Consider the following 265544-nt stretch of genomic DNA (forward strand, 5'->3'; position numbering starts at 1 on the left):
CCTCAAAGCAACACAATACTAGCCCAATATCTGCCTAAACCCTCCAGGAAAATACAATTGCCAAAGCTGAAATTCCAACTAATATAAATCAAAAGAGAGGAACTGGAGGGTCAGGGGAGGAGCCTGTGACTGGTAGAAAAGCACCAGAAGTACAAACAGAATTAATTTCTCCACTCCTAGAACACAACTCAGTGATGAGGGGATAGGGAGAATGAAAATCTCAGGAAGAGTTTCAAGAAGCTGCACCTTTCTGGCCACATAAGAAACAGAAGTCCTTTGTTTTAAAGAAATGTACAAGGGTTGTAATGCTGTATTTATCTTTGTCCATCTTCTTAATCACATCCAAAATATCATGCTCTGTTCTTCTGGTTCACGTATCTGTGTATTTTAGTAAAATATATAGAACTAATCCAGTGGTCTGATAAGAAATGCACATTACATTTAAATGAGCAAAGGGAATAACAAAGAAAACAGATAAATCCCATTACAGGTGTCTGTGAGGAAGAGAATACTGATGTGAAGCTCCAGTTTGAGAATTTTAACAGCTGTCAACATTAAAATACCCCAGTGGGAATTAGAAGAGTAAAGCCTTTAACAAATCTTGCAGGTTACTGATGTTTGGCCTGTGCATCCACAGAGGGCTGAAATTAATGGAGCAAGTTTTAAACTCAGTGGTTTAAGATAATTTTATATTCTGGTAAAACTCATCTTCATCATCCAGAATGAATGCCTGTCTTTTACAAAGAGAAATCCAGTAAATGTAGCATTTTCAATCTTTTGAATGCTCAGACCAACATAGGCAACCAGAGGACTAAAAGAACTATCTATCCAGGTAATTTTCAATTAGTAAAATAAATAATTACAAGTTCCAAGAAGACAATCCTTATTAACAGTTTTGCAACCCCTTAGAATACTCACTGTAGAACAAAATGAGCCCCTCCTATGCTCACTTGTCCTTAAAAGAAAAATTATGGAAATAAAAAGAATAATAAAAAATATTTAAAACAGTTGATGTTAACGTGTTTGTGAGAGAAGGAAAGGTGACAAACTGCTCCACTGGTGAAGTCAAGGGTCTTAGTTGTTATTTTGAAGGAAATAACCACAACTATTACAAATGAAGGGCCATTTTCAATCACTTGTAATAAAACGGATACCTACAACACATATCCAGAAACAGATTAAGAACCATCATACAACTGAAAGGTAATTTGCACACACATATAAAATCTCACATTTGAGTCCAGAAAGATCAGTGTTGTAAACCAGTATAGAAAATTTAGCATACTTAAAACATAACAAAACTTTTGTAAAGTAACATGTTTTCCCAATTGTCCACCACCTAAATGATCAAGGAAAATTGGGTGCAAGAGAGCCTCTCTTCCTAGAGTCCACCTTCTGCAATGAAATCTAAACCATGGTTAAACCCAGTTTTTTAGCTAACTACAATACAACACAATAGTATTTGGCTAAGCCTGAAGATCTCCAGGGATTATTAACCCTTTGCTAGCAAATGTAATCAATAAATTAATTTTTTGCAGACTGAGGAAAGCAGAAAAGAAAACATCAAATTGAAGATCTAAGGTGAATAGAGCACTAGTCTAATTTCTTAAATGAACTAAACCTATCCAGTGGCTGGAGCACATACTACTCATCCCAGAGCTGTCTGAAGGTGACGTGAAACCAGGCTACATCCTGCAGCACTAACTCATCAACTGCCATGAAGAAATCTGTCTAAGTACAGAGTGCTGGGGATGGTTTGCAGTGTGCACTCTTAAAAATGTTGCTAGAGAAATGAGGCAGTTACAAGTGTATTGCAAGAGAAAGGACCTGACTGCAATTAAAGGCATTAAAGGCTTTTAAAATTTAATGTGGATACCAAATTACATCTTATTTCTCTTTCCTTAACAAACAACAAAAATCTTATAACCTAAAATAAGCTTTTTTAAAACTTAGAACAGCAGCTATTACTCAGTGGCTGTATTGTACTATCACCCTGAAAATACCACCCAATGAGGTGTACTTGCTGTACTTGCCCCACAAATATATGAACCAATCCCTATCCTAAAGGGTTTGTAGTTTGCATGTTATAAAGTGTAATTATAGTGTGAGCATAAACCACAAAACCTCCGACAAGTGGCAAAAATCTGAAAAATCAAGATAATTACAACCCTTGCTCATCCTGATTTTTGAGGATATTTTTAGAACAGCATAGGCTGATGTGCTCTGAGCTTTTTTATATTTGCATTAAGTCCTCTGTGATTCCTCCTCTGAAATGTGTGCATATGCTGAGTCCATGTGAGATGCTACCACTGGCGCTTGTCATAAGAATTAAATCCCTCTCAAGCTTGTTTACAGCTCAGCACTTGTCATACTGCTCCCCTGAGCTTCATGCCTGGTTGGGTTTTTTCTTTCTCTTTGGCTTTGTGAAAGATTTAATTTCTTTTTTGTTTATGTGTGTACTTACACTTGCAGGTGCAGAAAAGAAAAAAATCACTGTACCCAGATGTTCTGAAGCTGCAGTAGCATACATACAGCTCAAATTAAGGAGAAAAACTGTAGCAGATAAAACCAACTTTCTCATACATTCTAGAATATATTTAATAAACTTATCATGTTTCATTGACAAGAAGACACTCAAATTCCATTTTAGGAAGACCAAAATATCTTACAGTTGCTTTCTTTGCCCTGTTGCAAATAGATTTTTAACATCTGAACATGGTCCAATTACTCCTATTTTCAGTTTCACTAATATCCTCTTGTAATGGTTACAGACTCCATCACCACTACAGCTACTGCAAACCAAGCTGTCTTAGCTCATTACTGAATTTGTTGAAGCTCCCAGTTTCACCCAAATATTCACTCATAATTTGAAAATTATATTGTATTGTTAAAAAAAACAACAAGCACAAAACAAAAGCAACAAAAAATGCCTAAACAAGCCTCTTGTTTCTGTAGTAATAGGAGAAGTCATTGTCTGGATTGCCTGTAGGGACTGCAGTTCTGATCTCTCATGTCTAGTTAAGTATGTCTCCATTTCACAACTGTCACTGGGTAACCCTGCAATTCCTTTACCCACCACACACAGTCCATGAAAGATGAAAATACCACCAAGCTGTGGTTCCACAGGCAGCTCCTGCAGCCATTCCTGTACACACACAGAGCCATGGCTTGTCTGCCTCACCTGCCCAGCAGCTGCAGGCAGAGCCCTTCCCAGGCAGCACAAGGGCTGCTCCTGCCTTTGCTCCACCTCAGCACCTGCACGGAGAGCCTTTCTACATGCATGGTCCTAGGCAGTCCAGTTTAGTCACACAACTGTGTGTGGAACAAAAGAATTCTTCTGTGAACTTTTTTCTGATCAATTTTTACCTTTTGACTTTTCTAGTCATGCATAATTTGCAACACAGAACTTGCTGACAATGGGAATAACAAAAATACAAGCATCTGATGCAGAACCCACTGGAATTTTAAAGGGCACTCTTGTGAAACCTAAACAGATGAATCTGCTTTTTTTTCAGCTGTTTTCAGCTTCAGTAACCTCCTCTAGAGCTCCACTGGACACTATGTGCAAGAGCCTGATCAATGGTTCTATGACATGACCTCTACAATCACAGCATTTTGCCTGCTGGCACAGTGGGGAAGTCAATTTTTTTACTTTTATACCCAAATATTTGTTGGGTTTTCTCTGGAATTCCAGCAAGCATTAACATTTCCTTCTCTGCATGATCAGCAGGGTAAATGGAAATAAAAAGACCTAGTGGCTAATACAAGTGAGGTGCAGAAAGTGCTTTTCACCTCCCCATAACCACATACATTGCAATGACGTATATTACACTTGAGGGACAGGAACTATGTTTGGACCAAGTGAACTTCGTCAATTATTGATCTTTAACTAATTGGTGTACATTAAACTCAAGAATATCAGTTTAGAGCTAGGTCAAATCTTTGTTCTGTGAAGTGACTGGTTTTGTCTGATGCTGCACAGAATTTCATGTTTCTTAATAGAGATGTCTACTCTCATTAACCAAACTCTTATTAAATAAAAGAGCCAAAGTAGAAGCATTTTGCTTGTACATGTTCTATACTCCACTCACAGTAAAGTTCCCATTTTCGGCTGCTTCTTATTGATCTTTTATTGTAATGAGGCATCTTGGTAATCCAATAACACTCTTTGTTTGCTGCTTTGTGTTTTCTCTGGAGATTCTGTTCAGAATTCCTATCACCTTTAGCATCACCTATAAAGAAGAGAATACAGCTATTATGGCAGGGGTCAGTTCAGAGTGGATATATTTTACCCACTCTAATTAAGGATAAGCAAAAGACTAACCTTCTAAACATTTTTTCCATAGCTCCCACTCCTTGTTCCCTGTAGTTTTGCAGGTCAACATACATAGAAAAGAGATGTGACCAAGAAATTCTCGTAACAGTGCAAGTAGATTGTAAGCTCTCTCAAACAATACAAACAATTTTTTGATGGAAAGAACTAACAAATTTGTAAGGACTGTGTAAACACATTCAATAAAGAATACATTAATATAAATCACAAATTATGTGAGAGGACCACAGATATTATTATTACTGTCAAAATATGAATAGCAATTAAGAGGCAACAATATGTTAAAAGTTTCCAATATAGCTGAGTAGCTCACCTAGTCAAGAAGTGTGCTTGGATTAGTAAAATGCTCTAATTCAAATATAATGGCAATTTTAGAACAAACTGTTTAGACAACTTTATGCTCAAAACAGCCTAAGGAGTGCTGCTGAACTCTCATTTTAAACATGATAAAAACAAGATCCTCTTTGTGTTTTATTACTCCGTTCAGATACATCAGGGAAAATAAAAATCAAGTTATGTTGTCATTATAATTGCACATAACTCTGTGTGTGTACACAAAGGAATGAAGGAACAGTCCATAGTAGCTAAGGCTTCACTTTCCTACACTGCCACCATTTCTCTAGCAAGTTCTGTGTTTCTGAAGTTTTCCTTTAAGGCAGAATTGCTCATAATTACTCACAGCACTGGGATTCATTCTGACTGCCTCTAGTCTGTCCCACTTAAATGATATCTAACAAATACACTGGATTTCAGACCTGGAACACTGGAACAGACCTGCAGGTGATTTTCCTTTAATCAAAAGGACTAATTCTTAAATACACTATTTATGAGCAAAACATATGAAGCTTACATTTTCAAGGCTACCACACTGTTAGTAGGAGACAACTTCCTTCTTAAAGAAACCAGTTTATTCACAAAAAATTTTGGAGAACACAAATGCCTAACACTGAGACATTAGTGAACTAAAGTATGAAATGCAGTTTATTTACATTAGATTCATAGCATAAGCAACCTAGTAATGCTGCTTAAACATGGAGAATTGCTTGCTAAAAAGCTACTTGTTTTGATCATGGATTTAATCTTATTTTGGCCTGATTACAGGCCACATGTGTATTTTGAGGAGTCAGTTTCCTTAATATAAAGATAAATTTGTCCAAACATAAATGCAGATACAGGTATAACATCACAGTTATCTTTCTGGTTGTCAGAAAAAACTCAGCCTCTCTGATATAATGGTTTCAAGAGGAAAGAGTCCCTCAACAAATCCAGCACATTTTTATGTCAACGAACTCATTAGCTTTATAGCACCTTGAAGGCACAACTACATTCACCTCCCTCAAAGTGTTTCATAGATAAACATTTTCCACTTTTTTGTTTTCTTTAATCTGGTACAAAATGGAAATACCAACTTTACAAGGTTAATTTGGGTCAATGAAATGACTGAGTACAAAATTTTAATTAGCTGTCTTACAGCTATAATACTGTTCCAAAACTCAAAGGAACTCTGCAGAGTGTCTGTAAACTTGCAAACTAATATGAAATACCAGTCAATATACTTTCCCTTTTAGTACAGAATTGGGAAGATTAGAGTCGAAATCCTGCATAAGAACAATGTTCAAAAGAGATAACATGCCACCCTTCATTGAAGGACTGAGAACTGTCCTTTTTAATTACATTAAAACTGGAATAAATATTTCCTTCAAAGCAAAAATATTCAATGTAATCATAAAACATACTTACCTTTTTCTTTTATTAAGGGCATATGAAGCATACATCAAAATATACAGGATACAACTAGATAAACTAAGTTCACAAGCTGCAAAAACCAACACTAAAGAAAATAAAGTATTATTAAATTAAATTTAAAATTAAGTATAAATTTGTCCACCACAAAAAAATCTGAGTGGTCTGTAACAAAATTCTGTTGTGATAGCTTATGGTCACAGTCTTTAGTGGAATATTTGTGTATCTGACTGTATTAAAAAAAATTACTTTTCTGCATGCCAGCATATAAATAACAATGCTTAATGCCTGCAGAAAAGCTTTAAGATCTTTCAAGGTGCTGCAGAATACAAGCATTACTCAAGATTCTTTACCCCGACATTTAGTTTCTGATTCCTTCTAGAAGGAGCATGACAGAAATGAGATTTAACACGTATCGCCCAAGGTTCTTTTCTCTCACTGCCCAAGGAAAAGTAGACAAAGTTTTGTTATAAAAATTTCCCTTTTTAAATTACATCACACAATACTTAGAATTCAGTGTGTGCTACAATTGGATTTTTTTTTTCCTTGCATTTATTCAGCCATTCCATTTAGAAAATTTAAATCACAGGTGAACCAAAGCTTCTCTCCCAAACTGCACAAGACAAACAGACACTGGTTGCACTTGAGGAACATCCAAGTGACTGAATGTTCACTGATCATCATGATGACTGCAGTTTTCTAGGAAATGTCAATAATGTAGAAAGCATACACATGGGACACGGATTCCTTAAAAACAAGCACTACATAAACAAGCAGCAGTGATTTTGAAGCAAATATGATGAAGTTCTTGAGAGGAGGGGAAAGGGTGATTCTACTATGGACACCAAGAATTAAGTGACTGTTTTTAGGTAAGGCAATGAAAACTGGATGTGAAATGTCTTCTCCAGGACAAAAAGGGAGGTGACACTCTGTAAGAACTACTGATGGCTAGATGGAAAAAACAACTTTTAAATGACTCAGAAACAACAAATTCAATCATGTGCAGTTATGTTCAATTAACTGAAAATGCATTAATGAAACTTGATCCTCTACAGCAGCTTCTGCCAAAAGTACCAAGTCAACTTCTCTCTTCCTTGGGAAACCTCCCAAATAACATTACAGAAATTTATCTTTGTACTTGTGCAGTTTCCTACAGTATTTATGAGCAAATCTTTTACTCCATACAGGAAAAATAGTGACAAGTTTTAGTTTTCTATCTTCATAATAACACCACACCAGTATTTTCATGATACTCCTTCCCTCCATATAAAAGGTATCTGATGCTTTTGCTAGAACAATCAAGTTCTTCCACCTCTTCTTTCAGAAGGATCATAATATATTTGAGTGGTTTTTACCTAATGTTACTTTTTGCATATTCAAGCATTGTCAACATGGTTGGAAACAAACAACATTTTACATAATAAGTAGCTACCATGGATATAATTCTGCCCAATATGCAGGCTTTTGAGTTCTGTTTACCACCTTTTCTCAACACTATGTGGCCAAATCCTTCCAAATTCTTATTAAAATGGTCATGTTTTACAAGTTTAAATGCATTATAAAAGACACATGGAAATTTCAAGTATCACAACTGGTTCCAGTTGAACTTTTATCTTTTCTAACACCACATATCAGAGCATTTTTCAAAATATGTAATTTACGTGGAAGATCACCAAGCAGATTAAAAACACTACAGATTTCCCTGGGTTCCAACACAGATGCATTCAGCACTCCCTTGGTAACATACACATCCAGTTTTGTAGTTGATGATCTGCTTTAAACTGCATAAAATAAAGCATCACATTGAGTAACCTTGCATGTGTAAAAGCATGAAGACATCAGACTGGTTACCCAAAGCACTATTTAATGGTTTCACTAAAACTTTTAAAGAACAAAGGAATAATGGAACTTATTCTTCTCAGCTTTTTCATGTATTGTGGTTTTGAAGTTCTCCAAGAGGAAAATCTCAGAGCTGTGAGTACATAAACTGGTCCATTTTCTTTTTTAAAAATCTTCTACACGTGCATGGGTGACAACGAAGATGCAGTCTAAAGTTTAAATTCTACATCTCTTTAGAGCTTGAAGGAACCTTTGAGGCTGTTGAGATCTGTTTTATTTAGAGGTTCCAATAGTAAGCTGGATGGTCTCTAGATTTCAGTACTGTTAGACTCACTTAGCAGCTGAGCCCAGTGACCTTAAGGGGACAGAGGAAACTTCAGTTGCAGGCTGATGGGCCAGAAAAAAATCTGTAGAGTCTGGAAAGGTTAGCACACCATATCACAATACACAGGTACAAAAAACGTTTATGCATAGGCACTTGCTCATTTAATTCTAAAATAAAACAAACAAACCAACCAAAGCCCAACAAAAATCCCCAGTGAAACATAGGTCTAAAATTCACAATAATGAATTACTTACTTTTTTGGGAACTGTCACTAAATCTTTTTCAAAAATAGGAGAAGGCTATGCCCAAAGTTTCAAGTTGAGCATAAAATTATACACAAAGACAATTTTTTGTTGCAAATATTTACTCAAAAAGTAATAATTTACAGCAGTACTTTAACAGCTGTTCAAAACATTTAACATTCATTAAAAACAAAACTGTAAGTCAAAAGCACATTCTGAATGTTTCAAATGGAGCAATGAAATCAAAGGAGCAAGCTACTGTTACCATATGCATTCCTAAATCTAGCTAACTAGAAGACAAAAAAAAACCCCAAAACCAAAAAACCAAACTAAAACCAGCAGCCATTTTTCAGTACATAACTTAGACTACAAAAAGTCCTGAAATTGAACTGTACAATACTACTTTATATGCCCTTGTGTCCTATTTTTAAGTTAGCCAGTAGCAGCTGCAAAATGGCAAAATGCATGCCAGGTGGTGTTTCCAGTTGGGAGTTTTCATTATTTTTGCTTAAAACCATTATTACATCAAACCATACTTTGGTGTGACTTACAGATCATTCCTACAGGTCTACACCTAAGAGGAATTAACCCAATGGTAAAAGCCTAAGAGCTACAGTACTTTCAGCATTGTGTCCTACTTCATACTGCTATGTTTGGTAGTTCTGCACAGCCTGCACAGTGAAAACTCCACAAATATATTTTTTATTGTAATAATTTCACTTTCACTGAAAGTTTATTAAGGTAAGTTTACAGCCTGGCAGGATTACACCTGTACAGAGGTGCACAAATTCATATACTTCTGTTTACATGCTTTTACAGACAGGAATGTGACACCAAGTTCCAATGTTTATATTTACCTAAACTATCAGCAGACCAATAACCTCCATTATAAGTGTGCTCCATGTCAGCATCAGAAGGAAATTCCTACTCAATCCCCTGTTCAATGATATTCACATTAAAGAATTTAGAAAAATACTTTCTGGGCGAACAAATCACCTTATCCTGGGCTAGTTAACTATAAAAAAATTAGAATTTATACCTCTTTTCAAGTATCAATCTAATAATATATCACATCCAAGAGACAGGAAGATATATTTTAATGTGTTACCTTTTTGAAGCTTAATGAATTCAGTCATACATACACATACATGCTACTCCATATGCAAACTTCCCTTTGGTGTCCCTTTCTCTTCTCCTCCCTTTCAAAATTTTTAGTCTTTAGCATCCGTGAGCACACTCACCAGGAATGGTCCATGGTGTTCTTAGCATAGTTTAAAACAAACAATAAAATGAACACAATTTCAGCTTGCTTCATTCTCATCTGTCTTGTTTGCAGTTGTTTCCATTCTGCTGGGATTGCTTTCTCTAGAAGTCTCATCTGTTTGTTCAGTGAGCTGTCCAGCCTTCTTTGACGAAGGTGCGACATTACCTTTTTGGAGAATTTCAGTAGCTTCGTGCTCTAGTACTTCTGATGGAGTTAAAGGCTCCAAATGAATACTGCCTTGTTCACTGATGTCTGAACTCACAGATTCAGGCTCATCCCTCTTTCTCAGGAACTGCTCAAAGCTGACATCTTCCCCCAGGGTCAGCTTTAAGTCTCTCACGTTCTTGGCTGAAAGCGCAGTTCCATCCCAGCCACACGCTTTTGTCTGCTCATTCAGGATGTCAGCTGAACTTTGGCACGTTTTCATCTCACTTTCATCATGAATACATTTTTGTTTCTCATCTACTAACTGTTTGCTATTAGCTGAATCACAGTATGCTCTTTTCTCATGCAAAGAATTCTTCGAGCAGTTGCCAGGGAGTTCCAAACGACGGACATTTTCTGGATTTGACAGTGATGAGTCTTCCCTCTTTTCAAAGGATGCAACTTTTTTAGTTTGATTTCTACTGCATTCTTTTGTTTCATCTGAAGAGTCGTGCTCTTGTTTGCTGAAAAAAATCAAACCAAATTATTTTTAGACAAGATTTCTATAATTTTAGGTTATAAATGAAAAAAAGCAAAGCTTGGCTATTCTCTGCAAAGTGACACTCGGAGGGGTATTAAAGATTTCCTCTTTGGGATTTTCAAGAGGATTCAAAGGAACAAAGGCAGAATTTAACTAATAGCTGCATTTTTCTCATCTATTTACAATCTCAGCTCTGTATTTAGCAGTCAATTAATACTCTAGTTCTTGCATTTCAGCTCCAGAAAGGAAGGCTGCCTTTGTGTGACACATGGAATTTCCCAAAATAACACCTGCAGCTCCTCTACCTGCACAGCCTCTTTGATACAGATGCAGATAAAATTGCTTTATACCTTTATACCACCAACTGACTCTGCAGTACTCATGAGAATCAAGCTAACAGCTGGAAATCTAAATTAATAAATTAAACATTTATTTGAGCAATCACAACCTGCATTCACTGAAAGAGTAAATCTGTGAAGCAGCATTTTCAGTCACCTTTCAGAGTAAAACTGTGTGTTTATAAAGAGGAAACACAGAGAAGTTCAATTTGTTCTGTAAAGTTTAAATCTGGTAAAAGTGGAATAATTCTTAATCAATCCAAAGTTTTTCAGAATGATAAGCAGATTAAATTACCTAAAATGATGACGGTGACAAAAGAAAGTGTAAGGGAGAGGAAAGGAAAAGCTGGAAGAACAGGAACTGTCTGATTTCAGAAATAAATTCTATATACAAAGTGAAATTAAGCTAATTGTCCCAAATGACCTTTTAAAATTTAAATTGAAAGTAACAATCTCAACAGTAACATGCAGACAAAAGCTGTGAGAAACACAATATCACCACTTAGCTCATTATTCAAAATGCATTTTTATTTTACTTCAAGTGGTTTTAAACATTTTTTGGCTCAAGTCACTCAAATTCTGTAAGCAACACACAGTTCAGAACTCTTAAAAAGAATAACCAATTCTTTGCTACTATGTTTTTTCATATATTTTCAAGCTGAAAACCTACACATATTCTACTTCTCCTGTGAATTTAATTTAAATGATTTTAAAACAATTCCAGTGATTCAATTATAAGGTGACATTGAGTTCTACAGAAAATGGCTGTTCTGGAAAAGGAGCTACAACCATTCAGAAATCTGTTTTCAAGTTTTACTGTTATTTAAATAAACTAATCCAAGAATATTCCATTTCCTCCTTCTACTCTAGGTCAGAGGGATAATTTGAGCAGGAATAAGAGACTGTTGGGACACCCTTGAATGGTGAAATTTTGGTGGTCACTGGGGTATTCATAGGAATCTTTTCATCCTGTTACACTGACTTTGCATTTCTTGTAAGGAATGGACTCAAGAGAGAGGCCAAACTCTTTACCAAATTACATCCTGTATTTGCTACTTTTGTCAAACAGAAATGTTAGGGTTTGGGGTTTTTTCTCATTTAGTGGAGTAGCTAAAGAGTAGATGACTTTCTCAACTACAGAATTTATCTATACAAGTTCTTCTCTCTCAAACATCTAGAAAGAAAAGGGCAAAAAAAGCAATATTGGAAGGAGAACTCAAGACTCAATTCCAGAACAAAAATGTCAGCTAACATCAAGGCAGCTTTTGCTGTTCTGTGTTCTCCATCTTTTCCAAATGTAAGGGCTACAGTGTGGGGTTTGGGTTTTGTAATGTTTTTATTTGGGGGTTTAGACAGAGGATGTTGCATTTTTTGTTTTACTTTTTAAATAAAACCCAGTATTAGGGAACACTATTCTATGGAGAAAAAAAAAAAAAAAAACAAATTTGAGAGCCATCTTCTATAATGCTGAAAAACAATACGAGATAAACAAGAAAAACTAAGAGAAAACACATCTGAAGTGGTAATGGAATCTATGGAAAAGGTGTGTTTGTGTAAGAGAATCATTCATAACACTTCTGAATGAAAATGAGAGGTCTTCTCATTTCTACAAAATCATTGCTTCTGTTAAAGAAAGTCACCAAACTCTTGGTATTTTGGAAAGCTGGCAAGCAGTGCTACAAGACAAATCTTTCCTAGGTTTGAGGACTTCTCTCACTCTCTTACCATCTGGGATTTCCGTAACAAGAGTGCCCTTTCTGAAGGGCAACAAAAAGACAACTTCTGAAAAAAAATCTGTAAAATCAGAATTCAAAGATGATATTTCTGAAAAAAACCCACTAAGAATATGTACTGTGAGATCTCTTAGATTCTGAGAGGCCCCCAAAAATTACAGTTCAGAGTCAATATTAAACCAGATCTCTCAGTGACCAATTTCCAGATTCCCTGAATGTGAAGATACATAAGAAAAGCAAAGCATTCCTTCACTGGAGGCTGGCATTCAAGAGTCAGCCAAAGGGACTGACTATAAATTACAAACTGATTATAAACCACAAACTGACTATAAATTACAAACTGCACATCCCTGCTGTGGCTGCTCCACTGAAGCTGTGTGTGCCTCTGACACAGCCCAGCTTTCAGCAGTAAAACACACAAAGCTGGATTTTTATATGCAGATCCTCTGAACACCATGACCAGTAATTTATGTATAATTAAAAAACAATAGTCTTGGATCTTCACACTAGTTATAAAGGTCAGAGATACTCTTAGACTATGTGTAGGAAAGACAAGACATTACTCCCAGCTTAGCTTCTTTCACTCTAATGGAGATTTTGGTGTGGATCATGAATTAAGATTGAATGTTTTAAAATACTGTATGGTTGAAATAGAGATAAGGATGAAGATACAGTAAGAAAGCAATGTGGAAATCTGAAACTGACTTTTAAAGTTAATACTTATGCTGAGCTTAAACATACTTCACTTCAGAATTCTGAAGTGTTTTACTGGGTGTACAGAAATTATAAGATCAACTTGTTTCATGTAAGCCCTTCCAGTTATCTTGCCTCAGGAAAACCAGGAACCAACAGTCTGAAGATAGTGAGCATTACTTTTATTCTAATTCTACCTGAGGAATGATCTCCACACCAGAAAGGTCTTTTAAACCATGACTGAAGTATTTTAAGATCTGAAATGCTAAATTAGGTCTATAAAGCTACCTGACAAAAACATTCCCCAATATAAGCTCAGTTTTCTTTCATTTGTCTACCATAACCCAAACACCCAGAACAGAGCAGTAGTTGACTTTAGGAGAACTGTGAAATGTTGCAGCTGACCTCCAACTACTACATGTAGGGGATGCTTCCTGCAAAATACCTTTACAGGCACAGTCCATACATTAGATGAGCTATAAATTATTTAAATTTATTGACTTTGAAAAGCACATTAATTAAACAGCTTATCACAACATCACCAAAATTGATTTTCTGTGTTTCTGTAAGAAAATGTTATCGCAGAGATAGCAAGAAGTATCTCCTACAAACTTGTTAAGTCATCAGTTCTAACAAAATCTAACCTTTCAAAGGTTCTTACAGAAAAAAAGAAAAAGCAAACAAACCCCTCAAAACTGCTTATGCCTAAATCTTCTTTGTTGATGTTGCATTAAAGGCAAATTTAATCTGCTGAAGTATGGTGCTGCCTCTATTATATTTAGATAATGTTATTAATCATAAATTAAATTATTCACAACCTCAGCGAGTCTTAATGGTTGTCTACAGGGTCCAAAGTATTTGACATAAAAAACAGCTTCACCACTAAAATTTTATGAAACCTGTATACTAATATTAGATTGATCAACCACATGTATTTTCCTAAATCCAAAAACGCAGCCTAACCCCAGACCTTTTAAAGAATTTAAGCACATAGTATCAGCACACCATGGATACTTTCTAACATTAATGTTCTAGGAGCTAACCAGCATCTTAAGCTGTAGCATAAACAATCACAAATGGGAGTATTCTCATTTCTGAAATTCAGTCTCATTGCTTGTCCTGCTCTCACACAATAAATTGTATCTATTTGCACACACACACAAAGCTCAAATCATGAGCCACCCTCTTCACAGCAATCTGATATTTTCTTATAATCAAAGGCTCACTGGGTAAGTAGAACAAACTCAGCTGGAATCTTTTGCCAAGCATTTCTCTTCTGTCCACACCTAACCAAAAGTAACTTTTTCTGGGATGACTGTAGCTTCAAGAATTTCTAGAAATCAACTGTAAGTGGTAAGCTATCTTCCAGACACTCAACTGAATCATACACAGCATTAAAAAATTTAAATTTATTTAGACCCAAAAGAATGGAAAGGTCATTTGGTTTGGAATTTTTAGGTGTTGGCTTTTTTTTTGATTAATCCCACCTTCTTGCAAAAATTCCCTCTTTTGACAGATGTAAATTAAATTGCTGCACAGCCACATTTAACAGAATATCAGAAATGAACATTTACTTTGTATGACTTTTCAAACAAAGATAAAACATAACGGGCTAGTCAAGCAGTGATACTCAATGTCCTAAAAATAAAAAAGACAGGTTAAGCTACATACAAATGAAATCTTAATTCTTTGACCATAAGCTAAACTGGATATATCATGCATATTCATGCTCTGCCCTGGCAGATATGGTCCAATATGTTGCATTATTAATGTAAATTGTTGAGATCATAAAAGAGATTTAATACTAAGGCAGGTTTCTTTTAATGATTTAGAACTGCTTTTATGAGTTTTCAACATGAGTAACTTTTCTAAGATCCTCACACAAATGGAAACAGGCTGTCACAAGGCCAATTGATTCTACATGAACCATTGCCACAAATCTCTCATATCCGTAAGTACCCTAAGAAGTGTTTAAAATGCAAGTTTGAAACTTAAAATTTCTGTAGCAAATCTGCAAAAGAACTGAAGGACAATATTCCAAATAAGCATTTAAAGATGTAGAATTCACATAACTTCAAATCCAAGTGTCTATCTAGTGTCACCTCTGGGAAATTCTTAGAGAATGTTTCTGAAAGCCACAAAGCCCTACAATCACATTCCATTCTTCTTGTTGTCAGAAACCTGAATGAAAGTGAAATACGAATTCAGCTTCCTCTGAAATGAACAGCATGCTCACAATGAAAACACAAACCCACTATGCTTTTTTGAATGCTGCTGTGTCAAAACAGAATTAAGTCCTGCAAGAAAAACCCGTAGTTGGTAAGTGATGCTTGAAGCTGAACAGCAGCATTCAAGATGGAACACAGCTTCTGTCAGAAGGAAAAACGTTGCAAAAAGAGCAAGACTTTAGAGTACTGAATAAGTGTGCAAATGCTCAGTCACAAAATACGTGGAAGAGACCATGGATGACAGGATCCTTGCCATTATTAGCAATACTAAACAGCTGCAGGAGCTCACTATCACCAGACCTGTGATTGAGTACTAGAAGTCAAGAGGACAAAAAAACTGGTCAAAATGAATTAATCTCAAAGAATTTGATTATTCAGGAAAACGAAGTGCTGCAAATCAAGAACAGCTTGCATTCACCAACACCAAACTCTTACAACTAGGAAGCTGTTTCAGTGACTGATCCTTAAGTGAGGTCAGCTTTATCTATTATGCTGTTCTCAGGCTAGGAAATGAGATTCAAAACATATCCACTGTACACAGGAGGCTGAGTTTGGAGGAATTTTACAAGTTCACCATTGCAAAAGCAAAGCTCATCGAATATCCTGATGGATAAACTTGCCATAGATAATCTAGAACTGAAGATGAAATCAGAAGCAGTAAAATCAAAAGCAGCAAATGTCCCAGCAGCTTGAGTAGAGCATCCTTGAAAATGAGAGATGATCCCAAAAGAACAAGGTGTGAAATCAACTGGAACTGCAGCTGCTCCACCCTCAGAATCAAGGCTCAATAATGTGTGTACTTCCATTACATGCTTTCCTCCTCTCACAGTATTTTGGAGCAAAAAGAAGCTTAGCTACCAGAGAGCAAAGCAGCTAGTAAATTCCTTTGGTCAAGACTCAGTTTATGTAGTTACATGCAACAGAAGACATGGAAAGCATATTTTGCCACTATATATCACAAAGTTACTGGCTGAAAAAAAATGTAACTTACTTGAATATTAACTTGATCAGGACTTGTATGCTTTAGTGAACACCCAAAAAACAACAAAGGCTTTTAGTTTCAGAAGGTAGGATCAAGTTCAGAACAAAATGGGCTTTGATGTCAGCCCATATGCATCAGCATTTACTCACTACTCTAGCTTGGGATGATACTGATAGACTGGAGCAGGGAAGAAATGCTGCACATGAGCAGCAAAGGAACATGGCATCATGTAAGTGACACTCCTGGTAAGCCTCTCTTCAACAGCCTACAGCCCCCAAAAAGCTGCCAATCAATGCTGTAAAGTAGAGAACATTATCAAAAAGGGCCTTTGACTGCAATATTTGGAGAAAAGACCAGACCCACTGTCTAAAAGATGCAAGAAGAGAATACCACAGCTTCAATGCATGAAGAAAAAGGAAAAGGTCTGGTCAGATCCTTGTTTGCTTACATACCAAAATAATCCCAAGCTGGACTGGGTTCAATTTTCTGGTCCACAATGATGTATCAGTGAGCCAAGGCAGTATAGGATACCTGCTCACTTTCAACTGCCCTGCAACAAAAATGTCTGCTGTCAGTTCATTTAAAAATATGTTAATGGTTGTGCAAAGCAGAGAGTTGAGCAATCAGAAGAGTACTTGCATAGTTATTAAATCTTACTTCCTCAGCACCAGGTGAATCACCAAATAAACAAGGAGACTTATGTGGAGTAAAAATTTAAAAAACAAATTCTGCTGGAACATCCCCAGCTGGGTTATCTGTATTACTAATGGCAGGATTCTGGTCCAAAGACAGGCTCTGTAACTGTACACAGAGTTCATGGAACATGTCTGATCATTAGCAATAAAGATGAGTTTAAAATACATACAGACAATCCAATATATAATAAGACACCCAAAGACACCATGTGAGAGATGCAAGAGAAGATCCAAAAGTGTTCAAGATCGTTACTGAGTCAGTTTCCAATGATGAAGTGATTCTGAAGAGTCCCATAAACGAGCCATTGAATTATAGATCAAAGAATTAGAAGAAGCATTCAAAGATCATTGAGAAACTATACAGCAGAAGTTATGAATATTGTCAGCAAGTTCCTCCTTCCAAAGCAACCAAAGAGTACCACTAAGAACCAGCCCACAAAAAGATGAATTTTTTTTGTACTCTGTACAGCAAATTATGAATTAAAATATCTGCTACAGAGATATACTCTTCAGTTCAGCAATGATATATTCTTGTCCTAAGTGTGAGAGGACTAGCATATGGAACAGGACAAGATTGATTGAAAATAATGATGCCTATGAGCCTGACAGTTTCAAAATGCACCATCACTGATTTTCTATCACTTCTTGTGGTATCAGTAACTAATTTTATGTTGGCATCAGAACTCTCAATAATAATGGCTATCTGCATCTGTGCTACTTTAACATCTTGCAGAAACAAACTTGCATATATTCTTGACTTTACTTCAAACCTTTTCAGTGCTCATCCATCTGCTTCTGAGCAACAGGTACATATATCCACACAGCCAACATTCTTATATATTTCCATATGTCTCTGTCATGTATTCAGAACAGCAAGGTCCTTTTGCAGTACTGAGGACAGCCTGCCACAGCTGCATTAGTGTATCAGTGTATCTATAACCTTTCCTTCCATACACTTCAGCAGGCATTAATTCCCAACACCTAATGCCAGCTCCAAACACAAAAGCTAACATTTCCACAAGTATCACAGCTCAACACTTTATTTTGTTATTCTCTGAGTTTCACTGAAAGCTGAACTACTAGAGAACCTCTTCTTACTAACCACTTTATGGCAACTAAGAAAGAAAATACTTAATAAATATTAAATAATCTATTTGGGAAATCTCCAAAACTCATTGAAAGCTGATTTATGCTTAGAGGCCTAAGAACTTACCACCCTGTTGGAAGAGTTCTCACCATGCATGAGACCATCTAAACTCCTGTTAGAATCCTACTACAGGCTAGATGGGTTATCAGGTTATATTTTGTTATATCTTTTAAAATATTTCTTTGCAGTCTGACTGACATTTTTCATTCTGTATTCTGAAAATGGTATGAACACAAATGTTTGATTTAACTGACATACCTCTAAACCTTGAATTAAGGCACAAACTACACTATAAAGCCTCAGAGGCTGTTCCAGGAATGATCAGGGAGAGCTTGGCATGTCTGATTGTTCTAAGGTTTTAAAAACCCCAAACTAACACAATCTGAAACACAATCTCCACAATACTGCAGGTTCTTCTTCAAATCCTTTAAAAACCCTGATTAATACATACTAATTCCCCTTTGAAAGTCAGAATAAAAAAGCTAATACAAAACCATATGCCTTTGTCATATCAATAACATATTTTTTAAAATAATTCCTAAGTATTTTTAAATATTAAAACTGAATTTGTCCTACTTCAGTCAAGGACATTCCTTTTTGTATTCATATTCATATTACATGAAGAACATAAACCACTAATTTGATAAAGCTAGTATTAAGTAGAAGTAACAATCTCATTGTATATAGACAGGTTAGAATTGAGAAGTTCCAACATTGCAACAATTATTTATCTTTCTTCAAACTGATTTTATTTTAGCTGCAATAGGTACTTTCTTTATCTCTTCATTCTTGTAGTTCTGGACATGGTAAGATGAAAAAGCACTAGGTACAGTAAAGGTCTGTGTTCATCCACACATTTCAAATTCAATGGAATTCAAAAGAAACCAAAGTTCTAAGTGTAAATTTTGGCCATCTATCACTAAAGTAATAGAGAAAAAAACCCCAAAACATTAAGCAGTAAAATAAAACTTACTGAGACACTTGTGCAGCAGTTGCATTATCTGTGGAAACTGAAAACAAAAACAAAGGATTGAATTAAGAATATTTTAAAATGTGGAAATACAGAAGTACTCACTGCTAAATGCACATACAGAAATAATGCAACTCACAACAGGACTGTGATAACACAAGAGACATCCACATGGAAGTATTTATACACTGCATAAAAAGACACCACCTGTACTCACCTTCCTCTACAATAACTTGACAGGTATGAGTCTGGTTCTCACTCAGATGTGTGGCCATGTCATCCAAGCCAGAAACATCAGCCAGGAAATCACAGTTGAGACACACTACAGTCACACCTCTAGGAAATAAAAAATCGAAAAGGAAGCACAATTACAAAATGGTCATAAAAACACTTGTCTTAACTTACAGCAACTGGACAGACTACAAAAAAAAATCAACTTCAGATGAGATGATTCACAAAAACATAATCTTACTTTTTCTACTGCAACTAGTATCAGGAAATTCCCATCAATGAGCAGGGCATCTCCATGCTGGATATAGTACAAAGAACATGACTTTAGACAGAAATTTATCTGTAGAACATGAGTTTCTCTGATTGGATGGTTGTTTTTTATTTTCCCTGACCCCCTCCCCATTTTGCATCTCATGAATAATCAAAAAATAATAATAATTAAAAAATTAAAATTGCTCAGAATTAAGTTCATAAATGTGGACAAATAAGTATTTGTCACTGACCAGATCACTGCTATTGGAAAACCTAATGGTTTTATTTCTCTGCTCTAAATTGTAGAAATTCAAGAGGTTACAGTCTGAACCTAAGCTAGCAGTTCAACATCAGCAAGCAAAACCACACTGATCTGTAAGTGAAAAAAGCTGAATTACCGTAGCTGCTCTGAATGCTTCTTAAAGATCCAAAACCTTTTACTTGGACGAGCACTGTGAAAGCTGAATATATGAAAACATTACCACTCAGACTGGTTTCAGTGAATACATGACTCTGCATGACCCCTTCACGAGCCATGGCACTGCAATTTGCTTAGGACAAAACATGAAAATAGAAGCCTAAGGTACTGAACTGCATTATTCTGAAACATTAAATGTTTAAAGCTTACAAACCTGTGAATCTCATCTCTAGTTTAAAACATTGGCTCCCTTGGAAAGGAGCTTGGGAGGTGAAAAGCTAAACTTTACTGGCACCATCAACAATTCAGTTTTTGAAGAACCATAGCTATAGAATGCATCACAAAAGAACTAAAACTTGGCTGAACTTGTGCTCCCTGAAGAGATGGCTTTCAATGAGATATGAAATTTTCACATAACAATAGATTACACACATAAAAGCATGCAAACTATTTCAGCCTAGGACTTTTATGAGCGTTGAAATTGGTATGAATAGGTAAATATAAAGTGTATCTAAAAACTTAGATCACAGATTCAAGAATCCTAGAGTTCACAAATGCCAAGGCATTTCCTATGTATATGAAATAAAAAAAAAAAAAATCACATTTACTATTTTCCACAATACAGTTGGCTTCTTCAGGGCACAGGAGTAACAAGTAGGTTTTTAAAATTTTGTTTTACTACCACAGCTATATGATCTGTATCTAATTATTGTATAGTATAATTCCATGGCCCTGAAAATGATGCATTTGTGTCCTTAACAGGCTTTTTCACAGCTGTCATCACTAATGCCCAATGCTGCCCCACCACTGCTGACAAAATGAGATGTTATTTCTATGGATGACCAGAAGTGGGGTAAGGAAAAGTATCCACTTGAGTTTGCTATTTGAGACATCCTTCAAATCTGAGCACAGACTTCACTAGGATAGCTGTGGCCTGTATGCATTCAGCACTTGTAAAATCAAATGAGCCATTCAATCTGAAACCCAGAAAACGTGCCATAATTAATCATTATTTGCCAAAGTCAGGCTGAAGTGATTATGGCAGGTACCATAAAAACTCTGAAGCAAAGGTATAATACTGCCTGCACCATTGGATTTTTAAAGCAAAACAAGAATGTGGAGTTTAAGCCTTTGCTAAAATATTAAAAAAACAATCTTACACATTTTCCTGCCCACCTGAGGACCCAGTTCAAAATTCACTGAACAAACACTTCACACCTTACATGAACTTAGGAAGTATTTCCTAAGCCACTAAAAACTTTGAAAGAGTTCTTACCTCATCATGTGATTGACATAGGCTTTGCTACAGCTGGTGTTGTATCTGCATAAACTACAGTGGACATATGCAGGAAAGTGCCTTGCAAAATCTTTTATTTCTGAGAAACACTCAATGCATTTGTGAGTCCCCACATGATACCTGACAGTAACATGAAAAAGTTATCAATTAATAGCAACACTCAGAAGAGACAACTATTTCAAACCTTTTGCTTAAAGTAAGTAGCACCTTGCCTATACTAAGGAAAAATGAGGAACTGAAAACGTTGCTTTTACTTGAACTATAATTTAAATATGATCCTAATAAAAAAGTGAAAGTTAATGTACACATCCATTATTGGCCACTCCTGGAAACAAGAGATAATGCAGTGGATGAGAATCCCCAAATTCAGCTGCTGCTGTTGTCTCCATGTACTTGAGAAGTATTTCCAACAATTATTTCCATCCATCACAATGCATAGGAACAGCCTTTGGCTTTTCTATCACCCCAATATTACCCACATGGTTTGAAACATCTACAAAGCAAGAATATAATCCTGCTCTTCCCCAGTTTTGCTCACTTTTTGATCTCTTCCAGAGCTACACACTGAGAAAGTTAGAAAGTGGAGGGGTGGCATCTTCCATCTCTGACAAAAAAAAATGCCAACTCATCATAACTAATGAACTGACACTCCAGTGTAATAAACAGTCCATAAAACACTCATGAAAATTGTAACATAAGGACAGCAAACCCCAATAAATTGTCAAGACAAGGACTTGCTTTTACTTTCTTTATTTTTTTTTAATTAGTTACCCAAAATACTCTATCTCCTAGGATAGACAGGATTTTATCTTTTAACTAACTGGTTCAAATAAATAAAATAAAAGAAAAAAAAAAAAAAGAAAGGCTCCATGCAGAGAAAATTTCTAAATGTGACACTGAGAAGTTTCCAGAACACTTGTTCTTTCATCATAAAGTAGTCTGCCATCACCAAAATCAGTGAAGATTCAGAATTACAACCACAGTACCAGTATGTAGAAAGTTTATGCATCTGCTTTTTCAGCAAACCTGAGGTGCCAGATCTTCTATATTACAGCATTAAAAGTGTTGAAAGACCATTAAATGATCATTTATTTATGTTCAAAGTGTACTTTAAGACAATTTCAATGCCAGTATTTTACCTCAGATTATGAAATGCTATATTTGTAGGCTCTTTTTTTCTTCTGCTGTTCGTCCACGCATTTTGTTTCCTCGGTGTAGATTGTTTTGATTTTCCTCTTGATTTACTTGTATTAGATTTGTTATGATTTTTAGTGGTTGCATTTTTATTTTTAGGTGATAACTGAAATGTGGAACTGCTTGTACTAACAGAAGATGTAGCTGATGCTCCTGACTGATGAGATCCCAAAGATGCTCGAATAGTCACCTACAGGGATGAAATTGTAATATAATTGTTTAGATGTAAGCTCTTCACATTCCAACTCCTATTTGTTTCAAAGTTCAAGCCACTTTATAGCACAAATCATAGCATAAGAAACTCTCCTGATGAAAGATTGCTTTGAAAACCACAAAACACTGACAATACTGTTGGACTAGAGTTAACCTCTAACAGCCAACTGGACGCTTAAAAAGTTTATTTTGGTTGAAACAGTCATGATAAAACATGTTTTCCTTCCAGAGCTGCAACTGGCTAGATCCTGCTTTCTTAAATGAAAAAAATGAAGCAGAAGTGTCAGGCCAATCAGCCCTACTAAGAATATCAAACCATTCCATCAGTATCTGGATTTAACAAAAAGTCCCGTGTCTTACTGCCACATGATGAGCCAGTCTACTCCCTTCAGGTATGTTTGTTTCTCATCCTGGAATTCCAAGGAGTAATTCTGGTTTCAGATCTATCTGCTATTCTTGAACTTTGTCATGCTCTCAAATGTGGTTTTGACTCACAATAAGACTTCTAATTCTACTTCTTAGCCATACTCCTAGTATGGAAACACCTTGTCTTCTAAATCTGGTTCCAGGTTTTTTCAGTATTATCATTTCATCCTGTCAAGGTCTATTAACAAATTTTAACATAATCCAAGCTTTTGTTAGGTCACGAAGACCATGAAATCTTAAAAAAAAATTGAGGTATCATCACAGAGTAAAGAATTGGTGCTTTACATTCCTTCTGCAAAGCAAGACAATCAACTGCAGCTGAAGTAATTTTTCCCTTCCTGATTCTACAGCAAATGAACTGTGAAGAGCTGATCAAAATGTTAACTTCTCTTCTTCCTTGCAACTGAAAGGATACGTATTTTGATACTATACTGAAAAAATGGTTGGAAAAAGTCCCAAAATCTACAAGAAAATCTTAGTCTAAGTAGCTCCTTCTTGAGAAATGGAAGACTGACTTAAAGACAGCATAAGTGTTCTGAGGGGACCCAAGTGTTTCCTCACATACCTTCAAATGCTGAACCCAAACAAGACCTGGTGAACCCAGTTTTAAGCATACATATTCTAAGCAGAAGAAAGGAGAAAAGCACTTCTTTGTATTCTACTCTTTTCCCTACCAAGACCTTTTTTTTTCCTCCTTTGTCCCCTCAAGTTTTCCTGCATGAACACTCACCTTTGTTCCAGGAGGCAAGCCTTCTAATTGCTTGGGTTTCCTGAATGTTCGGTGATGCTGAGTCTTGTGATCCATTTTTTCTTTGCATGTTAAAAATTGCAGTCTGCATTTAGTGCAACGGTATATTCCCTTTTTCTTTTAAAGACAAATGACAATCTACAGTAAGCATGGATGGCATGACAAAACTCTAACCCTAGCTTGTCTCAAGCAATGCTCATGCAGTTCCTAAACCATCAACTAAACAAACTCCTAATACTACACAAAGATAAGATACCCTGTAGGAATTAGACACGTGAAAATGCAAGGCAGTACAGTTACTAAAACAAGGAGGAATCAGATTCCCAGTTACATGACACTTCATTATCTTTATTTGAACTAGTGGCAGGTTTGCTAGTAACCTCAAAAAAGGCAGAATCAAATCACTAAAATGTAATGAAGAAACCAAATAGCAAGAAGATATTCAGACATTACTTTAAACAGGAAGCTGCTATCACACAAAAACAAGACAACTCCCTTAAAGATTTCTGAAATTCTTCTAATGTATTCTTATTAACTACTCTTACCTAGTAACAAGCTTACAAATCAGTCCCATTTGTTTCTTCAGAGGGAGATTCCTTAAATGTGTTTAGCATTTTTCTAGCATTAAGGATTGAAAAGATCTGCTTACCTGATGCCTCATGTAATGATGCATATACGGTGCTCCAATTTTAATAACTTTGAGGCAAAATGGGCATAGCAAATGTTTTGTGTTTTCATGAACTGTTCTAAAATGTGCTTCTACATCTGAAAAAGCTGAAGATCTGTAGCTGCACACCTAAAATAAGAAGGTTGACTTTTTAGTTACAAATTTACTGACAGTGAAGACAGGGGAGTGGTGTAACCTAAATACAAAAGTCACTCTGAAATACCTGGCAAACATACGGCATTTCACCGGGCTTATGATTGTCCTTCATATGTTGCAAAAGAACTTGCTCTGTGTCAAATGATAATTCACAGATTTTACAAATTGCTAGAAAAAGTAAAAAACAAGAAAAAAATTACAAATTTGACAGAGGTCATATGTACATAAATTATAATGCATATATATAAATACGTACACACATATAGGAAATGTATATAACATTAAAGGTAAAGAAATCAAATGACTATTCTACTCTTTAGAAGAAATTCCCTGTACAGTTTCAGAAAGCCAGGAAGGCAAGGGCCTCAAACATGAGGTCTTATAGTAAAGCTTTCAAGTAAAAATACATAATTAAAAAAACAAAAAAATGCAAGGAAAAAAACCAAAGGCTTTTTAAAATACTTTTTTGCATATATATATATATATATAGCTCTCAAGAGAAAAAAAAGTGCTCTGTTTCTGGTTTTTTTTTTTTCATATTAAATCTCAAGATTGTTGTACTTGAATAACAACAGATTTATTCTGAAATTACAATCCAGGAAATAAAAGTTAGGAAATTTCTAAAAATTTTGGCTTAGAAAAGAATTGAACTCACTGGATGACTCGTAAGGCGTGTGTGTACTCTCGATGTGGCACTGCAGCTGGAACGGCGTGGGGAACTGTCGGTAACAGTGCTGGCACGTCGTGTGGCTTTCCCAGCTTTCATTGCTTTGCTTCTCAAGCTCCAAGTGATGTTTCATGTGGTTCATAAACCTTTAAATTATAGTGAACAGGTGCAAAAAACCACATTTGAACATTCCCTATATATATCATATGCAAGATGTACAGGATTCTTTAGAAATTTTACTATGTAAGGACTTCTCAATCAAGAAAAAATATTAAATAATAAGTGTTTGTTAAAACCACAGGCAACAAACTTTAAGCTGATAGAAATCTTGACTTTAAGGAACACACATTAAATCTAAAACATGTTCTAAGACTAAATCTATTACATTTCTCATGTTTGCTTAGACAAAATTCTTGCCTTGAAATATAGGGAAATAAGTAAAGACAACAAGAACACATCAACTGTTCTCACTTTATTCACCACCAGCAATCTCAAAGCCCCATTCTGAAACACGTGTAACTTTTGCTGTGCTGAAAACTATTAAGTAGCAAGAATGTATCTGCAATTTGGACATGACAGCTTTATGTGGCAGGAGTTCCAGGAACGTTCCTTGTCTAAAGCATTTACGCCTGACCTTGAGTTATGAAGGACAGTTATCAAAAATGCCACTGTGCAGCCAACATTAAAAGAGTGGGAGAAACTGGTATGGTACTATTTAAGTTACCAGCTTTTCCTCATTAATCTGACCATCTGTCTGAAGCCTACTTTTCTGGCTTCAGAACCTTTTCTAGCTGAGAAGTCCAGGCACCATGACAGCATCACTGCTACTGGTGGAGCAGCACAAGGACAGGTTACCTCAAACCCACAACAGTTCAACTTCCAAAATTCCTGTTTGGAATGCACTTTATTTCAGTACAGCCAGGAGAATTATTAAACATAAGTCACACTACAAAAGGAATGCAGGCCTTGGAACTGTAAAAAACAAATGAGCAAGAAGCATAGTCTCTTGAGCTCAAGCTCATACTACCATGCAGTTGCTTAAAAAACAGCAACAAGAAAACCAGAAAAAGCCAACTGAGACTCTCCAGTTTTCTAAGCAGACAAAAGAAACAGACACTATTACTGCACAATGTCTTAACAGAAAATTATTGCAATGGTGTATCCAACCACAAATCTTTTAAAGAAAGCAGGGGATTACCATAATGAATCACTTTCTGCTTTTCTGAACTTAAGTCAAAAATTATACTTTAATTAGGATGGTAAGACATATTTATTTTGTCCACTATACATAGAGGTGCAAAATAGACCCTGGAATGAAAATTTTAAAGTTATAGAACTATGGAATAAAGCCACAAGGTCACAGTCAAAATTAATATGGTTAAAGTCAATGCTACAGAAATTAAAAAAAAAAAAAAAAAAAAAAAAAAAAAAAAAAAAAAAAAAAAAAAAAAGCTCGTACATTTTTAATGACTTGCTGTGGAACACATAGGGGCACCACAGCACCAACTGCTTACAATATAATGCTGAGTATAAAATAGTGCCTATTTAATGATTAATAGCAAATGTCATTGTTTTAATTACAGAAAACTTGTTTTTTTCAATAATATGTGTCTAATGTTAGCATAAACCTGCTCACTTTAACTTGCAGACTGTGCCCTTCGAAACAATAGTCCATTTTTCAATTTTACATTCTGCTACTTCAGCTTCCCTTGAAGAGTGCATGTAAAAAGGTTCAGTGACCTTAACTTCCAAAGGAACGATGACACAAACTTGTCTACCTACTAAAACAGCTTACTGGGGTTTTATCAGCATTTGGAAGTAAAATTATTCCAACAAAATAACAGATGTTACATAAGTGGACTACTGACTATTAGTCATTGTGCATCCCTAAAGGAAATTAACACTCACATCTACCAATACTGCCATCAATCCAGATGGCAAACTGTAAAATCCTTTGTGTTGCCCTTTCTAACCCCCAAGTCCTACAACTGCTCTTATCAAAACTCTATGTTTATATTAGACACCACTAAAATTCATACTCTAATCTGTAAAAAGTTCTAAGTTATGGTCATACATGCAAGGTAAAAATTAATTCAATTTGTTTAGTCACCCAGTATTATCAGTTTTCAGTACGAAAAGAACTCTAATCCAGAAACACAAAATTTTTATACATACGACTACTATGGACTGTAAGTGATTAACAAATAATTAAGGAAACAAATAATTAAGTTCAAATACCTTATGTTATTTTTAAGAACTTTGAGACAACTGATGCATTTAAATGTCGTATGAGTCTTCTGCTCCTGTTGTACCTGCTGGAGGTCACCTTCATCCTTCCCATAATAAAAGTCATTAACTAACATAATCAGCTTTCCTTTCTCAGATTCCATGGTCCTGTTTGTGCTCACACATTCTGTTTTGACCACTTCCGAGAAAAAGCTATTTACCATATCTGGGCAACAATACTGGGTGCAAACAGGGAGAAGAGACACAGAAACAAAGGTATCAGTCTCACAAACTGCATCAATCAAACAGCATTTTAATAACTGAAGGCACTAATGAGAGATGCAAAGCTTAACTCTCCGACACACTGAGCTTAGTAATATTCAATTCTGAACAGTGTTTAACTAGTGTTTAAGTAATAAAACACTACATATTATAAAACTGAAGAAAATTCTCATAGGTTCATGTAAGATAAATTTAATCAAGAAAACAATACTAGTTTTGCCTTATTCTTGCAAAAAATTCTATTTCATTTACATTTAATAAAAAGAAAGAAAAAAGCAGCTTTCCTGCAAGTATTTTGCTGACAAGCATAAGTTTTAATTGAGAACTTAATGGAAAGTTTTGTCCTTTTTTTCTTAGGGTGAATCTATGTTGAAACCTTCAAAAGTTCTTTCCAGCATTGCTAAAAAATTCAGAATTCTGCGTCACATAATAGACATTATTCAAGCTTCTTTATGTTGAAGTATACATAAAGAATGCTTAGCCCAGAAGCCATTTCATGAAATTTATCACTTAAAAAGTACAGCACACTTCATAAAGAAGATGCTACCAAGTTTCCAACAAAATTAGGATGTTTCAGAGCACAAATTTTTCTCCTGCTAAATAACGGTTCTTACCATGCAGGACTACTTTCCGTAAGCCTACTAGTAAGGAGCAATTTCCTGCTGTGGAACTGTAACTCAGTATCCTAAGTAAACACACTTCTTCAATGGTTCCTTCATTCAGCTGATGTACTCAGTGCAAAAGCTATTCTGTACAAATAATGATTAGAAAAAGTTAAAACCCTTGGGGTTTTTTCCACTGCTATCTGTATTTCTTAATTATGTTTCAGAACCGAAGGAGACAGCAATTACAGGGTATTGTAACCCTGTAAATCAGAACCATCTGTGAGAACAGTAACTCAGATCCTCACAAATTTGTCTTACGCAGTAGCTGATATTCCTTTTTGTTTTGGATATTCATGTTGTATACAGACTGCAAAGCCATTTCTCTGTCCCTAAAATGAAATACATATGCCCGAGAATTGAGAGGATCTTTGCAAAATGATAAATATTTTCCAGGAAACAATGTTTCCAGAAATAGTAGTAAGTAGTTTCACAATCAAATTAAGTGATGCTCAATTTCTGAGAGTTTTGTTTACTGCAGTGTTTGAGTATGAACTACAAATGAACTTCTTCCCCACAGCTTAAAAACTTTTATCTATTAAATATCAAGTATTTTTATCTTGCTGTACCAAGTGATACATCAAGATTAAACAGTAAGTTTGCATTGTCATCTTTTTGTCAGCTGCAATCTTATACAGATGTGGGTCACCTGGCTGCCTATTCTCATAGGCACCTTCAGAACATTGGAAACATGAGGCAAAAAGTAGCAAGACTTGGAAAAGTGGCAAGCTCCTGTCTTGCTCTCCATGACTGCAAGACTTTGAGCATTTGACTCTGGTTGATAGCAGGCAGAAGCCAAACCAGCTTCCTATCAAACCATGGCACTCTTCCCTAACCAAAGAGAAGCCCACAAAGTTTGTTCTAATGCTTACCAGCCCCAAAAGATTTTACCTTCATGTGATTTTTTAGAGGATCCATAAGATTGAAATGTATATTACACTTTGGACAAGCCCGTGGAAAAGGTCCTCCATTTTTAATGGTGCTGGATGCAGCATTTGTCCCTGTAAAATTTAAAACATATAAAGACTCAGAATTCACAAGCAGAATACTTAATTTAGCAGTAATGGCAGTATTCTAGTAAAATATGCTATTTCAAATGAAAACTACTACCATCAATGAAGATGTACTAACCATAAGAAAGGCTTTAAAAGCATCTTTTAACTATTCTTCCTTTTTCCCAAACTGACTTGGAGTTTGCTCTATTTGACATAGACTGATAAACAGATTTTACAAAATCTGATCAACAAACAAGGAAAAAAACACATGAAGAGATGAAGGCAGCACAACAGGGAGAAAGCATTTCATACCAGCCCACCCCATCCTGGATAGGATGGATTTTGGATGAGTTTTTTTCACAAACTTTTCAAATGAACACGTAAAGCCTGTTTTCTGCCCCAACCTGATCATCATCTCAACAAGGTTCAGATAAAACCCTATTGGTTTGGAAAGGAATTTCACCATTTGGTTCTCAATGATGAGGCTACTTCTCTCTGGAGATTTGTTGGAATCTTGGCTTATTCAAATACATTATTTCTGTTAAGCAAAGGTGTCTTTGGAGAATCTAGAGAATAAATCCTCTAAATTAATAATTACTCCTAGTAATTAAAGGAAATAATGCTTCTCTTATCAACATAAGTGATTAATACCTTTTGAGCAAAAGAGATATTAAAGCTTTGCATTAGTTTAAGCTTTAATGAATAAAATAAGCTTTGAGTTTGCTCCAAACTGTCAAAAAACATCAGAGCAAGAGCTACTTTTCCAGATGAAATTCTCTTGCATTCTCAAGTAATTTACAGATTTGAAGGAGTCCATACTAAGTAAGTAGTTTGGAAGCTAAACACAGGAAACAACATCTTAACAGCAGAGTCAACTGTTCCCTGCCAGGACTATGAAAAGATGTAATAAAACCAAAAACAAATGCAAGGAAATGAATAGGTGTATGAATTAAGAAATTAACATGCAATAGTGTTTTACATTTTTACATCACAATAGTCCTGCCTAGACCATAAATAAACAGTAATTTTCCTTAAGATAACAGTTTTGCTAAGAACCATTGCTAAGCAGAAAGTCCTTCACATGAGTGGATGGCCATGTAAAAGATGTACCACAAACAGTGCTGCAAGTCTTCACTCTTACAGTTGGTAAAACATTTTGACACATCACAGCTAAGTGCAAACTGAGCTGAAAAAAGCCAGTTCTGCAGCACAACCTTGTGCTCTGCAGTTCTTCAGTGCTGGATTCTGTGACAGATTAGAAATTGCTATGCCAGCATGGGATGGCTTAGAGACAAACTCAGCAAAATAAGGTTCTCAGTGAATATGATCTACTTCTTTTTTTACTGAATTTAGCAAGATCCTCCAGTTATCTTTTTTTATTACAGGCTGCAGCACAATATCTATTTCACTTGAAAGAGGGTGGAGGAAATTTTTTTGCTGGCATGTTCATGTTATAGCCACGTCCTTCTGGTAGCTGGGAAGAGCAAACAAGCTCTAAATAATAAATGCAAAAAACCACAAATCTGAAATGATCCCAAACCATCATTTTAACATTATAGGACAGAGGATGTCTTGGAAATGTCTCAAAAGTCAAGAATAAATCCTGGCCTATTGCAATCACTGGAAAGCACCTTTTGGCTCAGGACGAAAATGCACTTAATAGTTAATACTCTGAAACAGCCAGACCAGCTCTCTTCTTGCAGGGAAGGAAAAATCTTTCCAATAACTTTGTTTCTTTGAAATAGACCTTCTCCCCTCCCAATAGTACTTCAACCTATATCAGAAACACTGCCGGAAAAAAAAAAAGGGGGAAAAACTGCAAAACACACTTTGCGATAATTAGTCAAAGTACAGAATCACAAAATAATTTAGAGTGGACCTTTGGAGGTGGTTTTCTGCAATTTCCCAGTCAAAGCAAGTGTAATCTTATGCTCAGAGGATAAGAGTTCAGTCAACTTCTGATTATCTCCAAGGATAGGGATTCCAAAATCTAATTTGTTACTGCCTTGCTTGGCATTGCTAAAATGATTTTTTCCTTCATCTAATCAGAATCAGTTCATAAATTCAGCAGTCAAAGAATTAAGTCAAGAATTGTTTCAATCTTGATTTTCTGGTTGGTTGTGTTTTGAAGTTTCAACCCCCTACTCCCTTCTTTGACACAGAAAATCAACTAAGAGAATGAGGTCAGGGGCATTTATTTTTATCATCTGTCTCTGAATGACTAATTACTGCTCTACAGAACTCAAACCTACCTACTAAACAATAAAGGTCTAAAATTTGAATAGGTAATAACCTCAGGTAAATTAATTTGTAAAGGTATATAAACCCTTGCATAGAATAGTTATTTTTATTTTACAGCATAAGAACAGTTACTTACACTGCCTTAAGAGCATTAAAAACACTGACCAACTGAAACACTACAGATGTGTTAGCTTTTTCCATGACACAGAGGCAGATCTGCCAGCTAGATCATTCCAACCTCCTACTGTTTGAAGACGCATTTTGTGCCTGTACAACTGGCTTCAAACTGTTCTTATGCTGTAAAGAAAAAAACTGTTGGACAGTTACTGTAGGTGAAAGAGCCAAGTGGCTTCTAGCACCGACCTCAATAAGCTTGGCCTGTTTTGGAGTTACACTGTCACATTCAGAAGCTGCAGGAGGTTTAGATACAAAACCACGCATTTAGACTTGGAGTACTTTAAAGAACCTCAGTTTTTTCCCATAGTAATTAGAACACATTAGTGATGACTGCAATTTAGAGTCCACACAAAGCAGTTAAAATATTTTCCTAAACTAATATGCCATACTGAAGTTGAGAAAATATCCAACTCAGACTGCAGGCCCAGGCCAGTGAGGCAGGAAAGGGTAAATGCAAGAGATCCAGACCCACCTCCGACCCCAGTAAATCATACTGTGGCCACCTGAATTCATGTGGCCTACTTTTCACATCTTGACCCACTCTAATGTGAGACAAGGTGAGTTCACAGTAATGCAGCCAAGCTAAGCAGCTGGTTTCTGCAGTGCCTGCTATCTGGAACAAGCTCTGTGCTTCTGATGGAAGACACCTCTCCTTTCTTTCTGCTTCTGTGTTAATGCTGGTTTAGTTTCTCACATAACTCTGTAAACCTTAGTATGCATGCAAAATGGAGACAGTGTTGTAACTTCTAATGACCAACCACAGCACATCTGCTCTCTTCTTCTGAAAGAACCTTAGACATGTCCTTATGGTTTACAGTATTTCTTCTGAAGAAAATCAGTAAAAACGAACAAACAAAAAAACCCCCAAAAAGAAACAAAACAGAAAAAGCCACAACAAAACAAACAAACAAACAAAAAACCACAAAGAAAAAACCAAAACAAAAACCACCACTAACAACAAAACCTAACAAATCCACAAAAAACTAAACCTAAAAGCCCCACCAAAAACAACCACAAAACACCCCACAACAAAAAAAATCCACCAACAACTTTGAATTTGGGAGGTTCAGTGGCTGATTAACATGCCCATTAACACTCAGCTCCATCTGGTCAGAAACCCATGTTTCTGTCACTGTAAGATGACCCTGGATGATATGATCTCAATCCAGAGATCAGTCCTCAAGCAGACCTGAAAGACACAGCTACAAACCAAGGAGTCTGAAGTGCCAGCACAGGTCTTGTAAACCTCTCACAATGACAGAGTGCAAAGAATCTTAAGACTATAATAAAATATGTCAAAGGCTTCAGTTCTGGACACAATGGTCTAAGCTAAGGACATTCTGGTGTATCCCCCCCCTACAATGACAGAGCTGCTCCAATGATTTCTCAGGGTGTAACAAGAAGCTCAACAAGTAGAGATACTTTATGTCACAAACAATTGTTCACACATCTGAGAAGAAACAAAATAGCTCTCTGGCACTCATATTTCTGTTTACTCAGTGGGAACTATCTAAACGTGGCCAACAGTGTGGAGAATCTCCCCATTCAATGCACATAGGCAGACTCCCAGCAGGGAATGCTAATGAACATCTTGGAGAATCTGCCACACTGTGCCTCAAACATGGGAAAACATAATTCACTCAATATACAGATACCTCAACATCCTAACATTCTCCTTTGTAGTACACCTTTACCTCTTTTTGATATAAATATATTAAGCTCAAATGTCTCGCTCTATGCATTGTTTGCCGAAGGTTCATCCATTCACAAAATGATCAGGTTATTAATTAGATGCTACTCCTCCCTGGGGGGTTTAATTTACTTACACTCAGAGTTTGGTACATGAGCTGCTCACATGGACACAAGTCCTGCTCAGCAAAGGCTTCCATAGAGCTGGTATGGCCTTAGCACTTACCTGTATCACCTGAGGCTACTGGAGCATCCCACCATCACCACAGCAGCAACTGCTGCTGCTGGCATTAAACTTTGTGTAACTCTGCAATGAGGGCTAGGGAAATGACACAAGGTCTGACTGAGTTTACAAGGATCTCCAGTGAAGTATTTTATTTTACTGCAGAAAACCCTATTTAGAAACAAGGACTATTTTAATGTTAAAAATACTGTTCAAAATTCCAATTTTAAAAGCTTTACACATCTGTGATAAAAATTTTGAAGACTCTTTTACATACTTATAAAGGTGAGTAGTCCTGTCTATACAACCCTGACTAGTAAATTCTCTTTCAGAAGAACTATAATAATACACAGGTTTGCATTTTAGTTCTTTTGTTTGTTCATGTAAAAAAACCAGGCCTATTTTGAAAACTAATCACACCACCTCCAAGTATTATTTAATATCTTGCTGGTACAAATCAGATTGACACCTCTTATGATGAAAGTGCCTCTCTCAGCTGGAGTATGGACACCAGAATTCCTTGAATTAACCATATTCCAGGCTAGTTTGTCTCATTCTCTACACAGCAGGTCACAGGGACTCCAAGTACTCAGGACAGCAGGGAAAAGCAGTAGCCAAACAATTAGTTTTTGGTCATTTTGGTCACTTGGTGCTATTAATGAACACTTCAGTAGCCATTACCCAGGAGCTGGCTGTGCTTATACACACAATATTCCTGTGTAGCACATCCATGATGGCAAAGAAGGAGCAAAGTACACTGGCTGCAGCACCACCTTGCTGGCAGGTTTCTGAACCCACCACACCACTGAAAACACCTCAATGCTGCTCTGAGCATCTGTGCTGGCTGGGCCTGATTTCATAAATGATGGAAAAGACATGCTAGAATAAAAGCACCAAATGCACTGTGATGCCAGAATAGGCACATGAAAGGCAAATTGCTTCAGGCCTCTTAGTGCAGCATCCTGCACCAACACCTCCCTTAATCTGGAGCTGTGGATTCATGGATGCACTCCAGTCACCTCCACATGACAGATCTTTGGGTCACAGCAGCTTCTTGTTCCTCCAAGAGGGTGGAGTTTAAAAAAAGGGTTTTGTTGTCAAATTACATACTCTCTCCCTTCCCCTCCTTTCCAGGAACCATCCTTTTGATCCCATCTACTTCAACTCTTGCATATAGCAGTCAGGAAACCAAGATCATCATTACAGGGAATCCATCCAGACTCAGTTCTTCAGGTGCTGTTCACAGCCCCTCCTTTGCTAACAGTCTTTTCCTATTCCCATGGGCCAAAGAGTGATGAGTGTACTGAAAACAAACCTTCACCTGTCAATAAAGATAATAGTGGATCTGGCAATGCTTTTTCCCATCTAAATGAGCACTATAGGAAGACATCAGTTGATTATAGTCAGTCTAACGCACTGAAAAGCAAAGTCTGACAACACAAGACTCCAAAGTTTATTTCATTAAACATTATATAGTGTTATGTACAGGGGGAAGAAAAAAAGTAGTTATACTATATTCTAGAATTGCTATTTAAAGTTATAACCCACAGATCTGCACTAGAGTTTAATGACATTAGGTTGGTTGTTTCTCTTATCAACTACTACAGTTATACTCACCTGTTACAGTCACAGCTGGCCCAGTCTGGTACTGTGGAACTCCCGAGTTCTGTCTCACACCAAACAGAACACCAGATGTGTTATCTGGTGCATCTGGTGCAGAATCCATAATAAAATCCTGATAAGATATTTTCAAGAGGGAAAAGAAGTTTGAGGTTTAATATTTTCTTTTACTTGCAGGCTTCAAAGGGTTAATTTTAAAAACATATGATTGCTTAAAAAAATACTCAGCTGAAAATCAAGTTCATTATAATCTCCCCAAATAGTTTCTTTTGACATTTTAATAAGGCTGCAATTCTCATCAGTGCTTGTTAGTCTTTATAGCTGTGTATGCAGAACAATTGTGAGACCTGGGAAAGACCATTTAATGAAACACCACTAATCTGTTTGAATTACTTATTGTAAAGGCTTTTGTTCCAAAAAGTCTGATGACTGTTTTAAATTATACTTGGGTTTTTCAAAAAACCCAAATACTTTCTTCCTTCAACCTAAACTCAGGCATTTGCCTGTTACTCCTGCATAACATCTTGCTGCATTTCAAAAGATCAAAAACCAGAACTCAAAAGTAGTACAAACTTGCAGCAAGTAGAAGCTTCCCAAAGTAACAGTAAGGTAAAAATGGAAAAGAATTATTTCAACTCTGAAATAATTCAAATGCTTACACTTCATCAAGCTGTATTACAAAACAAAAAATTTACTAAAGTAAAGCAATCTTCCTAAAATAAAAAAAAATCAACAAATTTTAAAAACCATCTAATACACATACAGAGCCCTTGTCATCAGTGAATTTGAGAGACAAAGGCCAAAATACATTTTGCTGGGGATAAAAAATAAAAATGTTCATAAACTGATTCCCATTCACAGTTGTGCTACTTATTTGAAAGCATCCGTGTGCAAGTTACCACATCTTTAACTACCACCATGTAAACCAAACTTAATGGAAAGAAATCTAAAGGAGCACAAGTACATAAACAGGTATCATAATCTGGTTTAGGACTCCTAAATACCAGACCAAAAAGGAAGATGCTGGTCCCCCCCATCCTGCCTTTTTACTATACATCTCCTTAAATGAAGACCCTTCAGGACCTTAATAAAGAGCCACTCTTTCTTCTGGTGAGTCACCTAATCCACTCTAACCAAATTAAAGATAGATGTTCAGGAGTAGCTGAGGAAATAGTTACTGAATTTCTGTGTTGTATTTGCTATGAGTAACAGCTACATGAGCTGCAATCACAATAGGGAAGGTGTCACTGTAGTCACAACAGTTTCAGAAGAGCCAGTAAAGGACAGCAAAGCACCTCAGCCTGCAGGCCACAGCTCAAGCACAACTAATGCTCAGGGGATAAACCTGTGGCAAACTCTTGAGTGCAGAGCCTGTGCACATCATTCACATTTGAAATGTGATCAATACAACAGCTACATACAAACACTGCATCTCTTACTGGTCTGTTGTTTCTTTGGTTTTATGTCCTGCCAATATTTTAATTTTCAACAAGATCATAGTTTGGGTATTTTGATGCCATGGACACATCTCCCCAGTATATACTAAACATATCCAGCAAGTAAAAAAAATAAAAAAGACAAACTTCAACAAGCAGCAGAAGCTTTAAGAGACCACAGAATCTGCTCTGGATATCCCAGATAAGGATACATTACTTTCTAAAGCATGTCAGTCTAACCTGGAATAGACAGAACTGATTAATTTATTCAAAAGTAATCATACCTTTTACATTATAAATGAATAAAGATTTACCTGGTTGAGTATTACAGGCTGTGCTGTTGCAGGAGTCTCTGGCCTGGATACAGGCTGAGCCACTACAGGAACTGTAATACTTCTTGATACCGGCTGTGTCGTCACTGGAATGGTTACAGGTCTGCTAACAGGCTGTGCTATTCCAGAACTTGACCCAGGCACCTGCTGTGTTGACAAACATCCAGCAAGTGGTCTCTGCAGTGTTTGTGAAGTTGCTGAAACATTCACTGCTCCAGCCAATGGCTGGAGTGCCACCGAGCTGGCGGCAGGTCTGGGCACAGCCTGGAAGACTGACGGGGCAGGCGCGGCGCCGGGGCCGGAGGCAGGCGGCTCGTAATGCTGGCTCTCAGACTTGAATGTAGTGACTGCACCTGTGGCAAAGGATTCCAAAGTCAGCTTTGTGTAATTCTGCAGTCAAATGTTTCATAAGTGTTGTGGATTTTATTTTTGTAATTACCATATTAGGACAATAAAGTACCTCTACTGGGTGCACCATTCTGTATCCCCCTTCGTGGTGAGCTGAGGTTGACTCTGTTCAATATATCTGTCAAAAGTTACATTTATCTTAATTGCAAATAAATTAATAGCTTCATTGCTTTTGAAATTTAAAAGCTGCATTTATATACACAATTATGCCAATCAGAATTTGGGTTATAAATTAAAATATTATTTCTAAAACAAAAACCTGGCAAAACCAAGTGTCATTTGTACAAATTATGACGTGTTTTTCCACTACTCTTTGGCTAAGCTAGTTCATTTAACAATCTCAATGTTTATTCTCTTGGAGACAGGTTAACACACAGGAAGAATACAAACAACAACAAAAAAAGGACATGGCATTAACATTTCAATTTGCTGATTATAATGCATTCATCTCCATCTCTTTCTCACATATACCTAATGTTTTCCAAATACAAGGAAGCATTTTCTGTAAACCAGTAATGATATCATTTGCTTCTGTATTAGCAAAGTACAGCACTTACAAAGTGGATTTTAGACTTCAGGATATCTGTTTTCCAATGTGAAAGGAAAATCAACAGATGAGCAACTAAAGGAGTCATATTACAATTGCATTACAAGAGCACTGATTTTCTAACATATCCTACATGGTAGTCTGTGTCCAGAGTTCTGGCTCAGCAAGAGCACATGCAATTTTTTAAATTACATTTACTCCCTAACTAATACCACTCATATTCCTCGACTTTTATGTCTCAGTCTGGGATTTCTGACAATTTCAGAAAGTTACAAAAATATTCATCAAATCAAAATATTCTTCTACTCCCAGATTCTCAGTTCCATTAGTGTTGCTGACAAGTTGCTTGCTCTGACCTGTGAAAATATGCATACAAAATTAGATTGATTCTCTAATGTCTAAACCACAAGGCTTGAAGTAACTTCTGAAACCAGGATCAAATGACATCAGGTTCACAAACAATAGATCTCAGAGTATCTACATATTGTGTTTAATAACTTTAAGGCTATTTCCACCAACAATGGCTCATTAGTATACATTTCACCAGTAGATAAATATATCTAATAGCAGAAGAGCTCAGAACACCACAGCTTTCAACCTGCTACCTGCATTTAGATCATATTGATAAAAAAGCAGCTGCAACCAACATATTCAAGCAGGCTTGCATTTTAAAATATGACCAAATTTGGTGTTGCAATACTAATACTATTTTTACTTCAACATAACAGTAACTACAAACCAGGATTAAATTATTTTGGTATTTACCTGAATACATATATTTTGCAAGTGTTAACAAATCTATACCTCATACATGAATTCCAGAGTGAAATTAAACTAAAGCATCGTTTATCTACAAAAGAAAAACTTTTATAAAAGTTATGTCTTACAAAGCATAGTCAAGACATCTGATGTGCACACATTCTAAATTACAAAGGTAGATTTTATTGCTTTTAAAAAAGAACATTTCAGAAAGCCAGTTAATTGAAATTATAAACTACATTTACGTGACTCAATTGATTCATCACAGACTTGATGTGCACTTTCCCCTCTTCCATCAAAGTGGTACTTGTCCCGTTAAGGTAAAACAGCACTGAAGCACAAGCATGCTGACATGCAGAGTAACATTTTAAAACAGTAACAAATTACAGGTTTGTATCATTGTGAAACACCAAGCAAGAACAACAAGTGGTAACTGTAGGAAAAATTAGCAGTTGCAGAAAAAGGTAAAGGAAACAAAGTGTGAACTACTTTTCATCCCAGCCAAAACAATCCTCCAGTACATCAGAAGGGACACTTGATACTACACAGCTGTCTGACAGCAGGCCAGAGTTGGGGTATTTACTATTTCCTTCAAGCTTTCCACACAGTCTGTACGAAAACTAACTGTACTGTCAGGAAAAGGCTAAGAAAATGCAATGCATTGTAGAAACCACACCTTTCAGAAAAATTAAGACCCATATGTGAGTTTCTATTTGTCATCAATTTTTCATCTGATCAGGTGCAAATTAAACAGTGATAAGCAAAGTTGAGCTCACGGTATCTTGCCTATCACCAATAACAAACTGAAGCCTGACTAGTGCCAGGTAGTACTACTTACAAGCCAGAGAAGAACTGAGGTCATTCTTCCATAGCTGTTTTTGATAGTGAAGTAGAAGATTAAAAAGAGAAAAGTTGAGGAAAAGGAAGAAAAAAAGATAAAGTAACAAGTTATATCATAAGTGATTTTATTTGTGTCAGGACCGAGTATGGACAGCACTAGAATAAGAAGTAACCATTTTAAGTCTCCATCTTTTACCTAAGTTCTTGAAGTTCACAGAATCAACTATGAAAATTATAGTTTTCATCTGAATTTCTATCCTTTCACTACAAAAAAACTTGGAGGCTACAACAACTGCAATCAAACCTGGCATGTTTGTTTTTCCAACACAAGCCAGTGCCTTAATAGTTGTTGTGTGCCATGACCTACTGCCAATGACCAACAGCAATCCAGAGGTCTCTAGACCTTCCAGAAAAGAAGGGATTTTTCAGACATTCTCTATGTTTGTAACTGCAGAAAACTTAAGAATAATTTTAAAATAGTCTTCAAATTTTTCAGAGTGTCCAGAGTATTTTTATAATATTCACTCTTCAAAGAATATTTTCTGGTGAGAGTACTTATCAGATTCTGTATTCTTCTCGTATTTTAAATATTTTTTTCACTTTTTTAACCTTGTGTAAGAAGCTTTAAACTTGCTATCCTAGTGAGCAAAAAAAGTGATAGATGCAAGATGAAAGTATTGTGAACTAAAATGACTGAACAGCTAGTAACAGCTCTGAAATCCATGCAGCAGAGTGTGACAAACAGCCTCATGGAACATTTTGTCTGGAGATCCTTTACTGCAAATTATACACCTTCAGAAAACTACTATGGAAATCTTAGCTACAAGCATTAGTAGAGACAAGGCAGAAACTGTGAGGAGTAAACCTCACCAGGCCAAGTCCTGGGTATGTGACTGCTAGGGAGACCTTGGGTCACAGCTCTCAAAAATTGACTACAAGATGGATACACACACACAAAAAAAAAAAGTTTCATTACTAAAGTTAATTAAAATACAAGAAAAAATGTTATTCTTTACTTACCTGCCAAACCCCAAGCATAGGACAAACACGGAATTCTGAAACATCTCCTGTCATCACAACCACCTAACCTCACTCCCTGCACTACCTGCATTTAGGAGAAAACTAAGGAACTTGATGAAAAAACTCTATTTCACAAAGGATGGGTAAATTTATCAATAAAAATCTTGTACTTCACAGACAGGCTTTCAGTATTTTCATATTAGTCACTTTCCAGATTATGCTTTTATTATAGACACTGAAGACAGTTATCTTGGTTTTGTCAGAATGATGTTCACCAACATATGAAATGAGAGGTGGAGGAAAAAAAAAGGAGTGTAACAAGAAGACTTTTAAATTCATGCACATTCTTTTAGGAGGGAGACACTCCCAAATATATAACTGAATTTTAACTATACTATGTAAGAAATTGCATGCATTATTTCAGCACTGCCTATAGGGGCTTTTAAACTCTGCCCCTAATGCTAAAACCTTCAAATGTCCTTATCTTGACCTCAGAGATTTGAGGTTAAAAGTAACCAGAGCTATGCGTAACCTGGGATAGGTTTAATTTCAGACAGAATTTCTCAAGAATTCTGGTTTTCAGTAAAACAGAGACATACAGCTTTAAGGTGTGGAATGTCTTAAATCATTCTATTAAGAATTCTATACTTCCAAACTAAGTTTAACTTTCTAAACTTTGAAAGTTCTGTTTTAAGTGATGGAAAAGTGTTGTCTTACATGTAGCGGCTGGCTTTGAGCTGGAGATTTCCCCAACAAAGATTGGCTCATCATCATCATCTTCATCATCCTCTTCCACTTCTCTCACTCTCTTTTGCCAGGGTTCTAGCTCCTCTTCTTCACATTCCATAAATAATTCTGCCATCTTGAGACTAGATAGTAAAAAACAAACCACAAAAAACACAAACACCAAAACATTCAGTACTTTGATGCAATACTTCACTGCTCAGTAAGGAATACTGCACTTGCCAATAATTCCCATAGAATGGTCTCCCTCCCTCCATGCTCTTTACAGATTGAACATGATCTGACACAGGAGATCTTCAAAGATTGATGCCACATCACCATTCTGACAATGACTTGGATGCTCATCTTTGCTATTAAAGAGAAAAGACCAAAGATATCCTCCACAGAATTTAAGTTATTTTTGTGTAAAACACCAGTGACTATCAGAGGAAGCCTCTGACACCACAGTGAAATGTATCTTTTAAAAAATTCCAGGAAAGTGATTCCCAAGAAACATGAAGGGCATTCTACAAGGCACATAACTGAGTTAGTGAAACGGTGATTACAACTTCATTCTCTTTGCATATTAAAAAGCCCAACACAAACAAAATAAAACCCCACCCAAACTCACAGCATCCCAAATTTTCTAAGATTTTGCCAAGGCTTCCCATAAGGTCACATTTTCTTTAAACCCTAACAAAACCTACACAAAATTCCCAAAAACCCACAAAACAACATCAAGAAGAACAAGCAAACCACCCATAAAAACCAATTTAAACAAAAAAAAACTCCACAACAGCAAAATCCCCAAGTTGTACCTACAATGCATTGCATACCACTTCCATTACCAATTAAGACATGATTAAAATTTTGCATAGATCTCATTAGATGTGAAGTCCCTCATGCCTGATAATGTTTTCTTGCATTAAAAAAGTCATGTATAAAACTAGTAATGAAAAATCTGTACTTTTTGGAATTAACCAAATTTACATCAGCATCTCTTATCATAATTGATTTTATTTGTTTTTTAAATAAACAGAGATGGCCAATAAAGTTTTCTTCTTTTAACATTCTTTAACATAACCTTGAATATATTTCTGAACAACAAATTAAGTAAGAAATGTTGCTATTTCTTTATATGGAGTACCAATAATCTAATAAAACTGCAGAAATAATTAGTCTGTACCAGTTTATCAGGGGAGCAGACAAGCATCCTCTACCTGTATGAGAATGGGGCTGCTGGTGTTAGCACATGTTAAGATCTGAGATGAAAGAAAGTAGAGAAATGCCCTAGGGTGACTTGATGATGCTTGTATCCCCAAACTGCTCTGTTCATGCTGGATTTACACCTTGGCCAGTGCCAGACCCACTACACAAAGCTCAACTCCTCCTTTGCTTCCTCCATCAGCTGAGAGTGCTGAAGTCAGACATGGTGCTAGGAAAGAGAACAGGACACTAAATTATTGTATGGGGGAAAAGGTAGATTCTGAAGTGAATTTCCACTTGACAGAGACAACACAGGCCACATGCCAGGTCTCAGAAAGAGAATCAAGCCTAACTCTGTAACTTTTTCTTCTCTATAGGACATTCTTTAGAACAGTTTTTTTATAACACTGAGGCAAAGTTTAATAGGCTTTAAGGCAAAATAAATTACTATTTCAGAGGCTTCTGTTACAGAACAGACAACATAAATGATCAGTGTTTTTATTTTAAGAATTTAGTATTACTTGACCTCAGGGGAAAAAACAGAATAAATTATAAAATGTGCTCAGAGCATGCAATGCAATTTACACTAAAAACACAAAATAGGCACAAGCAACCGTATATGTTAGCAGAATGCTAACCAGATACATGTAGTAACCTCACCTACACTGTAACACAGCCAATTTTTCCCTTAAATACAGTTAAAAGGAATTTGATAACACAGCCATGGGCTTTTAGAAAGCGACACCAACTGCTGATACCTCTTATGGATATTTCATTTTATGCATCAGGATACACCCATTAAGATACTCTTAAAGGTGACTCAAAATACAGAGCCTCTTTTAAAAGGCAAGTATCATGATTAATTTCACATCTTTTCACTAATTTTCTTTTCTTGCAATGTCATAATTTGAAGCCAAGCTTTCACTGACTTCTCTTTCCTGGGAAGAAAGCTGGCCTAATGAGTTCCTGCCCTGCTCCTGCACCGTGTCCTCAGTTGTGCCAACCCAACTTTGCACAGAACTATGGTGTGAAGCAGAGCAGGTTAAAAATAACCTGGCCTAGTAACAGTTTTATCAGCACAATTGAGAGGTCAAAAATCTGCAGCCTGAACAATCAAAAGTGCAGCAAGGGGTCATTGATTGGATTAGAGGAGATGTACAGGAACAGCTCCTGCAAGTGGTCTCCATTGCCAAAGGAAACCTCTACATCCATGTTTAGAGTACCAATAGCTTCCAAATTTTTAGCTTTTTTAACTACATTAACACACAAAATGTATTCTAGGAATCCTGTCAGCAGTGCTCTCAAAGACAAAACCAACTGTGAATCCTTCCCCCACTCTGCTTAAATATTTCCCGGTGGTGGTACAGACACCAGTGTAAAAAAAGTAAACCTACTGACAATAGACTTTATCTTCCTCATGTTTGAATGTGCATAAGCATATATTCATGTTTATACACACATTTCCTTAAAGGTGCTCCATGGAACCGAGATGTGCAAAACTCCAACGCGATGCTGTATGCATAGACACAAACAAAGTGTTGAAAATGGTATTGTAAGGTAAAGCATCAAAATTGTGAATAACTTCTTTAAAACACTTTAAAAATAACATTATCAACTATATCAAGATATTGCTTTAAAAAGCAACTGCCCATCTAAAACTAAGCATAGCTATGGAAGTTCATTAGGCAGGCACAAATAACGAACAACCTGCAAAAACACAAGCCCTGGAACACTACTATAGTTACTAGGAAAGTGATGAACTAAAAACCTGATACAGGACAGATTACAAAATCAGAGCTCATTACCCTAAACAGCAATAAGCTTCTGATAAAATAAGTGTTTTAAAAGCACTATTTTACCCATCTTTATCATGGCAGTTAGGTTTAAAAATACCTAACTTTAAAGAAAAAGAGTTTATAAATACAGTTGGCTTTTAAGAATTTAGGACTTAAAAGCACTTGCATAGAAACAACAAAAAAAAATCTAACCTGAGTAAATGCATCAAGACTGTAACAGCTGTAGTGAAAATAGCAGAATGATGTGTAGAAGAGCACCATAAGGATGGACAGAAATTGGCACTATAGAAAATCACAGTAGATATAGCCACAGTAAGACTTAGGAGTCACTGAAAATCCCGTTACCACTTCAAATGGGAATTTGTCTGTTCCACTGTTAAGCTCAAGTGAGCCCTTCAATACTCAAAACTTCCTTGGATTAGCCCAAAGTCAAACAATTAAAATGAAATTGGTAGTGAGCTCAAAGAGTGAGGACATTTACACTAACCAGAAATATGTCAGACTAGCCTTGTCACCTTTTCATAATAGAATCACAGAACATTCTGAGTTGGAAGGGTTCCACAAGGACCACAGTGTCCAACTCTTAGTCCTGCACATGACATCCTTAACAATCACACCACGTGCCTCTGAGCATTGACAAAACTCTTCTGGAACTGGAAGGTTTGGTGCTACAACCACATCCCTGAGGAGCCTCTTCCAGTACCCAACCGCTCTCTGGGTGAAGAACCTTTTTCCAATATCTAACCTAAATCTCCCCTCACACATTTAAACCATTCCCTCGGGTCCTGTCACTGGTCACCACAGAGATCAGTGTCTGTCCCTCCTCTTCCCCTAATGAGGACCGCCATGAGGGCTCCCCTCAGTCTCCTCTTCTCTAGATCAAGTGACCTCTGCCACTCCTCTTATGGCTAAATTATAATTTTTCGCCAGTTTAATAGATGCATTTCAGATGTCCAGAGAAGTTACCTTATTTACAACACAGATCACACAATGGACTACATGATGTATTTCTCAGATAACGTCCCATACAGGCACATAACTTTCCACCACATTAGTTGATGAAGGGTGTACAATCCAGAGCTCCACCAGGACTGGGAACAACTGGATTATAATTGAGGGCTGCATTTGTATAGTAGCAAAGAAACAATGATCAAGCTAAAAGTGAACCTGAAAACTGTAAAAAAACCAAAACATAAACCCACTTCCCTAAAACACAAACCTCAGAAGCCAACGCTGCCCTCTGTGCCATGAGAAGGCACAAGCTCCGCCTAGGGAAGGGCAATATCGGCGGTGCCAGCCCGCCAGCAGCTCACGCCGCCGAGCCGCGGTGGTAGCAGGCCGTGGCAGCAGCCGAACAGGAGCCGCTGCAGCCGGACCGCCCCGCGCCCGCGACCGCCGGCACTCGGCTCGAGGCCGGGGCTCCGGTCTGGGGAGGCCCGCACGGCAGAACCGCGGCCGGCGGGAAGGAGGCCGAGCTGAACCGCGCCGCCAGCGCCGCTCGTGCTGTTAACGCCCGGGGCCCTTGGAGGGCCCCACGCGGCCGAGCGCGGGCGGAGCGAGCCCTGCCCGGGCCGCCCTCGAGGGCACAACCGGCCGGTGCCAGCGGGGCCCGCGGGCGGCTCGCGGGGGCCCTCACAGCGCGGGGGACCCGCTCGGGGACGCCAGGCCACGCTCCGACCTAAGATGGCGCCGGTCTCGCCGGCGACAATCCCCCCGCGTCCGTCCCCTCCGAGCGCCGCTCCCGCCGCCCGGGGAGCGCGGCAGGGCGGGCCGGGGGCATGGAGCGGGCTGACCTTACCGTGCTTCCTATCCGTAGGGGCCGCGGCGGGACAGCCACTCCCTGCCGCCCGGGCCAGCGGGGGATGGGGCAGCGCCGGCTGAAGCGCCTCGCTCACCTCACCGGGGCGCGGCGCCACCTCAGCGCGGCCGCCGCCGAGGGAACGCGGGCAGGAGGCGGGGGCAGCCGCGGCCCCGCGCGCTGCCTGACGGGAACCGCGGGTCGGACACATCGCGGTACCCGCGATCGGGGCGGGGCCGGGCCGGGCCAGGGCGGGGCGGGGCCTGCGCCATGTGCTGGGCCTCACACCCCGGATGGCACCGCCGCCATGTGCCGGGCCTCCCAGCCCGGTATAACACAACACCGCCGGGAGTCACAGCCTGGTACAACACCGCCGCCATGTGTCGCGCCTCACGGCCCCGCTAGCAGGAGCTGCTGCTGATGTTGGGCCTCATGACCCGGTCCGCACTGCTGCGGTAGGCCAGGCCTCCTGCCTAGCAGGCCCAGTCCAGCCTCGCACTGCCTGCTCTCTGCTTTGGTGGGGGCACACGGGGCCAGTGCCATGCTCTCGGGGAAACCAGCCAGTATCAACAGAGGCTGGGGACTGAACAGATCGAGAGCAGCCCTGGCAAGAAGGTCTTGGAAATGCTGGTGGACTCAAGGCTTAACATAAGCCATCAATGCTCGCTTGAAGCCCAGAAAGGCAAACGTGGCCTAGGCCGCATCCAAAGCAGTGTGGGCAGCATTGAGAGGAACAGGATTCTGCCCCTGCACTGTGGTGAGGCTCCATCTTCAGTACTGCATCTCTTTATGGGGTCCCAGCACAGGAAGGACATTGACCTGTTTGAGCAAGTCCAGAGGAGGCCACCAAATTGATCAGAGGTACAGAGATCTCTCCTATAAGAAAAAGCTTTAAGATTTGGGATTGTTCAGCCCAGAAAATACAAGATTTTCATAGTAACCTAATTCCAACCTTTCAGTAGGTGAAGGGAACTTCCAGGAAAGATGAGGCAAACTGTTTACCCTGAGCATGAAGTGACAGCGTCAAGGGGAATGGGTTCAAATTGAAAGAGAGTAGGTTTGGCTTGGATATTAAGGAAAACATTCTTTACTGTGAGGGTGATGAAGCTCTGGAACAGGTTGCCCAGGGAAATTGTGGCTGTCCCATCTGTGGACGTTCAAGGCCACATTGGATGGGCTCTGAGCAACTTGGTTGCATTTTATATGTCCCTGCTCACAGCAGGAGGCTTGGAACTAGATGATCTTTAAGATCCCTTCCAACCCAAATCATTCTAAGATGTGCTCCACTGCCTAGGAACCACTCTGGCTGTGATATTTGCACCCCTTGAGCTGGGACCGAAGCCCCTTTGCAGCTGCACCTCCCACACTGACACAGACCACATTTCCTTACCAGCTCGGCCACAGGTTTTACATAGTAATGCCTTAAAATAATTTAATCGTGGTATAGTAACTAAGTCATAAAATAGCAGCTCGAGCAGGGTACCTCTCAGGAAGGACCCCGGACTTTTATACCTTCACAGTCTAAGGGTTTGAAATTCTGGGCTCATTGGCTCCTGCCCCGCCTGTGTGTCCCTCACCTGTGTCCCCGAGCCCTTTGTTGTGCAAAGGGTCAGCAGTTCACGGCTTCCTGCCGGAGCTCTCCTTCGAGCTGAGCCTGCAGCTCCAACTGCAGCTGCCCCCGGGGCCGCCAGCACTGAACGGGCTCTTCAAAAGCGCGTCCCGGTCCCGGTCCCGGTCCCGGTCCCGGGCGGGCCCAGGGCCCAGCACGGTTCCCCTCAGCGGCTCCGCGGGCGCAGTTCCCGCTCGCTGAGCCGCGGGGCAGCCCGGGGCGGCGGGCAGGCCTTTCCCTGCGGGACAGCCAGCAGCGGGAACCCCCCACAGCCCCGGGGCCGAACAAAGCCAGGGACAGCTGTGCCCGGAGCTGACATCGCATAGAGGCAGCGGAGAATGTAGCACACAGCGTGCTGCTACAGTCAGTGGAGCAGCACAGATACTCAGTGCTGTTCAGGCTGAGGGTTCGTTGTGCACCTGTGTTCTCATTTCCCCGCTGGGTTAAATATCAGTCAAATACATGTTCAACTCTTCCAAAGCTTTATTGAGTAAAACATTGCCATTACTTTCAGTGGGATGTCGCTGGACACAGCCTTACCTGGGCAATGGAGTCGCAGTTCCTGGAGAAGGCAGCCCTGAAGCGCCTCCAAGAGCTGCGGTTTCACTCGCCTCAGAATTTGCATATGAAAATCGAAAGGTGACATAGTGTAATGAAAAGTAATGCAGTTTTCTCATGCCTTTTTGTCTATAGTTCAGTCTCACCCTGGCCAATAACTAAGAATGCTCCGGAGTTTGAATTAGGTTTTTTTTTCAGGTTTTCTGTCCATTATTCTCTTAATTTAAAAACTCCAAAAACCCCAACCAACCAAGCAATCAAAAGTTAAAAAACCAAAACCCCAACCAAAACCAACCAACCAAACAAACAAAAACCCCAAAAAAACAAAGACAAAAAATACCCCACCACCAGTATGATCATTTAGTAAAATATGAAAATATTACTGGAGATTTTCAAAGATAATATGAAAGTACTTAAATATGTAATTTATATCTCACCTTTTTCAGGCCATTCTTCTCACAACTTATTGTTGTACTATTTTCCATAACTACCTTCAGAAATACAGTTTATTTTGTGTAAATTCTCTCTCAAATATAGGCATTTTTTTCAGATGAGTGAGTGAAGTGGTCCCTCTCCTTGTGAGCTTAAGCTGTGTATATGCTGGAAAATATTCTCTTCATTTTAACTAATATCTTTAGCCTTGAGATGCTTACAGAGTAGTTTGGAATCTTAGTGAAGAAAAAAACTCATTAGTAGTTAAATAATTGCTGTTTAGTGATTATGTCATTAAATCATTTGGTTGTTAGAGTTTAGTAGTTAAACAATTACTAAACTGTGCCCTTCAGCCAAAGAAGGATGAAAAAAGAGGAGGCAGAAAACATAGCTAAAGGATGGGAGCCAGAGTTGAACTTACTTGAAGCAAAGTGACTGGGAAATAGCCCATTTACTTGGAACACACATTTTCAACTACTAATTTACCTGCTGAGAAATCATTGCAGGTGTTTATATTCCTTCTAAATCAAGATAAAGAGAATATGAAGATTGCAAGGTAAAACATTGAAAAATTGTGAAGTAACAAAACCACAATGCCCTCTGTACATTTTTGTAATTAAACTTGTGCATTCCAATGGTGCACAATTGCATACTGTCTGTTCTGCAAAGCCCCAAGTCCTTGGACAGATTGGTGTGAATGTCTCACACCATCCCACAAAGGCATAGGAGCAAACCAGAGTTTATCAAGTGAGAATTAATAATCATTCATAACTCTAAAACACAAATTAATCAAGGATAGGAAATAGTCCCCGTAATTGCAAAAGAATTCCAGGGAAAGCTGTAAACATATGATACACTCTAAAGAAAAACTTAGCGGGAGCTGATAGAGCAATTGAATTTCATGCAGTTGGGCAGCATTTGTGCACTGTTGACTGTAGCAGTGCAGCTAAGCTTGAAAGTTAACTAGTCTGAATTACTTCATCTGTTATTACAGTCTGCTGGCTTGGGACTCAGTTGCTAAAGAGACATTCCTTCACCTGTAGAAAGGTACTGACAGCAATCTCTCATCAGTTTCTGGGTTTTGCCTCAAAAAGCACAATCTGTGCCAGAGAAATTGATTGATTGCTATATCCTTCAGTGATACAAACTGCTTCTATTGCTTGTTGCAGGTTAAAAAACTGGGGGAAGCACTACTGAATTACTGTGACAAATACACCTAATGATGATTTTTTATATTACTATATTTATTTTAAACTCTCAAACTCCATGTTGTGTCTAGTCACTATTTGAGCATGATCTGAGAGTCAGAGGGCAGTTGTCTAGTCCTGATTTTGTATGTCAGTAAAACACCTGGAGCAGAGTGGGGATGTCTTGCTTATTAGCACTGAAGTTTGGGTTTGTTTAATATTGTTTGTTATTCTTTGAGGCACTAGACACAGACAGCAAGTACCAACCCGTATGACATTGCAACTGGAGCTGCTGCCAAAGCTTCATTAGAATAGGTATGTTCAGATGGGAAGCCTGGAACTATGAATGCACAAACAGATACTAAATGAACATCTGTAACACAAACATTATTCAACACATGTATGCTTTACTCATTTATTCCATAAGGTACACTTGTAAAATTGATTGCATTTAGTCTGCTGTGGTTTGTTCTTACAGTATCATACCTTCAGGAATTTGGCACAAGTATAAACACTGAGGGGTGATCTAATGTGTTTATAACTTTATTTTGTACTGCTTGTTAGGCACATGTAACATGTTTATAGTGTCCTTTTCAAGATAATATGAAAAGTCTCAAGTATGCAACCCTGAAGAAAGCATAAGCTTCCAGTCTTTGAAAGTATGCTTCTGTAAATGAAGAAGAAAACCTCAACCCAAACCATAATTTATCTTTTTAAATACTTCCAACATATCATTATGCAGAATAATAATAAAAAATTAGCATCTAGGAGAGCCAGTGTCTCATCAGCATGAAAACACAGTCTAAACTGCTTGAAATTACAAGAAATGTGTGAGTCGGGTGAGCTGTATCAGAGTGAAAATGGCTACAGAGCCATCACTATTAAAAATTGAATTTGTTCATTTGGAAGAAAAAGAAAAAAAATTTTTTTCTTTTTTCCAAGCAGTTTTTCATGGCAGCTTCAGGTTAAAAGAAGTTCAGTAGATTAATGTGAAGAAATAATATTTGAGCTAATTTAGTTTTTATTTAAGAAATTGATCTTGGAAAAATGATGCTATGTACATCTACTTACTACAGCTGCTCACCCAGTTCTCAGAGCAGAGACACGGGGACCTTGTCTATTGGATTTTTATCTTTCCTCTTCAAAGAAATGTAATCCAAAATGTCTACTGCTGTATGTAATCCACATGGTAAAGAAAATCCAAGGAAATGGCTCTTTGGTTTAGCCTCTGCATCCACTTCTACTGAATTAAGTAATTCAGCAGTAAAGAACATTGTTCCACTGAGGTGATTCCAGACTGTCTTATATTGACGGAAGTCTTACAGAGCATGAAAGGTGACATAACACCAACTCAACAAACAACCTGGACATCTTGTTGAAAAATTACACTACTGGGTAAAGTTTACAGTCATATTTACTGCTTAAAAAAAAAAAAAAAAAAAAGTGAGTAATATATATTTATTGGAGCAGTTGTCTTATTGACAGCAGTTGTGCAATCCTACAGCCAGATTGTTTTCCTCTCTCACAAGCCTTGTCAGAGAAAGAAAGGGTGTTGTCTGTTATCTTGCCAAGATACTGTAGTTTATTAAAATACGGTGAACAGATATTCAACAGCATGTGTCCTTGTTAACAGGAAGTGAAAATTTCTTCTGTGATGCTTCCTTTTGTTGTGATTTGTAAAAATTAATTAACTCATGCAAAATATTAACCATTGCTCATATAGGATTGCAGACGCAAACCACATTCTTTTGAGCAGAAAAACGTAGGACAATTCCTTAAAAAAGGGCAGGGGAGGGGAAGGGGAAGGGGAAGGGGAAGGAGAAGGAGAAAGGAGAAGGAGCAAAGAGAAAAAAGAAAACACAGCTCCAAAAAAGTGAGTTATAACTTGTAGAAGTACAATGTTCCAATGCAGCTTTTAAACTATTGCAGATAGTACCAGAAGTGATACATTCTGCTGCTACTTTGAAATCATAAAAATAACTCACATTGTCTCACAATGAGTTGCCATTGGGACGAATTTGAAAATACCTGACAAATAGAAACGCATTACTAAACTTCTAAGCAGAATTTTCTCATCATCCAAAACCCCCAAACTTATAATATTTCTTATAATAAGAAATAAAGACAGAAAATCTGTTACATGTAATATTCCTTTAGCGCAGTACTGTTCAAAATTTCTGCTGAGGTATCACCAGCTCTGGATCCATCACTATGAGAAGAAAGTGACACACCTTTAGATTGTTAAATTTCTTTATGTTCTTTAATAGTAACAATGTGTTTGCTTAGGAGTTTCTGTCAAGAAAACTAGAACTGAAGCTAATTTCTTGGCATTATCATCACATCTGTAAAACTTGTCCATGAATTCTGAGAAAGTCTGTGCCAATAACTGATTTTTATTTATCGGACTGGCTGCCAAACTGAAAGGAAAGAAAACATTAGGATAACAAAACAGAAAACAACAGGAATTGCTGTCTTATCCAGTAGCCAATCAGTTACAGTCTGTAAGGGGACACGTCTTATTTTTTGTAGGCTCAACACTTCCCACAGATCTGATCTAACCAGAGTTTCACAGGGTATTTGGGGTACTCTTCTCTGATTTATCTGTTTCACTTCAAGAATGTTAAATGTCTGTCTGAACAGAGATTAAAAATCTGGGATGTCCCATCTCCCCAGTGTGTGGTTTACATATCAGACTTGAGTCATTCTGACTCAGTATACACTTAGATGAAACAAAACAAGGAGGTTTATTTCAAAACCCTCCTGAAAGTCTCCTCAAACAGGCGTGAGTCTTCTCTGCCTAGTGCCTTCTTCCAGGTGAATGCATGAGTGACTGGACTTTAGGATGAAATGTGGCATCACTTCCACCTTTTCTTGCTTATGAATCTAGCCAGTTGTGTCCTGGGGTTTTGCATTAATGCTGCTTTATGCAGTTTAGGAATCAGTAGAAGTATTGCCCTCTTTAACATTTTATTTCGTTTGACTACTGTATCATTGCCTTTCTTTGAACAGCTGTTTTTTGGCCAGGCTCTACTAAGAACAGTCTCTAGAATATAAATACATTTCAGTTTTAGAAACTTCCTCTGTAGTACATGAATGATAACTTTAAAATAGTAGAATTATATATTTTTTAAAACCTTAGTAAAATAAAGATTGTTCTATTTTGTTTGGGGTTTTTTGTGATCCACTGACTTCTATTTATAAAGCTGTCCAACAGGCCTCATATCTACACAGCTATTTCCTTTTTCCTCAGTATTCAGCAGTCAACTTGTTTATCTTCAGTCTCCCTTCTTTGGGCATACAGTGGTTTTAGGAGAAGTTTTTGTATTCTTCAAGAAAACCTACAAAACAAAATTGTAAGCAGCAACTCTAAACCAGAGTTTATATTATCAAGGCTCTCCATAATCTCCAGATTCTTGAATATTTGGTCCTTGACTAAAATTTAGCCAGTTAAGAGTTCCCTTGCCAAAGTACGAAGCAGAATGCATGCATCCTACCTGGGCTATGTGTGTCTGACAGCCTGGAGTGGTTTGTTCTTCAATCCAAATGCAAAATGCATCTGAATGTCACAGTGATGCATGCCCACTGGTGTCAATATTGACTGGGCTCAAACAAGGCAGTCATTTGCTGGGGAATATTTCAGGTGTTCTAAACAGCTTGATTGAAAATACTTGTCATGTAGAAGCATAGAGGAAGAGTCAAAAATTCACATAAAGAATATAATTTCTTGTTTATTCCTGCACATTTGATTAGTAGGATTAACATGATAATAAATTTTGTAGGATTGTCTAAAAGAAATTATTTTTAATGTAATTTCTAAAAGATTAAATGTTCATTTGGCTTCCTAGAGGTATTTGGCCTAGTTTAGTAAGGACAGGAGATTTGTGCAACCATAGCACACATGCCTTGTTGATAGGTTTTGAGCACATAGGCTGATGTGAGACAAATTTGATAAAATAGTAGATACTCCTTTAAAGTAATTAAGAACTTCACATTTTTGTTAAAGAAAACTCAGGATGAGACTTAAAATTAAGAGATGCTCATTCTTTCCAGGAGAGGTCTGAGAAATGCTACAAATGTGGCTTCCATCAGTTTGTATGCAAAAGTCAAGTTTCATTTGTTGTGATTCTCACAGACCTGAGGTAAGAAAAGGAGATACTATTATATCCCAGTAACTCCTGAACTCTGAGGGCATGGATGGCATGGATTACATGAGTAATCAGAGTCTGAGCTGGCTCCCAAATGACAGCTGAAGTCCAAATGACACTCTGTGTGTCATTCTGTCACCTCTAACATTTCTTAGCTGTTTTGCACAAACAGAACTATTTTGCTGAATATCTGTATATTACTTTTCTTAGTCCTACAAGTATTCTTAAAATAATAATAGACTTAAGTTTCAAACTAGAAATTAAAGCTCTTTTTCTGAGAAATTCATGACCTCACTTCAAGTTCAGTATCTTTGCTCTGTTTTCTTTATCTCAACTCTCCATAGTTCTCCGTTTCCTCTCAATATGCCCTGTTATTATCCCTGTTTTCAAGGTTGCATAAAATTAGTAAAAATATCCTTTAATTTCTGTCTTCAAATTCTGTGTCTGGCTGGCCAATGTAACATTTCAGCCCAGCTACAGTAAAGTTGTGTGTTGTAGACTCACTTAATAGGCTAATAGCAATAGAGGCCAGCATGGCATCAGACCTGTAGCAATAAAATATTGCAGAGCTACATCTTAAACAGTAGAGTTATAGGAGAACAAAATTTGAGAGATGCTGGTTTGATCTCTGAGTAAGGATTCACAGAGAGAAACTGGAATTTCATATGGCATTACAATTGATAGTATTGCATAGGCACTGGCTGAAAATTCTTGTGGCTGAGGACAGCAGAAATGCCATTCTGGTGTTAAAACAGCCATAGATTAACTTTACATTGTATGAAAAAGCTGCATTAAATCACAACAGTGCAATGGTTGTAGAATCCATCGTGACAAAAAATACAGGTGAACAGAATGTACACAGAGTTCTTTAAGGGATCTTGATCATAACATTCTGCATGCCACAGATTTCTAACAAATGGTTTTTATGTGCCTGCAGCAGACATTTGCAGGGTGATTTCCTTAATTATGCTACTGTATTAGTACAAATCTGTGTGCAGTAAAAATTTTTTTTTTCTAGACCTTGAATATCTATCAACACACTGAAGCCCTAAACAATTTGTGGTTTGTGGTTAATTTTGTTGTCACAAACAAAAGATGTCAGACTAGTTGTTTTCTCCAGTGTCCCACTTCTAGTATACAGGTTCGTTGGGAAGCATTAACCATGAATCAGTCAACTGCTCTGCTTGTTTAGACAGGTGGAGTACAGATATTAAACTTCTACAATAAACAAGATACCTATGTGAATATGACAGAATTTTAAAAAGCAGTATTTTGGCATGTTTTCTAAACCCCTGTAAACACTGTGCATATGGTGTACTGTAAGCCAGAATTACTCACCAGGTCTGCCAGTCCCCAGAATCAGTGTTTTAAAAGGCCATGTACAAGTCAGTGAAAAACAGCTCATCACTTTGGTGGTTCAAGATAGGGTAATATTTTACTTTTCAGGAAAGAGAAGTATGAGTTACCAAGAAGAATATCAAGAAGAAGTGGTGTATATGAAGCAATGATACTTAGCCTTCTGTTCAGAGCTATTATTGTAGAGAAGACTTACTGGCATTGACAAAAGGTTAATTTTTAAATAAAATAATCTTTCTGGAAGTTATCCAAGTGTAATTCACTTGCAGATTTAACATCACACCTTGCTTCTATCAGTATATTCTGTGTGGACCAAAGTTGCAGCTTTCAGACAAAATGCCAGTGCCCTGACAAAATATTTAAAAAATGCACCTGTGAAAAATTTGGCATTAATTATAAACTGTCTCTCGTGGCTTAAACTACAGGAATGCTCTTGTTCAGTGGCAAAGTGCTCGCATAGGAAACTTGTGTTATTATTTTAGGGCAGTTTCTCAGATGAGTTTTCTATTTCAACAGCTAATTGAAAAGGATTCCAGGAGCAGCCACATTCATTCATTCACATTGTTAGCTTCCTAATGATCTGTAATAGGGGAAGAGATACTGTTCTCCTGGAATCATATAGCCATCTAATTCTTCTAAGGTACTTTCAGTTTGGTACTATTTTGGAGAAGAATAAAATGTACCCACATGATAAACTGATCCTTTTAAACATCAACCTCCAGATATTTTTTTTATCCATTAACACAACATAGCTTCCTCACCATCCAGAAATACAATATTGTTCTGATTTGCATAACGATTATTTAACTTTACTGATTTCTACTGTAGCTTGTTAAAATAAAATGTTTTGAAGTTAGAAAGGCTTCTGCGGTGTCTTTGGTCAGATATTTATTTTTTTGGTTCAATTTCTTATGAATTTCAGATAACACCGAGAAAATGATAACGGATAAATTAAAATCCTGTTTGAAGAGGAGTTAAACAACTAAATTAAGCAACTAGAAATTAGGCAGATGCAGAATAGCAATTGTGATGACATCAGTCTGAAGTTATGCTTTTCTTCTGTGATCTATCCCATAGAGATAGGACACAGCATCTTCAGTTTTTTCATAGCAAAACCAACCCTAATTTATTTGATGCTTTTTGTGCCTAACTACTTTTTTGTCTTTTCATGAGTCATTAAGAAGTCTAATATCCATATGCAACCTAATTCCATTTCCTAATTCCCAGTAGTTGGTGCTAAAACCACCCTGCACATGATTTCCATGTTGTTAGGAAAAGTCAGATCTTAGACTTCATGCTCACCATTTGAAAAATACATTAATTCATTCACCATTTTCAGGGAAACTGCCTCTCCAAAGCAAATATTATGGTTTATTTCTGATTACTCTTGTTGGACTTTTTTATAATGTAAAGTGAGAAAGTGGACATTATGAGAATTTTAAGGAATAGTCTGAAGTAAGTTTTCTTTTTAACTAATGGAAGGGTTGGATGCTATCCTGGCCATCACCTGGGCACAACCTCAACATGAGGCTGAAGTGAGGAGGAAGGGCTTCAGTTAATGAGGGAAAAAGCCTTAAATAAAGCCTTTGATTTGCTTTATCTTTGCAGTAGTCAGGATCCAGAAGAATGAGAGCTGGCGAGATGGCTGAATAAGTGGATGCTTGGGCACAGGAGAGAGCCTGGTCTGTGACAGTGCCTCACAGAAATGAGAAGAGACCCATGAGAGATGAAAATTGGCTTTTGCATCAGCAGACCCAGGTGGGACTGCTGTGACTTAGAGTGCAATGAAAGCAGTAGGAGCCAGTGACTGACACAGGCCTGATCGTTGTCTCTGGTGGCCCTGAGAACATTTGGCAGCAGAAAAGAAGGTGGGTAGTTTATTGCTGTTTTGGCAGAACTCTTGCTTTTACTACATGAGATGAACCATGTATCTCCCTTCAGTACAGCAACTTAGAAATAATGTCATTTTGTGTTCTTCTTGGCCACTATATAACAAATTTTAGTTATTCTTAATGTAGTCTATGTCCATGGTTGCTGCAATTTTTCTGTTGTAAGAGTAACTCTGCTGGTCTCACCAGGTGTTCTATAAAGGAAATCTGATTTTGTCATGATTTAATATTGGTTGAGCTTGACCTGTAACACAATCCAAAGTACTTTGCAAGCTTGTCTCTGTATATCTTCCTACAAGCAGTGAATGTTTTGGGCTGCTTATCAAAATCTGACACCAATTTTCTACATTTTTGAAGAGGCCGGTAAGATTTTCATTTCAACCATTGCAGAAACACTGCAAACCTAGAATTAGTTCTAGGTTGGTGGGAAAAGCTTACCATAACCACTTGTCTTTCTTTTTCCTATATCCCCTTTAAACAAAAATCTGTGTTTTTCTAGCAACATAGATTTGTCTTACAAAAAGCACCAGTACCAAGTGAATAATCGAGGCTTTCCACCCCCAAGTTCTTGCACTACCAGATATTATAATAATCTTCATTCAGTGGGTTAACACATGAACCAAAGGTCTCACTGCATGATTGTCAGTGTAAAACCATAATGTTTTGTACTATTCCATTTTAAATGACAGTATTTCTCTATAGACCTTTGTGTGAATCTGATCTTTCTCAAAGGATATTAGAAGAATTCATTTAAAGTGTGAACAAGAACCAAAATAACCAGAGGGTCATTGTAATCTGCAAGAAATACATCCCATACAGTAAAATAAACTTACATCAGTTGCACAGCAACCAAAACATCCATTTTAGGGTGTAATCAAATTGATAATTTTGTACCAGTGTATCTTTGAATCATATGTGGACTTACTGTATTAAAAGAAGATGAGCAAAGCATTTTTTAACCAGTGTTCATATATAATAATCTGAAGAATCTGTATGGAGACCTTGAGAATAAAACTTGCAAGCCTATGACTGCTTAAGGAATTCAATTCCATCTGTATGCACTGCTAAGGTCTCTTTTCTACAGGTACATCATATATTTTACAATACTAAAGAGCATAACAATGCAGCATGCAACAAGGGCACATTGGTAATAATCCCATTCCCATTAAATATTTAGAATTCTGTCATATTTCATAATTGGAACATAGAAGTAACAAATTACAACTACTCCATGCTGATGAAAATTACTAGTTAAGTATTAAAAGCTGTTAGAGGAAGCCATTGCTTGAAAACAAAATCCTCAAAGGGCAAAAAAAGATGAAGTTACAATAATTTCTAAATGCTTTCTCCTCTTGATTTTTTGTTTTCCTGTTGCAGTATCAGGGTGAGAACATAAATTTCTGGATATCCTGGACATATCTGTAATATCAAAAGAAATAATTTCATCTCTCTCATCTATAAAATTGAAATATTACAGCTTGTATAGGCTCGGGGCTATTCTCATGAGACATGGAAAACCTCAGTTTGTAGTGATGCCCCTGAAGTTTTGCACCGAGTCAGGCCTGACACAAATCATAGCAGCTCTAATGCTGTTCCAGCTGAAGCAATGGGGACAAGTCTTTGGCTCTGTAGCAGTTAGCACATAATGAGATTGGAACTACTAATGAAAAATTGGAAAGTACAAACAGGGAGAGCTGCAGCCTCAGCAGGTTCAACAAAGTATTTGAGCTTCCCTCAGCTCTCAGACAGTTTTTAAAGGTTCAGGCAGAGACCCTGACAAGCAGTACAGAGCTACAAAGCTACATCCAGTGGCAGCACCTGGGTGGGAGAAGGGCAGCAGGGCCTCAAACTCACACAGCAATGCCAGGGATTTGTGCTTCCTGTAACCCACCCAGATTTGTGTTTGCTCTGTGCAGGCAGATCAGAGCAAAGCAGATGGGCTGAGGCTGCTCCCCACCAGTACTGAGTAATACTGGTTATAGCTTTGGATGACAAAACACTGTCCATTTTTCTTTTAGGGAAAACATAGAGAAGCACCCACACTTTCACATTAATGATGCTTTCTAGTCATCTGCCCATTAAAAAATCAGTCTTCAGTAATCATGTTTGAACTATTTCCTTACAAAGTAGTTACACCAAAATCTGTCATAGTTCATCTATGCCTTTGTAGGGGTCTATAAATTAAAGTAAAACATCTGCAAGTATAGTAGTTGGATATTATAAAAGTTTAGGAATTCTAGCGCTTACGTTTTAATTCTTATTACAGAAAATGCATATTTCCAAAGGATAACACAATTTTTATTACCAGACATCCAATGGATTTCACACTGTATTAGCAAGTTGTGGGCAATTAACAAGATTATTCTATTCTTTTAGTTCAGACTTTAGCCTTCTTCAGTCTGGAATAACAGTGTTTTAAGATTAGTATTTTGTATCTGAATATTAGCAGTAGAACTAAAAACTTAACTTAAACTTAACTTAAAACCAGTTAAGATCCTTTAAATTAAATCACAAATCATACCCGACATTAAGTTGATATGGTGCAACACAGAGAGGTCTGCAGGGAGTGACTCAGTAATATTCATAACACATGGTTTTATCATAAGCTTCCTTAGTCTGCATATGTAGCTGATGTGGATTTCCTGAAACTTTGATGTACACAATAAGAGTTTGACTTAGAGTAACTTTTAAAATGTTTACTTGCTTTGCTTAATATGATGGGAAACATTTAGAATTTAAGATTTTCTGAATAAGGCTCTAAATCTCTTACACTCTCAACCAAAAATGCCAACAGTCTTAGTCACTCATGCCATGTAAAATACCTATTAGATGATGATCCTCAGGAACTACCCAAGACATCCCCTCCTTAGCAATATGTTCAAGTCCTACCAGCTCCTGAGTAGTGTGGGAATTTCAAATATGGACTCTGAGCATTTCTTCTATTGGTTGATCTGGTTATGGCATACTTAATGATGGAAGATTTATACATGCTTGTGTAACATAGGAAAGAGGTTTCTGAGAAGCAGAGAATCTCTGGGCCAGCATAGGCAAAGCTCCAATAACATGGCCAAGAAACTGCCAATTAGTTGTGGTTGCTAATCAACTGTATGATATTAGCTGTAGGTGCTAAAACTGGAACCTGTGCTAGAAAAATGTAGATAAGAAACAAGGATGCATCATAGAGCCTTTTTTTAAGGTAGGTATTTCAAAATGTCTGCAAGATGTTATATCTTTCTTTATCACCTGCTCAGTGCAAGAAAGAAATGGAGTGTTTCATGCTGGGATTTATAATCTCTGTGGACTGTACCATGGTATCAAAGATTAAGTCAGCTACCATCTGCTTCATTTTATGCAAAATGGATGTGGCCCTTGAACTTCTGGCAGTTTTCTAATTCAATCCTCCACGCAGATTTCTAACACTCCTGCTTTACAGGATATCCTATTATTCATCTCAGACAGTAAATTTTACTAGTCAAGGTCAACTATTTGTTGACCACGAAGACAGTGAGAGAATGGCAGGGCAGAAAGGCTTCTACTCTTGTTTTCCATAAAAGCCCTAAAAGAATGCTCTGAACCAGTATGTATATGATATATGTATATGTATATGTATATGTATATGTATATGTATATGTATATGTATATGTATATGTATATGTACACTTTTCACTGTAATGACACAGATTCATTCTTTACCACAAGATTTCTGCAAGTGGCACAGAAGTACTTGATTACTAGGTTTTACTCTTTTAAACTTTTTTCTTGAATACACAAATCCTGTTAAAATTCAAGACTAAAGGTTGAGAAAGGTGATAATTCAAGAAGCCTGATACAAACAAATATTTTGGGAAACTCAGCCATGTCATTGCCGTAAGCATTTTGATTTTAGGAAAACTTGCAGAATTTGAGATCTTTCTCAGGGTATCATTCAACTTTAATAATGTAAAAATAGAATTTTTCTGCATAGTCAATACTTTTTAAAAATCTTTGTTCAGTGATTTGATTTTTTACATTTATCTTCAAGACAGCATTTTATTACATGAGGCTGAAGTAATACTTTGTAGTTACTATTAGAAAGAAACTTAAAATGTTTCTATCTTCAAGGATTCCAGATTTGATGGAATACTGTGGCTCTCTGTTCAGAATGCACTGCAAATTAACACTGTGTTTGTTATATTTCATGTGTGAAACATGCTATGACATTTCACTTCTTTTAAAAAATTCACTCTTGCTTCATTTTTCATTTATTAAAAACAAAGCATGGGCTGTTTTTCCAAAAGTCGCACCAGAATCTGCCTGTAAAATATTTTCTTTTTTAATTTTAAGATGTTGGAACAGGAAGTGTAGCTCCAAAAAGCCATAATTGCTTTCAAAGTACGTTTTGAAATTTTACTATTTATTATTAGGAAAGATAGAAATCAAGAATACCAATTGTACAAAGGTGAAATTAATTCACCTTTTGAACTCTCAATGCACTCATATTTAGGATTTGATCCTCATAGCCCTAAACACTTTATCAAATCCAGGGACCCATTCATATTCTGATAAAGGCTGTGATAGCAGGGATTTCTAATCTTCAAAGAAGGAGAGAATTCAGAATCTCAATAGAAAGAAAACCTCCATACTGCTGATAAGAACTGTAACTGTTTCCTTTGAAAACTGACACTATGAAGGATTCCTGTTCAGAGAAACCCGAGTGATATCTTTAAGTAATAATGTCTGGACTTAGATGTCACACACTGCAAAATGCAAACATTTTGACAAGAGAGCATGCTAGAAGTTGGAGCTTACAGGAACTGCAATGGGTACAGTAGCAGACTGAACTAGAGCAGTAGCATCCTGGAAGTGGCAGTCTAAACAGAGCTCCCATGGTTACCAGCATTTTCCATTTGTTGTCATTTCACTCTCATCAGAGAGACATTTATGTCACAGTGACTACTGATAAAGGAGTCTGTGGCACGCCTGCGGTAGTGACTCCAGGTTTCAAGGACTGATGGCTTTTCAGAGACATTCCTACTTTAGCTCCTCGTGATGGATTTTGGCACGATGCCAAGACTTTAATTTTGCATTGCATTAAATAAAAATCCAACCAAATAAAAAGAGCAAAGTATTAACTATAGTACAGATAAGGCACCTCTTCTCTATGCAATATTTTGGCAGGATGTTTATTTTTCAGACTATTATCTTGACCAACAAGAGAAATTCTAAGGCTCAGGTAGGTCCAGGTGCATATTTACTGTCACATCTCTCAAAAACTGTTAGTCTGTTGTCCCTTTGTTAAATGTTAAGTCAAGAAGTCTGTAAATGCCAGGGGGCATGGAATGTGTGTAAACTGTCTTGAGGACAAGAAAGAGATTTTGTGCTTCCTATGTGTTACCTGGTAGATTCTGGGACAGAAAAGGATGCAACAGAAAGCATTTGGGAAGATTTGAAGGAGACTGCATAATTTTCCTCAAATGTTATTCTCATGCTATCTCATTCACTTCCAAATTGTGCAGTTTTGACCTTCAAAATTTCCCCCAACTTCCTTCCAAGAAATGTTTGAGCCCACAGGACAATTTTGAAGATGTTTGTCTTCAAAACTTACTAACTGAACTTACTTTGAAGGGGAACAAGGCTGGCAAACACAACAGAGAAGTTATTTTTCCCCTATAATGATTTAGCCTTTGATGCATAGACAGATGGTCATGATCTCGTCCTCCTCCACCCATGGATTTTTCTAAAATGACACCCAAGTTTTTCTTGGCAGCAGTTAGAAAGTCTGGCAAACAGCTCACTTCAGCTCCAATTATATTGACCACATTAATGCAGAAGATCAGCAAATGAAATGTTCCATATTCATTTGGAAAAGATGAACTAGAATTTGCAATGAAATAAAATAAACATGAATTAGAAACAAATGCCAGCTACTTACCTCCACCCTTATATTTAAGGATTTCCTGTGGCATGTTTTTTTTACAGAACGAAGGCTTCTTAAGGCAGTAGCATTTAATAGAATTAGTTTTCTGAGAATGTCTTCATGGACAGAATAAAACCACTTGCTCTGAATGTTTTAAGGAATATTAGAGAATAACACTTTCCCTCCATTCTCCAGGGACACCAACTCTTCAGATGAATGTTGTCTCTAGATTTAATATCAAAGCTTTTCACACTTCTCTGTGCTTGTCACAAACTCTCTGGAGCACGGGAAAAGCAACCAGGAATGTGACTAATTCCCACTCGAAGGTTTCTAGCTGAATATTTTTTTCAAGGCAGTACCTACCATCCAAGATACAATTCTTTAGCAAGGCAAAAATGAGGAAACCATGCTGGCAATTCTTTCTACGTGCAGCTACAAGTTAACTTCTTGCTGGTACTGTGTGCTGTCACAACTGCACACAGTATAAATTCACATTCTGAATTCTGTCCTTCTTTGAAGATAAGAAATCCCTGCTATCACAGCCTTTATCTGCTTGTAACTGCTGGGCAGGTTAGTACTTCTCTACCAGTGTATGGGCCATCACAAAGAGCTTTACCTGTGGCAGCTAAATAACATGGACAGTGTATATCTGAAGACAGTTTATATTGTAATTATTTATTCACCATGTCTTTAGAAGGGACGGTAGGTAGAGCTGTGTAATATCTGCTATACACATACATATATGTAAATATAAAAAAATCCCATTTGTAAAAATCCTGGGTTTTTTTAAACAAAACTTTAAATACTAACAAGTTACATCAGTGAAGATATCTTGTGATGATAATTTGTTATTCCACCCAGACCACCTCTGAGTCTGATTCATTGGCATGAATAATATAAAATTAATTGTATTTAAGGTGTTCACAGTTCCAAACTATCTAAAATAAGTTTCTAATTCTTTGATACTAAATTATCAAAACCTTCTGATCATTCTACTTAGCAGGAAAACTCTTGTGCTTGTGTAACTATGTTTATAAGAATTGGACCTGGGCAACTATATACTAATTCCCAGCATTGTATTTACACACACTAAAGCAAGTTTATGAATCAAATCTCTTCTTTCAGGTCTCTGAATATTTTAAGGAAATGTCCAGTATTGAATCCCAGATAGCAGGATTTGAAATGCCATCTTAAACCTCAAGCACGTTCAGTCCTAGTTTTTCATCAATTCTTATCTTTGCCATAAATCACACCCTCCTCTGCTGTAAATATTCATTACACAGCTGCAGCTCCTCCTTTAAGCTTGCTAGCACAGCTGGAGCTGGAGCGTGCAGACCAGATGGTCAGTCACAGCCCTACTTCCTATTGTCTGCAAAACACAAGAACTGCTGCCAATAATCTCTGCTTCTGGGCCCATATCTTGTGTGTTTTAACTAACCATTCTTCCCTCCATTAAAAAACTGGCCTCTATCACACATTCAACACCATCATACTTCCTTAAGGGCTTCTTCTACTATTTTATTAGCATCCTCGACTCATTTTTTCCCTTTTTTTTTTCCATTAGAAAAGTTTACTTCTAAAACACAGGCTTTTTCACCTGATTTAGCCATATTGATCAATGGAATTCTATTGTGCATTAATTCCAATATTTGTCTACTTCAGCAAAAGAGAAATAAAGAAAGCAGGCTTTTTTTTTTGCTCCACACTTGACACATCATTTCCACAATAACGTATACACAATGAAATGATATATCTATATATGTTAGGAGCAAATTCATGAGGAGTTAGAGAAAGCACCAGACTTGCAGTAGGAAACAGGTTTGGCAGTTCCTGTACAGCACTTTGTGGAAATGTGGCCATCTCCTTGAGTCAAGATTCTTCAAGGAGAAGAGTGGCAACAGCAGCTTGTAAAAGAAATGGATGAAAAAGCTTGCTCTGCTGGAAAGATAACAAATGAGATCATTTTTCTGGTGGTATAGGGAAGCTAGGTCTTGGTATATCAACACCTCAGTGGCGTTGTACTGAAAGGGCTGGCTAAATATATACACAGTTTTTATTAAGGCTTTAACATTTGAAATAGACAATATTTACCATTAGTTCCAATGATATAGAAACAATATTTTAAATTAATAAGTTTTTTTTGTTTGTATAGGTGTTTGGGTTTTGTGCAGTTTTATTTGTTTGGTTTTTTTTTAATTACTGTCATCTGAAAAGAGTTTGAAAAGCATAAATAAGATTTTTCCCCATTGAAATAGCAAGATTCCTTTTCCCTTCCTGAAAGGAAATGAAATTTCTTTTCGGAAATGAAATTTCATTTCCTTTTGGGAAAGGAAAAAGAATCTTGTGAACCCGAAAAGAAAGGCTTACAAACACTCTGGAAAGGCGATAGGATCAAATGAAATGCAATTGAAAAAAACCTCAAAAAAACCAGAAAATCGGGAGTTTTAGTGTCTTCAAGAAATAGGCTGTGAGGAAATCAGCTGCATTGCAAAGGACCAAAACATGCCAAAACTAAGCTCACAGATGTTGCAAAAGCAGGGGAAAAAGTCAAGGAGGAAGACGAGACTTGGAGGGGAAGATACGAGGGACATGGCATGGATACTTAAAAAACAAAAAGAAAAAGAAAAAATCTTTCCCAAAGTCAAAGCCATCAAAATGCAGGCAGGCCATACGCCATCAAGTGCAGGCACATGCAGCAAAGCTTGCCAAAATTGATCCCCACTGAAGGCCAAAACAGAAAAGAAGGACTTACAAACACGCTGGAATGGAGATGCCATCGAACGAATTGCAAGTGAAGGAGAAAAAAAGAAAATTTGGGAAATTTGGGAAATTTAGTGACTATAAGAAAATGGCCTGGGATTATATCAGGTGCAGTGCAAAGGACCAAAACATGCCAAAACTAAGCTCACAGATGTTTCTGTTGTTCCATTTTCACAAGTATAAACCCAATCCTCCAGTCATTTCAAATTATCAATCATTTTCAAGAGCAACTGTTGCTAATCTCTGTGCTCAGCAGTTCTTTCTTTTTGAACTGTTCCATTTGAAGGGAAGCCAAGCATTTCTCTTTGGGTAGCTTTTTGAAAAGGGGGGAAATATTCCAACACATTTGAATGGCACTTAATGTCTAACAGTTAGGGGGAGAAAACAGAGTCTGAATTTTAAACTGTTTATTTGCAACGTAGAAAGACAAAGAATGTTTTCAACCAAAATACTCATGATCTTTCTCATTCTTTAAAATTACCTTTTCATAAACCAGTAATGCCTACAGGCTTGGTGCAGTAAACAGCAGATAGTGTTTGTCCTCAGAACGTTTGAAAGAGTGAACCCACTTCTAATTCCAAAGAGAATCTCCTCAGCAGCATCTCTCTGCTGTGAAATTCCTGCAGCTTTCTAGACTTGCTTGAGTTAGCAACACCTGCCAGTTAAAGATGAGAGAGGAGGATGTGCCAGTGGGGAGATGCTGGCAGAAATCCTGCCAGTGCAAGGCAGCTCCCTCTGTCACCTCTGCTGCTCACTGCAGAATGGAGGGGGAGAAATGCAGTCTGTCACTTAGGGCTAATCCCGGATGGGAACATGTAGTTAGCCCAGTTCTTTTAAAATTCCTCCTCAAACACAGCCCAGTCAGGATAAACATGAAACACTAATGTGATTGGTTTGATTTTTGGTCTCCCATTTGCACTGTTAGGTTTTAATAGCTCTAACAGCTTCATTCTCTCAGTGGTCATGAGTCCTTGCCTTGTTCAATCAATTACAGTATTCCAGTTTCAAAGTAAAAGGCATAAATCATGATTGCATTAAGGAAGGTACTCTAATTACAGAGTCACAGAATAGTTGAGTTTACACCAGAATAGTGTCATGAGTTACACTTAAATTCTAGAGTCAAATATCCCTGCTCCAGGGGCAGCAGCTAGAGCAGGTTGTTCAGGGCCATGTCTCCAATGCTGGAGACTCCACAACCACTCAAAAACCTATTCCAGCATTCAGTCACCCTCAAGGTGTTTTCTTATGTTTAGATGGAATTTAACACGTTTCAATTTATGCTTATTGCCTCTTGTCCTATCATGAGCACCACTGAGGAGAATCTGGTCATGCTCTGCTTGGAAAAAAAAAGAAAAATATATTCTTAATAATTTTAAAGTGTAATTGTTTAGTAGCACCTGGAAATCCAATCTACGTCCAAAATGACATAAACATAGGTATGAAATGATGTGGTAAGCCTTTAGTCATGATTACAGGAAACATCTTCATGCTCACCATCCTGAGCACTGTTTAGTAGTGTCTATCAACAGCTCCTAAAGAGCAGCATGAAACACCATGTGAGCCCTGAGAGAAACTTCTCATATCCAGGACAGAGGCATTCCTTAGTGCAGGAGCTGTAAGAAATCTTGTTCAATAGGTACATAATTCTTCATTGCAGCAAGTTGCTGCTCAGTGGGGAGGCAAGAGGAACTGGAAGAGTACAAATTGTCTATTAGTTGTAGTTATGTTTAGGCTATAACAGATGTCAGCAGCCTGGGAAATGCTCTAGTCCTTTCTGCTTACCAGCAGGACTGGGGTCACCCTCAGCACTGTTCCCAAGGGTGCTGCAGTTGGTAATTGCAGTCAGTGCAGCTCCAGAGACCACTCATGAAATGCTCTCTGATGCTGAGACAGCTTGGCCTTGTGCTTCTGGAAGCTTCTCACTGCACAGAAGCATACTCTGTAGTGATTATTATAGAAACCTACATGGTTAGTAGTCGTGTATCAAGTGTAGTGTGCCTTTCTGTACAGGTTACTAGAAAGATGCAAAAGCCACTGGAAATAACATTTCAGAGATAATCATAGTCTTGCTCAGTGTGGGTTGAAATGACGAATTCTTCTGGAACTGGTGCCTCTGGAAGCAATTGACAGACAGGTAACCTTAAATAAAGTGGGCAACAGTGGGAGCCAGTTTGTCAGTTCTTGAAGAGCTAACAGATATCATTAAGAAAATTAAATCCTATAATACACGAAATATGTCTCTGAATGCTTAGCTTCAAAATTGGAAAATATTTTTGCTCAGTGCCTCATCTGTTTCATGTCAAACTTCATTGACTTTGTAAAATGTATTCAGCCTTGTGAATTGTTCCATGATGAAATGTGTATACAATATTTATTCTGTTATACTGGTAAAAGTTCAATGAGTGGGATCTTCTGTTCTGCAGAATTAAACTATAACTTTACAGTGATTCTTAATGTAGTATCTCTAAAGAAACAACTCCTTTTAATCTTCACAGAATACATAGATCATGCCCATAGGAATAACTCATAAAAATAAATCACATTGACACATTACATGATATTTTGTAAGACCCTGCAGGGTGGCAGTGGCAGCAGCCACTTTTATTTAGCATGTGTCTATTCCCCCAAAAGCTTTTTGTCGTACTTTTAATTTGGCTTTACATCATGCTAAACAGTCTCTCAAATGTAGAAGAAACCTCAAAATAAATTATCTGATATTTCATTGCTAACCTTTCTAAAGGCTGACTGTAGGTCAGAGACATCAGTCCATCCTCTGTGATGAAGTTCTGTGTACCTATAGAAGTTTTTCATGTGCAGTTTTTCATGCAGAACCATGAGACAAATGTAACAGTTCTGTTAGTACCTTGTTCCATTGCAGTTGTAGTTCCTTATATCCCAAAGTATCACTGTTTATCATTCACTGGTAGTCTGAAAAGCAATGCCACTGGAAACAGTTCTTGTCTTAAGAAATCTCTTCAGGCTTCTTAAAACTGTTTTCTTATTGATCAAAATTAAGCCTTTCCATGGGGGAAAAAAAATTGGGGTACCTCTTTTTAGCAAATAAAAGCTGTTTAGGTATTATGTATTCTGTAGTGGAGAGGTGGAAAATATGCTCTGAAAATGTGAAATGTAAATAAGTAATAACTCATGGCAAAGAGCTAAGTTTTGTTTTATTTCTAAGCTACAATTGCCCAAATAGCTGTAAAATGTACTATGAAAAAAAATCCTGCTTGTTTGGAGTTGCTCAAGGAATGGCTTTGTCTTGCAGACTAAAGAGTAAAACATTTTTATTTTTAGATATATATACCTCATGCTGTTTTATCATTTCAGTTTTATCATTTCAGTTTAACCATCATAAATGCAATATGAACTTACATAGCTGCAGCATAAAACCAAAAATACCTAACACCACCTCTTCCCAGCAAGCAGGTCTCACTCAAATGATACTCTAATAGTTTCTCTTTTGTTATTTGATTTAAGGACAGTTTAAAGGCTATATTGATACAGAGTTGCAACCTATTTTACAGTGGTTTTATAATATCAGGTAGAAGGTGGAAACATGGAAACTGTTTCCTGTTGAATGAATACATATTTTAAAATGTGATGAGTGAAATTGGGTGCGTGGAATTTCACATAGAAAAAAAAGTTAAATTCATGATCTCTGCATTAAAAGAATTTAGAAAATCATTGCTTTCACAGGTAATAGAAACTTAGGTATTCTTTAGCTATTGTACAGGTGTTAGAAATGCAGGTCACAAGTATAAATTTTAATAATACATCTCAAGGCAGTAATTTTTAAATGTATTTCTCATAAAGTTTGAAAATATATGTGTAGGACAGAATCTCTTTAAATATTTGTGAATCAAATAGCAATGCAATAATGAGGGGGTTTTAGATTAACATTATTAGCTTCACTAAATGAAGGTAGTATATCCCTAGTGGTAAAATGTATATATTATCTAAGATTTTGCTTGATGTACATCTACCCTATAATCCAAAATTAAAATATAGTCTTACAGGTATGTAGAATGTTACCCAGTTCTAGTTTTAAATGTCAATTTACGTAAAATCATTTTTATTATGTGTTTCATTTGAAGATCTTATAATTTAGTTCTTCTTGGCAAGCCTTTAAGGAAGGTTATTGTCTACTCTTATGTTACATGTGAGGCAACTGAGATAAAGAAAGTGAAACTGACCTATATGAAATTACTTGATTATTGACTGAGTTGAAAGCCCAGAAAGAAAATCATAGCTCCCCTGAAGAGAAACCTAAAGCTTTGAGATGGTGCAGGAGGGCAAGATTCTACTGGAAGTTTTCTATTTGTGCTGCTAAAATGTTTGCCTTAACATTAAAAATAAGATCAAAGATCATAATATTTAAAATTGTGAAGTGTAAGGCAGTGTTCAAAATTATGTATACAACAGTAGCCTTTCAGAAACCTTAAACTGAGTCTGACATTGAAAAAAAACCTGCAAACTGTACAATAATTCTTGCCTCCTAGAGATAAAAGTATGTTCTGAACTTGAGCTGGTGCTCAGCAACCCCTCAATTTTCAGTTCTGAGCCAGTACCCTGATAGCAATGCAGCTGCTTAGGTCTCTAATAACCATCACTTCAATCACCATCAGCAATGAATGTAAACTTTGGAATTGCCTTGAGCTATATGATCAATTTAAATTTTTTGTGCAGTTTGAAAAAGAAGGGATTAATACAAAACAATGTTAGAAGAAAAATCTCTTGACTTTGAAATAACCATTTTTCTTAGAGAACATAATGAAAAATTTCCACATGTAATATGAATTATTTTGACAGGCTGTGACATTTCTGCTGGAAATAGTTCTGAAGGGACAGTGGATGGGCTACACTTTGGTCCTCCTTTGAAGCCAATTGCTTCATATCCATTGACTTCAATGAGAACAGAATTATGGCAAGTACCTTTTATAACTGCTTTATTCTGGGTTTTGTTTACAGAAGATAAATTTCTGCAGTTGTGCTACCAGTTTATCTGTTTGTCTTTCCAATAACTTATAAATGTATTTTCCAGTTTTTATTCAATTTAACAGAGAGAACTTGTCTCCAAGATAGTAAATCTCTACAAGTTTAATGAACATAAGAATTTGGGTGGAAGACCCTGAGCCCTACTGAGGCAAATGCAGAGGGACACTGACCTTTAACCATTTGGCTTGGTCTGCCCAACAACCAAGAGGCAACAGTTTGCATATAGTAGCAAACTAACCATGTGCTAATCACAGTGTGTTCCATATTGTAAAAACTCAACTTTACAACTGAAGATAAGGTGATATAGGGAATTAAAACAACTGACTAAAAGCTCATATTTTAACTTGGCACTTACAGCTTTCAATGGCAATATATTGATGCTGTATTTGATGGAGAACAATCACAAGTCTTCACCATCAAGATTTGGATCTCCTTGAATGACTTTCAGAGTCTTCTTCATGGAGCATATTTACCCTATCGACACCATTAAAGAGTTTCATTACTTGATGACCCTTTTGTCATGATTTCTACAAATATGGCTACTGAGTAGTTAAAATAATTCAACATGAACCAAAGAAATTAATGAAGGATGAGCTCTCAATAGCCGCTAAAAACAATAATCAAATGCAACTTCTTGCTTGAGAAATTATTAATTTTCTTATTGGCAAAAAGGAGAATATGTCAGGTACAGGATTACTCTGCTCGTGCCTGATTCTTACATACTTCCCTGAGTGTCCTGTACTGGCTAATGATTGATCTTTCTCATTAGTCTGGAAATGATGCAATACCAGGAACAGGCACTGGGCCAAACCTATTTCTGTTCTCCAGAATCCCACTGAATAATAATCACTGCATTGAGAACATCTGAGAGACTAAACAGAAAAGAGTGACTCTATTCTGGGTTGTTATTTTGGAAATTGGCTACTGGGATAGGTGGACCTTTGGTCTGAGCAGCATGGTTTTCTTATGTTCCCTATTCTTAAAGGCTGTTGAAACTTTATTTAAGGTTGTATTTAATTCAGAAGCCTCTTTGCCATAAGCCAGCTCCCCAGGACCTGCAGCTGTGGTGGAATTATGGTTCTGGAGGTCATAACTACTACTATATAAGCACAGAAGAACAGAAAGCATAAATATGCTGTTTAAAAAGTAAACTGCTCTTCAAAAAAGAAAGTAAAATCTCAAAAATTCACTTTCTTTGAAGTTTCCTTTAGCTCTAGACTTGCAACCTGTATACCTGTATAGAACAACCCTCTACATGGTATAACATTTACATTTTCTATGTTGGTTTCAAGTTTAAGAGCAGACTCATAAAATTTCTGATGGATGTAGTCTTGAATGGGACACTGTACTATTCTGTAGCATCTGGAAACTAGGTAGTTGCAACAAGTATCTGAATGTGACAATGTCAAAATCATGTGACAGTATAAGACAGTTCATCTGCATGTGATAAAAGAGGGGTTCAGATGAAAGGATAACCATGATAATCAAGTATCTTCAGTAACTGAGACTACTCCTCCAGATTTTCCTATGTTAAGAGCCATATGAGGGCAAATTATAGGGAACAAGATATATTTTATGAAGCTTAATCTTAAATGATTCATGTAAAAAGAATATTAAATGTAGTTAATCAATAGTTCTCTGGGCAGAGCACTTGTAATATGGTCTCTTATTTCTAACAGAAACATTTATGTAATTAACAAGGAAATTATAAATACATGTGACAAGGAGACTGCCTACAATTGTATTCCCAAATGAAAATTAATCTGATGTATTCTGCAGATATTATAGGAAACAATAATCTTGATTATATATGAGGAAGGAAATACTTTAGTATTAACCATTGTCTTCATACCAGGGTCCACCTATGATGTGGCTGCAACAATATTCAAAATAGAACTTCAATTGAGAGCTTTGTTTTTCTTCCTAAAGCCTTAACAAACTCCATATTACCACTCTACTGACTTAAGAAATGAAGTTTCTTTCAGTGCAGTTTGAAGTGTAGTTCTATATGTGCATGGTGTAAAGAGTTCCTACCATTCTTCAAAGTTCTGATTTTCCTCTGTAAATGTGGTCCTCTCTGTTATCCATTAGTTCCCCAAAATGCATCATCTGATGGTCCCTGAGCTGTGTGAAGGACAGAAACTCTTCCCATCAGTGCCAAGCAGGGAATTAGTTTTGGGTAGGAATCTCATGCATGAGGGACCCATCTGGGACTGGCTGATGAATGGCTGTAGTCCGAGTTCAGTTAAATTCTTCCAAGCAATTTGAGAATGTAAAACATTATCTGTGGGTTATATGGCTTTTGATTACATTAAAGCAATTATTTCCTGGCTCATGTGAAACTTTGGAGATGAGGAAATGTTCAGAAAGTTCTGTGGAAAACAGATGGATGATTCCACTTCCTGTGGCAGACAGAATACCAGAATTTTGTCTGCCAGAAGGGAACTGCCTGAAGTTACCTTTGCATCCCTGGGTTCTTTGGTCACTAACAGGGATTGACCTTAACTACTCATTTCTTCAGTAGATGCATAAGAGTCTCCTGTTTTCCTTTCCTTTAATCCTTGTTCCATGACATGCATGAATGTGGTTTAATTTTCCTTGGTTGAAATTAGCAAGTGAATTTGTGATTTATTAAGAAAACTCATCCATCCCCATGAACACAGTGTGCAAGTGATTTCTCCAGGAAATGAGGCTAAAAGTGGTGATACTCATATTTTATCCTTTCTGCAAATTAGCTGTATTCTGACTACCTAGCCAGCATCGTTCAGTGTGAGAACTTAGTAGTGGAAGCTGCTTTGCCCCACTGGCTTTCACCCGTAATGATCATCCTGGAGGTATTTCAAAACTGTTCACGTTGAACTGTGTGATGTGATCATCATAAATGATATGTAGTGAAAGGCATATAGTTCACATAGGAAACTTTAGACATTGTATTATTTCCTCACTGAAAATAAGTCCCCTTTTTAACCTCAGTTACAGGATTCTTTGTTATAATCTGTGTTTTCTGAGTTTTTAAATGGGTTTTCTTAAAATGAAATAGTTCAAAGTGCTGCAGCTGCCCAGCCCCTGGTCTGTTTTTGCCAGCAGTCTGTCTGTCCGGTAGCGGGGCCGTGCTGATCGCTCAGCTCGGCGGGACTGGCCGGCTGCGACAGTCGCTGCTGGCCGCCGTGCCGGTGTCACCTCCCGGGAGCGAGAGGCAGGGCCGTGCTGAGAGCTCCTGAACAGAAAGGTTGAGATACGCTGAAAAAAACCAGCTTTCTCCAGGGATATCAGTCTGCTTTCAATGTAATGAATGCTTTAATTAAACATCTAAACACGTTTCTATTAAGCTTGAGATCATACTGATTTTTAAAGCCACCTTTAAAGACAATGTAATTTAGATTAATTTTATTAAGCTTGTGAAAATCTCTCGTGACTACTTACTTCTCTGTAAGTAGCAAAGTACTGTAAAAGCAAGAAAACATTATGTTACTTTTAGCATAAACTTGTCGATTGTTATAGGTAATTTAGGAAATATTGCCTTAAATTAAACGAGTACTCAAGCCAGCTCCTCTGTGAATTTAATTTAACGTCATTTCTATATTTAAACTGCTTACTTCTTCTCTGGTGGTGTTCAGGTTCGTTTGTTGAGCTAGGGGAAGATGAGGAGTGTTCCAGGCGCTCATGGCCACGAGCAGCGCCGCGCTCGTACTGGTGTGTACACCTCGTGCTGTGTGTAACTCCGGCAGAAGCGCGGAGTGCAGCAGGGACTGCGGGAAATCAGACTTTCCCCGGCCGAACCGTTCGGAGTTCTGCTACCCCGCCAGCCTCTCCGCGGCCCCCAGGCCGGCAGGCGCGGGACGGCACAGAACGGGGCAGAGCGCGGCGCTGCTCCAAACGCGCCTCTCGCTCAGGCCCGCGGCCGGCGCAGCGCGCCACAGTCCCAGCCAGCCTGCCCCCGCCCTGGGCGGGACGGGATGGGGCCGGGCTCCCCGGGATTTCGTAACCGGCCCTGGGGAGGGCTCAGCCGGCCCGTCCCGCCCCGGGACCTGCGACGAGGAGCGGCCCCCGACCCTCCCCCGCGTCCGCCGCTCCCCTCCCCCGGCCGGCGGAAGGACAAATAGTCCTCGCCGCATTGTTCGGCCCCGCACAACTTTGGGCCGCTCTCGGCCGGCGGGTGGAGGGGCGGCCCCGCGGAGGGGCGGCGGCCGGGCGGGCACGGGCACCGTCACTGTCACTGTCACTCCGGTCCCCCGGGGCAGCGGGACTGGGGGCGGGCTGTGCTCGGCGCGCCCGGGGCTCCGCCGCGGGGCTCTCGCAGCCCGAGGGGCCGCTGGCGGGGCAGCTCCCGCCGGCCTCGGTCCCGCCGCCCGCCCCGGGCTCTGCGGGCGCGGTCACGGCGGGCGGGTGGCCCCGCTGTGCCCGGCCCGGTTCTGCTGCGGGGAGTGGGACCAGGAGGAACCATCTCTGATGGGCCCTTCACGCCGTGATTTCTCCTTTCAGGCGCCTTCTTTTTTTAAACCTCCTTTCCCAGACAACTTTTATAGGAATTCCTCTTGAGAGGAGGTCCCTTACGGCGAGCGAAAGCTTTTACTCACCCCATGCTCAACCATTAGCATTTGTCAGCGGCAGAAAACAAGTGAAGTGTAGCTGTCAGTGCCCCACAGAAACAGGTTTTGATTTAACAATAGTCACTGCAGATCTTCTCTCTGGTCACCTCCTAAGTAGTACTCTTTGGCGACAGGTTTCAGCATTGTAGCCTCCTGCAAATGTTCTAAATCTTTCTGATTGTAGAATATGTTACATAATATATATGTTATATAATTTTAATTACCGCGAGGTAAATATAGCAGGCAGCAAATTCGGTTATCTGAAAGATGGGCTGTACTGATAACAGCAAGCACTGCGTAATCGTGAGGCTTGGGCATAGGAACACAGCTCTGTGCTCTTTCGTAGGATACTTTTCCAGTCTGTTTTGCAAGATGTAAGAAGAAAAAAATGCCTCTCCAAGAATTTCATCCAGAAGTTTCATGCATTACAAAAAAATATTTTAATTTTTTATTGGCTCAAGTCAGCTTCCAGGTGAAGGAACACATCAGTGAGAAAATGGAATTGCTTTGTCCATCCTAGTGCAGGAAACAATGTTGTTATCTCCTTATTGTTGACTCCAAATTAGCACTGCGCTCTGTACAGGGAAGTTTACTGGAAGCAATAGAAAGAATTCAGTAGTTTAGGTGAGGGCAGGAATTTGTTGTAAGAAACCAAACAAGAACAACAACAAGCTGGAGCAGGGAAGAAGATTTGCTGACTTTTCTTCAGGGCTGTGGATTTGCTGAGCAATAGCATTTATCATTAATAGATTGTTGGCTGTGGATGCAAGCTGACCACATACATGTTGATTTAAAGGAGCTGTTCCAGTGAAAACTCCATCCTTGGTCAAGTGCTCTGTTGGGGATCACCCTAGGAGTTTGTACAGTTTGAGTGGTGATGGTGAATTAATTCAGCATCTGTAATTTTGAGAATAAATAAGCCAAAAGGAGACATGCAAGCTTAATGATTCTATTCACACAGGCATGATACATTAAATAGTAATACGGAATACATTTTCTCACATCCCTGAATGCACAACAGCTGTCTGCTGTATCAAATATTTTTCCTTTAAGGAGTGGGTGGAAAGCAATTCATGAAGGCTGTGAAAGCTGCATATGAGTGTGATTATTTTCAGGGAGTTGTGCTCAAGTGATTTGGGTTTTATATTCCTCTTAATTTTTTTATTATGTTCTGTATGTAATTCTTCATTTTCATGGTCACGTTGAAGCATGTGGAAGAACGCTGCCACCGCCATCTGGCAAGTAGCAATTCCCTGATAGCTCTGGTTGGTCGCTGACCATATTGATGTTGGTAGCTCAGCTGTCAGGGCAGTTACCATCAAGATTTACAGTTGTATTGTGTGTTCTGTCAGCGTCTGGAGTTCACTGATGACTTTGTGTGCAGAGGTTTACCTTCCTATTACTTGCACTACTCCATGACAGACCAAAGACTTCTCTAAGGGAAGGGTATTTATTTACAACACTGACACTTCTCTTGGTAGGAAATTCATTGATGAAAATATTTTTGGGAAAGTATCTACAGGAATACAGTCCTGATTGCCGGAGTCCTGGCTTGTGAAATCAGTAGTAAAATTATTAGTGCTTATGATTGCTCCTGTATTTTCCTTCTATCCATCTGAATTGTTGTTTCTTACATAGTGAAGACCTTTTATTTTTAATGAAATGAAAGAGAAGAGGGTGTAACAATAACAAAAGGGGGTAGCATTTTAGCCTGCTACATAATGTACTGGAAAGGTACAGTCATGTCACAGAACAGTTGGAAGTTTTTGATTTTTGTGTGATTTATATACTATACTTACTGCATTTGCACATGTACGAGGAAAGAACCATATCTAGGAGTTACAGCAGGAATGAGACTGGAAGTATTTTCTTTCTTGCAAAGGGGAAACCATTATACCTGTTTGAACCAGGTTTCAGACACTGGTTTCTTCAGACCTTTAAAAATGTTTACAATATATACTGCCTTGGATTTTGGATTTTTTTTTTAATGTTGATAGCATTGGGTTTTGTTTCATTTTCTATGTATGGCTATGACAGAATAAGGATATGAAATGCATTTTTAAAAAACTCTTTGCAGTGAACAGGAATAATTTATAGGGAGTGGCAGAGCTGAAATGATTCTAAGTAACACCTTGAGCATGGGGTTGGAGATCCTGAGAATAGGTGAAAGACAGCATTTCATATACATAGAACATCATGCCTTAATGTTTTGAGTGTACAGTTAGTTCTGGGCAGTATAACATGGTAAGGGGTTAAAAACTGAATACATTAAAGATTCCAAATCTCACAAATGTGGAAGAATAAGTTCAGTACCCAGGAAACATTAGGTTAATTATATTTTGAATTTTACTGTAACAAAGGATGTGATAGTTACAGATCTTCCACAACAGTTTTAGTTGAGCTACCTGCAGAAGTATGTTCTGAAATTTCTGTTTTGGCCAGCTCACTACAATTTTGTGTTCCCCAGCAATCTTCTTTAGGTCAGACTCACAGTGTATTTTGGTCAAAGCATACCTTCCTGAGGCCTTGTGTACTTCCTAAATTGTCTGGCATAATTTCTGGAAAGTTCATTTATGTTCTGATAATTTTTCTCTAAGTGCCTTGAATTTTTTTTGGGAGGACCGTTAAGGCAGGGAGGTGTAATGCAGACTGCTACAATGTGACTTTTGGCAATGAGCATGTTTACTCAGCATCTGCACGAGAAAGTGACATGTCGTTGTGGAGCAAATAAAACGTTTTATGGTATTTTCTGTAACTTTAAACCCTATGCCATGGATTATTTGGCTATATCATCTTCCACTCAAAGTTTCTAGCTGCAAATAAAAGCCTGTAGATGTGAACTTTAAAATCTGATGTCAGAGGGCAAATACAAAGTATTTGTATTAACAAAGAATATATCATCATCTGTATCTTAACAAAAAAAAGTTATAATTTTAATCCAATTACACATCAGTACAAATAATTGTTAGCATTATTACTTCCACTTTCTGTACATTTAGCCAGCTTTCTAATCAATGCTTATCAGGATTGCAGCTGTACTGATTGGTACTGAGTGCCGCTACTGGTTAAAAGTAACATTTCCAGAGAAACAATATCTTCTGAGTAGGTATATAGGGGATCTTGTAATAAAAATATGTTAAAGAATGTTTCTCATGAAATGTATAATGATCTGTGTCAATGGGCACTTCCCTCTAAAGTGTAGTATTATTTATACTTCAAAGAGAAAAGTACATACTTAGATCCCTCAGGGGCACAGAGAATGGAAGTCATTGTGTTGGTATTTTAATACAAATTGCTTCCTGCATTTCTAAGTGGCAAATATATGAATATTCATAGAATCACGAGGCCAAATGATCATCCAGCACAAGGCACGTAAGGGAGAAAAATGGAGGAGCATCTCCAGAATCTCCAGTTTGTCTTTGCCTGCGGGTGGTAAGTTTGTTACCACATTCCCGTTCCTCCGGAAGATGTCACAGTCAGGACCCGGGTGGGAAGAGCTGCTTTGAACGGCAAGGGTGTGTGGCTGGAGAGCCCTCGGTACAGCCTGCTGCTTTCCAGAGCTGGGGGCCTGCCAAGCCTGTGAGGGATGCGAGCTCCTCCACACTGTGTGCCCTTCCTCACTGCGCTTACCGGCTCCCTGTGCCTTTTGGGTTCTCCGGGATTTTAGTATCCTTTCTCATTTTCCTTGTGTTTCGTAAATACCCTTGCTCCAAAAGAGCAATCTGCCAGTAGCTGCCTAGATTATTGCTTTATAATTCTCACTTTCGGAGGGAATGGTAGCTGGCCCTCGCTAGCTGGGGTCAGAAAGGAGCAGGCCCAGGCCCAGGTGGTGGCAAGTCGGTGCCACCTGGGGGCTCTGCAGGCTCGAGAGACGGGCGTGCGACGGAGCCCCGGCACCGCACCGGCCCCGCTCCGCTCGGTGCCGGGGAGAGCCGTGCGCCTGCCTTGGGCCGGTACGCTGCGGTGTGGGCTGGTTCACAGACACGGAATAAACTTCCCAGCAGGACAGGCTGGCAGGGCGGTTTTGTGAGAAGGAGAAGGAGCACAAAAGAGTGATTTGTCTGTAGCGGTGGCAGGACGCAAATGAGGGCGCAGGTTCTTTGCAAGCTGCTTCCCATTTCTGCACGGAAGCCGTTGGGCTGGTTCACCTTTAGCATCACCTGTTTCAGAGGGCTGCAGAGTTTATTTGAGTGTGTGTTCTTGAAGTAACAGCCATGTTCTTGTGCTTCGACACGTTACGGTTTTAATGGCACGTATTTAAGAGGAGGCTGCTAATGAATGCTTAAAAATTAATGTAATTTACATGCCATTTTATTTTGAGCAGTAAGACTGTGTATTGATATATTGAAAGTATTCAGGCGTATTTTAGGGTGTGTGAATTCAGGGTGAGCGCGATAATGTCTTTTGGGGCACGTGCATTGCCGGCAGTGCTGCATGTCGAGGTTTGCTGTCGGTTTGGCTGAGTTGGGGACCGCTGGGGAGGGGTCTGTTCCCGCGGGGCGCGTGTTTCCTTCAGCTGCCCGAGGGGACCCGCTTCTCCCCATCTGCTAAGGGGTCCTGGCCCCGCGTCCGGGGGCGAGGCGGGTGCCGGGGCGGCTCCCGTGGGTGTCTGTAGATCCCCGCCCGCCCCGTTCGGGAGCGGCGCGGCGCGACAAGAGTTAAGGCGGCGGCGCTCGGCGCGGAGGGATACGGAGCCGGAGCCGTGAACGTGGTGCTGAGGCTCTGTAAGCAAAAAAATGTCCGCCTGAGGGAACCCACAAGTTCCTTCCAGCGGGGGGGGAGCGCTCGGCTCATCGCCTCCCACCCAGCCCGCGGCCCGCGCGCCGCCGCCGGCCCGGCCCTGGTCACCGGAGCGTACAGGGGCAGCGGGTAAGTGCGGGCGGCCGCGAGAAGTTGGGAGAGAGCGGCGGGGGAGGGAAGCGGCGGCCGGGCGCTCGCAGGGGCAGAGGCGGCGGCAAGGGGACGGGGCCCGGGCGCGCGGGCGGGAGTGGGGCTGCCCGGGGCGGCGGCGGGGAGACCGCGGGGGAGGCGGAGGCTCCTCTGGGGAACCCGAGGGGCGGCAGTCGGGGCCGGCCGCGCTGGTGGCGGAGCGGGCGTGCGGGGTCTCCGGGCCGCGGACGGCGGGCAGGAGCGAGTCCCCGCGGGCGGCGCTCGGCGTCTACCCGCGCTCATAAAGGACCGGGCGGCTCGGAAACTTGCTGGGGCGCGGGGCTGCGGCGGCTCCCCCGCGGCGCCCGCCGGCACAAGGGAAGGCGCGGGCCCCTCCCGTCCCCGCCGCCGCACGCGCATTCCAGCCCCCCCCACCCGCCCGCTGGTGGCGCGCGCGCCCGGTCCCGCGTGTGCGCGTGCGGCGCGCGGGGGCGGCTCCCGGCCCGCCGCGGTCCCGAGCGCGGAGCGGCGGCCGCGGCCCCCGGTGGGTGGGTCGGGAGAGAGGGGGAGGGGGAGCCGGCACCGGCGGTAATGCCGGGGCAGGGATGGCTCTGCTGAGGCTCGTCCGGCCCCGCTCGTCAGCCCCATTGTTGCGGGGACAGTGAGTCACTTAATCTCTCGCTAATTCTCCGGACCTCGCCGGGCCGCGGCTGTTTATTTGCTTTCTCTTGCCTGGGGGGGACTTAATTCCTGGCTGCCGCCCTTCTGCGGCGTGACCGTGCCTTGCTCGAGGTTGGGGGAGAAGTGGAATGAGGGAGCCTGAGGAAACTTGAAGAGAGTTGTTTAGTTCGGGAAGCTGCTGCCGCCGATCCCCTCCGCCCGCCCGACCGAGCGAGGCTCCCCCGGGAGTCTCCACCCCGCCCCAGGGGCGCAGGTACCGGAGGGAGGCCCCTGTTCGCCGGGGCCCGTTCGCGCCGTGAAGTGCTGCCTGTGCCTCTCTCCCTGTGCCCTAGAAAGGTGATCGGAGGAGCGGAGGAAGATGAATTCCCAGCAGCAGAGGATGGCCGCTATAGGAACTGACAAGGAATTGAGCGACTTGCTGGACTTCAGTGCGGTAGGATATTCTCTGAGGTCTCCTCATGACTTCTCCGTGGTCGTGCGAACTGAGGAGCAGGGGCAGCAGCGTGCAGGGCTTGGCTGGGTCTGCCTCAGCCAAGTTGGACACCTGAACTTTGATGTAATGTCTAGACTTCCAGATTTAATACTGTAATACCAGCTGGGTCAATTGGTTTAACTGGTTAAAATCAGGCTGACCCAGTGGTGGCATAATCTAATAATTAACATTGGTTAAGCTGGCGTGTGGCACTGGTACCTTGGCTCTTGGGTGTTTTTTTTTTCTTATTTAAACAAAAGAAAAATTATTTCCCACAAAAAAAAAAGTTAATAAGTGATGGTCTTGGCTAACAAAATTGTAGGTATTTTCTGTGTGTTACTTTTACCATACCAAAAAGGCTCCTGATTTTTAAATATAATAGAAAACTATTGCATCTTAAATGCTGCCTTTGTGCAGTGACTTTATATTTACAGATCAGTAAGAAATATAATTTGAGTAAAAAAATGTAAGTCGTGTAGCTATTTTAAATAGTCACAGTAGTAGGAGGTGTCCTTTTAGTTTTAAGTTGTTTGTGTTCATGTAGAAATGAGGTTTTGGTCCTATTAAAGAGTACTTCAGCTTATTGGTTTTGTGTGTCTAAACACACGTCTTGCATTGTTTTCAAGGAGAAATAGAAAAAAAAAACTGTTTCCTTTTAACCTTCTTTCTGTTTCCATTCAAAATTGAGCACAGATTTTCAAAGCCAATTAAAACATGTCTTTTTTTTCTTTGCAGATGTTTTCCCCACCTGTAAATAGTGGAAAAACCAGACCAACTACACTAGGAAGCAGCCAGTTCAGTGGATCAGGTAGGATGCATCCGAGACACATAATGTTCATCTCACTGGGTCTTAATGTTTCAGTGTAGTCTCCATGTTCTCAGAGAATTGTAATCTTTCATTTGTGCATATTCTCATAAGATATTCAGATCAGTTAGAGATGTGCTGTTTTGATCTTTATAGTGCATTTTGCTAACTTTAACCATGGTTTTCCTCTCTGTCTTAGACTATTAACTACAGTACAGTGAAGTGTTGAGTGTCTCTGGCCATACTGACATGGAAGTTGTAAATTTGTTGTATGAAACATGAATGACTGTGGTGTTTTTGTTTAAGAAAATGAAACCTAGATGTTCAATTGAGCAATTTCCTAGTCCCCTTGTATGAAGGGAGAAAACTGCTGTAAAATACCAAATAGTTAAATACTCCTGACTCAAGGACATGCTATTTTTAAATGCAGTGCTTAAGGAAAATGTGAGTTTAATACAATTTTCTAGTACTATGTAGCTCTTGAAGATTTGGCAACTAGAATTTTCTTGTGTTGAAACTTAATCCATGCATCTGGAAAGCAAGTAACTGTGTATTTACATGTTGCACGTGTTTTGTGGCTTCAGTGTATTATCACATTGTCACTGGGTCCACCTCATTGCTGTGTCAGAGACCTTTGAGCTAGGACTGTAGTAGGAAATAAGTGCAATTTTAAAACAGGTGCTTTGTACCATTCCCTAAAGGGAATACTTACTACAAAAGAGAAACCAGAGTAAGTTTTTGATAGAACTTTTTATGTAGGTTCAACTTGTTTGAACACAGTGAAATGAGATTTTTGATCCTATGGATACAAAAAAGGGATGTTTGTGTTTTAGTTAATGAAAATAAATGTTTAAAATGCCAGTAGAGTAGTGAAGTAGTGGCTTGAGGTTTTGCAGTGACATCCCCTATTAGCCTCTTGGGTTGTCAGGGCTGCTACCTTGGGAGTCCAAAAGACACTGCATTTTAGTAACACTTAAGGATTTTTGTTTTTAAAAACATCTTAAAACTTATCCGTTGAGTAATTTTAAAATTTTCCAGAGACTGTCTTTCACATTTAATTTAATGAAACTATGTAGCAAATGTAATTGTTACAGACTTGAAGGAGTCTTCAAGTTAGGTTTTCTCCTGAAATAAACAACTGGCTTCCTCTTCCTCTTTGAAAGTACATCAGGTGTAAGTTAATGGCAATAGTAAGACAGCAAATCTGTCTTAAAATGTAGTTAATATTTAAATTTTTAAAAATACAAATATTTAAGAGAGTTGTTTCCCTGAAGCTTGTTTTAAAAGACATTCAGGCACCTAAAGCTTAATTGTGGGGAGCACAGCCTGAACACCTCATCCCGCTTTGTCCTTGCTTTCCCTGAATGAGTAGAATGATTTTCTGTTGAATAATAAAATTTTAATTTTTACATAAGGTCTTAGAGCACTGCTAAGTAATGTGGCATGTCCTATTTGTAGGTAATGCTTCCCTTTCTTCCCTTGGATGTTTTAGAAAAAGAGAGAATGCCAGAATAGTTATTTCTTTAAGAGAAACAGTACGACTCCTTGAATTTCTTTACCAATATGGTGTATCCTCCTATAAATACCAATTCTCATTACAACACTGCAACTGTCAAACAAGCTACAACCTCAGCTGGGTTCCCTTTGGAATGATAGTAGTATATATTTGTGGATTTTCATTAAAAACATTTCTAGCTATAGAAATCTAGTGGATAGTGGATTATATGCCCTAATTCTGGTCATGTTATGATCTAAGCCTTGACCTAGGGTGATTACTCTGCAGGAGTGAGAGGTGACAAACTTCTCTATTAGTTGTGTTCTGAGACATTAAGTATTGTAGAAAAACTATGCCAAGATCAGTGATGAAGTACAGGCATTTACTTTCTAAGTACTTTGATTTAATTGTGATCTTGCTATAATTTCAAGTGTTTTGTAACTTGTAAGACAAACAATACTTAAAAGGTTTTTTTTTTTAACTGACCAGAGATCACTTTTTAAAGAGAAACATGAAAAGAGGAGGTATTTATTCCTTTGAGCTGTCTAGGATTGAAAATCCCACTGTGCACAGATTCCTAAAAAGTACTTCTTTATTTCTTTGGGTGTTGCTGCCTCTTACAGAGACTTTCAGTGGTTTTGATGGCAATTAGAGAAGTGAAGCTTGCTTTAATATCTTTCCCATTAAGCTCAGTTTTATTTTTGTAATATTTTTACAAGCATGCTAGAGGAAAGTGCTTTCGTTTTCTTAGTTGAAGTAAGAGTGTGTTCATTGTTTTTTATTTTAGAGGCCTCTCTCATTTAAATTTAAACATCTGCAAACACCTCCCCTCCCCCTCCAACCTGTCAGTGATTTGAGATTCAGCCTAATGGCCCCCATTAAGTAGGTGAAGATCAGTGTATGTCTACGTGGCTCTTAAGACTCTGTATTTCTGGGAAATTTGATTTAGAAGGAAGGAATGCTTCCTTGGTGCTTTTTCCTCATCACTCACTGATCCCTAGTTTGAAGGGACAAATTAGTTGCTGTTAAAGAATGGATAAGTTTTGTTTGTTTTTCAGGTGTGGTTTTGTGAAGTGTTGGAAATACTGGAGTGCATGTTATTAATCCTGATGTAACAAGCTTGATTTGCTATAACTCTGCCAGACTTCTGTTGATTATATTTTAGAAATATATGTATAGTTGGGTTGCATGAATAAAACAGCTAATACAGCTGATCTATAATTTGTAAGAAATTGCTGTCTTGGATTAACAGATGAACATTGTGTTTTGATTAAGAGATAGCTGGGGCAGGTTTGCTTTCTACAAGTCAATCAGTTATGAATGAAAGCTGCAGATAAAATAAGTGAACTAATCTGATATATTGTAGTATATTATGACAGTAAGTCGTGTAAGCTGCTGATAAAGTCAAATAACTTGGTCAGACTGCTGGTGAAAATAAACATATTGGAAAAGTAACCTGATATGTAAGCCAGTGAGTTAAGCCACAAAATATTCCTTGTCATACATGCTGTACTCAATTCTAGTTTGAAACAGAACTTGTCATTCTTTTCTTCTCCAAAGCCAACTTCTGAAGGTGAAGCCATTTCTGTCTTAGAAACTTTACTAGAAGGTTGCAAAGGTCAGAGATTTGTTCCAATGGACTTTTTAATCAGGAGTTGTTTTTTTTTTTTCTTTAGATTTTATGTAAAATCTAAATCTTCTGTTGCTGCTATGGGTAAAGGTAGTGTTTGTGATTTACAGTGGCAATTTTCTTGTTTTGCCTTTGTCTAAGCTACAAAACGTATACCAATACAAACTTGGATGGTTGTGATTTTGCCCAACACCCTTTATTTATTACAGTAATTCCATTAACAGCCAGTCACAATATGCATGTGCCACCATAGGCAGTTTTCTTATGGTTTTTAGTAGATTTGATCACAATCTCAGTTTTTTTTGTGAGTTTTTAAATCTCAGGTTTTTATTTTTAATCTAAAATAACTCCCTTTTGTGGTTTTTTTTGTCTTTTGCAAAGAAGAGTAACTCCGAGGCAGTATTTTTCTGTGGCCTACCATTTTCAATTTAGTACCTTTTTCAATGTACTAATAGCATTATTTATTATTTTTGCACGTGGCTGTGCACATGCATCAGTGAGGTATCAGTCCAAGAGATGAAATAAGATATTGTGGATGTATAGCAGAAAAGAGGGATAAGAGTTTAAAGTAAGAGGTACAGTTGAGGAGCCAAGTTGTCAAAATATGGCACCTCTCTTTCTGTAAGCTTCTTCTGAAGTTCATGGAAACTAAGTATGCAACTTTGGGAGTGAACAGCTTTGGGCACAAACCTTGTGTGTACCCAGACATTCCTAATATATGCAAAAACTTCTGAAGGTGTCTGTTTGTGTTGGTTTGGTATCTTTTATACAAATTCAAGAGACTGACTGGCTGCCCTTTCCACTTGTCTCTACTAATGTACTGAGTTTTTAAGGGATGCCCTGGATTGGGATAGGCTGCATATGACTTTATGCAAAGACTATTTAAGTTGATAGCCTGCCATTAACCTGAGTGTCCCTAAATTAGGGCCATGTGTCTTGAGAATGGACACAATGGCACTTCTTGAGCAGCTCCCTTAAGTTACCAAACAGTGTTTCCAAAATTAACAAAACCTGACTTTGTCAATCCTGTGAACTCTTACTTCCTTTTCAATTTTCTTGTAAAAGAAACAAACCAAATTAAAAAAAAAAAAAGAACTTGGGAGAGTTGCCTGGAGGAGCAATGGTTTAGATACTCTGTTCATTGATCTATTCAATTGCTGAAGAGAAAAGGCACTCTTGTTGTGTCTTAAATGCTGGAAATCTGGAGTGGCCTGTTAAGCATTAGTTCATGCAGCAGTATAGCTTTTTATTAAAAAAAAAAATCTGAATTGTCCTCTAGCTTCATTAAAGGTGAACCAGCAGACCTGGAAACCTGGCATTTCATCTTTGGTCTGAGGGGTGCTAAATTCTGTCCTCCTCTGAAGAGCCTTAGGAGAGTTGAAGAAGCCTTGTGCTTGAAGGCAGAAGGGTGTCTGTGGCTTCTTTACCTTCCTTTTTTTGTAGGGGGTGACCCATGGATTTCTCTTCAAATGGGCCAGATGCAAGTGAGAGCAAGATTCCAGTCTGGATCCCTCACCTGTTGCATTTAGAAACCTGAGGGTGATGCAGAGGCAGTAAATTCATGACTCTGCAGCTTGCCTGTTGGCAGCCCGTCTCACTGCTGCTGTCACATTTCCTCCTTCCATTCCTTGTCTTTGGAAAGATAAATACCAGGCATGCCATGAAAAGTCCTGAGAAGTATAGTGTATATTCCTGTGAGATACAGCTTCCATACTCCTGTTTAGAAAGAGAAGGGGAAAAAATGTTGGATAAGTAGAGAGAACTGACAACCCAACTTTGAAGCAGTGTATTGCAAGGTGTTTGTGGTCATATGGATATTGAGGTTTTAGGGATTGAGGAAAAAGACTAAAACAGCTCAGTGTTCTGAATCTAGCTTAGTGAGCAGAGGAATAAGTGTTGGTCCATTGTTCATTACTGTTGACTTTGATTTTGAAAGATGATGGTATAAACCTCATGACACTTGGTCAGAAATTGTTTGCTGTTTTCCAAACAGAAGATCTGAGAATTTTAATAGTGCTGGTCTGACTTCTGTTTAGAGATACATTTGACACCATTACTAAGGGAAACTGAATTTTGCTGTTTTGGTATGTAGAAAGCATTCTTTCAGAAAGTTAATCCTGCATTTCCAGCAACTTTTTCCTTAGATGAGAGCAGCAGTGTGGTCACTGTGTTACAGGCACAGCATGCAACCTCCAATCCACATATAAATATTACTGATTTGGGATGCAAGGAGGATCTTTGCAATGATTTCTGGATGGCTTCAGAAGATCTGGGATGCAGTACTGCCTTGTCCTTTCCTGATGTGGATCTAAGGATGGGGCACCTTCCACCATCAGCCTCCCCTCAGCCAGTAACTCTGTGTCCTGCCAAATTTTTCTGATCTACTGTAAGTGATGAAGAGTATTCAGAATCTTTGGACAGTGGTCTTAATGGCATGTGGAAGGAACAGGATTTGAAATTTTGTATTTATCCAGACAGCAGATTTGATAGAAATGGAAATGTGAGGACTAAGGGTTTGAGTAAAGAGGAGGAAGAGCAGAATGAATAGGATTCTTATGTATTTGTATGTCCTTTAATGTCAGCTGAGCTTGTAATCTCCCCCTGTAAAACTTTAGTGTCTGCAGCTTTTGCTGAGTTTTAGCTTTTTTTGGGTATATTTGTTTATGGTCCCTTTTTGATGTTTAGCAAAGGAATTTCATGTTAAAAGCTTATCATTCATACATGCTTGCCAAAGTTCCCCTTCCCCTCACTTCTTTCCAGCTGTCACACAAAGAGGATTTAACCCCTTAGATGTTTTTCTGTCAAGTTGCTGTGACAGCTGTTTCTCAGGTAGTTCTACTTTATCCATAGCTGAGCCTGCAGATACCATTATATGAGTTTCTGTTAATCTACCCTATACTCTAGCATTAATTTGGTAAACTATACTTTCCTGAACTTGCTAAAGGCATAGTGTAAATTTTCAGGGCTGAACATTGTGTGTATTTATGAAGAGGAGGTTGTTTGGTAATATAATACCATACCACTCAGTAAGAGTGAAGTTTGTGGGGACTGTTTTTAAAATCAAAGCTGCACATAAACTGAAATAGTTTGCTAGGCTTCTGACCTTTCTTGACCAGGGAGATGCAGTTCTGTTTGTTACTCTATTGTGGAAGGTTTATGTTTACAGGGAAATAGCATTGAGCATTTTCAGAACCATATCAAATTTATTAAAGTACCCACAGAGCCAGATGTGATCTATGGGATATAATAAATAAGTCTTCTATCTTAAATATACTTCAAAATAAATACAAATTTTCGTACTTGAAAATTCAGTTTCAATAAGTGACCTCATGAAATAAAGTATCTTCTCTGAAAACCTTTTTTTGCAGGCATTATCTAATTCAACGGGTTAGCACTTCTTCAGAAATATGTAGCAAAACTTGATTGGTTTTGTACAATCTTCTGTGAGGAAGTCACTAGATTGGAAATAAATAAGCAAAAGCGGTGTTTTCTTTTGCATGTGAATTATTTGGAGATTGTTATTGAATATGCATAATTAATTCTAAATCGTGTATTCACCTTTATCACTTTTGGCTATTAAACATTATAGGAAAAGGTAGGAAAAATTATCATTCTAAGGATAGGAAGTTTTTTTTTTTTATTTTTAATAACTGAGAGGTTTTTTCCTGCATTATATTGTAATGGCCAGTCCTGCATTTTTTGGGTTTTGTTTGCTTTTTGTTTATTTTTAATTAATTTGAAAATTTAGCACTCCCCAGTTCTATTGTATGCTTCAACCTGATGATTTGGAGGTATTTTGTGGTACTTGATGGACTTTTTAAATACTAAAGTGCATTATTTACTAGTGGTTGTAGGGGCAAAGTTGTTTGTTTCTTATTTTTTTCTATTATGACTCTAAGATGAGATAATGATAATTTTTTTTAATGTCTTGAATGAATGCCTTGTTTTTTCATCTGTAAAACAAAACTGTGTTTGTAAACACAACATTCAAAAACATAAAGGACGTACTTCTTTGGTGAAGATGTTAACTGAATACCAAGAATGATCAGAAAGAGTAGCTTTTGTTATATTTATAATATCTCACTGTTTTCAGAGGATAATCAGGCTACAAAGTACCCAATCAATCTTCAGGACTTTGTTAGATTCTTGTATACTAGAGATGTGATTTCTTATTTTTTTTAAGTAAAGGACTGAAATGGCTTTAAAATGCATAAACTTAATGTTTTACCAGTGTAATGCAGAGAAATCTTGCTTGTCCACACCAGAATAATTGTTGCTGGTGTGTTAAGGTAGTATTTGGAATGGGGAGGTGAAAAAGACCTGAAAAAAGACCTGACTAAAAGTGTTTGCTTTGCAGCGCTGAGAAATGCTCTCTGTGAATGGTAGTAAAAACTTAGCATAAAACTAAGAAAAGTTTATCTTGGACAGACAAGTTGTACATTTTCATATTAGGGCTATGGAAGTACTTTTAAAAGATGGTCCAAAAGTGTAAATTTTTATTACAGTAGCAATTCCTTGCTAAGTGGAACATAAGTAGGTTTAATTTCTTTTTTTTACATAGAGATGACAATTTGTGTATTTTTTTTCCAGGAGTAGCTTTTGTTTATTACAGTGGATTTTTTGCTCCTTATCTTCTGCAGAGATTGTCTATATTGTTGTTTGTATTTTTGTAAGCATGTGAGGTATTTGTTTCACCATTCAAGTTAACTTTGTTTTGGTAGCAGATTTTGTTGGGTTTCATTTTGTGCCAGTTGTAGTTCAGAGCCGGTGGTGTCTCCGTGCCTTGATCAGGTTGTTAATTGTGTGGACTTCTAGTAAGAACCTGAACCACTTCTACTTTGCTTTTCATGAACACGACTGTAGGACACATTTTGTGTTTAGCTTCTCTCTGGAAGAGATCTTTGCTCTTGCTGAAGCAGTGGTAACAGAACAAGACTTATGTTAGGCTGGGTTGGAGTTTTATCTTGAAGTGTGCTCTGAGCCATATTTTGTGGAAGTTATATTTTAGATGGTGTATTTTTTTCTTCCTTTTTAGATGTAAAGATGAATGTGCTGAGCTAATTGTTAGAAAAATGTACCTAGTTAATCAAAATACAAATTTGGCTATTTCTAGTTGTGTACATTTTGCAGGTAAAATGCAGACGAATATCAGACCATGATGTGCATGTTCTGTGTGTTAAATTAAATTGAGTTTAAAACGTATTTTACCCTTAATTCAGTATAAACAAAAAATCCAGAGGTATTTTTAGTTTTCTGTAAGAGAATGGAATTCACTGTGTATATTTTTATTTTTTGTTTACTGAATGCAAGATACTATTGTCTTGGTTGTTATCCCAAGAGCGATTGTGGCTGCCCTATGAAATGATTAAATCAGACAGCTTTGCTTGTAGGACAAACATTTTTCATATTGTGGTGTTTCGGCCATTTCCAATGAGACACCTATCCCGTTCCAGTTCTTTATGCAGCAACTTCATGAGTCATAATCCTTGCAAAAGAACACAGCTTAAAATAATCACTGATTGTTTCTTTGCAATTCTATTCACTGCCCATTGCAGATAAATAAGAGCGGAAGCTACAATATCATTTAATCCTTCAGTGTTTGCTTTTGACGTGCAAAGTATTCTCTTGTAATAGAGAAGTAATCCATAAGGAGGGGAGCTGCTCTTTCATCTTCCTGAATGCTAAATGAAGCCAAGGCTTTTATGAAGAGATGGTGATTTAATGAAGATGACCGAGTTTTTGAGTAATGAAAAGCTTTTGTGTATTTCTAAAAATGATGTCTGGTGCTTACTACTGTAGAGCTCAAATGGCTGTATTTTGTAGTAGGTCTTTGCAGGATTAGTGCTTGAGATGCATAGATGCAAGGGGATTGAATAGAATGGTAATGCAAAAATTTTTTCCTTAGCTGGATTTTATAAAACAAATGCACATTTCTGCCAATTTGTGTATAAATGCATGTCATGTCTGGCATGTGTTCTCTGCTCTGTGCAATACTTTTATTTTGGTAACCTTGAAAATATCTCTGATATCATATTCCCTTGCCAGAGGACTGTAATAAGCGCACCAAAAAAAAATGGAGCATAAACTTTCAATACTACTTATGACAGGAACATCTGAATTAGATACTTGTGAGTATTTGTAGGATGTTGAATTTAAAAGCTCCTCAATTAAAAAAGCTCGCCCCAAAAATACCCAAACAAAACCAAAACAACAACAGAAAAAAATACAAACCAAAAACTTAATACAAAAGCCTGAAAAACTTCCCAAAAGCGCAAACCCCAAAAAAACACAAACTAAGTCCCCCATATTTGTTCCTCTTTCAGCTGTTAATTTTATTAATTTATTTGCAATATTTTTTAACAGTCTGCAATATTACTACTTGCTAAGCAAGTCAGATAATGCTGATACTTCAGAAGGAAGGAGAGAGTGGCTCTAAAGAATGCAAGACCATATCTTCTCCAGCACATACACCCAACATCCTACCAGGCCTTCAGGGTGTGAGTGCTGTACAGTACAACCAGAAGGAATCTTAAAAGGGGCTAAACTATTTTAGGCATTGTCAGAAACATTGAGAGTGCAGCCATGTTATAGTCTTTATTGTGTATGGGAAAGATAGAGTTGATCATTTGGGGTGAATGAACTTAGGTGAGCAACAGCAGGCAGGGTTTTGTCTGTTTATGCAGATAAAATGGATGTAGCTATTACATTAAGTTTTGAGAAGGAATGTAATAAAAATGCAGAAATGGGTAAAGAACTTAGATTTCCTTCAGGTAGGTTTAAATGGCTTGAATTAGTGGCTGGTCCCTGTGTAGTAGTATACAAATGCTTACAAGGGTGAGAGTGATGCATGTGAGGTGTTTAAAACTCTGCATGTTCGGTGATTAAATCTCAGGATGTCAAGGGTGGTTTTGTGAATACATTTCTGGGTAGAAGGTGAATCATTCTAAGAGATTGTTTGGGGTTTTTTGTAGAGTGATGTAGTAAAACCAGAGTTTCTAGCCACATGTGTCTGTTATACTCATTAAACTCACTTTATTTCAAGGTACTTGTTGAGTACTGAATAATAGTTTCAGTATTTTGCTTCTTTGCTATGTACTAACCTTTCCCTTTTCCTTTATCCTCATCCTGTTAGGGGAACTTGAGACCAGAACAGGGGTAAATGCCTGAATGCAATTTGTATTCTATGCTAATGATAATATACTTTTTGGCTTTTGAATAGTCTAAATTTGTTTAATAAGGTGAACGGTATTTTTTCTCCCAGAGGCAGCAGTTTATAAGCAGGGAAGTGAAGTGAACTATCATAAGCCCCCCCTGCTTTGTGCCTTGCATTCCTGCAAGTGCTAACTGGCATGTGTGTGACAGTGCCACTTGTGCTGCAGCGAGCGCTCCGGCGGAGTTTGGCCATCTCTCATGAGTGTGTCACAGGTTGTCTCTGCTTTGGATCCTGCAGAACATGCTGTTGCCATAGCAATGAAAGTCCTTCTGAAGGCAGGATTCCTGGCACAGCTCTTGCATCTCCTGAAGTGCTTGGTGCATTGGTCTGAAAGTACCTTGTCAGTATTAGCACATGGCTGGAGTAAAAAGAGCGGGAAGCAGAGATTTCCTTGAAATACTTATTTACTTCTTTGGTTAGTTGAACCCAGTGTTCATAAAGCTACAGCTTTTTAAAATCTTTCTCTCTGAACTTTTTGTATATTTAACATACTGAGCTTGAATGCGTGTAGAGATTGAATGGTTCTAGCAGCTAACTGTCTGAGTTTCCCACAGTACTTGTTCCTTTTTGTACCTGGAAGAAATATTTTTGATGATTTCCTCTGTAGTTTTGAGTAGGGCAAAACAGTTGGGAAAATACACTGCTTCATTCATCATCCTTTTCTCATTCATGTTTTTGTTTTTTATAAGTAAAATGGTTGTCTTGCTACCATTTTATTTATAAATGTGACACTAATGGGGGAAAATCACTTGCAGAGGTGTAAAGTTTTATATATTTGGAAAATATACCTTACATAAGATCTCTTTTTCAGGAAACTCAGCTATATCTTTGCATATAAATGCTTCTTCCTCAGACTGTAGTTACCAAATGTTAATTGTTTTCAAATTAGGAAAAAGTTAATTTCTTGTGTCACGTTCGATAATATAGTTATTGGGGTTTTTTTAATATGTGAAGTTTTTCATCAAGATGACGTGTGGGAAGTCAGAGACAATTTTTAGAGCACAGACTAGGCAGCCATAATATCCATTTCTACATGAGCTGTCAGGATGGAGTTGATTAATTTTTTGCTTATTTAAGAAGATAAAAAAATTTTAAATCTGAGGAATTGAAAAAAAAGTGAATTTTTTTGAAGTTTGGAGACAATGTGATTAAAACTGTACCACGTATTATTTTATGTGGACTGGGACTTCCATGTCTTAAGTATTTCTTTTTTACTGAAAGAGCCTCTAGATGACATAAGTTCTGAAGTTATCCATTTAGCTTGCTCCATCCTTTACATCTGTTTATGTAACATAGCCTTTAACTCTGTCACTTTCTCTGAAATAGATAAAAGTGAGAATTAAGCAAACACTTCATTCTTCTTTTTTTGCCTTCCAAGTCAAATGAAGGAAGAATGAAATAATGAATACTTTATTTGTACTTGAAAATTTTCTGCCTGCTGCGGCAGATGTATGCATGTGCCACACTAGAGATCCTTAGCTGGGTCTTGTTTTTCAGTCCTGCCTGGCCTTGCCCCTTTGTCAGACAGGAGAGCAGCTCCAGCTTGGCTTGGCCTTGGGAAGCTGCTGAGCTGCTGCTCCGAGCCCTTCAGCCAGGACTTGGTGCTCACAGTTTGTACGTGAGTTTGCCTGCCCTGCACAGACGGGCTGTGGCGTGAGGGCAGCAGATACTGCACCAAGGAGAGGTCAGCACTGATCACAAGGAGAGTCTGAACCAAGGGAATCGGGCTCTGCAAGGTGGCTGCTTGTTGTTGTTGTTTTCCCCTTTTAAGCAAATTTAGTGCTGCCTCAGCAGAAGTGTGTCCTAAAGATGTGCAGCTCTCCTTGGGAAGGCACACAGCTCTGACAGCCCCAGTACCCTCTGACTGCTGTGCCAGTTGGTCTCAAGTCACGTTTGGGAATAAAAGATCTTTCACAGCTCCAACAAATGTTCTGTTTATGTGTCCTTTTAGCCTTTGAGTCAGTACTGATTGAGTAGGCACTGTTTTTGGGATTGTGGCAGTAGGGTCACTGACATACATTGAGATAAGCTCATTGTGTTCTGAATGTGTAAGTGTGTATAAATACTGGCCTGATTTTGTCAGGCTTAACAAAGATAGCATTTTAAATGAGGTTAGTATGAGAAGATAGGTATTTATCTTTTAAAATTCTAATTCTGAAATAGTTTTATACTTGCATGACTAATCCTTAAATAAAAGGCACAGGTCATTTAATTGATATAAAAAGCTTCTATATTGAAGTATTAGATGCTTTTCAATATTCTGTAGTTTTATAATCTATGCTGTTGTTTTATTTGATCTGTTAAATTATATTAACATGGAATACTGAATAATTAACAAAATACGTAATTATTGAAACGTGATTTTTTGTCTGAATGACTCTTAATTTATATCTAAAAATTCACTAGGAATAGCAAAGTCCTAGGAAATATTATTACTCACTTTCTCCTTAGTGCTGTTATTTTTGTAAAATTGTAAAATTTTATAAAAAGTTAAAGCAGGCTTTTTATCTCCATTAAAAGCTTTTGTTAAGATTGTATCATTGCCTGGTGAAGGGAAGATATTCTTGAGTTTTAAAGGATGTAACAAAGAGGCAAAATTTCTGTTCCTGTTTTGCTACATCGTTGAGGAACTGCCTTTCTTTTTTTCTTTTCTATTTTCCGATTTCCTCAGCTCTAAAATGAGGGCTAGTGTTTACACTGTAGAACAGACAAGAAGTGTTTTTGAACTTGCTCAGTTAATGTACATGGTGGTGTTGGAATGGGTTAATATCAATAACCTCATATGACCTAAGCAGAGTTAAATTAGCTTTTCAGTGTCAATATTCACTCCCTACTTTTCTATTTAGTTTGATGTCTTTGCTTGTTTAATTTAATCTTTTACTTATGTTGATCAATTTTTTTTTCAATTGAGTTCTTGCTTTGTCTACTATACAGCTTCTTAAATGTAGACGCTGTTATTGAAAAATGTGGAAATGCAAATTTCAGTCTGGGGCTCATATCAGCATTACAGAAACTGTTTCAGCACACCTTCACAGATTACATATATGTCTCACTTCTGTAAATTTTATTTGAATCTTATCCAAATAAAAAAAACACAGATACATACATTTGCCTAAATTTCTTCAAGGAAGAAAATTTCTGGTCTAAAAAGGTTTCCTCATACATAAACAGAAAACAGCCCTGTCCATAGCTATCCTTTGTATTTAATGGATTAAATTCACTCTGACAGCTGGATATATGTACCAGTGTCTAGCCTATGGCCATGATCTAATAATCATGGATATGGTAACAAGTCGTCTAAAAAGATTCAGTAATCAAGTGGGTTTTTTGACAAAACCTACTCTGACTGGAACAAGAGATGAGGCAGTGTTAAATGTGGCTGCATTTGCCACTGTATCTGGATTCTGAGTACTTAAAAATTATCCTTTGTCTTGTTGTAGACAGAACCTATGCTCTAACAGCAATGGAAAAGCTGATTGTGCTACAACAGAGTGTGTCTTAAAGTTAGGAAACAAATTTGATTTAACCTAATGATCATGAAGAAGTTTGTTTCTAAACAATAATTTCTATTTCCCCTAAGTGCTTTTTAACTTGTTTGCTTCTTCTGCCATAAAAATGGTTGTGTTTCATTAAATGGAGCATTTTGTCAAATAGATGATTTTTATATCATAATTCTGGTATGTGAGGGTAAGTTTAAGAAGTGCTGATGAGAAAACACATGTCAAAGGGGAAGACTTCAAGCACTACAGATATTTTAAAAACAAATACTTCATATATTAACAGTGTACTTTAGACTCAGTAACATTTGATTAGTGAAACCTATTTTGTAAATAAATACTATGTAAGAGAAAAACAGTGTGACTTGGCCCTCAAACAGTTCTTTGAAACTCAAAATTCAACTACCACATTTTGCCAAACTAGTCTGTTGTGACTCTGCTTTTATATTTGGTTCTAGCTTCTGGGGGGAAAGAAAGCTTCTTTATAGCCTGTAAACCTCATGAAAATCAACCAGATTGGGATAAAAGCAAGTGATCCAAATATTGTAGCTCTGTTACTCCTTCTTTTTATTGTAAATGGAATTTCTGATATACCTAGTGGGAAAAATATTTTACAAAACACTGAAACAGGAGAGACTGCAAATGAATTAAATGTTGTTGACCTGAATTTATAGATTACATTTCAGCAGCTTCTGAATGTGATACTTATAGTTATTGTGAGTGTTTGGTGTGGGGCTTTTGTGTCTTTTTTTTTTTTTTTTTTTTTTTTTTTGGTAATTCATGTCTGGTTTCCCATCTCTTTGTAATTCAAGCAATTTGAGGTGCTTATTTTTAAACTTCACAGCAGCTTTTATGAGAAATAGGATGTTTGCACTGAAGTGAGTACTTAGGGAGACAGAAAGCTGGGGAAATCAGGAAGCAGAGGTATTTTCTAGGGAAGCCCATAAGGTTATCTGGTTGAAACTGTTAGCATGGGAAGGTTATTTGCTTTGTGCCTGATGTGCGAGAAACTTTGGAAATTCTTATCTTTGCAACTCCTGCTAATGTGCAAATTGTACATTTGATCCCTGACTGTTATTATTGTAGATAGGATTTTTTCTCCAACTTGTTTTTGAAGAATATATGTCTTTAAGTGGTAGTGAAGCATAATATGAAGGCAACTTTCATGTTTATTTTGGTATGGTTGTGTTATCTAAAAACTTAAAATAAATCTTAAGAGCGTCAGCATTTGGAAAGAGGAGTGTCAACTTTGAAGCTGGGAAATAAAGAACTGCTGTGCTCTTGGGTGCTTCATGCAGATGGCCACGTGCACCCCCATGTGATTGCTTTTGTCCACAACCAGATTTTGTAACTGGTTAAGGTAGTTGAGGATGTCTTTCTTCTGGACTTGATGTGAGTACTTCCTAATTTCTGAATTAATTATTTTTAAAACAATTTTACTTTTAAATTCCAAGGCAAAAATAAAGAGGAGGTGTAAAAGAATTTCTGAGTTTTATAGCAGTTTGGTAGTGGTGCTGCTCCTACTAGTAAGTGTTAAAGGCATTGATAAAACTTTGCTAATGTAATTACCATTGGGTAGCAAGGAAAATGAAAACTTGCTTTACTTGGGGTAGATTTGAATTTGGATGTTTAGCTGAAGTTTATTATTTTTAAATTTTATTTGGTCATTTTCCTTATCCAGGGCTTAGTTTCATCCATATGGATAATACAGTTAGCTGCTTCCAGGTGTCTGATTGCTCCAGGCATTTGTAGGGGATGAACCAAAGGAATGCCAGTCCTGAGCCCTGTACTCTGTGTTGTGATTTCCAGTTAGGCTTTCTAACATCTGTTGATAGACAAATGCCCAGGGACAATTCAGTGACTTTCTCTTTCATTACTGATCCTGGTGGTGTGATTTTAATTTTTTTTTTTAATGGTGATGTCTTGAAAAAGAAAAGAAAGTAGGCAGAGAAAAAGAAAGTGTACAGACATAAATATTAAGAAAAATGTCTGTGTTCTGGAATACAGTTTAATTCACTTTTACTGTAAGGATATTCTTCAAGAATCCTTCAAGACTGTTGTAATCACCTTTGAGTTTTAAATATTTTTCCTTTTAAAAATCACTTGTCTTAGTTTCTTCTCACACACATGTATTTCTGGAAATGTACAACTGAAAATGTGAGTTGGAGGCACAGCAGTGTCTGCAATCACCCCTGAACCAGTGACAGATTTAGTGTTTTGAGACTTTGCATTCCCAAGGGACTGGGAATAGGCTTTTGAGTTGTTTTTAGCCTGATTTTTTTCCTCTTAAACCTCATGATGGATTAAATTTGAATGCAGACAGATTGAAAAAAAGAAGATAATTTTTGTTTCCAGCCTTTTTAGAAATGGTCTTTGTAATATACAATGTATAGTACTAATTGGTGTGCATCTGGAATGATACTATTAAGAATTATATTATTTCTTCACAGGAAATTTGTTGAACTTATGCAGATAAAAATCAGGACTACAGGGAGGGACTTAATTTCTCAGCAGTCTGATAACTTCTTTGGAAATACAGGCCAGCATTATGATGAAATGGTACCTCTATTGTGAAGACTGTGCCTGTGTGGGTTTTCTTTATGTGTTTTCTGTTTTCCCTTAACCAAAGCAAAGCTAACAACCAGCTTAATGTAAAAGATTGCTTACACATGTGAAATTCTGTGTTGTATTCTGTGGCAGCAGTAGTAATGAACATGGTGCTAATAATGCAAATAATGCAGGTTTGATCCCCATATGGACCATTCACTTAAGAGTTGGGCTTGATGATCCTTTTGGGTCCCTTCCAACTCAGAATATTCTGTGATTCTCTGAAACAGCACTAGAACTATCTGATGTGCTTCTGTCAGCACTGGAATATCTGACCATCTTTTTGAATTTTAATTCTTGATTACTTTTTTCTTTGACCTTAAGGAATTGATGGAATATGTTCAGTTAGGACTTTCTTTGTTAGTTTTCCCAGATTTTTGATAATTTTCATTTCTCTGAGTTCAGTTAAAGATAGGGCTTTCAATCAGTGAACATGTCAGTGATATTGGCTGTGATGTAGTCAAGCACTTACATACTGGCTTTAGTTGGGGGAGTTAAGTCCTGTGTAGACAGCAGAGGAAATATTGATACTGTGAAGTTCCTGCAAGACTGAGTATTTTATATCTGATATAATGAAGTTGTGTCATTACCTTTATTATGACAGTATTTTGCTACTGAAATGTAGTTTGGATGCTGGCTTAATAATCCTATTGAAGTCACTTGCATGCTGGTAGTTTTAACTCTTCACTTTGTATATAAACTCACACAGTCTCAGCCATTTTGGGACTATTGTTGTGAATTCTAGTTATCTCTGTGCTTTAACTTTTCCCTTTCAGGATTTCTGTAAAGGGTGTCAGAGAACAGAAGTTATTGGCATAATGGGTCCAATTGTGCAAATAAATCTTCTGTTGCTGTTCCACAGTGAACAAGCCTTTGCTTAAGTGGCCTGTCTGGTTTTCTTCCTGCCTGTGAGTGATAGGAGTCAAGCTGGCTGGGAGCCATTTGTGCATACAGCCAGCACTGCACATGTGCTGGGGTTTGGTTGTGGTTTATGTTCTGCAGTGAAATTTATTCTGTGCTCACTGCCAGCCTGTGCTGGAGAGCAGAAAGAGCCTCTTAGGATTTGTCTGTTTGGAAGCAAAGAGCTCAGCAAGGATGCTAAGGTCTTCTGGGGTGTGCCAAGTTAGGTTCAGAAACTGTTATCTGCCTATCCATAACTCTGTTGTAACAGCTTGGGGCAATGCCAGCCATTTGGAAGTTGTCGGTGACCTTTTAGTGTTTGTTAAGTAGTTATTCACTCCTTTAAAAGCGTATTTGTAGGGAAGTAGAAGTCCAAAACAGGTGTGCTTTCATAGCCTGTAAAATCTCTGCTGGTTTTTGGATGTGAATGTGGCCTGATACTGGAAGTGCCTTGCAGAGCAGAGCTGGCTCAGTGCTCAAAGTACTCTTCTCAATATGCCTCTAACTCAGGACTGCAGGCTGGAGCTCTGGTTTAATATGACTGTTCAAGTATTTCTGTTCTGGGTATGACACATTTTGGCCTTTTTGTATTTGGCTTTTCTAATTTGACTTTCTCTTTGGGAATTTTGATGATTTGTCTTAGCACTTTCCTCTTGTTCTCCTTAGTATTAGAGTTAGACAAAGTAGTGTTAAGAAAGGTTGTATGCTCATTTGTTTCAAATAAAATTTGATGTTGCACATCCTGAAAAAATGTTTCCTGTAATATATGTCTGGAGCTGAGAATGGAAAACTTTTGAAGAAAATGTTGTGGTAACACAGGGTGCACTGCAGTGAAGGAAGTGCCCTGGTAAGTGTAGATACTGAAGTGGAAGCTTGCTGGATGTGCCTGCATCTCTGAACGTCAATTCCCTTTCCTATTGCCAGTGCTGACAGTGGAGGTACTCACAGGTGGTCAGTCACTTCAAATTATTAAAAAGCAACAGTAACAACCCCTCCTATCTTCTTACACATTTTGTGATTCAGCTGGATATGTCTGGATGTCTGTTACTAATCCGTGTGCTTTAGGAGTGGCAAATTAAGTTTGTCCTTTGGTTTTATATTGTGGCTTGCAACCAAGTTAGTTTTTAAGGAAAAAATCCTCTCTCAGAAAGGGCCTCTACTTAAAACTCTGCTTTTATTATGAGGATTATTAGAAATAGACATGTGGCTGTAAGCTGTTATCTACTCAAAGGCTTGCATGTATTTTGATTCTAATTAAAATAATTTTTTTTCCAGAATTGACTTCTCCTTGTAACAAACAAACAAACAAAAAAATCTTTTAGGTGCTTCAGTTAACAGAAGGGATTTTTTTTTTAAAAAATATTTTTAGTAAATGATGGCAAGAATGGGTGACTGCCTTGTGTAAGAGCATCCTTATTTTAGTTCTTCCTCCTCAACACACTCTATGCATTGTGCATGCACAATGAGCTCCTGGTAACTCTTAGAAATAAAATGCAATTTATCTGTGTGTCTATGGTTTGAGATGTCATTTACAGAAATAAAGATGTCATTGACAGAAATAAATTGACTTTACTGAGGTTTTGATTGGACGGACAATGAGGTATGAAGTAAAAGGATGTTGACTTCTATGTTTTATACTTCAATATTTTTTCCCCTGGTCCTAGGAATGGCTCATGGTGACATACTTAGAGACGTGGTTCATTGAATGCTGAAGTACCATTGTACAATTATTTTAATGTAAATTTAGTTACTGAATCTAGTAAGGGTGAAAAGGTAAGTAGGATATTGGTAGAACAGTTTATATGCTGTTTATCATTGCTGTTGACAAATCTGTTCAGGCAAATTTCTGTCATTACTAGTCTAGGACTGTAGGAGTGTTTTCTGAAGGCACGAGATGATAGAAGAATGGCTGTGCCTGTGTGTGGTGGACATGGCATTAAGCATGCTCGAAACTGCAAAGGTGCAACAAAAACCAAGTTTGCCTGATGCTATTTGATTCACTGTAGTACTTGTTTCTGTGTACTGGTAGAGGGCAGATGTGATTGGAGTGCTGATGGGTTTTGATTTCTTGACTATTTTTACTTAATGAATTAATGGTTATAGTTCTTGATACTTATTCAGTCTGACAGCTTGCTTTTCCCACAGAAGATCATAATATCCCTTTTTCTCTGCATTTGAAAAAGAAACTGTTGTGTACTGAGTTAAATGTACATATATTTTTACTGATTTATTTAAGTTTGTTGGGAAAGTGGTTTAAATTTTCCAACCATGTGCCATTACACATATAATGTTATTTTGAGAAGTGACATTAGAGGAAGGAATAATATACTAGGTAAACTCAGTATTATCTGCCTTACAACTGCTTATGGATCATAGAAACTAGCACACTACCCTAAAACTAGCCACTGTAACATGGCTGCATTATAATCACTGTGAAATTCTCAACCACATCAGAAATGCACCATTCTCTTGGTGTTTCTGATGCTAAGCTTTGTCACAATACCTTCATTATGAGCTTAGGTTGGTCTTCCGGCTCCTATGGAGTCATCAGGCTTTACATTTCATTTATAGAAAATGCTTATGAGCACCTTTTACTGTACTGTAATCTTATTAAGCCAAGTTGCTGATGTTTTGCATTCGGTTTGTGCTTTGTATCCCTTCATGCTGAAGGATACAGTTGATCATAAATGCAGCCTTGACTATTCCTTATTTAGCAAAAAAATATAGCTTTATAAGTCCTATGAATGTATGCTGGTATTACGTTTGTCTGTGTACTAAAAAAAGCAGTAGCTCTGCTTTGTTATTGCAGTTCTTTAGCATTTGGCACTAAATTCTATTTACTTTTGAGTCAAATATTTTGGGGAATGTTCAATTTTCATCTCAAAACATTTTAAATGTAATATCAATGTTTGTTGTTCAGAGGTGCAAACCAAGTAGTTGAGTGATTTTCTTTAGAATGCTTCTCACTTAAATCTGAGAGACTTCTCTGTAAATCCTTAACAGTTCTTGACATTGCCACCTCAAGGCTCAGAGCCAGCATGTGCAGACCCAGGGGAGCAGACCCAAGCACCAATCCCAGACTGCTCCCTCCAGGAGGCATTTTGCTCAAATCCTTAGGGAAATGTTGACCTTCTCTTTCTCAAAAAAGTGGCACCTGCTGGCTAAGCAGGACAGGCTTCGAGGGAATTTGGAGGAGGATCATTTGGACTTGGTAGGCTGTGAGACAAAACTCAGGTCAGGGCTAAAGAAGCACTTGGCTTGAGGAATGGATGGATAGAAAACAAAGAGAAATTGAGATTCTTGCGAGAGAAGCACTGTTTTGATCCAGATCTCATACTCTTTATTCAGATCTTTGTACTCACTCATAATATGATTTTCCTTGATTTTCCCACTGTTTCTCAGTTATTTGGATTGTGCCTCAAAATGTGCAAAGTAGTGCCTCAAATAATTTTGAGTAGTGCCTCAAAATTAAATCAAAATAAATTAAAACAAAAATTAAAACAAAATGTTTACTCGGTTATTTCAAAATAAAAAATTAGGTTCTTACAGACCAGCCTAATGCTGAGGGATCTCAGCAATCTTCCAGATTCTTAATTTTTAGTTTGGTAGAATGACAACAGACTGAGGAGAAAGTCTGTTTTCTATTTGTGGGGTCAGTACATAAAATGCTATTCACAGCCTTTTAATCTCATTTTGTAGTTTTATGGTCTGTGTATTTAATGAAAAGTAATATATTTGGTAGGGAGCAATGAGATTTCGTGCTGTTATTTCCAGAAGATGGCTAATACAATACAAACTAAATGTTTGTCTTTTTTGTTAGATTTACATAGACTTAATCACAGTAATTGTGCAGTTTTGAGCTGAGAGTTAAATGCACAGAATTGTGTTTAAGCAGAGTTTTTTTTTTCCCTTCACCCCTTCACAAAAAAAAGAAACCAAACCACCAACAAAAATTTAAATCTTTAGATGCAAGAAACTGGGTGGTGTTGAGAGGAAAAGAAATATAATTTTTATGATCTCTAAAATTGACATTTTTTTAAAATTAGCTATTGAGTTATTGAGTGTTAAATTCTAGACTGCATTTAGTATTTAGTAGGGTAAATTGCTTATAATTCTGGAAGCACTGATCCTGATAGGAAAGGGTGATAATTAGTTTCTAATATGGACAGAATTGCTGTTATTAGCTGTGCTCCACATGTTTGCTTCCCCTGTGGCATTCCTTGAGGTGCAGCAGATGGATGAACCAGGGGCAGAGGTAATGTGTGCCATGATCGGCTGCTGCTTTCCCCTGGGGATACTTCTGGAATGCTGATCTCTTCTTTTTCCTTTCTTTTTTCCCCCTTTTCTTTTTCAGCAACTTTGCTGAGATGTATCAGAATTAATTTATGGTATTACTCCTTTATAATCCATTAATCCAAGCGTTTAATACTGGTATGGTAATGTGTTAGAAAAGGATGGGCTGTTTGTGTGCTGGTATCTTAAATCTTACAAAGTCAATATCATGCTTAAATACTTTTCTCCATTCTGTAGGGTTGTGTCATTAATAGTCTGATGTTGCCTGATACTGTTATCTAATCTTTTGGAACATGGTCATATTGAGAAATGGAGCCTGCTATTGAAAAGGATTGTGTTTTTCCTTTAAATCTAGCCAAGTAATATCTGCTCTCATTTTCTTTCTGTTCTTGATTAAAATGTAGGCAGGAGGTTGTGTGGGGGCTTTTGTATTTGAGCTTTTTAAATGTTATTTTATTTATTTTAAATACCAGATCTAGGTATTAAAAATAAATAAATGTTATAATAAAATACATAACAATATAATAATATATAACATGCATACACACTATAATATATATTATATATAATATATATAACAACAACAACAACAATAATAATAATAATAACAACATTTTATTTATTTTTAATACCAGATCTAGGTATTGAGGTAGTAATGCAGGTTGCCTTAGCAGGGTTGCCTTGCTGGTGTGAGCACAGGGAGCCTGCTGTGGGGGGAAGGAGCCCTGCACTGGAGCTGCAGCTCCTGCTGTGGGTGGAAGGAGCCCTGCACTGGAGCTGCAGCTCCTGCTGTGGGGGGAAGGAGCCCTGCACTGGAGCTGCAGCTCCTGCTGTGGGGGGAAGGAGCCCTGCACTGGAGCTGCAGCTCCTGCTGTGGCACAGCTGCAGCTGGGGGATGCCCAGGGAGCCCAGCACCTGTTGGTTATTAGGCAATGCTTCCATCGGTGCTTTGCAAGCTGTTTTCAGTTTCTTTGTGTATGTATCTTTTTTCCTTGTCCTTTACTTATTTACTCTCCCTCCCAGACTTTTTCACTCCCTATTGGACTTTGCTGGAATCCACAGTATTTTCAGAGAAATTAGTGATTTTAAACGAAGTGACTTTGAAGGTGAGGCTCCATGGGGAACTGCAGGTTTGCCACCAGGGACAGAAAATTTGCTGAAACTCTCTGGCTCATATTTTTGTGAATTTTTGCTGTGTAAGAGCTATAGAAAAAAATACCTTCCTCTGCATTTTAAAGATGACATGTAAATGTCAAAGATTTTTTTTCGTTTAATTTTATTGCCTTTTGGTTTTAGCCTGGAATCTTGATCTGGAATGCCTAAAGAAAACTTCTATAAATATATATTTTTTTACATGTTTGTATATATATGTATGTATTTGTTTTCTTGGCTGTGGAACCATTTCATTGTTTTTTCTTCTCTGCTTTTGCTACCACAAATTACAGATGTGGGTATGGAATAGAAATCTACTGACAAGGAAGTTGCACCTTCTGTTTGAGGTTTGCAATGTTTCTAGCACAGTAACTGCAAGCATTTTTTGTTTGCAGACTTAGAGAGGACATCCTTTATAATACAGGATTTCAAGTGAATTTTTAAGTAAATGCTAATCCACTTAAGGCTTTCAGAAATGGCTGAGTACTTGAGTGCTTCCTAAAATTAGGTGAAGTTGTAAGGGGACAGTGTCTGTCACTACATGCAGTGGCTCTGGCAGTGGTAGTGGAGGATCATGCTTGCCAGCTGTGGCAGTGTTTTCTCCAAACTGTGATACATAACTTAGAGTAGTGTGTAAGTGGGGATGGAAATGTGTGGATGCTGCTGTTGTTGGTACTGCTGATGGTGTGTAGTCAGAAAAAAAGTTTTGCTCTGAAGTAGTTACTCTTATTTGATAGACTGACTATGAATTTGGACAGTGTGAGATATTCTGGTTATGCACTCAAGTGATTCCTTCACACTCAGGCTGCTTAAATAGGCTCAAGAGTGCAGAGCTCCTTGATGCAGGGAGTTCTGCTGCTAGGATTTCTCAAAGGCTGTGTTATTCATAGACCTTTGTGCTTGCTTTGTCTGCATCTTGGATAACAAGAGTGTTCTGGATTAGTAGATGGATTCATTGTTTTTAATGTAAAAAGATCTAAGGGATTTTCATGATCTAGTAAAATATATTTGAGTTGCTACACAATATTTTAAATTTTTGAACTGTTAGAGCAAGTATTTCTCAGTCTTCCAGAAAGACCCTTTACTGTACCATGTTCATTTTATGATATGAGCTGAGTAAAACTCTTTGCTCTAGGAAGGAATTTTGCCATTTGATATACTGTGGAAATCTTTTAATGTAAATTTAAAAGTTGCCTGTGCCATCTATGTATTAATTTTTCTATTTAATTCTCTATAGAAATTCTGGATATTAAAGTCATGAAATATTTAATCACAGTGGTGGCTCTGTTCTGCCTTAGGAAACTGATTTTATTCAAATGTTACTCCTGTGATGAACCAGTTCAGGAGTTTTGTTTTCATCTTCTTCCACATTTTGCAAAATTATTTCCATGCTATTTGTGTAAAGGATAGAGACACGCACATGCATGTGTGTGGATGCATTGGATTATCATAATTCAACACACATAGTATCAAGTTCCTCTTAAACAGAATTTGACAATTTGTTACATTTTACCGATACACTTTTAGAATGCTGACCTCTACAGGTGGTTCATTTTACTCAAGCTGTCGGTGGCTTTGAATTACTTCAGTTGCTTTGAAAAGGAAACCAAATAAATCCTACAGAGATAGTTTTCCTTTCCAGTGAGGCTGACAACATCAAGGGACAAAGGAAAAGCTGGTAACAACCTCACTAGAGCAGTTAGCTCTTACTTGCCCTTATCTCTCCTCAATTGCACGTTGTCTTCCACCCCCACTAACATTTTGGTGCTGTAACCGTCTTTGCAGTCACTAACTTCGGATAGTGTTCCATCATTTAGAAGTGTTCATGAAGCTGATTTTGGGACTTTCTTTTTTTTTTTTGGTTGAAATATATGGTATTTGTGGAAACATGCATCATAGAGTTTTAGTTAACTCATGAGCTTCTGCAGGTTATCCATCCTTTTTACATTAGTGTACATGAGGCTTTGAGGCTGAGGTACTTTTGCCTGTGTTTTAGTTGCTTGATGTGATTTAGATTCAGTCTGGGGCTCTCAGCTGCTGTTAGCAAGATGCTGTGATTGAGCTAATCAGCCCTGCTATGAACTGCCTGTGGTCTGGAAGCTTAACAGCCTGAAGATTGCTGCAGGTACAGAGTTCTAATTTTGGATCTGTTTCAAAAATGGCTTTGAGTGGATTTTCTTGTGTAAAAGGGGGCATACACATAATAATGCCAGTGTTTTAATTCTAGTCAGTATTTTTCTTAGGCCTGATATTAAGACTGATAGATCTTTTTAACATACAGATGTTCCCTTTTATAATTTCTATATTTTCTTTAGCAGAAAATTTCTTGTGATGTAAAAAAAGTTGTAAACTTTGAGTTAAAATGAGAGATGTGGGTGTGGAGGAGATGTAATTGACTCTCAATAGAAAAAGGGTTCAGTACAACACTAGATCAATACAGGCACCACAGCAGATTCTTGTATTACTTCTCTGTAAGTAGCATTATAGCTGGCATTACTCTGGATTAAATCAAGTACAGCAAGTATAGAATTTTGATTTCAGCTGTACTTAATTTCATTCTTAATGGAAAATACAATGAAGTGGCTTAGCTTCATCTGTGTTTTTGGGCTGTCTTATGAACTGCTAGACTCTGATTTTACAATGAAAGAGTTACGAATCCATATTCGATTGAAATTCTGTAGGAATAGGGTGTATTAAATTTTAAGACTTCTTGAAAACCTAATTAGTTCTCAGATGACTTAGAGGCTTCACAGGTCTTAAGAGGTTCCACCATGTGTGAAGTTCTTGTTCACTTTGAACCTTTTTTAATAAAAGCAGGTATTGATTGTTTTTCTGTGCTCTTCTTACTCTGTTATTTGTCCTCTTTTTAGTGTAATATTTCATAGGATTTTTTTAGAGCTTTTTTCTCTTGTGTGTCCCATAATACACTCAACATTATTTTAATGATTGCTCTGAGTCCTTAAGGAGAATAAAAAGTAAAGAGATCTTAGGAGCTAAAGTGTATACCGTGTTCTAGTTTCTTGTTAATTGGTTAAGAATTTATATCTTACTCAGGGCAAGTTCTGCTCTGATGTTTAAAAATTCAACAGTAAACTTGAAAGTGTAGAAGGAAGTGGCTTCCTTTATTTGTTTTTTCTTAAACAAGGCAAGAAATAAAATCCAAACAGATATTTTATTCCTGAAAATTATCATTTGATGATGCAGTTTGTAATATACAAAGTTTTTTTAAAGGCCAAATTGCAGATACACACCTGAGTGATGCACATGTTTATTTCCTTTGTGTGACCTTTAAATAGAAGCTTTACCTGTTAAGTAAACAGAGTAGAACAAAATTGTTACTGGAGCTCTTGTACTTGAATTTTTACATTTGATTCACATGATTCTTGCCAGGTGCCTTGTAAGGGTTTGTCTATTCACTGGGCTTTCATATCACTTGTGGAAATTGAGTCAGGAGCTTGTGTTGGTTTGGCTGCCAGGGAAATGCTGTGTGTGTCTGTGGAATGGGCACAAAAGGACACCAAGGGCATCTTGTTCAGCCTTTCAGTTATGGGAGCACATCACCTTTGTTTGAGTTCAGGTGAGAGTGTTAAGGTATGAATTCACTTCAGTTTACAGGAATTTCTTAATTTTCCTGAAAGTATGCAGGCCAGCTTTGTCCAAAGGAATAAGTTCTGCACTTTTAGTGCACGTGAGCATATGTTGTGGAGCCGTATGTGCTGTTTATTCTGAGCTGCCCTATTAAATGTGTGACTCTCCAGAATGCTCTTGTGCATCTGGGAGGAACCTTCTTCAGTAATCCTTCCCTTATAAACTGGCATGTGAACATATTTGATGCCTTACTACCCTTTCACAAAGTGTGATCTGCAAAATACTTATATTATGTTGAGAAGTAATAATATTTTTTGTGACTGAAATATAAGAAATTCTTTCCCCAGTATCAAGTCACAGTTGTCTTTTTCAAAAAAGCAGAAACTCTTTTTCTCGTTTCTGTTATTTTTTATATTTAACAGAACAGGAAGAGTCTGTCTTGTGTTAAAATTATTTGATAACCGTTATAAATGGTAACATTTTTATTTTTAGTGGTTGAGCAAATCTGACAAATTTCATTGTATTGGAGCGTTACAGTATGAACAAGTAAAGTACAAAATAAAGTCTGAAAGCTGTTGTTAGAGATGAAAGCATCGATATAGAGAACTGAACACAGGATCTAAGACAAACAAAGTTGCCACCCAAAGAGGCAATATGGTTAAATTGACTTGTTCTGTCAATGCTTAAGATTCTAAAATGTGTAAGAGAAAATGGGATATTATAAGTTGTAGAGCAACTTATTTGGCACATGGAACCCAAGGCTAGATTTCAAAATGTACTTTGAAATTTTTAAATCAAATTATTTTTTATCTTTTTCATTGCAGAAGAAACAGAGGGACGAAAAATTCTTGAGTTTTGTTGCCATTTACTGTGAAGTAGTTTACTCTTCTTCTAACTTTTGGCTAAAATTCTAGTAAGTGAACAATAAAGTATGTGTGGGAGTTTTCTGGCAGTGTTGAACTTCCTGGTAACCTGTTTCTACCCTAACATGCAGCAGATTCAATCTTTTAAAGATTTTTTTAAATGAGATTATTGGTGTTTAATGTAATTGAAGCATGCATTTATTCAGTTATTTTTCTCACATACTGGCATGGTACCTACCACTGGTTCAATAAAGCCAGTAGTCCCAAAGTAGACTGCAGGATTTTATGCATCACCACATAGTGATGGCTTTTATTATTTTTTCTCCTGAAAAAAAAACTTTTCTTTTTTTTTGTCCTTTAATGCTTCAGAAGTGATGGGCTGGCTTCCCTGGCCCGTGACACAACCCTGACTTTGACTTTCTCTGATTGTTGTGCTCTCCCTTTCCTTTCTGCCAGCACTGGTGCTGTCCTGGCCCGGTAGTGAAATACTTTTGTGAGCAGGTCTGGCCAGGAACCAGTGAGGGTTTGTTATTTTGATGGGTCTGTTTGCTGCTGGTTTCTTTCTGAGCAGGCTACTGCAGGTCCCTAGAAGCTGGTGCTAGTGTGAGGGGGGATGTGAGGCAGGCTGTGGGCAGTGGGGACAGTGACGTGTTAAGGGAAGCAGGATGGCCTCCCTTGGGTGGCAGCCAGCCCTTGGCTTTGGGAGGACAGGCTGTGTTTGCATACATAAACCTTGACCCATAAGCTGTTGTTTGGCAGTGATTCCTGCACCAGAATCCCCTGCTGGAGTTGGGAAGTGCTGCTGGCCTGGGAAGGGTCACTCTGCACTGGAGCTTTGGTGGGGCTGTGCAGCAGGCTGGCTCATGGCATGGGTCTGTTGGGTGCTGTGCCATGGGGACCAGCACTGCTGGGGACTTAAAGAATCCTTCCACTTCTTATTCTTGCTCACCTGTAATAGTAAAATTAGACTATTTGTCCTATTTTTAATGTAAAATCATTCACTCCAATGTTCTGGTTAATTATCCCTAGAAATTGGTTCCTAAAGCAAAGGTGTAATTTTATAGGAATGACATTAGCAGACTATTTAGTGCTTTTGTAAAAGGAGAGACTTCTGAAACGTCCTGGGAGAGGGTATTAAATGGAAATAATTAATTATTGATTGCCACTTGCTTTCTGGTTACTTAGGTAAATGTTTTAAAGTCTGTAATACCATATTATTATTATAAGAAGGATAATTACTAGGTAAGGGTGCTTTTGTCCACAGAAAGACTGTCTACCATATTTTATTGGCTTTCAGCATTTTCTAGCTGTAACCTACAGAACTGCTGGAACAGCATACTCGGAGAAACAACGACAGCAAATTTATTTTGTATTCAAAGTGCAACTTGTCCTCATTTAAAAAAAACCAAAGGCATGAGCACACAACAGCAACAGGTATGTCTGTTCTGGCTGGTAGAGTATAAAGGCAATTTAATATGAGGTTACTTGACTATAAATTCCAGTTCTAACTTTTTTGTCAAAGTTCTGCTTCTGGAGTGTGCATGGTTTCTAAGCGCATTTTATTAAGAGTGTTTTAGCTCATGTAACACTTGTTACCAGAAAAGCATTGAAAACTCAGATTTCTATAAAAAGTGTGATATTTAGGATTTAAGCCAAGGAGAAATGTTATGCAGTTGAACCAGACTATGGACTATTAAATGAAAAGCTAGCAGAAAAAATAAAAGGAAGATCAGTAAAGTCTTCAAACAGGAAAAAAAGTCTTTGGTTGAGAAGTAAAGTTGGAGAAATCTCAACATCTTCACTGCAGATGCAGATATTTCTGGATTCACTTCCACCAGAGCCAGACTCTGTCAGACTTAGTAGTTATTTTCTAGAATAGAAAAGTAAGTGGGTTTTTTTTTTTTAGTTAGTGGGATACTATAAATTATTTTTATAATAGTTGCATGTTTCTGCTAAACTAGCAAAGTTAAACTATTTTAATTACTCCTTAGCATTTAAAGACTACAATGCTGAGCACAGCATTGGCTACTCTAAAAGTTGTTACTTCTGTGCTGCTGATCCTCTCACAGTGTAATTTTGTTGTTTAAGGGTAGTCTTTCCAGAGTTAAAGCTCTAACAATATGGATATACTACCAGAAGAATGTTAAAATGTGGGTTGTTCCTGAAGGGCAGCAGAAATCAGTAGATCAGCTGATGATACCTTTTGATGAGGAATGGAGAAACCAGTGAATATGGGTGTCATACAGCTTAGTCCTGCCATGAGCTCTGGTGACGGGTCTTAGTTCAAGGGCAATCACAGCCTTTCTTTCAAACAAAGAGAAAGAGTGGAAAGAATAAAAACCAATGTTTTTGGGGATGGAAGATGAACCAGGCTCCCTCAGACATCTCAGTTGCTGCAGTGCTGCTGTGTATTAGCACAAGGCCCATTAACATCAGGCCCCAGTCGTCCTTCCACCTCGTTTGTTGATGCAGGAGACTGAACTGTATCATATCAGCTTTCCAGCATTGTGGGCACACCATCATTTACTGCCACTCACACCAAAGGAGCTGTCAACACAAAGCCTGCCTGCTTGCTTCAGGAGGCAGCTAACAGCCCAGGCAGCAAGGAGCTTGATTCAGCAAATATTTGAGCAGATGTAATGGTACCTGGCACATTTAAAAACAGATTTCTCTCCTTTGTCAGAGAACATTTTTTTTTCTTAATTTGAGAATGAGATTTAACAATACCTGTAAAAGCTCTGTCTAATAAGCTGTTGGAAGAAATGTCTCAGTGTTGAGAAAATGTTTCTTGGGGTGGGTTTTTTGAGTTGTTTTTAAGGTATTACAGGGCCCTGCTAGCAGCACAGGCTGTGCCAGATCTCCATTTGTTCAGGCTGGATTCTGGCTTTGACTTTTGGAAGTAATGGAATTATTGAGAACTGTTGCTTTTGGAGCTCTGCAGAAGGAGAACATCTGGCAAGAGCTTTACTACATTCCAACTCGCTTATGGAGGGGGAAGCACTTGTTGGTACAAAATGCATACTGGAAAAAGTAGTCCTTGACACTGCAGGCTGATGCTAACTTCCATCAGCTCAAATTTTCAGTCATATAAATGCAAGTAGAGATGTTTCTAGAAATTTTTTAATAGTTTACTTTAACCCTTTTTTTCCCCCCTCCATGCCTAAAATAATAGAAGAAAACACATTTTGCACTAGGCAGCTCTTTTACTGAGGGAAGAAGGTGCAGCCTTTCCCTTGGGCAAACTGGAAGGCACTTCATTGTGCTGCAGGGCAAATGGTGGAGCCCTAATCTCACAAAAGCTTCTTTCTTGATTGGAGATGAAGTATGGAGGATTTCTTCTTGATTTTTGTTAAAAGAGGAGAGAAATAAGTGAGCCAGGTTCTAGTAAGTCAATATTGGCTATATTTCTTCTATTGTTTTTTCCACATCTAACTTAGAGCTATCCTACCACAGCTCTGGTTTAGGTGAGCAGATGTGCAGTGCTTGTATTTATCCATTAAGCATTCTTTCCTGTTTAAATACTGAGCAGATAAGCTTTGTTTTCAGCATTAGAAGAGAGTGTTTAATGCTGAAATTTTCATACAACAAACCCTTTCCCCCAGCTGTATTGAAAGAATCAGAATTCTCTCATGATAAACTTAAGTTCACACAACCCTGATGTGTAATTTCTGTTTTGCTTAGTAATGAGAGTTAATTCCTGCAGCTGACTTAGATGTGCTCCTTAGAACAAGACAGTGTAAGAAATCATCTCATGGAGGATGTGCCTGTCTAGAGGCAAACTTAAAACCTTTCAGACTTCTTTGTATTCTACATGCTTTGTTTAATGAAAAATGTAAGATGTTAGTGCATTGCTTTAATGTGAGAGGCTGAGATGCCATGCTGCTGGTAATAGAGTTTTGATTTAAGTATTGTAGGATTGCCAAAAATCAGATACAGAGGTAGTGTGTACCTTGGCAAAGTCTAGGTTTTCTTCCACATGCTTCTATCAAGTGGCTTGATCTAAGATCTTTTAAAGTTCAGACTCAGGCTTCTGTGATCTTGACAGTCTATGTGTGTCTTTGTTTCCAGTCACATTATTGTAAACATGGAGTTACACTGGCATTGTCTTGCCTATAGTGTAAAGTGTATTTGCCTTGATACTGAAGACTCAAAATTCTGCCTCACTAATTTCCAAGGTTTTTGTCTGATGCTTGATTTCTCCACTGGTTCACCTTCATGAACTTGGAAAGTCAAAATATATGCTGTTTCTCAAAAACTTTTTCAGTTGTTTTTTAATGTCCCCCCTCTCTGCTTGATATGTCAGAGAGTCTCTTTTTCCTTGAAGGATTTTAGTGTTAAGGTATTAATGATCTTCTAAATATCAGCAAAGTAATTTTAATTTTTTGCAATTGAGTTATCTTAACTGTATGTGTATAAAGATACATGGCAATGATCAACACCATGAAAGGATACTGACCTCAGGTTGATCTTAGGATTTGTTTTCAAGAGAGTCAAAATTTGCTGGACACCTTGTGATGCAGTAAATGGTTAAAAATACTCTTTCTTAACATTTTAGACATGTTCTTAGAAAAGCTGTCACACTTGCCATGTTTTCTTTGCTCATGAGAGTTAGAACCTCAGTTACACAGTGTGTAACTCACATTAATTGTGTTCTGGTGCCTGAATTGGCAGTTTTCTGTACAATTGTGTTGTAATACAGTTGGTAACAGTAGCTGTTGCCTGTGAGGCTGTATTAGAATATTTTTGGCCTGGTGTGTGCAGTCTTGTGAAACTGGCCTTGATTTGGTGTGTATATAAAAATATATAAGTGTATATATGTATTTGAAAGTGTGTGGTTATATAAAGCAGTTGAGTCATAACTGAAGTAACCACAGGAACATTTGCCAGTAGAAAGGATTATTATGCTAGCTGGTACTGGAGGGCTGAGACTTGCATGTTAGAGCTGCTCAGCCTGATAGTCCATGGCTCAGCACAGACAGGGAATAAGCAGCGTGATGCAATTTAATAGCAGTTTAACTGTGGGTTTTGTGTGTGAATCAAAGCTCTGGGTTGTACCGCTGCTAAAGGCTTCATCTCTAAGCTGGTGTACTTTATTCACATTTGTAACCAGGGAGGCTTCAAAATATACTCTGTGAGCACACATGTAAATATTGTTTGTGTACAGGATAATTTATGAATATTAGCATTTTAATTTTTTGAAAAAAAAATTAACCTTAAATTGGATCAGAGAGTAATATTAAAACTTTTATTAATATAGGGAATTTGGAGTGTGTGTGTGAAGAATAGCTTTACTGTGTAGTGCTCTGAGCACCTCAGTGGAAAATTCCTTTTTTTTATTAGTTTAAATGCTATTTTTTACAGGTTTTGTCATTAACTTATGCTTGAACAGTCTGAATATCTATACACAAGTAACAAATGCTTGTTACATACAGTATTATGAATATGCTCTCCTCTTTGAACAGTACCTGCTGTACCTTTTCTGGCAAGGTTCATGTAGCAATGTGCAGTTTTTTGGTTTAGTACAGTTTGTGTGGAAAATGCCAGTTCCAATTTTATTTTGAGTGGCTTGTATTGTATTTAAAGTGTCCAGGTCATGCCAGGTCACTTGGTGTGTTTGGGGATGTGATTTAGAGTCTAGGAAGCAGAGAATATGAGCAAAGAGAAGCAGGTAGTTTCTGATATTTCTGTAATGGCAGTGCTCTAACAGGAATTAATGACCCAGTGTTGTTCTTAGCAAATACATAGGTCTCATTGCAAGAAATGAATAGGATTATTTGTGAAATCAAGTTAAAAGTAGCAATTGCCTTTTTTTTAAATAGCAAATTATATTTAGCTAATGAGTTGAAACAAATCTAAAACATACTTGATAGTTATACAGGAACTGTATTGCCAGTACTGACTTTTGATGTTAATAGGCACTTTTAAAACAATTTCAAGCTTTTCTTCAGTTTTCCTGAACCAGCAAGGTTTTTTCCCCCATTTTCTTCTGAATTTATAGAATGTTTTTTGTTGTTTTAGAAAGTTTTTTGAGCATACACCCCAAAGTTTTATTCTTCCAGAAGAAATACTGTTCTCGCAAATAAACTTCTGTATGAAAGTATAGGTTTTGCGTACAGGGAGAATTAAATTTGCTGATATATTAAGTTGCAACTAATTTTTAATACATGCCAATGGCAATATTGGTCTGAGTTTTGGTTATTGTCCAGGTAAATTGTGTACTTGCTGTATCTTCCTCTAACTTGAATAATTTTGTTCCTCTGAAATTTTAATTGTGATTACCTGTTCTATAGATAGGAATTAACTTTGTATATCATATCTTCTTACTATTATTCCAATAATTTCCACAATGACTGGCATAGCGGATATTCATTCTTTGCTGTCAGATAATCATGTTCTGGGAATCTCCATGATAAGCAATGTTTCAAAAATGAAAATGAATTTACTTACCACTATTAATAATCACAGTTGATATTTCAAACAGATCTTATAAACTGATCTTTGCAAAGATTAATATTCAAATGCAAGCCAGTATTTTATGGGTACTAATTGAGGTAACCAATGTCCCCTCAAGGGATCTTCAGTCTCTGCAGGGCTTCCTTGCACTTTTTCAATGCCTGCCATTAGAGGCTGGTAGTTAAGATCTCAGCTCCCATGGCCATGAACCTGCTGGGCAGGTGGGGAAAGATATGAAACCTGATAGTGAAGCCCAGGAGAAATGTCACTTTTACACTGTGCAGTGGTTAAGGGCTCAATCTGTGACACCATGGCTCAATACAGGGAGCAGAGTGAGCAGCATTGTGCAATTTAATAAAATTATCTTGGGAAGTTTCCTGAATTGTAAAGTCCAGAGGTGGTACCAATGACAGACTCAAGATGGTGTTTCCATGGCATATCTGTAGCTCTTCCATGGGTTTTCTCTGGAGCAAAAGTACACAAAAGGATGCTCTGCTACTCCCACTGGTGCCTCTGATAAGCAAATCTGTTACTGGGCACCAACTTTGCTTTTTGATCTGAAGGGATCGGGGGGAACTTTGTATCCATATCCTGGAAGACAATTAGTACATTCTTCAAGAAACAGTCTGAATTGAGAGTTGAATTTTTTTTTTGTCCCCCTCCATGCTTGCACTTCCCCTTTCTTTTCGTTTTTTGTGGAAGGTGGATGGAGAGAAAGTTCTTTATTTATGTAGTTTGAAATGAAAGTGGTTTGTCTTTTACCTAATTAAAATGTTGCATCTCAATTTATCCTGTTGATACTTAAGTGGTTAGACTATTGATAAGTCAGCTGCCTTTCATTTCTCTTCTCAATTTGATTAATTTTCTCAGCTTTGGATATTTTAAGCCTACCACGTATCTATTGTCAAAGCTGCTTTTGGTTTTTAGTGTCATTCTGGTCTTCTTGTCATCTGTGTTTTTCCCCACTCCCTGAGAAATAAACATTGGAACTTTGTCTTGTCTTCATTTATTTATTTATTTGACTTGTGAATGTTGAGTTCTTTGTTAGCAAATAAATGGTTTTATTATATTATTGAAAATATTACATCTAGTATAGAAAGAGAAAGTTTTAATTGAAAACAGCAAGAAGAGAACTAGTCTTAACCTATTGAAAGTTAAAACATTTGAGTATCTCCATCAAATATTATTACTATTTTCATCCCCTTATGAGAAAGTCTAGACCTCAAATATAATTTTGGGTAATAATTGGAATCATACTTTGCAATAGACATTTGCAATATATGGCTTAATGGTAGATTGAGATGTTTGTGTGTCTGACATACAAAACACAATCAGTGCTGTTATGGTTTGTGCTGTAGGTTTTTTTGTAATTGATTTCAGATGTTGAATCTTATCTGAAGGAATATCATTACTCTGAAACAAAATTGGATAAAGAAGCTATAAAAGATAGAAACTCATACCTTGAGTACCTAGTATAACAATCTACAGTGTGATTTTTTTTTTTTGTCAAATCATTTATTTGATCAACATCATAGCAGATGGTAACCCTATAAAGTATATTATAGTGTTTATACGAACATTAGAGCCTGTGTCTCTTGAAATAAGTTTTAAATATAGTCTTCTTTGTCTTATGCCAGCAAGAGCAACCTTCATTTCAGTTTGATTGTAAGATCCAATTTTTTTTTTTATTACATGAATGTTTGGATCTGTTTCTTCAGAATGAACACATATGTTGACATAATGAGGCAACAGGTTTCTTCAGGTTTTCTTCTAGAATAGCTTGAAATGCTCACAGCAGCATCATAAAAGTGATGTTAAGCAAAGCCGGTTTAGAATGCAATGCATAAAGCCAGAAAGCCAATGCAGAAAGCATCCTCATGGCTTGGCTGGGTCTCCCTGAGGGAGCGAGGCCACGGGGCCTTTCCCTTCCCTTCCCTGAGGGAGGGAGGGAGGCCACGGAGCCTTTCCCTGAGGGAGGACCCGCGGCCTTTCCTTGATGGAGGCCATGGAGCCTTTCCTTGATCGAAGATACGCGGCCTTTCCCTGAGGGAGGGAGGACACGCAGCCTTTCCTGCGGGCCGGCAGAGCTCGGGCTTTGGGCTGTGCTCCGCGTGCTTGGCCGGCCGAGGTCAGCAGTGTCCTGGCTGGGACGCACAGCCAGTGCTGTGGAGCTGCCCCAGGCTGCCAGCTGAACCTGCTCAAACAAACATCACACTTAGAGTTACTCCCTAATTAAACTGCAGCATATGTGCTATAGAAGTAGTCAGTTTTGATTGAGAACTATGGAATATGAGTCATTTCAATTACTTTCCGTCCTCAATGCCTACTAAAAAAAGGAAGTGAGGGTAGAATGTTGTTTTACTCCTGTCTGCACGAATGCATGTGTCTGTGTATTTGAACCTTTACAACAACACAGTTCGATTTCCACATTTTTTCTTTACCCACAGAGACTGATACTGCAGCCTTGTCCTGCACGTTTTTCAATGCTTTGCTGTCACAGCTTTCCTGTGCTCTTTAATGTCCATGATTAATTAATGATGAATTCATCCATGATGAATTAATGGATACTGGAATTGGTCACTGCATTGCCTTGTGGAAGGGGTTATACAAAGGTGATGGTCCCCTTAGTTCCTCTGTTCTCTTTTGCCTTTTCCAGGAAAACACTGGAACTCTTTTCATGACACTTTTGCCTTGAGACTTTATTGAATTTACTACCATAGATGACTCCCATGTTATTTCTTACTGAGTGTTCCCCACTTCAGGGGTTTTACATTTAAAAGTGAGTCTGATGCTCCTGGCTCAGTCATGTAGTTACTTTTGGCTTGTTCAAGTATGTATTGTTTGTTTGTGCCCATCCTGCTAGGAATGGTTTGGGTCTTTGTCCCATCCAGCATTTGGGTGGTTTTCTTCTGTCACCCATGGGAAATACATTAGTGTACAAAGCAGAACAGATTGCTTGAGCACCATGGTGACACACATGTGGTTTCCTGGTTGAGTGTTGCTGGCTACCTGGGGCAGCACTTGTTGGGTGTCTCATGTTGATGGAGACCAAGGGCAGCAGGGGTATCATTCCGAATCAAATCCAGATGTCAAGCAGCAGTAAGTTAGAGTGCTGGTGTTCTATGTGCAATACATGATTCCTTTTTTCTTGTAGCCTTCACAGAGCATTTAAAATGTGAAAGCATCTTCCTTGTCTGAAAATTTTGTGTAAGAGATAGATCTACGTGTAAGCCTGTTTGGGGCTTATAAGAATGAAAAATGCTGCATGAAAAGGAGGAAAAAGACACCTGGCAGGAAAAAGGAAGTTAGCTAGAATAGTAAACTGTACTGGACTTTTTTAGAAAAAAAGAATTCTGGGAACTAGTCAGAAATTAGTTTTCTTCCCTATCTGAAGCAGTTACATTTTGGTTTAGAACAGTTTCTTTAAACAATTTATTTGCATAATTCAAATGGTAGAATTAAAATACTTGAATTTTTAGCTGTACATGTGCTGATTAAGCAGAACCATAAGTCCTTATGTCCCACTGACTCAAATTTTCATATGAGTAGCATGTTTCAGTGATTAGCATCTGAACACTATGCATAACCATATCACATATCTCCTGAAATGGGCTGGTATAACCTACTGTATCCTAAACTTTCCCAAGGACTTGGTCTTGCAGTAAGATATTTTTCTTTTCTCACCCCACATATGTCTCTTTGGAAATGAAGGCAAAGGAAGACTTGTTATGATAATGACTGGATTACTGGCACTGTTGTTTCTGGCAGAAAAGAGCCAATTGTGCCAAAAGATTACTTTTGCCTTTGTCAGTGCCAGCCACGACTCTTTCCTCAGCTCCTGGACCAGTTACAATGAAACAACAACAATACTGTCAGCTGCAAAATGCAGTAAACTTCCCCAAAGTGCTGGCTCAAGATAGTGGTGGTTTTGCATTTTCAAAGAGCCTTCTTCAACCTTGAGGATCTTTCCTGCAGTGCACAAAGTGTCTGTCGTTTTTATTTGAGTGATTTACTGTACTTTCAGTTTAACGTTCCTTTTTGCAGGCTGTCTTTGTCAAAACATTATTTTATAGCTTCATAAAGCACATTTCTTAAGGAAATAATGATTAGAATAGTAATAATCCATAGGTAGTTATTTACAGTATGGATTTACATTTTTGACTTTGCGGTATGGCCATAAGAGAAATATGCATGAAAATTTTATAGTTGCAATATAAGGTTAGGGTTTAGAGATGATTGTATGGAGGAGCTTGCACTCTACTCTTATTTATAAATTGCGATACTTAGTTCTTATTTATAAATATTATGACATTAAAAAATTTCATAAATAGTTTATAGTATATATCACATAAAGAATTTCTGCTTTATATCAAAACTCTTTATGAGAAAAGTTTGTGTGACAGGAACGTAATGAGTTGCATTTTGTAGGCCAGAGTGCTTCGAAGCCTGCAGTTTAGGATGGACATGTTCCACATGTGACAAAAATCTCTTGTGAAGCAGATAATCAGGAACCTAATTGTTAGAATAGTAGCAGCCTTATCCTATGTGAAGGAATTTGCTATAGGAATTCGGGTGCTTTTGCAATTACCTGTTTGGGAATGTGGTTTATAGGTGGTTAGACCGGTTAAATTTGGATAGAAATTGAGCAATACATGGGGTCAATATTCTGATACAGTGTTTAAAGATCTTTTCCTTCCCTTTTCTCTTGTGAGCTGTAACCTGGATTTGCATAAAGGGAACTGATTCTAAAAGAACCGTTACAGAGTGTAAAAAATATTACAGTTTTAGTAGTGCAGAGACCATGATTCTCTGTGGGTTTTTTAAGCCATTGAAATATAACCAGTCTGTCTTGCCTTTTTTCCCCATTATGCTAAAATATCTTCTGTGTCACATAAAGGCCAAGGAGGGGAAATAATTTTGCACATTTTACAATACTTAAGCAAGACACAAGAGCAAAGAGTAGATGACAAGTATGTGTTTCACAGTATGCGCTGCAATATTTCAGTGCTTGCTTGAGATGCAGATAAAGCGGGCTGCTCAAAAAGCCATGATGCTCACATCGTTGTGCTTGTTTTGTTACTCATGCTAATTTCTTATGGATTGGGTTGGGCAGACTGCAGATTGGCAAATTTCTTGGCTTTTTATGCTCCTGTTTTCAGCAGCTGCAGGTGTCCAAATGAACAGGTTCCTCTGTAGCCAGCTTAATTAATAAGGAAGCTGTTCATCTGAAGTCTTGCTTTTAGAAACACTGCTTTAAGTATATGAAAGCAGATGTATTTACTTAGAGTGTATGGAAGCAGATGAATATTTTTTCAGGTTGCATCAGAAAACATTGTTTTTGCTATGATTTCTTACAGGTTTGTATTTGTCTTTTTATTGCTAGGTATGGATGAGCGAACAGGTGCCACATCCTGGGGAACAAGCGGTCAGCCAAGTCCTTCATATGAATCTTCAAGGGTAAGATACCCACCTAATAATTCATAATGAAAGTTCATGGGAATGTGCAGAGTAAATCAGCAGATCATTTGGCAAAGTTTTTGAAGGGAAGCTCCTTTAAATATACAGATTAGCATCTTGTAGAGACTTTATTGATATTGGGGAGCTACAGTGTCAATTTATATTTCTAAGACTAAAAAAATATATAGGCTTAGAATTCATGAGAATAAGCCATATGTATGCTTGAATGATGAGCATGTATTTTATTGAACATATAGTTAGAAATTGGAAGTGGAAGTCATGTTACTTAGGAGCAGATTTATTGGCAAAATGTAGGGAACGCTTACCTCTCTGTTAGCATTACCCAGCTATAGTGTGTGCTGTCTCATGATGTTGAAGAGAGGAGTTTCTTTTGAAGTACTTTCCTCCTGTTCTTGTTCCAGCCTCATCCATCCCACTTACTGACCTGAAGGTTCTTGCTACTATCTGATATCCTAAAATAACATGACCCTTTTCAAACTAAATGCAATGGTCAGAGCAAGCTTGACCCTAGTTACTCACCTTCCTGTTCTTCTACTCCATTTTCTTTTTATGAATATTTACTCCCTGAAAGGCCAATGAGCTAAATACCTGGACTGGATACACACAGCATGCCTGATGTTCTGATTTCAGTGCCTCTGAGTCAGAGCTGTGCTAGCACTTGTCCCTTTGCAGCTTTCTTGTGCTGTGGAATGAGGTGGGTAGGCTGCAAGACCTTGTTCAGCTTGCTGGGTGTTATTATGGCCTCTGCCTTACTCTGGAAGACAGAAGTAGGAACGTTTCTCATGAAGTCTTGATTTTTCCACTGATCATTAGTAAATAAATTATAATAAATGTGGAAGTACTTTGTGTGGAAGAAATACTTCTGTGCAACATGGAAATTCCACATTCTTTAAAACTTCCTGTGTAACCTGGGGCATGGAGCGAAACCTTCAAAGGCCTCTTTTACATTTGAAATGCAATCTTACTATGCAGCTTTATGTAACTCATATTTTTATCATGTGTTTGTTGTTTTGACACTCATTTTTTATGTTGCTGATCAATTTTAATTGATTATGAGTTAAGCTGACCTAACTGGAATTTGAGTTTGTGATTTATTGGCTGTGTGGCTGCATTAATCACAATTTTTTGTATGGTAGAGGATCAGCCAGCTAATATTTGAGTAGTGTAAAGTCAGTGTGTTAGTTGTGGGATTTTTTTGTTTGCTTGTTTTGTTTTTTTTAATGAGGCAATAAAGAATGGTAATCTGGAATGTCATTTAGGTGACAAGAGTTTTCTTTTAAAGTAAACTCAATTCCTTTTCACAGGCAAGTTTAATTCCTGTGTTCTTCCCAGAAAAGTGAACACTAGAAATACATATTCTCTGTATATAGAATTGGTAAAGATTAAGAGCCACAAATTAATTAGTCCTGTGGCTGGTATCTTCTGTAAAAAAAAAAGTAGAATACAGGAATTTCATTTCTGAATTCACTGAAAAAGCACTGGACTTTGTTTACCAGTTTAAATCAAGCTTGCATGCATAAATTTTGGCTATGATATATGGTCTTTAGTTTTTGGTTTTCTTTCAACTAATGAGGCAAATTACTGATTCAGGATTTTGAATAACGATAACTTCTGTCTACTCCTACATGTACTGCTAGAGCAGATGTCTCTGAGAAAGAGCAAAAATGAGTGTGTGGCTCTGTATTGTGAGAGTATAGATTGGTTTCTCAGAAGGCAGGGCAAATCATACACAGCCTTTTACATTTCTAGGTTATTCCTTGTGTTGATTAACACAGTTTAAGTAAGATGTAATTGTCTCACATGTTTAGCTCTTTAATCCAGCTCTTTTCTCCATTATTTCAATGTAGAATGTTTTTCTTGTCCTAATTGTTCTTACTACTTGTTTGTCTGTTTACAGGAAAATGGCAGCCTTCATGGGAAAAGCTCAGACCTCTCCACAGACATAGAAAAGGTGAAATCTCAAGAGGTACCGGTTACTCTTTTTATATTGTGTGTGATTTTCAACTTTTTGTTAAAGTCCATGTGCAGCCTACTACTGGAGTTTTCTGTTAAAGGTCACAATATTGTATTAAAATTATTAAGAATTTAAAGTGTTGGCTCATTATTGACAGGAATTTCTAAAGACACAGAGAAGCAGTTTTCAAGTGAGTAGAATTGGAATTTGGTGATAGTTTAGTGCATACCTGTTGAAGGCTAATGAAAAAAGATGATGGAATACTGGCTAAAGGATATTTTTCTTTCCCAAATCCTGCTGAAATTGAGTTTAAATGATCTGACTGTGGCCAGCAGTGGGGCATAAGGAAGGAGTATAAATATAGGGCAAATATTTTGCCACCTTTACTGTGTACTCTCCTAGCACAACCCCAGCTCTTTGCTTAGATTTCCTGCAGAGAGCCAACCTTTTGGACATGGTTCTTATAGCTGTTAGTGGGCTTGGTCTCTGCTGTTTGTGAATTTTTCTGGCTTTGGTTACAATTTTGGCAACAATTACAAGGATTTTGTGCTGAAACTTAGGGATTTTTTTGTTTTATCTGTGCTGCCCAGTGATGCAACTGATTGCCACCCTGTTCCTGCATTCCAAATGGTTACTGATACATTTCATAATTTTTACTCTTTGCCCTGCAAACACCTTGATTTTACAGGCCACTCCTATGTTCAGCCAAGCTGAAGGATTGTCATCTATTGGTTTTTGCTTGTATGGTCACAGCTCCTTACCTGTGGTTGGTTCTTGGTGCTGTTCCATGGATCTTTCTGCGTCTGCATAACTTCAGAGTTAGGGTGATTTTGACTGCATGCACTAGTCAAGAGGAGGGTGTACCATACATTTCTGCCTCACAGAATCATAGATTCATTCTTTGTTCCTTTCTTACTTGTTGCTAAGTCATGCAATTTTTGATTGCCACTGAGTTGGCATGTGATAATGTTCTAAAAACGGTATAGGAAAGTAATATTTTGTCTTACATTGCACATAGTTACCACATTGTTATGACATTAAGTTATTTTTGAGTGCGTTCATTTTGTATTTATTTACACCAGATTTTATCTCTGCTTTTATTACCAATTTCATGGAAGAATTTATTTGCAAATCTGCAGAAACTTGTAGTTAGGATTATTTAAAAAAAAAAATTGCTATGAGCAAACTTTACTGTATTTGTTTATCCACTCATTGATTTATTCATGGAATTATTGAGGAGTGTTGGTGTGGGTACAGTTTTTTGGGGAATTGGGGAAAACGTATTGGTAATTTCTTTTCACTGTGAAAACAAGATGTATGTTCCTGTGCTTGGGGTTGGGTGTTTGTCATGGGTTTTAATCTTTTCATCAATAATTAATTCAGACAAGAACCTACTCTCATATGTAATAGCAGTTTATCTTATTTTAGAAGTCTCTGGTAATACCTTATTGAAAGCTAAACCATTCTTACTTCAATAATGTCTTGAAGTAACATTAAAGGTGAGGAATTGCAGCAGGCTTGAGAAAACCTCGTATAGGAGCCTTGTCTTTTCATTACCTAATGCTAAACAGTGTTCTAACACAGAGAACAGCAGGTATTTATGTCTGAATTTGCTGTGATGGTCTTAGATTTGTGAAAAGGTACAAATTGAGACATTAGTGACTTCTGGGAGCAGAATCTCTTTCTGCATATTCTAACTGTTTTGTAGAAAAATAAATAATATGAAAAGATTCTATTGTGGGGGGTGAAGACAAAAGCAGGAAAGCTTTACTGTTTATAGGAATAATTCAGGAATGGTAGTTAGCAGTCACTGGAATTCTGTGATGTGCTGATGGCCTCCCTTACTCTTGAGTTGTTGTACTGAAGTCTATATACAATACTGTGTACCAAGTTTGTCTCTTGCAGGGCTTGTTTTTCTTCCTAGTCTCCAATCTTGTTTTTACCTTTCTGTGGCAGCAGTGCTGGGATTTCAGGGAATATCTTTGGTTGATGTATGCAAGTCTCTCCCTTATCTGATATCTGAGTGATTTAGAGCTAGAGATGTTATTGCCTGTGTTCATAATGCCTTGCACTAGAAGAGGAGCTCTTAGTGAGTTTTGCAGAGGGTGGTAAAGCTGATTTTTGCAAGTCTTGCTCTCCTGAGCTCTTTGAAGCATATTCTGAGGTACTTGACTGGAGTACTATGTCTTCTGCACAATAATATATTGCACAATAATATATTGCCCTACAGCACTTGAAAGTTTTGTCTTCCTGTAGTGAGATGATCCTGAACTTTGTAGCTTTTCTGTGGATTTGCGAGTTGTAATTTGTAATGTAGCAGCATAGTCACTTTTTTTTTTAGTAATTAAAATTTTTATTTTGGTTATAGTGGTTCTTGTGGTGTGGCTAATGATTGCTGTTGCATGAGGAATAATGCTCTGTGAGGTTTTCTTCCATTGTTTTGGTTTTATCATAACATAAAAGGAGCAATAAAAGGAGCAAGTCAGTTTTTGATCTGTTCAGATTGCAGTCTCTAAATCAAGCATATCTGAAATGTTTTTCATAAGACATTTCCCTCATGGATTTCCTTTTTATATATACACACATAATAATTGTAACTGTTAAAAAGTTAGCATAAATTAGCTGAGGCATTTTTCTTCCAAAATCTGAACTGTGGGTGTTTCAAATAATTTGCACCATGTACATTGCACCAAAAGCTGTGAGTGTACATTTTGACCTGATTTAACATGAATCTAGTTTCAGTGCTGAGGATGCAGTTTATCCTCCTGTTCCTTTACATAACTCTGTGTATTTAATTGAAGCCAGAGTGGAACTGATCAAGATAGCACTGTTAGGTTAGATTGTTTTGTAGCATCAGGCAACAGGTTCTTCCCTCTACTGTATGTAAAATACTCAGACATGAGTTGGAATCTGAAATACTTTATGCCCAAACTATACTCCCCTCACACTAGGCAGTACTTTTAATTTGCAAAGAAGTAAAAGAATAGTAATGAGATAGCAGGTTTTGAAATAGTATTTTATACCTCTTAATCTCAGGTACATAACAAGGAGGGAAGCTGTTAAATAGCAAAACCAGACAAGAGGGACACAGAAATACAGTAAGTGTTATCAAGTCTGTTGTATTTGTGTCCTTTTTGTCCTCTGATTTTTAAATTTTTTTTTTATGGGAGGGAGGTTGGTTGGTGATTCTGCTGCTGGTTATTTGGTTTTCCTGATGTATTCTACAAGGTAGATGATGATTCACTGTGGAATTAAAGCCCAAATTAAGTATTCCATATTTAGTCCTCAGGACACTTGCAAATGCAGGCTGCTTTATAATTTGATTTACGAGCAGCATTTTTCAAAGCAAGTTCTGTTTTTTAAATTCTGAATGCTTTAGTCAGGTTATCAAGTATCTCCTTTAAGCATTTCTTCTTAGTCTGTTGGCTATACTCGTATTATTTTATCTCCTGGTTTATAGCTTAGATAAGAGCTAGAAAAATCTGGTTTCCATCGTATGAATTTTTCATTTAATCTGTATTGGAAAAGTGGATCTTTTGGTTGTGGTTTTTGTTTTGTTTTTATTGCAACTACCTACCACATTGGAATTAGCATTGGAATCTGTTCACAAATTGGTTTTCCGTGTGGCCAGGGAATTGTCCTATTGCATATCATGTTGATATTTGTCTCACAGGAGTTTAGAGAGGTGGAACGGGCTATTGGGTTTAGCTGTTTAAAATCAGATTTGGCACTCAGTAACTTAACTTCTTGGAAATGGATTTAGAGCTGGAGAAAATGATGTTTATTAAAAAATAAATAACATTCAAAATAAATTTGAAAAAAGAAATAAACTGTGTTTTCAATTGTTTTCCATTCTTGCACGCACAGTTTTCATGTGTTTCAACTTGATATGGGAAAAGAAGCTAATGAATAGTTTTAGAGCTCTGTTACAAAGCATATTACTTGAGGTGACACTTGGAGGATACTTGTGAAAGCTCTTTTGACTTTTCTCAATATTATGTGAAATTTGGGGTAGTGATAGCTGCTTTTGCCCTGCCATGTTGTAGCAGGTGACCAAATAACACAAAAAGCTGCATTTCTGTATTTAGGATATTGTAGTTGAATGTTAACACTTGCTAATGGTTACAGAAAGGGAATCATAATTAAAGCTAGAAAGTGGAGCTGGAAAGCTCCTTGTTTCTGGTGTGACTGGGTGGTCTCCATCAACAAACTGCTTTTATTCCTCTGCTTAAGGAGTATTGTCCAAGCTTCTTGTGCAGCTAAGGGAGATGGGGTTGAGGTCCTGGCTGTTCCCAGGGGGCTGGGAGATGGCAGACATGGGGCCTGCAGAGGGAGATGTGTGTTTGTTTCCTGGCACATCACACAGGTCTCAGCTTGGTCCCTTAGAGTTTGGGTTGTAGTGTGCAAATGAGAGGAACGTGGATGAAACAGTGGAACGAGTGTGGGGAGACTCCCATCACCACCATCCATCTGCTCCAGACTTCTGAGAGGAGTTTGGTCATTGCTTGCAAACAGCATTGTTCCCACTGATAGTTTGCTGCAAGATTGTTCATGATTTAAATGGAGTTCTGGCCGTGACTTGTGCCAATGTGATGTTTCTTGATGTTCTCTTAAAATCAGTGAATATAGTGCAAGTGATCCTCAAGGCAAAAAGGAAGATAATATAAGAAGAATAAAAGAATATACTCTTCTCTGGATTTATTTTTAGCTTACCTTAATTTGTGCACCATTCTTCCTGATCTGTGTGTTCAGTAGACCAAGCCAGATTTTTGGCTCTCTAGCCTTTTTTCTAAGAGCTGTTGACAGATACATAGATTCAATGACTAAAAATACTCTTTTTTTTTTTTTTTTTTTTTTTTTTTTTTTTTTTTTTTAAGGTTGTGTGTTTCTGGAATTATTCAGAATCATTGAATCCATAATCTTTTAAATTCACTAGGACATGATGGTGTGGCTGTTGTACAGAGCCTCTTGTCTAACCTTCAGTCAGTGACTCAGCACCGTGTTCCTGGATGTAGTCAGTCTCTCTGGTCTGTCCGTCTGTCTCTCACCACCTCTGCATCTTGCTTTCTTTCCTCACTTCCCCCCCCCCCCCCCTTCTTGTGTTTTTTCCCTTCTTGTTTGTCTGTAGAACTTTCAGATTAGTTTGGAGAGCCAGATAATCCAAAATAAAGTGGATTTTAGCAGTAGCTTCACTCGTTCATTTACACATTAGTCATTTGGATGACTGTTGCCTGATTCATAGGTTTATTGCCAAATTTAGCTTGCAAGGGACCTCAGTGTTCCTGAGCTTTAAACAATTAATATTTGTTATTTAAAGTCAGCCAAACTATAAAACTCAAGGAATTGAAAGCAGCATTCATTAAACTTAATCTTTTGGTCTGCAGCCATGTCAAACTGTGAACCCAACCATTCATTTTAGTGGAATTTTAATGTCTTAAGTTTAAAGGCAGTAATTGAGCTATATTGTAAATTGCTAAAATGCAAATATGTGCTTAGTGATCTGGCAGCTTGGTTACGAGCCTTAGAGTTTGGTCTGTTCCCAGGGACTTGTGTAGGAGAGGGCTTGGGGCTAAGGGAGGAGAAACAAACAAAACCCCTGTTATCTCTAGTCTAGTGGACTTGAGCAAATGAAATGCTGTGGAGCAGTCAATTGTACAGGGAGGACAACTCAATGAGTGGAGTATGAACTCAATAAATGCATAGGAAAATGTGTGCCATGTAGTGCCAGTGTCTTCTCCATTTTTCACCTTTTACCCTGAAGTAGAAACAAGATGTGGTTATTTAAAAACAAAACCAAAAACCCTACAACTTGATTTAGGGTCAGGAGTACAATTTTGCTTATGGTTGGACAAACGCTGATGTGACTTCAGAAAATAATTGCTAAAGGACAATAGGTTTTTGTTTTTGAGGGGGAAGTTAATGGGAGAGGATTAATCCCACAGAAAACCAGGAACCAGTGCAATGAAAAAGGGTAGGGACAGTGAACTGGGAAAGGTTTTTGACTTGTTTTTAGGTGACTTCTGTAATTAAATTTATCCAAAATGACAGAACTTTAATGGTCATTGAAAGACATTGAATTTTAGGAGGTTAATTACCACTTGGTTTGTAAAATGGGGCATGGACTCATTGTGTCAGGCCTTCTCTCATGATTTGGTGGGGTAAACATGCCTAGTAAGCAACGTGTTTACTCTGGGTGTATGGGTTGGGGATTTTTTCCATTTTGTCTTTTGAGTCTTCTAGAGTAGTACATTATGTAAGATAATTTTCAGATGTCCTGTGTGCAAGTATTAATGATTTTGTAAATAGTGTCAGATTTTTAATTGGTTTGGCAGTGTTAGCATTCCTGTGCTTAGAAAGTCCTGTTACAGATAGAGCCTAAATCACTTGGGCAGTTGTGGTACCTTACCCAGAAGAGGTAGGAATGAATGCTACAACTGTGGGATTTTTAAATTGGTGGACTTCATTAATTGGAATGATTAGAGAGCATCACTCTAATCCAGTGAAATCCCTGAAAAACTAAGAAAGTTAGAGCCTGCAATGTTGAGAGTGTGTTCACTACTCAGTTAAATTGCAGTATTAATTAGTAATAGTCTTTAAGCTGCATTTCATCACAGGTACTATTAGTAGACAATACTTTTATTTGTAGATCTATCTGACTTGGTCTTTCTGATCACAAACAGTCAGACTGAGATCCAGGGAGAGGCCTGTGCAAAGTGAACAGTGACAACATTACAAAGCGTTGTAAGGGAACAGTTAACCCCAATTGCACTTTATTTGGGCTATAGCAGTACAGAAAGAGAAATTTTGTCTTCCTTTGGCAAACTTACAACTTGCTTTTGTAATAGCTATGTAAGAGGTTGGAACAAGCAAGACAGTTTTGAATTTACAGCTATGTCATCGAATCATATTCAAAATCAGTTTGCTTTCTGCAAGCAGAAAATTGCCCTCAGCTATCTTCAGTCCCTTCAGAGCAAAGTGCCTAAAACAGGAAATAAATTTGTCCAGTAACTCCTATTTTTTAGACTTCTTGCCAGTTATTTGCTAAACACCCCAGGTGTGCACTCTGCTGTATATTAATCCATTGATAAGTTTGCTGAGGAGGCACAGAGGCAGAAAGGAGCATGTGTATTCAGCATGGAGTGTCTCCTTCCAGCCTTGCTGTTAAACGTGCTTTGCAGGTAACAGGAGGTAGAAATGCTTCAAAGGGCTTTGGAAGCCCACCTGTGGTCCAAAGAATGACCTCACCAGCCAGAATCCGTACCATCAAACAGCTCTTCCCAAGAGGGGAGAAGAACTTTCGGCATGACTCATTAGTTCCTTTTTCTGCTTGCAGTCTGTATCAATCCAGCTATATTTAAGTGAGCTTCACTAGATTAGTCTTCAAAATTGTCAGAAACTGGGATTTCCTGCCTTTCTCAGAAAGGAAGTATGAAATTTGGCAGTATGTATTACTGAGTCCTGCTTAAAACATGGATTTGAAAAGGGGCTCTGATAGAATGTCTTGTAAATCCCTCCCTGCCATCTTCTGCTGCTTTTGCCATGAGGGATGAGTTCAGGTGCCAGCTGATTGTGTCTTCTCTTCGTTACTCAGTCACACAAGTGGGGTGTCTCTTAAAAACCACTGTCTTCATTGGTGTTCCAGACTTTTTAAGGCTTTCAACTTTGTTCTTCTTAGAGCAATAAGCAGATGTTGTTGATTTGCATTGTACATTGTTTGAGCTTTGATTGTATGACTAGAAGCTTTTCAGAAGCTATTGGAAGTTTCTAAAGTTTTATCTATGATTGGTTACAACTCCTCCCAGTAGTAGTACTTTGCTGTTTACTCTGTAGGTTAGTAATATAGATGCAAGAGCAAGGAATGGTAAGAGGGACGCAATTTTATTTGAAGAAGGGCTTAAATGTGAAGAATGTCCTGAAAAAACTCTGTAATTTAAATCACTGTCCTCAGAGCTCTTCTGATTTTTCTTCATTTGCTTTCGTGAATTGCAAAAGTTGTTAAATCAAAACTGCACGTGTTTGTGGTTATTTTGTATTCGTTTAGTGGGGGTGAGTTGTTTGTAGGAATCAGCCCAAGGTTTCTAATCCCAAGCAGGGCTCTGTGGCATGAGTTGATAATCCATAACTGAATACTGAGACTGAGTGACTGGTGCCAGGCATGCTGGCCAAGGTAAAACCTCTTTACATTGGTCCGCTCTAGCTGAAGGCATAGGTTACAATTTGCACAAGTGTGAATTCTCTAGTGGCAAATAATGAAATGCCTGATATAATTAATTTTAGGAATTGTGTTAAAATCCAAAAAAGACCAATTCTACTTAAGGGGCTTGCATATCCCTTAGTGCATTTTCACCCTGTATACCAAATGTTTGGTTTTCAATGGCTTTGGTGTTGTGAAGGATAACCCTGAGTATTTTCCAGGTAGACAAAGTAGTTGCTTTGTCTGGTAGTGTGTAAGTACAACTTGGATGCTATGGTAATTGGTTGCAAGTTCATTCTGGGAAACTGAAAGGGTATATGAAAAGAACATGATGTCAAGTACTCTTCACAGGAATTTTGATGATAGAAGGAAGAATATTTTTTGTAAACCACCCACCCAGCTTTTCAATCTCTCTATTTAGTGAAGGGGACATGCAGTATTAACGTGGGGAGGACCATTAAGAGTCCTGTGCATTAGGTAGACTGTGTTGCAGTATGTGCAACTGAATATTAAATGAGTCTTACCCATGTTACATTTTCAGTACTTAGTTACTCTGTAAATATAGATGTCTTCAAGATTGCAGTTTCTGGGTCTTGTTTGGGCACCACTTGCTGAATGTCTGAGACATGGATTTTCTTTTATCACTGATAGTATTGTTTATAGTTTCTTTCTTTTAAAAGTAAAGTATAGCTAAAATCTTAGGGAAAAAGTTTTTAAAAAACAACCATTATAAGGAGTAAAAACAGAGATGCAAATACAAACCTACCTACTTAGGAGGTTTGGTTTTGGTCCTGTATTTGCAAATTTTTGTTGTTTATTCAGCAGATTTAATTTCTTTCTTGTTTCATTTCAGCATAAAAATAAACCACATGTGGTGACCTTAGCTAGGAGCCACTCCATTTCCTCAGCAGCTGCTGTTCCACGCTGCTTGTCTGACAGACGGGGCTAGGTCACGCTTTCCAGAGGACACCCTTGTGGTCATGAGCAAGTTGTAAATGTCACTAAGATTGTTTCTGGATGCCTATCACAAGTGTATGGGCGATTGTGAGGCAGATGAAGTCAGCCAGAGCTGCAGTGGGGAGCTGGGTGTGGGGAAGGATTGCTGTGCAGCCCAGCAGCAGCAGGAGTGTGCCACGCATCCCTAAGCAGCAGCAGGGCTGTGACAGTCCTTTAGCCCTCACTTAGCAGCCCTTTGGTAGAAGTGACAGCACGCCTGCAAAGATAGGAAGGCCTGTTTCAGCCCCATTAATGTTGGCTTGAATGTGAGCCTGCGGTCTGGAGAAATGATACATGTTCAGTGATTGATGATTTTATAGTCCCAGGGCACTTGCGATGGTTTCTGGTAGCTGTGAACAATATTCCCTCCTCTCTTAATTAGGCCTCAGCTTTAGGTTTCTGAACGAGAAGTGACTAAGTGTGAATTGTAAGATAAGGTTTACACAATATTTTTCAAAACTTTGGCCACAAAGGAAGTACAGTTTTGAGTGCCAGGTCTTTCATGTTTTGTACAGAATAAGTGATTCAGCGTGCATTTGGTAAGTCTGAAGGGTAAATGGCATATTCATACCTTTATATGGAAAAGCGGAGGGGATTTCAAAATGTCTGGAGGAGAGCTTTACGTAACTGGGTTAATTAAAGAATATCTACGTCCAAGGACTTCTTTGTTTTCCATCTCCTCTGCATTTGGTGTCAGCTTTCAGTAAGCCAGTACTTCCTGACTGTGTAAGGGGTGCTCCAAGCCTGGTAAGCTGCCTGTGCTGATGGCCGAAAAATGTAAAAAAGTGTTTCAGTGCTTGCTTGCAAATTGGGTGGCAAAGTTGGTAATTTAATCACTATATGGAAGTAAACCTTTTGTCAGTGAGCTATGCTGGTTAGTAATGTGATAGTGTCAAAATGCCTATTAATCTGTAACATTGAATGCAGACTGCAAGAAGAAATGGAATTTGTTCTTCTCATCTGCACCAACATTTTCTCTTACATTAGTGACTCCTCCTGAACTTCCTACTGACTTTTATTAATGCAAGCAAGAAAGCTTAAGAAAAAAAAAGTTGCAAGTTCTTCAGACTAATTTTACTCTCTGTGGTTAGTGACTTTTAGCACTAAGAAGATTCAAATATCAAAATATCTCTGTATTATTCAATTTTTAGAAATCTTGTCCATGAGGACACAGCTTATTAAGAAACTATGTGGTTTCTTTTTGATGGGGAGAAAGTAATATGTGGGCAGAGAGTAATTTCTGTGAGATAGACCTGAAAGCCAACTTTTGTGATTAATGACCAATTGTGACTCTGCACATTTAATTAGGAAAGTGTCATTACACTCAATTAGCAGGGCTGCCAAATAATCTGTTTAATACTCTGGTCTTTTTTTTCTCTAGGGTTTTGCAGACAGTCCTCATTACAGTGATCACTTGAATGACAGTCGATTAGGGCCTCATGAAGGATTGTCCCCGACACCTTTCATGAACTCAAATCTGATGGGTAAGTAGGTAATTCTTTACGAGTATCCCCTCAAAGCCTCTTTGGTCAGAAAGAGACATTTTTCATTCCCTTGTCTAGGCCTGACATGTCAAGCATCTGGAAGTTGCTCCGTTTCTCATAGCAACACTGACTTTCCTATTCAAATCTTTTTATGTTGGGTGAGTTCCTCAGAAGGGCCATTATCCAGGACTTTTTAGAAGAAGGAAATACTTAGATTTTCTTAAGTTGATCTAGAAAGCTGATATATTTTGATTTGATGTAAATTTGAAATTATTTTATTATTTTAAAGGTTATTTTTCCTTAATTTTGTTTGCGAAGATATTTATACCAATTTTCTATTTGTGCATTTAAAGGGTTTTTTTTCTAACATTGAATTACTGAACTACCTACCAATTTACTGTGGGCTTCCCCTCAGGTGATAATGTGAGGGCTAGCTTCTTATTTTTAAATTTCTAATTTCTTTGATAGTTGTTGTATTAGAAACTGTCACTTCTAAGAAATAGATGGGAACTCCTGTTTCCAGACCTGTTTAACATTTTCTGTATTTGAAACTGTAAAAAATGCAAGCAAATGGTGTATTGTATTGTGGTCTTAGGTACTGAAACCTTTTTTTCATTGCCTACACTTACCTGAAACATGCTAATGTGTTGATGGCATTAGTTGAAAAATCTCCTTTTTTGTGTCCAGTTCAGAACATAAAACTCTTGATTTCAAAATATTTAATTTGGCGACGCGTGGTCTTAGGACCATTTTTGTTTTGTATCTTACATTTCAGGATGACTCTGAATATTTGTTCTGAATTTCTACATTTCACATTGTTTCACTTCTATATTCCCCATCTTGTAGACATGACCTATTTTGTGATCTCAGTATTGTCCTTCTAAGACATAGCCCTGGTAATCTAAGTGGATTACCTAAATCCAAATCCTGGTGGTCTGCAATTTCTTTTGAAAATCTTTCTACTTTGCTCAGTCTTTGTTTACTACTTTAATTTTCTCTGAAATAGAGACAGACAAAGCTCAGCTATTGCTGAAAACAATTTTTTGTTTAAACAAAGAATTTTGTTTAAACTTCATATATAAGTTGAAAACAGGCAATTTTAAAATGCCCATCTCTTTAGACTTTGATTAGAGAGAGGACGTGTCAATTGGTCAATGGCACTTCTATCTGAAGACAGCAAAGCTAAAATGTAGCAGTTATCAAGGTAAAGCAAGGTAGACTTTGCCTAAATACTCTTTCAAACATGTTGTCTTCTATCTTTTTTAGCAGAAAGCAAAAAAGACAAGTTACTTCAATTGCTTCTTCAGTATTTTGATCAGTAGCATGTGTGGAATGTCTCTAGGCATTGTAGCTGATACTGATTTTATTTTACAAAAATATATATAGCAAAGTTTGATTTCTTTTTTAATTTGTGTTACCAAAGGCAAATTAATTGTTCATGTTATTAATTTAAGCCATTCAATTTCTAAGCAATATATGCCTTTAAATATATGAAAAAAAAATTGGTGCAACTATATCTTCTTGGCTTTTCATTTTTTTTGAACAGATTATTCTATTAGACATAATAGAATTACATCATTAATACAGATTTGAGAAGAAGCCTCCATTTAGATGGGTTTGTGGAGAGGATTAACAAATAGCAAGATATGTATGTGTCAGTCACCCAAAGCTGCTGAGAACTGAAATAGTTTTGTAAAGCTTTGTGACTAAGAGTTCTTAGGGATTTTATTTTCTTGGAGTAAAAGTACTTAATTTCCTTCTGTATGCAGTCAAGAATTATAGAAAGCTTTCTGTATGTATCTCTAAGATATGTTCACATCAAAATTCTAAAAGTATGTCTTTAAAAGTATTCCACTTGTGGTATTTGCTTGTCATAACAAAAAATTGTGTTAATTTTACTTATGTTACTGTATTGAGTGCAGCTTTGTTTATTACACCTTCACATCATTCATTTTTGTGTTTTATTTTAATTGATGGTGAAAGTTTGGAGAGAGGAATGATAAAAGCTACATGAAAACATAGAGTACTACTTTTCTGTGGGGTACTACTATCTGTGTTTATAGTTTCTTTATCCATTATTGAAAAGAAAAATGATAATTCTTCTAAAGTTTTTTTAGACAAAAAGATGTAATCCAGTTTTTTAATATTAAATTGTGGACATGTTCCCATGAACAGAATGAACACATTTATTTTATTAGCTAATGTAGACATATGATATTTAAGGCATTGGTTCATTATTTTGTGATCTTTGCAGTTTAAAAGGAGATGGAGGGAGGCTAAGAACAGGAACTTGATGAGCTTATAGGAAATATCTCACTAGCTTAGAGCAGTGATTGAGCATCTGGGGTTCCACAACCAAGATCTAAGAAATACCTCCCTTCCCAAAATTTTATCACAACTGAAATACATTTCTGAAACAGTTAAAAACTATTAAAAAGGAAGAAGAGAGTGCGACAACATATTTCACCATTGCTGTCAACACTTAAGAGTACCATTAAAAGAAAGAATTGTGTGTCAAGGGGATGTTGTTGTTTTGTGTATTATGTTCAGCTGTAAGCATATTTGCCTGAAGAGATAGTGGATTATAAAGTGCCACTGTCTTTCATGATGGAGCTCTCAAACATTTTAATGATCTTGTACATTGCAAAAGAGAGAAATTTTGTCTAACAAGAGTTGATAATGATTCAATAATGAACAATTTACCACAGAAAGATGCATTTCCATATTCATTTAGATATTTTTTGAAGTGTTTTGCAGAGGAAGTAAAGCTATTATGCTGGATTGGTTAGTGTTCTTCACTAATGAATTCCAGAATTATCGTGTTGATTTGGTAGTATAAAAAAAGAAGGGCAGTTACTTATATTTTGAGTAAAACCACTGAATCCTCTTGGGACCAGCATAGTCTATTGGTATCCATAGAGATATGTAGAAAATCAGGCAAAGATATATTGGTGGTATTGTAGCTCCATTTAGACTTGATAATCTTTGCTTATTCAACACTTTTCTTTTAATTACATTCTAGAAAACTATTCACAAGGATATGAGATTCTTTTCTCTGTAATTATGCTGCCTTTTAGTACTCTGCACTTGCAAGGAGAGGTCAGTTTTTGCTAGGACCCTTCAAGCATGTGGTATTGTATCATCTGTTGTACTGTTCCCTGGACTTTATTCTCCTCAGCTTTTTTACTGCTACTTACTGGGAAGAAAGAAAGCAGATTATTCTTGAATATAGCTTAAAGGGGTTTTTGTTGGTCTGTCTTGAAAATTTGAAGTGGGTGAATTACTTTCTTTTGTGTGCCTGTCGTTCCACAAGAGGTAGAAAGGATAACAGCCAAACTTTTGTGCTCCACGTTTGTCATCTGTGTACTGCACAGTTCCACAAGGTTGTATATGACAAAAAGTCATTAAAAAATTTAGTCAGTAGTAAGTGAAAAAACAGTGGTTGAATGTCAGCTTGCCATGTTGAAATCAGTCCCTTGAAGTAGGAAGAGAGATCATTCTTCCAAGTGTTCTTTCTAATCTATTTCCTTGTTTTCTCATTATTTCTTTAACAAGTTCCTTTAAAGTTTAATTGGGTTACATCTACATGTTTCTGTTACATCTACGTGTTTCTAAGCTAACAGCAGGGTTTGAAGACCTGTCAATGAAATCAGAGATTCTGAATGTATGAAATCAGAGGATGTTAGATTGGCTGCCTCATTTACTCACTGACTCCAATAGATCAGCTTCAGGTTGCAGTTACTAGTTTAGTTCATACCATCTGGTGATTTTGTAACTCTCACCTCTGTTAGCATCCTGGTGCCTTTGCTTCTCTTCTAACAAGTTTCTGCTGGGTAATGCTGTGGTGCATTCTTATGGCCAGCATTAAGAGATGGAAGGACTGACCATGCAGAGAAGTCAAGACACAACAAGGTGGGAGTAGAAACTGGTTACAGTAATTAGAGCTATAAATTATTCTAATTTTTAATAAAAATATAGCTTCTTTTACTGTTGATAATGTGAATGTAAAGGGTAAGTCTGATTCTTCTCGTGTTTAAAATAAATAGGTGAAAGAAGCAAAGGTAGTAGTGGCAAAGGAAAGTAGAGCAATACGTGTTGTGGTTTTTGCAGTGTAACATCTTTCCCTTTGGCTGTACTTGATGCACTTGGGCCACTTGGGTGGTTTGTCATCAGGCATCACAAATTTCTGAGTAAATTACATCTACATACACCATGAATTTTACCTTATGTTACTGTTTAACAGTCCTGTTCCAGTGTAGCAAGGGTAGAAACTATTGGGTGAAGGGTGGCAGGAGCAGAGAGGTGCTTCATAGGTGGAAGCCAAATTTTAAGAATTTTCAAAGCTAGTCTTTGGATTACTGTGAAACTCACAGTGCATTTTGTGTATTTATAATATGAATGAGAGATCAATATCTGGATTGGGATGCCTCCTGGTTTCAGAGTTACTGTTCATTTAATTGACTTGGTTGTGCAGGTTTCTAAGAATGCCTGGGCTTCTGCCAGTGCATCTTTCAAACTGAAATTGCTGCCTTGATTTTTATTGTTAAATTTATTATTTGGCTTGTAATTTAAGCCCTGTAGTTGGCTTGTATAGAGTAGTGGGTTTTTTTAAAGTTGAACATTGGAGGGACATTTTGTGAAGCAACATGGTATATAGCTGAAGCCTCTGCAAACCTTGCAGTACTGATACAGTTCTTGAACAGCTGATGTAAGCCTTTAAAACCATAATTTGTGAAAGGTTATTCTCAGTAAAAGGAGAGGCTTTTGAACTTTAAAATAGAATTAAAAGAAGATGTACATCTGAATTGGTACTCAGTTAAGAATCTAACTAATCTTCAGGGAAATTGCTAGTTCTATCCTCAGTAACCCTTCAATAAAAGAATTTTGAAATTGAAGAGAGACATCTTGTTATCAAATGACTTTATAATGGTGAAGGCAATACTAGCAAACCAGCAAGGGTAAATAGTTATTAAAATGGCACACATTAAGAATGATGCCATTATAATTTTTGCTAGGAATCATGTCTTAATTACCTTTTAGGAAGGGAGAGGGCAGATGCAAGCAGGGAGTTGGCAGACTCTCTATTTGTCCAAAATAATAGTTAGATTTCCTTGAATTGCTTTCTATAGTCATTAATATTTCAACACAGGAAAAAAACCCAAGCATTACAATGGAAATTATCTCCAGAGATATGAGTAATAGCAAGATTGATCTAAAATAATTTATATGCAGTTACATTGTTACTAATTTGGAGAATGGTGGGGACAGAGTATTTTCTGTCCTTTGGAGAATTCATTAGGAAGAAACAGGAAAATGTTAGAAGAAAATGACAAAACAGTGACATAACAAAGATTATGACAAGTCTTTAGTCCATCTCATTTTACAGGGCAGTAAGTTGAGAGAAAATTGTAAAAGGATACCTGATAAGCTTCACATTCTGCATAGTTATCTGTCAAATATTAGTGAGTTTAGAAAAGCTTTCCCTAGTAAAAAACCCATGAGTATAAGGTCATTCACAGTTCCAATAAATACTTAGAGGTGTTGGTACTGAGTCCACCACAAGGCATAGACTGTAAGCTTCCCATGCTGAAAAAGTTCCTTAACATTCACTTTACATGACTGTGTTGTGCAGTTGCACAGTATTATGTTTGTGTATTATTGAATCACTTATTGTTTTGGTTATTAAAGCTAAAAATACCAAGATGCTGGCTCACCTCACCCATGATGTAATACATCATGGCTACTTTTCCCAAAGTAAGTGTTGCTGTTGCTTCACCCCAGTAATGCTTCTTGTCTTCTTGCTTCTGATGGGCTTATGTTCTTTTAATAATTAGCATTTTTCAAATCATTGTACATAATGAATCTGACAAATTAAAGATTTCTGTTTAAGCTCCCTCCTAAGATTGTTACTTTTCCTTTTGGGGTGTGTCAGTCTGTTGAATTGATGCTGGTTTTATATGATATAGATTGGCTGAAAGCCTATTGTGACTTCCCCATAGTATTTTGGGTTTTATAATAAAATTTCAAACCAAGAGTAACATTTGAAGTTAAACTTCATTTATTTCTTCCTCTCTTCCAGATAATTATTTGAATAATTTACTTCACATATGAATATATGAAACCGCCATAAGTAAATGGAGGTTCCTTTTTGTTTGTTTGTTTGTTCCTGTTTTGAATGCAGGCAGTCCTTTTGTTCAGGGCTGTTTGTGCTGTGTCTGGCAGTGTCCCAGCTCTGGCGTGGTGTGTTGGGCAGAGGCAGCTCTCAGGCCTGGGCTGACACCCTGGTTACTGCCAGCACACAGCCACTGCTCTGTGGGCTGAAGCTTGCTAGAGTTGCAGTGTTTTCTATCTGTTCATACACTTTCAGATTTATCTCTTTTTTTTCCCCAGGTATTACATTAAATAAATTCCACTCACACCAAAGAATTGCTCTCATCTGCTCTTAATTTTCCTTTTGTGAAAGCTAATGGGTTTCTGGGAAATTAAATTACACAGTCATTTAGTGAAAGTGCTAAGTGCAGGGCATTTTTACCCTTGGGTTTTTGCTCACAAGAGCGTGTGTTAAGCGTAGTTTTCCCCTCTGTTTACAGTAATATTTCAATCAAATCTCTTTCTTAACGTTTCTTTACCTTGGGTAACACACAGAGGCTTCCTCACCCGCGGCGGGGGGCTCGTGTCCTTCGTGCCGTTCCTGGAGCAGGTGTCTGCCTGTGCTCCCTGCCCCTGGAGACTTTGATCTCTCTCCTGGTGAGCAGCTGTGGCACAGGGGGGGCCCTGGCAGCGCTCCTCAGGTGCTGCTCAGGTGTGGCAGTGCCAGGTAGGTGCGTGGGCACAGCTGCCTGCCCGCTCTCCTGCCCTGGGCAGCTGCGGGCGCAGGGAGGCGAGCAGGGCTGAGCAGGTGTGTGCTGGGCAGCCTCCCCCCTCCCTGCTGGCTGCAGCAGTGCTGGAGTGTTCAGGCACTTCATCCTTAACCATTCCTGAGCATTGTGCACGTTTAGATGATTTTTGTATCTCTGGATCAGTGTAGGAGTTGTTAGCAGGTTTAGTCTGTAGTGCTGTGGTTCAAGGAAGAACCAGAAAGGTTTGCTTTCTGTCAAGTAAGCAAGTGAATAAATTTGTTCTCGAAAATCCATCAAGCTGTATGATTACACATTGTGCTAGGAAGAGGTGATGGTTCCTTTGAAAACCCATCAAGCTGTAAGATTACACACTGTGCTGGGAAGAGGTGATGGTTCCTTTTCACTGGATACTACCAGTGCCACGGGTATCTTACAATCCAGAGTGTGTCCCACAAGCAGAGCTTGCAGCTCTGGTGGTCCGTGGGCAGTGGTGGTGCTTGCACTGTGCACTGATGGGAGAAAACAAAGGGACCTGGTGCTAATTGTGTTGGAAGAAGATGAAATGTTGCCTTCTTCAAAATGGTCTCACACTTGAACCCAGATTTTTTGTCATGTGAAGTATTTTTGAATTGCCCGTCTGGGAATAAATATGCAAAGTCTGTGGCTTTTACATTTTGAAATATTTTAGTTCTGATAAAATTTGTTCTGCCAAGCTTGGGTTTTAGTTAATGCAGTCTGATACATTTGAGTGTTGATTTATTCACAGTGTACTCTGCCTCTGAAAAGGGGAATAAATAGTAATCTGATGAAATTTTTAAGTCTTGTATTTCCTCTTTGTTATAACATGTCAGTTTAGCTGCTGCAGGGTATGTTTATCTGTTACAAGGCTCATCAGTGCATGAAATGCTGAAAGGGCATATTTCTCTCCTGTGGTTCCTGCCATCCCTGGGCACTTGTAGATGTGTTCCAGTGGATGGGATCAGCTGGGTGAAGCTGTAGGATTTTAAATTTGAGTCTGTGTGAAGGCGCCAAGCTCCCTTCTAGGGAGGAGGGGGTGATTTTTTCCCATACTGGTGATGTAACTTCCCCATGAGGCAGTTGCTTAGGGATCTACATAATACCTATTATCCTGTTCAAATAGGAGGCTGTAGAAAGCTCACTGGTGATTAAAAGATAATTTTGTAATTTTTCATGGCTTGTCTTTGTTTTGTAATAAAGATGTTTGCTTATCGCCAGGTGCATAAAAATCATTTACTTAATCTCTATTTCATTCCATTAATTTTTTTTTTTTCATTCTTGCATGTGTGTAGCTGTAGCCTGTGAGTTGCTAGCAGTCCAGTTTTTAATAAATACAGCAGCCTGTACCCAGTGATTAAATTCTGAACTGATCAACCAAAGTGTTCTAACTAGGCTGCTCGTGCCAAAACAAGTGGCTTTTGTGATTTGGGGCATTGTAGTATTTGCATTAATATGATTTGAAGTTCTAATAGTTTTCTTTAGAGATTGGGTTTTAGTGAGTCAAATGTTTGTTGCTGCTCAAAGCCTGACTTTGTTTAGATAACAGACATCTTGGAGGGGAAAACAAACCAGATGAAAACAAAAGATGCAGTTTTATTTTTAAGGTGCTTGGGGCTGTTGGACTTCTAATACTGTGATTTTTATGAGTTGCCTGAGTAGCTGCTGCATTTTCCATAGACCTGTAAGATGCTGTAGGTGTGCAGTGCTTCAGCTACATAATAGATGAATGGAACAAGTACCATCAAAAAAACCCAAAAATATTAAATTTGATTTTGGCGATAATGTCTGCACACTTTCACTTCAACCTAATATTGCACCAAAGTTTTGTTTCAGAAAAGTGGATGAAAAATTTTCATGTAACAGAAATGTGCAAAGACCAGAGGAACAGCAACTCATTCTGTTAAGAGATGGTTATGACTTGCTTTATTTGCGAGGCTTTCTTGGTTGCTGGCTTTTAATGTTTTTCCTGGAGGCTGTCAGTGCTGCAGCTTTCACACAGGTGTGCAGGTTCTGTCGCTCTGACACGTGTGTAAATGGGGTCAGATGAAAATCCTGCAGAGTTATTTCCTTGGCATCCCCGTGGAGGGACACTTGGAGAAATTGTGTGTGGCAGCCTCACCAGGATGGCATTTGGTGGAAGGAAGGTGCTGCTTGGTTGGGGTTTTTTGGAGGGTGCTCACACGGGTCCTCCATCTGAAGATGAAATATGAGGGAGAGTTGATGCATTATTTTATGTGATGATGTGTTACATACACAATTAAAGAAACACTCTTTGGGTTTGCTGTTACTGATTCTTTTAAAGAAAGCAATAGCCATAAATTAAGAGATAAAATAAAAAAGTTCATTGAAGTGAGAATGAGGAAGATTTACAAGTTTTTTATAAAACTGGCAAAGTCTGGCTGTGAGACTTAAAGGTTCTCTACTAGGGAACCAAAGGCAATAAAGTATGTAATGTGTAAATTCAAATGGGAGTTGTACTGACCATGGGCAAAACTAGTGCTATGATCACAATAACCGCAGTGAAATTTTAATTTCTTTCCCATTGTAACAGGGACCTCTAAAACAATCCTGGCCTTTTGGGTACGTGCAATACAAATGAGGCATCTTGCAATGTCTTCCTCTTTTACAATGGGACATAGAAAGCAGAAGTCCTGAGAGTGATGTGTGACTTGTTAACAGTCTTGTAAGCTGCAAGGCTGATCCCTGGGGTTTGTGTTGAATACCTAAGTGCATGAGTGTATCATAAATAACTTCTATCATGTTTAAAAAATTTCTGCAGTGATAGGAAGGAGTGTACTTGTATGCTCTTTATCAGGATACTGCAGTTTTAAGTATGTTTGCTCCCTGGTAGGAACAAAGAGAAGTTTGTTGTACTATTTTGACGTGATAAATAACACTTCTGTTTCTGATGGAATTAATTTCTTTCCTATTACATCATTTATTTATTTCACATATTGCTGGTCCATTACAAACTGTAATCTCAGATTTTATTTATTTATATATTTGTTTAAATCCTTGAGGTACTTCCCAGCTTAAACTGATTGATCTACTAGAATCAAGATTTACAAAAATAAACTCCTTACAGAACAGTATTTCTTAAATTATGCCTTACCTGTCTTAAAAGTTGCATTGCATTATTAAATACTGTAGGGAATTTTGTGGTCATGTAATTTTAACTTCAAAGGAGTTTTCAGAAGCTCCTATGTGAGCTATACTATAGAAAATATTTGGCACACCTTAATATTCTACCGATCAGTCAAAAAATGAGAACTTCTCCCCCATATTTGTAAGTCCTTTTCACTGTAATTTTAGAGGAGATTTCATTTTCTTATGGATGTGCTTTATTATTATACAGCTTCAAGTTTGAAAGGTACTGGAATCGGTACAGATATGCTAGATCAGAATCTGAGCTGTTGCTTATTTTCCAGGATGCAGTTTTTGCTTTATATTTAGACAAATATCATCCTTTCACCTGGCATGAATTAGATCTTTTTTCTCAATGATAGGTGAGGTGATTTTGTTTTCAGCAGTGCTGTCTTCTGTGGTGAAAGATCAGCCAATATATTTTACGATCCCTGAAAAAAATTTCTTTATATGTTCAGGGACTGATATTTTTAAGATTAAGATAAATTTCACTAGCATTAGTAGCATTCAAAAATTATTTTGGATATAACAAAGCTGAGAAATCCACATGGCTTTTTGTGTGTGTCTGAATGCTACTGCTTTGCTGGGTGCTTTTCAGGGTGAGCTGTGGGAGCACGGCCTGAAGTCACTGGTTCATGAAATGCTCTGTTTACCTTGCACCCCTACGTGGTTCCTGCCCAGCATAGTGGGGGCTTGAGGGTTATTTTGTTTTGTTTGATTACAGAGTGCTGGGAGGAGGAGCGATGATTGCCTTGTCTTTCTGAGGCTTGGCTGCATTTTTAAAATTTTTTTGTTCACTGCTTTTATTCATCAGTGACAATTTATAAACAGTGCATGTTTCACAATGATTTCAGCCTTGAGTGCCAAACAACTGTATGATTTTGTTCCTTTGTTTGACAGCTATCTGGCACTCAGCCCTGGGCACAATTATAACAAATAGTTTTGTCCAGTATACTTGTATGTTCTTTATTTCAATTACATTTTTGCTATTACATTAGAAATGGATCTTCCTGGAAATGTGGTTCAAAAGGCACATGGTAAAAAACCCAATCCAAACCCTTTTAAAATTGGATAAAGGAATTGAGTATAAATTTGTTCCGTCAGTATTTTGGAATTGAGGGGAGGAGGGGGCAGCAGGGTAAACAAAGAGAGGCCAGTAGAAAAATACTGCTGGGTTTAGTTGGTTCAGTTTCACAGTTACAAACTATGAAAAAGAATATAGTTTGTTGGCAGGGGGAAAAAGGCCATGTGTTTCTCCAGTTGGTAATCATTTTATCTAGGATAGTTTGTGTATGTATAGACAATTAGCAGTGGGCTTGCAGCTATTTATTTAGAACAGAGTAAAGCTAAATGTTACTTTTAAAACACAGAATATTTTCTGTATTGATTTATCTTATTTTACCTCCATAGAAGAAAATTTAGAGCTCAAATGTCTTGAACTCAAGGTACTGCATTTAGTTGGCTGGGTTGATGTTCTCCAACATGAAGGAGGAACACTTCCCTGTCACTGTGTGCCTCGAGTTTCTGCTTTGTGTGCCTCCCCCTCTCTCCCCAGCTCTGACACAGCTTGGTCTCATGATAGAGACATAGTGCAAATGCCAGTAAACCAATGTGAAATAAAACACCAAATGGAAAGGCAGTGATTCATCAGGAGAAAATGTTATCCAGACCCCAGTAACTCTTTTTCTTCTTTTAACCTGTGCTCTCAAGCATTGTTATTCCCTTGATAATCAGTTTCAGCTCTGTTATTGAACTCAAAGCTGTGTATTTAAAGTTGCTGTTGCCCTTCTACTGATCTCTCCTACTTCTTTGATGGTACTTTTATGCTGCTTTCTTGTTTGTTAATGCAATGCAATCATGTCATTGGTCCAGTTAATTTTCTTCAAAAATTGCCAAAGCCTCAGAGGTAGGAAATAATATAAACTTTAGGTTACACTAAAATCATTAATAGAATCATCTGTCCTCAAATCTGTAGAGTATAATTTTACTGTAGTGTTACTTTGTGGTTAAACTTGTATTTTTGTCCCTGGAATGCACCCATCTGGATCACTACACTGTTCCACCTGAGCACTTTCATAAGGCTCAGCTGCACGTTGGGATTTTTCCTGTCTTTACCTGGCTTGTCTGTCTGCCTTGCTCTGTTGACTTGTTTTGCCTCACTTAAGAAAAGACCATTTTTATGTGGTTTTGCACAGATGTGTTGCTCTTTGTAAAGATTTATTTTCTTTTTGTTTCCTTCATCTTAAGCATAAAGAAAAGGTAGATTCTAAAAGGTAGATTCTAATAATTGCTTATGCCCTGTTACTTGCCCTGTGGTACAAACCTGGTTACAATGCCTGACTGTTCAAGTCCAGACCAGATAATTTTTTCACATTCTCTCTGGATTTGTGTGGTTCTTTCTCTGTGCACCTGTTAGTGGCCAGTGCTGTTGGTGGGGCACCATGGTAGAGGAGTCTTTCTCCAACATGGGTGTTTTTGTTTGTTTGTGAGACATCTATATACTCAAAATTTGCATCTTCTAAGAGGTCTTTAAGTGCAGATTCTGAACAGGAGTGCTGTGTAGTAGTGGAAATTTTCCCCTTCACAGGACAGATAATTGGACAATAGATTTGGAAGATGAAAACTTCATATTGCAATGAGGTATAGTAATGGTATGTATGGTACAGTAATTACAATGAGGTATATTAGTGAATACTCTGTTAGAAATGCTAACGATACTCTGTTAGAAATGGTAGAAATTGTGGTGGTGCATGAACATGAGAATAATAAAAACCAATATGGGAAAATACATTTTAAAGTGGAAAAATAATAATTCATTGATGGCCAGCTTCTAAAGAATATTAAAGCAGGACTAAAGCTTAGTTACATTGGAGGAAGGAATATGAGCCCGATGATAAAATTAGACCTGAAATAATTGGAGTGCAAAATTAGTAAAAATTTGCTTAGTTCTGTGTTAGGTCAACAGCATGGCTTGAAGGGAAACTTTGCAGTTTTCCACTGCAAAAAGCAAATTCACATACACATTATTGGTGCCCAGTGTTTTGTTATTTGAAACATGTCCTTTTTACTGCAGCTTCTGAGATGTGTGTGGCTGTTTTTCAGAATGCTTGATCCCTTGTAGCATGTACCATGCTGCTCAAGGCAAGAACCTTTAGATGTCACAGTCGTCTTGCCACACATGATGAATCACTTTGCCTAAAGATTTTCTGCCCACAAAGCCTCTGGGGTGGCTCTGTCTCCCTGAGGATGTTCTGTTCAACTGGCCATCTGAGCTAACTGTGCTGTGACCACTTTACTTTTGTAAGGTACTAAATCCAAACCTTTTCACATTTTATTTCTGTCAGCACATTATAAAAGGGGGCATATGCAGAGAAGTAGTTTAGCTTTAAAAAGATGGTATTGCCTTGAATGTGTTTTGTTTGAATTTATTTTTTAAATTTAATTTGCACGAGAATCATATCAAGTGACTGTAACTGCAATCTGTCCAAAATGTGTTTTCCTAGATCTTCCCTTTTAAATTTTTTTTTTTTTTTTATCTTGCCAATAAACCAGTGTGTGTAAGGAGTTTCATGGCTTTCCTGATTGTGTCCCTCTTTGGATGTTCTTTGGTTGTATTGGCCTGTGAGACAGGAGTAGTGGTAGCTGGTAATAAAACCTGAAGTTTCGAGATATTGAACAGGTATCTGATTGATTGTTTCCTTTCAGAGGTCCATAAATTTGCTGTGGTGAGCTTGGGGGACCACTCCAAGAAGAACATTTAGAATATATAGGTTTTAAATGTTTTTAGGATTTAGAGAGCAATTCATGCTTTTTAAATAATTCAAAATTTGTGGTAGGTAAACTTAAATTCATATCTGGTTATTTATTTTTCATATTCAGTGGACTAAAGCAACATGCATTTAGCACTTTGTTGTGACAAATCTGTAGAAGTAATACATCAAAAATAAGACATAAGAAGTGACAAATTACAGCAAGTAAATTGTATTTTTAGCTTTATTTTTAAAAAACTATTATTAATTATTTTTATTCTTACCCTTCCTGCCTATTTTTATTCTTACCTTTCATGCCTTTTTGCCTTTGGTGTCTTTATGATAATATCCATTGCAGTGTTCTCTCCTTCCTGTGTGATCAGTCCCTGACTCCCTCTGTAGCCTGTTCAGGGTCTGTTGTAGTGAGGAGGAGGATGTGGCCCTTCGCCTGCTCTACTCCTCCCCCTGAGAAAATTCATGAGCAGAATTCAGCAGTGATTTTAAAAAGGGGTGGCAATGTAACTACCAGCTATTAGATGCCGTATTTCATCTCTGCAGTTGGACAAAGAACCACCTTTTCTTACTTAAACCTCCTTTCTCCTTTCTGTCCTGTTGACCCTTTTCAAATATTTGCTTAAATAAGCATTGATGGGAGAACTGCTCATCTGTTTTCTTTTTTGGATGACAAATGCAAATTTTAAAAAATTCCACAGACTTCCCTTTTTTCCCTTGTGGATATTGATTTTTTTTTTTTAATAACTATCCATCTTGCAAAAGATATTTTCATTACCAAGAACATTCTTTAAATACGAAATAGGTCTGAGCAGTGTATATGTCTCTCTGTCATAATTTGGAAATCCTTTTTGTTGAGGATGTAAGAGATACCAACTCTTCAAGAACCAGCTCAGTAACTACTGGAAAAGTTTCCAAAATATTCCTCATAGCTTTTTCAAAAAAAGTGAAAACAAACCCACCCTTTCCATGTTATTCCAACACTTCTTTGCAAGGAGGTTTTTACCTATAGAAGATAAATTCTTGGTTCTTGTCCTGATTCTTTTTTTCTCATTAAGATTTTGGTTTTGTTAGCTTCTTTACATTTGCAGCTCTTCAATAGATGCAGTCTGCGTCACATTGAAAAAAACTTGTATTGGAATGAATGTCTTATTTAATACCTGAAAGTATATCATGATTAGTTAGAAAAATGCTTATTTGGAAGTCAAAGCCAGCTATGCTTGCCCAAGGTTTAATATTCTGGTTTTTTATGATGAATCCAGCTGTGAAGCCTGAATGGAAATCAGACAGCTTGACGCTAACAGCTGATCACAGGAGTCCAGTTAGGCAAAACACAAAATGAATCATTTTTGTTGACCCTGGATAAAGCTGAGTAATGTCAGTATAGCTGATTAGATAGAAGGGAGCACTTAGGCAGGATCTAAACTTCAGAGCATTCAATGTAGCTGGGTTTGAATGTTTCTGCAGTAGTTAAAGAAAATTCTTAGTAGCACTGAAGATTTTCTTTGGATTTGAATTCTTTTAAGAATTGCTTTCACGGAGGGAAGTAGAGTCTTAATTTGAGCTGTGCTTTCAGTTTTAAGTTTCATTCACTGAATGAATCTTTTAAAGCTTTTTTTAATGTTGGGCAAATGTGTGTCTCTTGTTAGTGTAACATTTGCATTGCTTCCCTGCCATTTAACCATTTCACTCAAAAAATTGCACAATTCATTCGGTCTGAGCTATTGACTGTCATAAGCTTCCACACATTCTTGCTTATGATTATTGTAAATATTAATTTTGCCTTATTTTTCATGCTGTGAGTACTTTTTAAAGAAATCCATTTCAAGATACTGCACTGATAAGATGAGGTTGATTTTGTGTTTTTTATAACTGTTTTGTTCATTAACTTCTAGCATCCTCTTTCTAAACACTGGTGCTTGTCTGATTTTCAGTGAATGAATTAATCAAAGCTACTTTTTGCAAGATAAATTTCCTAATTTATACATGATATACTTTTGAATTATATATAACGTTTTATTGATAACTTTGCTTCTAAGTATTTTGGGGATAAGAATTGTAATATAACTAAAGCTTCATTGGAGTCCTTTGCTGTAGAAAATGGTTCAGGAGTTATGTATCATTGTCTTTAGGGATTAAAATTTGTTGTCATGATTCCTTCACTGATCACAACAAACTGATTAAATTCTGTTCATGTTCATCCTGAAGTCCTTACAGCCTATATAACTTATATAACAATTAGATCCCTGATACCTATGCCATGCACTTTTTAAAAGCTCTTCCCAGAAGTTCACTAAAATGTGTGTCTGATGCATTTCATCCTGTCTTTGTGGAAATTCCCTGCTCACAAGCAGCACCACCTTTTGCCATCTTGGAATACCCTTTCTTTTGAAGTGTTGTTCATCAATCTTAATCCTGTTGTGCTGTAGTTCCCATGTGTTGAGCTGAACCTTTTGAAGGTGCAGTTATGGCACAAGCATGTGCAAGCCAAGCCCCGTTGCTTTCCTATCCTGTTGATGAGAAGCTGGTTTTGTCTGAGCACTAGAAGAGGTTTAGTGGCTGGTTCATGCTGCCCACCAGAGTTCCCTCTGGTTTTGGCTTCACTCAGACAGAATTTTAGCACAGGGAAGGGAAGAGAGGTGCTCAGATGGACCTGGAGATGTGAGCTGTCCCCTTGTTCTCCATATTACTTAATGTTCCCAGGTAAGGGTAAGCTTTGCTGAGGCACTTTGATTTTGGATGACATTCTTTGTCAAACTCCTCCCAGCACTTTCCATTGGGAATGTCACCAGCTGTTAGTTTTTTGCCTCTTAAGAGATGTCAAGTCTGTAGCATAGCCATCAACTTGCCCTGTGCTGCATATGAAGTGTAGTGAATATTAGTACTTAATTCATTATATGACATTTTCATTTCTTTTCAAGAGCTTTCAAAATAAAAGGAGCTGAATTTAATCTAAAAAATGGATCTTATTGAAGGAGAAATTCTGATTTTAACACTATAGGTTCCCCTAACAGTGCAGTAATTAGCATTCTGTAAGTGCCCGGAATAGAACCAGTCATCAGGCCCTTAATTTAATAATTTATTGATTAATGATTTTTGTATTCTAATGAGGGAGAACACTTCCTCTGCTTCTGGTCAACATAATTCTGCAAAAGGATGTGAATATTCCTTTGATAATACTCATGTTTGTTCTTTAACCCTTTCATGCTCTTCTAACACCAAATGTGCCACCTTTTTATTGTGTGTAGGTTTTGGATTACAGGACTCAGATTTGGCCCTGTGGTTCTGTGAATTATACCCAGACTCTGAGTTGTTATAAATATTTCTGTGCATTTCCTTGAGATCTTTGAAATAGAGAAGGGAGGAAGTCAAGGAAAGATTAGAAGGCCTGCAGCACCACAAATCACCAGATTACCTGGATGCTAACTATAAAAAAGTGTGCTTTTTCTGACATTTTTCCTCTCTCCTTGTATTAATGAATTAAATTATGCTGTAGTTCCGTTGTGTAGCCTCCCAGATAGGCCAGGAGGAATTGCCATTGACCTAAAGCAACGTGTAGTGCTTTGGAGTGCAACCTAAGAACTGTACTCTTATCATGCCTACATACTTATTTTTTCAAGTTCTCAGGAATTTATGCCCAAAAGCAAAACTGAGTGGTTCAGTAGATGTTACATTTGCATAATGCAACATTACATTAAAATTTTACATTTTAACTGTAAAATTTAGAGGTGTCTGCTTTTCATATAATCAGTTTAAGAAATACGTAAGTAAAACTAAGCTCTTTGCTTTGATACCAAATGGGGGAGTCTGGCCTACCTGGGCACTTACAGCATTCTAAACATTATATGTGTGTATTAGTAATTTGTTTAGTCTTTTACATTGCAGTTGCAACTTATTTGACTTTTGGCCTCAAGGTGCAATGTAATTCCCAGAGAAGATGTGCTCCTTATCACGTTTGTTTCCCGAGTATCTTTTTAACAGTGTGAATACTTAACAGTATAATGTGATATGCTCTGGCAAAAATGTCACCATATCCTTATGTCCGTAATGTTTTTTATATTCCTGAGTCATCAATAACACAAACATAAATTACTATTTGTAATTGACCTTTTGTGTGAACTAGTCAAAAGCAGCTAGTGCTCTGATCCAAGTCTTGGTGTGTTGGGCTCACAGCGCATTGTGTACTTTATCTGCTTGTTTTAAAACTAATCTGTGATACTTGGCCTAAAAGAAATAAAATTATTTCTTTCCCTGAAAGCATTGGTAAGCATATCAATAATTTTTTAAAATAGTTTTTCTTTTTTTGATGTTGTTACCGGTGTTCCTGTTTGTTTCAGAATTTAGTCTTGCATATCACCAGGTCCAGCAGCATATTCTTTCATTGATTTTTCATCCTGCTTTGTCCTTTATCTCTGCCTGCTTGCTATTGTTCAAGGGTGGCTTGGTGAAAGGTGCGAGCGTCATGCAGAGTTTATTTTGGCAAAATGAATAATGTTGCCATTGATCTGGTCTGAGCAGACTCCTTCCTCGGGCAGAAGTTCTTAGCTTCAGGTTGTTTCCTTCTTGCAGGCTCTGCTCGAATTGCAGCATGGAGCCGGTGCTTGAGCTCTACCCAGCACTCTATTAATATGCACAACATGACCGGTTTCGGGGGAAGGTTATTAGAATGCTGGTTTGTATCCTCCAGTGAATGAAATGATGTGTGATTATGAAGTCATCAGGCATGGACCAGTAAGGCTCGAGAGAGCCTCCCCCCCAGGTCCTGGGGGTGCCATTGATTGGTGACCATGTGTTTGTGCCCGATAGACTGTGAAATGGTGTGTTGCTACACGGCTGTGTTGCACCTGCGCCCCACCGAGGTGATTGATTGGTTTGGTCATGTGGAATGTTCCCATCTGGTCTGCAGTAATGTGTTTTTTTTTGTTAGGGTTTTTTTTTTCCTTCCTTCCTCTTCTCTCCCATTTCCCCTTCATGCACAAGCCGCGAGTGCTGGCTGGGGACTCGGAGCAGGCAGTGGCAAAGGCAGCGCTCGGCTTCGCCTCGTGAACAAAGTGGGGCTGCTGCAAGCGCTGCTCTCAGCCCTGCTCAGAGATCACAGAGGCTCAGGGGGATCATGAGCAGCTCTCCTAAAAGATACAAACTGGAGGAGGGATGGGATACAACAACCGAACCCCAAAACCTACATGTCACTGCAGATTTCTTACTGATTTTACAAAAGCGCTCTGCTATTGTAATTAGATTACCCAAGCAGCAGTGCATGTGGAAGATCTTATTTAACCTCAGGAAAGTAGTAGTTTATTTATTGAAAACTACTGATGTTGCACTTTAAATGCCAAGAAATTATTTTAGTTCCTTTAAAAAAAATTCTATGGTTACATTGGGCGGTCTTGTTTGATATTTCTTAATCTCACTCCTTTTTCATAATTGATCTATTCATTCCACTTAATGACTAATTACATATCAGAGCACATCATCAGCAGCATTCATCATTGTAGAATGTAATAATCAATGACATTTCAACAAAGGAAAAAATAAATATGCAAATAAGGACTCATTAACATTTGCATGAGCTGTTTGAATAATCACGTTGCTGACAAGGCTGTAATTAACAGAAATTGATGCTGAGTTCAGTATTTGATAGTGTGTTTTCTCAGCGTTTTATTGTTGTCACTGCGGGGGCTGGAATGAAGTTCTGCTCTACTTGTACCTTGACTTAGGCTTGATGTGATGGGTTGTGCCAGGTAGCAGAGGCTTCTGGGAGTCCTTAATTCATCTGTGACCTACACTTAATGCATAGAAAGATATTTACTTAAATTGCCATATTGCTAATGAAGGATTGTTAAATTTTAGATAATTGTATAACAACTGAAGGCAAACCTTTTTTCCCAAGTCAGGAAAACTAAAAATTATTCACATTTTTTTAAATTGATAATCTTTTTCATGAGTCAGGCACTTTGAAAGTATAGAATGTATTGTTTACCTTGAAAATTAGGTATTGATGTAGGATTTTTGGGGTTTTTTGTCTCTCCTTAATCTGGCACACCAAATCAGTGTCAGGAGTCTTGAGCTTTATTTTAATTGAAAATCACTTGGTAAGGAAAATGTTGTGTAATTATGAAATGTGCAGTCTCTGTCTCTTCCCCTCCCTTTTTATTATTGCAACTTTACTGCCTCCTCCCTCTTTTTTTTCTTTTTTTCTTCTTTTTTTTTTTTTTTTTTTCTTTTTTCTCCCCCTGAAGCTTCCTCTTTTTGTCATGGATATCAACTGAAATGAACAAAACACAATAAAGCTGTTTATGTCAGTTTTTTTGGATGACTGTAAGTGCTGATTATAACAAGTTTAAGGAATTTCCTTTGTTGAGTGTGTACCCACGCCATATGGCTCAACATGGAACATTAACTTGACAGGGATAATGGATTGTGGTATATGGAGACAATTTTGCCTGCAGCTTCACTATAACTCATTCTGGTTGGGGATCACAAGTTTATAATATAGGATGCAGCAAACATCCAGATGGATTTACTTTACATGAAAGAGTTGCGTTTCTTTTTATTTCCTGCCTGTAATTGATGGGGGGGAAGACTTTTAAAAAAAGAATTAAAAAGTGGTAAAGAATGGGTCTTATTCAGGGAAGAAAAATCTCAGCATGTATGTAGCTGAAGTGGTTTGGATACACTGAAATGTGCATAGGTGAAGTGTTGTTACTTATACACTCACGCACACAATTATTGAAATAATATCTCAAGTGCTTTCACTTTTCAGAATATTTCAGTACAGCTCCAGTTCTAGAAATACATAATGTTCTAGGATAGTGTGAAAAAAGCTATTTAAAACATATCTCTGATTTTTATTTCAAGGCTGTTTTTATCATAAGCAAAGTGACCACTTAATTAGCATTTCTGGTGCTTTAGTAATGCTCCCATAGTACCCTGTTTTCTTTTAGGAAAATAATAATCCTTCTAAGCTTTTTGTGATACATGCAAAGAAAATATTGCTGAAATAATTCTACTTCTGTGTTTACCTCATATAATAGGAAGTGTCCAAATATCTTACAAATATAACAAAAGTCAGTATAAACCTAATGTGTCCTACTGATCTACATACCCAAGGTAAGTCCTAATTTTATGAATACTTCTGCATCTAAGAGACTTTAAGCAGACATAATCCCATTAAGCATGTATGTAGCTGTTTGAAGGATCAGGGTCATAAATCCATATTTAGGATTTCAAATAGAGCTACATGACATGGCTTCAGCATTCCTGTGCACTTGTGATTGAGTTATACTTCAAACAAAATTGGGTGTTTTGCTGTCTGAAAAGCAGCCATCTTTTAGCTATCAGTTTTGGAGATTCTTTTAAAACACTGTATTTTTGAGACACTGAAGTTTGACCTTCTGTATCCAATATAGCTGTTGTAATTTTTTAAACCACTTTCTCATGGATAAGAATTTATTATTTTTTTTCAATTATCTCTTGAAAAAGAGGTAAGTACCTGAGCAGATGGATGAGACATGGTTCATGGTTGGGCAAGAGAGATGCTGGTAGTGATTATAATAGGTGCTGTTTGTCCAGTCTTCCTCCCTTGTCACTGACTTAATATGTTGATATTACAGTTTAACATTTTTAGACATTACCAAAGTTTCAGAAAGTAGATATCTATAAAGAATCTGCATTTGAGAAGGGAGCAATAAAAAGGATCACTAACTATTGACCTATGAAGAACCTATGAAGAATCTGTGGTAGTTTAAGATGTAGGGTTTCTTTTAGGTTTTCATGCTGCAAATTATACTTGAAAAAGCTTCTCTATGTTCATTCATCTTCCCCCTGCATGCCTGGCTGTGTGTGTGATAATCACAAACAGGTGGGATTTTACTATGGACTTAGACATAGCTGCTTGTATTCTTGCTGTGAAGTCCCTTATTTGCTACTGCCACTACAGCTACAAAAAGACAGTCTCAGGAAAACACATGGATTTATCTTGAATATTTTCAATGAAACTGGCACTGTATTTGATGTAAAGGAGCAAAAACATCATCTCTAATATACCAGTCAGATGGTGGATCTTCAATTTATTGTCTGCTGTTTGGGAAACACTAGGATAGGGAAATGTACACCAGTGTTGCAATAAACTTGAAGAATTTAAATCTGTAGATAAGAAAATTCTTTCCAGGAACTGTAAGGGGAGTTCGCTATTTCTGCCAGATTCTGGACTTCTTGTCTCCTTTTAAGCTTCAGAAGGAAAAAAAAGAAGGAAAAAATAGTCAAACCGTCAGGAAACACTTAAGAAAATTGAAATTTTGAAGTAGCATTTGTGTCCTGTATCGGCATTTACCAGTCCACCAAAGGACTTCTGCGGGACTCTATTTGCAGAAGAACCTGAATGTTCTTCCTGGGTTACAGTGGTGACCACTGCAGCACAGATTACACCCCAGAACTAGGGTTCTCTCAAGGTGCAATTGCTGTGCTGGCAATAAGAATGTTGCACTCTGTGTGTATTTTTCTTATTCAGGTCCTGGAGAAGCTACAAAAGCAAGCTTCACTTTTTTTCCTAGTCTTGTAATGCGTAGTGGCCTGTGGGGAGTGCACTTATGATGCAGCCTTGTTAATGGCTTAGTGCAAGGATGTGATAAAAGTCCAGTAAGTTGTCAGTAGAAAGGCCATCAATAGAAATTTATGAAGAGTAATGCGTGCAAGTGAATTCCAGCGGCCTCTGACAGTAAGCTGCCCTAACCCTCTTTGATCCTCAAGGGCCTGCTGAATCTCAAGTTGAAGTCAATGGTTTGGGTATAAAGAGCAATCATTTAATTTTTGTTTCGCTAATGATTTATTACTAAATATTTCTGCAGCCTTTGGACTACTGTTTTTCTTTACTGAGCTGCCCTTTCAAGGGACTCGGTCGTGAGGGGAGTCTCGGCCCGCGCCGGTGCAAGGCCGCGCTGTCGGTGACATTTCCGTGCGCTGCAGGCCCGGCACCGGGAGGGGGCGCTCTGGGCACGGCAGCGGCCGCGCCGCGGGGAGCGGGAACGCGCCAGGGCCCACGCCGCTGCCCGGACGGCATTGCCGCCATCCCCTCCTCCCCGGGACGGCATTGCCGCCATCCCCTCCTCCCCGGGACGGCATTGCCGCCATCCCCTCCTCCCCGGGACGGCATTGCCGCCATCCCCTCCTCCCCGGGACGGCATTGCCGCCATCCCCTCCTCCCCGGGACGGCATTGCCGCCATCCCCTCCTCCCCGGGACGGCATTGTCACAGCCACACGGCGCTGCTGGCTCCCCTCCGCTCCAACCACGGCGTGCTGCGAGCCATCACTTTGTTTCTGCCCTTAGACAAGGTGGACTGTATTCTATAGAAAAAACAGAAATGAATGTCTAGCTTAAAATAGCACTACTGTTAAGTTGCAAACGAGTTAGTGTTAACTTAGTACTTTTTCAATATTTCCAGTAGTTTTGACAGAATTTCTTAAGAACTCCATTAAGAGTTGGTTGAGATGTGTTTTCCTTTGTCAGATTTCTCTGTGATCCGCCTGCAGTCCCCTGTCAGTTTCCTGAGTGTGTAGTTCACATGAGAAGTCCCTGCTGAATTTAGAACATTTGAATACTTGGAAGTAGACATGTGCTTAGTTGCTTTACAGAATTTGTGCCTAAATCTACTCCTAATAAATGTGGAGTATTGATTAGGTCCTGTTTTCAATGAGACCTTCAGAATCAAACCCATGTGATTAAGTCTCAGTGTTTGTTTAACAGCGGTGTGCAGACCAGTGTGAAAAGGGGAGTGACCGTATACATAAACTGGATCTCAAACAGATGAAAAGTTAGCTAATATGGGGCAGGATTAAATTACTAGTGAGTGGAAGTCTTGTGTCTTGCCCTAAAACAGAAGACTGTCTTTGTTCTAAAGTGACATGCATGCTTTAATGCTTCTTTTTGGGGAGGGAAGCAGTTCTGAAAGCTCAGTGCCATTTCTTGTCTCTGGACTGCCATGTGACTTTCTCCATTTACCAGTTTTAAAATTGCCCCTGTACTTTATTTTCAACAGCTTACTTGAAGCAAGTGAGTTGGAATTGTATCAAGGAAGAAAGTTTGAAATTCTGTGGCCAAAAAATTTCTTTTAGACTGTAGGGGCAGATGCTCCTGCCACCGAAGCTGCGTTTCTGGTTATGTACTTTGTTCGGTAATTTGGAAGACTTAGCATTAGTATCATTACTTACAGAATTAAATAACTTTTCATTTCAAGACAGAACAGCAGCAGGATTTGAAATGTTTGAGTTTGGCAAGAAAAGGCTTGTCTGTAAAACAATGAAATTGCGTTGGGGAAATACAGTGCCTCCGTTCAGCTGTGGCGGGCTGAGGTACACTGCGAGCTGTTGTGAGCTGCAGCTGCATTTACCATCAAACACTGAGCTGCTGCCGATGAATGTTTTGTTTTTAGTGTCATGGAAACTGTGAGCCAAAGAATGGATATTCTATTCATCTGGGAAAATAGCAGTTCATTGCATAAAACATCAGTTGCTTCCAAAGCAGTTCTTAAAATAGACTTTGTGAATATAACCCTAGAAGTAAAAGTGCAGCAATTTAAATGACCTCGGTACTGCTTTGGTTTTTTAAAATTAGAATATATGTGTGAATTAAATAAACACAGAGGTAGTGAAAGTTCCAAGATACAGCTGTGGCATTGAACTCCTACAATGATTCCATGTTTTACTTAACTATACAATTTTTAATTTAAAGAAATGCAGAAACCCAGATATTTCAATATCAGTCTTAATCCTTTTTATGACTCTTCTCCAAATGGCTTGCCTAAGGAAGGATAGTTTTGGTCATCATTCAGAATCATTTGCTGTTTTGTACAGCAGAGTGCAAATCATAAACTCATTGCAGAGACCGGATATCGAAGAGAGTGCTCTCATGGGCATAGAAGGAAAGAGGTACAGATCAGTGTTGTGTGGGTTTTTAAATGCATGAGCATTTTTGCAGAACCAGTATGTAATGAATAATTAAGGGACTTAATTCAGTTGAATTGGAAAGCTTAAACTTAGTTCACTAAGTTTTGGTGTTGAGGGGAAAGTGTGTGTAAGAGGTAAAGAGAAACCAATACAGAAAAAATAGGTATTTGAAGTAATTGCAAAAGTAAGCTGAAGAAACTGGAAGTAATATGACCTGATGGAAGGTGGGGGCAGAATTGCCAGTTGCAGGATTTCAGAATCCAGGATTTTAGAATGAATGTGATACTGGTAAATAGAAAGAAACCCTTGCATCCAGTGAAAGCACTGGGATTCTTTCTATTTATTGCTTTTTGGCTTAGGTTTGGTTGGTTGGTGTTTGTGGGCTGGTGGGATTTTGTTTTGTTTTAATTGGGGATTTGGAAATTAGGTGCAATATTTTTGGTCTGGTGTAAGGTGTGCAGGGCAGAGGTGGATGGTCTCTGCCCTGCCCATGCTGTCTCTCCTGCAGCTGCCCCTCCCAGACCCCAGCCTGCACTGGTGCAAGGGGCTGCTCCTGGCCAGGTGCAGAACTTTACATTTGTTATGGTTGAATTTTATGAGTTCCTGTTGGCCCAATCCTCCAGGTTGTTTCTGTTTCTCTGAATGGTGGTCCTGCCTTCAAGTATGCCAACTGCATCTCTGAAATTACAGTCTGTAAAAACTGTTTCAGGGTGTGCCCTGTGTTTTCCTCCAAGCTGATAAAGACTTTAAGCAAGAAAGGTTCCATATACACTGTATAGTTGGTAATAACAGAATTATAAATGCAGGGAGAGTGAAAAACAAGGTAAATTTAAGTTGAAAAAACTGCATGAGAAGTAAAATAGGTGCTTCAGATGCTGAGACTTAGATGAGTTACTCAGAACAGGATCAGGAAAAGTGTTTTATAAGTGTTTATGACTGTTTGATATCAAGTGTAGTTGAAAGCTTACAGCAGAGATAACAGCTAGATATGAAATGGGAAATGTCTTTGAAATTAATCCTTGTTTGTGTATAAAAGGCTTGCACAATAATACACAGAACCTGTTCTATAGTCCAGGGAGTTGAAGTACAAGCAGGTAAAATAGATAGAAAGATATAAAGCCCTTGTGGTTTTACTTTCACTCATTAATACTGTTTAGGCTTACAAGGAAGATTTTCACTCTGCAATACTTTCAGGGACCATCACCACATAACACCAGGGTGGACATTTGGCCTTTTCTAGTCAACACCTCAGGAGGTTCCCTGTGGGATTTGCCAAGGCCACAATGCCTTTTGCAGAGGTGCTGGGGCAGGCCAACAGGAAGGGCTGGGATAATGGAGGAATGTGGAAAGTTTCTGTAGCTCCTACCCTCCCCCTGAAGGGGAAATCCACTTCCAGACTGCAGGGCCTTGTCTCAGTCCTGCACGTGGCTGAATAAGAGGCAGTTTGCTTCCCAGAGTGCAGTTGAGAGCACGCCACTGAGCTGTCTGCATTTGTTTCAATCTGCCAGCTCTGAATTTCCGGTAACGCATTCAGATTGACAAGCTGATACTTAAAAAAAAAGGTAAAAACCCCTAAAGCTAGGGGTGAGGTTTGAGTCATGTTGGTGTTTCCGGTTGCATTTAAAACATTATCTGATGCCTAACTTTCACTCCCTTAATGCATTCTTATTTCAATAAAGTAATAAGTTTATTCTTTTAAAAAATTCTTTTTAAATGTAGCCTTTTTTTGTCAAATGGTTTGTTATCAATGCACATAACTTACAAAGCTGAGGTACATTGATAGTGTACTGTGCCATCTTACAGTGAAAAAACACACCTTTCCCACAAAATCAGATTGAAGAGTATTGCCATTAGCCTACTAATTCTTTATTAATAAAATTCCATTTCAGTGATGTCATTATTTACGAATTGCTATCAGGGGAATAAATAGTTTAGGTAATCCCATTTACTTATTTTAAATAGTGTACAAAATGAAACTTCTTACAGAGATCTTGCACTTTATGAATATTCTAAGACTTAGTAAAAACCAGCCTTAATATCTGAGATAACCCCTTGCTTTATATATTTTTGAAAAAAAAAATAATCCTTTTGGAGTCAGGATACCTTGACCTGCTGATACAGATGTGCAGAGCATTAGTAATTGCTTTTACATTCTCCTTGCTGTTGTAATAGAAAGTATTTAATCATTCTTATTCGTGTCACCATTTCTATAAAATAATTACCAATATTGCAATGAGCATTCCTTTTATTCTTAACATGCTGAGGAAAAATGTTTTCCTTATCTGCTTTAGGTCACTTAAAGCCTCTGTAAAGCATGTGTAGCTAAGCAGAGAGGTAGGATTGATTGATATATGAAGGTTTTGTCTTTAGTGCATTGAGCAGCTCCCCCTGTTCCATGGTGTTTTTAAACCTGAGACTTATGATCACCTTGACTATGTCTGCACTTGGGTTATTGTTCTTAATGTTTCTTCCACATGTGTTATGATCTCTTATAAATAATCTGTTATTTAAAACTCCAGTGTTCATCCTGGAGGTGCCTTGGCAGTAAGGCATTGGTGTTTTCATTAATACATGGAGATGTGAGGTGCCTACAGATGAGGGATGGTTTAGAGAGATCTGTGGGTTTGATTGTTTTTTCAGTGGATAGTTAGAAGTTCATTCTCTGTGTAGATGCAATACCAGTTTGCATTTCTGCAGGCTTGTGCAGTTACCATCAGTGGTTCAGGGCTTGGGAGGATTGTTTTCAATTTTTGGACATTCCAAAGTCCCATACTGTAAATATTGCTTTTGTACTAAAAGAAGAACACCTATTCTAAGCTCCTAGCATTTGAAGTGCTTTGCATTACTCTAGACTACGTAATTATTCTTTCTGGGGTTTTGTTTCATGTTCTTTTGGCTTGATGCACCTTCATGTAATGCATGTGAACAGTCAGGAGTTTCCAGCCCCTAACCAGGACATGGCTCCTTCCAGGCACCATCTCCTCAGGATTCCCCCTCTTGTTTTAACAGGTAACTTGGTTATTCTGTGGTACCTGTGGGAATTGTTTCTAGAAGAAGTAATACTCAGGAAACACTTAACATGTTTTGTCTTCCAAAATGTGTTATAGCATCTAATTTGTGTTTGGGGTTTGGTTTTCTATATTGTTTTCCTGTGTTGTTTGGTTCTTTGGGTGGTTTAGTGGGGTGTTTTATTTCATTGATTTTTTGTTTGGGGTGGGTTTTTTCCCTGTTGCTGGTTTGTTGGGTTTTGTTTTGTCGTCAGTTTAGCAGCTATTGCTGGTCTGGACCCGACAGATTGAAAATTCCTGTTTTGCAGACCTCTGTCTCTGCAATTGAGATGGCTGTGAGGGGTGAAGTTAGAAAAGGTTATGCAAGTCATTCAAGTAAGAACTATCAGAAGTTCTGCAGCACAGGTCCATTGTATGCAGTTGCCTTGTGGAAGATGGTTATAAATGTTTGTGGTGTTTGTGCCTGTGTTTATACACACAATGGGCAAGGGGGGAATCTTTCTTTGTTGACAAGCTGACTTTTCATATTAAATGAGAATCAACAGATCTTGGATAGTAAGAGAAGCTGTAGATACTGGCAGAACTTATATATATGTGAAGTAATCTAGTAATTTGTAGTAAGTAGTGTCACCAAAATAATCTTTTAATTGGAAACAGGTGTAGCATTTTGTTGTAAAGCGTGGATTCTCTATTCATTTCCAATTAAAAAATCCTCTTGACTTTAGACTTAAGAATGTAATTGACGTTCTGAGTAATTTTTGTCCTTAGATCTGGGACAAATTCCACACCAGGAGAGCAAGGGATGCTTTTCAGTTAACTCTAAGTAGCAGCTTTGCTAGTTACTTAAGAATTTCAGCTAAATCCCTTGGGGATGAGGTGGGGAAGATGACAAAAAAAAAAAAATTGATAAAGTGAAGACACTTGGATACTCTAGAAAAACAAGGGATGGATAGGTGAGTTAAGTAAATGTATACGACAAATGGTGGCAGTGTGGAATGGCTATGTGTTCACATGCAAACTCACTTTGGTTGTTGTTTTCTGGATATTCTATATCCCTGATCTCCCTCATTTTTAGTACATTTTTAATCTGTGTCTCACTGGGTGCTCTCTCTATGTGCAGCACACATCATGGGTTAATAGAGTGCTACCATTGATAATGGTGAGGTTAGCCCGGGGTAGACATAGTAGTGAGGATTTGCAAGTGCATGGAACAGCTCTTCAGGAATTATTTGGTTTGCAGATAGTTGCCCACATATGCTTGGGGGAGGAAGAAAAGAAAGTTCTTTCTTCAGGTTTGTCCTCCCTCTTCCCTCAGTTACTGCTGTGCATTCTTCCTGCCAGCGCCTTCAGTGCCTTTTAGCCTTGCAAACATTTGATTTGTTATTCAGCTCAGAGTAAACCTGCTAAGTGGAGGGACAGGAATAGTACTGGGGAAGGAGCCCTCATGGATCAGCCTCTGTTGGAATAGAAATGTTCCTAGTTGACATGAGCATATAAATTACAAGTTCATAGGGTCAATCCAAATATAATGTGGAATTTAGTCCACCCTTACCTCCTGTGTATTTGAAGTACATAAGAACATTAATAAATTGTTTTTATAGCACAAGATCTGTGCAGTGATCTGCAAACTGACAAAATACTCCATCTTTTCTTAGATGTACTTACAAATCAATGGGATGGAAGTGTCAAAGGCATGTCTTTGAGAAGCAGGTTCTTTAGTACCTCTTCACACACTGACATTATTTAAAAAAAAATATTGTGTTAAACAAGTTGTGAGAAATCCCTTGACTTCTGTGTTTAACATCTTTATAAATATACTCAAAGATTTATTGCCTGGTTGGTTCAATCAGTAGAATTTTCACAGTGAAAGACATCTGCAAATGCCGACACAACTGTAAGTATAAAAGCTTCTGATCTTTTTAGTCTTTGGAAAGCAAACTGAATGTTTTTTTTCCAGATCATCTTGTGCAAATGTTAACAAAAGCAATAATTCAGTATCCGTGCCTAAATTGCAAAAGTTATAATGGGAAGTTGATTACAGGTAATTCCAGCTTCAGTTTTTTCACATTTTGGATTATTTGGATGTGAAAAGCAGTTCTTGCTCCAAATAAGTAATTGGACTTGATAACAAAAGTATGATGCTGTCTTCTTACAAATGAGAATTTATGGCATGGAGAATCCTAGGAGATTACTGGCAGACCTGAGATTGGACTGTTAAATCCCATAAATTTCATTTAGAATCACAGCCCTTACTTCTTGATAATCATTAGTTTTGTAGGATCTCAGTCTTGCAAAATTTTGGCCAAAAAAGGAGGAGGGAGCAAATCTGTAGTGTTAAACCCAAGTTTTGCTAAAATACTTACTTCTGCTGTCTGGGAAAATTGGTCTTACAAGATGTCGCAGTATGGGGGGAAAAAAACCAACATTTATTCACTAGTTGCAGTCTGTACATACCATTTTTATCATGATCATTGTATTTATCATGAGACTGCATTGCTGATCAAAATTTGGGCAAGGCATTTCTGGCTTAAGTATGTTTGTTGTTTTTCTTCTGTTACTTTATTAAAATTCTGCAGTAATAGGATTTTATTGTGTATTAATTACTTATTAAACTTCAGGTTAAAAATGTGTCCTACAAGTTTGCAGACATTCTGTACTGTGTAGGTTTGACTGCTTTATTAAAAGGTGTGAGCGTGGCTGAGTTTGCAAGACTTGGAGGGATATTGACTGGAGGAGCTGCCTGCAGTCAGAAGTCTGAACTGAGATGGAGCAGTGATGAGATAAAGGCTGGGTTAGGAAAGTGATTACGGCTGGGGACCTGCTAATCACTGACCTCTGTAGGGATCCTGTAGTTTATCACTAATCTCACTTGCACTTGGCATTTTTCTGTGTTGCTGCTTCATTGTTCATAGCTGAGTGAGTAATTTGGCTTGGAATGAACAGGAGGAGGGTGCTGCAAGTCCAGCAGCTGCACTTGTTGGCACTGGCTTGTTAAACATCCTCAGTGCAGCCAGCAGCATGCTTGGCACACATCAGCCAATAATACTTAAACATTGTCATGAAGAGAATAGGAGGTCATTTGTTTTAAACCATTTCTTCTAATTGTGTTGCTCCAGATCTCTGTTTCATTTCCAGGAGTTCTGGGGCTCGAGTATCAGAAGGAAAAATGCGTGTTGTATTTTTATATGTACTCACAATATATACATGTGTGCATTACAGGTCTTTAAAGTGCTAGACAGAAGATACTAAAACTGGGACAGCCTCTATTAATGAGTAGGCTATATAGCAGTAGAAAAGGAAGAAATTATTCCTCTGCTGCCGTGGGAAATGCATAGATATGTAGTAAAAATTTTTATGGCTGTATGTGTCAGTCTTGCCTCAAAGAAGGCAACACACCAAGTCCTAGGAGCAGAGATGGATTTGTGTTTTAACCAAATATAATTTTTTTTTTACTGTATTGAATAATTGCTGAATAAGAATTTCTAATGCCAGCAAAATTTAAAGAAATAAAGAGTGAACCTACAAGAATCTTATTCTATAAACCTTGTGTACTTTTTGCCTCATGGTAATTTGGAAAGCAATATTGATTAGTAGCAAAATATCTATTTTGTTGAAGGTTTTTCTTGCATCTTTTGTATGTGCCAGTGTAGCTTGTGCAGCTTGCTCCTTGTTACATTTGATCTGCATATGAAAAATTATTTGAGTGTATTCATTCTGTGAGTAACAAAGACACATACTTTGCTGGATGTGGAGGGGGAGAAAGCAGTCTGATAATTGATTTCTAACTGAATTGAATTGAAATATTAAACTGAAAACACCACTTTAATAACTTGAAAAGAAAAAGAAGTTCTCAAACTTGTCAACAAAGTTAATAAGCTGATTTTTGGGTAGGCTATCTGTGGGGACCAGTTTAAAGTGTTACATTGAAGAAATGATGTTTAGAAACTGTAAAAACACGTTTCAGTGTTCACTTAGAGCAGATTCTCTGTACAAGTAGGGCAGACATACTTCATGTCTGACAAACAGAGCAGCTGCCAGCTGTGGTCACTGTGGCATTCATGCTGGATGATAAACATTGCTCATTAAAAGACGTTGTTGCTTTCCATATTGCCAACCACACAAATTCTTAGCAATGCACAGACAGCTCTTCAGTTTGTAAAGGGTTAATTCTGTGGGAATTGAAATAATTTTTTGAGAGTTCTGTCATCTTCTCATAAGCCAAGCATTTTCTAGAAGCAGTGGGAAAAGGCTGTTTGATACTGGCAGGCATTTATAGCACAATCACTGAAGTAGTCCTCAGCTGAGTTCATGCAGTGCTGTTTTCAGCTCACTATCACTTTGCATCTTGCTGTTTCAGTTCCTTCTGTGTTCAGAGTATTTAGGCTGCACAGCTGTTATAGTATAGATGGATTGTGGAAGACAATTCCTCGTGTGGTATTCATAGGCTGTGTTAAGTTGTGAGCATATCACATTTAGACAAGTGATTGCAAGAGAAAAAAATTATTTACTAAATGCCTATTAATGTTTGAATTGCTAGAGAATGTGTCAGGGTTTTAAATTTATGCAGTTGGGAAATATTTGTGGTTCAAAATGTCTAGTGGGATTTTCTTGGTTGGGTTTCTGTTAACTCCATAGTCCCTGAACTTTAAGCTTGTTAGGTGGTGACTAGGTCCTTGAGATTTTTTGTGATAAAAACACATGAAACGTCAAAAAAAAACCCCAAGGCCCAACAAGACACATGAATTCCAAGTTATTAAAAGATTCAAATGCCTTGTGAATTGACCTGTGCAAATGTATAATTTTTGCATATAAGCAGCTCAATTTTTTAAAAATGTCTATTGCTTTATTCCAAATCAGCTTGGAGTGCACAACTCTGGAGCCACTAGGATGTAACCTGAAGAAAAGTTTACCATGATGCTACTTTGTAAGCAAGGCATGGATTTTGCTTTTAAAATGGCAGCATCTAGCTTTTTTGTTGTGTGAAAATAAAATCAGATCTGAAGAGGAAATAAACTTCATCTGGGCATCTGCTTTACCTTCCCAGCTGATAAGTCTGCACACTGCCTTACCTCCATCTCTGCACAAACCTGTGCAAATGAAAGTGTTCAATAAGGATTTTGTCATTAATAGTGTTTTTGCTCTCTTTCTTCTAATTAATGTTCAACAACGATTTTGTAATTTATAGTGTTTTTTGCTCTCCTTCTTTTAATTAATGTCGGGTGCCACAGTGATAAGTGTCCTTATGTCCCTGAAATGCTGAGCATTGGTGTTTCTGAATTTGCAGCTGCAATGCAAAGGAGACTATTGCTGTCTGTGTAGTGGGCACTGACTGAGACAAGACCTGAGAGAGGGCATAACAGACTCAGCTGCAAATCTTGTGGGGTAAGCCTGCAAGTCATTTCAGGGTCTGCTTTGGCTCTCAGTGTCATTATTTTTAGAGTTTGCGTTCTCATAAGCACTGGGACTCCAGTAATTTGGGGTTTTACTTTAACCTCTACATTTTTATTCTCTTCTGTCAATCTCTAGAGAGTATGAGTAAATAAGAAAGGTACTTCATAAGCTGAAAACCACCAAAGGGATTCTGCTTTGATACATTTGGCCATGTTTATGAACTTCATTGGATGCTGGAGACTGCCCATGCATTGATCACAGAGTGTGTGGGACCTACCTGTTTGTGAGCCATGCAGGAAGTGTCATCTTCTCACACCTGACATTAGCCACCTTCCAAGTACTTGTGAAGTAGTGCTAAGTATTTTCTCTTTTTGTTGAGAAGTAAACATCACCTGTGGCATTAGCTTACAAAGGTTTTGTGCCTGGGCTGGAGCAGCTAAGTGTGTTGAGATGACAACAGCAGTTTGAAATCTGTTCTCTATCACCTTTCCACTGTGTTGGAAGTGAAGCTGTCCTGTGATACGGCCAGGCTGGGAAACGTTGGTGTTTTCTCCCTGGGGCTTCAGAGGCTTCACTGCTCTCAGATGTGCTCTGATGGTGCCCAGGATCCCCCACCCTCCTCTGTCCCATCCTTGTGCTGTGCTCACGTAGAGATCAAGCTGCTGACCCTGCTCCAGTCCCACCCAGGGACCACAGGGTGCAGCTCCATGGTTTGAGAGGGAACCAGGAGCAGGACTTGACTGTGGCTGTTGCTGTAGTGTGTGACTGCTCATTTTGGGTGTTTAAAAAATGTGTACCTTGAATATTATGACACTATTGCAGGTTTGAGAGTGCTTGAAAGGGGAATGTGTTTGGGAGACTGTCTGTGAAAGGCCCTCTCATGGTTGATCCTGGGTTGTTTTCCAAACCCTTCATTGAAAAGCTAGGGCATTTGAACTCAGATTAAATGTTAATTTGCCCAGCTAATTTTTGATAAATATTTAGGCACTGCAGCATCAGAAAGCTTTGACTTTTCCTGGTCACTTCTTGAAACCAAATTTACTTTAGGTTGGGCTGTTGGAGTAAGCTTTTCTCCTTTAATATGAATCTGCCATACTTTAAAAATTATGACATTTAAATAACACGATTTTATGCATTCTTATCTAACAATTTCTTGCTTGCTGCACAAACCATAATTTAAATCATAATTTTTCTAGCCTCTGTAATTGACTCTTGTACAAATATTTGTTTTAAAGCCTGCCTGGAATATTGCATGCTTCAGTCAAAGTTGTTTATCATGTGATATGAGATTCTCATTTTCTGGAAAGAAAGTGCTGAGTCTGGTTTAAAATGAACAGCATGATTCATCCTACTACTTATAATTTTGCATGCTAGGTATTTTATTTGCTTGGTGCTTGATAGATTGTTAGGAGCAAATTGCTTCAGCAGAAAAATGTTAACTTTTTTTCTCCCTTTGTTACAGCAGAGCTGCCATTTTTCAAGCAAACTATTGTTGACCATACCATTGGTAGCTATCATGATGATAACCTTGCAGAGATGTTGTTCCATGAGATTCAGACTTCCTCGTCCTCCCTGCTTACACAAGATGCACTTTTAAAATGAACAGAAAGCATACTTTAGATTTTCCTCTTATGAAATTGTATTTAGGGATTTCTAGCAGTAAGAGAGAAAAATCAAAAAAAGCAAAGGAAGTCCTATTCTTGAAGTGCAATTGCAATAACATGGAGCTATTTATCACTGAAATGGGAATGTGAAAGAGGCTACTTTTTCTTCTTATTAGGACAGGATAACACACACATCATTTGCAAAGGGAGTGCCTAGTTGGGCGAGATAGCATTCATTTTCAAATGGGTAGATCTGCTTAATTAATGCTTGCCTTTGGATAAGGCTCTGAGTGGTGGTACAGGGTTTTTCTGAGCCCTGACTGTGCTGTAATTAGGGCAGGCACATGCACTTGGTGCTTTTTGTTACACACAAACTTGATGAGTGTCTGATGCTTGGCATTGTTCCGTGGGCTTCTATTAAAGATTTTTTTCAAAGTGTAGCTTGATAAACTTCTGAGCTCTACTGGAGAAGCTGCACACTGAGTTTTCATATACAAACATGCCATTTTGGTGGCATACCTAACAAATACAGCACTAAATAGATTTTCTGGAGCTGCCAAACCCATTGCTAATGTCTTGTGACCTGAGGCAGCAACATCAGAAGGCAGCCTCTGCACCGTGTTCTCTATGAGCTGCTTACCCACAAAAATTGCATTTGCTGTCTTGCCCAGTTGTATTGCTTGAGTTTGGTGCCTGCTGATCTGTACATGAAACAAAAAGAGATTTAGGGGTGAGTGCCAAGAGCTGAATAAATCAGCTGTGGTTTAAGGGTGAGTTTTAGTGTTTTAAATGAGATTTTTGTTTGATTTTCATGTGGTTTGATTTTGTTGCTCAGTATATTAATTGTCTAAGATGGATGCCAGCTAAGTGTTACTTTCATGTAGGAAGGAGAAATGTCTAAAAGTATCTCTACCTTTGCTTGTTAATAATGGAAATAAAATGGAATTTTGCCTTTTGTATTTAAACATACTGAATAGGAATATTTTATAGTATCTGACTGGTTACAAAAGGAATTTAATTAGGTAAATATGTCATCTATCATTGTAGTGTTGTTTGAACATGTTAAACACAGATATAAAAACCTGATTTTATTCATGCAACTTAATGTTTGTGAATTTATTACGATGCTAATAGATTTTCTGAATTGCATAAAAGGACAACTGATGTGGATGTCTAGGAGATTTTAAAAATAACCAAATTTTAAATTTCTTTCTCTTTTAGGAAAAACCTCTGACAGAGGTCCATTTCCACTGTATGGTAGGGATACAGGCTTGCCTGGCTGTCAAGTAAGTACAGAGTTTCTTCATTTCAGAGTGATGATATTCTTCATGCTATTTTAATGAGCCAGACTAAGAATACTTTGATCATTGTTTAAAAGTTTGTTTTGAATGCACAGGAAGTTTGACTGCTTAAAAAGTATAATTAGCATGTGATTACATTCAGTGTCTGTTGATAAAGATTTAAATAACTAGTATGTTTATAATTCTAAGAAATTAATTTATGTTTATTTTCTCAAAGAGGAATAATTTTTTAATTTTACTGTAGGTGACTATTTCCTTTGAGCTGATATTTTCAGAAGTATCTTTCTAACATCTAGCATATGAGTTTGACATCTCGGTTTTCAGTCTTTAACTAGTAGCTTGGGAAGTGTGAATGGGCAGCACCATGTGGCAGTGCTTCCCCTATTAAGAAAGGATCATTCTCACAGCCTTTACTACTTCTCTGCAACGCAGATGTGGCAAACAAAGACCCATTTGTAGCTGTATGGGTGAGCTTTCAGCAACATTCTCCCAAAAAGCAGTATAGCTCTTTACCTGAGAGTTATGGGCTTCACATTACTGCCAGTCCAAACAGTAAAACATTGTATTAGTGTAGTTACTATTGTTGAAATAACTCTGTATGTACTCTATTTAAATATAATAACTTAAATTTGGCATTAGTTTGGAATCAAATTAATTTCCACATTACTCTTTCATTAAATAAATGCTTTGTATTGGGAAATGGTTTTATGTGAACTTTGCAAAAAATTCCACTCTGCTTTGCACTAATGAGTATAATTTCTGTTGTTCAGTTTCTCAGTGAGAAAAATCCTTTTATATCTCTGTATATTTAGGATTGTTTCTATCTAGTACTGTTTAATAATAATTTTTTACATATTGCTTTTTAACCCTACAATCTTATACATCTTTGTTTCTATTAACACAGAACAAAAAGTGATGTATCCCTTTGATAAGCTTCTGACTATTTAATCTCCCTTAAAATTTTTAGTACGAGGGGAAAATGTTACTGTAGGTAAATTTGTATTAGTTCTATATTCAGGAAAATAAAAAATGAACATAGAGTTAACTTTCAATTAAAGTTTAATTCCAAGTAAATTCATGTGATAAGTTACAGTTTGGACTTTAGTTTGGTTTTGTCAGGTAAATCTGACAGCATTCGAATTCATTTAGCTTGGACTGTGCTGGGATTTCTGAATCTTTTTGATTTGTTTGCTTGTTTGAATGCATAGTAGTGCTTAAAATGCAGCTCTCATCGCAGCCACAGTGTTTGAAATCTGTCATAGAGAATGTCCAAAGTGACCATGAGAGGTGATTACAATCTAAATGAAGAATCAGCTGCCATGTCCCTGACAGAGGCTTCATGGGGTCAGTTCTCAAAAAAGTCCAGAGATGGAAGAGGCTGCATGACCACCCTGGGTTTTGTTTTCAACTACTGAAGTGTAATTACTTTAAGAAAGTTTCCCTGGTCCCTTATCTAAACATCACTGTAATTGAAGTAGCTAACTCTGGTCTTACAGCCAGTGGACATGGATCTACTCTCTTTTAAGCCTGTAGGGGCTGGAAAAACCATTAGATGATGAAGATGATAAGGAGTCCTTAGAAAAGATAAGATATAGCTGGAGTTAATTTTGACCTGGGTGTGTACAGTGCAGGTATATTTTAAGAGTGGCTGTGTAACAGGATCTATCTCAGACTGAAATGTTGGTAGAAAAGCTTATTATGCTCTGCTCTGAATGTTCTCCAGTAGGTTCACAACTCTAGGGAATTCCAGTGCTTTAAATGAGGTCAGTTTTTCACCTAGGGCCTTACCACCATGGCAAAAAGACATTTCCTGGATCTTTCAGACAGTACTGTGAATGTCATGTTGGGTAGTACTTGCCTGTTTTCCTAACAAATATCCAGTTTCTTATACATATTTGAATTATGGTGATCAAAAATTTCCCAATACCTTTTTATGGTAATGGGATATTAGCTTGCTATTCCTCACCCTGTGTTTTTCAGTTTACAGGTTCCATGTACAAAAATGTATTTACTTTTGAACACATTGCTTCTACCATCTCTAAATTTGTCAGTGCAATTTTGTATTCCAGGCTTGCACGGCATTTGTAGATCCTTATGGGTTATTTGCTTTGTGAGTTCAGTAAATGTAGTCTTCATTTTTCATCCAAGTCACTAATTAAGAGGTGGAATGATGCCCAAAACAGAGGCCTGCAAAGTCTCAGCTAATACATTCACCCACTGTTGATCATAAACTCTTAGCTGTTTTTAATCAGCTTCTCTCTGTATTCAGCACTTCTTTTAGTTGTCCTTGGTTCCTTAGTTCACCTGTAAATGTGGAAGTGGTAAAAGCCTTATTTAAACATGTATTATGCAATCTGAGAAAGAAATTTATTTTATATAGGGTATTCCAGCTGAATTGGTATCACTTCTTCATTATCTTCTGACATTTGCAGTCTATTTCTGACAGTATTATTAAAAAAAAAAGGAAATATAGGTTTTTGAGGAATTACAAGCCACTACTTTTCTTCCTCTCTGAAACCAACTAACCCCACTCTTTTCTGGTCTCTGCTCTGAACCATGAGTTCTTCAAAAGCAGTGGCTAAGGTTTCTGAAATGGTAAAATGGCAAGAGCTGGTCAGTCTCCTGAGTTTGTTATTGGGTATAGATAAATTGAAAATATCTATCTTCTCCAAATTCACTTGAATCCATCCTTCTCCTACCTCCTTTCCTTATGTTGCTGTTGTAAAAGGTATTAATAACCTAGTATGGAAGTGTGAGGAGTTTTAATTTTTACTTTGAGTTTACAGAAGGCTGCAATGAAAATTTTCAAGACTACTGTAAGCTGCAATATTTCAGAGTCTTAGTATCATTCTCACCTTTTACTGAGAATAATCTAAGCAGTGATTTGTAGGGACTGTTTGCTACCTACAGGCTTTATATTTAGGCTGTAGGAGTGAAGTGTGATTGATTTTCAATGTAGCTTAGGAACCTGAGTGACTTAGGTAATAGAATCTGATTCACTGTAACATTTAGTCACAAGAATATAAATATGGCTAAATTACAAATATTTTATTAGCAATAAGTGCAGGTTTTCAGGTTTTCTCTCCATCGGGTGTTTTAAACAAGCCAAAAAGGAACATCCAAAAGTATATAGACTCTAAGTGGATGGTTAAGATGACAAATTAAGGCTTATGCAGAGCTGATTTAGATGAATGTAAAAAATTTTTACCTGGAGGAAGAATTGACAGCTTTTAGAAGAAATACTAAAAACTCTGTTTAGCTGTCAGAATGAAATGCAATGCTACGTGACTTGACAAAAAGTCTCCTTTTGTGTCTTTGAATTGAAGGGAGGGTGGTGGCTTGTGATTTTTGTGGCGAACTCCACCATTCCTGTTGGCCATGTAATTGCAGTTTTGGGAATGGCAACTTTTCACAAATTATAAATCAGGTAAAGGTTAAATTTTCAGAAAGCTTCTTGTGATAAAAAGGGTTTTCTTCACATTTTTGTGGTTTTGTACTGCAAACAGTAGCTTATGTGAAAGAAACAAGATTAGACTTCAGATATTGAATTCACTACTCCCATTTCCAATATCATCAAAAAGGTCCCAAGCTGTCACTGCACATTGGTTTGACAGCTCCGAGCTCAAAGAAAGCCAGGGGTCTGCACTATTTTTAAAGTGAAATTGAGATAAATGTGCAGTACATGTGTAGCTGTTAGACTAATTCTTCTAATTGTTGGTGTGGGTCTTCCCAGAAGGTAACTTTATCCCCAGGAGCCTGAGAGTGCCCTGGGGAATTGGGGGGGATGTTTCTTTGGCCTCACATTGCCTGTTCTCATTGCCTGGCACAGTCTCTCCCCCTTGGCATCACCAGGCTCAGCATAGGAAATTGCTGGTGACCATCCCCTTTAATGTTCTATTTTCATTCTAAACAATCATGCATGAAAAATAGACATGATGGATTTTTTGACATGTGGAGATAACACATTTTTCCTCCCTTCATAATCATTTGAAGTCTGCACTGTATCCTGTGTGTGGGAAAGGAGGAGAATCCAGTGCTGAATGTAATGGATGCTGGGCAGGAACTAAAGAGCTATTCAGCACTTGTGGTTTAAAGTGTAGCTTTTTATAAAGAGTCCTCTCTTAATTTACTCCATTTTTGTTGCTCATTAATCTCTGTGGTCTACATGATGATGGGACACTTCAGAACTTATAAAATCAATTTAGAAAAAGCTGCTGCTGGTAAAACTGTAGAATATATGAGTGCTGGAAGGAGCTATTGATTGAATTTAGTAAATACATTTCACTTAGACTATGTACAATCATATATATATGTAAAATAATTTATAAAATATACACTATAGTACATGATGTATATACATATTGCATGAATAGTATAGCATTACACAGAAGGCATATGGATGATCTATATGATGCTGTATACTCTACATAGATTTTGTTTAGTGGCAGATGGATTTCTAAGTCATCTTTGCTGCTACTATTATATAGGTTTTGTGTATGTTGGTAATACACAATAAATAAGGCAGCTTTTTCTTGGATGAGAAAAATCCAATAGAAAGCTGCTCCATCAATATTTGCAGTAATATTTCTACCCCATTTTCCCTTCAATAGCCATCAACTCTGCTGTTGCCATGAAGCTAATGTGGGGTGACTCATTTAGCAGCATATTATTGCATCATTGCAGCATGATTTAAGGCACATCAGACTTTATTAAATTAGCCTGAGTTTTGCAGTATCTCAGTAACATTTTATGCACATTAGCACCACACTTAGTGCTCCTTATGGGGATACACTCCAAGTAAACAGATTAAGACATGATTTCAGACAACTTTTCAGAATTTACCAATTTCTCCTTTCTTGACAATTTAACATGGAACTTTAAAGGTTTGCATCTTGTTGCTTGCAAATTTAGCTATTTGTTAAAGAATAAAATGGCAGCATGTTAGACTGTATTTGTTAGCTGTTACATCCTTAACAGACTAAAAAGTTTGTTTTATTTTTGTGTAAAAAAATTTGTTTCTGAACAAACACTCTAAGAACTTCTGAAATAAACCCAAAAAATGCCTTTAGCATCAATTTCTTGGGCAATTTAACAGATGATCACTTCAGCAAAAGAAATGACTACAAGTGTATGTTACTTTGTCTTTGCATAGTCAGTAATTTGCCTCTTTAAAATTTAAAGAGACTTTAAAGCAGCTTGAACAGAATTCAAACCTAAAGAGCAATCCTGCATTGTTGGGGCAAGTAGTTATCTCAGAGCTCACACTCTAATAGCTGAGGAAGTGTAATAAGGGTATAACTCCAGAAATTTGAGCTGTCTAGGGAGAACATAAAAGCTCATTTGTATTGTGCATAAGCAAAAATGGCAACTTTTTTGTATGACTGGCTGGTGTTACAAGCAAAAGTTAAAACAAGAGTATAGATACCAGAAAATAGCACCAACCTAAATGTATTTTTAATATGTTCTGAAACATATTAAATAATATTAATAAATGATATTTAAAAATAAATACATAATAATTAATTTTTGCTAAAATAAATATTCATTTATATATTAACAATTATGTAAATTATTATTTATATCATACTTTTAATTTATACAGTTATATAAATTCTATAACTAAGGTATTTGGTGTAATGGAGAAGATTGATTTTAGTGTTTTTAATAAAGCATCAAGTAACATTAAGCAGCACTAAGATTAAGCACACAGACAAAAATGTGAGTGTTAGGTTATAAGGATGTGCAAAATGTGTGTGGGAAGCAGAAACAGGATGTACTGACAAAAATGGAAAAGTGGAGAAGAATATGAAAAATGTAATTGGAAATCCAAGTTTTGTGAGGACAAAAACCTCAGAAGTGACAACAGTGAAAGAGATGAGTGATTATGAATAGTGGGGCAGAGCAGGATTTTAGTGGCATTTGACAGCTGGGATGTTGCTTAAAATCTAAGAGTTAGACTAGAAAAAGGGCTTTGTGGCACAGGGTGTTTTCCCAGGTGCTTGTTGTTCAGATGGGTGCAAAGGCACACAGATAAATCCTCCTCAGGCTGCAGGAGCAGTGTGGCAGCCTGGCACTGCAGTTGTTCCTGGGATGCTTTGCCAGGATTTCTGCCAGCCAGTGTCCATGAACAGCCAGAAAGCTTTTCCTCCTCACTGCTGGTGTGTGTCTAAAGATGCTTTAGATGGATCTTTCCAATGAGGCAGAAAATTACATCATTTTCTGCACCTTTCTGATGAGTGGGGCTTTACAAAGGCTACAAGCAGTGGCACCAGTTGCTTTTCTTCCTTCCTCACATAGTTTTAGAAGCAGAACAGAGAACATGATGCCTCCTTAAATCCAAGTAATACTGAATTATGGAAGTATAAAAAAAATTTAAGGCTTGTACATGTGTGGGGATTTCAATACCAATATAACTTTAAAGCTGAAAAACTGGTTTTATTTTGTAAATTCTCTCTTTTTAATCTCCCCTTCTCTGACACTTTTGATATCAGGTGTCTCCCTGAAGCAGATTTTTACAGCTGAGCTATCAATCTCTAAGAAATGCAGCTGCTGAAGGAAAGGCTGACACAATGTTAACTGAAGCAGTGACTCTGGATTCTGCCAGCTGATACCATCCTGAAAGATTGGGATGGGGAGAGGAATATATAGTTTAAGGGCAGATGGAATGTCTGAACTTTAGTTTATTTTGCTTTATTTTACTTCTCAAGTAGAATCAAGCAATATTAACTTTCTTTTCATCATGATTTATTAGAAGTGAATTACTTATCATGCTATTGGGAAAATATCTCCTGTCACTCAGCAGATAAGGAGTCTGCAAAACCTTTTTAGAAAGTAAAAATGTATGGGGCACAGGCTAGATTTCTTTTTCCAGCGCTGGAGGTGACCACCTGAAGTTAATCAGGGAAGACATTCCCCCTGGAATGAAGCGGGTAGCAGGTGTTAGGAATTTGTTATAGTTGGAGGAGGGATGCTATTTATAAAGGGAGAGCAGCTCTGTAAGGAATAATTTTCAGTGCCTTTACCAGGCAGTTTCTTGTCTTTGCCCTTCTCTTTCTCACACTATTTAGGCTTGGCAAATTTCCTTGCTGCCTTTATTTTTTTATTTTTGATTGTATTTAAGGTTATGGGTATTCTGTAAACTAATATGCATATTGCTGCATAAGGAAGAAAAAATATGCTACAGCACAGAGTGCAGGTGAAACTTCTTTGGTGAATTACTATTTGTGTCCAGCTGTTCTGACTGCCTCAGAGTTTGGTGCTTCTCAATTACAAATTTATGGTATTAGTGGAGGATGGGGAAAATATTAGCTCAGCTCTGTACTCCCAGCCATGTCTGCTTATCTGAATGAGCTGGATTGCCCTTTGGATTTTCTTGAAGTGTGCATTCCTTTTGTCTGTAATTACTCTAGTATGTTAAGCCCCCATTTACCTTCCTTTTTGAATTAATAGGTAGAGAAAGTCCTTTCCCAGACTTCACAAAAGCACAAATAGCTGGTGTCAAGAAGAACAGAGGCCCTGAGCAGGACTGGGGAGGGGAGTGAGTGCTGTGGGCAGCCTGTTCTGGGCACGGGGAGTTGGTGCTGTGGGCAGCCTGTTCTGGGCACGGGGAGTTGGTGCTGTGGGCAGCCTGTTCTGGGCACGGGGAGTTGGTGCTGTGGGCAGCCTGTTCTGGGCACGGGGAGTTGGTGCTGTGGGCAGCCTGTTCTGGGCTCTGCTTCCTGGGCCGGCTGGGACAGCACAGCCCAGCCACTGAGGCAGGGCTGGAAGCGCAAGATTTGGCATTTACATTCCTCCTCCATGGAACTAAACCATGCAGCTTGTTTTGGTTTCAGCTGTGTTCTGGAGTGCTTTTCCAGACACCGGTGCTCCTGCTGGCACAGGTTTCTGAAGAGCAGGGAAGAAGGATAACATTTATTCAGGAGAGGGGATTGTAGCCTAGGATATCTCCTGGCCATTTCCTAGCACCCTAGTACTGAATTGAGCTCTCCCTTGATCATATGTGAAAACATTTGGGTTCTCCATGTTAAGTCCTAACAATTAACTGGTTGCTAATTAACATACCCTCATCATGTTAATAATTTTCTGACTTGGTTCTTAGAGCAAGATTTTTCTCTTGGTTGTGTGCGAGAGGAGATGTACAGCTTCCATACTATATACATGAAATGATCTACTAATGGTCTGAAATATTTTAAAATAATTTTGCTGAAAATGCAGAGAATACTTTGAGAACTAAGGAACAGATGCAAATATAGTTTGTTTTATAATATCCTTTATAGTCTAACTTCTGTAAATAAGGCTCAGCATAAAATCCTTTAATATTGACTCCTCATGCTAGTATCATGTAATCATAAAGGAAAGCAAGGAGGGTGGTACCATAAAAATTAAAAACTAGATGAATAACCACTCAGCAACTTCTCTTGTAAAATTTTAGAATTTTCCAGAAAGAGGCTTTTGTATAATCACAGAAAGGAAGCTGTTCAAATTGCTGTTTTCATAATGTAGCAAAAAGATTCAAAGGCAAAGGGAGGGGTGCCTGACCTGGAATCACAATGCTTAGTAATGCCTTCCTAGAATTCAGTCAGCAAGGCAAAAATCCCTTGCCCGGGGGGATGAAGGAAGACAAGCTGAGGCAGCATAACCTCGGGGATTGGACACAACATCAGCAGGGTGCTGCTTTAGAGGCGTAAAACTGAATTTGTAGTCTTGCCACTATGCAGCATCAGTGCAGGGGAGACAATATTGCAAAAGAGAAGGAAGGGACTCTTCACAATATTTGTGTTAATCAGGGCCTTTAAAGACATTTAGATGCAAAAAGAATACAAAATGATTTCTTCCCTTTGCATTTAATCTTTGCTCTCCTCATGGCTAAAAATCCCCCATATATGTAATTCTGAATCAACTCCTTTCTTCTCTCTCCTCTGTCCCTGTGCTCAGTCCCAGTATATTTACACATGAACAGAATTTGCCACAGTAGCAGCCTCTGCTTAGGTGCACACATGAATAAGCAGCTCTTGGTGATCTGGAAAAGCTTTGGCATAAAAAGAGAATATATTGATAATCTGATCTTCACTGGAGTTACCATTAATTGGAAAGACAGTAAAGCTAAATGTAATTTTGTTTATGATGTTGCATCACTTCAGTATTTAGTACCCTAGGTAGCTGGTTTTAAATCCAGTGAGCAAGATTAGCCTGATTACACTGGCAGGATGCAGTTGATGGATGACTGTCATTATCTTCTCAAACCTGCATGATACTTTAGGTATAGGAGATGATAATTAAATTTTCAAGAGACTACACTGAGATTATAAGACCTAAGTATTTTTTTTTAAATGAGGAATGTGTTTGCAATTATCAACATGTTGTTAGAGGATCCTCTCCTGAGATGTTTTATTGGCAACCCCTGATTTCCTTTAAATTGATCAAGGAGAAAAAGCTCAAGTTATCATATAACACTTTAGGTGTTGTTTTGGTTTTCTAATTCTGGTATTTTCCTCCTCCTGAAACAGACCAAAAATGTATCTGATCAAATCTATTGGTAATGGCTTGAAGATGTACAGGTTAGCACAATATATTTAATGAAATGTTGTTTGAGACAAAACACTAGAGAGGATCATAATTAATGCCTCATTTTCTGCCAGTTGCTATTGATTACTCATTCAGAGTCCCTTTGTTCTCAAAATGGTAACACTGTATTTCACATTACTATTTGATGATATTCTCAGGATGAGATTCTTTAACAACATGCTGATAATTGCAAACATATCTCTAAAATTTAAATTTAAAATGAATTTACATCATATGTCAGTGTTTTTTTCCAAATTCAGCTCCTATTTTGGAGTGCATATTCATTACAGTTTCCAAAGACTGGAGACTTGAGTAAAGTGAAATTCAACCCTTTATATCTTAGTTATATTTTTGGCTTGAACTGCATGACGTGGAACTCAAGTGAATGGTCTTTTTGCAGCCCTAACCTCTCCACTGGACTTGGATTTCAGAGCAATTATTCATGTTTTAGTGTTGTGCTGGGTTTTCCCTTGGAAACACCATAACAGAATATACAACTTTGCTGGGGGATTTTGCAAGTTTACCAGACTTTGACTTTTCTGTTTTGTTATATTCTTTTAAGCCAGCTTATGCAGATTGTCAGGTTTATCTATTAGGCAAGACATGCAATCCTGAGACACGTTCTATCCATGCTGTAAGTCATCCAAACAGCTCACTGAGTAAAAAGGACATGCACATGAAACTTGTGCTCTACCCAGGGCAACATTTCAAGTTTACAGTAAGGCAAGGAATGCACTTGCCATCTGCTCTGTGTAATTCTGAGGAATAGAGAGATGCCAAGTGAGTTTGTCAGCGACTGTGGCGGGATAATGGAGGGATTTGATTGAGATGAATGGTGTTGCATTACATTATTTTGTAAAAGTAAAGTACTCAAGCTCACAATTTTTAACTGAAAACTCAAGTACTTTTTATTTGTTTTTTACTTCTAGACAGTTTTCCTGCTTTAAATAGGTACAGCCTGACTGCTAGGATTGAAAGCAAAAATTTTATGAAAAGGAAGCTACTGCAAAAAAATTAGGAAAATAAAATCTAGTCAGATCTAGTTGACTGTTGGGGAGGTTTTCAAGATCTAAGTTTGCAGTTGGTGAGTTGCAGCTCTCATTTCACTGCCAAAGCAGACTGCCTTATTATGCCAGCATAATAGGCCTGTCATAATCAGTTGCATATAATGGGCTAATGCTTTTATTCTCAACCATATTATTCTTTTGATAGAAAATAATGAATAATGTAAAGGCACACAGTTGTATTTGGATGAAACTATCACATAGTTTGGCTATGGCTATGCTGGGAAAATTTGAATTCTTAAAAGTGTTTGCCAATGTTTGCATTTAAGAAAAGAACATGGACAAGATTTAGACCAGGAAGCACAAGGCTACCTGCCTATGGCAAATACATTTTTGAATAGGTAAAAAAAACCTGTATATAGGCAGTGTATGGAGTGTGTTTGTTCAAACTGTTTGTGTGCTTTCCAGGACAGCTTGGCTTTCCTGTTTGCATAGAGCCTAAACATTTGAGAGCTGCAAGGAATATTATGTAAGGACATCTGTGGCCTTTACTTGTCCACTTTTTTTTTTTTTTTTTAAATATCAAAGTAAAATCAAAGAAATGTTTACCAATGTATTAAAATTCTGCTGGCTGGTGTCCTAGAAGTTCATTGAAGGCAGAGCAGTGTTTTGGCATCAAATTGTATCTGCAGAGTCAAAGAGCTGGGCTGCAGAGAAGAAAATGTAGGAATTAGTCAAACTATTTTTTACTTTTATGCTTAAATTATTTGAAAGAATCAATTAAAAAACTATTTTAAAATAAGTTGACTGAGGACCTTCTTTTTATCTCAGGCATATAATTTTGATATAAGCATATGGCTGATTGGCTTGTTAGTTTGAATGGAAGCAAACTTTGCCTGCATGAAAATGCAGCTGCAGTGCAAAGTTACTTGTTTCCTGTGACAAAGGTGCATAAATCCACCCCAATATATAGATATGATTCTTTTCCCCCACCTCATCCATACAGTGATTGAATAGACACCTCCTGCATTTCATTTTATGAGAATACTCTTTAGGAAAGTGACCCTTTAAAGCATTTGTTGAGATAGTGGCCCTTGTGAAAGCCTTTCCTATTTGGGTCAGGCCATGCTATTTCCCCTGAGGCTGTCAAAACTGTTCTTGGCTTCTCTGAAAGGGATAAATCTCAAAAGTAAAGCAGTCATTTTCACATCTTTTTCTCTTTTCACTTCTGAATCAGGCTTGCTGTGTTCTTAGTTGATTGTAATAAAAGCAAGTTTTTCCCTTTTTATTTTTTAAAGTTATTGAACACTTATTGCTTAGGGAAAACATTGCTTTAAATAACTTTTTGTATATCTTGACACTGGATATATGCATTATAAAATCCAAAGAGGCAAGTTTTTAGGAGTGATGCCTGTTTATTTACAATGGTAATACAGACAAGGACTTGGCCAAGCATTGAGAGAATAACCAGTCATTGATTATTCTTTGGTAATTGGATGCATGCTTGGCAGATGAGGTTCAGAGTGAGGGTGCAGGTTCTCTGTGGAGAATGCCCCTAGCCACGTGTGTAAGTGATCTGCCTCTGCACAGGGACCTCGGGCACTTGGGCAGGAGGAGCTTGATGCTGATAATACAAAGCTGTTCTGCTATCCTCAGTGGTATTTTTGTATTCCTTTCTTTATCAGATGCCCTTAGGAAAGGATCAGTCCTAATCAATATTTTTTCTCAATTGGTTCAAACAGGCAGAAAAATCAATGAGCTGAACTAATGACATCTATTTTTATTTTCTTTTGGAAGACTGAGGAACAATTATAAAATTCTAAACAGATGTTTCATTTGATTGGGCCAATGGTTAAAGAGGGTTGTGGTTTTGTATTGCTTTGGTTTTTAAGCATTATTTTACAAATAAAAAAATGCTTACCCAAACACAGTATAGATTGGAAAACTTCTTCAGACTGTGTTGCACAGCTTGAGATTTACTATAGCTTGAGTATCTACTATAGTGCTTACACACTAACTTTATATTATTGTAGAAGTCAGGCTGCTTTGAAATTCAGGGTCTGGTGAAAATGTCAAACACTGGAATACTTAGGGCAAGAGCAAGAGTGGCAAATGTCAAGAAGTAAAGGTTGGAGGTTAAGGCTGGAAAAGACACAGACTCATGCCTTTTGGAATGACTTTGCAAAAATGGATTTCAGAGTTTTTACTGGTTGGTTCTTTTTATTTATTTAAAAAAAAAATCTTTCCCCATCTCCTAATGAGTAGAGGAGCAGAGGAACTAGGAACATTCCCTTTTTTTTTTTTTTTAAGCATGAGTATGGATCCCATTGCATTTCCAAACTCCCTGCAGTGGTCAGGGGAGATGGAGGGCTGTGTCTGATGTGAAGGGGCCGTGGTTCCTGATTGTGTTTGACAGCTGCTCTGAGCGAGCAGGGCTGCGCTCCTGACCCCCAGAGCTCCTGCCAGCCTCAGCACTTGTGCTGCTCTGGGAGGGGGACCTTGCCTCAGCTCCTTGAAATGACAACTACCACAGTACTTCCTCCCTTCCCCACAGGCTATGCTAAGCAATTTTCCTTCAGTCCTGGGTATTCTTGGTCAAGAAGGTCAAGTGTTGACCTAAGTGAGAACTGGTTTCATTTCTTCTTCTGGCTTGTGTTGGTTTGGAGGAGCTGCTTATCACAAAACATTGCCCAGGTTTCCTGCATAGTGTTCACCTCTAAAACTGTAGGAAATGTTTAAAATGGATCTTTGTTAAATTCAGATTTATACTGAGTAAGCCAGATAGTCTGATGTTCATGTTTTCTGCAAAACAATAAAATCTTAACGATTTGACCAAAGCAAAAATTAGAAGACCTCAGAACAGCCCACTAGAAGATTTCCCCCTGCATGTATTTGCTATATACTTTTGTCACCCTATCAGAATATCTCATTCAAATATGAGTTTCAGATTGAGAATTCTGTTTCAAAGACTGTTGTAAGAATAACTCTGAAGAAGTTAAGCTGAGAGGAAGCTATTTCTATGCAGTAACATTTTTAATAAATTTTGATCTTCACACTTTTGTATAAAATACTTAACACTTTTGGGCCTTCCTTAAGTTTATGATGTGGCAATTCTTTCACATCCCACTCTATTCAATTAAAATATAAGATTTTCATGCTCAAATTAGTTATCAAACAAGAAAAGAGAGACATTTCAATGGTGATACAATGCAAAAAAAGGCTTATTTTATATATATATATTCTGTAACTCTGTCTGAAATCTTCATTTTTTGCTAATCCCAGTGCACTGCAAGGTGGAAGGCATTTAGTACCTTACTGTGAGCTCTATGAGTGAACCTCACCTTTCACATCTCCTCACACCAGACAGATCTGTTTTGATGATTTAGTATAATGCAAAAATACATTTATTTATGGATGGGGTATTTGGGCCTCAGAAGGAAGGTGAGGAGAGGCAGGAGCAGTGAGTACCTGCTGTACCCCAGGCAGGCAGCAGCACTGGAGCAGCTCCTGCCATAATCCAGCCCGTGAGCGGGTTTGGTGATACCTCTGGAACCGTGTGGGCATGAGGGCTCCTCCTGGAGAGCAGCTGATGGCACAAGGAATGTTGGCTTGGGAGCAGCCAGGCTGAAGGAGGAATTAGGTGGGGTTTTGGTATAAAACTTACTCCAGTTAGCAGTCCCTGTCTTAGCATCAGCTGGCAATGAAATGTCAGTGCAGGTGAGTGTAAGGAAAAATGCCCGTTGTCCTGCCAGCTGTGCTTTACCCCCTTGTCTGGGAAGGCTGCACCATGTACTGACCATGGCTGAAGAAATCCAATTGCTCATGAGGCTGCTGCTTCCACATGACCTTAAAATACTGGCAGACATGAACAGCAGTGTGTCTTTAGCTGTGTGCAATGTGGAGTGGATGCTGCTCCGTGAGGAAAGCTGTGTGCACCAGCCAGGAGTGAAACACAGTGAATTTTTACCACCTGCTACAAGAACATTTTCTGTACAGACCGTTCTGTGGGTTCCCTCTATGTCAGGACTTTCAGACTAAAATAAAGCTAAGCATAACATCACCCAGGGAAAAAAAATGTTGTTCTAAATCACCAACATTCATTTCAGTTTTACAGAGGAAACCCAAATAATGTGAGGTTAAACAATATACAATGCACTTGTTAAGTGTTTAGAATGTTTTTGTTTTTACTGCATGGGAAGGGAACAAAAAGGGTGGGGTTCAGCCACTTTGTTAGTTTGAAGGGTTTAAAGTGTCAATTTGTCATGTTCTGTTCATTAATCTACTCTGTTGTCTCTTGTCTGCATTTGATTTTTTTTGGACAATTTTATTCCATGTTTTTATGAATGTAATCTAAGTCTTGATTTCTAAGTATGTGCTAAAACTTAATGTCATGCTATAAACTCTTAGCAGTTTTTATCAATTATGTTTATATTGTGTAATAGAAGAAGTGTTATATTGCAAACTAAACAAAGGATTATGATTTTTGTTTAAAATTTAAATATTTATTCTTTCAGATGTTTTCAGCTGAAATGGTTATGGCTTTCTGGAGGCTCACAGCTAACCTTGCTCTGCCTTTCTGAGTTATGCAGTAGTGCATACTCTGAACATTGATTTTAAAAAATCTACATTTTTTGAGCTCTAGAACCTTCAGTAAATCCCAGTACATTCCTCTAAATGCCAAGAGCAGTATGTGTGGTTATAGTTTGTCAGCCTGGCATATTAACAGCTGCATTGTAGAGTTTAATTTGACTTTTCTCTGTGTACTTTGCAGTCCAGTCTGCTTCGTTCTGACATGGGGCTTGGCAGTGCAGCTCAGCTGGCATCCTCTGGGAAGCCTGGCACCCCCTACTACCCCTTCTCTGCCACCAACCAGCGCCGCCGGCCGCTGCACGACTCTGCCGCTCTTGGTAAGTCATACACACACTTCAACTCTGCTTCCCAAGGCTTCTCTGCAGACTTTTGGTTTTTGACGCTTCATTTAATGTACAGGAGATTGTGCTGAGCAAGTGAAATTGCATCAAACTGCTATATAAGAGAAAAACTGGAATTATCAATGTTTTCTTTGGGACGCTAGCTTCGATTCGACACTGGTCAGTCTGCCTTACAAAACAAACAAGAAACTCTAATAAAACCCTTAATTGCAAAAGCAATAATGACAGATGGATAGGAGCTGATGACCAGCTGAGTGCCCTTAACCCGTGCCATCATTAACTCCTGGAAATGCCTGACCTTGAGGTCATTACCATTATTTAGTAGGGGAAGGACACAAAGGGGAAACAATTATCCTTTTATATGCTAAAAGTAACTTTATTCAGGGCAATATATAGTTCATTGTAATTGGTTCAACATGCCTTTAAAGATCTTAGCAATTGGAAGCTAGTAGTTTATCCTAAAATCAAACTATCTTGCAAAATATGCAGGAGGAACGTGCCTTAAAATTGTTATAATCCTGTTGACAGTATTAGTATTTTAATCTGGGGATAGCTGGAGGTGAATGGAGTTTTCATACTTGGTCACAGACAGTGGTAATATTTTATAGCTTTCTAATTCTGTTGAATCAGAGAATCAAGAATGAGTCAGCTGTTCTGTAGTATCTGCTATAAGACTGTTGTGAATAATTGGGTGTGCAAATAAAAAAAAAATCTTTTTGGTATAAAAAGAGAGACTGTAACCTTATATTGTAGTTTACCATTATATTCCAGTTATATAACTTGGTTACCATATATTTAGGTATTAGTGTGATAGGTCGTTAGAATTTCTCTAATTATATAGTTGAGTCTTTAATGCCCCTCATTTGCATAGCACTTCTATTCCATAGTAAAAATCTTGTTTGTTGGAACCATGTAACTCCAACCATATTTTACGCAAAATAAAATTTTCAAATGCAAATTGCTTTGTGAAGTAACTTGAATATTAACTATAACTGCAAACTTCTTGGGCACTAAAATAGTCCTGAACATGTTTGAAATTGTTTTTTAAATATTTTTTAATAAGAAAATATTACTGTAGAACATAATCTTATGTATTATGGGATCATTTAATCTGAAAAAGTCTTCTAAACCATCGAGTCCAACTTTTAACTCAGCACTGCCCAGTCCACCACTAACCCATGTCCCAGGTGTCACATGTACACATCTTTAAATCCCTTCAGGGATGGTGCCCACCACTTCCTGGGCAGTCTGTTCCAGTGCCCAACACTCCTTTCAGTGAAAAAAAATTTTCCTGACATCAAACCTAAATCTCCCTTTGTGCAACTTAAGGCCATTTCCTCTTCTCCTAATATATGTGTGTATATATGTATTTTAAATATATATTTGGGTTATCTTTTTACTTGTTGTCAAACCAACTGCCATTTATCTTGGGGTTGGCTGCCTTTATGAAGATTGTTGTAAGTATTCCTGTTGCTCAGAATACCAGAACAAACACAGCAGTTCCTCACACCTGTTTCAGAAAAAGAACACTTAAATTGTTTACAGCTTGAGAGGGTGGTTGAACTTCAAGAGAAAAGAACTGTGCTTTAAGCTGCTGCTGCTGCTGGTTTAGCCCACACTGAATTGGGTTTAGTGAGGAACTACTTGCAGTGTAACCTGCTCTGGGTTGGAGTGGCAGGGGGTGTGAGCTCGGCACAGGGTGCTCCAGAGGTGCAGGGAGGTCACTGTGTGCAGCAGGCACTGAGATGGTCCTGAACGAGGTTCTTGTTTCCTGTGCAAACTCTACAGAGTTTGGGAAATTTCTGATATTATTAAATTAAATAAATGGAAGTGAAGTGTGGAGTTTTCAGAGTATATTTAGCTTTTTCTTTGAAAGAGAAGCTCAGGGGGTATACATGTGTTTAAACTGGAGATATTCCTCTTTTTGTCATGGTTGAATCCGAGGCTTGTAGCCTGGGATATGGCAGGTGGTGGTTACAAATCCATGGAAATGTTTTTCCAGGAATGTCAGGAAGAGGAAGTAATCTTTTATCCTGAGTCTTTTCCAATAGCTTGAGAAAGTATGTCTGAGTTTTAATTTTTTTTAATGGACTTGTTAAGTGCTACAAATCTGCTGCCTGAGAATTTCTAACAAAGTCAAATTATGCCATTTTATCCCTGAGAAGGAGTTGTCTGACCAGGATTATAACAAGCTCTTGTTAAATTTCATATTAAATTGCATTGATACCAACCAGTGTTCTCTTCCAGGTGACATTTTGAATCCAATATAAATATGTTTTCCAAAAGTCCTTTTCTTTCTGATCATGCCCTATGGGAAACAATGAGAGTAAAGATATCCAGCAGATATTTCACCTTATCTCACCTTTATCTTGTCATATCATCATAAATGTTCTGAATGAAAACAGAAAAATAAGAATTTTGTGTTTTAATTAAAGACTTTATTGGTTAACTGTTGAACCGGTAATCTCACCAGATACTCATTTTCAAAAATCAGTTGTTTTGTAATTTGCATGCAGAGTTTTCAGATTAATTGTATTAGCATCTGAATAAACTGGTTCAGGTTCTTGGTTTAGGTAGTGGAATTGCTGGGTACTTCTGTTATAATACAACACCTACTGGAAGAAAGAAGCAGTATAATACCTCCAACTTTATTGTTACATGCAAATTTGAGATGTATTGATTTTATTACTCAAGGAAAGTAATTACGTCATTAAATTTGCTGTTTATTTACCACCTTGGAAGACTAAAAACTATAAAATGTACATCATGTTAGTATTCTTAGAGTATAAATCATGTCAAATTCCTTTTGACATGTCTTTACTCTGATGCACAGAAAATAAAGCATTTCTCTTGCTAATAAGTCCCATTCTCCTCCTTGTATATATCAAAACCATACTTTGTTTTTAGCAAGTGTATAAGGTCATAGGTATACCCTTCAGAGTAACTGTTCTTAGGAATAACTGTCTTCCTTAGGAAAAGAATCGAAAGTAACTATTTAGCAAAGCTGTATTTTAGAGGAGAACATGGTTATGTTACATTTTTATATTGATGTGACAGACAAATCTCTTTGCCAGGGAATAAAAAAAACCGCATGAAATTGGAAAATAAGACATTCATCATGGAAGAAAAAACTGAGCAGTGTAGCTATTTATTCTTTCTCACCTATAATGTAGATATTTGATGAAATGCTATTTTTCTTGTACAGATCCTCTACAGACAAAGAAAGTAAGAAAGGTGCCCCCTGGTTTGCCTTCTTCTGTAAGTATGACATTTTTTACTTGTAGTGATAAAAATTGGGCTCAAATTGCATTCTCCTTACCTGCCATACATACCAATTACGTACCTTTAGCACTAGGAGGGCTGTCTGCTGGACATGAACAGCTAGGCTAGGTAATTGGGAGTGGTTCTGCAGGACTAAATGCACATTTGATGTGGAATTTTTAGATTTCATAGCAGTGATTTGTAGCTCGCTCATATGCTCCTACCCACTTGTCCCTGTCATTTGAATTCCTCTCTTGGGAAGAGAGCTGGGCCAGGAGCTGTCAAAGAAGATCTCCTGTACAGGTCTTTTGATGTTTAATTAGTCATTATGTTGCTGAACAGGAGGACAGACAGAGATTAATAGCTGAGAATCTTAGAAATTTACATTTGTAATAATCCCAGTGGAGCTGAAGACATTAAGATTCGGAGGACATGTACAGCTCAGCTTGCCTCAGTAGGACTGAGGTTATTAATATGCATAAATCACCGAGTCAGATGTTCATTGTGAAGTCCTGGTGGATTTTAAAGCCTTCATTAAGCCTTTCCTAACTTCAGCCTAGCATCAGGAAAGCTTTCAAGCAACTAGTTTGTTGATCCCTCTTTGCTTGAAAATTTATCCTTCGAGAATAAAGGGCTTTGATAAAAAAGGTTGGAAGGGTTTTGGTGGAAAAATCATTAATGGCTGTGATAATCTAATGCTATAAGGGTGTTTTGTGGTATTAAATATGCTTTATTCTTAAAAGGAAGAAAATTGTTTATAAATGAATCTGCATTTAAAAAATCCACGTGAAGTGAAAAATCCCCAGTGAAGTGAAGGACAGAATTATTTTTTCCCTTGCTCAGAACAAACAGGAGGGGAGGGGGAAGCTCCGCTGCCTTGCGGGATACATCTCTTTGTTGTGTAAATGGATGTTGGGCTTTTATTTGGCAGTACTTAACACATGGGCGCAGGTGCACTTGGATGAGTCATAACTCAAAGCCGGATAGGCTCAATAGAACACAGTGCACAGGAACAGCAATATAGCGGCAGCAAAATGGGGCTGAGCTTTTCATTTCCTATTGAGCCTGAACTACGGATGGTGTCTTCTAGTCCTCGCAGCTCCCCTGTTCTCTCCTCCCTCTCGTTCCCTTCTTCCACCCCCTGCTCACGATGATACAGACAGAACCGGCATCTGAAATCCTATTTTAACAGTACTTCCAGATGGAGCTGAGATAGTGGGGATAGCCTGGGGCAGCTGTGCTCTGAACCTGCAGCCTACCTGGAAGCCAGGATTGCAGCTGCAGGCACTCTTAAAAGCTTTTGCTTGCATAAGCACTTGGGCCCCACTAGAGGCTGAATAGCTGCTTGATAAACAAAATGAACACAATGCCTCAAATCATTATTCCCGAGGCCAGGAATATTCTTCTTTCCCCCCTCCCTTTTTTTTTTTTTCCCTTCAGCAGCAGCTAAAAATAGTTTGGCAATTTACATTTTAACAGTTGCGTGTTATGTAGGGTGGCTTTACAGTCTAGCAGATGATTTCTGCTAGATTAACAAAAATATATTTAAAATGTCAGAGAAGCTGAAACACATAGCAGTGCAATTTTCGTGAAATTTATTACAGTAATTCTAGGCAGTAATAAAGCTTATGCTACACATTTAATATTTAGTAGCATCAGCCAGGTAAAGAGATCGTTTTGGAGAACGAAAGATTTCTCTCATTTGTCTTACCAGGGTTTAATTTTAACAAGCAGTATTTTTCAAACGGTTTTCATTTAATTCTTCTTCTGTAAGATTGGAGACAATGACATGCTGATAGATTTTATTTGTATTAACATTGTACCAATCTGTGCAATTAAGTGCAGTTACTGTGAATAATCAATGATTGTGATGCTGCAGGTTTTAAGCACTGTTTCTCTGTATTTCAATGCTTTCACTGCTGAATAGAGCCTTGAAGTAAAATGATACGTTACAAAAAAAATTGAGATATTGCATCTGTGGAAGATGATACAAAACTAAATTTTACTGAGCATCATGAGAAATTTAAATTGACTAGATCATTATGTAAGTGTAGTCTTTATTTTAAATATACTTTCCTAAGAAGTCAGAATGTATTGTGGGAAAAAGTTGCTTTAGTGCAGAGAAGTTTAATTATAATATGAAAAGTCAGAGGAAAGATGATACTTAATTTTGTTATACAAATCTGTGTTTTTTAATTTTTCAGTTTCTAAAATATTGCTTTCTGCAATGTTTTTGTTAGTATAAGGCTGCCATGTCAACGGATCCTCAGCAGTAATTTAATTTCCTAGATAACTGTAATTTAATAACAGTCTTTTAAGTAATAATGATTCAAAAATCCCCAACCAACCCTTCCTCTAGTTTATTTCTTTTGCCCTTGGTTTTATATGGTATTTTCTGAAATTATTAGTTTTGAGGTTTATCTTTTTTAATGTTTTCTTATCAGGGCCTAAAGTAAAAACAGTTACAGAGAAAAGTGATGGTGAATTGCTTGGCTTCTTTCTGGAATGCAACTCAATCTGAATTTGTCCTCTTACTGCAAAAATTAAATGTTCCAGGCCAAATGCATTTTCAAGTTTTTCTGTTGTAACTTGTTAAGTGGTGACTCACTGCCCAAAACATTTTGAATGTTGACATGCAAGCATTTATGTTAAACTACAACTACTAAATTTAAAGCACTCTGAGGAGGATAGAAATTAAAAAACATATTTTTTTAAAAGCCAGATTTGAGTGAACAGCAAGATTGCTATGCTGTTTATGTTATGGGGGGGGAATACTGTTCAGTGAGTTATATTGTCTTCATAGATTGAAAGCTGTTGTATTTCTGAGAATTCTTCTGATTGTAGGAGTGAAGGAAGCCAGACACTAATAACATCATGTGACCTAAAAGCAGCGTAGCTCCTCGGCCAGGCACAGCAGTGTCAGGGCTTCCAGAGAGCTGCTCAGGCTGCACAGGGAGAGCACAAACAAGGGAGGCTCTCAGAAATGCTCAGGGACATCATCATCCAAAAATGGATGGGCTGGGAGCAGGAACCTCCTATTTACATGTGGAGTCAGGAAATATTTCAAACTAAGATTTGTTACTACTACCATAATCAGTGGCTATCATGGGGTTGTAATTCTAAGTAAAATAGTGTGAATATCTATCATCATTCTTTTGCTATTTAATTAGTGTCATATCAGAGAAATAGCTGGAATACATTGTTATCTGTTGATTTTTGTTACAGAAAATCAGCTGTGACATACAGACATAAAAGTCTGCTTGTTTTCTGTGTATTTTCTAATAAGTATTTTGAGTATATTAGGCTTTCCATAGTACCTGAGATGTTCAGTTTAATATTAAACTTTGAATTGCACTTATTTAATAAGAGATTGTCAAATTGGTATTTTCTGATACCAGAGATTTCTTTCTAAATTCAAACTTTTATTTTTCAATACATGTAAGTCAACTTGTAGTTTCATTATAGGAGTTTCTCATATATCACTGTCTATGGTGTGTGTATAGTCCACAAGTCCTAATTCTTGCAAGAACTATTTATGGTGCAAAGACACAGCAGATTGTGTTTGCATGCAGAGAACTACCTCCCATTTAAGGCACTTTTCTTTCTGTTTTCCTGCCAGTCTTTTAAGACTGAGCTTGTAGAGATGTTTCAAATCATGTCACATAAAGATACTGATGGTAAAGAAGAAAGATAATAGATGTTGCTCGCTTCTATGTTCTCTCCTTCCTCTACTCTTCACAAAAGGCTAAAAGGAGATTATTTGAAATGGTAGAATGGGAAGTATCTTTTGAATGATTATCTGAAACCAAGTTTTTGAGAGTTTAAAGTTTAGACTATTAGAAATAATATAATGTTCACCACACTGAGTGGACTCTGTCAGTATTAGCAATTTCCATGTGTATTGAAGTAGCCTGGTGTAAAGCAACACCACTGGAATACTTTATGAACTGTGTGGCTCTGAATCAAAGCTTCAGAGCATCCTGAGCAGATACTTTGTGTAATGTTGAACTGACTGTGATGTGTTTAACTGACTTTCTAGGGAGACGTTTTTTGGTAAGATTTTTTTTTCCCACTGCCCACAAACAGTGCCCAAATGTGAAAAGCAGGATTTAGTTTGTTCAGATCTGTTCTGAACTGCCTTGCACAGTCAAGTGATGCATTCAGCTGTCACTTGTCTTTAACAGTGAGAGCTCTCAAAGCCAGCAGGAACTCTCCTGACCCTCTCCTCTGCTGTACTGCTGTGTTTTAGAAAGCAAGTTTAAATAATGAAACTGAGTAAATAAATCTTTATGGATAATGCCACACAGAACTTAGGATTTCTTCCTCAGTACACAGTCTTCCATCTTCTGCTTTCTGCTTGTTCTTTGGTTGCTTGATTTATGGAATAAAGTCTTTCGGGACTTGCTCAGTACTGCTTTTTAAACACTCTGTTCATCTATGTACCTGAACAAAATGCAAATGTATAAAACATCCAACCTCTAAATTATGTTACAAACCAAGTAAAAATATTTGAGATGTTATGTTTAATAAGAAAAAGGTCTGTTTTTCTGGTTAGATTATTGTAGGGTTTTTTTTCAACATGGCCTTTATTTGAAATCCACCTGAAAACCGCGGTATCCTCAGATTATAGCATCCCACCTGCTCTTTGCTGCATGAGAACATTTAGCTGTCATTAAACAAGCAGGCAGCCCATTGCAAATTCCTGCTGTGAGAGTTCAGCTTGACTTCTCATTGAATTAGGGTGAAGGTACTTGAGCAACCCTCTCTTAAAAGCTTTTACTAAAAATTGCAATCAGATTATTTTTCCAAACTGTCCTGTCATCTGACTGCAGTGAACTAATGTAAGGTTGCTGAATTGAGAGATCTTCTCTGAAAATCCTGCATATACATACATCCATGATGGATACATAATGATGTCAAATAATTTCTCTGTGTTTGGATTTACTGGAGGTACTTTAATTTTGAAGTTTTCATAACATATCAAAATGAGTGTATTGGATGTTCTTAAATTAGAGTGTAGATTTGCATAAAAGAACCTTAAATTTTGTGCACAGTTAGAAAAAAATGTTATTAAAAAATACTGAATTGCAGCTCATGTTATTTAGGGAGAAGTTACATGGAATTTCTGCAACTCTGCTTTTCCTCAAAGATGAATGCGTCCATTACCACAAATTGGTGCGGTCTTTTGTAACAATAGATAAGGATAGAAGCTTTTCTGAAGACTATTTCTTACTATCTTTTGCTTGATTATACTTGTGGCTTTGGTGGGAAGATGTTTATAATGGTTGAAGTGAGCTGGCAAAGTCGTGAGGAATGTTGTGTTGCTGGACTTCCATGGGCTGTTGAAGTGAGAGGTTTCCCTTTGCTTGCTTGCTCAGCCCCAGAGTGGAGCCGGGGCCAATACAAAACCAAAACAACTGCAAAACCAAAACAAATGCTTTTCAAAAGAATGATACTGAAAGTAAAGCACTGCATCATTTTAAAGTAAAATTTCAGATGTAGATGTGCCTTTACACAATGAAGCAAAGAAATTGAATTTAATTACCTCTTTTTTTAGTGCCACAGTTGCTTGTGACATCAGGTTTTATAAAGCAAGCAAGTTGTTCAGCCTTGGAGATGCAGTTAAGGGCTTTCATTCCACTTGCGCTGATAGCTAGGATTAGTTGTTAGTTGTTCCTTTCTGTAAGGCACGGGCGGGTTCCTGATCCTGGATGTCAGAAGGATTGTTTGGCTTGTGATAGCTCTCGGCTTCATTCGCAGAGCAGTTTTGCCGAGCAGCGAGCTAGAGCACAGGAGAAGGGGAGGGACGCAGGGCGCTCCATGCCGAGGCACAGCGAGCGCTCAGCGTTCCGCCTCGCCATGTTCAGGGCTCCCTGACAGCCAATTTCTGCCTCAGCCTCGGCGGCGGCTGCGGACCGGCCCGGCCGGGCGCAGGTCGTGCCTCTGGAGCCCCCTGCAGGCCGAGGCCGCCGGCGCAGGGCCGGGCCGGGCACTGCCGGGCCTGGCGGGAGCCCCGGGGGGGCCGGGCCGGGCACTGCCGGGCCTGGCGGGAGCCCCGGGGGGGCCGAGCCGGGCCTGGAGGGAGCCCCGGGCGGGGCCTGGAGGGAGCCCCGGGCGGGCACAGCCGGGCCTGGAGGGAGCCCCGGGCGGCCGGGCCGGCAGAGGGACCCGCAGGGACCACGCAGCTGCTCACGGCCAATGGCCCGGCCCGCTGCAGTTGGTGCGCAGGGATCTGTGCTGCAGGTAGTCCTGTGCGAGTTTCAGTGACGGCCGTGCTGGTTTATCTCAGGGTTTAAAACTCTTTTAAGGTCTGCCTAGGTTTCTAGGTTGGATAGGTTTTTATCACGTTTTGTGGTGATTATCTGGCTTCTGATAGGAGAGTTTATTGCCTCAGGATAATAAACATGTTTGTTTACTTTTTAATGCAGATATGGGTGGTTAAGGCCTTCGTATAGGGACTTTCAAACTGTAAGTGCTTTATATTTCCAGAAAAATAATAAAACTTTCTGAACTTGACCAATATCCTATCAAAGTTAAATTTGAATGGTTTTGAAACAAATTTCAAACTTCCTCTAAGAAATTAGTTTGGAATTGATTGTGAAAAATGGGATATGCAACACTTTTTCCCTCATTCTTCCCATTCAAAGAAAATACTTGTTTAATAACTTAAATATCTCATAAAATTCAATAATTTCAATTTAAACATTGAATAAATTCATTATTATTTGGAGAACTACTGAAACAGAAAAGTCCTGGCTGCAATTTTCTATTAAAAAATTATTTTTACTCATATTTGCTACGGCTAACTGGAGTTTTTCCAGAAAAAAAAAAGAGCCCAACTCAATGACAAAATCCTCAACAACTATCCCTCAACCTTGTAATAATGCAAGGTAAAAGCAGTGGATAGCAATTAATATCCATTTAATTAGTATTTACTGTCTATTCACTATCCCTTCAAACTCTTACCTTGGTTATAGTAACATGAATGTTAAATGTGCAGTTAAAGACAAACCCTTTGAAAAGGAAAACCACCAAACTATTTTAGCTCTTGTGTGGATTAGCAAATTAATTTGCATAAAACATCATCCTTTGGATATTGGCAGGAGGGATTGCCTATAAAATTTAGTCTACTGGGTTATTTTAAATTACCTTCCATACAGCTCATCTGCTCCATCTCTGCTGAGCAGCATGCTTAGTGGCTGGTTAACACAGAAGGCTATCCTTCCAGGATTTTAAAATAAATTAACATGTACTTAGCTGATGAATTACATGGAGGACAGTATAATAGGCATTGTGTTTTCCCCTGAAAACAGCCAGGTTTCTTTCTTACAGCTTGAAATCTTGTCTATCCTGACAGCTACATTATGCAGCATATTCAGTGCATGGCTTAGCAATGGTTCTAATTCTGGCTTTGCTATAGTTAATCATCATAAATGTTTGGCCTTAAAATAAGTTATATTGGGAATCCTAAGATGTATGGATTTTTTTTTCTGAATTTTTGCTGGAAAAACAGCTCACAATTACTACGTATATTTTAGATAGCAACAGGTTGTTCTGTATCAGTTCCAGTCTGTCTCTCCTGTTCAGGTTCTCGTTTTCTTAGAACTGATAAGAACTTTATCACTTGGAAACTTCTGTTCCTCTTTGAACGTGGTTGAAATTGATAAGAAGTTCCAGCCTTGGACAGTGTGGGGTGGAAAGGAGAGAGTTCTAAGACAGTTGCTTTTGCCTTATTTCCAAAGCTAGAAGGTTAACCTAGCCCCTAAGAAAATAATGGAAGTTGGTAAGAACAAAAGATCTGGGTTCCCCATGGAAAGCAGGCTTTGGGCTCTCACCATGTTAGTGTTTTTTCAACAAGACTGAAGCTAGCTCTCCACAAGAAGGTACTTGATACATGGGTTTGCACATCACAGTTGCTTTTGTTGGTGAAAGAGGAGCTTTAATTTCTAGTAGCACATAATTTAAAAAGATTTGGTGTTTTTTGTGTGAGAGCATCTAAAATAACAAAACTGATCAAATGCATTAACCTTTTTAAAGCATTTTGATATTCAAGTTTTGTGGAAAATGTTTGACTAGAGAATGGCTCATCTGTTGAGACAGTTATGTAACTAACTTTCATATGGTATAGCATTCAGTAATCTGTGGAAATTGTGTTTATTTTTTATAAATTCAAGTGATTAATTACATATGCTTTATGGTGTATTTGCTTTGTGACTGACAAATGGAACAAAAATGTATTTCACATATAAGTTTGTTTTCAGGGAGAGTGTGAATGTGGTTCATTCACAAAATCTCTTAGCGTTAAAATCATCTTTGAAAATATTCTCTTACAGGTAGCTTCATTTATTTTTAGGTCAGTATTTCACTCTGCATCAGCTTTCATAATCTCTTTACATACTTTAGGAACAGGCAGTTTATTGTTTTTGACACACACTACAGGGTCATGAGTGGAAACAATTCGGGCTACAAAGTGCATGTCAGTTCAGTGTTCCTCTGCTGACGGCATGTCTGTCTGAAATCAAGTTTAAAAAATTGGCCCTGTCTCCAGCTGACTTGTTTGGTCAGGCTGAGTCATAAGATTAACCCTTGACTTGTCACCAAGGAAGAATGGAGTAAACAACTGTACCCTGTACAGTACCACTTATCCAGCTATGATTCATTTCACTGTAACATGATTCTCTTAAGAAAACAAATTACAGAGCAGCTGTTGCTTGGCTTAAATGAGGATTAGAAAAATTGCAACCACAAAACAAAAACTTGCTCTGGACTTCAGGAGCTTTTGGAATAGTTACCTGGTAGCAGTTCCTGCAAATGCAGAGTTATTGCTAACAACATAGCCTTTTTTTCAGCAGTCTTTCAAATTCTTCCATTTTAGGTTCATATTTTATCCTGGTGAAAGTAAACTTATGTGGTTTCAAGTTTGATATGCTGAGGGAATTATGGCCTGATCCTGTACGGTCAATGAATGTATCAAATGTGAGAAACAATGTTTTCATACAGTAAATGTAGAGCAGATACAGTGATATGTTTCAAGCATTGGGCACTCAAGATTTTATTCCCAATGATGTGAGTGAGTGTAGGACAAATAATTTCCTTTTCAGTAAAATGCAATTGTTATCCTTTTGATTTGTGGGGAAGCAAGCCAGGAGCAAATTCATTTAGTGACTCATTATGGAGGGACCAGTTTGTCTCCAAACAGATGTTTGCAGTGGCATTCCTCAGTTTTATTGATCATATTGTTGCTTTTGTCTTACCTATGTGCTGGTGAACAAAGTTAATGATTTATTTCTACTGATAAATGTTAATAGTGTTAGTAAACATTGCTAGTCAATATTACCTATGTATTTTTTGATACACTGCTCTTACAAGTGTAGGGCAGCTGAACACAGAGCAACCTCCCACCAATGCTACACAGTCAAGTTAGGTTTCTCTGCTTGATGTTTTTAATATTTTTCCAGTTGCTTATATACAGGTAATGGTTATTATTTGAAGGGGGTTGATCATGCTCTTCATCTCTAATACAACTATTTTGAAAACCAGGCATGTGTGCATGGAGGTCCAATAGCAATTACAACTGTGTTGGTGATAGTCTTCAAAGAATTGACTGCAGTTACCCTGGAAGTACTTCTAATGTTTCAAAAGTTTGCATGCTAAAATTATTTTAAAGGGTTCTCTTAGTGCTTCAAGTCTGTGAGCTAAAGTGTCTTTTCCAACTTTTCTAAGTTGTACATTATTCTGAAGTAGTGTTTTTAATCTAGTGCACTATAAGAAGTAGCACATGCAAAGATCTGAAGATCTTTTAGCAAGTCTCATCTGTAGAGTCCTGAACATTAGTGAGAAGCTTTAAGGAACGGCATTGTTAGCTGCAAATCAAAGGTTCTTAGGGACTCTCTGGGGACTGAAATGGGTCTTTGCGGTCCCTAGGGAAGGAGGAAGCTGCCAGTCACTCTGCAGGCCTGGCAATTTAATAGTCTCCAGTATAGTGATGTTCTTTTTTGCAGCTGCTGCTGCTACGCCTTTTGTATTGGAGAGGAGTTTGGTTCAGATATCATTAGCTTTGCTGCATAGTTAAACAGTTCTGGATGCGTAGTTTGACTTGCAGTAAAAATGCAAGTGTTCTTCAGCAGATGGAAACTTCAGGATGTATTTGCCAACATATTCTGAGCACAGTAGTCTAATTGACTGGAAGAGTTCACTGAAAGAAACATTTGAAGCTTGAGATGGGAATAATTTTTGTCAGCGTGTATATATTCTGTATATTTATAGACACTACAGTAGTGATGTCCTGAGATAATGGACATTACACAGAGATTTTTATCTGATTGAAGTATTCAGCTGCAGTCAGTTTATCACCCTTGTGGATCTTTTTAGTTCAGAGGGTTTCACTGACACACGAGGTGCTTGGCAGAATGAACCAGACTTCTGCAACTTGCTTTCTCTCCCTGTAAATGGCTGAATTGAACTTTACCCATTTTTTTCCTTATCCTGAAATATTTTCCTGCTTTTGTCAGGAGGAAGGCAGGGAGAATTCACAGCATTGGCAGTAGACACAACTGGAGGTGGAGAAATGTGGTTGAATGTTAACCTTTTTTTCCCTGGATTGAAGTCGGTATCTGACTTAGCAGAAGCTCAGTTAATAACCAGCTGTGTTCACTTGTAGAAAATAAAAAAATGTATGCCCCATTAAGAGTTAATGTTAGTTAATGCCCCTGCTCGGTGAAGAAAGTAAAAAGGCCTAGCAGGCATTGATAGTGTGCAAATATTGAGGGATCTCTGTGCTGGAGGTTGCAGTCTGTTTGCTGTATTTGAATAATTCACGATTTTGTGATGTGACAAAGTTGCTGAGGTCCTCTCCCCTTCTCTGCCCTGTCTTGTATGGGCATGTATGTGTGCTCTTTCATACAAAACTGTATTATACGATATAAAGGGACCCTGGACTCGTGTTTCCAAGAGAATCCTTCCTTATAGGTTGTATACCCCATCTTAAAGACATGGTTTTATTTTAACCCAACATATTGCGTAGGTGTTGTCTGTGTTAGGATCACTCCCTGCCCCATCCTGCCCTGCTCGGAGGGGCTCGGGTTCTCCCCTGGGACTCGCTCCCAGCAGCTCCCCGCGCCTTTGGGAAACGTTTGCCAAAGTTGGAAACAACTTTAGACAGAGCCAGATGGCCGTGTGGCTGGAGCTGCATCGAGCAGCGTCTGCACGGCCACAAGTGCTCTAATTTAATTAAAACAAAAAGCAGACGATTATCTCAGGGCTCAGGACGTGCCCATGTGCGGGTTCCCTGCGGCCCCCGGCGCGTAGGGCTGCGTGTGCCGAGCCCTCAGCGCCCGCGGGCCCGTGCGCGCCTCCTCCCGGGGCCGGGGCCGAGGCGCGGAGCGGGGGCTGGCGCGCCCCCCGCGCCCAACCCCCGCGCCGGCCGGAGATGGTTCAGTCCTGCTTTGCATAAGCCGCCTTTGAGCGCTCCATGTGCGCGGCGGCGGGTGGATGCCGTGGGGAGCGGGAGGCGGCGCGCTGAGCCCGGCCCGCGCCAGCCGCGCCATGTACTGCGCCTACCCCGTGCCCGGCGTGGGCAGCAGCTCCCTCATGTACTACTACAACGGCAAGACGGTGAGGGGCCGCCTTTGTCCGGGGCCGCCGGGCCGGGCTCGCGCAAGTTCGCTCCGGGGCCCCGCCAGCCCGGCCGCGCTGGGGCGGGAGCTCCCCGGAGGCGCACGGCGGGTCGGGCTCTGAGGAGAGCGGGCCTGGGGCGGGGGGCTGCTTTGTGCCACGGGGGACGGGCGGCCGCGCAAGACCCGCCGAAGTTTGTGTTCCTGCGTGCCCGCGCCTTTTCTTTGTGGGTTGCGGGTTTGGCCGGGGTTGTTTCGGGTTTGTTTTCAGGCAGGGCCCTCCCCGAGCGCTGCGGGCTGCCCTGTGCCGCGCTCCCGGCTCCGGCGGCCCCAGCCCCGCGCAGCGGCGCGCACCGGGCCGGCCGCCAGCGCTGCCCTGCCCGCGCCGGGCGCTCGCCGCGGGACTTCGGAATCATCAAATGTTCCTGCAAAGGCGGGAGGGGGGAATGCGGATTCCGGAGGGGGGGAAGAAAACAAATCTCTGTGGAGTGAACTTAGTGGAAGTTGGACGGGGTATTTCTGTTTCGTGGTAGATAGTTCTGTTTTTTAAATTAGAAGATCAGTTCTGATTTTTGTGTGTAAGAATCAGCATACGATGGTAAATTAGCAACCGTGTGTTTCTTCCAGTCTGTTTATGTTGTATGTGGTTTTGGCTTTCTTCTGTTATAAAAATAGTATTAAGTAGGAAATGGGGAGATGCTGATACTGATCTTTTTGTGGCTTTTTTTTTGTTTGGTTTTGTTTCTTTATTGCTGGTCCACCTCCCGTGGGCCTGTGTGAGTTTTGCTTTCATTAGTAAACTTTTTTTTGCCAAGATTTTTGTTCAATGGTAATTAAAATATGAATCTTTATATTCATAAAAGACGCTGTGTACGAGCTTCTTGAATAACAGCGAAGACGCTGGAGGAGAGGTTGAGGAATCAGTAAAATCGCTTGGTCTCTATTTCATTTCCTTTGGTATAAATGCCAGCTGTCTTTCAAATATGAAATGATTTTTCTTTCATGTCTGCTCCTAGGCTAAAACAATCTGTTTGAAGTTTTATGTGAAGATATATATAAGACTTAAGTAAAATTAACTATACAATACCCCTGAAGCAAAGGGAATATAACTTGCATGGAGTTTTGATTTTATTCTTTCTAGAGCACAGATCACTCTATTACAACATTTCTCTTTGTTCTTGTAGCAGGAAAAAAGGCTTTGATCTTATTAAGTATTTCCAGGCATATAGTAGATGGAAGTGCTGGTACTGTAGGAGGGCATGGCTTGAAAATTGATAGCATGTGCCTGTTATGGGTCAGAGGTGACCTTTATGAGCTTGAAAACTTAGTAAATAGATGACAAATCATATGATCATCCTATATCATGTTGCCCAAGGTTTTATTTAATTTTTTTTAAAAAATCTTAGTAACTTTTACCACTGTTTCTCCTAGGAATATTGCAAGTTTGCCTAAATTACTAATTTAAATATACGTAAGGAGGTTATGTGGAGTTGTGGGATTGGTTTTTGTGTTAGCTTTTGAAGCACGCCTCTTGGTGTGTATGCCAAATCTTTGTATGAACTTTTCTACAGTGAGAGAACAGTACATACCCTAATTTTGATGTCTTAGTGCTTTTATTTGTATTGTCTGATAAATTAGTGGTTGCTAGCATGAAGCTTATTGTTCAAGTTGGAGATTTTTATTTAGATCGTTGTATTAGATTTTGGGTGCTGGCATTCTTCAATACCTGCTAATGTATATAAAATCCAATTTATTTACTCACAAAATAAGTGAGAAATCACATGAAGAAAATGTGTAAACTTTTGATTAAAATATTTTCTTCTTTTCAATTTCTTTAATCTGTAAGCCAAAACAAAGCTTAGTATTATGCTTAAAACCAAACATATGAGCAGCCCAATAGAAGATTCAGTGAGGACTGGCACATATATTAAAGCCTGAAATATAAATCAGAGGCTTTTACTGTTAGAAGAAGTTCAGTTTTTTAAATTTGTTTTAGGAAGGACACATCAAAGTAAAAATAGTGATTTAATACAAATCCCTTGCTGAGGAGTGAAATTTTACTGTTATGTGTGATAGGTGCTATAGGAAAAAAAATATGTATTTCAAGAATCCCCTTTAAATCAAAAAGAAAAAAGTCCTAATCTATTTCATAAAGAAAATAAAGCACTTGCACTGCACTAGACATAGCCTGTTTTTTTTTTCTTGTTGTGTTTGGGGGTTTTTTGTTTCTTTTTTTGCCCTTCACCTGTTGACATTTAGAAAATACTCTCAGTTTAATGAAAGCTTACAACCTTTTTGTATAGAGCTTTTAGGAAAAAAATTAAAGCTATACTTGAAGATTGTTTCTATCAATAAGGTTTTATCTTCTCTTTCAGTCAAGAGTCTCAGCCCCCCAGATGTTCCAGATACCTCATTTCCATTAAAAATAAACCTGCAGAAATATTTAGGTAGAGATAATAGCACAAATGTAAATTATGTCTTTTTGTGGGTTTCTTGTTTTTTTGTTTTTTTTTGTTTTTTTGTTTTTTTTTTTTTAACTAATGCACAATTAAGCAAACTTTGTCATTCACTGTGGCCTTTTCATTTAGATTTTAGGAAGTGCAACAGTACCGAAATGATATTTAATAGAAGTCTGATACCATCTTTGTGTTTAAAAGTAAAATAGACTTGCATGATTCCACTGTTTTCAGTTCACCTACAAGTATAGAAATAAGTTAGTTATTTTCTAAATGTACTGTAGAATTATTTAAATATAGATGACAATGCAGTAATGTGTCAGTTATCACCAAAATAAATAATTTTTGCAAAAAAGATTATATTTTATATCACTTATTACTACTATTTAATATGAGAACAGATTAGTGAGTATACTCATTTTATTGTTTTATTTTGTGCATTTTATGGGTTGATTTAATATACCAGTCTATGTACAAGTATATTTTATTATTAAATAAATATCTATTTTTCTCATCGTAGGCTGAGATTGAGCCCTTCTCCAAGGTGGAGAACCTGCATCTTTTCCAGTAGATTTCTACAATGCCTATTTAAAAAGGACAAAAAAAGAGTCAGGAGATTTAGGTATTTTGCATATACGCAGTGTGTTGTGATTTGCTTTTTGGTGAGCTAGCTTATACTGGGATATTTTTTGAGAAAATACTCTTTTCCTTGAGAGTTTTGAGAGCTTTTTATAGACATGTTGCTGATGAGCACATGTATAGATGAACAAATGCAGAGTGTGGGGAGAGCCGGGTGTGTTCGGGGGTTTTTAGGGCAGCAGTTGCCGCTCCTGCGGCCGGCACCGAGCGCTGGGGCAGAGCGCGCGTTGATAATCCTGGTGATGCTCAGCTGGCACGGCAGCGTGCCTGCCTCTGCCTGATCTGCACTCAGTAACGCACTAAGGCTTCCAACGTCCATGGAAAATGGTTTTGGTTTGTAAATTTTGGAGCAGCCAGGTGCTAAGATTCAATTTCGCTTTTATTAGTGCTGGGCTAGCTAGTACACAGGGAGGGAGGTACAATTAAAGCTGTTCTGTACCATATGCTGCCCACAGCAACTTACACAAGGTCAAAGCTAACATTTGTGAGTCAGGACAAATATAAGATCATCTGGAAAATCTCTAGGGGTACGTGGCTGTGGACATTGAATAAAGAGAGGTAGTAAACACTGGTCAGCTGGATTTTTATTTCTTTCTGTTTCTCACTCTTTTCCTTCCCCTCTCCATCCCACTGAAAAATGATGAGTTACAATTCATCAGCCCAAGAGAGTTTGCCCTGCTCCACTCCATTGGGTTGAACTGCCAATCTGCTGAGCAGTGCTCCCCTGCCAGGAGGGTGTCTTGACTGCAACAAGCTTTATGAATGCTTTAAAGTGAAGGTTTTGTCCGTTTCCTTGGGCACATGAGAGCAGCCAGGGAAGGGCTCAGGTGCTGGATGGGCAGTTCTGGATTTCTCAGAACATGCACACCAAGGAGGAACATGCCCCGTTTGCTCCCTGCCTTGGCTCCCTTTAGCACGTGCACAGCAAGGTCTGCCTGGAGAAGTACAATAGTCTGTGCTGGAGGTGCAGGACCAGAGTGGCTTCAGAGAGCAGAGGGACAAATGGAAAAGATGGCCTGTGTCACTTCTGTGTGTTTGTGGGGGCACTGCTGGTCCTGGGGATTTCTCCCGCAGCTCGAGCAGCCTTCTGAAGTACAGGGAACAGGTTAAGAAACAGGCAGAGTAGTTTCAAGTGTTCTGGTTTTCGTTTCCTGAAAATCTGAATTCAATCAGGAGTTTTTGAAGACATAGTTGCATGTGTCCCTTAGTGACAGCATGATTTGAAGAGTGCGGTGAAGAGATTTTGCTTAGGAAATAAAATATAAAAAGAATCTTCAAGCACTATATAAACACATATTTCTTCCTAATGTTGTTTTTGCTGCCTTACCTTCTTTTTCTTTCCCTCTCTAGTTCACACTACAATAAAAATAAAAACTACTACTAATAATAATAAAAAAACAAACCAGGCCAAGAGGTTTCTCTGTACTGAATTTGATATTTTTGCTAAGTTTGTCTCATGCTTTTTAACATGACTTTAAAATTGTCCTTCCCTAGGGAAGAAGCTGGGAAGTGCTTGTGCTATCATTACAGTGGGATTCTGCATTTCAGAAATACCCAAATAGGCATGTATAGCGTGCCTAAACTGCATAAACATTTATTTAAGATGGAATTCAGTTTAGCTACTCTAAGAAGTTTGAATTTTATACCGTCCTTAAAAAATACAGTTTGATTTGTGGACAGGAGTGTTTTCTTAAAGGAGTCTTGTATTTTCATTTTGGATGGTGAGAAGGGTTTTTTATATACATGAACCTTTAGAGCTGGTATTGGAAACAAAAGTATGTTTGAAGATGTGGTGATACTGACTTAGTACACTAGGGCTCTTCATTTTATCATCTTGCTTAAATATTAGTTAGACAAGAATTTAGACGGGATCTTGGGTTTGGTTGGATTTTGGGGTTTTTTTTTGAAGCTTCTGTCTTGCTGTAAAGAGGAACATGGAAAACTGTAGTGAATATTCCACATTCCTGAAGTTTTACTATATGATTTTGTCAGAAATACAGTAAACATGAAAACAAGTTTCCTTTTCCTAGAACTGCCTTTCAGCAAAATTAGCTTTTGCTGCAAAACCTGCAGATAATAGTCTGTAAAGTTCTGCCACATGTACAAATCATTCATCAGCGCACACTTGCATGACTGATGCTGATGGAATGCAGATAGGCTACTTAGCAGAGTTTACAAGCTACAGAATAGGTTATTCATCTTTACTGGTTTCAAAAAATTCTGTCTCAAGCAGCTTGACAAATATTTTCCTGAACTTCCAAGAATTGCTTAAATGAGTAACATAATTCATAATTTCATAAACAGTGTGTGTGATGGGAGTCTTGGTCTTGAGATAGCATGAGCTCATCGGAAGTAAGTTTGGTTGCTTCACTGCTGGTTTTTTAATCTGCTTTTAACATTAATATTAAACGTTGATAAATATTTAAGAATTTGAAACAGGAAAATTGCCTGAGAGGATGGATGCCAACGGGACTCCAAGTGTTATATTTATTAAATGCATTTATAGAACAAGACTTGGAAGTTTTATGTAGCATAAAATTTGGTAAACCCAGATCTTCAAATTACTGTTGAAGTTATTGGCACCTGTATTATTAAAGAAGCAACAGTGAGTAATATTTGAAATGTTTTAGATATATTAGGTCCATTTAAGTTTCATGGTAGTGTTCATTACCTGTGGTAATCACCAAGGCAGATTTCAGAACTGGGATGTTTCTGTTTTGTTAAACAAATCAAACAAAATTTAAAAAAAACCCAAATCAAAAATCAGATGTCGTACATCTAATGTCTCTCAGCTTTGAAGTCAGGCCCACCACTACCCCAGATAAAGAAATCTGAATTGTCATCCTTCTTTTCCTTCTGGAGAGATGTGAACCATTCAAGGGTGCAGGAGAGACTGATGCGTGTCTCTGACTTGACATCCTCTGCAACCCGTTTGTCCTGCTTGCCTCAGTGGAGGCTTTCAGCCCTTCAGGAGCACTGCAGCATTAGGATTGATGTATATATTAGCACAGCTCCAAAAAAGTCGAGTCCAAGAGTTGATAAGTCATGTAAAAAACTGGTTTTGGCTTGCGTTTATCGGGAGGGAATTTCCCATTCATAATGGGAGAGTGTTTTGCTTGTCAGCATGGAGGCACGCTCGGTGCCTTTGGCCACAGTGCTTTGGAGGGGATTAAAGATGGGCTCCTCTTCTACCTGCTAGAGACAGCCCTCTTCAAGGAGACTGCTAACAGGCTGACCTTTTAACAGTATTCCTTCCTTGTCTTAGCGGGAATGTCAGCCAGGAAAAACTGGTTTGATGCCTCCTGGATGTCAGTGTTATCAGTTTAATAGCTAAAAGAGGCCGTCTTGAGCAGCCACGTCATATTTTTAACTGCCTTAGTCAGCTGTTGCAGAAGAGAAAGCCCTTTAAGTAGGACACCAAGTCCTGCTGGGGAGCCGCTGCAGGGCCATGCCGGCAGCCACGGGGTACGTTTGGCTGGGGAGGGGTCCCACTGCTTGTGGGCCTTTCAGAGCGAGCTGGCCGCTTGCCCTGATGCATTCCCCACTTAAAAATAAAATTTCATCTTTTTTGTCAACTTTCTTATTTAAAACCTTTGTATTTTGCATCTCATAGACTTTGGCTTAATTTTAGTACAATTTCTCCTTTGCTTTTAAATTTTGTTTGTAGTAACGCAGCACAAAAATTATGATTAGGTCATTAACCAGAAAAAACCCGGCGCTCATCTGCAGGTGATCAGATGACATCAGAGGCCTGGTTTTAATTTGTGGGTAGTTCTGATTGTAACTAAAAGAGACTCGCTCCTTTTGTGGAATTGGCTGGCTATTTCCCCACATCTGGAGTTAATGAAGTCTTTGAGACCACATCAGTTGTGTTTTGCCGCAAGAACCCTTTGATCTGAAAAATCTAGACTGGCACAAGTGCAGCTTCATAACATTGCAGCTATGTTTCTGCAAGCTATAGTTAAGATACCAAAACAAGCAGAAAGTATATGAAGTTATGTGTCTGTGCTAAGACTTTCATGTAGCTGTTTGGAAGGGCCTCTTTTGCGTTTATATAATTCATAACATTTTTATTATGTTAATGGCTTGTACATACATATTTGTAAATTATACATTTGTAGGAGCTTTTAATTCCCCTTCTGAGATAGTGTTTAATCAGTTTTTATAAATTACCCAATTATGTAAAATGTTAAAATTTCTGTCTGAAGCTTGTATTTACAAATCTCGTAGATAACGTTGCAGTTTAAAAGAAGTAGAATTCGTCACTGTAGGTGACTTCGCATTAATCAGTGTACATCTCCATGGCAGTGCTAAATGTCATAAAGCTTTGTTTCCACTGCTGTCCTGTGACAGTGATAGATTATCCATCAGCTATAGCATATGCTGTGTTATTCTGCACAACAGAGAACTTGTAAATTAAGCCCAGTTTTACCTAATATGTTTGCAGTCTTATGAGTGCGAGTATTTACAATTTGACAGAGTGACATTTCTGTTAAAATATGTCCCAGGCATGGAATATACATGCATTCATCATATAGAGTAAATACATATGTACTGCGAACATTGCTCAGGATGTATTGTCATTCTGTCACTCAGGTCTGGTAAGCATCTCTATTTTACGTCTATTCCATAAACTGAAAAATTTCGAGTAAAATATTGAGCAGCTTTCCGAAAAGCTTTCCTTCCGAAAAAAAATTTCATTTGTTTTCAATAAAAACCAACGGTAAACAAGCACGTAACTTAAAGTTTTGTATTTTCCACTTGACTCCTCCTAACCAGGTGTCTGTTTACCTGCTGCCCTTTTCATTGCAGGGCTCATCCCGACAGCTGTGCCCTGTGCCCTTGTCCCGGTTCCACCATTGTGGGATTGCAGGGATTTTGCTGCAATGGTGCCGCTGTGAGCGAGGCCGCGAGCGCAGTGCCTGGGCACGGGTGATGTCAGAGGCGCTGGCTCAGGCACATCCCGGCCATTTGTTCCCACAACAGCAGGGCTGCAAAAGCGTTCGGCAGCGGGAGGAGGGGGATTGGGATGCAAATGGAGCGGGACTTGCCCACTTCACTATCCTCAATGTCCCTATCAGAACAGTCCGCCTCTGGGAGGACAATGGTTCTTTTTTTAGGGGAATTTAGGCTTTTTTGTTGGTTGGCTTGGTTTTCCTGGCCCTTCTCGCTCTTGGTAAACAACATCTCAGAAAGACCAGGGAGAGTTGTGAATGCCGTAGAAACATATGTGTGTCTGTACATGCATAGGAGGGGATCAAAATAATCACTTTTGAATGTTAGGGCACAGTGCATTTTTGAAGCTGCATTATATAAGCCTTAAAGTTGTGAAATTATTCATCATATATGTATTTAGTAAGTCATCTGTATTTAACAAATAAGATAAACAGTTAAAAATACCACAGTTTTTACTTCATAGGAAAAAGATGCTCCAGTTTCAATGTTACATTTTTTATATTTTTTGCTGCCATATATGTTAATTTGCTTTTTATTTAATTTCTCTTCTAACACACACTAATCATTGCAATATTCAGTATAGAACAGCTACTTATGGGTAAAGTCCTCGACTCTGTGAATACTGGGCCTTGTTCATTTTACGGAACTTATTCCTGAATACACTTTATATTTCTTCTTAGAGTTGCTGCAGTGAAAGACTTTGAGTCATTATGTTTATTTGGCGTGTTATGTTTTTAACTTGAAAAGAATATTTGTTGCTCACAAGTTGAGAACGGGCATTCCACTGGTGTGTTAACACTGAAAAAACAATAGTATTGCTTTTCTTTAATGCTAGGCCAGTGTGAAAATTATGTCGGTGTTGCAGTTTTAGGGTTATTCCTGAGGACATGCATGCGTCTGTTTCTGATGGCTCTCCAAAGGCGTGCAAGTTTCTGAATGGGTGATAAAACGGCTGCATTAAAACCTTTCCATTTGTCACTGGATGTTCTTTTCTTTCTGATTGTTGGGATGCCAGCTAATTAAATATTCAAATAGGCATACAGTTGTTTTAAAATAAAATTTGTTTGGGGCCCAGTTGTTTTATCTTGCTTTTTTATCTTGAGCAACAAGTCTGTGCGAGTCATGTACTTAGAAAGCAAAATCAGCATTCAGGCTTTTATCAGGCCACCTGGCTGAGTTGGCACACCAGAAAGTGTGTTGTTAGGATCATTCTACTGTAGTTCCTCTGTACTGTGGCAACTTGCTAAAAAGCAAATAAAACAAGGGCAACAAATGCTGCAGCTTGCTACACTGTTCTTTTTTTATTTGTGCTTTCTCTCTCTATATCTGTATGCTGTTGTGGTTTTTTTTTATGCACGACACCCAGTTATTGCTAACCTGCTTTTATTGCCCTCCAATATGTAGGTGTATGCACCATCCCCGAGTTCTGATGATTTCAACAGAGAATCTCCAAGTTACCCATCTCCTAAGCCACCAAGCAGTATGTTTGCTAGCACTTTCTTTATGCAAGGTGGGTAAAATGTCACTTGTCCTTTAGGCAGAAATCTGCAGTCAGACACCGTTTATTGGTGAATGGAGAAGTGTAAAGAGAGCGTATTGTGCTAGAGCTATGGTTAGGTTTTATATACTTTTGAAACAGCTAGATGAAGGGAACTGTCTGTTGATGTAAAGTTTTTCTCATGACATTGATTGCTGACTGAAATTTAAAGGGATTACACACCAGGCCAGATGGACAGAATTCCCATCCTTTGATTTGTAGGGGCTTCAGAGCAGCACACCGGAGTGATAGAGAAAAATGAGGTGGGGGCTTATTGACTCTTCTGGAATTTGACTGTACAATATCAGCTAACAGTCTTATGTTCTCAAACGCTTGTATATCCAGCATGCCAGAGAAAAGGGGGTTGCACTGAACGAAACAGAGCAGAATCCATTTCCTCAGCCTCACGTCACACAATTAGCTCGTGCTGCAGTCTGGTGAGGGTTTGGAGCACATTGAGAGCTCAGTGTCTCAGAACAGGAATTCACAGAGCACTTCACTTTGTGCTACAGAAGGGAAGGGAAACTGCACTGACACACAGGCTGAGGCTTATGTAATGTAGTCATTTCAGCTACTTAAATCTGCTATTTTGAAATGTTTTTATATTTTTGTGGTGCTAGGGTATCTTACACTATAAATTGCTTGTTTTAGATAAATAGATGTTTTGCAGTGTATGTTTATGATGAGTTCTGTTTGGCCAAACTTCTTATCCCTCCACCTCCTTTTTTATTATTTCTTTCAGTCTGGACTTTTTATCAACACTCTTGATTTAAATCTGGCCTTGCTGAAGGTCTGTGTAATTAGCAGAAGTGCGTGGTATTTTCTCAGCTGTGGTTGGATTATATTTCAGCTATAAAGCCTCTGTTGTTTCTTTGGTTTTTTAAAAATAAATATAGCAACAGTGTGGTGGTATGAAAATAGAAGATGCAGTATAAACTGGTCACCATTTCTCCACTGATATTAGTCTCGGTAACTGAATTCTGTATTTGTTTCAAATAATCTTGTAAAGGAACAGAGAAATTAGTATTCTTCATTAAGTGCATTTTTCTTATTTTCTCTTCTACTGAAAAAATACTACAAAAAAAGATGGGACCCACAATTCTTCTGACCTCTGGAGTTCATCCAATGGCATGAGCCAGCCTGGCTATGGTGGGATGCTTGGAGGCTCCTCTTCCCACATGTCCCAGTCCGGCAGTTATGGCAGCCTGCACACACACGACCGTTTGGTAAGACTCAGCTCACATTAATCTGTTTATAGCTGTGTATGGAGATCTAACTGATGAGAATTAACTTCTCGTTTGCTGCTCATGTATGTCAGGTAAAAACCTAGTTAGAAATCACAAACTTTGTGTATTATTAGATTTATGTCCTTCTAGTTATGTCTGTTGTATAAATAAAAATCTGGCTGTGTAGTGGTCCATTCAGAGGTTGGATGAGTCCCTTTCTTCTGTAATAAAGAGCTGGGTGTTACGTGTTTGGTATCTTAAAATATCAACATTTATCTAAGGACTAGTTAATGTCTTATGTCTGCTTCTCTTCTCTGCAGAGCTATCCCCCCCACTCAGTCTCACCTACAGATATAAATGCCAGTCTTCCTCCGATGTCCAGCTTCCATCGTGGCAGTACCAGCAGTTCACCTTATGTAGCTGCCTCACACACTCCACCTGTCAATGGATCAGATAATATTCTGGGTAAAAAGTTCTTCCTGATTTTTTTTTTTTCATTTTACAAGAAAATGAAATTTAGGGCTGCATGACGCACAAAATTAGTAAGATTTATGACATGCTTGTAGATCAGGAAAAATTCACCACTGTGATATTTCTATCCTCAGTATGGCTGACATAAGGCAAATTGTTTTTCAGTCAGCTTAAGACTTTGCCATTTATTTGCTTTCACAGTCAAGCCTGTGCTCAGGGACTGGGTGGGTGTGACTTAGTGGCCACTGTCCCTCCCTAGTTCAGTACATGTGCGGGCCCTGTAGGCAGTTCTGGCACTGAAGTTTGCAGAGCTGCTCTGGAGAAAGGCAGGAAGGCTGCTTCCAAGGGGAGGTTGATAAAGTGCATCGTAAATTCCTCTCTTAACATTTTGAGAGATTACAGAGTAGCCAGTATGATGGCTGGTTTAGCCTCCTCTGTGCTCACCTAGGAAGAAAGAAATAGAGGATGATCATCTGTTCCTTGCACATACTTGCTCGTCTTGAGATATTGCTGTAGAAGTTAAATGCTTGTAGATGCTCTGTGTTGGTTCGATAGGATTTGCACTTAGCTTCATTTTAAGGAAGTGGAATTTAGTTAGGGTGACTATGTTAGCTTTGATTTGGGAACATGTTTTAGACCAAGATCTTTAAACAGAACCCAGTTAGTGAATCTGCATGGGAAATGCAGGCTGGAAAATCCAAGTTTGTCACAAACTTGGAAACAGTGAGCGTTGCATTATTGAGATTTCTGATGTGAATGGCTTACATTCACATTCAATACATTTTTTGGCTTTAGAAGTTGATAATTGGAGAAAGAAGATTTGCTTTTAAAGGGTCTGTCTTCTACAGCAAAGCAGATATTTCTGAGGATTCAGTTCCTCTCTGTGTTTCCAATTGGCAGGGCTTCAGACTTCCTCTTGGCTTAATGGTGTGTGGAGCAAAAGGGCACGCAAAGCTGCTGACATGCAACTGAGAGCAGGGGTGACAGAAAGCTTGGTGCATCAGAGCTTTTCAGGGACTTCTTAAACTAAAGATGAGAGCACAACACAGGGAATTAGAGCAGGGGGAGCAAGGAGACACACAAGGAACTGTTCTGTGAATTTGGCTTTAAGAATTAATTAAACGTGCAGCACTTCATGATAGCAGTTTAGAAATGAGCTGCAATAATGTAATTTTCTGATTTTGATTTTCTTTTTCATATTTCATTAAAATTAGACTATGATCCAAGAAAATAATTTGTCTTTTTCTAGCTGCTTTCACTTGTTGGTCCTTAAGTTATCACAGTGGTACTGTGTTTGACTTTCAAGAGAAGAGCATCTAAATGTAAATCTAATTGTTTTAATTAAATTTTTAAGTCTAATGAGAACTGATTCTATTGACACTGACTTCCTCAGAAAATCAATTTAAAAAGTGGTTGCTCAACTCTATGTGATGAATAAAATAATAAAAGTAAATAAAATTTCAGCCTTAAAAATAAGTGTTGGGTTTACTTTCCACATTACAGGAAACAGAGGAAATGGTGCTGGAAGCTCACAGACAGGTGATGCACTTGGAAAGGCGTTGGCATCTGTAAGTAGCAGTTAGAATATTCAGATCTGAAACATATTTTAATCTATTATTTATGTGTCATTCATTTCATAATATCAAATCAGGAATTTTCACATATGAAGGCAAGACAATATACTATGATGCAATTTCTTTTACTAGAAAAATGTCCTTTTTAAATGCAAGCTAAAAGGCTTTTATTTGAACAAGACTCATTCTGAATTGCTTTTTCTTCAGGTGATCAAAAGATTTAAGGCAGATCTGGTTTATAAAGCTGGTTAGACAAAGTAAAAGATAATCACAAAAAGTTGATTTTAATCTTTTTTCTGTAGTGTTTTTGGCAAAGTCAAATATTTTTAACATTAGTCTTAGAGCAGATCCTGCCTCAAGGTTTAAAATGTTTTCTCAATGGCCTTAGAAAACTGAGAGGTTTTGAATGCTGTATTGTATAGCTATAATCTATGGAAGAGCCTTTAGAATGGTTTATATGCATAAATTTAAACTTTTAACTCCTGTTGGAATAATGTAAAACATGGTAAGTGTCTTCAACCTACTGTAAGTTCTGTTTCCATATGCATGCATACAGTAATTATTTTTTCATTACTGCAATCTGATGTGCTTTTTATAAAAGAGTAATTGATACACAGCAGCAGAAATTTTTAGAACTAGGAATGGTGGCTGGGGAAGCACTTTGTATTTCTTGTATAGAGCAAACTTTGCAGCCCTGAATGACCGTCCCTGTGTCGGGTTCTGCATCCCTCACCTCATACCAGTGAATGCAAATGTGCATGTTCATGCAGATCCTGTTACCCTCGCATCCCTCAGAGGGTCATATGTTAAAAGATTACCAGATCTGATAATGTCTGTAATGTCCATATTGGGGAGGAGAACTCTGACCTGCTGGCTTTGAGGAGAAAAATGTCCCTGTTGCTTTCAGGGATTCAGCAAGTAGATAACAATTTGGGAGTCCAGAGGGCAGTTAACGCTCCCTTTTGCCCTGTTTGAGACCTGTCAGAAAAGAGCTGGGATCGTTTTTCCTCCTGGAAATGGCAGTGCTCACATACTGCAGGCTGCTCATTGCTCTGCAGATGTATTTGGGTGTCTGCTGTTCTGCAGCCGGAACAAGATTTCGTTGTTAAGTCTGACACACTGGCCAGTTAGACCTGCGGGACTTGGTGGCATTTTCCACTGCTCTCCTTTTCTAAATGATTTTCTCATCCTTTCAGGTATTTTTGTCCAAGTCACTAGCTGAGAAAGCCAGGCTGATGTTTTGAGGAAAAACTAAATATATTGCGAGTGGAAGTCAGGGCAGAAATGTTTAATCTAACTGGTGGGTGGGCTCTGGTTGTCATAGAAACTTCTTTCTGTCATCCCGTGTTGTTGCTTGGCAGGAGCAGCCAGGTCATTCCATAAATCATTTCTGTCATAGCTGATGGTGATGCATTCCATCTGCTCTATCAGTGCATGCCATAGTCTGCACACTTCAAATCCCTCGCCTCATCCATCTGCTTCCCCCGCACCCCGCAGCACGCGCACCCAGCACACTCCCTGCGCTCCCTCGGCGAGAGCGCGGCTGCGGCGGGCCCAGGAGGGAGCTGAGCTCTCCTGCAGGTGAAGCTGACACACATGAATTTTGACAGCTAAGAAATCAAGAATATTTTTCTGTTTGAACAAAGTTTTATTCAAATACTGTGCCGCCTTTTTTTCCCCTAAGATGCCACTGCGTTCCTTTCTGTTTTTGGCTTTAAATGCTGCTGCTGCTGCAACTGTTGAGAGGAATTTCTAGTTCTAAAATTCTGTTGATGTACATCTCACAATAGGCCTTTCATGTGTGAAACATCAGAGGATACGACATTTGTTCTTCAGTTTAGGTATTAAAGACCATACAGAATAGTATGTGATTAAACATGTAAGGCCAGATAATACATTTGCAAAGGTTCTTTTATTTTAGGTTTAAGCCTGGATAATTGTGGTCTTAATCTCAGGGTAGGCAAGAAAGAGAATTGTACATGAAAGTATTTACACAAAGTTCCCAAAGCCCTGTGGATTATGCATTAGTTTGGATAATGAACTAGTATAGATAGAAAGAAAAGAAAATCTGGGTATTCGTGCCATTTCTAATGTCTTTCCCTGAACATTTGCCAAACAATAACCCTTTAAGATTGTGCCCATGGAGGGTTATATGGCAGGAGAAACATCTGGTTTATTTCATTGCCTAATGCCAAATCAAAACACTTGGTCTTTAATTTAGAGGAGATCAAACAGGAGGACTGTTTAACTTTGTTGATTATATCAGACCTCTTTGTGATAACTTATGTTTTGATTCCTACCTCAGCACTGGGGTAAAGGCCTTTGTACCGTCTCGGTAGTTAAATAGCCACTGGTCCCTCCACAAAAGAAAAGAAAATGTAGGGAAGTTGACTTCTAAAAGTAATTCATGAATTAAGTTTCTTTGTTGCTTTAGACTCAATAACATTAACATAACAAAGCCTAACTGAAATGTACACTGTAGTGTTTAAAAAATTGGACTAACAGCTCCGAGGTTTGGCTCTGCAGGCTCTCAATTGTGCAGCTTTTGTCTAAGAGCCTTTTCATTAGACCCTGGCATATTGGCACCCCACTGATTGGAATGGACCATGACTGATAGGAGGAGGAGTCTCATTTGTTGCTGTAAAATGAGTCATGTTACCGTTTAAGCCTGGCAGAAGGTGTCAGGGTTGTTCATCATTGGTCATTTAACAGCACGGCAGCCAGGGACTGCATGCAGAATGAATTCTGACCTCGTATTTTAGTTGAGGCTTTGCTGTACTGTAGATTTTCCCTGTTATAAAATACAGCAAAATAAAATTGGCAGGTACGCCTGTGAAAAATGAGCAGTTTCAAAGAAAACTTTGTAGCCTTTGACTTTATTTTAATTTTCTGTATCTTATCTGTCTGAAACTCTCTGCAGTTCTTATACTGACACCAAGATTTATTTTTGTGCTGATGTACAATGCATGAATTTCCTCCGGTAGTATGAGGTAGTTTGTTCTAAATATATTTCCTTTCTAGCATGTATGAAAAGGAGGAAGCATTTCCATTATGGTCTTTTCTAATGGAAAAGTACAATGTACCAGGAAGGAGCATGTGGTCTATCAGGTCCTGGTTTTGTCAGTTCAGAAAATACAATATGGAACTTAATGAAGTTATTGTCAGCTAAATGCTGAAATGTCATATTGTCTGTGTGAAGAGACATCAACCACACTGCCAGTGAAGATTTTTTTAACTGCCATCTGATGACTAACAAATCCTGGTCTCTGCTCAAGTAAAACAGGTTTGAACTGATGACCTATAAAAATATGTTCTGAAGTCCATAGTCAGCCTCTAAATCTATTAAAATCCCTTCATAAAATGAATTTTCCCAGTGTCTTGAGATTTTAGTTTTTAATTAAAGCTTTAAGCATTATGTCTTCTATTTTTACCAGTAGTTTTTAATTTCATTATTAGCAAGAAAAGAATCGTTGTAAGTTTAGTATCTCAAGAGGCCAATTGATATTGAAATACGAGAGAAGCATTTTATGTGCTGCAATACATTGCAAGAGGAACAAAATTTCAAGTTTTTTTTGTTTGGTAGGTACCAATAATAAGAGAGCCTGAATGCTTTCTTGGTGTTATGTGAAGGATTAATTTTTAGCAGATAACATGTGTTGAATGCTAAAATCTCTCTCTAAAATTTGGAAAGTCATTATTCATTGGCATTTTCCTGAAGTTTTGTTTGATATAATTAGCTGTGTACTGTGAACTCTTATGTGAACCGTTCCCCTGCAGAGACAAAAAGGCTGTAATTTCTGCTGCTCTTAAATGAGCAGGAAGGTCAGTTATACTTGTGTCACTATCAAATACAGACTGTGCTTATTTGTACAGCTGCTTGAAAATGAAAGTTCTTTGGACATTTTTAGAGCCTTGAGTGTAATAAAGCAGAGCTATGATTGAAGGATCAAATTGCATTTTTTATCAATCCAGAATCAAGAGTGACAATTAAAACATGAAAAAGAATTCTAATAGCGTTTTTCCTGTGTATTATAACATATATTGATATGTAATCTCTTTGTCTGTCATCAGATTTATTCTCCTGATCATACCAGCAGTAGTTTTCCATCGAATCCATCAACACCAGTTGGGTCACCATCGCCTCTTACAGGTACAGACTGGTCATTTGTCAGTACCTTGCTTGTGGTTTTGAAAATGTCCTGTTGGAAATCAGCATTAACTTCCTTGCATAACTGCTTGTGCATTTTGGTTATTTTTCCATTGTAAAAAAGAAAATTTATAAATCCAGATTCATAGACGTTTTGTTAGGGGCACTCTCTTGAGTCCTAGCAACTTGCTTTGAAAATTAGCAAATTAAAATAATGTTTGGAAGCATTAACTGACCATACATATGAGGGCTATAAAGATATCTGTACGGATTTGCACTGTTGAGAGAAAGAAGAGTGATTTGATTTGATTTGGGGGTTTTTTTGAGCTATATGTTAAAGCTCTGTGGCAGCTTTCAGTGACAAACACAGCAGATGTGTGTTCCTCTAATGAAAATATAGTAGGCTATGAGACTATCCAACTTGTACACAAGATAGCTTTTCATTCATATATTTCATGAATGTTTTCATTCTCTGGGAGAAGAATTTCTGGCATTTTTTAAAATAAATGCTGTGTATTGCAGGCACCTCTGTCACCTGTGCTTTGTGCATTTGTAGTGTGAATGTGGGAAGAAGCATTCCAGTGTGGAGATGAACTGTGGGCAGCTGCCTACAGCTATTAGTGCTAGTGCAGCTTTCACAGACACTGTGGCCTCAGCTGTCTAGTAAAAGTTGAACAGCTGTTCTCCATATAGAGAGGACTGTGAAAGCTCCATTGACTTAAATTTGTTGTTTAACAAAGAACTAGAATTACAAGTAAGATGATGTAACTTTAACCCTCTTCTTTCCTATAGTGCAATTTGTTAAATTATTTAACATTTATACAACAGTCTGTTCCCATGTTCTCTGTTGTTTTAATATATCCCTGCAGGCTTCTGGCCATTGGTCACTTTTTTTGTAAATGTTGTGCTTCTTATAAAACAATAAAATTACCTTAAGGTGAAAAGGGTACAGAATGAGCTTAGCTGAATGCTTTTGTAATCTAGATGAATAAATTAGTAAAGGTATTGCATGCAAAATGCAGTCATAATCATATGGCTGTGAATATGCATATCTTTATATGCAGTGTCACTCAAAGCCTCCATCATTCATGCTTCACTCCTATTTAATGGACACTGCTCTGGTTTTCTGTGGATGTAATGGATTAATGAATATCTGACATGGCTTACCTGAGCAGCTGCTTTGGGCATTTCTTTTCTATTATTGAATAATCCATGTTGAATTGAGTAATGATGGGATTAATGGGATTTTTGATTTAGTGATTACAGTTGACAAAAATGTTTTGTGTATTCTGTTGTACTGAAGAGGCAGATCAGACCAGAAAATTATTATTATTTTCTTTTTAACATCAAAGCAAGTATTGAAAATATTTTGTGGCTGGAAGAAAGAAGTTCTGACATTTCCAAGTATTTAAAATTATAAAGAACCCAAAGAGGTTTTTTCAAGAGTTGCCTAATGAGATACTGCACCTCGTTTTGTAAGCGTGAAAGCACTAGCTAATTTCTGAGTTTAGAATACAAATTTGACGTCACTAAATTGGTGTTTTTGCTGTTATTGTCTTTGCCTGTTGCAACCTGTATGAAATGTACAAAATTTGCACTTTACATTCCTTATTCTGGATTCTGATGGTTAAGACAGTAGTAGACATAAACAAATAATAGTGAAGTCCTTTTCAGGCTCAAACTTAGCATCTGCTTCACATTTATACCCTCCCATCTCCTTTAATTCCAGTGATACAGAATTTATCAAGCCTTTGGTAAATTGCTTCAGTAGTTAATTACCTTCATTTATGAATCTGGACTTTTATCTTTATTCCCAGATGAGTCACTAAGAACACGGTGAAGCACAATGTGAAGTAATTACTACTGCATTTATTGCTATTTATACTCCTGGTAGCCATTTTCTGTCTTGACCCAAAAAGTTATTGCAGATAAGACAAATGTTTTATGTGTACCGAAATAATATATTTTGGAGCATTTTAGCCTTCGTTGTCATTTTCCCCTTTTGCAATTAGGTATTTGTTTAGTTAGCATTCATAGTATTACAGATTGCTTAAGTTATAATTTGCCCATGCTTTAATTGTGAGTTAGGGTAGGAGTACTGTGTTTACCAGGGAGAGCACTGACACAGACCAATGTCATGAGACCTTGGGGTTCATAAGCTCATGACTGACTCCTTGGCTCTTCCGTTGCTGAATGAGGATTAATGACGTTTTTTAATTCAGTTAAGTAAAAGCTTGGAGAAAAACTTGATGAAAACCCCCAAGTATTATGAGACAATAGTGCATGTCTTGCCTGCCTTGCCCTCATTTAATTTCTAATTTTACATAAACATGACCAGAGCTGAGCATCTTGCATAGTTTTAATGATTGTGTACACGCATGTGGAGTTTATATAAGCATCTCAATGGTGGGAGCCTCGGTATTTTAAGAATCCTTGTGCAGGATCAGAGGCATTCAGGAGGTTTGGTGGGTTCTGAGGATGCAAAGCCTCTGCAGCTCTGAGTGTGTTTGAAAGGGGAGCCAGAGGATTAGTGTTGGGGAGACTGGGGGTAAGAACAATACTGCAGTGATTGCTGTCGGTGACCCCTGTAAATCCTAACACTTGCCTGGCTTATTTGTTTTTTAATGCTGCTGTGTTGGTGCTGCCCTAAAAGCTGCAGTTGTTAATTGCAGGGCTTGTGGTGCCAGGATGCTTTTTAACATAATTGGTGGATTTCATGCACAAACTTCTAGGAGGGGGAGTGGAATGAGGCAAGCAGGAAATCGGTGCCATCTGGCAACGTGCAGCCATGGAGGCAGAGTGCCACCGCTCGGGAGGAGCCCCGGCGCTGCCGAGGTGTCACTGAAAGCTGCAGGTCACACTTGAGTTGGTTGTTCCCTCCCTTCTTTTCTTTTTGTCTCCTTCGTGAGATGCCCCACTCACAGTTTTGTTCTGGGCTTACACTGCAGAAATAGGACTTTCTTCAGTTAAAGCCCCCAAACAAACAGAAGAGGTGCACAGGATTTCAGTCTGCTTGCTGCTCACCTGGCCACCCTCCTGCTTAATCCCTGTGCTACAGGGAGTAGTACTCTGAGTTCTGATAGCAGCAGTGCTCCTGACCACAGTCCTGTCTCTAAAAATGGAGTTCTGGGCAAGGAAAAATTTGAACATTATGCTAAACCAAAATGCTCCATAGTTTTTTCATTAACGGTTATGCAGAAATAAGTGGGACTCCAAGCATTATTCCCAAGTTCAGGAATGAGAGCAATGCAGATGGAGACTACAGGTCCAGACCCAGAGTAGCTGTGTGAAGTGAAAATCGGTAATTATAAACTTACTCACTGAATTCTTTGTATTCTAAAACAGAGTTCCAGCACAATTATGGCAGCTCTGGACTTTCATGAAATAGGAGATTTTTATTATTTTTTAATTAGAAAGGAAATATTTAGGTATTTTAGTAATTTTAATAGCTATGCAAGCTGTACTCTTTTTGTTAAATAAAACCTTGTCTTTAAAAGGTAACTACTTGCAGCTCTCTGAACAAAGGAACTGTAATGTTATTAAACCTTTTCCCAGTTTTCCAGACGCACAGCTCTGGCTGTTATTGAAAGAACAAGCCCACAGGCTCTTCCTTTAATGAGCTGAGTTGGATTGTATATCCATAATTTATTAATGTAATTGCTTTATTATTACATTTGTATGGCTGAAAGGAAGCTGTCTCTAATGGCCATAGAATTTCATGTAGTATCTTTATAAAAGATGCATTATTAGTTGGTGAGAAAAATGCATGTTGTACTACTTCAGGCTTTGTGTTAAAAGTACTGCTTTATTAGTTATTACATTTCACATCTAATTATTTTTAAAAATTACATGATAATTAGGTATATTTATGTCAGATTAGAATGGCTGTGTTTTTGAATTTGAAGTGTATAGGTAATACGAATTTAATTGTCAATTTGTTGCACAATCAATGAGTTCTTCTGCTGTGATTTACCTTAAGTATATCTGAAATACCAAATGGGAATGACTTAGATATATTTTTACTCTTCTAAATCTAAAATGGTATGGTATACAACTAGACTAGATAAAGCTTTTAGATCCAGTTTTAAGTTTTTGCATTTAGTAGAGAGGTGTCATAAAAATGGTTCTCCAGTTCTCCTTAACTTGGTGCCTATTTGATGACTTCAAATATTTTTGTTGTGTATTTATATTAACAATATAAAATACATATACCTTCATATACTGAACAGAATCTGAAGAAGAATTCAGCAGGTCTTTTTTGGTGACACATGCAGAAGCAGGTATTTCAAATATGGTGTGTGTGTGTACTTAGTCCACTTTTTAATATTGAAGTACTTGGATGATGTCACCGCTTTTGTCACTGACAGTGATCTAACCCTGCAGATGCCAGGATATAAAAATTATCCCTCAGTAAGGCAGAATGAAGGAATTTGTCCTCCTTTGTATACCCATATGTTAGCTTACCTTTATGCAGAATATGTTGGGTTTAATTATGTTGAGAAATACAGTCTCTGCTTCCCACTTCTGTGTAAATCTGTGCACTAACCTAGACAATTTTGACAGGTGCCAGTCAGTGGTCGAGGAGTGGAGGACAAGCCCCCTCATCTCCCAGCTATGAAAACTCTCTACACTCCTTGGTAAGAATTGGTGAAAGCAACATAGTACTTTTTACTTAGGAGTTGAAGGCTTGGTTTTGTATAAATCCTGCATATCATTAAAGGAAACAGTAGGATAGCATTACAAATGAATTCTTTGCTAACAAATGGCCTGTTCAGTTGAACAATATAAGACGTGCAGGGTGTGTCTTTCACCATCTGTTCCTTGGGCATCAGGCTTCTGTGCTGAGGACAGCTGGTGCTAAAGCGCTGTTATGAGATTCTGGTACCTTTTCACAAATCCATAGCTAATTCTTATCTAAAGTTCAGTCTGGAGAAAGATAAAGACTTCATGCCTCCGCATTTACTTGTGCTTCCCCCTCTCTCCCTCAAATGGCTGTCTCCAGGGCTTGTTTGCATTACACTGTTATTAAAGTATTAATACATTTTATTTGTAATTATTATTTGTTGTCAGGAATGTTCATTTATTAATTAAACATTTTACAGAAAAACACACAGGCAGTAATCTACAGCATTGTAAATTTTCTTCTTTTGAGGATTCAGCAGAGGATTTCACTTACTGACTTCCTTCTTACATTTCCGATACAATATTGGGAAGGAAACAGGGAAAATTTGAGGGAAGGTTTTGATTACTTGCTTAATATTTCTAGTTTCCACAGATATAATTTCTCTTTTTTTCTGTCTAACAAGAATAAATTATAAGTTAAATCAGATTTCTTTTCTTCAGTATTTTTGCAATTAAATATAATGGTTATGTACGTCTTAGAATCCTAGCATAACTGCAGTGTTAAATATTAGCTTTTTCTTATCTTAATATAATCAGATCTCTGTTGCATTAACTTGACTAACAATTTATTGCTGACATGCACATCAGCTGTTTCCTCACCTCTTTTTTGGATTAATCTTAACCTGTGCTTTGCTTCCTGTTCTGTCTTGACTTTGCCAGAAAAATCGAGTTGAACAGCAACTTCACGAGCATTTGCAAGATGCAATGTCCTTCTTAAAGGATGTCTGTGAGGTACTATTTCACTTTAGATGGTGCCTTTTTGTGTTTCAATTAACACTTCCTTCGGATTCCCCATTAAAAACTTAAATTAGTGTAGTGTGTGACCCATCTTTTGACTCCAACATCCTGCTATTTCAGTTTCTAGAGCTGCAATGTCAGAATTGGTTTTGCTTTGGTTTTTTTTTTTTTGGTATCCCTTTTAATAAAAGAAAGTAATTAAAAGAAAGTAATTTTAAGACAGACTTTGACAGTAACACAACTCGCTTTTATCTCTGAAATACCTAATCTGTTTAAAGGTCCATTTAAAAAAAATGGTAACTTGAAGTTTCGTCCAGTTTTTTTTGTAATGCAGATTCTCAAAAAACCACTGCCTCTCTTAATTGTTTCCAGCATGGTGAGGCTGATTTTACGATCATTCTTTCTTGTCCTGCATTAGCTTATTTTGTAGCAATTCCTTTTTTTCTTTTCATGCAATATAATAGCAGCTGAGTAACATTAACCTAATAATAAGCTTCACTTTCAAAGCTGCCACCTATTTGTGGAATGAATGCTATCTTGAACAAAATCTCCAGATAATATTTTCTTTTTCCTGTTTGTTTGTAGTGCTGGTAGGTGCTCTCAAAATCTTTTGATACTATTTTGATACCACATTTCATCTTCTATGTTTAATACCTCCGAGCTAGACTCTGTTGTGGTGGGAGAGCCTGGGGATTTATCCAGTAATGGCTGTTGCTGTCCCTCTTGCAGCAGTCCCGGATGGAGGATCGCTTGGACAGACTGGATGATGCCATCCACGTGCTGCGGAACCACGCCGTGGGGCCTTCCACGAGCCTCTCAGCTGCCCATGGAGACATCCACAGTTTGTTGGGACCATCCCACAATGGGCCAATTGGAAGCCTGAACTCAAACTATGGAGCATCCAGCCTTGTAACAGCCAGCAGACAAGCATCCATGGTAATGATGTTATGAAATATGTGTATGTTTATGCAAAGCAACTCCAGCTAATGCATTGAAACTATTGTAGAGCCTGCTGAGGCAGAGCTGGGCTGGAAGACTAATATTTATCAGGAAGAAACCACTTGAGATTCTTGTGGAGGGAAAGATGGCAGACAGCTTGCACCTGCTATGGGTTTCCAATTAGAGTGTTGGAGTGGGGGTGGGCAGAAATGAGGGGGAGGAAAAAGATGGGAAAACTTAGACTTTGGCCTGGTCAGTGGCCCATAAAATCCTGCTGTGACCATATGCAGAAAGCTGAAACTTTCTGCTGAGAGCGTTTCAGCTTATACATGCATTTTTTCCAGATGTGTAATAATTGGCAGAACCATTTTCTCCTTGAAATGGTGAATAGGGAGATTGAATGGGAAAAGCAGTCGAGAAGGACTGAATTTCAAGTGTTCTGGTCTGGAAAAGCTGTTTATTGTAAATTGGAACTAGTCTTCAATAGCAGATGCTGGCAGAGGACTGGGAGGAAGCTGTTGGAATGTGGAACCATAGTGTGCGCAGGCTCAAAATTTAAACTTTTTTTCTAAACGAAAAGGAGTTTGAACACAGCTGTAGTGTAAGTAACAATGAAAAGGAAACTACTTTCAGATTAATCCCCAAGAAGGGTGAAATAATTCAATCCATCTCTTTTTGTTTCTTTAAAAATGTGAACTGTTCCGAAAAAATGTAGTTGAGCTTTTTATAGATCAGAAATATGCTAAAAGCATTACACAGTAAACAGATCTATTTGTAGCATTGCTCACTTCCCTTTTTCTTCCTTTTCATTCCACCCTTCTCAAAAATGCTTAAAGGAAAAAGAGCTTTTAAAAACATGCTTGTTTTAGTGGTGCCATGTGTTTGCATGTTTACAGCGTAATTTTAAAGACCAGTTACATGCTGTGAAATTTTCTGTTATAAAACAGATTCACAGCTGGGTACTGTGTGATCAAGGCAAAATTTCACCTATCATCAAAATAATTAGGTACCCCAATTGCTGAAGGGTTTGTATTCTATAAAACAGAATTAGTTCCAGGCTCTCCCATTCGCACGTCACACATCCATTTATATTAATTTCAGGACCACTGCAGTAAACATCAAAAAGAACTGCTTGCTTTCTATAAGCTGCGTGGGTTTGGGGGCTTTGGGGAGGGGGTACTTTCCAATTGCACATCCAACTTCAGCTTTCTATACAAGTTCACAGTTACTTTTAGTAATGAAAGAAGTGATGCATAACTGCTTTTGAATTTTTTCATAGTACCTACAGAGATTTAATATTTAAAGAATGTTGTTAAAGTTCTACCGTGTTCTAGGGTAGACTGAAATTTAGTCCTACAAAAGAAAACTTTTTTCCCCTCTGCTCTTGATGTGGTGTAAAGTGAGTGACTGAAACTGCAGTGACAATTTTTTTCTGTGACTTGAGGAACCTTCTGATACTGCTAAGCCAGGCATAGTCAAATAAATCCAGATAGTGCCAAAATGTACCTAAAAGTACCAATTTCTCTTTTAAATCAGTTACAATAAATATTTTATCAACTCAATTTTTATTAAAATAGGAGACAGTGGAAAATGACTCTCCAAAACGGACAGAAGTTCCTTGATCTTCTCTAATTTAATGTAGTTGTGTAACTTAAATGTAATACAGACCTAATTTATCATCTAATTATTTGACTGACAGAAGCTTGTCTGTTAGAAATAAATTTAAATTAAGAAAACAAAAAAAAAAATTTGCCTGTACATTTCATCCTCACTTGGTGGAACAAGCTTGCAGATCAGTTTGGCTTGTAAAGTGAGTCAGCTAAAGAATGTCTTGGATTAACCTTAATTTTGTTACATCAGAATAATTGGCTCCAACAGAAGGCATCCAGTTGTGGTCTTGCCCAGTCCCCAGAGAGCGCCCTTTGACATCACTGGCAATTGCAGGAGCTCAGCCTGGCTGAGGATGGAGTCCTGAAATAGGTGCAGGGCAGGGGCTGCCACATCTGGCTGTGCTGCAGGCTGAGGGCTTTATTGGTGATGACTGCATTGCAGTAATGCCCCCCAGGTACCAGGGGTAATTCTTCTTCAATAACCAGTTCAGTTCATTTCAAACTCTTATTTACTGTAGTGTTCTTTTTAAATAGTAAGTAGGAGAGCAGAGCATTTGACACACAACCTGAACTGTAAGATCCAGCCTTCATTCCAGATTTAAATACTGCTTTACTTGAGATGACATCCAGTAAATTTTAAGAAAATAATGAGTATTGGGCTAACATAGTGAGAAATGTCAACATTGATAACGGTGATTACCTATTTTTGAAGTTTTGTTTGACATAGGGTCAAGAAATGTTCGTTGGAATTCAGCACTAAATGAAACTTCCTTGTTGAAGGAGGGTGGGATCTTTGCACAAAACCTTTTTGCTCTTTAAAAAAAAAGTAGAAAAAAAATAAATTTAATTTCCCTTGAAGATGATGATCTTGGCAGAAGGAGCTAGGAAATGAGTAATTTAACTCCTTTTTATGTAATTAGTGTAACCAGGCATGGTTTTATTTTAACATTTGCTTAATTTTTGAGCCAGATTTATTTTACAACTCTAGTTGACTTCATTTCCTGCTTGCTCTGAATGGCCTTGTTTTCTTTTTAGCTGGGCTGGCCATTAGACTTATTCAAATAGATTTTTAATATCTCAAACTCATCAAATATTTGCTAACTGGCCTTTGAAGTTGATTTGTATTTTATTTCATGTATTATTGAAAAGTTAAGAAGTAATACTTTTTGTTCTTATTCAAGCTGCTTTTTATTTGTCATTGTAATACAATGGAAAAAGAACAGCCTGAACTGATTAAAAATAAATAAATAAAAGGCCTGGAAACTCAGTTAAGGATGAAACTTAATCTCTAAGTCAGAGGGTTTTTTCAGGTATAACAGGAATCTAAGAAAATTGGTGATCTCCCTCTTTGTGCCCAGTGCCTGCTCCAGCAGAAGCGTGAAAGGCCAGTTAAGCAGCTTTGCCAACACCAACCTCTGCTCTTGCTCAGGCCCTTCCAGAGTTGCTGTTTCCCTGTGGAGATTGTGCTGCCACTGAACAGCTCTGTGCTGTCTGAAGTGTAAAATTCTTGATTACAAAGCCCTTTTCTTTGCCTTAATTATGCACACCTTGGCTAAAATGGTTCTAATGACCATAGCCAAATTGACCAGCTAGTAGGGCTTGAAAAGTTCAAAGACTCAGACCAAGAGTGGTATTTTTGTTTTCCAGTTCTCAAAAGCTTTCCGTGCTAAGTGCTCAGAATGAATAATCAGACTAAAGTGTGAGATGCAGAACCAATATTAACAGGACAGAGATGTCCTTTCCCCACGTGTCACTCTCGGTTCTCCTACATGCAGTTGTGTGTCATCACTGCCCATGATTTGTCTAGTTTTTATTTAGTTGCCTAAAATACTTAACTGGTTTTCTGGTTTCAGATCCCAAATGTTACCACTTAAATCAACCGAAATATGTTCTGCCCTCAGGTTTGGAGTTTTTTAAGTTTGCAAGTGTCAGTGGGGCTGCAGATTGTCCTGTGTGCAAGTCTTGAAATGCATAGAAATGAATACAGTTGACCTGGTAAATTACAACAATGTACAGTGTTGTGACAGTACTATTGTTTTACTCAACCTGGGGTTACTGAGGGGTAAGTTTTTTGTGATGGCACTGGATACCAGACCTCTGTTGGGTTGGCATTGTGTGGAGGAAGCAGGCAAAGGGCAGTGATGGGAATGCGTTGGTACCGAGCGGGTGCTGCACAAGAGATCCCTGATCACTGCTCACAGCCCATCCCGAGTGCTGTTTGCCCTGATCACTGCTCACAGCCCATCCCGAGTGCTGTTTGCCCTGGTCACTGCTCACAGCAGATCCCGAGTGCTGTTTGCTCAGGCTCAGCAGATCCCTAGCACGGTGTTTGTCCTGGTTACTGCTCACAGCCCATCCCAAGCTCGGTGCCCGCGCCGGTCGCTCCTCACCGCTGTGTTCTCCCGCACTCTGTACGTGTGCTCTGCTTGCCTGCGGTGTGGCACAGCCCGGCCTTCCGTTTGTCTCCCATTTTGTGTGCCTGGGAAGCTTGGAGCTTTGCTAGGGAGGAGAGGGAGGAGGCGGTGGAAACAAGGCTGGATTAGCGGCGGAGAGAATGAATTCGCTCCGAGTTGGTTTGCTCTGGGGATGAGCTGCCGCGGGTCCCGCGGGCCGGTGCCCGCACAGCCCGCGCTGCCGGCCGGGCCGGGGCAGCTGTATGGAAATGGGGAGCGCTCGGGAGCCGCCGCAGCGCCGCGATCCCCGCACCGGGGCACCGCGGGACCGCCGGCAGCTCCTGCCCCCGGAGCCGGCCCTTGGCGCTAGGAAAGCGCCTGACTGGGAATCGCTTACAAATAATAGCGATAAAACACGTCGAGAGCTTGTTTGTTCTGAGCGCCGCGGAGCTGATGGCCCCGGACGCCTTTCAGAAGACTTAAAGGAAGCCCGAGTTGTGCTCCATTGAAATGCAGATGGGAGAGCCCCTTCTCTATGCCGTGCGAGTCCAAGGAAAGGAAAGCAAACCAAATTTTCCAGCTCGGCGTTTAAGATACTTGAATCTTGGGTAGCTTGAAGTAGCCACCGATCAGTTGTAACTGTAGCAAACAGAGCTTCTGGCCTCCGCCTGGGATGCGGTGACTTTCAGCAAGTCATGTTGTTTGGGGTTTTTTGTTTGCCAGATTGGATTTTCTGGTATATCATAGATCACAGATAAAAATCACTGTTATGGTCAGTTTGGTAACATTTTAGCTCTTAAAATTTCTGTGTAAATCCTGTTAATCTAAATTGTATGCTTTTAACTTGTACATCTTGGTTTCAAAGCTTTGGAACATGGTCTTGAATTCAGGTTTTATTTCTCATCTAGTCTCTGCCTTTATCAGAACTGATTTGCTAATCTCTTGCCTTTAGATTAGCTCTAGATTTGAAAGTTGCCAGGGTTCTGACAGCTGCTGTGTTTGTACACAGCTTTAAGAAATTTCTGCCTTTTTTAAGAAGTAGATTTTGGAACAAACCTGGCCCTGAAACAATTAATAGTCTGTAGCTTGAATAAAAGCACCCTCAAGTGTTAGGACTAAGCATGACCAGAAGAAGAAAATAAAACACACAACCTGCAAGGTAGAATTAGGAAAATACTCAGTTTTGAAAAATTCAGTGTGAGAATGAGCTTCATTTCATGTTCCAGTTGTAAAGAGTGTTGTCTCTGAGGCTGAAAGACCCAGGGCAGCTCCTTCCTCCCAGCGAGTTCATGACTCCTGCAGGAGCTTGCAGGGCTGACTGTACCGGAGTAGAACTTCGCCCAAACAAAGCCTATTACACGCAGAGGAAGATAAAATATACTTGAAATAGCAACAGATATTGCACAGTATACAAGAGGAGATTTTCTGCAGAACAATGGATACAAATAGCAGCCCGGAATGACCTGATATTAGTTGTGGGTTGTTGGGGAGGGGGGGTTCCCCCTTTCTTTTTTTGTTCCTATGCATTAGCTTACAGGAACAAGTGTATATTAAACAAAGGATAAACTTGCATAAGGGTATTTATCTCTCTCTGGGTAAAACCCATACTAAGACATGAAAGGTAAAAGCTGCATTAATTACTCAAGAGGGATTCAAAGCTCAGCAGTTTACTAGGATTGAAGGATTTATTGAAAAACAGTGGTTCTCATGTGTAACTCCAGGCAATAAACCTATTTAATTAAAGGCTTAATCTTCTAGTTGACATGTTTGCTACTGTTCCAATAAAAAGCTTCATCTGTAGCCAGTTTTTGTAACTATACAAATAATAGTAGAATCCCTCGTCTTTGTTCATTTTTAACTGTTTAATTGTATTATGTTGGTTGTATTATAGATGTTTAAGAACTTTTGTGCCTTTAGAAATCAAAAGCTTTAAATGGAAATTATTTAAATACAGGCAGTGTATCCTTACCCCTTTTTTCTCTACCAAATATTTTTTAATAGAAGTTGATGACAGTATTCTGTATTGAGCAGCAGTTTTTTAACAAGTTGCCTCTTCAGGTTAGGTATGCACACTCAAAGCTGTCTCACATAAGTATCATTAATTCAAGTTTATGCAAAATTAGGATTTTTCAAGACTCTTCATCTCAATGCTTGCTGCTCAGAAATTAATTCATGATATATTATGAAGGAATAGATGAAAAAATAGGTGGTAAGAATAGTTAGATACCTGGATTATTTTATTCCAAACAGGATTGGTCACTGCTTGAGACACAGCCCAGTCCAGGAAGTCTAATCAAGTGTTTCAGTATAACAACATCTACCAACTAAATCTTTCCTTTATTCAGCAAGAATCTAAAGTTGGGTCTCTAATCCAGCAAATACTTCCGGTGTTTCAAATACTTCCAGTGTTTTAAACTTCTGTTTTTGGACTATTTCTTTGAATCACATCTTTAATATGAAATCTTTGCTTTGCCTTGCTTTAGGTTGGGACTCACCGGGAAGAAGGTGTCAGCCTCAACAGCAACCATTCAGTTCTTCCCAGTACAGTTTCTGCTCAGAGCACAGAACTAAATCATAAAACACAAGACAGCTACAGAGGTAACTTTCCAGGCTTAAATGCTGTACAGAGTCTGCAGTGGTTCAGAGCCAGTGAGGCTGTAGATCTTGGTAAAATGTCATCAGTGCAAGGGATAGGGGCATAGATAATGTTGAAAAATGAAAATTAATAACAGGTCTGATATACCACCACTGTTAGGGACTCCTGCAACAATTTTGAGGGCATTCCTCAACTATCCCTATATAATTTCAAGAGAAGGCTACATTACAGCCACGTTCCTGCAGCCTCAGGGGCCGTGATGCCCTTGCAGAGCTGCAGCCATTTCCCAGTTTGCCAGGAGAGCTGTGGAGTGGGCTGAGAGCAGAGTTCAGCACAGCCAAGGGAAGGAGGTCATTCCACACCCGTGTTTACAGTTCCTTCCATTTTTAGCTGAAGAAGTAAACTGCAGAAAACAGAAGTCAGCTCCTTTTATTGGCATGCTAGCACCATTTAGGGGGTGTTGCACATTCAGCCTAAACCCAAGCCTCGATGTCAGTGCAGCTTTGCCCTTCAGTTTGCAGCCCAGATATCAGGTGCAGATTTCCTTACTTCACTCAATGTCCTTTTGTCTCAAACAGTGTTTTCCTTAGACTAAGCTGTTACCAATCAAGCTGCTCTGTGAGCTGTGATTGCTTTATAACCCATGACACATGTCCAAGTGCAGCAGTGTTAGCAGGATTTCTTGTTTCTGTTAGTTCTTCCTGTTGTCTCGGCCCTGGCCCCTCAGTGCCATTCTCTGCTGAGGTCCTGGGCACAGTTTCAGTGCTGTGACTCTCTCTCTGCTCTCTGCTTGCTTGCAGCACTGTCGGGTGGCTTACAGAGCCAGTCTGTGGCTATAGGTCCAACAGAAATCAAGTCTGAACATAAGGAGAAGGATGAAAACATCCATGAACCTCCCTCATCAGATGACATGAAATCAGATGATGAATCCTCCCAGAAGGATATCAAGGTCTCCTCCAGAGGCAGAACAAGGTGTGTTGCTGACGTAACGTGGGGAATCTGTGCTTTGATAATGCTCAGTAGCACGTTGTCCTTACATTTGATAAATTTATTGCAAGGCTTTTGTGTTACTGCACTGCATACACCAATGGGCAGCTGAAAGGGAGAAAAAGTGTATAGTATCTGTATATATTTAAATACAAGGTAGAGGATGTGCTGGGAAAATCATCTCTCAAGTGTGCATTCCCGTACGCTAGTGCCATGCCTAATGTCTGCCTGTACATGTAAGCAGCAAAAGATTGAGGGCTCTGCCCAGCACGGAGGATGGGACAATGTCAGAAATTCCCGATACTTTGTACCTGGGCCAGGGCTGCCCTTCCAGATGTGAGTCTGTGGCGGTGGAGAGCTCCAGCTCCTGACCTGGAGCCTGAGGTGAAACACTGTGGCTAAATATCCTCTTGAAACACTTTGTCCTCTCCCAAGCCACAGACGCAAAACTGGAGCTGATACTGGGGAAATGCTTCAGGATCTGCCTGACAGGCCTGATACAAGCATTGAAATTTGAGGTAACAGTAAACAATCAGAATTTTGCTACCACAGGCAGCATAATCTGTATTAAGACATGTTCAATAGCATTTAGTGTGTTAGTTTTAGTAGAACAGAGGTTTTGCACAGTTTTAGACTAAATTGGATGAACCTGTATTAAAAAAGGTTTGCAACTTGATATCATTTGAGGCAGTTCAGGAATTCTAAATATAACTGTTTAGCTCTACAGAGTAGTAGAAGAAAAAATAGTTCTAGAATTTGCCAGTGTGGTCTTTACCTAAAGTAAAACTCCTAAATCAGCGCATGAAATGAAAATTCCTTGAGTGTGTTTTTATATAAGCTGATGCATTGGAAAATAGCAAAAACTTCATTGGAAATTATTTCATTCATTATCTATTTGGAGTCAGCACCAGGATGAAGCACCAGTGTTATTTCAATAGCCCGTTACGTTTCCTTTGTTGCAGCAGTACTAACGAGGATGAGGATTTGAACCCCGAGCAGAAGATCGAGCGGGAGAAGGAGCGGAGGATGGCCAACAACGCCCGGGAGCGTCTGCGCGTGCGCGACATCAACGAGGCCTTCAAGGAGCTGGGCCGCATGTGCCAGCTGCACCTGAAGAGTGAGAAGCCGCAGACCAAGCTGCTGATCCTGCACCAGGCCGTGGCTGTGATCCTCAGCCTGGAGCAGCAAGTCAGAGGTCAGTGCCTGTGGGCTGGGCCAGCCCTGTGGCAGCGGTGTGGGGCTCCTGAAACCTGCTCAGCCAAATGCATGAGCTGCTGAAAGGGGGTTTGCTGTTCTGTAATGATGCTGAAGTTCTTTAGAAAAAGCAAAGAGGGAACAGAGTGAGTATAAGGTTTATAATTTGACCTTTCATTTTCCTGTTCAAGTAGTCTTCACTTAAGTTTTCAAGGTAAATTCTTTTATTCAAATAGTGATGCATCTTGCTTTAAATTGTAACAAGCACTTGTTTTGTAGTAGCAACAATAAGAGATCTGTTTTAGGCTGAACTCTGCATAATTGAAATATTAAAATGCAGTGTGTTTATTTGTGTTTTCATAAGATTTTGCATTAAACATGTACTGGTGAGGGAAGGAAGCTTGTACTCTAATTGAATCAGAGCTGGGTTTGCATGAATCTTCTTTCTCTGGTTCCTTCAAATTTTTCCAAGGCAGAAACAATAGACTTGCTGTAGGTGCAGAAGGAAAGCTACTTTTTGCCATTCGTTCTCGTAAGGAGAGGTGGTTCTAGGGATTACGTTTGGTTCTTCAACTCTTCTGTTCTCGTGAGTTGGTGAAGCCACAGTTGACTTTAAATCTCCATGTTTATTTTTGCCAAAGACATGTTGAAGTTCTGGGGCACCTTGCTCTAACTTTTGGTCAGCCCTGAGTCAGACTGGATGGTGGCTGGGAGTCCCTTCCAACAGAAATAGTCTCGTTCTGTGGAGGTGGCACTTCCCAATGAGTCTGCTCGTGTTTTGCTGTTTGGGACTCATTAGCAGCCATCTTCCTTGGTGTCTCACTGATGGAAGTGTGTCAAGTGAAAAGTCTGAGATGTGGAATGTCAGTGGTTGTATTGTTCAGTGCACTACATCTTTGTATAACTGATGCCACCAAGTGATAGCATGTTCTCATTTTGCAAACCTCATTTTTACTTCCTTTTTGTCATTTGTTGCTTGCATTTTGCACAGAAGATCCAAGCAAAACTTAGAAGTTTATTGAAAGAGGCTAAATAACTAACTTAACACAAACTTAGGTACTTCATGCCGTAAGGATGAGATGCTGTGTTTTCAGGCACTTTTACTGATCCAGTTGTCAGTAAAGGAGCACACTGTCTCCAGCCAGAGCTCTTTCAAGGCATGGAGCAACTGCAGATGAGACAGCAGCTGGGGCCGTTGTAAAACCCAGTTTAGCATCTCTGAGAGTTAGAACTCAGGCACTGTTTTGGTCTGAAAATGGTTGCCCTGGTCTAGAAGATAAGGCTGAGCATTATGAAGTCACATTAATCAGGCATGGGTTTTGGTGTTTAAAAAAGCATCTCCCTGCTCTCACACATTCTGGAGTTCACAGGAAGCTCCATGTTAACAAAATCATTCTGCCTCGGTCAGAGGACTTCCAGCCCTGGTGTCAGTGGTAGAAAACTTTAGTGCTACAGCTCAGCTGGCCCCACTGTGCAGGCAGTGTAAATGAGAACTTCCCTTCCTCCGTTCCCCGAGCTCCCGGAGAGAGGCCCTGGCTCTGTTTGTCTTCCCGTCCCCCTCTGCACCTGTTCCTGTGGGTGACTGACCAGAGCTTTGTGTGACACCCACAGGAGCTTGCACAGTGCTTTGTGTAATTGCATAAACAATTTCCTCTCTCTGCTGGTAAAGAAGCTTCTCATTTTGTGATTGGTGCTATTCAAAATGAACCATTTCAGATTTAAGCTTTCAGTGGAGGCCAGGGGTTTTTATCTCCATTTCCTAAATCACTGTAAATTAACTTCCTTTCAAAGTTTCCACGTAATTAAATCTTTAAAACTTCAAGGCAAGCCACATTTAGACAAAGAAAACTGTGATTAAGGAAAGTTAGCAGTTTGGGTTTTTTTTCCGGTAGACTCTTTAGGGAGTGCTCATCCTTAAGGAAATGCAGTAGGAGGCTGCTGATAATGACTTTGGTGACAGCAGAACTATCAAGTCCATCCAAAATAGTCTCTGTCAGATGAGCTAAAATGCACAGGGGTCACTAAACTGCAGTTACTAGAGGGGTGCCTGTGCAGTGCAAGAAAAGGGCTTGTGCTGTCTGTTCAGTTTTGGCAGACTTCTTGCAGTTATAATTGTATCTGCCATCTCCAACTGCAAAACAGAATGTACTGACAGCTAGAAAATACCTTAAAATGTTGATTAAATTCCACGGTGGAATATATTACATGTTTTTTCTGTGTCTTTTGGACCCCTGTGATTGACATCTTCTGTATTTGATTCATGAAAAGCCATTTTGAAGAACAGAAACAGTTGACTTTTAGAAACTGTCATTATTTGGAAGTAAGATCCAAATCTACATCTATTGAAGCTAAGTGGGAAAGTGGAAACACACTGATGAAAATACCTTGATAGCTGGCCCACAGCTGGTTATTATAAAGCATTGGCTTTAATGTGAGAGGAAATAGGGTTTGGAAAAAAAATAATGCTCCTGCCTTATGTGACTGTCATCACAGTCTTTTGATTGAACCAAGATGGGCACAAGGTGATTGAGGCTGATGAGAAGTGTCCATTCAGGGTGTGCTGCCTCCCCTGCCCTAACAGCTGGCTCATACTGGGGAGGAAGAGGCAGCAACATTACTAAAACTGGTGTGATGTCAGCAAGGTTGGTAAGAATTCAGCCTACCAACAAAATGGATGCATTCCATTTTATTATATTGCAAACTGCAGACAATTTTCATTTAGCACTTAAGTGTCTTATGCTGATAAAGGAGATGCTTTTTAAAAGTTTCTGAAGGCGTATGTAGGCTGCTGAAAAGGTTTGGGCTTGGCTTTTTGTCTCTTTGGGTTTTTCAAATACCAGTTTAGGAGCTGTCTGGCAGTGAGTAGTAGTGATTGTCTGCAGCTTTGGACACCTGTGGGTGAGCAGGGGGTGTCAGCAGCTGAAGGGGGAAGCTGCAGAGCTATTTTTGCTCCAGGTTTCTTGTATCGATACTGCCCATGGTGTCAGTGGATGGGAGATTAAGAACTCTGATTCTTCTGTTACAGAACGAAACCTAAACCCTAAAGCAGCCTGCCTTAAGAGAAGGGAAGAAGAAAAAGTTTCTGCCGTATCGGCAGAGCCACCAACAGCACACCCAGGAAGCCACCCTGGCCTGAGTGAAACTACCAACCCTATGGGTCATATGTGAACACCAGCCAGGTACGTGGGGACACCTCTGCTGCTTTGTGGGGGACACCTGGAGATGGGGGTTCACTTCCTGAGCTGCCAGCAGCACCGAACTCGTCTGTGCTTTCACATCTCTCAGCAGAAGCAGAAGGCTGCAGATTTGTTTGGGTTTATAATAAAACCCCAAGAAATTGTCGTCAGTCTCTATTTTCTTGCCTTGTTGCCAATGGCTACATCTCTTGGCTCAGGTGGCCTTCTTGGCATGACATCAGAGGAACAGTGAACAGCTTGCTAGATAAGCAAAGCTTATTAGAGATGAATTATACATCTTTAAATGGTCTGAATATCAGATTAGTTGATTTAAAAATCCGCATATTGTTTCCCAGTGCTGATACAGTCTCAGGGACTCCTCATCCCAGAGAGATTGGCTCTCTGGCTTAAGGCCAGTCATTCTGACTCCTCTCATTTGCCCAACAGAGACTGGCAACTGTCTCAAGTCACAATCTGTATTGGTAAAGATAGTTAAAATTTGAAAGTAGTGTTTGCAGCTTTGCAGGGTAGCCCAGTATGTAATATCTCATTGAAACACACTCATGGGGAGGCCCCACAGGAATATCAGTCTTTGGGGTTTATTCTTGGTGTTGGTTGGTTTTCTAAATAGTTGGGAAACCTTGATTTTAAAAGGGAAAAAAAAGAGTATTTCAGTAGACCTGTTGCCACTTCCAAAAAAAAAAAAACAAACTGGTTTCAGTGTCCTTGTTTTAATCCAGAACTTTACTGAATTTTATGGTTTGGGAGGTTTCTTGTTGTGTATATTCTAATTCTTAATGCTTTGAATTTCTCTAATTTGTTCTATTTCATACAAGAGTAATTGGCTATTTTGGAATTGTCAGATAATTTTTAATTTACAGCCAACCTAATCTGTTCTTTCAATATAAATATAAAGAACCACTTTCAAAAGTTTGGTGTCTTTGCTTTTTTAATAGCAGTAACTTTGTGGGTTGACTGAAGTGCAACATTGACAGAAAGGGCTGTACAGGAACGTGGCAATTTACCTTCAGGAGGAAGTGAACTTGGCACTGCTTGATTTGGAGAGCAAAGTCAGACACAAACTGAAGGTCTGAGATGTGCAGATTATTCTTTCTCCCTTATGCAGAGAGGCCCAGCAGAAGGTTCTTTAATCTCTTCAATATATCACATTCAAGGTGGATATCTCTGGAACGGGGGATTTCAGGGGCTCTCAGTGTGATCTTCTTTTGCACCTAAATGACTGAAAATGCCACCCAATCCAGTTCAAATTAGGTCTCTATTGTTGATACTAAGCTTTTTAATTATTCTTTTCCTAATAACCTCTTTCTTCTCCTAAACTTCTTTCTAGAATTCCAGAATTATTGGTAGGATACACAGAAGGTGACCTTTCTTCACAAGGACACAGACAACTAACATTATATGAAGACACAAACCTGACAGGAGAAAACACTTGAAGCAAGAAACCCAAATGCAATCTTATGATCAAAGCTACTGGTCAACACCTGCATCAGGAGTGAAGATACAAGATCTTCAGACAGAATTTCAGCCCATGAGATACTCTGAACATATCATTCTGTTGCAAGCAGTGTGTCGCTTCTGCACAATCAGAGACTGTTGTGATCTCTCCACTCATTGTGGAAGTTGCCTTGTGCCTAAACTGAATTGACAAATGCATTGTAACTACAAATTTTATTTATTGTTATGGAACTGTAAAGGTCTACATATAAAGGGAAAAGTTAACATGTTAAAAGCTGATAAAATTTCAGCTGAATGCCAGCATTTACTAAAGCTGTTCACATTCAGAGAACAAAGCAGTGACAACCGTCGACCCGTAGCATTCCCAGCATACCTATTAGTGTCTTAAAAAAGGAAGGGAAAAGTCTTTTGTTGTCCTTTCCTCTCCTTTTGCCATATGACTAGTGTTTTCCATGCAATAGGAAACTATTCCTTGGTATAGCTTTTTTTATGTTATTTTTGATCTCTGGTAATCTGAACAGTTATGGTCACAGTTCCCCTTCCATACTGAGCTCTGTGCCTCAAGCCACGCAGAGGCCTCGTGAAGGCTGCAGGCTGGAGCAATACTGTGACCATAACATTTCTTGGATTTAAAAAGTGATTTTTATTTTCCCTCAGACTTTCCTCAAACGTTTTTTTTTTCTAATTATAAACAAAACCTTTTTAGGCTTCTAGGCTTCATAGTAAAGCTTGTAACGTGAAGTGTAAATTGGGTGGGGAGAATCTACTTTGTTAGAGTTGCTTTGTTTTCCGAGCAGTAAGTACTACATATAGTACATGTAAAGTGTTAGCTGTATGTAAGCACAAAATGCATTAAAATACAAAGGAGATTTTTTTCAGGCTGTAACTTTGGTGAATAGTAAAATCCTGAATTCACCGTGGCAGGTAGTGTGATGATATAACCACCAGCCAGGTGGGCTTATTACATAATGGAATCTTAAGAGCAATGGTCACCAGTTTTTCCTTCCTGTACACGTTAACTATCATGTCATGTTGTATGGCTTGTCAGTGGAGAAAAATAGTGTGAATCAAATGCAAATACCCCTGTCCCAAGCCATATTAGCATTAAACCTTTAAATGTTTCTCCACCAGAATAGTGTCCATAAGTATTCCTCTGTCACAGATGTGTTGAAATGGTTAAAATCCCTTTGAACTTCCATGGAAACTGTCTTCCACTGCAATGACCATGGGAGGAAATTTCCTAAGCCAAGGTTGTCTGAGCTATTGTTTATATAGTGCATCTTTCATCACTGGCAATTGGTTCACACACAAAACAGGAACAAAACTATAATTTTTATGAAGTCGTTTAATTTGAAAGAACAAAAGATGGATTGATAAAATAAACTAATGAATTTAAGCTCATGTTCTGGATGGTTCCTAACAAAACAGTTTGTGGAATTAGTGGACTCATTTCTATTACTTTAATTTGCATATATCGTCAGATAACACCTGATTATATCTGTGGCCTTGTTCTTCATTTCAGTGTTTATCAGCTAAACGGAATTTGTTGCTTATGACGTGTGAAAGTGATCACGTGCCACTGCCTGGCCTTTTTCCTTCTAAGCTTGTTGTCTTTTTGGCTATATTAGACTTTGCAGTATGCCCAGAAGCTTTCCTTCATAAAATAGAAAGAAAAAAACATTTGGCTTATTTTTCACTGTAGCTAGTCTTTTATACAATAATCTTGTAAGAAAATTTCTTGAATTCTAAATATTACTCTTTCTAGATTTTTGAAATCAAAAAAAGTTTTCAGTAAAAAGTTTCTTACTTTATTTTACTATATTAGGTAGTAAAAATGTAGGGTTATTTACCATAACCTGTTCATTAATATCAGAAATTTACAATAGCATTGTAAGACCATAGTAGGGTTCTAGCATACCGTGTAGTACCTATGGAGTATTGTAAGAGCTAATTGTCCGAGATGAATTGCTTCTCATCTTGTTCTCCAGTTTCCATTGTTGGTTTATTGCAGATTTGTACCCTGTGTCAAATTTCAAGGTATTGCTGATAAACCTTTCAACCAGCAGCAAGAAGTTCAAAAAATTTCTGTCAATGTAACAGAAAACACTATGTATATAACATTTATGTAGCAATAAATGTGCCATCTTTTTTTAACATGGTAAATCAGTGAGTTTTTAAAATTTCTCTCTCCTCATAGGCAATGTGGTGCTTGAAAAACAGTGGCAGAACTCTCTTCTGCCTTTATCAGAGCAAAGCCTGACACATCCCAAGGAGCAGAGCACGTCACAGGCAAAAGGTGCTCCTGTGAAGCCAGGCCAGAAGTGCCCAGTGCCTGAGGAGCAGCAGTGCCTGAGCTGTGGGTGCTGCTGCAGAGCAGGGAGGGGATTGCACAGACAGACAGACAGACAGACACCAAACCAGGAGCAGCTGATCTACAGGAACACACAGCCTCTTGTCCAGCTCACTCCTGTCTCTTCCTGTCCTGAAGAGAGTTTGCCTGGATCTGAGTCCCTTTGTGCAGGGAAGTTCAGTGCCAAGTTCATTCTGACCTGACTGATGGAGCTGTGGAGGTTTTGTGGCACTGTGGGGAAGGTGTGCACTTCAGGCACATCAAAGATGCAGCTCCTCTGTGTGCAGTGCTGATTGTGTGGGGTGTCAGCACAGCTGCTGTGCTCAGCACCACTTCTGACTCCTGAGTCTGTCCTTGGTCACCTCGGGGACCCAGAGTGCAGGTGAGGCTCGTGTTTGTTACAGAGACAGAGACAAATTCTGCCATGGCCTGGCCAAACAGGGGAGCTCAGACCCAGCCACGTCAGCTGCCTTTTAGCAGGGCTTTAGCAGCAGCAGTGGCAGAGATGCCCAGTGCCTACCCCAGCACGCATTCCCAGTCTGAACTTTACTCCACTAACAATTCTAAATCCAGCCTTTATCTTTTACCACATGTTGTCCTGTTTGCATATACTTTCTGATCACAAGTCCATCTTTTTTTTTTCCATTTGATTTTTTTGTGTGTGTGTGAAAGAGATGCATGTTGGGATACCTTTGTTAAATACAGTTCTATAATTAGCATTTGGAATATTATAGGAAAGCTCTCCTGTAAATCTAAAGCATTGGGAGGTATTAAAATGGACTTTACCTTTTTTTCCTCCAGCTACTGCGTAGGTGCTGCTAAAAAGATTCTGGATTCTTCATTAATTAAAATTTCCCCAAGAATTAAACATTTTCCCCCAACATCTGGAAATAGCGGCAGACCAAAAGTAAAACGGAACCATGTGTAGAAGACAACCAAGACAGTGGGTGGTAAACTTTGCTGTTTGTTTGGAACACCAATACCTTCTGCATCCAAAACCCCTTGCCTGTGGATACTAAAATGTCCTGTGAAAGGAAGGAACTTTAAAACACTTTAAAGCCTGGCAGCACATCAAGAGTGGGGCTCCAGCAGGGATGAGGGAGCAGGCTGGCACCTTCCTGCCTGTGCACAGGCTGGGGCTCCCTGCTCCCAGTGCCCTGCCCCGAGGGCATTCCCCAGCCTGGGCTGCAGGGAGGAGTCCCTGGGGCACGGCAGGCCCAGCTCTGCCTTCCTGCTGCTCCTGTGCCCAGGGCAAGGAGGTGGAACTCCCAGGCTGGGGGAGAAGGGTGCTAACAGGAGACTGCTGCAATCCCTCCTCCTCTGCCCCTCAGCTCTGTGCTGCACAGAGCACCTAAGTCAGGTGCCATTTGGGGGCTGTTTTGTACTGTTTAACCTTCATTTGTTTTACTGAAGTTAATCCCTCTGTCAACCTGGATGCCTTGGCAAAACAGGGAGAGTTTATTTTTTGGTGAAGATAAAAATCCACTGCTAAACACTTACCACAAGCACGGTGTGTTCATGTTCAGAACTTCAGCTGCTCACTGCAGTCAGCTCAGCTTGTTTGTATCAGTCAGAAACTGTCCAGACCAGGCTCTGAAACTGCAAATTGTCTGGGCTGTAAACATAATATCTGTTAAATAGAACCTGATAAAAAAAAAAAAAAAAAAAAAACAAACAAACAAAAAAAAAACTTACACAAAATTATACCAGCTGAGATAAATATCTTTCTCAAAATAGTGACTGTAACTTATCCTGGAGGGCAGAAAGGAAAAAGAAGTACTAGAAAAGAAGTACTAGTAATGGTCCAATACAACTAAGGAAATTTTATAACCTTGAATGTGTGTGTATCAATTATAAAAATAAATTCTCCAAACTTGAAGTTATAATCTCATCTGTAGAATGAAATATCTGAGGATCTGTGGCTCCACATTTTACTTCCCAGCATCAATAAACGAATTAGCCAATTGTTTGCTGCACAGCCAGATCAGGTGCTCCAGACTGCTCCCAAATGACTTTCACTGAAATAACTGCTTTCACAATCAGGTGAGTTCTTTAGGACATTTGTGGGCTTAATATTTCCTCATGAGCTGTATTTGCTCAGACTAGAACCTGGATGTGCCAGAATGAGGATCCACTTCTCAAGATGCTGAATGGCCATTCTGTGGAAGAGAAATCTCCTGGGTGTAAATATGAAATGACAAGGTAGGGGAAAGTTTTGGATGATTTGAATGTTCAGTTCACACCTGCAAAAGCAAAATAATCAGTATTTCCTTTGCAAGGTGACAGAGAAAGTCTTGCAGATGCACCTCCCATTCTGTTTGTACAATCCATAGCAGGAGAGAGCTCCCATCTGAACTCATCTTCTGTGTGCCACAAATGCTAATGCATCTGATTATGAATAGAACAGTTAAAGTTCATTAATCCCTAACACTACCTGACTAATTAAGATAAATGCACGCAATATTGGTTTTAAAGTCGATGGACTCTGTTTCCAGTTTACCCGTTTAAATGGGTAACATTTAATTAAATGTACATTTAATTTGTTTATGTGTCTAATTAATAGCTGAAAATGTAATTAAACATAAAGCTTTTAAAATGCTTATTCATTTCCTAGCACACAAGAATAGTAAATGTGAGCACCATAAAATGCAAGTACAACAGAGGGCGAGAATGCTAAAAATTTAAAGGAAAAAAAAGGTAACAGCCTCCAGAATCTGAAGGTAGAAACCCAATATAAATGAGTGCCTGTCATTATCTGTAGCCAGCTGTTCATCATTATCCTGTTATACAGAAGTAGAACAAATGTGTCAATAAAGCTCTCATTAAAAAGTGTTTTGGATATAAATGCAGATTCTGCATTTACAGGAGCATCAGGGAAATGAGTGTGAATGACACCAAAATTGACACGTCAGGCTTTGCCGTCTGTTTTTCTGCTGGGGCTGTTTTTCCTATCTGGGATAAGTGATGAAAATTAACTGCACACAGGTTCACTCCCATGTTTCTGTTCCCCTCCACTTTGCAGCTGGAAGGCTCTGCAAACTGAGCTGGTTGTGTGTCCTTCCTCAGGCCTTCCTGAACTTCCTTCCCTGGCCCTTCCCTGCCCCAGCCCATCGCTGTTTCTGTTGCATGGGAGATGGGTTACAAACTGTGGGTTCTAAGTGTAAAGCTTCTGTTCCTTCCAGGCCCAGTGCTGGGGCTGCCTCTGCCACCAAGAGAGGAGTGGAGCTGTCTCCAGGGCAGGCAGGCCCAGAGCTGGGGATGCTCAGCCTGGAGAAGGCTCTGGGAGACCCTGCAGCACCTTCAGTGCCTAAAGGGGCCACAGGAGGCTGCACGGGGATTGTTTCAAGGACATGAGACAAAGGGTAGTGGGTTTAACTGACAGAGGGCAGGTTTAGATTACATATGAGGAAGAAATTCTTCCTTGTGAGGCTGGCTGGGGACTAGCACAGAGAAGCTGAGGCTGCCCCATCCTTGGAAGTGCTCAAGGCCAGCTTGGATGGGGCTCTGAGCCACCTGGTCCAGTGGAAGGTGTCCTTGTCCATAGGAGGGGAGTTGGAAGTCAGTCCCTTCCAACCCAACCATTCCATGATCCTATGATTGACAATAATCTGTTCATTGGGGAAAAAAAAAAACCAATCCATCCCACATTTGTTTTTGATTTATTTCATATTATTTAGTAATATTTTAAGCTCCATATGGAGTAAGGAGGAAATCTGAAGGAATTTTCATCTGAGATCTGAACTGCTACATTATAACCATACAACTTTTCTGCACATTTGCTAGAGTAATTTTTTCCTCCCTAGCCTATTAAAATTCCCTCTGCCCAAGGGCCTTGATTTCACAAATACATATGCACAGTTTATGCATAAGGTAGCCCTTCTCATTTCAGTGGGCACACTTCTATACCTCATACTGGGTTTGTATTATTTCATGAGTCTGATGCTTGCAGATCTTTCTGGGTTTTCTACAGCACCCAAGGTAGGAATCTGTGCAGCAAAAGCTCCAATGCTTCTTTTCTGTTGGAGGCCTGAAGACAAAACCACCAATATAGCTTCTTTCTCTACTTCCCTGCAAGTGAAGCAGACCCTGAGCAGGAGGCTGGGTGTAGAACATAAGTACTTTGTATCTGTGCCTTTATAAAGAGATTTGAAGACGTCCATTTTGCAACAATTGAGAAGAAACTGGGTGGGTGGTGTAGAAGAGGGGAACTGTGAAGACCAAATGTTTAGCTGTATTCAACTGTAAACAGAGAGATAGTCAGTAAACAGTTCCTCTGAAGAGAGTAATTAATAGGCACATGTGAAGAGATGGAAAAGAAGATGTATCCCTCCTCAGCAGACATCAAAGGGCAGGCTGGACAGTGAGGAATTGCGCATTCCCAAGGAACCCACACAGCTGTATGGACATTCAGCTAGGAAATGGAAGGCAGTGTCCGAGCTGGGGAAAAGAGGAGTGAGGGGTAGGACAGGCAGTGAGAAAGGAGCCCTGCAGTAACAAAGGAAGGAGCAGCATGCTCTGTGGGCACGGGAGCAGGAGAGGAGAGGCATGGAGGTCTAAGCAGGTCAGCTCTTTCTGCAGAGGGGTCAAGCAGCAGACAAGTTTTGCAGGATCAGAAAGAGTGATAAGACAGCACAGTAGGTAGCCTCAAAATAAGATAAGGAAACAGAGGAGGAGCCACTGAAATGAATGGTTCTTCGTTGTGATTCTCCTGCCTCTTGCTACATCTGAAAGCAGAACCCTGTGGCAGTTGGCCAGTTTGACAGGGAAGGCGATAAAAATAAATTACATCCTCTGTTTCCAATACAGCCTGAGATGTTTCCAAAAGAATGGGGGAGGGGAACTTATCTGCAGGGAGAAAAGGTACTCACAAGATCCAAAAGTCATTGTCTGTTCTCTATAAAGGGGTGTCATGACTGACTCCACAGCGTACGTACTTGGCTCCAAAATGGGAGCTTGGAACACCCCACCTCTGGGACCAGCTGCTTTCACGAATGTTTCACTGCAAGACAAATATTAGTTCAAAATGAAGGAAATGCTCTTTTCTGCCTCAAAGAGCACACATGAAGCTGGGAAGAACAAATCAGAGAAACTGAGGCCAAGAAATTTGAAATTCCCAGTGTCCTGGGTGGTCTTTGTTGTTTAATTCTGCTTGTGTCATCAGTGGAGAATGTTCCTCTCCAAAACCTGACTAACACTTGGACAAGACAGATTTTCCCAATGACTTTGATTCACAGTTGAGCAGAATACAAGCACGTCAGCAGTGTGGTTTTGGGCTACTTCTTCAAATCAGGTCTTGTGCCCCAAACACAGTCTAAGGAAATAGGTTGTCTTCAAATGTCTTGGCACAAGTAGACAGGCATTTTTGCTGTAAAAGCAGCTTTAGCAAGGATAAATAATCTCTCCTGGACACAGCACTACAGGAGTGGTTTTGCAAAAAACAAAACCAGAAAACAATGAGAAGGCTGCACTCATCAGTATCTAAGCTGAAATGTTTGTAGGACCTGTTGTGACAGGACAAGGGGAATGGCTCTAAACTAAAAGAGGGTACATTCAGATGAGATACAAGCAAGAATTTTTTTACAATGAGGGTGGTGAAACACTGGAACAGGTTGTCCAGAGAGGTGAAAGATGTTCCATCCCTGGAAATCTTCAAGGTCAGGTAGGATGGGGTCCTGAGCAACCTTATCCAGATGAAGCTGTCTCTGCTCACAGCCAGGAGGGTGGGACTAGATGGCCCTAAAGGTCCTGTCCAGTCCCAACTCTGTGATCCTAAGAAACCTCCTCTGTCTTCTTGCAGTCCTTTCCTTTTGGGCTGTGCTCTTTCCTTTTGGGCTGTGCAAAAGGGAGGGCTGCCCTGCCCCCTCTGATGTGTCAGGTGACACTTGGAGGGGAAATGTGACCTTGTATCTTCCAGGGACAGAACTGTGGGTCACACAAGGCAGGGAATACTTTGCTCTCCATCCTGTGCTTAAGCCCAGGCAATTGCCCTGTTAGTAATCCACCATCATTCTCCCACTAAGAAAGCAGTCCAAATTTTTGTTTAACCACTTCTTGTGGAATAAGCCATCAGCTCCCAATGAACTGGAAATTAAAAGTAGATCTCTCCTTAAAGTTCCAGAACAAATATATTATTCATTTTACCTGGAGATCTGTCCCATACCACTAGTGATTTTCCCAGAAAAAGATGCTGCATAGGGCAAATGGCATTTTTTGAGAGTTAGACATTCCAAAGATGTCTACTCAAGGGAAGAAATTTCGTGTTCCAGCAACTTAGAAACATTGGCTGCAGTTACTGCTAAGAATGGAATTGCAATTAGTCTTCTACAATCTTTATAGACATGCCTGAAAAACAGAGATGTCAATATTGCAAATCTGAGAGGTCAGTGAGGCAGTGTCCTTTGCTGATAGACAACAGACCATTCCTCAAAACTCCCACTTGCTGGGCTGGTGGAGATAACATTTAGTGTGAGACAGAGCAGCTTTAGTTTTAGGGCAGGGGTGCTGCCTCTGTGGTTCTTTGGAATCCTCTTTGCTGGAAAACAACGTTGTATTATCCTCCAGAGATCAGCCAGGGCTGGTCTCCCATCTGTTCATGGATCTGCACCTGTTTTTCATTTCACCAACAGTGGCCACATGGCCTAAGAGTGTGGGGAAATACAGAGAAGAAAATGAATGTGTGGCTCAGGCACTGGGGCTCTATTCAGAAGTTCTGAGTTTAAATCCTGACTGTGTAGCACAATCTTGGAAAGTATTATCATTTTTGTCTACCTTACCCTCATCTGTAATGGACACAAAGGAGTGAATATTATTTTAGAGCCTTCTCCTTAACCATTTTTTAACAAGAAATTGGAGAAAATTTTCTTATTTGCTTCTTTCTCACCCATCACAGAAGTCTTCACAGAAGAAAATCTCTTTAAAACATGTCACTTATGATTCAACCTTTTCCTGTAGTTGCAGTTCTACTTATGAGTCCACTTGGATCTAACATTAAAGTTCACCTTGCTCTCAATGGGTTTTTTACAGGATGAACTCCAAAGACCCTTTCCATTTCAGCTACTCCATACCTTGAGAGCATTGGCTCCAAATTAGTTTACCTTTTAGCAAATGCATTTATAGCATTTTATGAAGAAAAACCAGATATAATTGAAATAACTTAAAGGTAGGCCATAAAAGAAAGCTGAGTCATGAAATAGAGGAAATATCTCAATAGCTGGCTCTTCAACATTAACATCTTCATTGTTAGCACCACATTGGCATTCCCTGCTAGTTTAAGGTCTGGTCTTGTCATTCAAGAAAAACATTCCAAAAAGGATGTTTCCATTGAGCCCAATGTAAATTAAACATCTGAATGTGAAAGAACTGATTTTATAGGTAGGCCTTACAAAACTACTGAGAGAGTGTGAACCACAGGTGTTTCAATGATAATGTTTTAAAATAATACAGTGATTTGGATCACCAGAAGCTGGATAAACTGGTATAATCTGAATTCTGGTAATATATATACTGGAGTTAGGATTGAATGGAGACCTGAAATATAAACCTGACTCTGGAGATGGTTGAGAAGAAAAAGTAAACCGTTGATTGACTGCACTGCATCAGGGTCTACATGGGATACTACAGAGCTGGAGTCCCACAGCAGGCACAGGTGAAAGCAGAACAACATCCAGAGACATGAAATGAAAGTTAACAGGTTTACATGAGAGATGAGGAACAAATTTTAAAAACTGAGGAAAAGAAACCTTAGATTGCAACAAGCTTTCCATGACTGGAGGAAATTAAATCAGCTAGAATTCTAATGACTAGTTAAATTGAGAAGTATGGTCCTTTATAAAACCTATGAGGCATTTGTAGTTTGCAGAAAGTCGAGATGAACTATCATAATTGTCTCCTAATTATCTCTTCTGGCCACAGCACCTGCAAAGGTGTAGTGTTCAGCATAACATTGTACCCCACTCCTCTAGAGGTTTTCTGAAGCTGACACAAAACTCCTAATCCACAGGTCCTGCAAAAGACCTTCCCTTTCCATTGTTGCAAAATTCAGACAAAAGCAGGTAGTCTCAAGTGCACTTGAGAGTCTCAAGTGTACACCAACGAGGCAGGTAGCTTTTAATTTGGGGATCAAACATAAAGAACTCAATAGCAACCTTGCTTGGTGCCAATTTCCTTGTGATCTCATGGAACCAATCTGAACCCAACAAGCTCCCAGAGATAACAGTTTGTCAATTTTCCATTTCAAAGGCAGCATGATAACTAAAAGCTAACAGATGTATCACATGGAAATCAGACTTGCAGCAAGCAGCAAACTTTCTGATAAAGGCCTAAGCCTAATTCTGCTGAAGTCAATGACAAACCCCAGCAGATTTCAATAGAGGCTGAGTGAGGCTCAAGGTGACAAACAACTCCGAGAACAGTTGTAATCAACTCAGTGCCCAGTTAGGACAGAAGAAATGTGAGAGGAGTTTTTGGTGAGCAGTGCCCAAGCTGAGAATTCACAGAGTGAGTTGCAAGGATCTGTGACACTGAGAATTTTAAGGGACCCTTGCAGAAACTGATAGGATTTGGCACGGTCAGCATGTCCCCAGTTAGCCTGGTATTGCCATGCCCAGTGAGCACTTTCATGGAACCTGACAGCAATTACCCTCTCTATAAACTTTATAAATTTTATGTAGTTACCCTGCATAAAATTAACCGTCCATAAAGGATGGGACTTACAAATATTATGACAGATTACTGCACCAGGGATGCTGCTATTGTATTTTGCTAGGCACTCTCTCACTGTGCATCCTTAACACAAATTATAGAGCCAAACTCTACTAATGACTCTAGAATCAACATAAATCTCATGGAAGTGTACAAATTACTTTGAAGTCTTCTGTCTCATCAGTGGCCCAAGAACTAAAGCTTACTTTAACCCTCTAATGTGCAACAAGTTGACTTAAATTTTTTTCACTATCTATATGCATTTCTATTTCAATTCTACTTCGTAAAAAAAAATAGTCATCCCACTTATGGAATGATCTTAGTAAAAATAAATATTTGACAGAAATCTGTAAAGTGATATTTTTTAAAATATAAAATACTGTTGTAACATTTGCTCTTCTGGTCTTATTCTTTATTTACTACAGTTTTTCGACATCTGTTCCTGTCTCTTTTCATCAAATATTTATCTGCAACAGCTGAAAGAGCCTCATTTGTTTTAATTAAAAATAAGACCACCAAGCTGGGATCACTTCCTTGGCTCTTCCATGGCTTGCACAGACAGACAGTAGATCTTGTGAGGTTTCCTGAGGGTGGCCCAGTGACAGGCTTTCCCCCCCTCCCTATATCCTTTTCTTTTGCACCATGTTTATTTTGGGATAGGGAAATGTAATCAGAGCCACATTCCAACCACAGGAACTTTTTACAGTTACACGCATGAGAAAGGAGGATGATCTTGTTGTGTTTCATTTGCTGTTTCATTGGAAGAAACTCTTTTCTGATTTGTGACTTCTGGGATGGAATTATCACTGCCACAGAAACACAGGAATAGCAATAAGGCCTCTGGTTCAGCATGTCAATACTGACAGAGGCAGCAAGTGCTTAAGGAAAAATTGTAGAAATTCAGCTGAAGAATATGCTGCTGTCTGAAAATATTTTTGTGCTTTTTCTCACTAGCTAACATCTATTTCATCTCTTTTTCCCCCTGTTGACTTAAGAAGAGGAAAAAACAAAGAAGCAACATAAAATAAGTGCTTTGTACAAAGTCAGTATTCTAAGGCAGTGGCACAGGCTCGTGCCTATTACTGCTAGAACTGTTCTGAAGAGTGTTTGGGACATGCTATTTTCAGTTTTATGTATTCCAGAGAAATACTTCTGGAATGCATAGACTGCTCATGACTTCTAGAGATGGTGAGATGTCTCCTGGCCTTGGGATCCCAATTAAGTTGCATATATAACTGACTTTTCTCAGCCATCCTTATTATCTTAGTCCTTGATAATAAGAAAGATTTTTAAATTAAGTTTTTATATTTATTTAAGATGAAGGAGACTAATAAGCAAATTTTGATTTTTTTCATTCCCCATTTTCACTTCAAGCTTCATCTTACAAGAAAAATAAACAAGCTATTCCTGTGAATCAGCAAATTAAGGCTGTAATATCCTCACCTGGCAAAAATTACCTTCAAAATGGGTCCTACTTCAGTCTCCCTGGCAGTACATTACAGCAGAGTCATTAATGCTTACACAGATATTTCTTACAGTTGTTAGTTAGACATAAACCACTGATTACGTTTAAAATGAGAAGAACTCCTTTTCTTTGTAGGTTTAATCAGTTTAGAACTTTACAATATGGAAGTTAGAATTTTCTCAATTCTGAAAAAACCCTATCAGACTCAAAGCCTGACAGTAATTTGTCCATTTCTCAGTTTATTTTGTGGGCAAAGTAGAAAGAAAGGTAGGTTGATGTGATCTTGTGTATCAAAAATTACCTCATTATAGCTATTTTTTTCCTCATAATACACATATGCAACAGGCATGTATATAGCACATTTCATTACACTTATATAGAAGTTGTTGACTAACCAAGAGGTGAAAGGAGATTTTATCTCAGCATCTTTTCCAGTTCACAGTATTATCTCCTATTCCACAGGACACAGTAACGTGGCTGTATAAGGTTCTCGTGTAGATTGGTTCTGCATTTCAGACATATGGGTAAAACTGACACAATTTTAAAGGCAAAGTTTTCAGAAGGATATTAAGAGCTTAAAATTAAATAAGCAGTTGTTCCTTATGTTGTCCAATACTAATACTTTTTATTTAAGTAACTTTTACAATGACTCACTATATTATATTTACAGTACTATACTGTAGCTTTCTAAGAAAAGGAAAAGAATCAATTGTGCAACTTGGAATCAGAATTTAATCCTTTCCTTGCAAGATACTGAGACAGGAGACAGCACCATTGCTTAATCAATTGCACAACAGAAGGGCATGCAGGAACCTAGATTTTCTTTCCAGCACTGCCACTGGATTGAGGGTGACCTTCATCAAATACTCTCTGTAAAATCTAACAATAACTTCTTCTGAAGACATTTGAAATGAGAAAGTACTGTTAAGTACCCTAGATTTGATGCCGATTCCTTACAGCGGTAAGTGAAATAAGAGTTAAACTAATTTAAGGGAGACTTTATTAACTAGAAAGATTATGAGCTTGTCAAAGAGATATTAATTAAAGTCTGGGGACTGCTCTTGCCAGTGTCATTCTAAATTAATTGCTAATAGGTTACTCTTAAAAGTGGAGTGCAGCTGCAAGAACATCAGGCTCAAAGGAAACTCGATTTTGTTTATCATTCATTTTTACTTTGTTTAGCAAAGGATTTCTAAATACCAAAGAAACCTGAAACTGTTTCTGGTAAGGATATTTTTGATTACAAAAGTATTTCTATAATCCAAATGGCAGGATTCACACACTGACTATAGAATTTTCTACACTTTTCTCTCTTTTTGTAAAATTTCTGATAATATAAAAAACTTTAGGACTGAAGAGTGCAATCCCTGCCAGCAGGCTGAGGCCATGCTGCAAGAGGCCTGCCCTACACTGAGCTCCCCTCCTTGCCTGTGATCAAGACTCCTCTGCTTCTGACCTTGGACAAGATTTAGCCAGGCTCCCCTTCCAGTCTGGGCATGCACTGGGCTTCTGCTTTTCCATTCAATGGTACTGAGCTGCCACCCACGATACAGAAAAAAGGTACCCCACTGAATAGCTGTTGAGCCATTTATTTTATTATTTTATGCTATCTGATAATATAAGCATTTTCATCAGTCCCTGGGTTAAACAAAATCAAAGATCATTATTTTAAAGGAAGTTGGAGAGTTCTGTGCTACCTCATAAAGAAATTTTTGGAAGAGTGATAATTCAGTGAAAGCACTTCTCTTTCTTAGAGCTCTATTAAAGCTCTATACGAGAAAGAAAAGAAGGAAGAAGGAAGTAAAAAACTATTATCATTTTTATTCCTACAGTTTCAATTTGAAAATATAAAAGCCATGACTACATATAATTCTGCTTATTCAGGTATGTTAAATCCTGACAAGACTATCAGACTCAAAAAGCACACATGGGGCTTGGTGGAAATCAGTGACAAAAATTACAACTGATTATAAAAGATGTCAAAATTGTGCCAAAGTGTTTTGGGGTTTGACCCCAGAAAATATGAATAAGATTTACACCTTGATCCTTCTGTTCAGGCAGTCTTGATCTCCATCATACTGGGACACTTCAGTGCTTTGGCTGCTGTGATTCTAGCAGTGTAAATATGAAGTGATATGGGTGTATGGTACTTTGAAGTGCTGATGACTATTCTGTCTAATGGCTTGAGAATACAGCTAACACAGCTGTCTCCATATTGCTTGTGAACAGAAGTCCTCTTCTGTTTGCTTCATTTCAAAATTCTTTAATATCCTAATTGAAAGCTTCCTAACATTTACAAAACCATCTCAGAAAAGAGAGACATAGTACTGTTACATTAATTGTCCCATTTGAAACATCCACTCTAAACCTATGGATTCAAAACCTCCAGCAGAATTTACCAGACAGTTCTGTTCAATACTGACATGACCAATTTCATAGCATTTTCCTTAAGGGGGATTTGAACCATGGCCTGAAGTTTCCCTTTCTCTCTGGTCATCTATTTCTCCCTGAGCCACTATTTTTCTACTTGTACACACATACACTTGTGGTTTTCATAGCTGGTATGTGACATGTGGAACCAAGCAGGGGAGCACCAGCAGTTGGAGAAATCTTGATGACAGAAACTTGAAGGAGTGAAGTACAAAGTGTTCCCTGGAAATGAGATAAGCTGGAATGGAATAACTTTCTGTGTGCCATGTTTGAAGACTCCACACTTGATATTGCTCTGAGAAGAAGAGCACCTGTAGTGCACTATGTTGTGACTCTTGTTTGTACAACACAGATTGAGTGACAACAGAGTAAGTCCTGTAAGAATGCCATAAAAATACATAGCTGTGCTTAGTGATCATGATGTAATTAAATAATATGCACACACTGCAAGGTGGATGCCATGCAGTGTCTGGTTGGTAACAGGATTGCTTTAGATCCTATGGACAAGGAAGGGCATGATTCACAGACTGAGCTCAGAGCAGCTCTAGCACCCTGGCTACATGGAGGCTGGCAGCTGATTGTCATGAAGAAAAGTTCCTTAATATTAAAAGTGTGTTTAAAAAGAAGGGTCAGAGAAAACACAATTAATATGTCCATATTGTCCTACCATGAAAGTATTTTGAACAATTGTTAAAAGAACCTACACAAACTGTGAGGTTTATAGATACATTATAACTCAGACTCATGAGAAGTCTTTAGTGGATGCTCCAATTTAAGATTTCCAGGCATTCCATCTAATCTTCTAATCCAATAATCCTAAAATCCAGCAATTAAAGAATGTTTTGACAAAGCAACCTGAGGCTCATTCCTCTAATTATGCCACACAGTTTAGGCTCACTGACTTCAAACAGACAGGTTTACTTATGTAAAATATGCATTCATTGTGTCTGGATTCACTGGAATCACAGATGCTTCTGCAGAACTCAGCCTGCTAACAGTTTCATCCAAACTGAGACTAAATCAAGAAAAAGGAAATTCTGTTTCCTTGTTGAGAGTTAATGCAATTATGCCTCTAACACAAAGTCATAACCAAGACCCAACAATCTTTCAAAGAACCCCAGAACTTAATAAGCAGCTTTTAGAAATCCTTCTTATTCTGCCATGTGTGTTGGATTTCTCCTTAATACCTGCCATTTTGCTGGTGTTTCCTATCAGAAGGTGCAGATCTGATAATTCAGTGAGACTGTAGGTGCACAGTTTGTGGTCATTGGGAGTGGGGCTGCAGCTCATCCCCAGTGGGCACAGCTGTGAGCAGCAGGGGAGCAGCACTGACAGCAATGAGCCAGGGAGTGCCCAGGGGCACTGACCAACACCAGAGGGAACAGAGGGCACACAGGTGCAGTGCATCAACGTGAGGGGATAAAAGGCTGGGCTAAAGAACAAGAAAGAGCAGCTATCTGCAGCCTTCTGCAGTGATGTTCCTGTGTATGGGCAGAGGCCTGAAGCCTTCTGATGAGGTGAGGTGTTACTGTGTATGGGTGAGTGCTTAAAGCCTGCTGAAACTGCATGGTGATGCTCTGTGTATCATGGCCATCTCAACTGTGACATGTGCTGTGACAAGAGACATTAAATATACTAAAGTCATGGAGAAATTGGGAACTTCAGTAATGCAGGGAATTCATATTATGTGTTGTTTAAGACAATGGAGTGCATAGGGTTTGCCCCAGAAACTGGAAGAGAAATTAAATGATACACTGAGGCTGTTGTAGTAGAAACACAGAATATAGAATCGTTTACTTAGAAAAGGCCTTTGAGATCATTGGGTCCAACCAAGCTGTCTTTTCAGAATTCTAAACTGGACTCAGGTTAAATATGAAGTCTGCACTAACACTCTGATACAGCATGTCTCTCCAGTAAAGTACTAGTTTGCTAGCAAAACAAATTACAATATTTTCTTTGTGAGTTCTGTTGACCTTCAACCTGGTAAGAGGATAAAATGTTTAAAAAGCACAGAAATAGACAAGAGTGGTTTATACAAGTGGAACCTTTGTAATATCTGTATCTGTATGAAGGGAAGGCTTGGATTGTTTGTTGTTTGTTTTGGGGATTTAGGAGGGTAATGAACAAAGCAATTACAAGAGACAAAGATATGTAGCTTTTTCCTTCTCCCAACGATCTCCAGGAACTGAATCCACTGGCTGCCTGGAGTTCATTCTTATAATCCCTCCCTTAACCCTTTCACTTAGTGAGCCCTCAGTTTTCCCTTAGATGCAACTACAGTTTGCTTCTATCTATGCCCAGATTCTTGTTTTATTATTACACTGGGCAAGAGTCCTTCTCTGTAGTATTTGGTTCCTTTTACATGCATTAGTCTTTTCTCAGACCACCTCCAGCTCTTCCAGTGTGGGCAGCATTGTACCAAAAATACAGAGTACAGTGACATTAGTCAACTGATCATATTGAATCATTCTTATTTTCTGAATGACCTCCCATAACTTCCTGGATTTAGAATTTGTCTATTGCTTTGGTATGTGGTTTTCAAAATCCTTGAGCCAGAAGCTAAGGGGTTAAGTGGTTTTTCATCATATATATTGTACAGACTGAGATGAAAGCTATGGCTCAGCAAAGTCTTGCTTAACACAGTTATTAGCATCAAACACTCATTCTAAAGAGGTGTTGCTATGCCCCTGCTATTTTAATTCCTATTAGGTTTATTAAAATCAAAACAAAGTGTCAGACGAGAAACAGAGCAGTGCTATGATCTGCTAGAAGACATAAAATATAGACAGATTATGAAGTCTGATATGGCTACTGAGTAATGTCTTCATTTAGACTGTGTAAAATTTTTAGGTAATATCCTCAGCAGAGATAACTGGCACTGAAGCCACACTGTTTTTATCAGCAAGATCTGGATCCCTTTTATCTTGCATAAAACATTAATTACTAGCTTTTATGCAGTTGTCTTGCCCACTGTGCCTCTCTAAAGAAGAGGTGTGAAGGAAATAGTATTTGTAAGGAAAAGTTGAAAAGTGTTTCCCTCTTGCAAGGCACCCACCTTGAAGCACTCTTCACAACAGGGGACTGAGCTGGATGGGCTTTTGGGCTGACCCAGCCCTTGACTTACAATTCCCTCCTGTCACCTGGAACAAAGCCTGGTGTTACTCATTTGCTTCTAGTCCTGGTCAGACAGCAGCAGGGAAGCCAATGACAGCACTGCAGTAACTGCTGAACAGTTTGCTGGGCTCAAACCCTTTGTGTGAGGCACTGAAATGGATCCTGCCTGCCAGATTTGTCACTACCAAGTGAGAAGCTGGTAGACATTGGTATGCTTTGGATCTCTCTGCCAACAGTAGAATCATACATTTTTTAATTATAGAGTGGGGTACACAGTTTGCCAACTGGACACTTAAAATACTGATCAGGAGTTATTCCAAGAAGTACAGACTGCCTGTTGGAATTGTATCTTGCAATGCTGCTGACATCCTGCTTTGTGTCCTAGAATATGAGATAAGACTATGTATTACCTCAGCTAGGAAAGATGAAAAAGAAAACCTTGCTTGTCAATAGACATGGATGAAACTGTTTCTCAGAAACCAGGTGACCTGAAACTCTGCTACAGCAACTCTAAGTCTTCAAGACTGCATTAATTTTCATAATTTGAACAGCACGTGAATAAAGAACCTTAAAGACTTAAGATGAGTAAAGAAGATATTCAGAAAGTACAGAAGTATCAACCAAGCCTGGAGATCCAAGAGAGGCTTAATTGCAATGAGAAAAGGAATAAAATATAAATGTCAAAGTATACATACAGAATACTTTGGTAGTATCTGTAACTACTTAGTGAAAAAGTGAAATAGATCAGATCTTCTTTCCAAGTCAAGAGATTTTTTAGTACACAGATGGCCTAGAATTCAGTGGAAACAAAAGTATCACATCATAAGTCAGTTGTTTAACATATTCTGTGTTTATATAAACTATGAGTAGACACAGCATTACTGTAATACCATGGTTGAGCAATCAGGCACTCAGGGGTCAGAAAACGCAGCACAGGTCAAACCACAATCATAATTCTTCTCTTGCTAATGCATGAAAATATGAGTCTGGATGTTCCACTGACTTATATCAGGAGGCCTGAGTGAACCAATAGGGTTTAACAGCCCTGACCAGCCTCACCTGGGACCTCTACCCACAGTCCTGCCCATGGATGTTTAGCCTCTGCCTGAGCTACATCTTAGGTGAGGCTGTGCTTGGCCATGGACCCGGCTGATCAGATCATGAGCTGAGCTGATTTCCCAGCTGCCTTTCACGTGTAGAGTCCTGCCTGTTGATTCCTGGGCTGACCCTCCCCTGGGCTGCCTGCCTTGATGCTGCACCTGCTTTGCCAGGGCAAACTCCCTGGTTTTTGGACTGTGCTTAACCCCTGCTGTCTCCCCTTCTCTTGCTGTGCTGCTGTGGGATGGAGCTCTGGTTGTTACGGCCTCTCCCATGCTGGCTGTAATAACATGTTTGGCTTCTTTGGTGGGAGCCAGCCCCTGCTGTGATCTGATCACTCTCTTACCATTTCTATTTCTTAAGAGGGAGAGTGTGACTTTCCTATAAAGTTCTACTTCTCCAGTAAGACTTGAAGGCTAAGTCTGCATTCAGATTTAGCAGCTACAGACTGCTGGTTAAAAGATGAAATTCAGTTAATAAAATCTTACAACTATTGCAACAGTATGCTTACATAATACTGATGAATTGTATATTGAAATTTAGGTGTAATTTTCTCAAAACCTTGAAGACTACTTGAGTGACATTTTATAAGAGATTTCACAAAACCTTTTTTTTGGCCTACTAAAATTTGTCTCTCTTGTTAAGTTTGTTTTCAAAAACTTCTAGATTTCAGTTATGAAAACTAGGATTTCCTTTAACCAAAAAAAAAAATTTTTGGAGGTTGTTTGCAAAGTTGTGTCAAAAATACAGTGGTGTTCCACCTCTGCTATTAAGTTTTGTAAGACCAACAGTTCCATAGAAAATAATGAGAGAAGGCTGAAGCCACCTCAAACTGCTGAAGTGTTGCATGTTTCTGGACTTCAGTGGTTTTAAAGAGAAGAGGTGAAAACTTCTGGCATCTTAGAATTTGGTGGCTCCTGTTGATATCGGGGGAAACATCATCTTGCCCAATGGCTAAAACAGTGAGACTCTTCTGTTGAATGAAACATTTCCAGAGACAAAATAAATAATAAGAAGGAAAAAAGTGAGGAGATGGCTCTTGGAAAGATTTACAATGCACAAGAGAGCTAACTGACAAAAGAGATACTGCTCAAAGGCATTCTCATGGACAAAATATGTGCTTACTTTTCAAAGCCAAGGAAACTTCAAGTACTTAAGGGTGGGGGTGTGTGCATGTGTGGAGATCTTAACCTGTTGCACGTTAGCAAAGTATTGTGAGAAAACAACAATCGGTGGCTTTGGAACTGGGAAAACTAAGGCCAGTACCTAAGCAGTCTCTAGTCTGTTAAAGTTCATTTGCCAGTGTAAAGATGAAATTGCAAGGACTTTTTCAGAGTTGGAGAAATTTGAAGTCACAAGAGACTGGGGGGAGAGAGGAGGGGGAGCATTAGATGGGGAAAAAACAGTCTTTTGAAGTTTTGTATGCAAGGCAAGATCTGGATTTGTGCCTTTAAAGCAAACCTTCCTGATGTTACAAATTCAAAAAAAACTCATTGTGGCCAAAAGCCACATGGCATGCACTTATCTTTGGGAGGAAGGGGGAGGGAGAACAGTTCACAAGCAGGAAATGGCTTCCAGGTGTCTCCCTACTCCAGTGCACAACTTGATCACTACAAACCAGCGGTGCCAGGTTTAGTAGTCCCAGCTGTCTTGCTTCTTCTCAGGGATTTGGACTAATCATGCATTATCACAGCCCTTCTGCTGGTGACACAGCATAAGCCTGGCTCTGGAGCTATGCTTGAACAGCTTACAGGCTGTGGGTGATTGAAAAAGTTACAGGTAGTCCTTCTCAATCGAGTGTGAGCATGTGGAAATAAGCAGGGTATGCATCCCTCAGTCTGCGTAGGCACTCAGGCCCATGTGTGCAGAAATTCAAACCACATCTGTTCCTGGAACTGGACAACAAAATCAGTTACCCTGCTGCTTGCTGTGTTGTGGGAGGAAGTAACTGAATGTGGCACTCTCTTTCCATCACTGAGCTCTCTACAGCTGGCAAAGAGGGAGGAAAAGATATATTTAATTTCTTTTACCTCCATGCTGGTTTCAGTTTTTTTCCCTCCCTTCTTTCAACAGCAGAAACACTTCTTTGTTGGTATTATTCTTTCATTGTACAAATGTGATAGGAGGAGCTTTACAAAGCCTCATTCCACTTGTTAGTTTAGAATATAACAAAAAAATAATTAGCTTATATCTAACAGAAAAGAAAGCTAGTTTTTAAGGAGTACTGTTTAACATTCTTTTGGCCCTTTTCTCACACAGAAGTTTGAAGTTGTAGCATTAAGCTGACAGAAGAGTGCTGCTATCCATTTTACTCTGTTATTTACATCAGTAGGAGATCATGGTGAGCAGAGCAGTGTCCTTTTATTTGGCAATGCAGTGTTTTTCCCAGCTGGGTAACTCTGCTGTTTTCTGGTTAACCAGAATAAATTTAATATTCAACAGGGAAAGTGACATCTTGAGGAGGAAAAAGGAATAATAAAGAAAACGAACAGTAATTTTATTTTGATTGAGTATATTGTGTCACAAAATAGTGATAATTTACTTGGCTGTAGAAGCAATGAATGTTTGCATTCTCAGTTCTGGTGAAAGCTTCTCCATTGCTTCCCCAAGAGCTACTGTTTTCACTGTGCTCTTTGGAGGATCATTTGGAACAAAACTCTTGAAGTTTGCATTCAAATATAAATTTTTTGTGACTATTTCCCTTTTAAAGATGAGTGAAAATATAGCAAGCATTTCCTTGGTGTGGAAAAGACTGTACATAATTTTTCTCAAGTACAAGAGCACTTTGGAAGAACAGATTAGTGAAAAGCTTAATGAAGTAAATATTTTTAGCCAAAAGCAGTGTGAAGTGCAGGAATTAGCACTGTATTTTCATGGCAGTGCAAAAGGTGGGATGGATGGCATGACAGCAGCCAGCAGCAGTCACTCTCTGCCTGTAGCAGTGCCCTGGCAGGTGTTACAATCCTGCATTGTGGCTTGTGAACACCCTGTAACGTGACAGGCTGCACTATATTGGGCACATAAGGAGCCAAGCCACCACCTTCTCTCCTTCTCTTTGTTTTCTGGCAGTACCAAACACCCTGATGATAAATCTCCTACACCATGGTGTGCTGGGTCTATCAGCACTCAATATTCAGTTGATGATTTCATGAAGCCCTGAGATATTTCCACAGAGGTGTAGGGTCATGCTTTTGTTTTTCTTGTCCCACTATTTAATATTCTAAGTTTTAAACTCTGTTTCTCAGTGTGTGAGAAACCCTAAAAAGCTTTAAGCTGTAATCCACAAATTCTATTGTCAAAACAGGAAAACCCTGTATATCCAAGGTTTTATTACCCATTTTTTGTCTAACTGCCTAGTTTCTTCCCAGATTAGTCTGTTTCAAAATTAAGCAGACTACTCCTGCACCAGATGTCCAGATGCTCCTCGGGAGAGCAGAGTTGTTTTTCAATTGGCTCACTGTCTTTTAATGAGGCAGGGGACTTGTGACCTCAGTGCATTGTGGCTGATAAATGGTAGGATGTACCCACACATACTCACAGAAAACCTGCAAACACAAATGAGTTGTTGGTAATCTCTAGATTTTCCTAGGGAAAGGCAATCTTGTGGGCAAACACTTAAGCAGAAAGCTAATGCTTAATAATATGTGATTTTAAACTGCCAGTGCACAAGCCTGTCAACATTTATTTCCAGGTTCTCTGATCCCTTTTATTAGTTTCCTGTCTTGTTTTCATCTTAACCAAGCCACAGAAAGGAATGATTTTCTTTTGTTAACAAATATTCAATTTTTTTCTTCAAATCTGCTTGCATTTCTCAAAGATCTGAACAGGTTAAAAATGTTGTTTGTGCTGCTTGAAAGTAAAGTATGCTCTTAAACAAAAAGTTATGTAACTTTTACAAAATAATATCACATGCTAGACCATTATGCTAAAATCTGATCAGATAAGTAAGCTTTGCCTTCATTAAGGGCTTTAATCTTGACTATACACAGGGCAACTTCTAAACAACAGCTTTGGAGTTTTCCTCCAAAAGATCTTTCATGCTCTAGTCTGGAATATTTTAAGTAACTAACACAATGTTTTTAGAAATCAAAAGCAACACTTTTCCCCTTTTGTTTCTAAAAGTAACAGGGTGATGACAGAAAAACTTCCCTTCAGCTATAAACCGTGTGTTAAAAATACCCAAAAGCTAAATCCTAGTCTGGGTTGTTTTTAAAAGAAAAATTATTTTATTTTAATTTCTTTCTCCAAGACCTCTTTTCTGAGATGCATTTGAGCCTTAGATCTCTGCTTGCATTGCCACAAAACTGATGAAAGTCTGAGATCTCAATCAAAGGCTTAACAAAACAATAATCCTCTATTGCCCTAATTCCTCTCGGAAACATCTCTCTCTGACAAGAACAGTCCCTAAGCTTTTACATCTTTTTTTTCTGCTTAAAATTACTTTCCTAATTAGAAGGAATTGTTTCCTTCCCAAGTCTTTGTGCCTGAAGAACACTGTATTTATGGAAAAGATCTCTCAGACTCTTTAGTTCCCGGTCTTTAAATACTATGATAGTGATTGCACTCTACATCCTCCAAGAATTCCAACTTCTTTTATAAATAAGCAGAAGAATTCAGTAACATTCTTCATAATCTACCCAATTTCATTTGAAGCAAACAAATCAGAAATAATCATGAATCACAGACTTCATGCAGAGTGTAAACACTAACTTTCAAGCACAACTTTAAAATTTAAAATAAATTTTCTTTCCCAGATATATTTACTTTTTACACTTCCATGTTAGCCCTGAGTTTTTACACATCATACTAAACAGGAATTTGAATCAGAATGTGTGAATGCAGAATAGGTAGAAATAGTTAAGTATTGAAAATTTTGAAAGGAATGTAAAACAGATTTCCATACCAGAGGATTTGAGCTTTGTTTTTTTTCCAGTCAGCAGCTACCCATCCTTACAGAGGCCTTATAAAGGCCCCATTTCAAGAAGGTACTTCTGCAGGAATAGTATCAGCAGTTTCAAGCATCTGAGGAATTCTGTCCACCCAGGTTGGACACACACTCAGATGTCATCCTGACTAGGTTTGTTGTAATAAATTTACCTGCCAGCAAATTTGAATGTGCTAACTGCTAACATGGACTATGCCCCTGGAAGTTCTTGACAAGCTGCAACAAGATTTGGAAGGTCATGAACAATCAATTAAAAAGCAGATGAATTTAAGTACAGCTGTATAATAATAAAAATAAGGCAAATAATCAATACTAAATGAGATGACTCCAAGTAGTGTGGTTTGGAAGAGCACTGAATGGAATTTGTTGGTGCCTGTTGGAAGTACTCAGTGTGAAGATGTGATGATGGCCATGGCTCCTGCCTCTCAGTGGTTGCTTAAGCACCTATCCAGTAGGCATGGCTGCCCCTGATCTGATATTCTTTCATCAGAAGTGAATGGAAGAAGCTGCTCTAACAAGTGATTCTCTCTTTCTATGCCTGTGAATATCTCTGTTTAAATGTGAGAGGAATGTTGAAGCTGGAGTAATGGTCTATCTTGCACTTAGCAGGAACCCAGATTACAAAGGCCACTACTGATTCATGGCAAGGTCTCAGATTCATCTGCATTGGATATTGAAATCTGGGAATGGACTGCTTTTCCTCATTTGAATTCACATCTCAGTAAGGATATTGCAGTTACAGAAAAAGTCCAGACATTGAGAATGATTAAAAACAGTCTGAAGAGACTTTTGTAGTGCCAGATTTGTGAAAACTTGTGCTACTGAGTTGAGACAAAAAGTAACAAAGACAATGAGGTTATGTAAACCAATGAGTATCAGTACCAATGTTTCCATTGCTGTCCTACTGAATAAGAAGACAACATACAATAAAAAAGATCAGATATTAAAAAATGGTTTTATAAATATTGCTTTCCCTCATCTAGGTAGCTAAATGGAAGAGAATATTAATCTGATGGGATTAAAAATATTACTAAATAATTTAATGAATTACAATATCATCTTATGTTCACTAGGTTAAGTAACTTTATTTTTCAGAGAAAGACTTTATTAATTGGGAGTTGAAAGTGCTGTAGGTGCACAGTTTGTGGTAATTTGGAGTGGGGCTGCAGCTCATCCCCAATGGGTACAGCTGTGTAGGTCAGGTGAACAGCACTGACAGCAATGGGAACAGAGGGCACACAGGTGCAGTGCATGAATTGCAATGCACCTCATGTCTGATGTGACATGATGTTACTCTGTATGGGCCAATGCTTCAAGCCTGCTCCTGCTGAAATTGCATGGGGATGCTCTGTGTATCATGGCCATCTCGACAGTGGCATGTGCGGTGACAAAGTGCTGCATTCTTTGGCTATACATATCTTTTTAATTTAAAAAAATGTTCCTTTTAAAAAGTTATTTTTATGAAGGTAGTCTCCTTAATTAATCCTAATATTGCCTCTGAAAATCCTTGAACACATGGATTTGCAGCCTAGAATTTAAAATTCTGTTTCTATGGCAGATGCTATTTAAGTTCTTTTGACATCTCAGAGGATGAACATGGAGAGGTTGCTTTTGTTTGCATTGTTACTGCTTACAGCTCCATGAGGGAGTTATACTTCTGAGTAAAGTCTGAGATGTGTCATTAATGATGAACACACATCCATGCTGTAAGGAGATATTCTAAATGAAGGGTCACCCTACAGCTTGTACAGTTTCACAGGTATGCAGCTGGAATAGAAGAGAAAGTAGAGGAAGGACTTGTCTTTCTCACAGTCTGAGTCTGCTCAGGGCCAAAACCTGGCAGACTGCAAAAAGAAACTTGTGCATCTGGACAAGCCATATCAGAAGAGAGAAGGCTGAACTGTCTTGAAAACAAGCAAAATCTGTGAAACAGATCTGATCTTTTGAAGAGCCAGTGCAGAGCAGCAGAAATGACAGAGCAGAGGGGCCATGCTGAAAACTGACCGCATCATCAGCACTCATGGCAATGGGAAAACTCTCTGGATTGACAACAAATAAGCCGATCAGGCAAAATCACTCAGCTGCTTCCCAGGTCCACATGCACACTTGCAGGAAGCTGAAGTGCAGCAGAGCCAGCTGGCTGTTCCCGAGGGTGGGCCCACTGCCAGGCAGCTGCGACAGGGGGAGCCAGACTCAGTAGCCACCCCCTGATGACCTGGGCTACCCTGGACTGACTGATACTCTTTATTAGGAAGGGGGAAGTTGACTACACTTTGTGAAAATAGCCATAGATTTTGTTAGTTATTATTTAAAGACATCTATACAGCCCATGTCCTACAGTCTGCTGTTTGCATTTCAAAATAATGAAGAGCAGAAGAATATATCAGTAAGAGTACAAGAAAAGGTTAAATTAATTTTTTCCCCAGAGGGGAGTCAGAAATTAAACTCTAAGCAAGTGCATTGAGACACAGCTATCTTGCCAAAAAGAGCTGTAGATATTGAAACTGAACCTCTTTGCTACCAATTTAGAAATTTAGGTTTTGAGCCTCTTCTATGATTTCAAAAAAATTTCTAATGTGATTCATTCCTTATTTTCTAAACATTCAATGCCTCTGTTAATTCCCTAGTTTCACATATGGAAAAGTGTATGCCTGGATGTGGCAGGGCAAGGACACATTTCAAAGACAGTGTAACACTGATCACAGAAAGAGGCTGTCAAAGCCACTGCATCAGCACAGGTCAGCACATTTGTAAAATTAAGATATTTATTTTTCTTAAAGAATGAGGGGTATCCCTTCAGTGAAGTACTAGAAGATGCATAAGTGCAAACACTGCCAGCTGCCCATGCTAATGCAACAAAATGAAACAAATATTTTCACTGCACCTCAGAAGAGAAACATCACTGACACCCCCTACCACTCTTGTGGTTTGCTATAGAGTATTAAAAACAGGAAAACACAATGTATGTATTAGCATCCCACCCCTTCTTACCTTCATGGATTTCAGAGAGGAAATGATGAGTGTTTCCATATATTGTTTTTTCATTCCAGAAAAAAGAATGAAAATAATTTTCTGTACCCAGTTTCTGCACCTGGGGCCTAAATGAAGGGAAGTAGGTAAATAGTTCCAAGTAATTAATGTAATGACTCAGAGGGGCCACAGAAGGAAAGAGGAGTTTCTCCAGTTTAAATGTTTGCATTCATGCTTTGCCTAAAGCAAAACAAACTATCTGTCTTCTGGTTTGTATTTTCCCAGTGAAAACTTCCATTTGTCTTATTGTCGCTCCAGCATGTGCATCATTTACAGCTTTCACTGCTTGAAACATCCAAGTACTGTACATTGCAAGATTTTTTTTCCCCTGAGCTTTTAAGATTTTCTAGAATTGTAGAATGTGCTGTAGGAAGTGAACCAGTGAAGGCAGACTCAATGTAGAACGTGTTGGGTAATTTTTGTAAGTGGCTGCAGCTTAGAGGTACTGTGATGTTTGCTGTGAAGTCTCCAACCCCAAATGAAGTGCATTGGTCTTTTCACACTTC

At 38.5% G+C, this 265544-nt stretch overlaps 2 protein-coding genes and 1 long non-coding RNA gene across 25 annotated transcripts; 1 reads left to right on the forward strand and 2 right to left on the reverse strand.

Annotated features, from left to right (window-relative positions):
• Window positions 1-8169: 8169 nt before the first annotated feature.
• On the reverse strand, window positions 8170-46621 carry ZNF280D (zinc finger protein 280D). 10 transcript variants are annotated; one of them, XM_059482292.1, is made up of 18 exons: window positions 46467-46621; window positions 41661-41812; window positions 39922-39955; window positions 37830-37895; window positions 37352-37722; window positions 35599-35716; window positions 29548-29657; window positions 27725-27951; window positions 25475-25632; window positions 24887-24987; window positions 24646-24792; window positions 23979-24113; window positions 22555-22799; window positions 21395-21535; window positions 20099-20161; window positions 19435-19553; window positions 19221-19257; window positions 8170-10414 (listed from the first exon to the last, which is right to left on the reverse strand). In XM_059482292.1, exons 2-18 carry the CDS (start codon window positions 41727-41729, stop codon window positions 9784-9786), a joined length of 2772 nt encoding a protein of 923 aa, XP_059338275.1. In that variant the 5' UTR covers window positions 41730-41812; window positions 46467-46621; the 3' UTR covers window positions 8170-9783. The 10 variants fall into 10 exon arrangements, 9 of the variants coding, with proteins under 9 accessions (XP_059338275.1, XP_059338273.1, XP_059338277.1 ...); XR_009419429.1 differs by lacking the exon at window positions 39922-39955 and adding an exon at window positions 16858-16955 and having other exon boundaries at window positions 10177-10414; XM_059482290.1 differs by lacking the exon at window positions 39922-39955.
• A 33951-nt stretch (window positions 46622-80572) lies between these two features.
• TCF12 (transcription factor 12) lies at window positions 80573-240060 on the forward strand. Of its 14 annotated transcripts, none has more exons than XM_059481975.1 (22): window positions 80573-80754; window positions 81768-81868; window positions 82643-82715; window positions 121787-121860; window positions 123779-123847; window positions 134407-134509; window positions 170438-170502; window positions 185857-185992; window positions 189222-189274; window positions 210345-210450; window positions 211564-211703; window positions 212024-212168; window positions 213678-213742; window positions 217820-217898; window positions 222459-222532; window positions 223458-223529; window positions 224265-224471; window positions 230961-231075; window positions 231874-232045; window positions 233026-233255; window positions 236280-236433; window positions 237779-240060. In XM_059481975.1, the coding sequence occupies exons 2-21, from the start codon at window positions 81794-81796 to the stop codon at window positions 236420-236422; spliced, it is 2196 nt and encodes a 731-aa protein (XP_059337958.1). In that variant the 5' UTR covers window positions 80573-80754; window positions 81768-81793; the 3' UTR covers window positions 236423-236433; window positions 237779-240060. The 14 variants fall into 14 exon arrangements, with proteins under 14 accessions (XP_059337958.1, XP_059337957.1, XP_059337961.1 ...); XM_059481974.1 differs by having other exon boundaries at window positions 80574-80754; window positions 224268-224471; window positions 233023-233255; XM_059481972.1 differs by having other exon boundaries at window positions 80575-80754; window positions 233023-233255.
• On the reverse strand, window positions 180964-195225 carry LOC132079395 (uncharacterized). Its single transcript, XR_009419402.1, has 2 exons — window positions 194823-195225; window positions 180964-181792 (listed from the first exon to the last, which is right to left on the reverse strand). It is a non-coding gene; the product is annotated as an uncharacterized LOC132079395 (long non-coding RNA).
• Window positions 240061-265544: the final 25484 nt, after the last annotated feature.

This window comes from Ammospiza nelsoni, chromosome 14 (genome assembly GCF_027579445.1).
Source record: "Ammospiza nelsoni isolate bAmmNel1 chromosome 14, bAmmNel1.pri, whole genome shotgun sequence".
Lineage (NCBI taxonomy): Eukaryota > Metazoa > Chordata > Aves > Passeriformes > Passerellidae > Ammospiza > Ammospiza nelsoni.

Excerpts from the sequence above, each read along its gene's own strand:
- TCF12 (XM_059481972.1), top strand. The coding sequence starts at position 81,794 with ATGAATTCCCAGCAGCAGAGGATGGCCGCTATAGGAACTGACAAGGAA. Across the intron at positions 81,869-82,642 it reads ACTTGCTGGACTTCAGTGCG|ATGTTTTCCCCACCTGTAAA; the intron begins GTAGGATATTCT and ends TTTTCTTTGCAG. Across the intron at positions 224,472-230,960 it reads CCAGCAGACAAGCATCCATG|GTTGGGACTCACCGGGAAGA; the intron begins GTAATGATGTTA and ends GCCTTGCTTTAG.
- ZNF280D (XM_059482290.1), bottom strand. The coding sequence starts at position 41,805 with ATGGCAGAATTATTTATGGAATGTGAAGAAGAGGAGCTAGAACCCTGG. Across the intron at positions 29,658-35,598 it reads GCCAGCTGTGACTGTAACAG|GGACAAATGCTGCATCCAGC; the intron begins GTGAGTATAACT and ends TAAATTTTACAG. Across the intron at positions 27,952-29,547 it reads CTCTAAAAAATCACATGAAG|TATTGTTGCCCAGATATGGT; the intron begins GTAAAATCTTTT and ends GTTTGCACCCAG.